This window comes from Diabrotica virgifera, chromosome 4 (assembly GCF_917563875.1).
Source record: "Diabrotica virgifera virgifera chromosome 4, PGI_DIABVI_V3a".
Taxonomy (NCBI): domain Eukaryota; kingdom Metazoa; phylum Arthropoda; class Insecta; order Coleoptera; family Chrysomelidae; genus Diabrotica; species Diabrotica virgifera.
The window spans coordinates 38,258,560-38,463,355 of NC_065446.1; the positions used below are offsets into that span (position 1 = coordinate 38,258,560).

The 204,796-nt window shown below is 32.8% G+C and overlaps 5 protein-coding genes across 5 annotated transcripts; 2 read left to right on the top strand and 3 right to left on the bottom strand.

Annotated features, from left to right (window-relative positions):
- Positions 1–15,905: 15,905 nt before the first annotated feature.
- On the bottom strand, positions 15,906–37,403 carry LOC114324938 (transmembrane emp24 domain-containing protein 6). The gene is made up of 2 exons (XM_028272859.2): positions 36,943–37,403; positions 15,906–24,381 (listed from the first exon to the last, which is right to left on the bottom strand). The coding sequence occupies exons 1-2, from the start codon at positions 37,181–37,183 to the stop codon at positions 23,924–23,926; spliced, it is 699 nt and encodes a 232-aa protein (XP_028128660.1). The 5' UTR covers positions 37,184–37,403; the 3' UTR covers positions 15,906–23,923.
- A 152-nt stretch (positions 37,404–37,555) lies between these two features.
- On the top strand, positions 37,556–65,720 carry LOC114324936 (uncharacterized). Its single transcript, XM_028272857.2, has 2 exons — positions 37,556–37,886; positions 59,299–65,720. The coding sequence occupies exons 1-2, from the start codon at positions 37,728–37,730 to the stop codon at positions 60,412–60,414; spliced, it is 1,275 nt and encodes a 424-aa protein (XP_028128658.1). The 5' UTR covers positions 37,556–37,727; the 3' UTR covers positions 60,415–65,720.
- Positions 44,700–46,202, bottom strand: LOC126883007 (uncharacterized). Its single transcript, XM_050648162.1, has 2 exons — positions 45,200–46,202; positions 44,700–45,135 (listed from the first exon to the last, which is right to left on the bottom strand). Exons 1-2 carry the CDS (start codon positions 45,458–45,460, stop codon positions 44,959–44,961), a joined length of 438 nt encoding a protein of 145 aa, XP_050504119.1. The 5' UTR covers positions 45,461–46,202; the 3' UTR covers positions 44,700–44,958.
- A 2,914-nt stretch (positions 65,721–68,634) lies between the features above and the next one.
- LOC114324937 (beta-1,3-galactosyltransferase 6) lies at positions 68,635–84,037 on the bottom strand. The gene is made up of 3 exons (XM_028272858.2): positions 83,128–84,037; positions 71,426–74,810; positions 68,635–69,318 (listed from the first exon to the last, which is right to left on the bottom strand). The coding sequence occupies exons 1-2, from the start codon at positions 83,928–83,930 to the stop codon at positions 74,516–74,518; spliced, it is 1,098 nt and encodes a 365-aa protein (XP_028128659.2). The 5' UTR covers positions 83,931–84,037; the 3' UTR covers positions 68,635–69,318; positions 71,426–74,515.
- A 6,389-nt stretch (positions 84,038–90,426) lies between these two features.
- On the top strand, positions 90,427–204,263 carry LOC114324941 (very-long-chain (3R)-3-hydroxyacyl-CoA dehydratase hpo-8). The gene is made up of 4 exons (XM_028272862.2): positions 90,427–90,724; positions 133,199–133,543; positions 196,598–196,776; positions 204,012–204,263. Exons 1-4 carry the CDS (start codon positions 90,642–90,644, stop codon positions 204,080–204,082), a joined length of 678 nt encoding a protein of 225 aa, XP_028128663.1. The 5' UTR covers positions 90,427–90,641; the 3' UTR covers positions 204,083–204,263.
- Positions 204,264–204,796: the final 533 nt, after the last annotated feature.

The following is a 204,796-nucleotide window of genomic DNA, read 5'->3' on the forward strand; positions in this document are numbered from 1 at the left end:
GCCTGCTGCTCCATACTCGAAGTGACCAACCATGAAAGCTTATCCCCACATTGCAACTGACGTGTATGGATTCGGTGACTAGCGTCATCTGGCAATTGAAAGGTAAAGTTTTCAATCCTAATAGCAAAATTAATAATATTAAAAAATATTACTAAAAGATTTTTAAATTGATAACTTATTGGTCCATTTCCCTGGTGACACCTCCAAGGCTTCTACAATATTCAAGCCAGATGGATGCTGCAGTGAAGACAAAAAGGAATAAGGAATTCTACACTATGCAATTCACAACCCCCGTCTGCAGCTTGGTAAAGTTCCAACGGAAAATGGACCTAGTTACTCTGTAGGAGTAATACTAATATGAAATAAATAAAAATATATACCATTTTTATTCAGTTGCAATGTGAAATGAAAACAATCTTATTTTTCACTTAGAATACGGAGCGCAGTCCAGCACTCTGAATCGGCGATTTTCGACTCTTATTGGAATCATCCTCGGAGAGGCGTTGGCTTGCTGCGAAGTAAAAGTTCTTTGGAATCAGACATTGTGCGTCTTCACTGAACCACGTGAAATACGAAATGATAACCAAATTAGAGTGGCTCCATTTGACTTGGCTCCAAATTGATTGACCGTTGCGAATGCCCAGCTTAAGGATTATAACAAATTTTATTAAAAAATTTGTAGTTTTACAAAACTCGTAATTGTAGCTGTAAGCGTAGCTTGTAGCGTAACTGTCTAGAATTTTCTGTTTTTGAACTTTTTATATATAGTTTTATTTTCTAAAATTAGTTTCTTCAAATCATCATTAAGCCGGTAAGAAGGGAATTTAGGTTTAATATCAGTGATGTTATTGAAATCATTCGAATCCACACCTACAAAATAATAATTCACTACAGTAATCAGCTCTATGGAAATTAAAACTAAACTGCGCGTTAGAGGAAACGATCACGCATAAAATTTAAGATTTTTTTTTCTTTATATCAAATTAAATCTATTGTGTATTGATTCAGTGACCATGGCCGTAACTACCATTGGGGCAACTGAAGCGCCCGGCAAAGGGGCCCCCTTTTGGATGGTCGTGCATAGATTTTAACGAGAAAAATAAAAATAATTAATAAAAATAAAATAATTAAAAGCCGATCCCAACGAAATATTTTCAAATTACACTTAAATATTCACAAATGCCTTAGGCAGGAATTCGGTCCCTACATTACTTAGCACACTGCAATGGCATATAGTATGTGCTTGGCAATCTCTTCTTCCATTTTGCACTTTCTGCACCTTGGTTCATTCACCTTACCTAGTTTGTAGAGGTGGTTTCTTAAACGGCAATGTTCAGTTACCATTTCAGTGACCGTTTTAATCTCTCGTTTGTTGAGGTTCATCAAAATGTTCGAGAGTTTTTTTTATCAATGTTCTTGATTATTTTTTCGGTCTCAATTTGCCCTTGATACCGTATCAGCCATTTCTGAACCTCGTTTTTCGTAGCATCTATAGCGATGCTGCAGAATGGTTCTTAGCCTTCACAAGTTTCTCTTGAGCCTTGTTTTGCCAACATATCTGCTCGTTCGTTCCTATGCACCCCTTCATGACCCGGCACCCATATTAAAGACACTTTATTGTCTTTTGCCAGGTTGTTGATGAGATCTTTGCAGTATCTCACCAGTTTTGATTATGTGAGTGGGTTCTTTACTGCCAGAATAGCCTTTTGGCTTTCTGTGCAAATGTTGATTCTCTTATCTGTAGGGTCTTTGGTTCTTCATTTTAGGGAATTTAGCCGATTGAAGAGTAAAATAGGTTTTCACCTCTGAAATTTTTTACTATGAACCGATTTACATGAGATTTTGGAATTAGGCTTATCTTACCCGTAACTTCAAAATTTTATTTATTGTTCATATATATGACCTGGCCTCTAGTGACTAATCCAGGTCGTTTTTTTCCTGATGGGAATACAGATATTTTTTTTTATATTTTTACATTTTTTACTAAACTACTAAATCTATTTTTACAATTAATAATTTGCCATAATCTATTAATTACATTTAACAAATTTAAAGAAACTTCAAAAGTGATATTGACCCGAACTCCGTTTTTTATTTTTCAGGGGTGAAAACAACCCCTTAATGGAAAAATTGACATTGAGCCCTTTTATCGCCAGAAAACGTGTTTAATAATAAAGAGTGACATTGTGAAGTGTTTTCTAACACAATAACCTCATGTTAAATTCATTTTCATCCCCTTGAAAACCGTACAACCCTTGCAAACAACCCCTAAATCGAAAATATTTACAAAAAATTAATTTAGTATGACATAAAAAGATTTAAATATAGAGTAAATGATATTTTACGTTCTCTACCTTAATTATCATATTGTTAACCCCCTTTCAACCCTTGAAAACAACCCCTAATAAATGGAAAAAATTTACAAAAAATTAATTTGGTTTGACAAGAAAACTTAAATATAGAGTAAATAATATTTTACGTTCTCTATCTTAATTATTTAATTGTTAACCCCTTTCAACCCTTAAAATCAACCCCTCGATTAAAAATTATATAAAAAATTTCTTTTGATAAACTAAAAAGGATTTAAATATCGTTCCACGTTCTCGAAAAAGCTATGCTGGAAAATCATATGCTCAAGTTCTTTAACCCTTAAAACTACCCCTAAATTAAAACATTGAATATGTATGATTTAGTTTTTGGGCCATAATTAACTACTTCAATTTGGAAGCTATCACAACTTATAAAAAACCATTTTGAAGGTAACTAAAAGAGCTACAACTTTTTTCAGTATAATATGTAGTGAAAAACCTTTTATTTTGAAACGGTGAAGGGTCAAAGGGCTCGAGAGAGACTGGTTGCGCTACCGCGCGCTCTTTAACCGCTTAACGCACACATTTATTTGCAAAAATACGTCAAAAAACTACCTATTTATTTTATTACAGTAAAATAAACTACGAACAAGACTATTCCCACATAACAATTTCATGTTCTTAGTAGATTCATAGAACATACTTTTCAGAAAAAGTATATACTTAGAATATGCGTAATTACCATTGCGAATGTGCAGAGCATATACTGAGTATATACTACATTACAGTACTTAAACGTTCTATGTATATACTTAGAATGTACTACCGCACTTCTTTTCAGTATATACCAAGAACATACTTTTTAGAAGATTCTAAGGAGGTGCTATAAACCTTCTATTTATATACTTAGAATGTACTATCGCACATATTTTTAGTATATGGGAAGAATATTCCAAGGAAGTGCTATATACCTTCTAGTTATATACTTAGAATGTACTATCGCACATATTTTTAGTATATGGGAAGAATATTCCAAGGAAGTGCTATATACCTTCTATGTATATACTTAGAATGTACTATCGCACATATTTTTAGTATATAGGAAGAATATTCCAAGGATGTGCTGTATTTCTCAGAAGTATGTTTTCAACATCACCCAATCTCATCATATAGGTTCTACCAAAGAATACTACCCACTGGGTGTGTTAGTATTCTTTGGTTCTACTAATATATTATATTTACATATTCCAATTGCATATGAGAATGTAGTTATTACATTCTACAATATTACGTAAAAAGTAAGTATAAAATATATAAACTTTAGTTAGTTATATAGGTACCTATGTATAATAAATATTATATGGGTAAGTAGCCTATATATAAAATATAAGTAATATATTTAGTTATTATGTGCACATCAAAATAAAAATGCTGCTTATATAATTACATAATAGCCAAATATGTATAATATGTATGTAAATTACTAAAATTTATAGGTATCTATATACATTATACATACTTTTACTTACTAGGTATTTAGGAAATATTGAAGTACCAATATGAATTTATTATTTTCAAACTGCTTTTTATGTTCTTAAAAATGTGTTAGTCCTTGTAGCTAGAAATACTTGGTCCTACCTAACAGCGTAGACATAAATGCATAACTGTACTGGAAACTATTTTCATATTTTGCTCTTTTGTTACCTACCCCCTTCCCTTGTGCAGGTATAAAATGCAATGCAAGGGTCAGAATGACAATGAATGGCCGTTTCCGGATTCCCGAAAATTATAGGTAAAAATACTTATGGTATAAACTCAAATCAAAATGGTATATTCATTTCAACTGAAAACGAAACGAGAATTTCTCATTTTTCTTCAATAGAATTAAGTTTTAAACTTTTTACCATACAATTAAAACGGTTTAAAAAAAAATGAATTAGATAGTTCACTAGTACCTACCAAAATACATAAATTTGATTAATTATTCTTAACGCGAAGTTGATAATCTATAGGCTAACATTATTCTTCTTCCTATAGGTACATACAGTATATTCTTTTTAAGATATTTTAAAAGTATATACAAGTATGTGTTAAGCATATACTTTTGCATATACTTACGCATATACTAAGAATATTCGATTAAGGTATATTCTAAGAATAAACTTTTACGAACATTCCGAGATACTACGTACCCGAATGTGCTCAGTATATTCGGTACAAGAATATTCTTTGAGGCACATGCAAAGAACATGAAATTTAGAATGTTTTTTATGGTACATGCTATGCTTGTACCACGCATATACTAAAAAGGATATACTTCGACGAATGTTGGTAGGATATGCTTAGAACATGATGCGAACATCATTGTTATGTGGGTTGTCACTAGATATAATCTAAGGTAAAAAAACGCATGTTTTATTAGAAAAATATAAAATAACAAATACCCTCATGCGCTCACCCGAGTTAACTCGGTCGTAACTTTTTACATACAAAATACTACAAGTAAGAGAAGAAAATCGCAATTATTTCAAGTATAATAATGTTAAATATTGCTAACAGTGTGATAAACTCTAAAACAAGGGGTTAAGTCGGATTTATAGTTTGACGTAGCGTAGACGTAGACGTAACGTAGACGCACTGGAAAAGATCAACACCGAATTTTGTGTACTCCTGTTTATAAATGAACGCAAGCGCCTGACGGAACATAAGAGAAACGTAACATAACGGAAGAGATGACCAACTTTCATCTTTTACAGTGCGTTTCTTACGTCTGGCCAATCAAAATTAAGAATTTTGTTCTGTCACCCAAAGTGGACACGCCCTCATCAATTTTGTAAAGATAAAGTTGTTTATCAACATATTCGAATTTTGTTAATTATTTGAATACAATGGATGTTGTTATTAATTTAATAAAAATATATCATAGAGTCATTTCAATATTTCAGATAAATATGAGTTGTTTATTAGCCTAATTCGGGGTTATATACACATATTATACGATAGGTAAATCCAATAAACATTTTAAAGATAAGAAATGAAACAAAATAGTTGGAAATCCCACGGCATGCGGCACCAAGGAGCATATCTTCGTTTATTTCCTAATCCATGTAACACACAAAACAGATAAATATTATAATAATAATAAATAGTAGTATAAGTATAAATAAATAAACACAAAGTTTGTTTATTACTGTTCGCATAATTTATAGGCTATGTTGTTGAATTAGAATTGTCATTGTTTACTCTTTCTACTCATGCGCAAAAATTCCGCTACGTCGAACTATAAATTGACATAATATTTTCTTACGTTTCCAGTCCGTTTCTTACGTCTCCGTTGCGTCTACGTCTACGCTACGTCAAACTATAAATCCAACTTTACACACAGAGGTACGTCACAGTCAGGGCAGAACGTGACGTCAGCAAAATAGAATTCTACTCATCGTGATCGCACCCCAGTCGGCAGTCGATCGTAGAAAGTTTAAAATTAGAAACGAAAAAACAAGTGGACCCGGGCGCCCATATAAAAATTTTTAGGGGGGCCAGACGTGAAGATGTTGCAGATTACATTTCGTATACTTTGGATAACCATATACCCATATAGCACACAACGTCCAATGTACGTCCATATAACGTACATTTAAAGTCCAAACGTCCATGGACCAAAACTGGACGTACTATGTACGTACATTACGGGACGTCCATTGGACGTTTGATTTCAACGTACATTGGACATCCATTTGTGGTCCATGGATATTTTACACAAAACGCGACTATTAATATTAAGTCCCAATACAAACTAAATGAGAATCTTCTTGACAACGTTGTCGCTCTTCGCGCTATCGGTCGTGAAAGGTAGTATTAGTCAGGTACTTTTAGGGAATTATCGCTGTTAATTGTTGTGGAATACTGAAGGAGGGTTTATTTATGATAATTCACAGAATGGCAAACCTGCTTGTAATATACAACAACGGTACTGACTCTAAAAATAGTTTGGAACAGAAACAGAACAGAGATTATTTTAATGTGCATGCTTCCTAAGGCGTCATTATCTGAATCTCGTCTTTATGAAAATACATCCTGTGATATATTTGTCTTTTCTGTTTATCGTGCAAGTGCAGTCGTGCATTAATGAAGTTCGTAGTTCCTATAATAAAGTATATATTATAATGAAGTTATAGTAAAGAGAAATAAAAAAGGTCTTTTGTGTAATATTTTTAATTATAAGTTTAGTATTATAAGGAACTATTTCCTATAAAGGCTTTTTGCTATGTATTCACAAAATTATGGATACTAGATTGCTTTCTGAAAAGTGCCCTGCAAATGTCCATAAGACGTACATTGAAATAAGGTGTACACTGAAAGCTCCAATACAACGTACAATGTACGTTTGTAGCGGACGTTCTATGGACGTCCAATTTTGTGAACTCTGGACATTCGCTGGACGTCCATTGTACCTTAGCGGGACGTCCATTGGACGTTCCAATGTACACAGATGTAGGTACGTCCATTGGATGTCCATAAAACGTACTTGTGCTATCTGGGTATAGTTTAGAGCACCCGAAAAGCTAGGGGGGGCACGGCCCCCCTGCCCATAGGTATGGGCCCATAGGTATGGGCCCCCATGCAAGTGGGAATACCGTTATTTAGCGCTAGAGGAGTTAAAACGCGTAGGCGCCTTTTATATCGTACAAATATTTTAAACACGAGTTAACTCGGTTAAGCGAAAGTAGAAACGTAGTTTAAAACCGAGTTAACTCGGATAAGCACGTTAAGCGGTTAATCAATCATATCTTCGTCAATTTTTGTGTGATAGGAAAAACAAACAGACCAAAATTTTTGTCAAAAAAAAACCTATTTTTTTTATTATTACACTTTTTTTCGTATCTTTCATTATTTTTGAGATATTATGAAAAAAAGGTGGTTTTTTAAAAATTCGAAATTTTTTTTTCTTAAAATCGTGATTTTTTAAAAAAATATGTGTTCCAAAGCAGCGAAACTGCTAGAATCCATCAAACTCATTATATTAAAGTTGATTTTAGACGGAATATCATTAATTTTAATTTTGGTGGAAATGGCACTTATGAAATCCATTGATTTAAAAAAAACCATTAGATGTTCCTCTTTTTTTCATTACAGTTCACTCATTTTACGCACAAAAAACTTTTATTAACAGTGCTCATTTTAAGCACTATAAAATCCTTTCTCATTAGCATGCATAAAATTTATTCGCTCTCCGCTAGATGGCATTGAATACATCGATTAAATTTCACACAAAATAAAAAACGGCTTTGATCTTCAATATCTCGCTTAATATTGCACTTAGAACCAGTGCCGGTTTATGCACTGGGCGCTTGGGGCGGGCGCCCAGGGGCCCGTTCCTTTTACTAATAAAAAAGTAAAGTACGAAATAGAAAAAAAAAACGACGAAATACCTGCGATTTCGAAATGGTCTGATTTTAAGACTGATGACTTTATAAAAACTGCGAACTTTTAAACCAAAAAGTGATTTCTTAGAACGTTATAAAAACATGTTTAAAGATGGAGAAAAAGCTTATTATAGAAGATTAAATAAAAGCAACTTTTATAGAGGAAAACCCAATGGAGACAAAGAAAAGATAGATTGGCTAATATACGGCGCAAGTGTTAAAGCTGTTTATTGTTACCTGTGCAAATTATTTTCAATTGACAAAATAGTTTAACTGAGCTTGGAATCATTTGACATCTGACCCACTGGAAACATTTGAATATTTTGCTCAAATCTCACGAAGAAAGTAAATTTCATCTGAACTCTATGGTTACATTAATAACAAGATCATCATTGATTGGAGTTATACACGCTGTCTTAAAAAAGCAAGTAAAATGCGAAGCTAACTATTGGATAAACGTCCTAAGAAGAGTTGTTGTCACTACTAAATGATTTGCTTCTCAAGGACTAGCTTTCCGTTGATGCAATGAGGATTTAACGATTCATCATAAAGGAAATTACAGTTGTCTTGTATACTTTGCTAAATTTGATTACTTCTTAGCTGAGCATTTACAACGGAATGCGAATAAATGAAAAGGTTCAGTTAGCTATCTGTCTCACCAAATTTGCAATGAATTTTTGGAAGTAATGAAATCAAAGCTTGTAGAAACTTTTGACGCTGTACCTAAATGCTTTAGTTAAAAACTAGGGATCCATCAAACCTATTTTTTCTAGTTAAGCAATAACAGAGACGAAAAATTAGCAATTAAAATGAAGCCAAGACACTGCAGAATAAAATCTTTGAGACAGCTCTATTGACACTGATTTGGACCAAAACTGTGGAACGAGTTAATGCAAAAGCAATATGTGAATGTGAAGAAACTGTGAACTTAAACGTGTCAATTGGAGTAGAAATAATGGCTAATGACAATATATTTTGAGATTTGTTGGAGACGTAAGAAATATGTCAAGCGAAATTGAACTAGAAGCCAAAAATATTTTTTTGCGAAGACGAGGATATAATATATGCTACAAAGATGTTACATCAGGTTAGATGATTTTCTACGCTAGATAAAGAAGCAGTCAAGACGTCAATTAATACTTTATATGTGAAATATAAAAAATATGTCGATGAAACCAAAGAGAACTTGCATAATGAAATAACCCATTCTATAACATTATGCCAAAAGTTAAATAAACATTTATAAAATTTGGTATCATCCAGGATGTAAAGGTTATACCTAAAGGTAACATTTCCTAATATTTTACCTTTACGGCAAGTTTATTTCACGATACCAACTTCTAATTCATCAGGCGAGCGGTCTTTTTCGGCTTTAAAAAGAATAAAAATATATTTAACGCCAAATTTGGGTCAAGAAAATCTAGACGGATATCACTATTTTATTATAGAAAATGAAGACCTGGCGCAACTGAATTGTGATAGTGTCATCTGACAGATTGCTAATTTATTTATTTATTTATTTATTTATTGAAATATACATACACCAGGTATAAACCCATAAAGGTGTACATAAGAAAACTACATACATTGACTGAACACTTGATGACAAAATATAAAATAAAATAAAGAATAACCAAAAATGTTTCTGTTGTTAATACACATACACAATAATAAACAAAGACCTTAATAAAGAAAAATAACATGGCATCAATTCGATAAGCTATTGCGTATTTCGCGTTTAAAGATGTTAAAACTAAGAAAAAAAATGTCCACAGATCTTAAGTTATTGACACTTCTGCACATACTTTTTATCGGACAATAGAAATTATGGTGCGAATTAGGCACCGAAATATGAAAAGTTACACCTGAACGTGACACAGCTCGTGGTACATTAAAGTCTACAAGACTAAGCAAAACATCGCTATTAATATATAAGGCAATTGACAATTTTGAAGATGAATATTAGGCCGTTTATTTCACGCTGCTTACGCAGTGAATGGAATCCAAACTCAGAAAGGAGTAAATTATAGCTATAGCCTCTAACCGGATATCTGTTATATTTTTTGAGGTAACAATATCTTAAGAATCTTTTTTGAACAGATTCAAGATTAGAGACAAGTTCTGCATGATTAGGATTCCATACCACGCTGCAGTAATTAAGTTTACTACTAACTAGTCCAAAATATAAACTACGCAAAGCTTCCACAGACGTTACATCTCTGCAGCTTCTAATAATATATCCTAAAGATTTGGTTGCTTTAGAGACCACGGTATTAATATGAGTTGAGAATGTTAATTTACTGTCAAATATAACACCAAGATCTTTAAACTCTGAGGTAAAAGACAGTAAAATGTTGTTGACCTTATAATCGAAATGTATGTTATTGATCTTTCGGGTATAGGACATTACTTTACATTTCTTTATATTTAAGGATAGTTGATTATCGAAACACCATTCATTAATGGCAGAGATATCCTGTTGAAGTTTAACGCAGTCGGAAATATGGTTAATTTTGCGAAATATTTTCATATCGTCCGCGTACAACAGTGTTTCAGAGTCGGATTTAGAGCAGAGCACTCCAGCGAACTACAAGTCCTCAGGCTAACCGAGTACATAGCAGCCGGTTTCAATGATAAGCAGTACACTGGAGCAGCGTTCCTGGATGTAAGCAAGGCATTCGACAGAGTCTGGCACAAGGGGCTCCTATTCAAAATGCGGGATTACGGGTACAGCGGAGCGACGACGAGGCTAATCTCGTCGTACTTGGGCGGCCGGAGGTTCAGGATTCGGATAGGACAAGTCCTGTCCGAACTCGGAATCCCGGAGGCTGGAGTACCACAGGGAGCGGTCCTGTCACCCCTGCTGTACACGATATACACCGCAGATGTACCTAGAACACCAGGTACCCTCATGAGCCTCTACGCCGACGATACAGCAATAGCGGCCAAGCATAGAAACGCAGATATAGCAGTGACCAACCTACAAACTGCACTAGAAGAAATTGAAGCATGGTGTATCAAATGGAAGATAGCCATAAATTCAGAGAAAACACAAGCGGTTCTATACAAGAAAGGGAGACAGCAGCCAGAGGAACAATTGAGGGTGCAGAACAGGCCCATCGAGTGGAAAAACGAAGCCAAATACCTAGGAGTCATTATGGATAAAGGATTAACCTTCCAAAAACACGTAGAAGCCACAGTCCAAAAGGCCAACATAGCAAGAGCGAATCTAAGAGGACTCACAGGCAGAAAAAGTAAACTAACACTCAAAACAAGGTTAAGATTGATAAATAGTATAATCCTACCGGTATTAACTTATGCGTCTCTCGCATTGGGACACGTATGTAATACACACAAGAAGAAGATCCAAGCAGTCCATAACAACAGCTTGAGGGAGGCCGTCAGAGTCCCAAGATATGTAGCTGAAAGATTCCTGTTCAGAGAACTCCAACAGGTGAGAGTCACAGAAACCATGACAGACAAGGCAAGGGTCAAATTCGCAGAGTTAGAACATCACCCAAATTACATACTGCGAGAGACGCTAAGATACGACGAGTTCCACCGATGGAAGCACAGACGCCCGAAACAACAAATTATAGGATAAACTAAAAGTGATAAGTGATAGTAGTGTGTTCGTAGCTCGAAACAAGTGCCGAAGATAGCGTTACCCACGAAGTCCAAGTACCACGACCACCTCCAAGGTAAGCAAATATTAGAAAATTAGAAGGGCCTTAAGCCCCCAAAAAAATTTATATAAAATAAAAAATGGCGAAAGCCCCCAAAAAAATTTAAAAAAAACCAAAAACACATAAAAATTAGAGCATCGAGTCATCGGGCGGGGCCCAGCAGGGCCCAACAGGGCTCAGTGGGGCTCGGCACGATGACTCGGGGCCCAAGCAAGCAATTTTTAGTACCGCGGATAAGTTATTAAGAAGATAAAGGCATAGAGCGCATCACGCTGGGCCTAGTTTTTTGCATTCGATTAGGGTACCACAGTGGAATCTTATTACCCAGGGTTCCATTGTGAAGAGCATTTGGCTACGATAGTTGTGCCTCCATCGCGCATCAGCGTGCTATGGGGGGGAAAGGGATGGCCTGGGGCATTGGAGCGAGGTGGGGTGATCCCTGTATAACTCGGGTCAAAACACCTCGCCCCAATGACTTGTTACACCCGAATGTACTCCTTCGAGAGGGTGAACAAATCCCACAGGTCGGGTTAAATCAAATTGCTTGCTTGCTTGCTTGTGTTTCAGAGTCTACGATGGAGCAGATATCATTAACAAAAAGGAGAAATAATAAGGGACCCAGATTTGACCCCTGAGGTACTCCAGACGTGGCAACAAAACGAAAAGATCGAAAGCCTTGATATTCTACGAACAAACTCCTATCAGTTAAATATGATTTCAGTAATATTTGAAAGTTATTGGAAATTCCAAACTGATCTAATTTTGTTAGCAATTTATTGTGTGAGACTCGGTCAAATGCTTTACTGAAATCAGTGTATATGACGTCCACCTGTTGTCTTGAATCTAAAGCTGACGAAACATATTCTGTAAATATACAAAGATTTGTTGCCGTACTCCGAGCTTTCACAAAACCATGTTGACTGCTGGTAATCAAACAACGCACATGAGCATACAAGTAATCTGTCAAGATAATTTCGAACAATTTAGAGAATGCTGATATAAGAGCGATAGGTCGATAGTTAGATATATCAGAGTTTGAACCTGATTTAAAAATAGGACAAACTCTTGTATTTTTCCACGCAGCTGGAAATGCTGTTGTCTTAAGAATGAGGTTAAAAATTACAACAAGTGGTTCTATGAATGACTCGACGTGACATTTAAGTATCGAAACAGGAAAATTATCAGGACCGCAGGAAAATTTATTTTTTAATTTCTTTGCACCTTCTATAATATCGTTACTGGTAATTTTACCGATATTAAAGTAAGAACTTGGATTATAATTAAAATAAGATGTAACAGAAGGAGAGCTATTACTATCAGAAATATAAACACTCTTAAAGAAGTTTGCAAATGCGTTTACTATATCTTGACTCGTGGTAAACTTATCACTACCGTATTTCATCAGACCAGGTATCCGTGATTTATTATTTTTGGCATTAACAAAGTTCCAAAATTGTCTCGCATCTGACTTAAAAGAATTTTGGGATCTTTCAATAAATTTTTTATATTCTAGTTGTATTTCTAATTTAATAGTTCTCCTGAGATCTTTAGCTCGTTGGAGGTAAAAACAATATTTACTTCGTCTATACATTCTCAGATAATGATGTTTACGTTTAACTTTGGCGATTATTTCAGATGTAAACCATGCTGGATATTTTTGAGATCTAGTTGAACTAAGTGGAACACATTTATCTATAATTTCTTGGAGAGACAAACTAAACGAATCTACAGCAGAATCTACATCTGAAAAATGTTTTAAATGACTCCAGTCCATTTCGGTTAAAAGTTTGTTAAATTTATTTACGTTATATTTTCTAAAATTAAGACGTTTCTGATTCGGAACAAAATATTCATCTTCTTTGACTTCATACGGAAAATAACAAGTTAAAGCAGGATGATGATAATCAATAGGAACTAAGGCATTGACTTCAGGTGTAACTTCGCAACTAAAAACTGACGGTGTTACAATCAAATCTAATATCTTTCCATGTATATTTTTTATTTTGTTACATTGTACAGAATCTGTATAGTTTAATAGTTGAACAAATCTATTAATTGAAGGAGTTATTTGACTATTATTAACATAATATGCCGCAAGATCTGTTAAATTAAAATCTCCAATCAAAACGACCTCATGAGTTTCATGGAAAGTTTCAATATAGTCAAAAAAATCAGAATACTCACTAAATGTCACGTTAGGTGGAATATAAACTGTTATAAAGAAGATTGGTTTGATATTGGTTTTGAAAACTTTAACACATAAAACATCAATTTTTTCTATAGGAAACACTACACTATGTTGTTCTGAATGACACACGTTATTATTTACAGCAAAAATCACTCCTCCTCCAAACTTGCCAAAACTTCGATCTTTACGATAAACTGTGTAGGTGTCTTCAGGAAATAGTTCACTACTGCGTACTCCATCCCGAAGCCAAGATTCTGTGATTGCAATAATGTGATATTGTGATATTAGGACATTTTGAAAAAATATAGTTGTTTTCGAATTTAGACCGCGACAGTTTTGATAGTATACAAAAAGGTTGTCATTATTTTTCGGTGATCCAGTGGATGATACTACAGGTTTTTTGAGACAATAAATGGTAGATTATTTTTGTATTTTATAATCAAATTTTTTTCACCTGCTGCCAAACGATCGCTAAGTTCCTTTTTGATTTTTGAAGTATACTCACGTTGCATAACAGTTTGATCTGACCTCATATATATATTCTTATAACAGTCTAATGATTTGAGTTTGGGATTTAGCTTTAAAAAATTAGTCACTTGATTACTATTCGGAAACGTAACTTTAATTGGACGACATTTATTTGAGTTGGCTGACGGTTGTAGACCTAAACGGGAAACATGTAAACCATTTAATTGCGGATTTCGATTCATTGATATAGTTGTAAACATATTTTCAATATAAGCTTGCAAATGAATTTCAGTTTCAGGAACACCAAATATTAAAATATTACTCTTTTCTTTTAATTTGGTTCAACTCTGTCGTTATTTTTATCATATCGAAGGAATCCCCTTTTTTGTTTAAGTCAATTAGGCTTGCCTTAATTGTCTGTATTTCGACTTCGTGGTCAGTTTTTATTTTTGTTATTTCAGTTTTTAGGTCGTCGATCTTTTTCTCATAAACATCAAGTTTGCTATTTAAAATTTGCACTATACCAGCAGAAACACTATCGACGATGGATTTAATAAAAGTTTGATCTTGACAAAGTTGTTTAATAGATACGTCGGCCGCACTTCTTATTTCAAGTTGCTGTTCCCTGGTTAATGGCATATTTTACAAGGAAACGATGCTGATTGTCGAAAAAGAAAAAATTAAGTGAAAATTTAGTAGATACTTTTAACTTTTTTAGAAGAAGATTGAAAAAGTTCGAATAATAATATATTAACAACACTTGGTTAATTAACAGTAACACAGCAGGTCAACATACGTGTTCACTCAACGGCGGTCGAACTACTACTGATGCCTAATGCCTAATCAAGCAAAAAAGTGATTTAATTTTTGTCATATGTATTTTTTAGAATATATTTTTTTGCTTGTCATGTGTTTTGTGTACCTTTCTGTTTTTTTTTATACATTTTTTGGAATATTTTTACGTTTGCTATTCTTCTTGTTTGCTAAAAATTGTGTATGGATTTTACGGGTATAAATACATGAATGTGTTTTCTTGTAAAAAAATCTGACAACGAATAGCAATTAAGGGGGCCCCTAAATATTCTGCGCCCAGGGCCCGAAGTTAGGTTAAACCGGCACTGCTTAGAACACTCTTTAAAAAACCAATTTGTTGATTTTTTTACCTGCTACAATATTTGTTCATTATAGTATTATCGTTAAAATGCATATTTTTGGAGATATTTGCAAAAAACTGTTGAAAATCGTCAAATCGTCAGAAAATTCCGAATTTTCAATTGCCAATAACTTGAAAGGTATTGGGATTTTAAAAAAAAACTTTATAGAACATTTTTTGCTTAAAATTAGGTCTTCCATCGATATCTGAGGTTATTTTAAAAAAAAAAATTCCACCACCGAAAAGGGGTGGCAACCACCCCCAGGGTGAAAACGGAGTTCGGGTCAATATCACTTTTGAAGTTAAGGGTAGGATAACCCTAATTCCAAAATTCCATGTAAATCGGTTCATAGTAAAAAATTTCTGAGCTAAAAAGCTTCAATGACTGCACTATCAATGATTTCATCAATGCACGCCACCAAAGCAAAAACTTCAGCCTGGGCTGGAACACAGTTGTATATGTTGACCTAGGCTGTAAGAGTAATTATACTTACATGCCTGCCCAAAGACTCCTGATCCATTAACATGAGCAGTCTCAGAACCACCATATTAAGTCCCCATTAATATCATAAATGGGTATCATAAAGGAGTGGAAGATGTACAATAAGCCTGTAGTACGACCAGTTTACAATAGATGGCTTCCATAAAAAAGGGAAATAACGTTACAGCAAAGGATATAACAAAAATTTATATTTCTAAAACAGCATGAATACAAATATAAATTATTTAGTAAAATATTAAATAGAATTTAAGATAAAAAAATATTACAACAAAATTCCCTTTTAAACAAAAATATTTAATTAGTTTTCAATTACCTTATATATACGTTATAAAAATATATATTTCATCAAAATTGCTGCACTGTATTTGATAAATAATATGACATCATAATTACAGTAGGTACAATACTAATAAACAACTCAATATTTACTGATTAAATGCTCAAATTTTTTGGTTAGTTTATGTTAGAAGAACTGATTGGGAAAACTAGGTGTAATAGAGGAAGAACTACGTCAGTGGGGCATTCGTATGAAAACCTTGTAGTATTTGTCATAATCAGTATTTGACAATCATTTTATAGTTGACTGCATTTTTTGAATATCATGCAAATGCAGAACGGATAGAAACTTCAGTTCCCAAGAATAAGAGCTAAGAAAGGAAAATCAGAAGAATATTTTCGATGCAATTAACGATTTTCTCAAAATGTATGAGAATAGCATATACAGGGTGATTCTGTTTCTTTATTCGGTTATCAAACAATTAATTAAATAGTAATCAACATAAAATCTATAAATAAACTGTTAACCTAAAAATTTTTGCCAATTTCATAATTACAATTAAAAAAATGAATAAATAAAAGAATTTCGGTAAATTGGCATTTTATTCGCAGAACTACTGCTTGTTCCAACATTATGTTCGTGTACCTATATATATATATATATATATATATATATATATATATATATATATATATATATATATACGTTTCAGTAAGAATTGTCCATATATTAACTGAAGAAACCTTAGCACAAAATACGAAGATTTATTACGAAAATTCTTAATGAAATACGCTGTATATATGATATTATTTTATATTTATAACTTATCAAATACAGTACAAAATATACACTCAGATCCATTTTGACTCACAACATTTGAAAACATGTTCCACGTGGTAAATTATGTATTTCATAAATTCAATTTACAGTACATAACATATAAATACAATACCGTTGTATAGGACGTTATAAAAATATATATTTTCAAAATAAAGTATTTCTAATATTATTAAACTTATTAATAAATTAAAATGGACGATGGACAAACACAAACATCAAATAACAATATAGTTACATATTCGTTACTAAACGATACTAAACGTTACTAAACGGTCCGGTTTCACCAACAACAAATAAATCAATGAATTTATATTATGTTTCAATATAATTTTGATAATTTAAAGTAAAACTGGCGAATTCACTTTCTTAAAAATATTTATAGCCAGATTATCTTCCCAATTTATTCGAAGAGTAAGTATTTATTTCATAAATAACTAAAATAAGTCTTATGTGACGTTAGTAAAATGGAGAAATGTCAGTTTATTGGTCAAATAACTTTATTCATAGAATAAAATGCTATTTGTCGTTGGTGAAACCGGCCATAGAGATTTATTAACACATATATTTTCTGATTGACATGCCAAGAATTAAACCTAGAGGTGGCAACGTGTGGTTAAATTATTGTTTCTTAAGTTTATAAAAAATTTCACGTAAGGGGAGTATGGTTGTTTGAAATCAAGATTTCAAGCACATCATGAGAAACAAAAAATTCAAAAATATTTAATTAGCGTATGAGTTTCTCGAGGTAACGCTGTCCAGTTTTTAGTTTTAACGATTTTTGAGTTTTTGGCATCACTCAGAAATCAAAATATCGAAATTTTTTGTAAAAGGGGTGAAAATCAACACATTTTTATCAAAAAACTAGCATATATACAAACATAACCGATGTTCCTCTTACATACATACATAATCGATGTTCCTCTTATACCGGAAGGTGTCGAGGACAAAAAAATAAGCACAAAACAAAAAATATCTCGGCAGCGTTACCTCACGAAATGTCTAAAGAGAATCTATGCAAAATTTCAGGTAGATCGGTTAAGTTGTTTTTGAGTTACAATATCCACCGCCTTTGAAAAAAAAAGGCAGTTTTAAGAAAAACGCGTTTAAAGTTTTTACAACTTTATTTTCAATTTTTTTCCTGTCAAATCGTAAAGTGATTCACACCGGAATGTTTTTGAATCGCGGAGTAATTTACAAAAGTAAAGAGGAACAGCTGTTGAACGTTTTTCGCTACGCTCAAGCACACTGGCGCGCAGCTGCTGTATATTCAACATGCTTTATTTCCGGTAATTTTGATCTGATCAGTCTGAAATTTTCAAATATTCTATATGTTATGTACCTACTTTCATTTAGAATAATAAAAAATCAAAATTTTCAAACCATACCCCCCTCCTTCCCTTAAAGATTTGCGCACAAAAAGATTGACTGAGCCGACCGGCAACGGAACGCACCACGGCGATCAGAAATTATTAATTTTTCAATGATTAAGTTTTCAAATGAATCAGCGCGCACTTTACGGAAACGTAAGACATCGACTCACACCGAAAACTCAGAATCGAATATTTTCCGTGCAATAGAGTTTTTAAATGTATCCTGTTTCTTGAGATCAGTTTTTACACTATAAGAGTTCTTGATGGGTCCTGGTCATATATCGATTCTTGCTTCACAATAAACTTTGATTTTTCGGATAATTGTCTTCTTTTTCTGCCTTCTTGTATGTAGCCTTTAAAGCCTGTTTCTTCTTCAATATTAGCCGCCTAAATTGTTTAAGTTATCGCACCATCTTTTTCTTGGCCTGCCAATACTTCTTCGTCCATTTAGTGACTTATCTCGTGCTATTCGTACTATCCTATCCTCTGCCATTTTATTAATGTGTTCGTTCCACTCCTGTTTCCGTTTTGTCACCCATCCATTTATGTCTTCTACATTGCATGATCTTCTTATGTTTTCGCTTCTCTCCCTACCCAATAGACTTTTCCCTGATATTCGTCGGAGTATTTGCATCTCTCTTGTTTCTAGTAGTCGTCTCGTTTTAGATGTGTCAGGTCTTGTCTTCGCCGTGTATGTCAATATAGGTCTAATTGCTGTTTTATAGATTCTTGCTTTTGTGTTTGTGTCTTGTCTTAGGTGTTTGTTCTTCCAGATTGTGTTATAAAGAGATCCAGCCGCTTTACTTGCTTTTAAGCTTTGTTGTCGTACTTCCTCTTCAACATCTCCGTAACTGGTTATATATATTCCCAGATATCTAAACCTTGCTTCCTGCTTTATTATTTTCCCATGAATTTTGATTTTACATCGTAGTGGGTATTTAGATGTTGTCATACATTTGGTTTTTTCTGCTGATATTATCATATTGTATTTCATGGCTGTTGTATTGAAGATGTGTGTTAATCTTTGGAGATCGTCTTCTGTCTCGGCGATTATTGCGGCGTCGTCTGCATAACATAATATTTGGATTTCTTTATTCCCCATTCTGTAACCATGACCTTTACGTACTGCTTCTATTATTTCGTCCATTATTATATTAAAGAGCAGTGGGCTTAATGAGTCACCTTGTCTGACTCCGCTTTGTACTGGTATAAACTGCGTTAATTTTCCATTTATCTTTGCCTGTATTAGATTATGAAAATATATGTTTTCGATGGTTTGTATAATATTGATTGGTATGTTTCTTCTATACAGTAAATGTAAGACGTCTTCGACTTGGATGCGATCGAAAGCCTTTGTCAGGTCTATAAAACATAGATACGCTGGTTTATTGTACTCAATGGCCTTTTCTGTGATTTGTCTCAGTACAAATATGGCGTCTACGCAGGATCTTCCGGATCTGAATCCTTGTTATTCATCTGATAAAGTTGTTAGTTTATTGATTTTGTTGGTTAGGACTTTTGTAGTTAGCTTAAGTGCGGTGTTCAGTAAATTTATACCTCTATAATTGTTGGGGTCTTCTTTGTCTCCTTTCTTGAACATTGGTATCATTATGCTGTTTCTCCATGTGTCTGGTATCTTGCAGGGCAATATTAGTTTTCGGAGAATTGTGAGTTATAAAATCGAACAAACGATACCAGGATACCAACGTGCCTCCTAACTAGTGCAACAGCAGGAAAGAAGAGAATAGAAAGACCAAGGTCAAGATAGAAAGCGAAATGCAGGAAAATATCAGAAGATTAAAAGTGACCAACTGGGAAAGACAAGCAAGGAAGAGAAACTATTATTATAAAAGTTCTTGATATTTTTTATAATTCACGCTGAAGTATTGATAAACTTGTCTTGGTTATCGATTAAATCAAGAAAATAAAGTAGCAAACTTACTTTCAGTATTTCGCTTTTTACAATTTCATGCAACCTTTTATTGCGCTTCCTTGTAGTGTATTTTGTTGTACCTCTTCCTCTCACTACAAACTAATAATAAATTCTGGATCCATATTCTGGACCGCACAGCTAGAGCCCGGAATTACATACCGGGCTCTAGCTGCGAGTTTCGTTGCCGACCGGTTCAATCAAGTGCGCGCGTACCTTAAATAGTAAAAAATTGTATTCATTATTTATTCAGCACCAAAACATGTTTTTGTTTCTGTAATAATTAGGAGAACTAAATAACAGTCTCGTATTACTTCTGTTTCACATACACATTTGTGTGTATAAATAGAATCGCGCATCTCCTATGGTAATAGTGATGCTGAGTTAAATCGAACAACAAATTCTTAAGAGATTGGCACAACTTAACAAGATTTTTTTAAATAAGATTTGAACATGACATGATTTAAGTATAAAAACTGGGTTCAAATTTAATAACACAATTACTATACCAATCCTTGCTCTAATCTGTTCCTCTTGATCTTATTTATTATGTGACCAACAAGAAAGGTACTGAATTTAAAAGACCCTTTTTAATTTTTTTTTGTCAGAGATCAGTTATGTATGCTTAATTATTATAAAGTAGCAAAAGTGTAGTTTTCTTCTATATTAATTTGTTCCTAAGTACCTATGATAATTATATTCAATAAGATTTTGACATATTCTATAATATTGTTGAACATTATTATACCGCTGGTATAAAAGCGAAGATTTCTTATAGATACACATACCACAGAAGAAGTTTAAACGGCAGGAATGATAACACAACCATAAAAAATTAAAAATAGAAACCTAGAAAAAGCATGCGGATGGTCAACAAGAATATAAACACACACTCATCAAAATAATATCAAATGTTACAAGCATGAAGTTAGCTATCTATTTAAGTGGCAGAAGAAATTCCCAGTACCTAATAATTTCTAAAATGAATAGATAAATTCAGGTACAGAAATCTGATGAATACCTTACTGAAACTAGTTCTAAAATTATATACCTCAAAAGATATATAAAAAAAATGTGGCACTAAAATAACAAAATATGCAAAATGGATTTAGAAAAATGCAATAAGTAAAATAAAATGGAATGCGTAAAATTTTTTCTAGTAGAATCAGTGTACTACTGTACCAGTCCATAAGGCTTTTAAAGGGCAAGACACCAGAAATTTATAAGTATGGGAGTAGAAATTTATCTCTTAATACAACTAGATAACACCATTGATATAATTAAATAAAGGAGTTGTACTATAAAAAAATGAAATATATGGCCATAATAACTACTAAAGTAAAAGATTAAAACGTTGAAATAACCAAACCCAAGTGCATATATGTTATATAGAGCGTTAATTTTAGGATTAGGCATAAAGTACATACACAAGTTAGCATGCATATTACTATTTTAAAAATTATTTTCTAATCTTCTTCTTTAAGTACCGTGCCCAAATTTTAGACGTGGGCAGCTTCTATGACAATTTGCCGATATCGTTCTCGATCTTGTGCGGCATGTAATAGTTGATCTGCTGATAGGCCAGTCCATTGACGAAGGTTTCGGAGCCTTCGGAAGTATTTATTTTCTAATAATGATGTTAAATATGTTCAGAGTTTAGGGAAATAATTAAAATAGTAATATTGACAATTATCGAAAGTACTCAATATTAAAGAACAATACATTTTTAATAATACGTTCACTAATAAATAAAATAACTTAGAAGAAGGAGACGGAACCTAAGTAGATTACATCTGGATGCCCGCTCTGTATGGAGAAACTGTCACAGAATGAGGTCAAATATTTACGAATAACACACAAAATTTAAGCGGGTGACATGGAATGGAACAATTTGTAAGTATGCTGCTCAAGATACAGATCAATGGAAAGAGTTAGGAGAGGTATATGTCCAAAAATGGATGATAGAAAGCAAAGAAGAATGCAATTGAATTATTTCATCGAATGAAACCCAGCTACAATATTTACTAATTGTCAAAGTATCAGCTGTCGAATCACAAATGTGAATCCTGAAAGTGGGGATTCAGAGTTGTCAGTACCTATGCCTAATAGGGAACTTGCACATTTTTTTTGATTACATAATAATGTTCAGTTTTGTATAAAAATGAGATTTACAAAATTTCACGCTTCAAAAACTCATAATAACTTAGAAGTACAAATTTAAAGTCTTCTTTAGCTTAAAATAGTTCAAACGACCCGTGACGTCACAGAGCTTAGCTATGTGGTTCTGTTTATGGTTATATTTACGTATATTCTTCTTCTATTTCTTTAGTTTATTGGCCTCCACCTACTTGGGTATTTTTTCAGCACGTCGTCGGGGAATAAAGGAAAAATATTTATATTCTAATGACATTTATCGTATGTCGTTGTAATAATATATACCAGTTTGTTGAGATTGGAGTTTGATACAGTTTTTGAAGAAAAGGAAAGAAGGTTTACTATTGAAAATAAAACCATTTTGTAAAAGTACAAATTTTCTATGAATAGTTCAAACGATCAAAAACACTTTTAACGTCACATAACCGTATTTTTTACTGACGTTTATAATGTCTAATTTAAAATTAAATATACAATTGGTGTAGAATGTAAACATACAACCCTGTGACGTCACGACGCGTTTTGGGGTGGCTGGTATAAGGCTGGTTTGAATTTTTAGTCGTCTTTAGGGGCCAAACGAAAGACAAACAAAACTTTTTTATCTTTGATACAGGTTCTAAATTATGTTCTGTTGTGATTGATACCGTTTTTTTCGAATTTAAAATTTTATGCAAGTTCCCTATTTAAAAATTAACACACTTGTATATTATATATTATGTATATATAGTGATAAGCGCGCTAATAACCGGCAAAATAAAGCAAAAGATGGAAAACATAATACATCGTGGAATAAAAAGAGATGAAACTAGTACAGGTGAAATTTATCGATATAAACGTATAAATTAACATTACATTACGTAGTTTCCCACCTTTAGGCGTCTGTGAGGAGTATTTATAAAATTTTCCTGTCACAGTGACAGTTGTCATACTCCTCCGACACGTCTAAAGGTGGGAAACTATGTAATGTAATGTTAATTTATACGTTTATATATCGATAATTTCCACCTCTAATAGTTTCATCTCTTTTTACTTCGCAATGTATTATGTTTTCCATCTTTACATGATGATATCCCAGTATGAAAGTGAAACTTCACCTAATTGAGTGCATGGGAGTTAGGAGAAAAATTTATACAAAAAAATATAAATTCACCAAACTGATCTAAATGGTAAATCAGAAAATTAGTTATTCAAGAAAATAAAAAATGCTGGGAAGAATTCATAGGAATGAAAGAATTTTGTGGCCAAAAATTGAAATCTGTCAAGTATAGTATTTAATAGCTATTATGTAATTTAATATTTTATAAAAAAAATGGACACTTAGAGCATAAGTTGGTCTAAATTTAATGTAAATAATATAAATTGTTTTTTAATTATTATCAAAAATGTTGAAAGAAAATTCAAAAATTAATTGTACTAGACTTTCATTTCTTAGATTAATATTGAAGAATTGCCGAACTGTAAGGAAATAGTATATGTGAAGCCACTGAAGGGAATGTAATCAAATATGATGAAGATAGTAAATGCACAGCTAAAATGACTGCTTTAGAAATTGATTCTTTGAATCAAAGTTCAAATGATTTTCAGCCTTCAATAACATGAAAAATAAAGTTTTATTTAAAATTAAATTCTTGATCTACTTGAGCCTCCTGTTTTAATGTCAAATAGTTTTCGAACAAAGTAAATTTGAATACATGTTGTTGCGAAAATGACAATAATTTGAATAATTGACCACCTTATTACATATGAATTGTTATCCTTTAGTAAATTAAAGTCCCAAGCTTCCCGTGCTCTTGAATGATGTTGATATTGGAGCATGTTGTTGATATTCATTTCAACTTGGACAATAGTTGAGGTGAAATTCTCCATATTCATGTTAAGAGATTCTATTTCTTTTGTGTATGATTCCCATAAATCATACCGCACCACTGTCATGTAAATGTTAACCAATTTTCCTGCAAATCTTGAAAATTGATTATCAATACATACTGAGTAATAGCCTCCTACTGACTGCTGATCTTGATATTCACTACTTGCTTGCCATTGGTATGGATGAACTATTTGTCCATTAGGATGTCTAACTAAAAATAAAACAAATGTTTCAACTATTTCATTATAATACAGAAAATAGCTAGGTTATCACAAAAAATATAAATCAATACCATTGATTTGGTAGGAAAAAAGTGATACAGTAGGCTATACTGTTAGGTCTTGAGCCCACACTTAAAAAAAATGTACTACCTCCCTCATGAGACTTTTATTCAGTAATCCATGTCGAGTTGGACAACCTTTCTGATACGGAAAATTTTTTGGGAGGGAGCGTTTCGTAAATATAGAGGCTCCTAAACTTTGTGCGTATGACAACTGGAGCACCCTTAACAATTTGTTTTGCAATATTACCAGTTAATAATTGTACATATTTTTATCAAACAATCCTGCAAAATTCTGCTGAGGGTAGTGATGTAAGAAACGAGAATATTCTCGGCGAGAATTTTCTATATTTACAAAAACCGAAATAAAAATAAAAACTAGATATGGGTCAAATTATTATAATTTAAAAAAAATGTATATTGTTTTTGAAAATTCACCTAGTATATTTTTTGCATTTCAAACATTATTATTCTTAAATCCCAAACACCTACTTGCCGCTACACTCATGAAATGCTTTTTCACTTTGGTCGGCCGGGGAATCACGAGATTTTTGATAAAATCCCCGAAAATCGAAGAAGCCGGGGCTGGGGAATCCCATGAACCACTAGCTAGGGTGTTTACAGCAATGGCGTTTATTTAAGCAGAGAAGAACAAATTGAGGGAACTGAGTTTATAGATAATTTAGCAACTTTAAAATATGGTGATGACTTGGCGAAATAATGGCAGATTTGGCAGTTTATTGGTCCAAGGAGGGATTTTTTTGGAAAACTATACGATGTAAAATCAATTGAAAAACTAGACCCAATCATATGATGAACAGGTACATGTTTCGGAACAAAATTAACTAAAATAGCAGTTGATATATTAAGCATGCCTTCATCCAGTGCAGCGACTGAAGTTTCAGTACTTATGTTTTTATCCACTCCTCTAAAAGAAACCAGTTTACTGCTGAACGGGCTGGTAAGGTAACTTTTATTGCTCACAATTTAAAATTGTTAGACGTAGACCAATCCATGACTGAGCTGGCCACTCGTGAAAAACAAAATCCCACAACTAATCAGTACATTGCAATGCAGATTATAGATGACCAGGATGAGCTAATGATAGAAACAGATTCTGAATCTGAGGCCTCATCTTTTTCAGATTAGATCACCACATCCATTATTTGCTGTTAAGAAGAATAAAATTTTTTTATCAAATAAATTTTGCGTTTTCTGTGTTTTTGTATTTTTATATAATATAAAGAACACTGTTGTTTTGTCTCATATAATTTCATGATTTTAATATCCTATTTCATCTTTAACAAAATCTCTAAGCGCGTCATAGGGTTCATTCTCAGAAAATTCTCCATATCGAGAATATTCTCGGGAATATTCTCGAGAATATTCTCCGATTTTTCATTCTCGAGAATTTTCCAACACTAACTGAGAGGGTATAAATTTCATGACTCTCTCCGCACAGAACAACTGCTTCTGTAAGTACCATCTCCGTGCCGACGGTTGGCCATCATCATTGCTATTCTAACTTTTCACACTACAGCCTTAAAGAGTTCAGTTGAGCTACATCCAAACCATTCTCTGAGATTTCTCAGTCAGGACATTTTTCTTCTACCTATGCTCAGGGCCGGTTCTAGGGTTTTGAGCGCCCCGGGCAAAATAAAATTTGGCGCCCTTTCATACAAGAATATACCTACAAATTTACGGCGAATATAAAAAATAGAAGAAAAGGCAAGAAAATCAAAATTTCTCTATAAACAGCTCTGTGAAAATATTTATTTATTTAAAAAATAGTACAATAGTTATTATTTATAACTGATCCAGATCCAACATATGACATAGCATAAGGAAGTTCAAACGACGAAGGAGCTAGATAAAAGATTCCCTAGAAGATCCCTAGAAGGATAAATGCACATTGTCAACAAGCAGAAAAAAATGTTAATAATGTTGTACAATACCAAAAAGATGTTGATTGTGCGCAAGATATAGCTGCATCCCCAATGACTAAATTGAGGGAGTGGCATCCATATGGCATAAAAAAAAGCAGGACGATAGTATTTGCAAACACGAGCTTGTACACCTATATTTTATCCATTCATAGAGCCACTATCATATCCTTGGCCTTACAATCATCTAAATCTAAATTCAATTAAAATCATTCATTAATTTTTTATTTATCTTATATAATGAGTAGGACTATGATTCGATACTCAGAACCAAACTATGGAAAGCAATGGATGACATCGAAGTTCCACGAATATTAATAAGAGTAATAAAAGTAGCTATCAAAATGGATAATAGAATATGCAGTCCCTTTAATTCAATACAGTGAAAACTGCTAAATCTTTAGTAATATCATAGCCACCTTTACTTAACAAGCCATGAAGTTGAAATTTGGCAACATCTATTGGTAGACCGATTAATTCTGACAGTTCTAATTTGTTTTTAAATAATTTTCACTGTATTTACAAAGAAACTGAAATATTTTACAATATTTCGTGCTCTAAATTATAAAGAACATTTAAAGGTATGTTATTAAGATGATTTTAGTTCAATATAATATATTTTTATATAAACATGCGTGCATATAGAAATCCGTCCACTTAAAAATTTTGTCATTTTTAATGTCTTATATTTCCTAAATCTGTTGGCAGATTTAAGTGATTTTTTAATATGTTATAGCCTAATTCTTTTACAATACCGCTGTAATAATATTGTTGCTAACCAGTTAAATTTTTATGGTGTACCGGGCATTTATAAAATACTGAAATTAAAACCCAACTATAGACTCCGGTTTTCTTAACATTCTGTTTTTTTGATTAATTCGCTTATGTTTAACAACTAGATTTGTTCTTTATCAATTGAGGGTGTTTCTAAATAAGTGCGACAAACTTTAAGTGGAAAGGAACAAAATGTAAAATTTTGACGCCTTTATTTTAAATGTAATAATTTTTTTCGAATCCTGAGAAAACTAATAAGTATTTTTGAAAAATTTAAACGCAGAATGAAAGATTACTTTATTGCCGAGGGCAGAAAGTCCCTTAGAATGAATAAAATGTTTTTTTTAATGACATATTTGAAACTAAAAATTACATTAAATTTTCTTAATTTTTCACCCCTGTAACTTATTAACATAAACACAGAAGTTTTCAGGGACTTTCGGCCGTCGGTCCTAACGTAATCTTTCATTCTGCGTTTAAATTTTTCAAAAATACTTATTAGTTTTCTTAGGATTCGAAAAAAATGAATCCCGTTTATATTCTTGTTATTGCTTTTTTTTGTATAATAAACGTTACTTACAAGGAATTACTTTTAATATTATTTTGTACAAACTTCTAATTAATAATATTTTCTTATTAGACTCAAAAAATACTATAAATTTTACCAGAATTTGTACTTTAAAATCGTAGTTTCGAAAGCGGTAGTCCGAAAGTCGGACTACGGACGTCATCAATTGCGACGTTGCCTTTTTCTCTTCATGGCTTGTAAAGTAAAGGTGGCTATGGTAATATGCAGGGTATTTCTAAATAAGTGCGACAAAGTTTAAGGGCTACATGAAAAAATAATGACAGTTTCCATAAACGTATGTCCGCAAATGCTTCGTTTCCGAGATAGGAGGTGTTGAAATTTTTCTTACAAACTGACTATTTATTTAGTGCTCTAAAACCGGTTGAGATATGCAAATGAAATTTAATGGGTTTTAAGAGATAATTATTGAGCATTTTTTGACATAAAATTAAGAATTTTATATCTACCGTTTGGCGCGAATACGGGTAATGGTCTGAAATTAAAAAAAGTACGCCACTGAGATATTTCAAATAAAATATCATTTTGGAATTCTTTGTTTAATTTGTGATACAAAAATTGATCTTTCCTTTTTTTCATGCAACGCGCCGTATTTATGCAAAAAATAAAACATCTTAACTTACAAAGTATTCGAAATAAGTTTCTATAATATATTCATATGAAAAAGAACTTGTCATTTCTAATTCGTTTATACCCAGTTTATTGGCAGAAACAGTTGTCAAAAGAAGAAATAAATCACTTTTAAATGAAAGAATAGGTAAATTTATTTACTAACACGGATGAGAATAATAATTTTAAAAAATCACTTATGTTCAAAATTCTGTTTACCTCCTGACAATGTACAATTTAATATTATCTTTCCTACCATAAATTTTATATATTTTTTTACGTCGATACCTACTTACCGAAATTTATATAACGTAAAAATAAAAAAAAACTAATTAATACCACAATACCACAAATTCTCAATATCTAACAAATCTTTGTTTTATTTCACTTTAATTATTACACACCCACGGGCACACACCAGTCTTGTTAACGGAAGTTTACAGAACAGAAAGACAAAATTATTTAACTTTAACCATTGAGCATCTCTGACATATACAAGCGCCAGTATTATAATATCCCTGACTATTCATAAATTTGATCTTTGTAAATTTTTTTTGTATGTATTTACATTGTTACCATAAATGATAGGTACGTGACAAAAATGTCCTTTTAAAAACTGAACAAACTTTTTAGATCGTAAAAAACATTTTTAGTCTGCATTAATATTGTATGGGCGATAAAAATTCTAAGGTTGCATTACATTGATTAGAAAATTTTTGTTTTTGTCTATTATTCTTTTTTTGAGTTATTGATTCTGATTATAGCTAGCAATAGTTTTCTTATTATTAAAATTATTATTCAATCATGTCTTAGGAATAATGCTCAAAGTTATAAAAAAGAATGTGTGTGTACTTTTGTACGCACGTAAGAAGTTATACTCCTACTACATATTATGTGATTTTTAAGACAATACCAAAAATTTAAAAAAATTAAAGAATAAAACGCACACAAACACATTGAAAAATGCCACAAAGAAAAAATTATTTCTGAACGATAATAATTCTTGGCAAAAATTTTAAATACGCATTCTCTGAAAAAAAAAATTATATAACAAATATACTTACAATCATAAAATGGAAAAAAAAATAAAAAAAATAAAAACTTGCATCGGGAATCGAACCCGTGAACTTCATGCCGCTTTGATTCGTAATCGAAGCCTAGACTCACTCGTCCAATCCCACATTATTTCTCATGTGGAAAAATAGGGTAACTGAACGTTTTACTGTTTGACAGTTGTTTTAAATATATATGTAATTAAATTATGTAGTTTAAATTTTGTGGAAGAAAATATTAAATAACAAAACAGTAAGAAAACAATATATTAGATGAAAATTGGTAGAACTTTTGTTGGTAATCAAATTAAATATGTAAATCAAAGCATTACATACCTACTAGATAAATAAATCTACGCCAAAATATCATAATTTAAAAATAAAAATCGGACCTAATTTGGGATTTCTCTCTAAAATCCCCATTCTTGAGAAAATAAATGTATGTATTCCAACCTAATCCAAATGTTTAATTACAATATGATTATAATAAAAACTACTTTCCAAATTAGAATGAGATTTCCTTGTCCAAAATAGTCCAAAAGTCCAAAAATATAGGTATATGAAAACTATTTAAAAAGGCAGTATAACTATTAACTAACTTTGTTTCTTTTCACACAAATTTCAAAACGCAACAACCATAAATAATCAAACTACACTAGGTTCGCTTTCAAGATGCAGTAGAAAATAAACAAACCAAGACACGTTAAATGCTACTAGGAGCACTTCCGAATCATAATTTACAATGTATAAACTTTGGAAATCATGATTTGGAATGTACAATGTATATACATTGTAAATTATGATCCGGTTGTGCTCCTAGTGGCATTTAACGTGTCTTGGTTTGTTTATTTCTATTTCTACTGCATCTTGAAAGCGAACCTAGTGTACAGCTGTGCCACAGCCGCCATTTGGAATAATTTTTGACATGTCATTTGAACATCCAATCAGAACAAAGTTATAATGTGCATGCGCCGGGCTGATAGGTTTTAACATATAAAAATTCACCCTCTATCGCCGATAAAGAAGTATAACTTCAAAAAAATAATGTAAAAAATATTTTATTTTTATATCAGCATCCCTCAAAATTTTTCGCCCCTCAAAATTCGGCGCCCCGGGCGGTTGCCCGGCTCGCCCGCCCCTTTATCCGGAGCTGCCTATGCTGCACCTTCCTTGAAGCTTTCCCTGCATTATTAATTTTCTTCTTCTTCTTCTACGTCACTACAGCCCAAATTGAGCCTTGGCCTCCTTTATTTTTCGCCTCCACCCTTGCTTGTCTGATTATTAATTTTAGGAGTTCATATCTGTCACCACATGTTATATAACCCAAGTATTGCAGTTTTCTTATTTTGATGGAATCCAGTATCTCCCTGCTGTCCTTTATTCCTCTTAGTACTTCTTCATTGGTTATTCTCTCTGTCCAGGATATTCTCAACATTCTTTGATATGTCTACATTTCAAATGCTTCCAATCTATTGAGACATTGTTTATTAAGAATTCATGTCTCCACATCATACAAAAGATCAGAAAATCATAACATTTTAGTACTCGTTTTCTAAGATTTAGACAAATCCGGACAAATAATCCCCACAAAAAATCCCGGACAAATAATCCCCACAGATTTTTTGGACAAAATATCCCCACAAAAAAATCCCGGGCAAAAAATCGCCAAGAAATTTTTGCCGCCGAATAGTCCTTCTAAAAGTTTTTCCGTGAATGCAATCGATGCAAATGTTTTTCAGCCTTAGTGCATGAGAGCAGATATATCAGTATAAGATTTTGTATGTATCAAAACTCATGATAATGTAACCTCAATCCTAGAAACACGAGGAATCAGCAAAGAACAAGCAAGAAACCAAGCAAAGAATAAGAAGCAATGGAGAAAAGTTGTGCATGCAACTAACTAAAGACATTACACCCGACACCTTAGGGTAAATGGGTTTAGGATTATATATATATATATATATATATATATATATATATATATATATATATATATATATATATATATATGAAAAAACAAAAGATGTAGATCTTTGAAACACACTCAGTGATCAAAAGATCCACAGGTACTGGTTTGGACGACCACTCGTACGAAAACAAACAAATGCAATAGAGAATGCGGAAAAATCCCCTTACGAACAATTCACACATCCACTACGTCGGGCTGGGAAAAATTTTTTGAATAGAATCGAAGATCCAAACACCAGCTCTTAGAAATGTGTTTCGCCCTCTTCAACCTCTATGGGCTCATCGGTGAAGATGAGAGGTTGAATATCTTCAGACACATTCCAATCAAAAAACAACATTCGAGACCTAGACATAGCAGGAACGTAAATCTACGCCCAACCTGACAATGCCATTCTCATGTTTTAATTCCCTAATTACTTTAGAGAAAGTAAGATAATGTTTATGAAAAAACAAAAGATGTAGATCTTTGAAACACACTCAGTGATCAAAAGATCCACAGGTACTGGTTTGGACGACCACTCGTACGAAAACAAACAAATGCAATAGAGAATGCGGAAAAATCCCCTTACGAACAATTCACACATCCACTAAGTCGGGCTGGGAAAAATTTTTTGAATAGAATCGAAGATCCAAACACCAGCTCTTAGAAATGTGTTTCGCCCTCTTCAACCTCTATGGGCTCATCGGTGAAGATGAGAGGTTGAATATCTTCAGACACATTCCAATCAATGTTGTTTTTTGATTGGAATGTGTCTGAAGATATTCAACCTCTCATCTTCACCGATGAGCCCATAGAGGTTGAAGAGGGCGAAACACATTTCTAAGAGCTGGTGTTTGGATCTTCGATTCTATTCAAAAAATTTTTCCCAGCCTGACGTAGTGGATGTGTGAATTGTTCGTAAGGGGATTTTTCCGCATTCTCTATTGCATTTGTTTGTTTTCGTACGAGTGGTCGTCCAAACCAGTACCTGTGGATCTTTTGATCACTGAGTGTGTTTCAAAGATCTACATCTTTTGTTTTTTCATAAACATTATCTTACTTTCTCTAAAGTAATTAGGGAATTAAAACTTGAGAATGGCATTGTCAGGTTGGGCGTAGATTTACGTTCCTGCTATGTCTAGGTCTCGAACGTTGTTTTTTGATTGGAATGTGTCTGAAGATATTCAACCTCTCATCTTCACCGATGAGCCCATAGAGGTTGAAGAGGGCGAAACACATTTCTAAGAGCTGGTGTTTGGATCTTCGATTCTATTCAAAAAATTTTTCCCAGCCCGACGTAGTGGATGTGTGAATTGTTCGTAAGGGGATTTTTCCGCATTCTCTATTGCATTTGTTTATATATATATATATATATATATATATATATATATATATATATATATATATATATATATATATATATATATATATATATATATATATATATACATATATATATATATATATACAAAACAAGGCTGAAATATTGGGGTAGCAGCAATCTCAAAGAAAACTCTTTATAATAGTTCCAAGCTTTCGAAAATGTTTATTTTCATCATCAGGGAAACTACAATCATAAATAGACAGTATTTAACAAATAGGCTAACTGAAATCAATAATAATTGCTATCTTTGTGTTACCAAAAATCCAGAACACCATAGTTTCCTCTCACTAAACCAGGTGTCGAGGATCCCCAAAAACACAAAAACAACAAAAAATTGTTCTGAGAAATGCAGAGTCAATACTTTCACTAAAAACAATTTTTTGTTGTTTTTGTGTTTTTGGGGATCCTCGACACCTGGTTTAGTGAGAGGAAACTATGGTGTTCTGGATTTTTGGTAACACAAAGATAGCAATTATTATTGATTTCAGTTAGCCTATTTGTTAAATACTGTCTATTTATGATTGTAGTTTCCCTGATGATGAAAATAAACATTTTCGAAAGCTTGGAACTATTATAAAGAGTTTTCTTTGAGATTGCTGCTACCCCAATATTTCAGCCTTGTTTCCTAACTGTTCAGCAAATATTATATACCTGTTATTATATATATATATATATATATATATATATATATATATATATATATATATATATATATATATATATATATCAAAACAATTGAAATTTCCACTAATTTCAATGCCAATGCCAGAACCACGCATCGCGAGGAAAGTTATACAAAGCTTTTTGATTATTTTAACTTTTTGATGCTTTTAGGAACAAATTTATGGGCAATACTATTCTTTATCCGGTTTTTAAAAAACGTAGGTAATTGAGGATATGTGTGCATCCATAAAAATTTATCCAAAAATCAAACCAAAAAGGTACAGGTTATCATCACGAATAGGTAATGTTTTAAACAGAGTTGTTCAAAGCAAGGTGAGCAAAAGATTCAAGCGAATAATTACAATATGATTTCCACAGCCAAAAAACTCAACCATTGCAATTCGAAATTTGGTAATCGAAATTAAAATGCATGCTTAATTTTAATTGCTAATCATTATTTTCGTGCCCAAAACAGGTTTCATGGTGATTGCTATAACTATCATGCACTGAGGTTGAAAAACGTTTGCGTCAATTGCATTCACGGAAAATCTTTATGCCCGGTTGCACCAACAGATCTTAAGCTTAAGTCGAGAATATCATAAGAATTAATATAATGTAATTATAATATATTACAATAAGAATACCATAATATAATAATAAATATAATTGATAAGGTAAGAATCTAAAATTATGGTGCAACGTAAGTGATACTCAAGGAGGCCCTACCTATAAGTAGAGCTTAGCTAAGCTGGAGCTTAAGATCTGTTGGTGCAACCAGGCATTAAAGAACTATTCGGCAACAAATATTTCTTGGGGATTTTTTGTCCGGGATTTTTTGTAGGGATATTTTGTCCAAAAAAATTTGTGAGGATTATTTGTCCGGGATATTTGGTGGGGATTTTTTGTCCGGAGATTATTTGTCCGGTGATTATTTGTAGGGATTATTTGTGGGGATTTTTTGTCTGGGGATTTTTTGTCCGGGGATAATTTGTGGGGATTTTTTGTCCGGGATTATTTGTCCTAGCTTCGATTTAGGTCGGGGTCTCTGCTACATAATATTTGTTTCATACTATTGAATGCCTTTTCTATTCTAATTCTGATTTCTTTAGTATAATCGTTTGTTTCATTAATGTTTGTCCCTAAATAGTTATAATTCTAAATTTGTTCTATCATCTTATTATTTAACAGTAGATTGATGTTTCCGCACAACAGTGGAGTCATAAATGATGATTTCTTTTACAGGATTGGCTGATAAAAATACTAACAATTTACTGGTAATATTGTCCTGCAAATTTTTAATGGTACTCCAGTTGTTGGACGTACCAAACTTTAAAAACCTCTATATTTATGAAACGCCTACCTCCCAAAAATTGTCTGTATTAGATAGTCCGACTCGACATGAATAACTGAATAAAAAAAAAGTCTCAAGAGGGAGGAAATATTTTTTTAAGTGTGGACCCAAGGTCTATGTAGACTCGCACAAAGCTTCATACAGTAAAACCTCGATATAACGGACGGATGTCCATTAAAGCCGAAAGTCTGTTGTATAAAAATAGATTTAAAATCAATAAACTTTAATTAAATTTTTTTTTTTATGTAGGTACTGTATTTAGACAGTGTACAAATCTCTAAGTTAAAAAAAGTAATAAAGTTTTGTTTGCTATTTTTTTTCTGTATCTAAAAACTTTCTGCAATATATTCATTTAGTTGACAAAATTATTCACTGATTCATAGGTTGAATAAGCAATGTATTTTTTGGCAAAACATATTAAAGTTGCCATTTTCTGGATTTAGAATACTTTCAGAATATTAGGGGAATCAGCAGGAACTTTGTCTAAAATCAATAAACATTTCACCTCTTTAGGCGGTATTACCAGTTTCTTCTCTTGAAATTTTCTCACTGCAGGTACAAATCCTTTAAGAACCAATTTTTGAAAATATCTCTGGTGAGCCATGCCCTATTAGAGCTATAATATGTAACAGGCAGATTATGCCTTTTGATGATTATATCTTTGACAACACTAGGTTTACGACATTTACCAACAATTATAGCAGTCAATCCATGCGATGCATCAGCGTTAGCACAAAGCAGTGCCGAGATCCTGTCCTTGTTGTTTTTCCTTCTAGAATTCGATTTTTCATATTTTTTTGCATTCAATTTTTTTTACATTTGATCTGATTTTTTTTCTGTTAAGTATATCCAAAGTCTGTTCTATCGAGGTTTTACTGTACTATGTTTTTTGTATTTTAAAATTTTAAATATTTTTAAAATTGAATACTTAAAGTAATTTTATTATTTATTTATTATTTTCCCATTTTTTTTAAATCACCAACTTACAAAGTTTATTTATTTATTTTAACAACTTTTTTTAAACAAAAATTAACAAATATACAAAATTACTCTGATTCATTCATGTTATCATATATTATGTTGGTTATGATTGGATTTTGATAACTAAAATATAAAACGTACAACTGAGATTAGATATTTTTAATATGTCTGGCAGATGTTACAGCATCTCGAGATTTTTTTCTAAATTATCTCAGCTACATTTCTTAATTGAAATATTTTTTCTAAGCCATATAGATTATTGGTAAATTGATGACGATGCAGTCTACCTGTGCATATAGCTCTGTTATAGTGTACGATATAATCTGAAAATTCCTGAAGGATTTGTGTAAAATAATGAAATACAAGAAAACTCTTGAACAAAAAAATATTTATTTGCAAGTAATAAGTAAAAATTTGGAGGAAAATAAATATAAAATGAAAGGGAACTAATAATTTACAAAAAAATGCACCCTAACTATTTACAAAAAAAACTTATATGTAGGTAACTTAATTATTTACAAAACGATACAGCCTAATTATTATTAAAGAAAAAGCCCTTCTGAAAAAAGATTATGGTATTGTTTAGAAGCACAGGTAGACCACAAGCTATAGCAGAAATACTGTGGTAGACTGCATACTATGGTAATACCAGATAGAAGATAAACACAAAGGTATCTTATTTTGATCTTATTTGAATGGTGAATAAACTAGTAATAGCATGGATCAGTAGCCATTGTTTTCATTTCATTCAAAGTTTTTTAATGCAATTGCCACACTAAGGGCAGGTACTTTCTCTCCCGATTAAACCCCGGTTAGAGGAATTTTGTCATGCCATTTACAAAAAATGCACCCCAACTATTTACAAAAAAAACTTATATGTAAGTAACTTAATTATTTTGTTTATTTTAATATTAATTTGTATGCAAAATTCCTCTAACCGGGGTTTAATCGGGACAGAAAGTACCGGCCCTATATAAATTGGTTTGAACATAGCATGTAGCAGTTAAATACAAAATACTTCTTTTCAGAAATACTTCTTTTCAGAATGATAACAACCTTTCTTGTATTATTATTCACGAACCATTACAATTTCTAGACTTGAATCTAATTTAGTATGTTAAGATATACAAAACATGTGATATTAAACATAATATGGTCATGTTTTTAAATTAAGGCCAATTTGATCATTCTTGGTACTCACCTGCAAACCCTGCCATACCATCTCCTCCTCTAACAACCTGAAAACTCACATAGAAGGTAGCTCCTGGGTTAACATATTGAAAGTAACAATCTTCCTTTCCAGGATTTATATAAACTTTATAATCCATAGCAACTGCTGGTAGGTTTTCATACCACGGTGGTGTAACTTGTTGGACTGAATATTGGAGGAAACACAAGACCACAAAAGATATTTCTAAAAGTAACGTGGCACTAAGACCCATTTTTAAATTTTGACTGAATTAGATTGTGGATTGTGGGTTAGGATAAGCTGGATAAGTTTACTTTCACTTTCATAATATAAATAAAATATTTTGATTTTATAAAAAGTCTTGGTGTGTTCTGACTGTTGTTATTATTAATTTAATATTCTGTAGCTGTAAATTATTTATTATTTGCTGTTGTATATTTATTACACTTTTTAAAATTTAAAAGACGTGTCAGTAAACAATAAACCATTTAACCGTAAATGTGAAGGCCACTTCTTTTTTTTAGGTCGCAGAATATATAAAAATAAAAAAAGATCACAGTCACCGACGAAATATGACGGTGATATGACACATTAGAAATGTTCTGTGATCCATGATTGTAGACATGGGCTGGGATGGACGTTTATTTTGATTTGACATATTCGTTCGTTAAATGTCGTTTAACGGTTTTTATTTGTTTAAAAAAACATTTTATCTGTTATCAAATATCAAACTTGTAAATGAAAAAAATACACTGCACATACACTGTTAATTACATTTCCATTGAATACTCTTAAAAATGGGGATGCCAAATAGTAAATTTGGTAAAGAAATTCCAAAAGAAGATTTACATGAGGGAAGTGTACCCTCTACTCCAATATTAACTCCTAAAACAATAGTGGAAACAGAGTTGGATCCTCGATCACCAAGTTTACACATAGCCAGAACTCCATTAGAGGTAAATTTTGAATTTTTCTCTATAATTATTAGGTATAACTTGCTCACAAAATTATCTGATAGAATTAGGAAGTTAGAAATAACCATTTTTGGTTATTTATTGTTGGGTAAAATGAAGGAGTCGTTTTGTATCTTCTATGGAGATATCGCCTAGTGAGAACAATAGTGGCGAAACACGAAAATCAACGTTTTTGAGTTTAAGTCCATCAACCAACATCTAAATATGCCCTCTTTTATGTGCAATATCGGCTAACAATTATTTAATTTCCTTATTACTAGAGGGCCTACAAGTCTTTATTGTATTGTGAATTTGTCAAATATTTTGATGCATTAACTACGAAAGCACACCAAACTTTATATCAACACTGGCGAATCTGTAATTAGGCTGTGCCTGCATGTATTTGAAATATTAGATATTTTATTAAAGATAGCAGTACAATGTGCAATAGTGACGAATGAGCACTTTTGTCTGTGTGGTCGTTTTAGCTTTTGTGTGTTTTTTTTTATAAAACTTCATACAGAGAAACTCAGTTTCAATCGTTCTTAGGTACTTAGAAATAGCAAATCAAGAAAGCGTCTATCCACTTTGGATCAGTATTGTTTAATTCCACACTATCGAGAAGCAATATTCATTCCTAAAAAGAAGTCTTACAAAATAAATCAAATCCTTCTACCCACAATCATTTCTTTAGCAGTTTGAAATACGAAACATACGTGAGTGAAATGATGAATTTAATTTTACTATTCATAGTTCTTTTGCTTACTTTTTATCTTTATCGTTTTCTTGTTAAGGCTATGGGTACATAATTCGCAAATATTTTACGTGTATCATCCCTACTTTTTCTGTCTTTACACGGCAAATTACGTGTAGTAAAATTCACACTGGTGTGGATATGTAAACATTACTAGAATGTCATTCTACTTGAAAATGTCATAATTAATTTAAAGAGATGGCTTTTGAATGTTCTTGGATAACTGTTATTTTTATAATTGCAAATTATTAATTCAGTTAATAAATGTGATAATTTTTTCACTAACTATGTTTTCAGTGATTGTAATAATTTATTTGTACAACAAAAACTAATAATCAATCGAGAAAAGAGGAAAAGTGTTAAAGTGATTTTTTAATAATATGTTGTTATTCTGGAACGCTTACAATTTTGAACATCTCTAACAACAAAATACTTGGATCACAGGATATATCTGATGTATTCTCTGCTTGGATCTTCTACAAATAATACACAATAAATAACTTTTTATTAAGTTCACGTCTTAAATCAATTATTTATCAAATACACTATATATCAATAATAATTGTTTTTATATATTTATATTATATTATATTATATTTAATCAATAATAATCAATTTCTCAAAATATTCAAAATGTCAAATATTTAAAATTGTCACTGATTGTCAGTGTCTGACTGACAATATATGCTGACAATATTATATTCGGTTGAGTGCGTTGTAAGACAAAGACAGATTTGGAAAATATGATCACGGCATTGTGTTCATTTTTTTCAAATCCTGAAAAAACCAATAAATATTTTTGAAAAATTTAAACGCAGAATGAAAGACTAAATTATTACCGAGGGCCGAAAGTCCCTTAGAATAAATAAAAAGTTTATTTTGAATGAGATATTTGAAATTAAAAATCACACTAAATTTTCTCTTAGTTTTTTCACCCCTGTAACTTATTTTTTTTTTTTATTATTTAATGTTGTAATATTTACAATCTGTCCTCAACTGAGAACAATAGGTAAATTATTTGACAAAAATTGAAAATTTTGACCTGTAGAGGGAGATCCAGTGATCACCCTCTTTACATAAATTAAATTAAAACAAATTAAAATAAGTTTAGTTATCACAGATTATTCGAATCTTCTTGCTAGATCCACTACTTTGAATCTCTTCAGGCGTCGTACATCATTGTGGTCATCAGTAAGGTTGCTGGCTAACTCATTTGGATGAGATTCTAGTCTCTTGGAATATTTTTTGTAATATTCCGTTATTACTGTTTTTATGGATGGCACATTGAGGTCTTGCTCTATCACATAGTTTGGCACGTACCAAGGGGCATTCAGCATTGTTCTAAGGACTTTGTTCTGGAATCTCTGCAATATTTCTAGGTTAGTTTGACTGGCTGTCCCCCAAAGTTGGATACCATAGGTCCACACTGGTTTTAATATAGTTTTATATATCAGCAGTTTGTTTTCAAGTGATAGTTGAGATTTACGACCGATGATCCAGTACATTTCTCGAAATTTTATTCCTAGTTGTTTTCTTTTTGTAAAAATGTGTTTTTGCCAAGTTAATCTCCTATCAAGATGGATTCCTAGGTACTTGACAGTATCGGTTTGTGGGAGTTGAGTTTCATTTAGTGTTACAGATGGACATGTTTGTCTTCTCATGGTGAAGGTTACATGGATGGATTTACTCTCATTCGCCTTTATCTTCCATTTTTTAAGCCATATTTGTATATTATTAAGGTCTTTCTGAAGGGTTCTGGATGCTGTATTTGGATCATGGTGAGAGGCTAGTACAGCAGTGTCATCAGCAAAAGTTGCACACGTTGTTTTGTTACTTGTGGGTAGGTCAGCAGTGTAGAGCAAGTACAATATCGGTCCCAAGACACTTCCTTGTGGTACTCCGGCTTTTATTGGTCTTAGGCTTGTGTATTCATTATCCTGCTTGACTAGGAAATGTCGGTTGGAAATATAGCTTTTTAGGATTTGATAAAAAGGATGAGGAAGGTTTTTCTTTAGTTTAAAGAGCATACCAGCATGCCATACCTTGTCGAAGGCCTGACCAATGTCCAGGAATGCAGCAGAACAATACCTTTTATTTTCTAGATCACTTCTGATGTGTTTTACCAGTCTATGTACCTGTTCTATCGTTCCGTGTTGTATTCTGAACCCAAATTGGTGTTGGGGAATTAGTTTCCTTTCTTCTATAACTGGGGATAATTGTTTAAGGAGAAGTTTTTCCAAAATTTTTGATAGAACAGGTAGCAGGCTTATTGGTCTGTATGAAGTCACCTGAGTTTTATTTTTCCCTGGCTTAGGTATGAGAATAATTTGAGCAACTTTCCATTGTTCTGGGTAGTAACCTAGCCTAAATATTGCATTAAATACTTGCGTTATCATTTTCAGACCTTTGCATGTCAATTGCTGCAGTACTTTCCCGTTGATCAGGTCATACCCTGGAGCTTTTTTTGGACTGATTTCATGCTGGATCATATTTCTAACTTCTTTAGTGGTGATTTTTTGTATAGGTAAATCCATCTGGTAGGGCGATTCCAGGAAGTCATTTATTTCTTCCTCTGTGTCACCATCTTCCATGGGATGTGGCTGGAATACATTAGTGAGGTGATTTGCAAATGCTTCGGCTTTTTCCTTATTATTTCTACACCAGTTTCCCTCTTGGTTTCGTATTGGTGGTATTTGTTGTTTCGGGTGTTTGATTTTTCTCGTGGCCTTCCAAAGGGTATATTCACTATCTGCGTTTGCTGATAAACCTGTAAGATATTCTTGTATTTTGTTATTTTTGATATTATGCAATTGTAGTTTAATTTCCTTGGTGATTTTATTTAATTTCGCCTTGTTCTCATGTGTTCTTTTTCTTCGCCACTCTTCCTTTATTTTTCTCTTTCTAGCAATCATTTCCTTTATTACAGTTGGGCAATTCTCTTTCAATTCTGTTTGGTAGCAGTCAGGGGTAGCATACCAAGTAGCTTCTTGTATAGATTTCTGAAGATTTTCTACTGCTGCGTAGATGTCACTTTCTGTTTTCAATGGGATGTTTATGTCAATTAGTTCATCTAGTTTAGTCTTGAAAATGCTCCAGTCTGTTTTGTTACTGTATAGTGATGGTTGTTTAGTACTGTTTGTTATTTGTGCATACCATGTCGCGATTACGCTAGAGTGGTCAGAGGGTAGATCGTAACAAGATTCTACTTTTGCCAATTTAACATTAATTCCTTTAACAATATAAAAGTCGAGTAGATCAGGTATTTTTGCATTGTCGGTAGGCCAGTAAGTTGGTTCCCTTGTGGTGAGGTAATTTGCATTGGTCGCATTTATAGCTTTAAGAAGTTCTCTGCCTTTTGTGGTAATAATTCTGGATCCCCAGGTAGTATGCTTAGAATTAAAATCTCCTCCTGCTATAAATCTATTTCCTAATGTTTTAAAGAAATTTTCAAACTGTTCCGTTTTGTTATTGTGCTTTGGCGGACAGTATTCGCGATGTGCAAGTACTTGGAAGGGATATGCGAAACAATCGTGCGCGAATAGCGGAGAAATATTGCAACTTTCTTAAATAATTCATATTGTCAACTGAAATTGTCAAATTGACGTACATTTCATACCTATTGTCATTTAAGAAGAAAAATTATATATTGCTTCACAATATTGATATGATATGCAATTATTATATAAAGGTAAATTTAATTAATTGTATTTTGCTTGCAATACTGCATTTTAATAACTAATTTTATTTACTACATACAATTGTTTACGTTTGACAAACACAACCTAAATCTTATTTTTTCTTCTTATTATTTTTTTTTGGACTATGGCCTTGACAATTATCCAGTAACCAGGACCATATGATTGGCCAATATAATTAAAAGTGCGAATAAAAGTTCAGAGCGTAGAAATAGGTGTCGCTTTTCCGAACTTGCACGGTCCCAATATAGCTGATACTGTTAGTGGGCCTAGTTGATCTTCCACAACAATGCTGGTGGCCTGTAGATAGTCGCATTCATGTTTTTGTATTTCGTAGTGCTTTAGTTTATTACTAACTATTATTGCAGTGCCTCCATGTGCTTTTTCGTTGGGATGTTGCGTATGATAAGTTGTAAATCGTGGAATATTGATGTGGTTTTTGGAGGTAAAATGAGTTTCTGTAATCAGCATTATGTCAATTTTTTGTGTGTTAATAAATAGTTTTAATTCTTCTACATGTTGACTTAAGCCATTGGCGTTCCATAATACTAGCTTTAGTAACTGAGTCATTTCTGGTTGAGAATCATGGTCAGGAGGTTGAGCATAGTGCTCATTTGTTCCGTCAGTTTTTTTAACATGTCTTTTAGTTCTGACATGTCTGTGTGGTTATTAGTTTGATTTGGTATATGTTGTGTAGTAGTTTGGTTGGAGGCTTGCTGGTTAACTGCTTGCGTTGCTTGTGCGTATGTTATTCCAGGTTGCACATAGTTGACTGTTGTAGTTCTATCTTGGTTTGTCCTCGCGTTGTGTCGTCTCAAGTTAGGGAATTTAAGTTTTTGTAATTGTTTGTGAACTTCACACCCTCTATAATTTGCGGGGTGATTTTCACCACAGTTAGCACATTTAACATTACTATCTCTGGTTTTCCTTGGACATTCTTTAGTGTAATGAGGTTCTGCGCATTTGACACAGCACGGTTGTTTATTGCAGAAGTTTTTTGTGTGGTTGTATTTTTGACATCTACTACATTGCGGAATTATTCTCTTGACATGCGGTGCTTCGAATTCTACTATGGAATGCATTACTTGTTTAATGTTATAGATGTCCTTGTTATTATCTTTTGTTTCTAGATCAATGTAGAACATAGGCAGCGATTTTTTAGTTTGGTTGTGTAGTATATTCCATATATTTATAACATTATGGTTTTTGGTTTTAAGATCTTCTTTTATCTCTTCTAAATTTGTCGTGGGGTGCATGCCTTTAAGAACCACTCGGTAGTGTCTTTCACTTTTAGGTTTATAAGTGTGGAAGTCCGTGTTTTTTGTTTTTAGAGCATTTATTATGGCGGTGTATGCTTTGTCTGATTTTGGTTGAATTTTTATTTGTTCGCTGTTGATAGCTTTAGTGATAAAATCATTTTCTGCTACTTGTTGCAATAGATCGATAAGAGGCTTGCAGATCTGCACGCCTGATACAAATATTGGAGGTGGTTTTGGTTTTGCATCTGTATTTTTAACTGTGTCTTCCAAATTGTCACTTTCATCTATTGAACTTAGTGCTTCAAATTGATTTTGTGTTGTTATAGGTTTACTTAACCAGTACTCACCAAGTTTTGTTTGTCTTTTGTTACTTCTAGGCATTTCTGGACTGCTTCTTAATCTTTTTCCGGTAACCTCATTCCATTGCTGTTCTTCAATACTGGCTGTTTGTTCATTTGTTTGGTTTATTTGTAGTGAATCATTAGGTTGTTGGGAACAACTTATGTAACTTATTAAAATAAACATTATAGAAGTTCTCAGGGACTTTCGGCCCTCGCTAATGTAATCTTTCATTCTGCGTTTAAATTTTTCAAAAATACTTATTAGTTTTCTCAGGATTCGAAAAAAATGAATCCCCATTTGAATAGCATTGCAGCCGAAAATAAGTACCGATCCTCTTAACAGACACAATGTTAATAATAATTACTTAAGATCTTATTTTGTTATTTTTCTATTGTACTTTAGTTTCATTTTGCGAATAACTGGTGTGTACAATAAAATATTTTATTTGATGCGTTTAATATATTTTTAAAAGTAAATTTTTTAATTATTTAAAACAGAAACTAAACTGTTGTAGTTAGTGATGTAACCAATAAAAAACGGTACCGTTTTTTTTTTAAAAAACCGTTTTTTATTGCAAAAAAAACGAAGCCTTCGTTTTTTTTGTTTTTTTTCGTTTTTTTTATTTTGATTTTTTAAGTGGGTACAGTTTATTTAATGACAAAAACATATAATAAATATAATATTCTGTATAATTTTATAACAAAATAAGTATTATTTCGTTTCATAATTAATTTCGTATAAATCCTTTAAATAAAAAGACCATGGGTATAAACAAAATAAGAAGAGTTTATTCGTTAACTTGCAAAATCAAAGCAAAAATAAGTAATAAAAATTTATCAAATAAAAAAAACAACGTCTTAATGATTGAAAAGGTTCAATTAATTAACCGAATCCCTTAAATGAACACTGATCCGTCCCGTCGCTATCTGCATTTTCTTCAGACTCTGAAGCTTCCTCTTCATCACTTTCAAAGACAGACTCCGACTGATCTGAATTGGATATTATCATTGGTTCCGGTTCAGATTCTAATGCAGGATTGACTGTGAAGCTAGGATAGCTGCAATTGTGTCCTCATTCCATAGAAAAGCCTTTTTGAATAGTCCTTCTTTTGCAATAAAATTGACAACGTCAGCTAAGACGGCTGCTTCATCGACATCTGGCATCTTCTGTGCTACCTTGTATATGACTTCTGTCGCATCAGTCTACATTAAATAAAAAAATTAATAGAAATATAACTAAAACCCACTATAACCTAAAAAAAATTACCATCTCATCTGAGCTAAGTTCGCAGCCACGATATTTTGGATCCAAAAGGTTAGCTACAAAATGAACACTATAAATAGCAAACTTCTTCCGATTTTCAAAAATTGCCCTTGTATCTGCTTCCTCTTTGGATAACAATGGACTTTTAGTGACATTTTCTAATGAGGTGTTAACCATTTTTTTAAATAAATGCAGACATTTTGAAATCGTTGGTGTGTCACCTTCTACAGAGGTAATTGTGTTAGCAATTGGTTCCAGAAGCATAATGTATCCTTGTACCCGGTCCCAAAATATATCGCTTAGAGCATTTTTTTTAAAGATGGGTGTTTGCTTACTGTCTTTTCAACTTCTTCATTGATAGCCATCCTTTTTATTATTTGTTTGTTAGCAAGCAATGATTGTAGACAAAGAACTAATGATCCCCATCTGGTAGGCACTGGGAGTTTAAGACTGCAACTTATTTTTAATTCGTTTTTTTTTTCCTTTACCCACGCAGATAATATGTGGCTTTGTCGGATGGCCTTTGTAAGGGCAACAGCCTCGGCAGTAAACGATTTCAGACTTGTTAAATTTAGCACTAAATATTATTATATATATAGTTATTTAAATAAGCACTAAACACAAATATTTCCGGCACAAGGCAAGTAAATCACAAAATAACAACAGAACACCTGCAAAAGCTAATCGGTAATTCCCCGGTTTTCTCAGCGCCAACGAATACGAGCGTCCTGCTAAATTTCGGTGATTCCCCAAAAGCAACGACGTAAAAAAATAATAGATAAAGGCAGTAAGGGTTTAATGTTTCAATATTTTTTAAAAAGGAACGTCAAACACCGAGTTTCTAGATGTTTTGGATATAATATTGAAATATTGGGTGATTTTTAGGCTTACAAACAACTCCTAATATTGATATTGTTAATATTACGTTGAGAAACTAATAAAAAACAATTAAAAACAAAAAAAACACGTTTTTTATTGTTTTTTTTTTCGTTTTTTTTTAGAATTAAAAAAAAACACGTTTTTTTACATCACTAGTTGTAGTATAGTGGCGAAACATCAAATTAAACATCCTCGATAATGCAATAATGGCGTAAGGCAGCAAAAAAATCAAAAATAAATACAATGTCCATTTTTTCTTCAAATAAAATTACCTCTACTAATTGGTTTAAATGACTAGAAGCATATTATTTTATTTATCAACGGGCAAGCCCAATTACAATAATGTTAAACTCTAAAATCCTAACACTGACTGTATCTACGGTTACAATACAAAAAGTTAATCTGTATTATTATACAAAGCAATACAAAAAGTTATCTATACAAAAAGTTAATCTGTATTATTATACAATGCAATACAAAAAGTTATCTATATCCATTACTCAAGTCAAGAGTACACAAAACCTGACGCAAGAATGAACCAAAGGTTGCAAAGAAATATATGTTATCATATTGATTGGCTAGTCTGGCAGTTCTTGAAATGAAGTTGTTAAATCTATAGTTAGTGCGATGTATAGGGTAATGGAAACTAGCTACAGATCTGGTAGGTCTAGATGGAACATGTATATTAATTTTATTGACCAAAGAGGAAGCAGCAGCTCTACCATGCAGAATATTGTAAAAAGTAATAAGATCTCTCTTCTTATGGCGCATAGAGATGGGTGGCATATTTAATGTAGCAAGTAAATCTGCGTCATTGTAGTTGTCCAAGATGTTTAATTTGAAAGCAATCTGTTTAAGGAATTTATGCTCAACACGACACAAGGTCTCAATATGCACACCATAAAAAGGTGACCATACACAGGACACATACTCAAGATGGGGACGGACAAGAGAGCAATATTATTTTTAATTATTATTCAATTATTAGAAAAATTCTGCAAAATGATTACCTATTAGTCAGTTATAACGGTTCTATTAATGCTGTTATATAATAAACACATCAAAAATTCATCTTAATTTCTCTAATGATGAAGTAATAAATCATTATGATGCTGCCATATTGCAATCAGAACTGAATAACCTCTCTGCATGGTGTTCACTTAACGGTATGAACCTTAATTGAATCAAATGTCATGTAATTAACTTTAACCGTACTCGGCACCCAATATTATCAAACTATTACATTGATGGCCAATTGCTCAACACTGTTAATAAAATCAAGGACTTGGGGATTACACTGGAAAACTCCCTTTGTTTCAATACTCACATCATCAATGTCATTCAAACATCTATGAAAATGCTGGGTTTTGTAAAAAGAACAACTCGTGATTTTACAAACATATCCAGTATTAGAGTTATTTACTTCTCTTTGGTCAGGTCTCACCTCGAGTATTGTTCTTCAGTGTGGTCCCCACACTACTTGGTCTACATTAGGAAATTTGGACAAGTCCAAAATAGTTTCTTCCGTTACATTGCTTTTAAGCTTCATACCTATCAAGATTACGCTGTATGGCAGCATCAACTGCAGGTCCCTTCTCTTGCAAGCAGGAGAAAACAAAGGGACCTTTTGCTATTATTCAAGATCTTAAATGGTATATGCAGTTGTTCTCAACTACTTAATAAGATCGCACTGTTTGTACCACCTCGCACCACTAGACAAGTGCGAACATTTTATGTACCATTCCACAGGTTTATTTATTCACTTTTTTCGTTCATACCCAGAGTCTTGAATTTAGCAAACTCCCTTTACAATTTTCAACTGTTCGACAACTCCATCAGTCGTTTTAAAAGAAATTTACATGGGATCAATATTTGAGTGAAGCATCTGTAATTTGTTAACTTGGTTTTATGATATTATTTCATAGTACATATTTACTTCTAATATTATATTTATATTTCTGTATGTCTGTTTTTTTATATTATATTATGTTATTGTTTTTTTTTCTGTACACTATGTATTTTTGTAGAATTGGGCTTGCCCGTAAAATAAATAAATAAATAATAAAAAAAAAGAATGTGTGTGTACTTTGTACACACGTAAGAAGTTATACTTCTATATTATGATTTTAACAAAATCAATATATCTACTTTAGGGAGCGTTCAAGTATTACGTACCACAATTTTTGAAGATTTTTAACCCTCCCCCTCCCCTACATAACCCACTCTTATGGGAGTTTAACTATTGCGTAATTTGAAGATTTTTGACCCCCTAACCTGCGTTACGTAATACTTGAACGGTCCGTTAAACAGTTTTTTGTATTGTATTTAAATATTAAATTAATTTTAGAAAGAACTAAAAGAATACCAAAAAAAATATGCATAGTCCAGGATTCGAACGTGGGACCTTCCGATCTCTAGGTGAATGCTCTATCGACGAGCTACCAAGGTTACCCTTACATACGATTATTTCTCGGTCATAATAATGGCAATCGCGGTGACACATAGATAATTGAATAAACATTTTCAATAATATTTATTACCGTACTCCCAAAGACACATAAATTATAATAAATATATTGACTAAAAAAACTAATATATTCTTTTCACGCACACCTTAGTTGCGCTACATAATTTAAAAGATTTAGCGACTAACACCATACTGTCGTTGTGCGCATACGCCGGGAATGTTAAAATTTCACTCTCAATCGCGCCTAAAGAAGTATAACTTCAAAAAAGTTAAGAATTGTATAAATTTTATGGAAGTTTTTAACATAAAATCTAACAACAAATGTGTTTAATAATCTGTATTTCCTCCAGCAGTAATAATTACAGCTTGACACTGCCTTGGCATGCCTAAAATTAAATTATTAACTTCATACTGAGGCAATAGGATCCATTCTTGTGTAAGAAGATCTTATTTAAATAAAAATAGATAGTTTCGTTCTATTTGTATTGAGATTTTAAGATCTCATCTAGTATGAACGTTATGCAGATGAGAAACAAACCGTCCCAGAAGTATATCCCATACCTATATCCCATAGTGCGAAGCGGGGAGCGGGGAAGTCAATGATAAGAATAAAACAGTATTGATAATCGATAGAGATCCAATCGAACTTACACAGTGGCGGAACACTATTAGTCCAACAAAATGGAAGAAATGATGAAAGAAATGTTATCGGAATTTAAACAAATGCTATCAGAATTGAAAGAGATGAGGTGTGACATGAAAATATATCGAGAAGAAATCATTAATCTTAAAACTGAAAATGCTGAGATGAAAAAGGAGACAGAGAAACTACATGAGAAAATAGAAATTGCAGAAAAAAGAGAAAGAAAAAACAATATCATTATTAATTGGAGATGACCATAACCAGATGAAATAACAAATATGCAATAATATAGTATCGCACTTAGGAGTTCAGGCAGAAATTAAAAAGGTTACGAAACTCTCAAATAACGTTTGCAAAGTAGAAATGAATACCACCGAAGACAAAATAAAAATACTGCAAAATAAGAAAAAATATAAGCAAGTAAAAGAACTCAACATATTCATTGATGATAATTAAACTTACAACGAGAGGAAAATACAAAAAATTATAAGAGAAAAAGAAAAAGAAGAACGAGCCAAAGGTAATAAAGTCATTATTAGATATAATAAACTCATAATAAATGATGAACTGTGGTGGACCTGGAATATATCTCAAGAAAAACTTGAGCTCAATAATAATCCAATAAGCAATAAGGCCACAAAAAACTAACTAACTGCCGGACCGAAAATAAAGGAACGGAACTGGCTATGAACAAGGACAAGAAAATGGTAAATGCATGCAGTAATACAAAAATAACCAAAACATCAAAGCAAAGAAGAAATGAAGGTAAATATTGGAAAATTGGAACATGGAATATTAAAAGTATAACTGGAAAAGAAATAGAACTAATAGAAGAATTTGAAACAACGGAATTAGACATACTAGCAATAACTGAGACTAAGAAAAAAGGTAAAGGTGAAATAAAATTAGAGAATGAACACATAATGATATATAGTGGAGTCCGAGAAGATCAAAGAGCAGCTGCAGGAGTAGGATGTATAATACATAAAAGTATGGAGAAACAAATAGGTGATTGGAAAGCATGGTCCTAAAGAATATTGAGTATTGAAATTAATAATACAGAGAATAATCGCATAAAAACTGTAATAGTAGTTTATGGCCCAAACGAAGACGACACAGCATACAACAAAGATGAATTTTGGCATGAGTTGACACTGATAACAGAAAGCGCTAAAGGAGAGATATACATAATAGGCGACTTCAATAGTAGAGTTGGAACAAGAGATGAGTTATACACAAGATGCATAGGACAGTATGGAGAGCAGACTAGAAATAATAATGGGAGAAGCATGCTTGAATTTTGCACTATCCACAACTTGATCATAACTAACACATTCTTTAAGCACAAAGATATCCATATGTACACAAGAGAAGTAAAGAGCCGTAACGAAAAATCCATAATTGACTATGTACTAGTTGAAAGCAACGACAGAAAAAAAGTTATGAATACTAAAGTACATAGAGGCCCAGAAATAGATAGTGATCACTACATGGTTGTTGCGAAGATAAGAGAGAAAACAATAGACATAAAATATAATCGACCAGATAATCAAAAAATGGTAACAGTGGAGACAATTTCAGAAATAAAAAAACAGCAAGAGAATATGAGAAGAAAGTAAATGAAAAACTCAATAATACAATTAGTCCTGTCGCCAGGGGGGTACAACGGCCTCCTGTATTCAGATGGACTTACCCAAGTTTTTTTTATGTATTTTGACCCGTAGAACACGAATTTTTTGGGTAACAGTTGATCCGGATGTCGATAAGTTTGTTATAAACAAAGAAGTTGAGGAATTACATAACAGCGATTTCTCGCAAAACAAAACATGTTTTTGTATTTTTTGGGCCATTCTAACCAAAAAGTGTTCCTACAAATTTTTTCGTAGGATGCATAGTTTTCGAGATAAACGCGGTGGAACTTTCAAAAAATCGAAAAATTGCAATTTTTGTACCCGAATAACTTTTGATTAAAAAATAAAATAGCAATTCTGCTTACCGCATTTGAAAGTTCAAGTCAAAGTATATCGGTTTTAGTTATTTGCATTGCTAAAAAGTTATTATTTTATTGTTAAAAAAAGCTATAAACACCTAGTGCTGGAGTGATGTTTTCAATGATTTCTCATTTAAAATCGAACGAGTAGGTAGAGTAGGTACAAGTGCAAGCGAGGCTATTTCTACGTAGCATGCTTGTAAACGCATGTATTAGGCACGGGAAACACTATGTGTTTATAGCTTTTTTTAGCAATAAACACATAAATTTTTAGCAATCTATATATTCGAAACCGATAGAATTTGACTTGAACTTTCAAATGCGGTAAGCAGAATTGCTATTTTATTTTTTAATCAAAAGTTATTCGGGTTCAAAAATTGCAATTTTTCGATTTTTTGAAAGTTCAACCGCGTTTATCTCGAAAACTATGCATCCTACGAAAAAACTTGTAGGAACATTTTTTGGTTAGAATGGCCCAAAAAATACAAAAACATGTTTTGTTTTGCGAGAAATCGCTGTTATGTAATTCCTCAACTTCTTTGTTTATAACAATCTTATCGACATCCGGATCAACTGTTACCCAAAAAATTCGTGTTCTACGGGCCAAAATACATAATAAAAACTTGGGTAAGTCCATCTGAATACAGGAGGCCGTTGTACCCCCCCTGGCGACAGGACTAAATAGAAACGAACGAAGAGAATATAAACCAAGCGTGGAATTGGTTTAAACACCTATTGCTAGACTCAGCTAAAGAAGTATGCGGATAAGTAAAACAAATCCCACGAAAAAACAGACAGCTTGGTGGACAGAACAAATAAAAACACAAGTAAAAGCTAAGAAAAAAGCATGATAACAATATCTGCAAAACAAGACAAACGAATACTACAACATTTATAAAAATGAAAGAAGAAAAGTAAAGCTACTAGTAACTGCAGCTACAAAGGAAACATGGACAAAATATGGTGATAAAATGGAACAAGACAGTAAAAGTAATCAAAAGCTCTTCTATAGAACACTAAAAACATTAAGAACAGAAAACAAACAAAAAGTACACAATATTAAGAGTAAAAATGGAAACTTATTAGCAGAACCAACTCAAATAATGAATAGATGGCAAGAATACTTTGAAGAACTATTGAACCATGACAACCATACAGAAACCAATACTGAACCAGAAGAAACACCTGAAGAAAATGTAGAAGAACCAATAACATTAGAAGAACTACAAGAAGCCATAAAACAGCTAAAATATGGAAAAGCTCCGGGAATTGACAAAGTAACTGTGGAAATAATAAAAAACATGGGACAACAAGGTACTGAAATACTACTAGAAATAATGAATAAAGTATGGAAAGATGAAATATTACCAGAGGACTGGAAAACCGCATAGATAGTTCCCATACATAAGAAAGGTGACAAAAGAGAATGTAATAACTACAGAGGATTGGTATTGCTATGTGTATTCATGAAAATATTAGAGAAAATCATAGATAAACGAATAAGAGTAATCGCGGAAGATACACTAGATGAGTCACAAAATGGTTTCAGAAGCCGAAGGAGCATACAAGATTATATATTCACGCTAAAACAAATAGGCGAAAAAGCGCTTCAAAAGAAAAAGAACATATACTTAGCCTTCTTAGACCTAGAAAAGGCCTTCGACAAAGTACCCAGACAGAGAGTGTGGAAAGTGCTAAGAGAGAAAGGTGTAGGACATAAAATGATACGAATCATCCAGAAAATATATAGTCAGAATGTGAACTCGGTGATTAGTAACAACAATAGATCAAACACTTTCACAGTAACAGGAGGACTAAGACAAGGCGGAGCTCTTAGCCCAACGCTGTTTATATTGTTTATGGACCAAATAATTAAAAGACGCACAATAGAAAGCAGAAAATTAAATGTTGGACACAGATATCTTCGTAGAGTAGAAATATCAGAAGGAGTGTTTGCAGACGACTTGGTGTTAATTGCAAGAAGTGAAAAAGATTTACAACACAACATTGAAATATGGAACAGAGTATTCATCGAAAATGAAATGGTAATAAACAAAAGCAAGACCAAAGTACTACATATCGGTGAAGAGAGACAGGAGCTAAGAAAGAAATTGAAGGAACACAAATTGAACAAGTGAAAACTTTCTCTTATCTAGGTGTAATAATTGACCAGGTAGGCACTCAAGATGCCTATCGACGAGCTACCGAGGTTACCCTTACGTACGATTATTTCTCGGTCATAATAATGACAATCGCGGTGACACATAGATAACTGAATAAACATTTTCAATAATATTTATTACCGTACTCCCAAAGACACAAAAATTATAATAAATATATTTACTAAAAACACTAATATATTCTTTTCACGCACACCTTAGTTGCGCTACATAATTTAAAAGATTTAGCGACTAACAGCATACTGTCGTTGTGCGCATGCGCCGGGAATGTTAAAATTTCACCCTCAATCGAGCCCAAAGAAGTATAACTTCAAAAAAGTTAAGAATTGTATAAATTTAATGGAAGTTTTTAACATAAAATCTAACAACAAATGTGTTTAATAATCTGTATTTCCTCTAGCAGTAATAATTACAGCTTGACACTGCCTTGGCATGCCTAAAATTAAATTATTAACTTCATACTGAGGCAATAGGATCCATTCTTGTGTAAGAAGATCTTATTTAAATAAAAATAGATGGTTTCGTTCTATTTGTATTAAGATTTTAAGATCTCATCTAGTATGAACGTTGTGCAGATGAGAAGCAAACCTTCCCAGAAGTATATCCCATACATGCTTTGTGGGATTACACAGAACCACATAGATCAGAATCTAGCAATTATGCTGGCCTTGGTAAAAGTGGAATATCCTCATTGTGAAACCAATCTCTTACTATTGTGGCAGTATCCTGCATGTAAAGCAAATCAGGACCTGTGGCAGTGGTAAATGGAAGGACAACCGGTTCTAATATGATCAATATAGCGGGTGGTGAATCGTCAAACGGGCTATATGAAACTCAATGAGAAATTCTAAATAGTTAAATTCCTGCCTCCCTAATTATTTCATGTAAAAAATCATGAGAGACTATTTGTAGAGAACTGAAATCTCTACTAAAAACAAATGTTAGATTTGTTCTACAAAGTGAGAGATTTGACCTCAAAAAAAATTGTATGAACAAAGTGAATTTTGCTGAAAATATCAATTTTGGGACCTCAAAAAATGCAGAAAAAGTTTGCTACTCCTACCCCAGGGTTTCCCTAAAATTCCTCATAACAATCATAAAAAATGGCAAAAACAGCTGTATAGAAACTGACTTCATTTGCTACAAAATGCAAAAGTTGGACACACTCATCAAGTTGATAGACATTTTATTTAAAAAATCGATTTCTTGTTTAAAAGTAAACAGTAGCGCGTCATCAATATTTTTGTTTTTCGAAAGTTCTGCGAACTTTCAACAGTGAGGCAACAGTGCGTCGGTAATTCGACACTGACAGTGACATTTATACTACCAAAAACAATAATTTTTATACTCATAGGCGCGAAATGTTGCTGTGTCAGTCACGTTCAGTTTCTTGTTATAGAAAATCGATTTTTAGTAGATCCAATGTGTCACAAAATCTAGGCATGGGATAAAAAAGTTTATTTGAAGAAAGTGTATTTTTTCGTCTTTCTTAATGGCGGTACAGGCTCCTTTTTGCAATATTTTATTTAGTTATAGAGTAATTTCCACATACTAACATATCGTGGGCGTACTGGCAAAATCCACTTAACTCACAAAAGTAAAGTTTTGAGAAAAACGCATTTAAACATTATTATACCTTATGGATTACCACTAAATCGGGTATACTGGTTGTTCAACTTTTGGTACCTGGATATGATTTTGAAGGATGTTAAACACAGGTGTTGATTGAGTTAGTTGATTTTCTTTGTCATTGAAGGTGCCAATTTAAGCACGGTGGATGACAAATTTGGAGATATAGGGTTTTTCCTGTTAACATATTGATGTTTGTGGATTTAATGGTAGTAAAATGTCAAATTGAAAAAAAAAATGGAGTTAGTGGATTTTCCCAGTACGCCCACGATATTTCTGAAATTGGGCTCTGTACCGCCATTCTTTATTAGAGGAAAGGCACCAAATTTGAGACACTTTTTGAAAAACAAATATAAAACAGAATATTCAAAAGTTTTGAATACATTTATTTCGAAAACTTAAATTTAATGTTTCTACAACACAACAAAAAATAAATAAAGCGAATAAGACATATATTTTTGCAAAAAAATACATTTAATTTTTTTGCGACATTTAATATTAAAAATAAAAGGTCGCCTAATTTGAGATAGCCAGGTATCCAAATTTGAGACAGGTACCCCAAGTTGAGATACTATTCAAAAAAGCCCTTTCCTTCGCAGAAAAGGCAAATAAATGTACTGGACTTTATTTCTTAACAGTCTTCATGTGCCCACCTGCCACATTGGTAACACTTTGTCCATCGTTCTCCATATTTATCGTCGGAAAATTTTCCGGTGCAAAATAGACATTCCGCGTCGTTTTCTCCACTTTCGTCGGACGATGAATTAGCTAATGGACAGTCTTCGTTGCTATCTGACCTTGAACTCGAAGAAACTTTCCGTTTCCTTCTTGATGTTTTGCCTTTTGATGTAGAAGGTTGACCTACGTCTTCGTGTACTGCTATTTCTTCTTCGGACGTTGCTGTTTTTTCTGATCTAACACTTTTTGTTGAATTGTTTTTTTCTGGAGCTAATACACAATCCAAGTTTAGCTAGGGTACTAGTTTTTTTGCTTTTTTCTTCTGCAAACTTTGCTCTAATTCTTCTTTGCAGGGTGTTAGAGTAATTACTGAAGCCTTTCCTGATCTGGCATGTGGCTTTTTAGTGGTGTCTCTCTTGTATGCAGGGATCGGACAGATGTCTTTCGGAGACACAAATTGTTGATGAGGTAGTGGTGGATTAGGAGTTCTATGTTCTCGCATTGGATGATTTGGTTGTTCATGGTTTGGTTCTATTATTTGTTCGTCCCTTTCGTTTTGTTTCCAAGTGCTCTTGAATTCCAAATTCAAAGTCCCTAAAAATATGGTGACAAATAGGGACCAGTCCCGTTTTTCGGAAACCATTGCAAGATATTTCCACCGTCGCAGCTTTGTTATACGCTTTACAAAAAATACTGGCAATGGCATAAGGCGACACAACACTCAACTGATTTTCTCTAAGCCAGTTTTCTATTTCTTGTGCGTAGTAAGTTTTCAGCGGTGCCATAAAAGCAACATCCAACGGTGCATTTTATGTGTAGAATGTGGTGGGAGCCTTTCCTCTATATTACGAATATGTGTGCCAAATATCTCCACAAAATATTCAAAATTACAGCCGCAATCTTGGACCGCGTTTGTTGCTACCTGTTGATCGCTACTTATGCTCTTAAACATTGTCGTCTACAGCATGCAGATTATTGCTAACTCGATGGTTTTTTTGCTCCCCCTCCCTGCTTTTTAGCATTTTTATATCCTTGCAAATGTATATTTTTGCAAAATTTTGGAATTTTTTTAATGTGTAGAGCATAATATCTCACATTTGTTTCTAATACAGATTTCATTCCTATTCAAGTAGTTTCACCTGGTATTGATATTGATTCAAAGTGCCTTCCACAAAAACGGGAAGAGTTCGATGATGAAAAATGATTCCAGCCTAGGTATATCATAATAGTCCATGTGGTGAGACCGCTCCCGTCTGGAAAAATTTCTGATTCGGTTTCTTTATGGATTCCTATTAAAAAATGTCCCCTTTAAACAAATCTGAAGGGTGCCGGGCGGAATTTTTGGGCAGAAATTGTTTAAAGAATTTTTTTAAACAAATACAAAAGATTACGTTTTCTTGCTCCGGAACATATATTTTTAAGTTTTGTGGGTCATTTTAAACAAGAAAGGTATCTTGTAAATTTTCTCAAAAATTGATAGTTTTCGAGTTATAGGCGATTTAAAATCTGAAAAATGCGAAAATACGCATTTTCGAGGCCTAAAAACTCATATTTAAATTAGTATTTTTGAGGTTGCCAGATACATAAGTTGAAGTTTAAACATTCAGCTTCAAGATTCTGAAGAGTGATTGTGTCTAACCTTAATATAAAGCGTTGTTTTTTAATTGTTAAATATGCATGTCCATGCGATTTTTTTGCCGGTGCGGCGCGCTCTATTTAAAAAATCTCCAATTTTCCTCCGAAAGATATTTTTTCTAGATTCTTTGGGATATTCTAAATAAAATAAGTTTCTTGACATTTTTCTCAAAAGTTAACAGTTTTAAAGTTATAAGCGATTTAAAATCCGAAAATGCGTTTTTTTGGCATTTTTCGGATTTTAAATCGCTGATAACTTTAAAACTATTAACTTTTGAGAAAAATGTCAAGAAACTTATTTTATTGAGAATATCCCAAAGAATCTAGAAAAAATATTTTTCGGAAGAAAATAGAAGATTTTTGAAATAGAGCGCGCCGCATCGGCAAAAAAATCGGATAGACACGCATATTTAACAATTAAAAAACAACGGTATAAATTAAGGTTAGACGCGATCACTCTTCAGAATCTTGAAGCGAAATGTTTAATCTTCAATTTAAGTATCTGGCAACCTCAAAAATACTAATTTAAATATGAGTTTTTAAGCCTCGAAAATGCGTATTTTCGCATTTTTCAAATTTTAAATCGCCTATAACTCGAAAACTATCAATTTTTATGAAAAATTACAAGATACCTTTCTTGTTTAAAATGACCCAAAAATGTTCCAAGGCAAAAAAAGTAATCTTTTGTATTTGTTTAAAAAAATTGTTTAAACAATTTCTGCCCAAAAATTCCGCCCGGCACCCTTCAGATTTGTTTAAAGGGGACATTTTTGAATAGGAATCCACAAAGAAACCGAATCAGAAATTTTTTCAGACGGGAGGGGTCTCACAACATGGACTATAACTTGTAGACCACTATGTCTACACCTGAGTCTTTCTTGTTGACCAGGTCTTCTCCAAACTCCCACTCTTCTTCTATCAGGGTAGAGACAAAGCCCAGCTTTAACTGTAAGTAACACAAAACTCCATTCTTGAAAGCCCCAATGCATGAGCCAAGCTTAATCTGAGTCCACAATAATTGCCATGACAACATAGGAACCCTTAATGGACTTCTGGTGTATAAACCAGCTTCATGTAATCTAATCCTCAAAGTTTTATATAATATTAGGCTATGCTTGCAACAATGAAAAACTCAACTTTGGTGATTTTTTTTCTTTTTACCATTTTTTTATGTTTGTTCCTTCATATGACAGAGTGGTTCATTAATTCATTATTATAATTGAATCGGTCATTATGAAAAGGGGTCATCTAAACTTTTTTGACATTTTCACTTCCTGTCGAATTTGTATTATACACATAGACACGTCTATTCCATATGAAAACGGGTCAACTTTCAATATTATTACTGTAAGCACAGCATACCTCACAAACCAGTTCAGTTTGAAAAGAGGCCATCTCCTAGAGATACCCATTCTACAACGTGAACTGTTCATTTTGAAAACGGTTCATCTCTTTTTAAAAAAGAATGTGGTTTCTAGGTCATTTAAAATTTAAAAACAATTTTAAAATATTCATCAGCTTGTATTTAGCATTTTAATGTGTGTAATAAACAATATTTACTTACAATGCCCATTTTTTTTCTTTTAATATCTGTTTATTTTGAAAACGGGTCATCTCTTTTCCCAAAAAAACGGTTTCTAGGTCATCTAAAATCTAAAAAAAAACCTTTTTTAAAACATTCATTGCTTGTATAGTAAATATTAAAACCAAAAAATACACAAAAATAGTTATTTTCCTATTAGTCTTAAAAATAAAAGTTTTTTACCTCTCCTGTGAAATTTAAAAAAAGTGGAGATGACTCCTTTTCAAAATGACTGATTCAATAATTATTTTCTTCAATTATTGAACTAAATCAAATTTGCCGAGTTCATCCTTACTCAACAACTTTAAAATTGTGTTTTTCTCGAAACAGGGATTTTCTAGTTCGCCCTTGTTGTATGCATAGCCTCATAATTGTTTATTTATAATGCTTCTGCCAACTAAAACCTATTTAATTTTTAGGTATTGTGTGCTGTTGCAGAGAAACTAAATTGTGAAAATGAAACACCCATAAGAAATAAAAACATTATTCAAGAAATTGACCCTAGATCTCCAACAACTGATTTTAGGCGAACACCAATAGTATTGGAAAGTTGTTATGATTCGACAAAAAAGCTTTATAACAAACATTTGAACAAAGTACGATTATCAGAAATGACTCAAACTACTCCTAATCCTGCAATTAATAAAAAATCTGCAATACCACCTAAGTTACTAGAAAGCAGCCCAATACAAAGAAAAGTAGAAGCTTATAAGAGGCGTTCATTGGTAGGTTTGTTAGAAACTAATGTAGATTTCACGGAGACTGATTTAGACAAAATATTACAAGACAAATGTAAGGTTGAAGAAAATCCTCAAAATAATGGAATGGATGAGAATATAAATGAAGTGTGCAATGGAAAGTCAGAAGATAAATTGCCAGTAGATAATGAAGATGATGGTTTACAACAGTTATCTTTAAATGAAATTGGCAACAATAATGAAGGCACTATAGTAATATCCGATGAAAATGAAACTAAAAAAGATGTTGAAAATGATGGGAAACATAATAATGCAGTTGATACAGATAACAAATGTGAAGAAGAAATCGTATATGAAGAACACGTATTTGAGAGAACAAAAATGCATATTTTACGTAGTCCTAAATCTGCACCCTGTTCTCCGGTAAAAGTTTCTAAACTCAAAGAGATAAAGTCACAACCTTTAACACCTCATATAGATTTAACAGCAGATATCAAAGAATTAGATAAGAAATTAACAAATCTTATATATGAAGATAACGACCTTGTGGTATGTCCAAGAATTGTACAGTTACGTGAAAATAAAGACAGGCCAGCCTTAAAAAGTTGTAATGGGAATGAGACAAGAGCCAAATCTGTACAAAACCTTAAAGTTAGTGACAAACCTAGAAGATCTGATTATGCTGTTAGTAAGATACCTGTGTTTAGAGAGAAGAAGGGAATTAGAGCAAGGAATGATGTTCAGTGTGAAAATACACCTCCAAGAAACATGGAGAAGAAATCAATTAAAAACAAAAAAAGTGACTGGGATAACAAAGATACTACATTGTATTTATAAAATTGTAAATAGATTAGATTAGTTAGGTATATTTCTTGCCAAACATTTCTTTGAGATTGTTTGTGATTTTCAGACTTTGATAAAAAAAATACTCTGGTAATTCTTAGGATCCGAGTTGTATGCTTTTATGCATAACGATAATCGTATTCTATTATGTTGCATATTTTTTGTTTAATAAAAGTATTTCAGTGTTTCTCACTAACTTGCGTGTGTTTGAGGCCAAAATCAATACTTGGTACAATGCGTTGCTATACTACAATCACAATAAAGATGCACTAGAAATAGACAAACCAAGACACGAATGTTACGAGGAGTACTCTGAAATTACCATTTACAATGTAGATACATTGTAAATCCCAATTCATGATTTACAAAGTTTATACGTTGTAAATCATCATTCGGGAGTGTTCGTCGTAACGTTCAACGTGTCTTGGTTTGTTTATTTCTAGTGCATCTTTATTGTGACTTTAGTGGGTCGCGGACGTTTCCCCAACTGTCATCAATACGACTAACTTCACGCGTAACTTTGATACGAGAATTATAAAAAAATATGCATTGAAATCCAGATCCCGTAATTTTTTAAGCGTTATAAAGTGAGTACAAAGACATACATATTTCTTTCTTTGTAATTATAGCTTCAATTTACCGTACACTTCTCGTAGACTCTGCCGATAAGGTAGAGTCGTGTTGGGGAAGAGTCGCGCACCTGACTTTAGTATATTTGTGTATTCTTTTTCTCATTATCATCTTTCAGTGCGTCACAGTTTTTCGATTTCTCTCTAACGCATTAAATTGTATGTGACAGAAAAAAAGGCACGTCTGGGAATACTTCGGTAATTATTCTAGTTCGGTGATTATTCTAGTTGTCGATAGATGGCGCCATAATCAAAAAAGAATTATTTATTAAATAAAATAATAATATTATCAATATAATCTGTACAATTTATAAGACTATACAAATGAAAGAAAATACCATTTTATAAATGCAATAGACACAATTGATTTGGTTTTATTCCAAATTGAAAATAAAATTTGACAACTGTCAGATTTAACTAAAATGTCACGTTAGAATAAATGTCATAAATGTGTATTATCACGGACTTACCTTTTTTTCTATAATTTGTGACGCACTGAAAAATGTTCATGAAAAGGAGAATAAGTTTTATGTACAGTCCCTGCTCAATATATTAGACTCACCGTAGAAAAGGCAGTTTTTTTTAATTTCAAGCACCTTAAAAGTATCTTCAAAGTGATAGGAACTGCTAATCGGGTTAAATAATAATTACTTAATAATTGTGATACATAATTTAAGTTAAAAATGGTAAAAAATTTTTGAATTGTGAAAACTTGAAGATGGTAATAGAATGTGCTAAAAATGCACAAGGACTCGACTTTTTTCAACTTTAGTTTTTTAGTTAAATTAGTAATTGGTGTTCAGTTTTCGTAAAATTTGCAGTGGTGAGTGTTAATATTGTTCTATATTAATGTTTATTTTAATTTCTTTAATTTATTTTAAGATATTAATACCAATATGTTAATTTTTAAAAGACGAATATCTCGGATTGAAATTTTTTCATATGAGTAATTGTAAAAATTTGTCTGTTAAGCAGATCTCTTTTACTGTTTTATTAGAAAATACCACATGTATCAAAGATAAATAGCAAAAAAATGGCATATCTTATCGTCAGTTGAAAGGTTGGGCTAAAAAATTAAAGAGACACATCCTGTTACATCGATTTGAAGGGGTCAGTATGGCCGAAATATTTCAGTCACCCCCAGAAAGCAACGATTTTTAAAGAATTTGGCTGTAAAACACAGAAGAGTCACCCATAGCGATATAACCAATAAATTGGAAGAATCAGAGTGTTCAGTATCGGAGTCCACTGTACGCCGAAATTTGTACAGTATGGGATTCAAATGTTATAGGCCAGTTAAGGAACCAAAACCATCACCACAAATGTCAAAGAAACGCTTAGTTTCGGCTAATTTGCACAAAAATTATATGGCAATAGAGTCTTTATGCAAATTGGCCCAAACTAAGCGTTTTTTGAGCATTTGTGGTGATAGTTGGCTATTTTCTTGGTTCCTCAACTGGCCTATGAGATTTGAATCCCATACTGCACAAATTACGTGTACAAATTATGCGTACAGTGGACTCCGATACTGAACACTCCGATTCTTCCAATTTATTCCGTATATCGCAATGGGTGACTCTTCTGTGTTTTACAGCCAAATACTTTAAAATTCCTCGCCCTCTGGAGGTGACTAAAATCTTTCTATCGTACCGACCGCTCCAAACCGATGTAACAGGATGTTTCTCTTTAAGTTTTTGACCCAACCTTCGAACTGACGATAAAGATATGCCATATTTTTTTGCTATTTCTCTTTCATACATGTGGTAATTTCTAATAGAGCAGTAACAGAAGAGAGCAGAAAAGATTTGCTCAACAAAAAGATCTTTACAATCATCCATATGAAAAAATTGCAAACGACGACATTCGTCTTTTAGAAATTAACATATATTTATTAATATGTTAAAATAAATTATACAAATTAAAAACTAACATTAATAAAGACTAATATTAACACTTACTACTGCAAATTTTACGAAAATTTGAATATCAACCACTAATTTAATTAAAAAAGTAAAGTTAAAAAAGTCGAGTCATTACACCCTTTTAGCCCATTGCCATCTGCCAAGTTTTCACAATTTAATCAAAAGGTCTCACCATCTTTATCTTAATTATGTAGCACGATTATCAGGTAATTGTTATTTAACCCATTCAGCAGTACCGTATGACTTTGAACATACTTTTAAGGGGTTTCAAAGAAAAAAAACTGATATTTCTAGGGCGAGTCTAATAAATTGAGCAGAGACTGTATAATATGTGTATTTTAACATGTCATTGTAATGTAACACCATAGGCCATAGAATTTTAAGCTATGATTAAATATCGACGGTTGAAAGGAAAGGTTGTAATTTTTTCACAAATCAACTTTTTTCAGGAAATTGAAAAACGTTCCATTTAAGTAATTTCATGATGAATTAACCTAATAAATTTTTTCATTAATTTATATATCAAAGTTGATTTGTGGGTTACAACTACAACCATAGATAAAGAATATACTTACAACCTTTTACCTTCCAACCGCCGATATGTATCATAAATTAATTAAGTATACTTCAAATATACCTATACGAATAGAATTCCAAGAGTTAAAATAACATCAAAGTAGAGACATTATTTTAACAAATTCTTAAATATGCTACAGAGAAATAAAGAGGTTGTGCTTTCTAGAAAAAGCTTCCAAGTTGTACCAATCTTCTTTATGTATCATCTGCTTTTAGGAGATTGGCAATAATAACAAATACTTTTACTTTTGATACTGCAGCTATGAATAGCATAGACTTATATTATCATAGACAGAGTGTCATTCAGAGCGAAGTGACGACACCATCTTTTTATTTGGCTTCTGTTTCACTCTTACGCATAGTAAAGCTGTGACAGTTGTTCTCCCCTTCCGTGCCTATACTCACACTTAATGTCATCTTAGTTTCTGGATACAATGTGCTAGAAAGAGATACCGCAAACCAGTCCATGAGATCTTGTCATCAGGAAGCGAGGGGGTAGGTTCACTCTATATTAATATATACCTCTATGATGAATAGGTGACCAGCTCTACATATATATAGGGCTTTTCATTCACGGTCATTTGTTTAGAACTCCTGTCATCTGTCGTATAATCCGTGTATATTAATATTATACACAGATTATACAACATAATATGACATCAGCTAGAAACAAATGACAATCGATGAAAAGCCCGTATACCAATCAAATAATCAGTTAACATATTCACGGACACAACTGCATATGCAGACATTTATAAAGGGACATGACTGTATGAAGATGCCGTGCTCCACTCTCCTTGTATTATCATGTATAGCAACAAATACTTATCTTATCACATGATACTACAAACTTTGCAACTTTTTTCATTATTCGTAATACCTCAATTTGTTACTCTGTCAACATATTTTTAATTTATTGTTCTCTAGTCAACATATCAAATGCTTCTATTCAGCATTTTAGTTAGTTCACTTTCCTCTTCCTCACATCTACTCCTGCTCCAGGAGTATTTGTAAGTCTTGTATAGTCTCATCACAAGTATATTCTTAATTTCTGCAATTGATATTAAAATGGTTTTAATATGCTGAACAAGAATGAGCAAAGTTGCCTTGCTTCTCTGTGTATCCCTATTTTTTCAGAAAATTGTTTTCTACAAGCTTTATCAAACGTCTTATTGGAGTTGATGAAATAAACAGAGTATTTGATTAACATCCATATATCTTTGAATGATTATATTAAATCTCACTAATGTCTCTCGTGTGGTATTACTAAAACCCAAACTGAGATTTAATACACATATTATTAGGGTTTTCTAAAAATTTTGAATGTGCAATTGAGGCGCTCAGTGCAACAGTGGCCTAAGCCACAAATTGAGTATTTTTAGATTAATATATCAATAAAAGCAACAACATTCAATCTTCGGATCAACAAGGGTCTACACAACCTACCTCTATATTTGCAAAGCAAATATAGAGGTAGGTTGTGTAGACAACATAAGCATAATTGCAAAGATTGTATTTATCTCATAACTTCGTTTTTGGGGTTAGGCCACTGTTGCCCTGAGCGCCTCAATTTTTAGGTACATTTTATATATTTGTATTAGACAGATCTTGAATTTGATTTTTTTTTTTGGCAATGTAATAAATGTTGATTTCTCTCATTTTTCTCTTTTAAATTTTTTTTTCTTTGAATTCTGTCAGGTCCCATCACTTTATTTGATTTTGCTAAATTTATTGCATTTGACAAGATTTACTGTAACTAATAAATCTTGTTATACTTTATTAATGGTATATCCCTCATGAAGTTTAGATAATAGTACCCTTGTGTTTAACCAATATGTTATCTATGACTTGAAATTTTGGTTGTAGTACAAAACAAAAACCTACGAACGTAGGTTCCATTTTTTTCATTATTCAATAATCGCATAATATAGTCTGAGTATGATCTTAAAATAAATAGAGATGAATATCTTATACTAATACTTTGCCTTACTGCTAATTAAGACTAAGATTTACCAGTAAGTATTATCACTGAGAAAATCATTGTTTGATTTGAGTTCTAGTAGTATTAATATTACTGCAGTTGGCACTTTGTATTTGACAAATTGTTGTCACTGCAGTTAACAATAAGTTTGTAAAATATATGCAAATGTTTAATAAATTGGATTGAAAACTATATTTTTGCTGTTTACTATCGTTAAATTTCCTACATCATGGAAACTACTGATCCACATCTTTTTCAATTTCTTCCAGAGTTAAGCTGTTACTACTGTGTGGGCTTGTGATCGCTTCCACTCAACATAGGGCAGACTGGGTGGGGAAATTCTGATTCCTGACATAGCATTTTCCACAGGCTAATAGGGAACATTTTATGGGTATTTAGGAACTGGGACAAGTGTGAAATAAACACCCCCAGATCAACTGAGAACATGACACAGGAGCTGTAGCTATGGTATTACTGCAGATTTATTGATGACACACAAACATAAATCATCAACGCATCATGATTCTCTTTGCCTTTATCCCTACGCAGGGTCGGCTTACCTAATTAAATTTCTTCAAAGTTTCTATCTTGTTCTACATATAAGTTTTTATTTCTGTTTGGCATGAATTGGTGCCACTGCCTAGACTTCCCTTAATATTCTGGCTGATTTCAAATTACCATATTAGGGGAGTGCATATAGATTTTTACTTCGGAAAAAATCAAACAAGATAGAACTTTATGTAATTTCATTAAGAAATGTTTTATAAACAACATCAAAAAGTTCTACTCGAGAAGTAGGTGCTTGATTTTTTATTAAACAAATGAACTACGAAGTTTGATGTTTTTTTAAATAACTCCGAAAATATAAATTTTAGAACAAAACTGACAACCATTAAAAAATTCAGAAAATTTTACAAAAAAAACCTTAGATAAAGAATTTTCTAAAATTAAATCTGTATCTTCTATAATTTTTTATTTATAACGCTAAAGCCACCCTTCTCACAAACATTGGTGCACTGTAAACTAGCGAACGGCGAAGTACACGGTTGAATTATTTTAATGTAATTCTTTAACTAATGGATCAAATGAAATTTTACAAATTGAACCTAAAAGGAGAATAATTAAGCTATCTTATGGTTATAATAGAAAGAAATAAAATGTATGGGCATAAGTACAGTGGGGGGCGGAAAGTGAGCCTTACATGAATTTTGTTTAAAAATGTGTAACTAATACAATTTTTCTTATAAAACCTTCAATTTTGCACAACTTACCTTTAAAGCATCGTACTAAATGATGTTTCATTCAAAAAAAATCTCAAAAATTTCATTCAAATGATATGACGTCTTAAAAAATGTAATTTTTGAAATCTTCGTAGTTTTATAGAATTACCACCACTTTAAGACAGTATTACTTAAGTTTGAACAGATCTATTACAGTTTTATAAGTACTTTTTTAAAGCTTAAGATGTAATCTTTAAAATGCACTAAATTATTTTACTTTAGAAATGAAATAGACTATTTCTTTTTGAGAAAATTAAGAAAGATAACAAAAATGTAATACAAAAACCGAAAATTACCAGCTAAAAAAATGTTTATATAAAGTGATCAAAACTTTTTTCTGTAAAACGTACCTAAAATACGTAATAAACTTCTAACAATAATACATGTTCAGCAAATTCATTTTTTTAGCTCTTACACAGTATGTCTGCGTAACTTGGAACCTATTGATAACTTTTTTATTATCAGTTTTACGAAAAAAAGTTATACAAACAACTTTTCATAATAGCATTTGTTGATATTCTGAAATATAAAGGTACTTTACTCTGTAACGAAATTCATGTTTTTGACATAACTCGTATAAAATTGATAAAATTTGATATCTGATGGTTGAGTTTTAGAATTTTGACTATCCAGAGCATTTTATAAAGAATAACTTTTTTTCGTAAAATTGATAATAAAAAAGTTTTCCATGTGGTTCCTAGCTACGCAGACATATACTGTATAAGAGCTTCTGTATAAGAATTTTCAAATTGCAATGCCATATTCGGATTCAGTATAATCAAAAACAAAATAGAAACATATTTGATCAAAGTAAAATGATGAATTTAACGATATTTTTAAAATTATTAATACAAAACAATTGTTATTGTTTAAACAATTGATAAACAATTAGCGGCAAAATCCGCGAGTAGAACTTTTTATTTTAACTAACAAAAAAAGTTTTAGAAAAATATAAGTTTGTTTGAATTTTTCCGAAACAATGCATGTTTTCGTTCTAATTGCACTCCCCTATATGCTAACATACAGACCCTGAAAAGAACATTTTACAGTTACTTAGCTATAGCATGGTAAGTGTGCAGACGTAAACAAAGCTTATATGCAGGGTTGGTACACCCAAGACATCCTGGACTGAACTATGTAAATAATGCTTTTCTCAACCATCTTTAAATTCTAGAAACTGGATTGGTTGATTCCCGGAACTTTAGAAACATTACTGCGACCACCCGTATCAAATTAAGGGGAAAATTTTGGCTGATTGTTTGGTGTTAATTCGCTGTGAGCCGATGAGTAGAGGGGATTTGACAGTTTTCGCCAGCGCTGTTAGTGGCAGTTTTGTGTACTGAATTTGAACAATTTTATCAAAAAAGTACAAGTTTCAAACCTCGAGAGAGCGCTACCGACGAAACCCATAGCCAATAAAAACAGAGGTAACCTCTAAATTTCACATAAACTTCTTCTTTTTCTCAATGGCCTCTTGCGCAAGCAGTCATCTAGTCGCACGAATTTATATATTAAATATTAAAATTATAATGAATAAAATAAAAAAAACATAATTACTTTTACTATTAATTCTATGTATTCGTTCAGTAATCAGGTTACAATAATATTTCAGTTCATAATTTGGGTTTTTCTAGATAAATATCTTTTTTTCTCGTTTTGTATATTTCACATACACCAATTTTATCAGAAAAGTATAAGTTTCAAACCGCGAGAGAGCGCTACCGTCGAAACTCACAGCCAATTGACTCATTTTTAGTCCGAATATTCTAAAAGGGATAAGCACAATATAAATAGTAAAAGGCAAATGGTGAAAATAAAACATCATCTCTTATTCATTTTCTTTATATATTTTTTTCCTACAAAAAAAAACAATTTTTTGGAATGTTCTAGGCCTTACACATTTTAAAGAGATCCTACATATAATTTAGTTCTCCAGGCTTAGAAGGCCCATGGCAAAGAGATCATAGATGTATATTATAATTTTCTTGACAACGTTGCCGTTCTTCATGGCTGTGAAAGATAGTATTAGGCAGGTACTTTAAGAGGATTATCGCCAGAGGTGTAACCAGGATGATCCTAAGGGGGGTTACATAACTACTTGATGGTCTCTGGGGGGTATGAAATAGTAATAGTGTTAAACGTATAGAGCTCAAAGTGCATCCAAATGGGAAGGGGTTATAACCCCCAAAACCGCCCCCTAGTTACGCCTATGATTATCGCTGTTAACTGCTGTGGAATACTGATTCTAACGTTTGAAACGCAGAGTATAAGTATTTATATCTAAAGTTTGTTTAGGAGTAAATGGTTGACTTCTTAGTACCGACTATAAACATCCTGGGCTAACCGAAAATAGTATAAAAGACCCGGTTTCGGGTAAAATTTAAATATGTTTCCTGGTAAAATTTGTCAATCTTCATTTCTTAATGTTGATTTAATTGCGTACAATCCAAACTCATTATAATTTCATTAATATAGATAAGGCTTATATAAGGCAAAGCAATATATTTTTTCTTCAAACGTCAAATAATGATGAGATTACTTATCTAACTTGATCCTGTCAAAGTTTGATGTCTCCGCCGGCAGCAGTTTTTTTCCCATTTCTTTACGGCGGAGGGAAAAATGTTGTCATGGCAACAATATGAAACATGTCACAAAGCAACAATACAAATGTCATTAACAACAATTAAACATCATTTTTATTTATAGTAATATTAAAAGTACAATTAGTTAATGAGGCATTTTCAAAATTGAAACCGTGCAAAAATGTTCCCGACTCTTGATACGCATTGGTAATTGTGGATGATACTGATGGCACAACTTTCAGCAATCATTCCCGATGTTGGCGAATCATGAGGGTTTAAAATTTTTTGAGCATTATCGTTCTTATTTCTTATTGAATCCTCTATATATCCTTCGGCAACCGTGCTTGATTTCCAGCCCCCATGTCGTTTGAGGCATTCTAGATATCCGCCTCCATCAATTAAAATTGTTGCTGAAGTTCGTCGTAAAGAGTGACCCGTGTATGCGCTTGCATCGTTTAAATTTAAATAACTAGCTACTTTTTGGGCTACTGCGCTGATCGAATGTATTCCCATGACGCTTCGGTAACACTTTCCATTTTGGTACTTGATAAAAAATCGGTTTTCTGTGAAATTTTCAGGCCGCAGTGATGCATACTTTTTATACAGTTTAATGTAGTTTTGACCAATTATCGTAAAAGATCTAATTTGTCGTGTTTTACTGTCTGGGATTTTGATAATTATTACATTTTCTTTATCCTCAATGTCCACAGTCTTCATTTTTACCATTTCGTCGCATCGACAGGCGCCGGTAACCCCAATTAACAAAACAATCTGAAATATTTTTATAATTTAGTAGAGTATACTACATGCTTTGCAATATAATTTTTTTTACCTTTAATCCTAAATACAACTTATCTGGCGCTTCAAACAAAAATTTATCAAACTCGTCTTTAGTGAAAACTTTAGACTTCTTTGCAGTATATCCTTCGCTTGTCTTTTTCAGAAAGGCACGTAACTTTAAAAATTTACTTATATCCACATTTTTTCTAATAACTAACTCGGATTTTATCATATAGTCGGTTCGCTAAACTCAGACGCAACTGGCTAGATATTTTAGTCGATATTTTTATTGTTTTTTGCCAATTTTGCAAAAATTGGCAAAATTACTAAATATTTAGTGATTATTAACTATTTAAAAATTATTTTTTGCCAATTTTGCAAAAAAAAAATTGGCAAAATTACCGACTAAAATATCTAGAAAGTTGCGTCTGAGTTTAGCGAACAGACTATAGAGTATCGTGACCACATTGTAGAAGATTTCCATTTATTTTCATTTTCCATTATATTAAAATATGCCAGTAAAACGTCTTCGGTAACTTGCCGTACTCCTCTTGTATCGCACTACCCTTGGAAGTGCTTGTACGCTAACCGATACTTTATTCCGGACTTGGAGGGCCCCAAACGTGCTACTGCATCATTAGCCGCGGACTCAATTTCGTTTAGGTTTTCCATTTTCGCACTAAATTTGCGCTTGCGGTTGCAACAACAATAAGCTGTCTTTAATAATTGCAAACAACTGTCAAAACAACTGTAACCAGGGAGACGCAAATCCCACCGACGACTTAATTATTTTAATTTCTAACATCTAGGCGACTTTGATAGTTGTCACAGTTAATTTCGAGTAAAAATAGCGTATGAATTGTACTATTTATGGTTGAAAATTGCTACGTTTGAAGAAAAAATAGTATACTTTATTCGGCAAAGAAGTGACTTTTCTTCACTTACCCTCTATTACGCGCCTCAAACTGTAACCAGGGAGACGCAAATCCCACCGACGACTTAATTATTTTAATTTCTAACATCTAGACGACTTTGATAGTTGTCACAGTTAATTTCGAGTAAAAATAGCGTATGAATTGTACTATTTATGGTTGAAAATTGCTACGTTTGAAGAAAAAATAGTATACTTTATTCGGCAAAGAAGCGACTTTTCTTCACTTGCCCTCTATTACGCGCCTCACTTCGTTCGGCGCGTAATATCGGGCGCGTCAAGAAAAGTCATGCTTCTCCGCCTCATAAAGTAATATACTATTACATCCGTTTTTGAAGTTATACTTCTTTACGATCGAGGGTGAAATTTTATAATTCCCTGGCGCATGCGCAGACAGACAGTATGTAGTTCGTTGCTAATCTTTCAAATTATGTATGTATCAGCGCAAATAAGTCATTAAAAAAATATATTAGTGTTCTTAGTAAATGTATTATTTATTATAATTTTTGTGTCTTTGGATTTGTCTTCCTCGGGCGTAAGATAATAAAATATCTATTTTTATACTTCACTTTGATCTATTGTCACCGTGATGTGTAATTATATTCGACACGTCAATAGCACGGGGCTTGATAGCTTGGTTGGTATATCATTGGACCAGAGATCGCGGGTTCAAATCCCGGACGATTCATATTCATTTTTTTTTGGTATTGTTAAGTTTTGGTTAATTTTTGGTAATTATTGTTAATTTTTGGTATTGTAGGTAACCGTTAAGTATATTTATTTCGTTGAAATTATATAATAGAAGTATAACTTCTTACGTGCGTACAAAGTACCTACACACATTCTTTTTTTTATTTGTTTTTGTCGTCGTAATTATTGTAAATTTTGTGGATCCTTTGCTTTATTAAAGGAGTACTGTCTAGTCAGTGTTAATTGTCAAAAGACCAAATCTGTCTACCTCGTTTGCTTATTGCTCCGGACCGGTCTTAACAATGGGACAAGTTAGATGAATTTAATAATATTTACGACCGCACTAATTGAAGTCAACCATTTACTACTAAACAAACTTCCTATATACAACAAACCAAATCTAAACAACAATATCTAATGAATATAAGATGGGGAAAATGAGGTTAACATTTTTTATGACATGTATAAATATACATGTACAGCCGGTTCCTAAAAAAACTGATACGACTCTTAGTAAGATTTCATCATGTTGAGCAGTGTATTTGATTGATCTGACATTATATTTATTATGACAGACGAATAATAAAATAAACAAAAACAAACAACTGATTCATGAAAAAACTAATAAGTATTTTAGAAAAATTTAAACGCAGGATGAAAGATTACATTATTACAGAGGGCGGAAAGCCCCTTAGAATAAACAAGCAGTTTCTATTGAATGAAATATTTGAAATTAAATATCACACTTTTTTTTATTTTCAGCCCTGTAACTTATCAAAATAAATATTATAGAAGTTTTCAGGGACTTTCAGCCCTCGGTAATAATGTAGTCTTCCATTCTGAGTTTAAATTTTTCAAAAATATTTATTAGCTTTCTCAGGATTCGAAAAAAAATGAATACAAGTAAAATACATTGAGAATTTTGACATGCGTCACAATTTTGCATTAACTCAATGTAAAATTCTAAACTGTTGAATTCCAGCTTCCCTAATTATTTGACATCAAAAGACATTAGAATCTATTTGTAGATGATTCAAATCTGTATTGAAAACAACTGTTAAAATTGGTCTACGTAATTAAACATATTCCAAAATTTTGTAAAAATGTAATACATTTCAGTTTTCAGCCCAAACTTAGGCCACACACAATGCAATAATGTTCACATTTTTGAACTGTCAATATTTTTATTTTATCATCTATTGTTTAAAAACAATACAGTTGATAAGATACCCTCAGTTGCGGAGAAAGTATTAATAATAAAGATTAATAATAAAGTCTAATAACCGTGGAAGAGAATAAGCTATCTGACAAATATTAAGATTTGGCAGTGACATTGACAGTATGTAAATATTAAGTATTTATCCTTCAAAATACACTGCTCAATTTTCTAGAAAATACGCGTCAAGAGTCGTATCAGTTTTTTTTGGAACCAGGTGTACATTTATTATACATGTAATAATACATATACATTTATCTATATACAATCACTGTCTCATTAATTTAATAGAACAGCCAAATATTTCAACATCGAATACACCTCTGAGATGTAAGTTTTAAAATGAAATTAAAATTTTTAGGTATAGAACAGACCATCATCATTGGCCAGTGGCGGATCTACGGGCTGGGGAAATCCCCCCCTTTAACAAGGTCCAAAATTAAAGAAAAACATTGTTGAAACATAAAAATATATTAGCTGATATGAAACTTAAACCACAGACACACAAATTCCACCCAATAAACACGCTAGTTAGGAAAATTAAGGGAACTTACTGCATACAAGTTATTATTTATGTCTTTTGTGTAGTTTGGGTTTCTTTTTACGTCTTTTGATTGGTGTTTCATTGGAAGTTCTCTCTAAGTCAAATTTCCCCTCCCAAGGCAAATATCTAGATCCGCCACTGTCATTGGCTCTACAACCCATGTGGGTCTTGGCCTGTTCTAGAATCAGCTTCCATTCCTTCCTATCCATCGCCTTAGTTTTCCAACTTATACTTCGTATAGTGCTGATATTTAGACTTTATATATCATGTCTTTATAAGCCTCTATAGATGACTAAACAATTAAATATAGTGAAACAAAACCATTAACATTCAGACTAAATCCAGAACCTCCAAGAGATATCCAGAAATATCAAAAACCAAGAGTACTAAGTAAAAATAATCAAAATGAATATACTTTGTGGAATACTGAAGAGAGACTTCTAGGTAGAGCAAAAAGCAAATTATAAGAATGTAAAGTTGAGGAGATAAATAACTGGACATAAAAAAGTAGTGGAAAATATTAACAGACTGGAAAAAGGAAATTTCATAAAGATATATTAACCCGTTCGTTACTAAGGGGGTTTTAATTTCGGTCCTCATGGACCATAGCTATTTAAATTGCCATTAAGTGCAGTGTGAACCCCGGCTCACGGGTGGGGCACTCTTGCAAGGGCAAGCAAGTTGTCTGAATATAAAACAGACAATGTGTTTTATATTATGTTTTGACTTGACATGTTCTGGTAGACGAAAAACTACAATATTCTTCAATTATCAAATTTACAATTTTTTAAATCTAGTATGTACTTATATCAATTCCTACCTTCACAAATGGGTTTACTAATACAATATTTTAGTATTTTAAAATTTGTTTAATCCAACAACTATTTATCTAATCCATTTAACTCGAACAGATTTTCAGTAAACCTTGATTCTTGCACATACTACCATATATCTTTCTCATCGTTCACAATAATATTTTCAATTCATTAATAGGTTTACAACACTGGCTTGGAGGCACATTCCAATCATACATGTAATGAACTCTTTTTGTTGTTTCCTGTCTACACATTTTGCTAGTTTTTACCAAATTTTCAAAAAAGCTTTTCATTTCTGCAGGTGTTACATTATGAGTAATAAGGTGATAATTTTTACATCCTCTAGAAGTCCATTCTGTGTCAAATCTGATATCATGAATTCTGACAATGTTATTTACTGGAGATAACCATAGGCCCACACTTACATCTTCTGAATTAAAGGACCTTAAAAAATGCTTTAATAAATAGAGTGAGTTTTATGTATGGAATCCCTCAGTTATTTAGGAAACGGCTTGGACGATTTTTATGGATTTTGGTGAGTAAGGGTCTTCTATAATGCGGCCGATATTATAGTCGTAATTACATTGTTGTCAGATCTTCCGTTTTCTGGAAATCTAATGAACTTTCTTATTTCAAATGGAACACCCTGTATATTTTTTGCGTTTTGAAGTCCTTACGAAATACTGATTATTTTTTATGTAATATTCTCTATACCAGGGGTCACCAATCACCTGTCACTGAGGGTCCGTTTCGAAAACCTATGATACTTCCGGGGTCCGGATTTAATGCTACCTGTCTGGTTGTTCTGATTCGGTTTCTTTGCGGATTCTTGTTAAAAAATATCCCCTATAAACAAATCAGAAGATGCCAGGAAGAAACTCCCGCTTCGCGTCGTTCGGCAAACTGCAGTCGCGTGCGGAAAATATGACTTTCTGCACTTGTTAGGAAAATAACTATTAATTAAAAGCACAGCTAAAAAGTACTCCCACTTAACATATAGAGAGGAAATGAATATAAAAAACGTACATGACAATTTTATTTTACAGTTTAAGTGTAACAATAAGGGGAATACTCTTTGCAAAATTAAATTATAAGTAAGAAAAATTACATTTTTGAAGTTATACTTCTTTATGCGCGATGAGGGTGACTTTTTATATGTTAAAACCTACGATCCGGGCGCATGCGCATTATAACTTTGTTCTGATTGGATGTTCAAATGACATGTCAAAAATTATCCAATATGGCAGCTGTAGCGCAGCTGTGGTTTGGACGGTTGACGGTTTGGTTATGTATGGTTGTTGCGTTTTAAAATTTGTGGGAAGAGAAACAACAAACAAAGGTTAGTTAATAGTTATACTGCCTTTTTAAATAGTTTTCATATTATATTTTTGAAGTTATATTTCAAAATGTTTTAATTTATGTATGTATCAGTCCAGAAAAGGTGTGGAAAGAATATATTAGTGTTTTTAAATATATTTTTCTACAAACGTGTTAAAAATGCAATTTTTAGGACTCCATAGGACCGTTAAAAATGCTACTTTAAGGCACTAGTGCTTTAAAAAATTTTAAGGCACTGCAGTTAAAAGTGAATTGTCAAATTGTGAAACGTCAAAATATTTACATTTCATTTATTAACATTAATATTAATAATACAACTTGCGCAATTTGAAAAAGGTGGTTTAAAAGGTTTTTTTATTATAATTTTGTGTTTTTGGATTTGTCTTCCTTGGGCGTAAAATAATAAAACATCTATTTTTATATTTCACTTGTCGTGGAGTGGACTTTTTTATATTATTAAAATAAATTTTAATAAAAATATCGCTTCCGGTTGAACCGGGAATGAATAAAAAATCTTAATTTTTTTTAGATACGCCCTATATATTTTTACACATTTTAAAAGAATGCAAAATTACCTTTCCAATGACATAAAATTCATTGCTGTAGCTCAAAAACTCAAAAAGTTGCAGTAAATAGAAATTTTGTTATAATCTTATGTGTGTCCTCTCTCACGCGATCATAGCAGAGCATTATTGTAGGGCAGTCAATGAGGGTATTTGGCTCCGAATTCCATCCTACTACATTGATATACTTGATATTTTCACAGTAAGTAGGGAATAGCTCAAGAAACAAAATCTACCCTATATACTATGGAGCTTTTATCTTGGGGCGGTTCCCACTTCTTCAAGGGGGTGGAAAATTTGTTGGTCAAAATAAGCACGGAAGTGGCTAAAGAACCTATTTCTAAGAAAAAACTGGTTTATACTTTTTTTTGAGAACTCAATACTTTTTGAGTTATGCGTAGTTGAAAATTGGCCATTTTCATTGAAAAATGACACCTTTTTGGACGGATTTTTTGTGAATACCTTAAAAACTATGTATCGAACTAAAAACACTATATAAAACATTTTTTAGATTATAAATAATAAAAAGATTCGTTCCTTCGTAAATGTTCTATTTATAATACAAAAAGAGATATGGTAGGTGAAAATAGTTTGTTTTTTGGTGCATGCTCAAATTGGTGTATTCAACTTGAAATAACAGAGGAACGGTAGGTTTTAGGTGTATAATACTACCAGCACCTTTTGTAGTGTTTGAAAAGGCCTTTAAAACGAGCACCGTTAAATGTCGGTTACATACAAATTAAGCGAGATATGGTGCAAAAAATATATGACTAATGTACTTTAAGGAAAAATGAAAAGTATATACATTTAACTGTCCATCCACCATAATTTAAATGCATTGTTTTTCTTTTGCAATACCTTTTAATATAGTGTTATTTCTACTTTCAAAAAGTTGAACGAGTTTAAAATGAATAGTTTTTGTAAAAAAATGTGATCAAATTATAGAATGAATTTTTAAATTTTTTTTTAAAATCTTTCTTTTTTTCCATGTAATTCGAAAATAAAAATATTTCACCCCTGAGAAGTGGTGGGAACCGCCCCCATGATAAAAGCGCCATAGTATATAGGATAGACTTTGAATTATGAGATTGGGCTACTCCCAAAATTTCATTAAAATCCATGGAGTAGGATAGAATTCGGAGATAATATCTTGTTCTTAATCTTTAAGGAAGATTGCATTGACTGGAGTAATCGAAATAAAATGCAAATATTGTAAACTATTAATTTCTCAGAAAAATGAACTGATTTGAAATGAAAGTATGACTATAATATTCTAGTAATTTATGCAATAATCTATACATCTATAGTGTGTCTCCGAAATATGGCATCGAACATTTTCTTAAATGCAGGAATTAATGATGCGTGTAGAACCATAAAATACTTTCAAGTACAGAAGGTGTTTCTAAAATATCAAAATAAGGAGTAACTTTGTTATTTTTATAGAATGCCAGTATCTAGTACCATAACGATAATAGATTGGTACGATAAAGTTCTCGGGCGACCCTTCCGTCCAGCGTTTTTTAAAAATAAATGTAGCAATAACTCCTAAATTACGGCATTTAGGTATAGGAAATATTACATAAAAAATAATCAGTATTTCTTAAGGACTTCAAAATGCAAAAAATATACATATAAAAATTCCATTTGAAATAAGAAAGTTCATTAGATTTTCAGAAAAACGGAAGATTTGACAACAATGTAATTACGACTATAATATCGGTCGCATTAGAAGATTCTTGCCCACCAAAATGTATAAAAATCGGCCAAGCTGTTTTCGAGATAATTAAGGGTTCCCATACCTAAAACTCACTGTGCATATAAAATGTACCAATATAGTGTGTGGTAAGCAAAAAATATTTATTGTAGTGTAACCTACTGTCTACGGAGCTCTTAGGAACGTTTTTAAGAGTGACATTCCAGCTAATATATGAAGAAAAAAGTTTTCGATCAACATAAAAACTAACAGTAGCGCAGAGAAGAATGGAGCGATCAATGATAGGGGCCACTTTGCGAGACAGGATTAGAAACGAAGATCTACAAGCTAAGACCAAAGTCATAGACGTCATTGAAACAAGCTGTAACTTAAAATGGAAATGGGCTGGACACGTTGTCAAGATGAAGGACGGAAGATGGACTCGCAAACTAGTTGAATGGAGACCATGAGCCGATAAATGTAGCAGAGGAAGACCACCAACACGATGGCAAGATGACTTACGAAAGACAACAAAAAACTGGATACAGAAAGCATAATGGATTGAATTATATGCACTGGATGCATTGTATAATGCATAAATCTAATTAATTACCTATTCTGTGATGTAGGCCATACGCTAAATAAATAAATTTAAAATATTGATCACTAGGAGACTTATCGAAATACAATGGTTTTTGTGATAAATAACCATAAGGTCATGTCGAATGTCAGAGCATAACTAAAAAGTGTCATTGTTCCCAAATAAAAATATTCATATTACCACCAAATGAATAATGACACCACTGCCAATCTTACTAAGTTGGAGTAAACGTCTATGTGACACTTTTCCTGTTAAAAGTATAGATTTTTGAAGTAAATTTAACAAGACAACTCCTGGAATTAGGCCCTTTTTGAGTTGTCATTTTTCTTCCGAATTAGTACTGTGTCAAGAGAAAATGAAAGTTACCTCCTCAGATGAACCCTATTAGCAGTACTAGTAGGAAATATGAGCAGAGGTAGGCCAAGACTGAGATGAAGGGATAGTGTGGAGAAGGATACAAGGAAGATCGGAATAGCAAATTGCTAACAGTTGGTGATGGACAGAAACAACTGGTGAAATAGACTGGGGAAGGTTGAGGCTCAACTAGGGCTGTAGCAACATTGATGATGAAGAAAGGAGAATATCTGACACTAAATCTAAATAACTAGTTTAACAATTTTCATGTGTGAATTTTTTTGTGCTGCAATCCTAGTAATATGATTTCATTTTAGAATGCAATGATTTAAATTGTCATAAAATGCTCAATCGAATTTAAATCTGATATGGGCTATATGGATTGCCAATGTAATTTTTAAATTGAAGCTCATCAAGGTAACTATTCACTGTTCTAGCAAACATAAGCATGTATGTTATCGTGCATCATTACGAATATCCATATTATATCCAATCAGTATTAATGTCGTATCCAATGTGGCTGGAAAATGGCAAAACCTGATCATTTAAAATATTTTTGATATAAGTAAATGTCAGCTGGCATTCGCCCAATCACCTCCTCACATTCTGTATTAACTTTCAAAGCAATACCACTCCATAGCAATGTGCCACCACCACCAAAACTAATACCCCTCTATATGAGGTTACAACTGACATACTGTTCGCTAACTCTTCTGTAGACAATGTTTGGTCAATCTCTCTTCTATATATTTCTTGGAAAGGACATACCGAACTTGTGGAGATGATTGGGTGAATGAGAGCTGATATGTACATTAAAAACATTTTAGAAGATAATGTTTTGCCAGCCATATTGGATATGTCAGGTTCATGATAATACATGATACCTAACACATTTATTTATTATTTTTATTTATTTATTTATTTACAGGTAAGCCCATTTCAGAAAATATTATTACAAAAAAATATTACAAAGACAAAAGCAAAAACATAAAGTGTCAAGTGTCAACACAAAGAAGAAATATTACAATAGGAAAGGAAAAAAAAGAACATTACGATATAAAAAACAAACAAAGTTTAAGCTTAAAAATTGTTGATATAAATTATATCATTAACATAGTATGTTCAACAAATGGTTTTTAAATCTATCAAAGGAATTGCAGAATATATTTAAGTCATTTAGAGAATTCGCAAGTCTAAGTGTTCGTGGTAAAAAATTGTTGTAAGTATAGTTATATCTATGGAAGCTTATGCGAAAAGTTTGGGTTTGTCTTGTTGATCGAGTAGGTACAAAAAGACTAATTTTTGACAGAAGATCGGGACAGCTACTATTACCATTAATAATGTTGAATAAGATTGTCAGATCCTTTCTTTTTCTACGGGTTTCTAATGAAGTAATATTCAATAATAATTCAATATCCATGTAGCTACGATATATATGTTCTTTAAAAGCTACGTACCTGAGAAAGGTATGCTGAACTCTATCAAGTTAATTTTTATGAACTAGATAATATGGACACATCTTCATGTCACTAGAATAGTGAATACTTACCTTGATGAGATTCAATTTAAAAATTATATTGGCCACCATATAGCCCATATACAGTACCTGGCCAAATTATTAGGCCAAGCAAAGAAAAATTTACTATATGAAGTTATATCTCTCATGATTATGAGTAGGTATTTGAAAAAATACTGTTTTGTTCCTTTCTTGTGAATATGTATTAACTTTAAGGTGCATATCCATTAGGTTTGCTGCTCCGCACTTCCTGCAACTGCTCTAATCGATAGGGCATGTGCTCCTCTACATATAAACTGCCACCGATTGGAACAGATGCAGGAGCGTGGAGTGGCCAACCTCATGGATGCGCACCTTTATATGTAAAGGAGCGCAAGCCATATTTATGGAACAGTTGCAGCGAGCTTGGAGCAGCGCACATAATGGATACGCACCTTAAGAGTTAATATTCACAAAAAAGAAACGAAACAATATTTTTTCAAATATATTCATAATCATGAGAGAAATAACTTCATATAGTAAATTTTTCCTTGCTTGGCCTAATAATTTGGCCAGGTACTGTAAGATTTAAATCTGATCGAGCATTTATATTACACTTTAAAACGTCACATTTGAAACAGAAATCCTATTCCTATGACACTGGGGGCTAAGAATAGCCCTAACAAAAAATTTCATTTCACATGATAATTTCAAAATAGCTCATTTTTTCCATGAGTACAGTAATACCTCGACTTACGCTACCCCAACTTACGTGAACCCAGAGTTACCTGATTTTCAAATATTGTCAATTAGTCATTTGAGAGCCATACAATCGCTCGATTATCGATGAAATAGAATTACTGCTAACAGATTATTGCTCATCCAATGTAGATATTTGGACTTTTCGCACTAAAGAATTTATTTTGTACATATTAGGTATTTCTTATCTACAGTTTTGTCTGCGAGTGGGTGTTTGTTATTCTTATGAAATTAGTAATGCGATTTAAGAAGTTGTTGATAGTGATGACGTTGAAGAACTGTTGAATTCCCACAATCGGGTGCGAACTATTGATGACCTCATAGAAATGCATGAAGAAGAGCAAGACATTGAAGAGCTTGATTGTTTGAATCCAGTTTAAACTGAAGAACAAATAACGGTTCGAAACTTGACTGAAAGTCTCAGTTTAATTGAAAAGGGCTTACAAATTTTAGAAAATATAAACTATAACAAAGATCGCATTTCTTCTACCAAACAAGGGATAAAAAAATTATTATCCTGCTATGAAGAAATTTTGCAGGAGGGAGCAAATCTTTGAGTTATACTACATTCGCTCTCGCGAGATTTTTTTTGACACTGACGTTAGTAATTTCTTTTTTGAAAAATTCAGTTGTCAGAAGTGACTGGAAATTACTGCAAAACCAACGCACCTGCTCATATCCAATATTATTAATAGTAAACAGACATAAAAATAACATAAACCTTACGCCAATCAATATTTATTTATTTAAACCATTATAATGTATTGATAGCAAATGAGAAAATTATTGATTGTACAAAATAAAAATATTTTGTAGAAATAAACTTCACAAAATTTTATGAGATTAGTAGACACTCCCACTATTTCTAATAATTCTTCTTTTTTTAATGAAAGATTAAGTTGATTTGAGTTGATTTTAGCAGTTAATAGTGTGAGGTAGGAATTTTTGTGTTGTACGTTTCCTATTCCGAATGTCTCAAAAAAAATCTCGCGAGAGCGAATGTAGTATATCTCTTTGTTAGATTTTATGTAGCCTTCTACATCAAAATAAATTAAATTGACAATTTTATATTTGTATATGCTATTTTTCTTAGCTTCCGGTCCCAATTAAAAATAATTTATATACATACATATGTGAAATTACACCCTGACTTACGTGAATTTGATTTACGCAGTTATTGTTCGGTCCCACCTATCGCATAAGTGCGGGGTATTACTGTATATATGTTGATAAAAAGGTTGTTAAGTTGGTGAAATCATTTAGAGCGACTAAAAAATGAAATTCAATTCAAAAAAATATGGGAAATTAAAGCTCTAAAGAAAAGAAGAGAGGAGGGCCTAGAAAGACTTGCAATAATGGAATAGAAAAACAAACTTGAGAAAAAAAAAATTATTACTTGGAGACAAGCAAAGGTTACAGTGGCAGATCCAGGGTAGGGCGATGGGGGCGATCGACCTCTCAAACCAAGTTTGAGAAAAAACATTCATTTATTTTTCATAGAAATTTAGCCAATCGGCCCCCCTCTTGATGATGTTGGATCCACCACTGAAAAGTTAAGGCACAAGATATATACAGTAAAACCTGCCATATCTGGATCAATGTGGCGACAGACCGATCCGGATATGAAAAAATCCGGATATCAAGACCACTTCTTTTATAGCCTCTGAAACGTTTTCTCCTTCATACATTCCAGTAATCAACGCTGTTAATAACTTTTGTCGATAGACACGTTTTTCAGATTTTATAATAATAAATTATTTCTCCATCTTTCAGTTCTTTTGGGTCGGGATGAAAAGATACGTTGTCCAACAGCAGAACTGCTTTTATTAGTAGATTTCGGTAGATCCGGACGGCGCAGAACCGTCCGGAGATGGGGAGGTCTGGATATGACAGGTCCGGATATGGCAGGTTGTACTGTAATTTATAAATTAAATTTAGTTAAATATTGCTATATTTACTTTAATTCTTTCATATTCCTGGAGATATATGATATTAATCCTTTTGAAAGAATATATCCACCTCCTAAGGCATATGGCACATATCTGTCAGATACAATCCAGTTAGTTTCCTTCCATTTTCCTTTATTTTTTATTCGAGCGTTTCCATTGAAGTAACCCCAATACAAATTAAGATCTTCACTCCTACCACCTTGCTGATAATTTATTGAAATTATATATTCTTCAGTATTTTTATCGTATATTCTTTTTAAATATTTGCTCTCAATCTTCATTAGTTCCACTACCAACTTATCTAAATTAACAAAACTATCGTCATCACATTTTAAAACATATTTAAATCCTAATCCATAATCATATTGAGTATCAAGCCACTGAAAACTATACTTAATTTTATCTGTTAGATTCTTATAAGAATCTACAACAGGCAACGTTAAAATATCACTGTGTTGAAGCTGTTCCGAAGAAATTTTTGAACTTTCTTCTTTTGGTAAGAACAAATTTCCTATAACGAAAAAATGCTTTACTTTGAATGTATTCTCCTCATTCAACTTAGATTTCAATTTTAACCAAGTGTCCCTCACAATACTTCTTTTTTCATAATTCTTCGGTGCGGAGAGAATTAAAATAATAATATCTGGATTTTTAAATTTAGAATTTTTCATTATGTTGAATTCTTTATCAGAATTGTCAATGTTACATGTTCGATCTATTGGCATCATTCCTATTGTAAAAGTACATCCTAAAATAAAAGCTAGTAACACAACGGCTAAAGTCTGAATCCTTTTTCTTAGAAATCTATTCATGACTTTTAAAAATTTAAAAAGCAGAGAAACATTTTTTTACTAAAAAATTTTTACGTTTACTTGTTTTTGTTTTGAAATTTGACAACTCTAGCGGCTAGCGCGGTTTCGCGGTTATAACAATCTTCTTTTTCGTATGACGTTTATGTCGTACCAAAGAAAACTCCAACCAACTTTGGTCATACTTTAAGGACTTCATAGGCGGAGACAATAAAGCTTGATACGACGGAGAGCTACACACAAACAAACTTATATGAAATCATCTGATAGATTTTATTATTTCATGCGAATTAAAAAACATACACACGAAGTCAAAAAATATTTATTTTAAAGCAATTTAATCACCAATACATAACGATTAAATAACACAATAAAGTATTTAAAAAACAAGTTGAAAATAGTTGTTTTAAAGTCAATATCATAAAAAATTTCAATGTAAAACGAATAATATTTAAATTGTTTTTTTTTGTAGCCAATTTTACCACCCTAGTCTGTATGCAAGCTTCAATTTGCGTGGGCACGCTCCTAATCAAATTATCAACATTTTGTTGTGGTAGGTTGCCCATAATTCTTCAAGAACAGCTGCTTGTACTAGCCGTGTGGTGTTTAGTGGATTATCCCGGCGAGCTCTAATTTTTTAAGCGTATCTCACAAATACTCTATACTCTATAGGGTTAAGTTCGGGTGAGCAAGCAATCCACTCCAAACAACGAATATTTTCTGCTTCAAACGAAGTCTCTAGTCACTCTAATGGTATGTGGAGGTCCATTATCATGCATGAAAATTAAATTTTCTCCTGTTGCACCTTTCCACAGCCTAACTACTGGTTATCAACATACCTATGAGCAGTTAAAGTTGATTGGATGAAAATTAATAGTAGATTATACCACGAGTCAATAATGATGGCTATTATTCAAATATTTACATAAGGTATTAAGGTAGATGCTGTTGCTGTAGCTAGTTCTACAATTTCTGGTGGTGTACAATTAAAAGATTCTTCATTTTCGTCCATCTCAACACAAACTGTCAAATATACTATTCGTTTGACAGTGACACTTTTTGAGGTTGATTATTTTGTTTCCGTGGTGAATTTTGTGATTGTTGTGCCAGACATGCCCCGCTAACTCTAATAAAAAACATGTAATCGTATTTATTTTCCTTCCGTTTAGTCAGAGGCGCTGATGTCGGCATTGTGATTGGTGGAACATGACTTTTGACAAATCCTGCGCTATCTGTGAATCTGTAATCTGTGTTCGTGTTCGTTCGTTCGTTGTCGTTCACTTATTTTTAATGGTCGGTTATGTGATGTGTTTGGTGTTTGTGTTTAGTTTGTGTCACCATAAAAAGCTGATATTCAGTCGTGTTTTTTGATATTTTTGTTATTTCATAATCGAGTACCTTTTTAAAGGTAAGTTTTTCTGATTGTAGGTACTGTTTATCCAACAGTTTTAAAATACACATTTTATTTCGCGTTTTATTGTTGGGTCTAATGGCCGATCAGCTGTTGTGTGCAGCCGATAAATTCAACAAGTAAACATATATTTAATCGAAATTAAATACTCATATTTCTATGTAAAATGTCACATTATTGTATAAATAAATAATTAAGAAACAAAAGTTGTTTGTGTTTTACCTTTATTGTCCACTTGAATAAAATAATATTAAATATTGGAAGTACCGCATGGAGGCTATGGTGTACCTAGCGTGGAGGCTAGATAACGCTACCCTTCCTATCCAATCAACAGCAAGAACGTTTAAAATTTCACACCTATCATGTCGAAGCTACAGACCACTTATGTGGAGGCCAGATTTGTAGTATCCTTCCAATTTTCCAGGTGCTGAAATACGTGACATATTTTTTGAAGGGTAAGATCGCATTCTACCAAATCACACAACACTTTTTTCTATGGTGCCAGAGGGATTAATAGCTATTAATCCCGCATTATTAATCCCTAAGGGATTATTATATGGCATTATATTGCAAACACCACAAGTATAATACATATATTATGTATCAGTCGTAGATAAAGGAGTTTTTTACGGATCACAATGCCTCTCCAGAACATTACACTTTCCCTTTTATATATGTGAACAGATCTGACAGTTTTCATTCTTGCTTGTCTTCCTCGACCTCTAGGGCCAGTATTTTATGTCCCGATTAAACCCCGGTTAGCTAAACGAGGTTTAATCGGCGCAGAAAATACCGGCCCTAAGAATAACAGACTTCATAAATGCAATTATAATTATTACCTATGATTATAACAAAATAATAATTATAATTGCATTATTAAGTCTGTTATTCTTAGAGCCGGTATTTTAGACATAAAGTACCGGCCCCAAGTACATGATTTTGTGGGGCATCTGATTTTACACAAATCCTGGCTTTTTCTGGAAATATCACATTTTGTCAATTCCCAATGTTCCAGTTTTGGTGGTGAAGACACCAATTTAGGCGATCAATTTTGTGCTACCTGGATAAATCGGGATCCCATAACTGTCTACTGCTGTATACTTCTTGACATGAACTCTTCTTCTTATCATTTCAACTGAAACATTTACACCTGTAGCTTCCAAAAGCTGCATTTGGAGCTGCAGGTGAGAAATGGTTAGGTGGCTTTCCAGCTGATTGGACAATTAAACGATCGTGGCGAGCCGTTATTACTTTTTGGCGACTTTCCCTTGCTTTATTTTTGAGTTTTCCTAATTCCTGTTACCTAGCATAGGTTCTGAACAGAACGCCCTGTCTTACGCCTAGCTCTGCAGATACCTCTGAGAACGATACTTTTTCTTTCCCCGTTGTAAGTCCTATAACCAGACGTAAGGCATATTTTCGTTTTTGGACGCAAAAGTTAGTTAGTTTCAATTTGCACCTCAAGCTAATAATCCATACCGTACCGAGTTGTACTATCTGATTATCTCATCGATTTGTTTATTTTCAATAAAAACCATTTATTCTTCGCAACAATAACAACTTTTTTCAAAAGAAATGAAAATATTGCTTTGAAATACATGGTTATTCCATATAGGGCTGCACCTACATCGGATCCGTATTTCTCCAATCCGATCCGATATCGGCCGATGTCGAACTGCTTCTCTGCTGTAGCTTCTCCTATCAATCGCCCGATATCGGATCGGATCGGATAAATACGGATCCAATGTAAGTTCAGCCTAAGTTTGGTTATGTACATACATAGTATATACAATAATATAGGTATAATCATGATACTATAAATAATTTACTCTGTTGATGCCTATGTTGAAACTATGCCGGTTATTTACGTCTTAACACGATAAAAAGGCTAAACACATGGGTAAAACTATGGGTATAAAATCACTGGTATAACTAAATAGTGAAATATATAACTAAATAAATATAACTAAATAGTTTAATAAGTACACCCTCAGACGATACTGTAACACAGTAGTGTTAAATTCTTGAAATTTATAAAATTATATATTATAGTTCCGTGTATGCAGGCCCATTCATTACTATAGTGAGCGATATTCAATATTTCTGTAATATATGAGATATGCGATATACATAGTATGTTGCAAATATATGGAATTGATTCGTTATTTCGTAAAGCGAAAGATTTAACCGGCGAGTTAAGGCCATCGGTACCTAATTCGCAAATATTTTACGGCTATCCCTACTTTTTCTGTCTTTATACGGCAAATTACGTGTAGTAAAATTCTCACTGGTATGGATATGTAAACATTACTACATACTTGACAATGTCATCATTAACTTTAAAGAGATGGCTTTTGAATGTCCTTGGATAACTGTTACTTGTATAATTGCAAATAATTAATTCAGTTAAATAAAAATATGATGATTTTTTCACTAATTTTAAGTTCACGTCTTAAATCAATTATTTATCAAATACACTATCAATATTATTTAATCAACAACTCAAAATATTCCCGATGCCATGTCAAATATTTAAAATTGCCAATGTCTTCGATTTGGAAAATATCACCACGGACATGATGTCCATTTTTTTCAAATCCTGAAAAAACTAATAAATATTTTTTATATTTTTTAAACTAATAAAATTTAAACGAAGAAAGAAAGAATAAATTATTATCGAGGGCCGAAAGTCCCTTAGAATAAATAAAAAATTTCTTTTGAACGAGATATTTGAAATTAAAAATCACACTACATTTTCTCTTAGTTTTTCACCCCTGTAACTTATTAAAATAAGCATTACTGAAGTTTTCAGGGACTTCGGCCCTCAGTAAGAACGTATTCTTTCATTCTGCGTTTAAATTTTTCAAAAATACTTATTAGTTTTCTCAGGATTTGAAAAAATTAATCCTATTTAAATAGTATTAGAGCCGAAAGTATTAGACAGGGAGACACGTTATCTCCCAAACTCTTTACGGCAGTACTTGAACATGCTTTCAAACAATTGGAGTGGGACGCCAAAGGAATAAATGTCGACGGTGAAAGGCTCTCCCACCTACGATTGGCAGACGACATAGTTCTTATAACAGACAACTTAAAAGAGATTAGAACTATGCTTACTGAGTTAGATGCCGCCTGTAAAAAGTTGGTTTAAACATAAATTTTGGAAAGACACAATACATGACAAACCTGGTACCAAGCGAAAATCCAAAAGTCGACGTCAACGAAATAGCATTTGTCCATAAATATAAGTACTTATGGCATGAAATCCAAATTGCCTGGGACAATCAAACTGCCGAATTACAGAGAAGGACCACCTTAGCATGGACCGCATACCGCATATGGAGCTCTATCAGACATCTTCAAGAGCAACTTGTTAAATTATTTGAAAAAGAAGACGTTCAACCAATGTGTGCTTCCCGTCATGACACGGCGCCAAAACATTATCGCTAACCCAAGCCACAGCAGCGAAACTTAGAGTGGCCCAAAGAAGAATGGAACGGTCACTATATACTTGTACTGACTCTCAGAGACAGGGTCAGAAACAAAGAAATCAGAAGAAGGACAGGAGTCACAGATGTCACAGAGCGAGTGGCATGGATGAAGTGGAATTGGGCGGGCCATGTATAGCTAGAATGAAGGACGGGAGGTGGACCCAAAAAATTACAGCGTGGAGACCAAGAGAAGACAGAAGAAGTAGAGGTAGACCACCTACACGATGGACAGACGACGTCAAAAAGATTGCTCGGAATTGGATGCAGAAAGCCCAAGATCGACAAAACTGGAAGAAATTAGGGGAGGCCTATGTTCAACTTTGGATGCAGAAGGCTGGATGATGATGATGAGAGCCGAAACTACGTACCCATCCCCTTAAAGAAAAAATCCCGAAAAATGTCGAATTTCATTTTAAAACTAGTGATTTTGCTCGTCGCCATGCGACAGGGGATACAATAAATTGCCCTTTACGATCACTGTACTAAATTTTTTCTGAAACCCTCCATTTTTTCTGACACCCTCAATTTTTTCTCGCCCCTTCCAATTTTATCTGAAACCCTTCAATTTTTTCTAACTCTTATTTCTATTTTATAACTCGAGAAGGACTGGATTGATGGCTAAATTTGATTGTGAAATATTTGTAGAAGTCTAAGGAAGGAAGAAGATCTATACAATAAATCCCATCAGATATCAAATTTTATTAGTTGTATACAAAGTGTGTAAAAAATGTGCTCCTTGCTCAAGAATATCTCTATCTGGGTGTGATTACGTAATCGACGATTTTTTTAATGAGAATATAGGTCGTGTGCTAGCTCGTTTTGAAAGATTATTCAATTCTCTATTCAGTAATATAAACATTTACGTAATTATTTATACAGGGTGTCCAAAATATATATTTTTTAAATAAATTCAAAACAGATTTTACTGATGTCAGAAAACAGAAAAAATGTTTAATTCAAAAATAAACATTGCCTTTCGCTTAAATTCAATGTTCAATCTGTCTCTTGTCAGTTTGAACATTTAGTTTGAACGAAAAGCAATGTTTATTTATAAATAAACATTTTTCTTGCCAGCAGTAACATGTACATATATTCTTCTATATAGAGAATTATGAAATAACCTTTCAAATGAGCTAGCACATGACTCCTAATCTCATTAAAAAAATCGATTACGTCATCATGCCCAGACAGATGACGTCACTATTATTATATATATGCCAAAAAATCATAATTTAAAAATAAAAATCGACCTGTTTCACGATTTTTCCTGAAAGTTGCCGGCTTACGGAATAACGAGTTTATTCCATACATTTGCACCATAATGTATATTATAGCTCCCCGTGCATAACAAGCTTTATTGGATTTGTTGATCCAATGATATTTTTCCCAAAGTACAAGATATTTTCTAGAAAGATTTGACTTTTTTTTATCTGTGGCATTCTCCGGAGTGCAATAGTTTTTTTATAATATAAATTACATAATTAATCCTGTACATAGTTTGAGCTCGTCCGACTATGATTTTACGAATATGTTACTAACTTCATACAGAATTACTCAAAAGTCAAAATAAAAATCTTGTGTCATTTTCAGTGGTGTACAACTCGAACGCAGATTACGTCATAATAGTTCGTTGATTTGATTGGTTGATGATATGCTAGGTGCACGTGTGAATATTAAATAATTAATTGGTAATTTATTGGTACTGCTGGTGCTGGTAGTAGTACCTGTTCTGTTGTAATGTTGTTGCCAGTTGGTTCTCGGAGTTAAGTTTTTAAGTTTGTAAACGCACCGTTGGAACATCGCTCCTTAAAAATGGCAAAAGAATCTGCAAGCAAAAAAGGGAATGGTGCTGTCACTACATATCTCCTACTTTATAATGGAATACAAACTTTAGGGTATGTACGACTATTCTTTTATTAAAAATTAGGTACAATATCAAATTGTAAAAAAGTATAGATTCAATTTTTACAGAATCCCATATTGTAATAAGTATATTTATTTATTTCAATAAAATTGAAAGTCTGGTATTTATTTTTTTCTGGAGTTCTAATGATTTTTTTAAATAAAATAATATCCACAATTTTCAATATTATTGATGGTGCTGTTAGGTCAGATAACGGTATCAGGTTCTACATTCTACATAACAGAATACAAATTTCTCTTAAATAATTAAGGTTCCTTAAGAGGTCATTGTAATTAATTATCATCTATTTAACATTTTAAATTTCTTTTTCTCATTAACATTTTAAATCAAGATGCAATATAGTTTTATTCCTACACATTTTTGTGTTCTAGTAAGTTGGAATTCAAATCGGGAAATCAGTCTTTCCTACAATGTTTTTATTTTTAAAATTAATCATCATCCCTACTTGCTTCATTTTGTGTTCTATTTGGTTTTGCTATTCTTCTACTGTATACAAAATTTGTAGGTATGTTATTTAATGCTGAACTTTTGACCTATCTTATAAATATTTATAATTTGTAAACCATCTAATCTGATTGATTTTATTTCATTATTTGTATATTCTTGTGTTTGGATCTTTCCAATAATTTACAAGTTTTTCATAATTTTTTGAAAGTATTATACAGTATACAATTTTTGAGAGTTTCTGCAGTATATTCCAATAATTACTTTATTGTTGTCTAAATATTTATTAATAATAAATATAGTGTTGCATTAGGGAGTGTTCAAGTATTAGGTCTGGATCCCGCGTATGAAAAAAAAATCAGCAAGCTGAAAATTTGTTAATAGCTTAAGGGTATCTAGTCGGATAAACTTTAGTATATGGGAACACTGGAACAGGGGCAGTTTTAATTGTGGAACAGGTTAAAAATTTGGAACGGTCAGACCAAGAAAACGGCACATTTATTTTGTCCGACAGAACAGACTTAAACTCTCCGAACAGTGATTAAACTCTCGTGCAAAAATCAGGCTGCCATTTATCATCTGTCATAATTCCTGTCATTTGACATATTCTACATGTTCCACTCATTAAAACGCCCATTTGGTGATAAATAGCAGTCTGATTTTTGCATGAGAGTTTAATCTCTGTTCGGAGAGTTTAAGTCTGTTCTGTCAGACAAAATAAATGTGCCGTTTTCGTGGTCTGACCGTTCCAAATTTTTAACCTGTTCGACAATTAAAACTTCCCCTGTTCCAGTGTTTCCATATATCAAAGTTTATCCGACTAGACACCCTTAAGCTATTAACAAATTTTCAGCTTGCTATTAATAAACTTTTTTTTCATACGCGGGATCCAGACCTATATTACGTAACGCAATTTTTGAAGATTTTTGACCCCCCTCCCCCATGTAACGCACCATAACATTTTTCTGTACCCCCTCCCCCTGCCTAAACGTTACATAGGCAAGATACAAACGTTACAAGAATTCTTATGAGGAACCTCCAGGGAATGCTGCCACAGTCCCTAAAGGTTCGGTATAAAGAAATATAGTATTCAGGGTCTCAAAAAAATTGACCACTGGGAACTGCAAATTCAGTTGGAATGATGGAACTTTAAGTTTTAAGCTACTGTTTGCAGTTCCAAGCTGTTGAAGACTAGTAATCAAAAACAGTCAGAAATTGATGGAATATGTTGCAATTTAGTTACTCTTGGATTTACCTTATGTTTACTGTTCTTGTATCTTATGATAACAATAAACATATTAACATATCTATGCATAAATTTGTTCTTGTCTAATTTGAGGAGTTTTCAACATAATTTACACAAGTTATTGCATTTTATTACATATTGTACATAAGATAGTGCTTACATTTTTAAACTAGTAAGTATTACCAGTTAAATAATTTTTCAATTATAAAAATTGCCTTGTTTCTGTTTTTTTGGTCACTTATCATTTAACAAGGACAGTAATGTTGGTTAACAGAGGGGAAACTATCTTAAATAAAGAAGAACTACTGAGACATCTAGAAAAGTAGTAATTACATTAGATTATGGAATTTATATAATACACTCACCGGCAGAAAAAACCGCCACCCCAAAAAATGGGTCATTCTTAATGTCTTGTATTTCCTAAACCTGATGTCCGATTTAAGTAATATTTTTAATATGTTATAGCCTTATTCTTTAACAATATCGCTGTAATAATATCGTTGCTAGACAGGTACATTGTCATTGTATACAGGGTGTACGAATCAAACTGTGTTTTTTTCTCAAACTTTGGAACACCCTGTGGAATGTTCTAGCTTTTATAAAATACTGAAATTAAAACCCAACTATAGCTTCAGGTTTTCTTAACATTCTATTTTTTGATTCATTCGCTTATGTTGGATAATAAAAAAGTTAGGCACTTTAACAACTACCCCTGTTTTTCGTCAATATAGGGTGTTTTTAAATAAGTACGGCAAACTTTAAGGGGTAATTCTGCATAATAAAATAATGACAGTTTGCTTTATAAACGTATGCCCGCAAATGCTTTGTTTCCTAGATAGGGGATGTTGAAATTGTTCTTACAAACTGACGATTTATTTATTGCTCTAAAACGGTTTGTGATATGCAAATGAAATTTGGTAGATTTTAAGAGGTAATTATTGCGCATTTTTTGGCATACAATTAAGAATTTTATATTCACCATTGACATGCATACGGGATATATCTAAAATGTTTATACCCGTATGCACGCCAATGGTGAATATAAGATTCTTAATTGTATGCCAAAAAATGCGCAATAACTACCTCTTAAAATCTACCAAATTTTATTTGCATATCACAAACCGTTTTAGAGCAATAAATAAATCGTCAGTTTGTAAGAACAATTTCAACACCCCCTATCTCGGAAACGAAGCATTAACGGGCATACGTTTATAAAGCAAACTGTCATTATTTTATCATGCAGAATTACCTCTTAAAGTTTGCCGTACTTATTTAAAAACACCCTATATTGACGAAAAACAGGGGTAGTTGTTAAAGTGCCTAACTTTTTTATTATCCAACATAAACGAATAAAACAAATAACATAATGTTAAGAAAACCTGAGGCTATAGTTGGGTTTTAATTTCAGTATTTTATAAAAGCTAGATCATTCCACAAGGTGTACCAAAGTTTGAGAAAAAAACATAGTTTGATTCGTACACCCTGTATACAATGATAATGTGCCTGTCTAGCAACAATATTATTACAGCGATATTGTTAAAGAATAAGGTTATAACGCATTAAAAGAATTACTTAAATCGGACATCAGATTTAGGAAATACAAGACATTAAAAATGACCCATTTTTTGGGGTGGCGGTTTTTTGTGCCGGTGAGTGTATATGTTACAGTTCAAGTTGATTATCCAGTTGGAGTTGACTATTGCTAGTTCCAGTCAACTTAAATGGCTGGTTTTAGTAAAAGTTGATTATAAATATAAAATGAAGATTTTTATTCAACATGTACTAGTAAAAGTAGACTCAGACTAGAGAAAGTACATATTCTCTTCCCAATTTCATTTAGTTGATTCCCAAGAGTTGATTCACACAAACAACCGATTCTAGAAATTAAATGTTACTCGATATGTTCAAATTGTGAAAAGTAGATGAAACAGTCAAATCAAAGAGACGCACACTCATCAAAAAAGCAGCTGAGATTATATTTTCAAAAAAAACCTTGTTACCATATAGTAGTGTAAGGCATCCTGAGATTATACTCGTATAATCTACATTTACTGAATAGATCCAGGAATAGTCAACTTAAACTAGTAAGAGTTGATTCTGTTATTCCCGAGATCTACTTTTACTAACAAGGTTTAGGAAGTAACTGAAGTTTTTAACTTCAACTAGTAAAAGTTGAATTAAATTTTTCAAATCAACTCTTACTGCTTGTTTTAGTCGGAGTTGACTTGAACTAGGAACAGTCAACTCTAACTGAGAATCAACTTGAACTGTAACATATATATTTGTTTTAGTTAGCTTAAATGTGTCGACAGCTAATGCCATTGACATGGTACTGTTGATTTCGGAATCAGATTATAGTGTAATGCATAGTGTGTGTTGAGTAAATGTTTTGTTACTTTGAAAAGTAGACTTCATTGTCTTTACAAAGTGACGCTAATTATATCCGACCGCAGATATTTAAATGACACCAATTATTGCCAAATCGGCTATTTCACAAATCATAAATGTCAGTATACATAATATTTATGATTTGTCTTACTATCTCTTTGACTTGCATTGCCTAAGTGACTCCCACTAGGTCTTCTTTGGTTTTCCTCCCTTCAGTGCATTTCATCTATGCATATTTATCAGTGCATGGATTTCGTAGATGATGTACAAGGTGTATCAGATTTTAGTATTTTAATTTACCATCTGCCAACCTTGTTCAAAATTCCATGGAAACCCGTGCAGATTTCAGTTACCATGGTACAATGGATGAAGACGCAGCGTATTTACATGGTTGAGGCTATTTAAAGCCAATGATTCTTATAAATTTGCTCTTCGATGTTGTTGTGCATGGTACAAATTAGACGCCTGTGTGATGCATTATCCATGATGTTAGTGCAGGCATGGGTCCCCACCGTTAAGGTTAAGATAGACAAAGTGCCCTCATTTTCAGAATTCCCAGAAGTATTTTAATTCCTTATGTTCTATGTGATTAAAAAATAAGAATCAGCAATTTTAACCCTCCACCTTTTTTCCTTCTCCTCCACCATAAAAAACGTCATTTTTTGTGGTGGGTTAGGGGGAAGTGGGGTAAATCGTTAGATTTACTTTGAAAACATCGAAGTAATAAATCTTATTAACTCTATGAGAATCGTAAAAAAACTCAAAATTCGCGCAACGTTTTTATACAACAGCTTTACAGAAACTGACTTCATTTGCGGCAAAATGCAAAAATTGGATACGAAAGTTGCACTCTTCGCCTTTAGTCGGTGGTCTCCAATAATAGACGCCGCAGGATGCGTACACCGTCACGCACTAGGTCGCGTCTGTATGCTTAATACAATAATAAATAGGTAATCGTTGCGGGCTGTTATCGTATGACGAACGCATCATGAAACTGCTGTACATAACTTCACAGGGGTGGTCACCAATAGATGCCGTACGCTGCGTACACCGTCACGCACTAGGTCGCGTCTGTATGCTTTATACTATAGAATAAATAATGGATGTGGTCTCTGTTGAACGTCGACCGCTGCGTCAAATTATTGCTGTACGTGGCTCCAAATGTTGGACGCAGCGTCTTTTGTTATTTTGAGCATTGCAGCGTACAGCTGGTATGAGTTTTAACATGGCGAAATGTGTGATTGAATTCATAAAAGAGAAATTGACAGTTGTTAATTGAGTTGATCAAAAGTAGCAGGTCAATATATTATGCCAGCGATAAAAATTATAAAAACAATATTGAAAAACACAAATGCTGGGAAAAAACAAGTGAAATAAATAAATGTAAAAACAAAAGTATTTTAAAAATGTGTAATAGCTATTTGTATAACAAGGGAGGAAAGTGCTACTTTTCCTCCCGAGAATGAAGTTTACTGCCCGACGCGTAGCGGAGGTAATCATTCAAGGGAGGAAAAGGCACTTTACTCCCATGTTATACATATGGTTTTTCCACCTTCCTCAAATTAATAACAAGTCATTTTTTCATTTTTACTTAATTTATTTATGTAACTAATCAACAAAATTTATTAGAACTAAAACAAACAAGTAGGTCCAATATAACTGTCAACTGTCAAATATAAGTCAAATTATTAATGTAAACATTGTTAAATTAGAATAACAATTTACTGTTTTTTACCATTCTGCAAAATACAGAGTGTTTTTAAATAAACGTTAAAATGTATAGATACTTACGTAACAGAAAATATATATTGTACAGGGCGTCAATAAGTTATATTTCATGAATGAAATACCATGACGTCACTTTTACATTTCCTCCCTAGGGAGGAAAAGTACAACTTTGCTTCCTACAATCAGGTCCGGAAAAGTATACTTTCGGTAGAGGTAGGTGGAAATAGCTATTTGTATAACAAGGGAGGAAAGTGCTACTTTTCCTCCCGAGAATGAAGTTTACTGCCCGACGCGTAGCGGAGGGCAGTAATCATTCAAGGGAGGAAAAGGCACTTTACTCCCATGTTATACATATGGTTTTTCCACCTTCCTCAAATTAATAACAAGTCATTTTTCATTTTTACTTAATTTATTTATGTAACTAACCAACAAAATTTATTAAAATTAAAACTAACAAGTAGGTACAATATAACTGTCAACTGTCAAATATAAGTCAAATTATTAATGTAAACATTGTTAAATCAAAATAACAATTTACTGTTTTTTACCATTCTGCAAAATACTGGGTGTTTTATAAATAAACGTTAAAATGTATAGATACTTACGTAATAGAAAATAGATATTGTACAGGGCGTCAATAAGTTATATTTCATGAATGACGTCACTTTTACTTTTCCTCCCTATGGAGGAAAAATATTTTCCTCCCTAGGGAGGAAAAGTACAACTTTGCTCCCTACAATCAGGTCCGGAAAAGAATACTTTCGGTAGAGGTAGGTGGAAATAGTTATTTTCCTAACTCTTGCAGAAAGTCATTCTTTTCCGCACGCGACTGCAGTTTGCCGAACGACGCGAAGCGGGAGTTTTCTATCTTTCTATTCTTTTAACTATTTTCTATCTTGAAATGGTATTCCCATGCAACTACAATGAGTAGAAATTACGAATTTGAAAGCCTAAATAATTGCTGACAAAGCTATGGCGCGCTATTAATCTGTTCATGCAGCTTTGGATTTTCAAATGCAAATTTGGTGTGGAATTTTCTTACCGAATACCACGCGAAGTCAAATTAATATCCGGAAATTTTTTTTTGATCATGAATATTTTTAGAAAATTTCCCTCGTCTGCGACTCGGGAAATTTTCAAAATATTCATGATCTCAAAAAAATTTCCGGAAATAATTTGACCTCTAGTGGTATTACTAGTGAAAACACATACACAAATTAATTCTTTGACAAGGTTGTCAAAACCAAACTTTCATTATAATTAGTTAGCATGACGACGATCTTGGTTTCCATGACGATGATTCAAAACGACTGTTATTGCCTACCGATTTGACTTTCGAATATTATATCAAAATAATTGTATTTCATCGAATTGTCGCATTAATTTCATTAAAACAGGAACACAATAAGATATATTTGAAATAAATTAGTAAATAATATCTAAATATTAGTTTATTGCATGTATTATAATTACTTTAAGGCATTAACATATCTAAATTAACCCGCGTGCGGAGAAGTAAAAACCGCGTGCGGAAAAGTAACCTAAAATGCGTGCGCGAAAGTAGACATTTTTGCACGCTCGTAGAAAAAATATTTTTTCTACAAGCGTGCAAAAATGTCTACTTTCGCGCACGCGTTTTAGTTTAGAAAGTTTTACTTTTCCGCACGCATTTTACTTTTCCGCACTGCATTTAGATATTTTAATATGGCCTTAAAATAATTATAATACATGCAATAAACTAATATTTAGTTATTATTTACTATTGTATTTCAAATGTATCTTATTGTGTTCCTGTTTTAATGAAATTAACGCGACAATTCGATGAAATAAAATTATTTTGACATAATATTCGAAAGTCAAATCAGTAGACAATAACAGTGGTTTTGTATCGTCGTCATGGAAACCAAGATCGTCGTCATGCTAACCAATTATGCTGAAAGTTTGGTTTTGACAACCTTGTCAAAGAATTAATTTGTGTATGTATTTTCATATTAATTAAATTAATTGATTAAGATTTGGTCATTTTTTAAAGACTCGTAGAAAAAATATTGTTCCTAACTCTTGCAGAAAGTCTCTTTTCCGCACTCGACTATCGCGTGCGGAAAACTGCAGTCGCGTGCGGAAAAGTATGACTTTCTGCACTTGTTAGGAAAATAACTATTACACATTTTTAAAATACTTTTCTTTTTTCATTCATTCATTTTTCATAAGTGTGTACAAAACATATCAGTCTTTTCAAAAATAAGTGAAATAATTAATATGACAGGAGATTTTTAAAAATACTATATTTTTATCAACTAACTAAACAATAATACTGAATGAAGTGAAAAAGATAGTTTATGTTTCCTTTTTATTCAGAGGCGATGCACTATCTCCAGACAGCTGTTTCTGTTTCACGACGTCATCGGTGGAGCTGCATGCATGCCTCTGAAGCAAAACGAAACCAAACTGCCTTATTTATGAGGAATTTTAAAAATAGTTTATAATCCACTTTGGAACGCAATCAGCGACATCTCTTAAATAAAAGCGAAAAGTCCCGGATACAGAATTCACCATTATAATAAAAATTAAAATGGTAAATAATTATTTAAATCTGAAAACTTTTCTTGTTTGAACTTCTTTCTGGTACATCCTTAATCTGTGAGTTTTACAATTTATTGCGGCATTTTAAGTCGGGAAAACAAATTTAAAGATAACACTCGACTGATAACTACACAAATCGGATGTTGTCGGCGACCGACAAACGCTGTATGAAACGTCTGGCATGACGCTGTACGCAACCTACACTGCTCTTATTGGAGACCACAGCCTTACACTGGACGCGAGCTACGGCGTCTATTGATAATCATAGCCTATGTTTTTGAATACAACACTGTCAACAGTGCAAATATGTACAAAGGACAAGTTAGTGTTTAGTTATGTGTGTGTGCCTCAACTCAAAAGACATATGGTTCGGGAAAACTTTCTCCTCGAGACCTCAATGCATCCCCCGCATCCCTCTTGGTCCCATGGATGGACCAGGGCAAATCGCCTTTTAAGTCAGTGTGATCTGATGTGATCTCAACCAAGATTCGAGCAACAACCCCGTTGCCAGACTCTCTCAAAGACCTTGGAGCAACACCCCGTTGCTCGTAGTGCTCAAAGTGTGAGCAAGCAGTTACGCTGAAAAGTATTGTTCCTTAGTTTGAGCAGCAATCGAGCAGCTTTATTGTGCAGCAATCGAGTGTCAATAGTGCCCCTTTTTTGTGCGAACAAGTGTTCCAGTTTGCATCACCTGTGATAGCAATTATTTTGCTATTATCACCAACTGCAACGTTGCCGTTGCCGTACTTCCACAGCCAGGAATTTGCTACCAGCGGATGTGTTGATAGCCAGTATAGTGCGCACACACAGGCATTTCAAAAGACTCATACTAAGTAGTAAGTAATATAGTAGTATATTAGTAGTTTTGTTTTCTTTGAATGCTCATTTGTTTTGATTCTTTTTTATGTGTATTGTTTGTTTTGTTTGTTATTTCCCAGTTTTTGTGTTTCTGTACAATAAATTATTTAGTATCCTTCGTACAACCTCTTTTGCACCATAGTTATAGAAACCCTCTCACCTTTGATTACAGGTACAGGTAGATAACCTCACACTTAATTTAGAACCAGCATCTATAGTAACTATGAAAAAGGCGTTTGATATGGTCAATAGAAAAGGAATATGGCAAAGCCTGATAAACAAGGAAGTAGATGAAGAACTTGTAAGTGTAATAAAGAGTTTGTATGTCAACACAAAAATCCAGGTCAGGACAAGTAACTTAATCTCAGGCGAATTTTCGAACAACGACGGGGTTATGATAAGGTGGAGTGCTGAGCCCACTGTTATTTATTTCTGTTATGGATGAAGTTATTAAAAAGTGTTGGAAAAAAAACAAAAAAATGCGCTGTAGGGTATAGAAATTTGCAGCAAATAAAAATTGAAGCCTGTGCATTTGCTGATGACATTGTATTAGTTGCAAGAACTGAAAAGGCTCTCGTAGATAACATAAGAATCTGGGCCGAAGAACTAAAAAACTACAACTTAATAATAAATATGGAGAAAACTAAAGTAATGATAATAGCCAACAAAGAAGCAACTGTAAATATTGAAATCGAAGGGCAAAAAATCGAACAAGTAGACCTCTTTAAATATTTGGGAATAATGTTAAACAACAAAGGTACACAAGAAGATGAAATTGGAAACAGAATAAAATTGGCAACGAGAACTTATTATTCACTGTATAAAAATTTCCTAGACAAAAAAGAAATATCGAGAAAAACCAAAATAACAGTATATAAAACCGTAAATATGCCAATTACAATATATGGGGCAGAAAACTGGGTACTCAATGACAGACAAATAAAAGATTACAAGCTACAGAAATGAGATACTTAAGAAAAGTGGTGGGAGCAAGAAGATTAGACAAAAGAAGAAACGAAGATATAAGACATGAATTACAGGTAAAATCGCTCAACGAAAAAGTTGAAGAAAAGAAGTTAAAATGGACTGGACACATGATAAGAATGAGTGGCGACAGACAAGTGAAAATGACATGGGAGGCCAAAGCAGTGGGTAAAAGCACGAGGGGCAGACCAAGGAAAAGCTGGAACACTAGTGTAAACGAAATACTTAAGAAAAGAGGAACATCGTGGCAAGAAGCAAAAGTTTTAGCAGCAGATAGGAAGAAGTGACGTAAATTTGCAGAGTATTATATAGAGGAATCCTCGACACCTAATGGTAAAAGAGGCAATCGATTATGTATGTATGTATCTATAGTAACTACAGTCTCTCTCTTTGTCTAGGACGTCCTATATGAACGTCCCATTGTCATGTTGTGATAGTATTATCTCAACAGTATTGACTACGTGAAGGTTGCCGGTGACCGACAAACGTTGTATGCAACGTCTGCCTTGACGTTTTACGCAACCTACAGTTTTATTGGAGACCACAGCCTTAGAATCCATTTTTATTTTTGTTGTTGTTATAGGACACTCTCATCGAAAGATACCGAATTTTTACCGTCGTGGTCGAAATGATACAAATTTTATTTAAAACATTTATTTTTGCGCACGTGACTGACATTTAAAATCGGGGGAAACTTTTTGCATCTTTTTTGGGGACCCAAAATTGAAATTCTCAGCAAAATTCAGCTTGTTCATATGCTTTTTAGAGGTCAAATCTCGGACCAGTGGAGTAATAGTCCGTTATCACTTTTGTAGATCAGTTATTTACGATACTAAATGAACTGTTATCAAGATTTTAATTAAATTTCAATATTTTATTGATTAAGCTAGTTTTATATTAATTTTTCAAAAATTTTTTCATAATTTGTTACCCAAATATTGATTATAACTGTTAGAAAACTCAATTGCTCGCCAAACAAATTCCCTCAAATGTCAAATCAAATACGTTTGATTTTCTTTCACTATTTTTTGCTAACATTGCCCCGCGCAATAATTTGTATTTTTTAAATATCACTGAGCATAGTACATGCACTGAGTATTACATTTTTATAGGTACCTACCAGCAGGGACGGTTTCTCCATTGGTTCACTTGTGTAGTGAACACCCAATCAAATTTCAGTAAAATAATTTTTTTAAAATCTTATTAATACTATAGTATCATTAAAATATATTTTTGAAATCTCATAGAATCATTAAAATATAACTTATTTATGAATCATATTTATTTGCTCTACGCCGCTGGATGCACGTGCAAGTGCAGATACTTATGCTCTGGTGCAGAATTAAAATTGAACCAGCCGGTGCTAACCTACGCCTGTAGTTAGAAAGAGAAATCTTAAAATCGGTGAAATAGCATTTCGCCTATCTAAAACAGTGAGGATTTGTGCAGTGCACCCAGAGACCAGTGCGTTTCGGTTCACAGTTTGGTACAATATTTTCTGTTGGTGTTATCTTCATACTTTAATGCTCGTGTTATCGATGTTTTTGCAAAACACAAAAATCGAAGAATGGATTTTTTGTATAAATAAAATAGTCCGTTCTTTAACGGTAAAATATTGCAAAACCTCTAAATTTTAAAGAACCGCTTGGATTTACATGAAATTTGGCATACACATAGCTAACAAGTCACAGAAAAAAGTGATATTGTGCCGATATGTGCTTTTGCCCTGGGGGTGGTATTCACCCCCTTTTGGGGCTGAAAAAATATTCGTCCAAAGTAAGTCAGGAAATGGATAAACTGACTAATTTTAAGTAACTTTTGTTCTATAGAGTATTTTCACTAAGTCAATACTTTTCGAATTATTTGTCAGTGAATATGTTCATTTTTTCAACAAAATAGCCACGCTTTTAGACGGTTTTTCGCAAATAACTCAAATAGTAAGTATTTTGTCGAAAAAACATTCTTAGCAAACATATAGCCTGTAAAAATTTTTAAAAAATGGTGTATATATCACGTCTCTATACCTAGTAGAAGCAGAGTTATAGCTAATGAAAAATAGGTTCATATTCGTCAAATTCCAAATGGAATACTTTAACGTGAAATAACCAAAAATGAAGCACATTTCGGGGAAAACTCATTACAACTTATTTAAAGTGTTTAAAAAAAGCTTCATTTTTGTTTTATAAAAAAAATTTCTAGCATCAAAAGTAAACAAGTTACGCTCAAAATAAAATTAGTCCCTTTTTGTTTTGGTAAAAAAATCGAGAAAATCACCCCCTAATTAGTATCTTAAATGAACTTAATCGTTACGACTTCACAAGTTTCTTGACTGGTGTATGTATTGTTTATATGATCTGTAAGTTTCATCGGTTCAAAGTCCTTATTATTGAAAGGGCGTAGTTAAAAGGGGTTGAACGAGTCACTGATCACGAATGTATGCAAATTTAGAAACACCAAATCTTAATCAATTTTTGTCTAACAGAAAAACAAAAAAATACATGATATTCAGAAAAGCAATGCTGACTTTTTTTGTTTTTCGAGATTTTTGGTATCTCTAACAATTTTTAAGTTATTTTGAAAAAAAGCATATTTTTCAAAATTAAAATTTTTAAAAATTTTACTTTGAAACCAAATTTTTTCAAAAATAAGCACTTTGAATCGATGAAACTTACAGATCATATAAACAAAAGATAAGTAAAATATTTTGTGGAGCGGTAACGATTAATTTCATTTAAGTTGCTAATTAGAGGGTGGTCTTCCCGATTTTTTTTTGCCAAAACAAAATGGACCAACTTTATTTTGAGCGTAACTTGCTTAAATTTAATTCTAGAACCTTTTTGTAAAAACAAAAATAAAGTTTTTTTAAACACTTTAAAAAAGTTATAATGAGTTTTCCCCAAAAAGTGCTTAATTTTTTGGATATTTCACGTCGAAATATTCTATTTGAAATTTGGTGAATATGAATCTACTTTTCATTCGCTATAACTCTGGTTCTACGAGATCCAGAGACCTAATGCATTCACCATTTTTTTTTTACTTTTTTATAGGCTATATTTTTGCTAAGAACGTTTTTTTCGACAAAATACTTACTTTTTGAGTTATTTGCGAAAAACCGTCTAAAAATGTGGTTATTTTGTTGAAAAATGAACATATTCACTCGCAAATAACTCGAAAAGTGTTGACTTGGCGAAAAAGCACTATAGAACAAAAGTTACTTAAAATTAGTCAGTTTACCCATTTCCGGACTTATTTTGGACATATATTTTTTCACCCCCAGGATGGGGTGAAAGTCACCCCCAGGGCAAAACCACACATCGGCACAATATCACGTTTTTTCTTTGACATGTAAGCTATACGTATGCCAAATTTCATGTCAATCCAAGCGGTTCTTTAAAATTTAAAGCAAAAACCGTGAAAGAATGTACTAAAATGAATAAATTCAATAAATTGAATACAAAAATTACAGACATTTTTATATTATTTTTAAAAGTTTAAATTTTGTTTCTAATTCGCTTTAATTTATTAATGTATTGCATACGATAATAAAACGTATGTCATATTTCTTTTATGTTTTATTTATATAGGAACAACAGTAATAAATAATATTTTTAGACAAAAACGGGCGAGGCCCTCAAAAATTTTTTGCCATTGCCACAATTGCCCACGGATCTTATCCACCATTTCTATAATTACATTCCTTAATTGAACACCCTTTTTAAATTACCACAAGCCGCCACTGCCTACCAGTTTGTTTAAATATAGTTGACCCCACTAAAAACATTCAATTTTAAAACTACTTATTACGTATTTTATTATGTTTGGTTATTAGTTTACAGTTTGGAGATAATTACTCAGTACAAAGTTGCACTAACGTTAAAGTTATTTTTTACAATTTATATTATGATAGTAATTTTTGCAATATTATTATCGTATTGAAAACCGATTCATTAAACCAGTGGCGGCCCGTGAGGTAGTGCCATAGAGCCATGGCACTACCTTGCTAACTATGCAGAAACATATTTTTTATCTTAAAAACATTTTAATGCCTGTTTATTTTTTTTGTGAATATTTCTCTTTATTTTTATAAATTATATCAAATCTGGCAACTGTGTAGCGCAATGCAAATCTACCGACTCTGGCCACCCACAGCTGACCGGATAAAGGATGAAAATCATAAAAATCCCAGTGCCGAACGGCATAGTGGCTCGTGAGAAAAGAGAAAGATTGTATGAGCATCCTGTGTAAGTGACAGAGAGAGAGCGGTATTGCACTTTTAACATACGTTTAAATTGGAGTCTCCGTGCCAGGCTCGAAATCTCGAAAAGGAAGTTAGTGGATCTTAAGATACAATGTTTTAGATCTACATATTTCTAGTTTCTTTACGCGTTCGCTTGACGCTGTTGTGTTTATTGTCTACTACTGTATTGTATATTTGTGTTTATTCTCTACTATATTTTTTAATTTGTAATTATTAGTTAGTGCGTTGTGATCGTGGGTGTCGTAGGTATAAAAATAATATTTTGATTATTTTCTACGTTTAATTTATTTATTGACAATGAATCAAATTAGTATATTAAAAAACTCTTTTGGTGGTTTTTGGTAAAAAACTACAAATTAAAGAACTCGGTCGGCCTTTACCCGATTTAAAAATTGAAAAACAAAGTGGAAATGGACAAAAACTTCGCTGTCGTAAGTTTAATAAAATTATTTATGATAAAAATAGCTGGTTGTGTGGTTGCGAACAAACTAATAAACTCTTCTGTTTTGTATGCGTTTTGTTTGGAGGTGACGAGACTTGGTCAAACAAAGGCACCGATGATCTTGTACATATATGGGAGAAATTGAAATCCCATGAAAAATCTAAAGTGCACATGAATAACGTTTTTAGCTTTTCAATGCTTGGTAAGTTAAATATAAAAACCCAATTAAATTCAGCTTATCGTGATACTCTAATTAAACATAATGAACAGGTAGATAAGAATCGATATTTTTTTTTTATTTATATTTTATATCCTTTTTGACCATATCGTAAAACCGCCACAAAAAATTTAGGCAGCTGCCCGGATTCTGGCACTACCTTCCTAAAGTTATACGAGCCGCCACTGTATTAAACTATATATATTTGAAAGTAATTGTCACCAATCTTTGGTGTTGAAAGTATCACGATATGTACATTATTACTCCAGGGTAATAAGCTAGAAATAGACCATGTTCGGGACACTCAAAGATCCAGGTAGCTGACTACTTTTTTAGTTATTGTAGACCTATGTAGGAAGAAAATCTACCTGTTTCCTGCCTAGAGTTCGAGTCCGTTTTTAATTATTAACAATTTAGTGCAAAAATCGCAATTTTTTCGATTTTTTGCATCCCATTCAAAAGCTAAATAGTTGACATAAAATTACAAAATTTAATTTTTTAGAACATTAAAAAACCTTCAAAATGCCGATTTTTGAAAGTTAAAAAGTTAATAAGTTAAAAATAAGTGAAAATCGTTATTTGTTAATAACTTTTAATAAAACTACCTTAGAACTTTAGTGTTTCACCCAAAGTTGGGTATTGAGGTACTTAACAAACCCTCAAAATTTGAGACCGATCCATTAATTAGTTCAAGAGTTATTCTAATTGTTTTACCCAGAGACCTTTATTTTACAATAACATAAGACAGAAAATAATGAAGATAGGGCAATTCTGCGTATGCCAAATGAAAGTAGAAAAAGGATACCATCAAAATGTACTAAAAAACGATAAAAAAATTATCTAAATAGTCAAAAATCCTGATGCCAAATTTGTGAAATTTTGTAGTTTAAAAACATTCAGAATAACTTTAAAAATATTGTCCGTAGAAAAAGTCATTTTACATATTAGAAAAGCTGGTATTTTACACGAATTTTTAAAAATGTAGTTCAATTGGTGACTAGTCGTGGTAAGTGAAGGGGGAGCTGGGAGCCGACAAATGCATGAGTTCAAAAACTAAAAAAAGCAACTTAAAACTACTATCATTTTCTATATCTCGGGATCTACTGAATATATTTTGATCGTTCTTTTTTTAATTTGTATGTAATTTTTCTGTACATTACAAATATGCAATTTGTCTAGACATTTATTAATTAATAAACAGTCTAATTTGTTTAAACAATTTTTGAAAAAATAATTTTTTCCCAAAAATCCATGATTTTAATCATACTATCCCTATTAATCATAGAAAAAAGTTAAGGTATACTTTAATAAATAAATTATCTTCAATAGATAATTATCTAATAAAAATCATTTATTTATTAAAGTGTACTTTAACTTTTTCTGTGATCATTAATGATACTATGATTAAAAAATAGATTTTTGTAAAAAAAATATTTTTTCAAGAATTGTTTAAACAAATTAGACTGTTTATTAATTAATAAATTTATAAACAAATTGCATATTTGTAATGTACGTAAAAATTACATACCAATTAAAAAAAGAAAGATCAAAATCCATTGAGTTGATCCGGAGATACAGCAAATTATATTCGTTTGAAATTGCTTTTTCGGTATTTTAACTCGATGGATTTGTAGGTTCCTCCTAGTAATCGTTTGCACTACATTTTTGAAAAATCGTAGAGGGTGCTGTGAAGGTATAATGTTTGTGCAAATTTTTTAAGAAAAAATACAAATCCCATTCTTTAAATGGCATTAATGAGATTCCTTAATTATTATAAACAAATTAGCTGTGAATTAAAAAAAACATATGGCTAACTTTGTCCCAAATGAGCCCAGGCTAAATTTTTTTATTTGAAAATTCATGTTAAAATACTATCTTTTTCTACAACCACTATTCAAAGTGCACTTTTCTGCACGGTTTTATGTTAGCAAACTTGATATTTTCTCACAGTATAAGATATTTGACATTAGTGTGCAGAAAAGTGACGTTTCTGTGCCGCAAAGTGACGTTTCTGTGCCGCAAAGTTCTTTTCTGCACAGTTGACTACCTCATTCTGAGTAACGTTATATTCTGTTTACATCCGTGGACTACCGCATTCTGAGTAACGTTATATTCTGTTTACATCCGTGGTTAAACTTTAGACAAATATATAACCTATAAGACAATTATTATATTTAACTATAGCATAGAAACTAAATTATGGATGTTACAACTGTTTTATTTTACAATTTTATTCTTATTCAACATTTTATAATTATCAAATAACCAATAAGGATTTAGCAACCTGTGCAAGAGACGTCGAATGAAGTAGGTTTTGTGTAAATCCGTGACTGCATAAATATAATGTCAATAATAGGGCTTTTCATCGATTGTCATTTGTTTCGAGCTTCTGTCATATGTTGTATAATCTGTGTATAATATTAATATACACGGACTATACGACACGTGACAGAAGCTCGAAACAAATGACTGAATGAAAAGCCCTATGTGTAATAATTGTTTAAATTTAAACAAATTAAGGCAGTGCATTAATTTTTTAACTGATTTCTGTGTAATTTATTTAGGTATAAGGAATTTAAATTGATTAGTAGGTATTAATTAAATACAGTTTAAAATTTATCACATAGGTACCTATTATAATTAATCGTCGTTTGGAAATTGTGATTTTTATTTTTAGGAAAAACTGTGCTTGTAGAAAAAGTATAGTGTAAAACACGTGCAGAAAGATAATTTCTCACTCGTTTGAATTGCGGCACTCGCTTGCGCTCGTACCGCAACTTTTCAAACTCGTGAGAAATTAGTATCTTTCTGCACTTGCTGCACAATATACTATTTCGAATATATAAAAAGATTGTTTCTACGGACAACATTTTATTCTAAATGTTTATAAACTACAAAATTTTAAAAATTTGGCATTAGGATTTTTGACTATGTAATTGTTTTTTATCTTTTTTTAATACATTAATACATTTTGATACTATCACTCTTCTACTTTCATTTGGCATACTCAGAATTGCTCTATCTTCATTATTTTCTGTCTTATCTTATTGCAAAATAAAGGTCTCTGGGATAAACAAATAGAATAACTCTTAAACTAATTAATGGATCGGTCTCAAATTTTGAGGGTTTGTTAAGTACCCCAATATCCAACTTTGGGTGAAACACTAAAGTTCTAAGGTAGTTTTAGTAAAAGTTATTAACAAATAACGATTTTCACTTATTTTGCAGTTTGCGTAGCAACAAATTAACTTTTTAACTTTCAAAAATCGGCATTTTGAACGTTTTTCAATGTCCTAAAAAACTGAATTTTGTAATTTTATGTCAACTATTTAGTTTTTGAATAGAGTGCAAAAAATCGAAAAAATCGCGATTTTTGCACTAAATTGTTAATAATTAAAAACGGACGCGAACTCTAGGCAGGAAACAGGTAGGTTTTCTTCCTATAGGTCTACAATAACTAAACAAGTAGTCAGCTACCTGGATCTTTGAGTGTCCCGAGAAAATCCTTATTACCCTGGACTATCTATATATCTATTTCTGTGTAATACTATCACTCCTTGTCTTGTTAGACCAGGGCGCATCTGTAAAAATATTAGTACATTTGGACGTTGAGAGGTGACTCAAATTTTTTTGCAGAAATTGCTTGAAAATAAATCAAATAATAATATTTGAGTTATCCTCCCTCTCAAAAAGGTCCGGAACATTGTTTAAATAATGAAAATGTCAAAAAATGAAGGAAAAATTCGATTTCTTTCTTCGTTTTCTGATTATAACTTTAAAAGTATTCATTTTCGAGAAAAGTTGTACTGACATAAAAGTTGCGTAATTAAATTTCCAACGATATAGAATTGGTTAAAAATTTAAAAAATAGTCACCCTTGTTGCAAAATAGCAATAGTTGCGAAAAAACCATACAAAAACAAGTATTCGCATTTTACGTTTTTCAACAATTTATGCTACACTTAGGACCTTCATATTTTACCCAGAAAAACTTTATGATACAGTAAAACAATATTGTAAAGTCCATTAAGATCGGTTCAATAGATTTTGCAAAATAAATTTTGCAATCCAGCTTTCGCAAAAAAAAATCAATTTTTCAAAATGTTACAGGACTGAAAATAAAGCAGATAGCAAGTTGAAATTTTTTTTACGTATAGAAGTGTACTGTACCTTTTATATGCAATTTTGCAACATTAAAATCGATTAACACGACGGCGTCAGGAATTTTTTTAAGTAAACATTAATTATTGGTGCTACGCGCAGCACAGCGGATAGTTTGCTCTGATTGGGCATTCCAATGACCTTTGATAATGATTTATACATTTTAATTTTTATTACATTTCGATATAAATAAATAAATTTGTTTATTGCAAAATAAAAACACGTACTCTATCCTTTAAAATAACACTTTTATTAGCAAAAACTTTCTTACTTCATATATTTTAACTTAGAAAATAAAAGTTTATTATTTTTAAACATATGCAATTGTTTAAACAATATTTCACAAACAATAATAAAATTAGTTTGATTTTTGTGGAATTAAAATATTAAAATAGAACAAAATATAGAGTAAGAAAATAATATATTGGATAAATATTGGAAGACATTTTGGTGGAAATCAATTTGTGTGAATCGAACACCGCTGTCCTGCGCGTAGCATCAAAAATTATTGTTTATTTAAAAAATTTCCTGACGCCGTGGTAATTAATCGATTTTAATTTTGCAAATTGCAAATGAAAGGTACAGTACACTTCTATACGCAAAAAAAAATTCAACTTGCTATCTGCTTTATTTTCAGTCCTGTAACATTTTGAAAAAATGAATTTTTTTTGCGAAAGCTGGATTGCAAAATGTATCTTGCAAAATCTATTGAACCGATCTTAATGAAATTTATCTTTATATCATTTTTTGACATTTTCATTATTTAAACAATGTTCCGGACCTTTTTGAGAGGGAGCATAACTCAAATATTATTATTTGATTTATTTTCAAGCAATTTCTGCAAAAAAATTTGAGTCACCTCTCAACGTCCATCTCAAAACAGATGCGCCCTGGACTATGTGGAGTATAGACGCTTCTACGGTTCTAGTTTTCTAGGCCTCAGGTAGGGTCTAGGAAAAAAATGTGAACTGCTGACTGGATAGATCAGCGCATCAAATATCACTATTAAGGTCGCTGCATAATTTGCATTTTTCGGAAACTAAAGGCTACGTGCATGATAATATTATTATCATGCACGTAGCGTTTAGTTTCCGAAAAATATGATTAAACTGGTTTTAAATATGAACAATTCACACCGTCTGGAACGTATCGTATCAGATAAATTATAGTAAAGTCAGGTTGAACAATGCTTGGCTGCAATTGAACACCGGTGGCGGATACCGGTGTCAGACACCAGTGTCTTAGGGTTGCGGTATATTATCATGCACGTAGTGTTTCCAGCACGTAGCGTAGTCTCCGAAAAACCTGATTTTACTAAGAGGATTCTGATACAATACGTTCCAGACAGTGTGAATTGTTCATAATATACAGGGTGTCCCGAAAAGATTGGTCATAAATTATACCACAGATTCTGGGGCCAAAAATAGGTTGATTGAACCTCACTTACCTATAAACAATAGTGCACACAAAAAAAGTTACAGCCCTTTGAAGTTACAAAATGAAAATCGATTTTTTTCATATATCGAAAACTATTAGAGATTTTTTATTGAAAATTGACATGTGGCCTTCTTATGACAGCATCATCTTAAAAAAAATTAAAGTGAAATTTGTTCACCCCATAAAAATTTTATGGGGGTTTTGTTCCTTTAAACCCCCCAAACTTTTGTGTACGTTCCAATTAAATTATTATTGTGGCACCATTAGTTAAACACAATGTTTTAAAACTTTTTTGCCTCTTAGTACTTTTTCGATAAGCCAGTGTTTATCGACATATTTTGAATATTTGTCGAATCCACCACATATTTTTAATATGGTTAAGTACGATTGTAGAGACCTGTTAATAATCTGAAAATTTATTTATAATTTACATTTTTAGGTATATTTTGAAAAAGAAGCCTCATCTCGATAAAAGGTGACTTGTTAAAAAAAGACTAAGAGGCAAAAAAGTTTTAAAAACACTGTGTTTAACTAATGGTACCACAATAATAGTTTAATTGGAACGTACACAAACATTTGGGGGGTTTAAAGGAACAAAACCCCCATAAAATTTTTATGTAAATATATTAAAAAAGAAGCCGCATCTCGATAAAAACTGGCTTATCGAAAAAATACTAAGAGGCAAAAAAGTTTTAAAAACGTTGTGTTTAACCAATGGTACCACAATAATGAATTAATTGGAACGTACACAAAAGTTTGAGGGGTTTAAAGGAACAAAACCCCCATAAAATTTTAAGAGGTGGACAAACTTCACTATAATTTTTTTTTAAGATGTTGCTGCCATAATAATGATACTTGTCCATTTTCAATAAAAAATCTGTAATAGTTTTCGATATATGTATTGAAAAAAATATATTTTCATTTTGTAACTTCAAAGGGCTGTAACTTTTTTATGAGCACATTTGTACTAAGGTAAGTTAGGTTCAATCGATCTATTTTTGACCTCAGAATGTGTGGTATAATTTATGACCAATCTTTTCGGGACACCCTGTATAAAACCGTTTAAGGTCGCTGCATATTATCATGAAAAATATGATTAACCAATCTTTTCGGGACACCCTGTATAAAACCGTTTAAGGTCGCTGCATATTATCATGAAAAATATGATTAAAGGTCGCAGCATATTATCCTGCACGTAGCGTTTCCAGCACGTAGCGTTTCCAGCACGTAGCGTTTAGTTTCCGAAAAAATTGATTAAATATTTTTGAATATGAACAATTCACACTGTCTGGAACGTATCGTATCAGACACATTTCAGAAATGAGGTTTTTCGGAGACTACGCTACGTGCTGGAGACACTAGGTGCATGATAAGATGCAGCGACCTTTTAAGGTCGCGGCAGATTATTATGCACAAATCGTTTCCAGCACGTAGTGTTTAGTTTCCGAAAAATATTGATTTTAATGGCTTTAAATATGAACAATTCACACTGTCCGGATCGTATCGTATCAGACATCTCTTTATAAAATCAGGTTTTTCTAAGACTACGCTACGTGCTGGAAACGATTCGTGCATGATAATATACGTCTGATACGATACGATATGTTCCAGACAGTGTAAATTGTTCATTTTTAAAACCAGTAAATCATGTTTTTCGGAAACTAAACGCTACGTGCTGGAAACGCTACGTGCATGATAATATGCAGCGACTTTTAGTCTGATCAAATTACAATATCACGATATGTTATGATTAAAATATTAACATTGTTACATGATATTGTGAATGTATTACGTAGATGATTTCAGTTGGCAAGTTCAGGTAAATTTAGCAATTTTCGGAACAAGATCCAAATGAACACATCTCTCGCGAACAAGACTGCTTGCACTCCTTAGACAATTGGCGCCTAATTAAAAAAAAAAAGACTGAATATTAATTTGTCGGTAGCAGATATCCGCATTCGCGAATGTTCAAAAAATGACATTGGTAACATCACTACTGTATGTATTTTGTACAAATATTTTGACAAAGTACAAATAAAATATATCTGATTTGTTTACAAGAATGTTTCCCAAATATATTCCCAAACCGGTTTCTTAGACAATATCGAGTTTAATGATTTTTTTTATCTTTAACATTAATTGCATCTGTTCCTCTTTGTTTATATTAACCGGTTTATATAACTTGTTTTATATACGTTAGTATACAATGTAACAATTTTTTACATAATGATACGAAAATACGGATATCTCCAATTATATGTGAACGTGTGAAAGTAATACTTCTACTATTTATGGTCAAATATGTTATAGGAAGGAATGATTATTTATTGTCTATTTAAGGCTAATAACAAACCTCTATTACAATCAGCGAGCAATAGTAAGAATTGAAAAAGAAACGTCTAAAGAAATGGAAATAAAGAGAGGAGTCGGGCAAGACTGCATACTATCACCTCTATTATTTAACGCTTATTCTGAAGAGGTAATTCGAGAAACTCTGGAAGATGAAACAGTCGGCATAAGAGTAAAAGAAGTCTTAGTTAACAACATCAGATATGCAGATGATACAGTAATAATAGCCGATAGTTTAAAAGACCTGGAAAGACTCATGAGTAAAATAGTAAGGTGTAATAGGGAATACGGACTCTCTGTCAATATCAAAAAGACGAAGTTTATGAAAATGAGTAAAAACAACCACAATACTAACGAAATCTTGATAGTAGACTGCCAGCAGATCGAAAGAGTAAAAAAGTACACTTACCTAGGAACACTTAACAGAAAATAACGACTACACCGCAGAAATCAAAGTCAGAATCGAAGAAGCATATTATAATTTTATGAAAATGAAAAAGGTACTATGTAGCAAAGATTTAACATTAGCTCTTAAAGTACACCTAACAAAATGTTACGTGTACAGTGTACTATACTATGGAGTGGAATCATGGACGTTAAATCTAGAGACAATAGGACGACTTAACGCCTTTGAAATGTGGACCTGTAGAAGAATTATGAGGGTTTCTTGGGTAGATAGAGTTACGAACAATGAAGTAGTGAAAAGAATAGGTAAAAAGAAGGAATTTGAACCTACAATTAAAGAAAGAAAGCTACAGTATCTCGGACATGTGATGCGGGGCGAGAAGTATGGCGTCCTGCGACTCATAATGCAAGGAAAAATAGGTGGCAGAAGAAGCATCGGAAGAAGACGAATTTCATGGCTGAACAACCTGAGATAATGGTTTGGATGCAGCTCAAAACAACTATTTAGAGTTACTCCCTCAAAAATTATAATAGCTATGATGATTGCCAACCTCCGTAGCTGAGATGGCACCTGAAGAAGAAAATTATTTGACCCCAGTTGGTCATTTGAAATTATACAGAGTGTAACAAAAAGGTAGATCTTAAATTAAACCACATATTTTGGAGCCAGGGATAGGCTCGATTAAGCCTAAAATAGAAAAAATGGTCATACAAAGTCCTTACAGTTACCACATGAAAATGGATTTTTTTGTGATATATCGGGTTGTTGATAGATACATTTAAAGAGGTGGCCTTTTGGCCTATTCCACTGCGACCTTTTCAGATCTATTGTGGTCCTTTAGTCCTAGATTACATTCTCTAGCCTCACCCTTTTTAAAAGGTCTAATAGCTTCGAGACTGAACCGTCTATGTCCTATGTAGCTATTTGCCGGTGGATTTTCTTCTCCTAATGCAAAAAACCCAACAGTTGACAAACTGTCGCACTGACATAGAATGTGCTCTGCTGTTTCTTCTTCCAGGTGACAGAATCTGCACAGATCATCTAGAGATGCATCAAGTCAAACTAGTTTGATTTTACTCAACAAACTGAACCTGAACCTTTTTCAACTCCGAATACGTACCACATCAAATTGAGCCTGGTTTTGAAGATATTATGTAAAAGTGTCAGTTCTTTAAAACGTCATCTGATGCAAAGTCACAAAAAAATCATCCAAGGAACTTTTTGTTGTAATCTAGTAACACTCAAATATAAATATAAAAAAGTGAATAGAATGCATAAAATTATCACCAATTGCCGATAAAACGATGATTGCCAGCAAGCATTCTTATGCGTAAATAAATAATTTTTTTGAATTTATTATTTTGACTTTAATAGCCTCTCGTATCAAGTTATGTATGGGATTATGTATCTTATGTATCAATATGGGACTCATTGTATTTTTAAATTTTGTTATCTTAATTGACAACTAACATTTATATCTCGACAAAAAGTATATCTACTAAATAAATTATTTTTCAAACTCTTCAAACTAGTTTGACAAACAGTTTGAATTTTCAAACTTGTAACCATTGACCAGTTTGACTTGACTTGAATTATTTGTCAGAAGGATTGACTTGGGTTTGACTTGAAATTAAGTTAAACTCAAGTCAATTTCAAACATTCAAGTCAAACTTGTGCAATTCTAATCATCTGACAATCCTATCAGCTTCAAGTGCCTATTTAGCTTACAGTGCCCTGTTAGCAGACCTGCTATTTTTACTGTTTTCTGACTACTATTATTTGACTGTTTTCCTGTCTTTGCTTATTAGGCCTGCCGTAAATTTTGGCGAATGTTCCGTAATGAATTGTTTCGCATGTCTTTGTTCTGGTGAATTCCTCCACCATTCAAAAGATTTGTGAGCTATCTAATTTTTTGTAGCCTTTCTTGTTTCTGCCTTTGCAACGCCGCAGAAGGGTTCCGGTCCAACGAATGGTATTGATGAGCCTTGTTTGACCATTTCCTCTGCGTTTTCATTGCCGTTATGACCCTCGTGCGCTGGTAACCAGGCTACCGTAACCTTACTACGGTCTCCTATTTCATTTAAGGCACACACACACAATGCCATACTAGCTTAGAATTGACCTCTACAGAATTGAGCGCCTTAGCCTGACTGTCTGTGAAGATGGGAATTGAACGGAACGCTCTTTCCTGCCTTTCTATTTATTCCACGCCAGTGGCGTGCTGGCCATATAAATAAATAGGTGCAATCACCGAGAGGCCGCGGCCTCTTGACGCCGGTCAAAGAGGTTCACAAAACATTTTAGATGTAACTAAAAAAATATTTTTTTTAATTTCTAATCGAATGTTAATTTTGTTAGTAGTATCTATTAAAAAATATTTCAAAAAAATTTAAAATTTTTTTAATTGTAAAATACAAGTTAAGTAGGTAATTGAATAAGACTATATACATAAATAGATTGCTACAGATAATATTTTTTCATGCCTACAAGTATATTTATGGTTTTCCAATTTTCTTCAAACATGTATGATGTATGTACCTACTCTGCAGAATAAAAAATATAGAAACGTCTTGCACAATTTTGACCGAATTATTGGAAGTATCAAAAAACGATTTGATCAAGACAAATCGTTTTATGATTATATAATCACTCTACATCCTAGAAATTTTGATACAATAAAAAATGGTATACAGTGCATGTACAAAAAGTGGTAATAACCGATCGTTAGTGGCTAGTAAAAACGTTTTGGGGCCTCAAAATTTATATTCCTTAAACCGGGATAATTATATAAGCGGTATTCTAATAAGCGGGTTCGACTGTACCTTTAACGGCATTTAAATCATTTACTGGAAAATTCAGAAATTGTTATCCTACCATATCTGTGACTTGGGACTGCAATTGTAGAAGAACTCGTGCATTTTGCTGATAAATCGATTGTATTAAAAAAATAGGATTTTGCAAAATACGGAAATTATAGAAGATCGAGTTAATGATGAATATGTTCAGTCTACAGAAAATATAAAGGATGATATTATTAATCTAAGTGATAATGAACATGAAGTAACAAATGACAATGTTGTTGATATCGTGAAAACTTCACCTCCATGTGGTACTAAAAAGTGTAAAGATTGTATAGCTTACTGTTACGCTGTTTCGCTTCAGTGTGCTTATCCCAATTTAAATAGTGTACAGGGTGTCCCGAAAAGATTGGTCATAAATTATACCACAGATTCTGGGGTCAAAAATAGGTTGATTGAACCTCACTTACCTATATACAATAGTGCACACAAACAAAGTTACAACCCTTTCAAGTTACAAAATTAAAATCGATTTTTTTCATATATCGAAAACTCTTAGAAATTTTTTATTGAAAATGGACATGTGGCATTCTTATGGCAGCAACATCTTAAAAAAAATTAAAGACAAATTTGTGCGCCCCATAAAAATTCTATGGGGGTTTTGTTCCCTTAAACCCCCCCAAACTTTTGTGTACGTTCCAATTAAATTATTATTGTGGCATCATTAGTTAAACACAGTGTTTTTAAAACTTTTTTGCCTCTTATTACTTTTTCGATAAACCAGTATTTATCGAGATATTTTGAACATTTGTCGAATCCACCACATATTTTTATATGGTTAAGTACCATGTGGTTTATATGGTATAGAGACCTGTTATAATCAGAAATTATAATATTTTGAAAAAGAAGCCACATCTCGATAAAAGGTGACTTATCAAAAAAAGATTAAGAGGCAAAAAAGTTTTAAAAAAACACTGTGTTTAACTAATGGTTCCACAATAATAGTTTAATTGGAACGTACACAACCATTTGGGGGGTTTAAAGGAACAAAACCCCCATAAAATTTGTATTTATGTAAATATATTAAAAAAGAAGCCGCATCTCGATAAAAAATCGCTTATAGAAAAAATACTAAGAGTCAAAAAAGTTTTAAAAACATTGTGTTGAACTAATGGTAACACAATATTAATTTAATTAGAACGTACACAAAAGTTTGGGGGGGTTTAAGGGAACAAAACCCCCATAAAATTTTTATGGGGTGCACAAATTTCTCTTTAATTTTTTTTAAGATGCTCCTCCCATGACAATGATACATGTCCATTTTTAATAAAAAATCTCTGATAGTTTTCGATATATTGAAAAAAATCGATTTTCATTTTGTAACTTCAAAGGGCTGTAACTTTTTCTATGAGCACATTTGTACTAAGGTAAGTTAGGTTCAATCGAACTATTTTTGACTCCAGAATGTCTGGTATAATTGATGACCAATCTTTCGGGACACCCTGTATTATAAGCATTTATTAACTTTTTCAGTGACACAAGTATCTTGCGAAAGAAGATTTTCAATGTTGAAACATTTATGCTAATGGATATAGAAAAAAGAAGCTTTGAATGAGCTTAAAAATGATGAAATAATCTACGAAATTGCTCAAAAATTTACTTTAATGCGGAAATTATTAAAGAATGTTTAGATTATTGTGTTGTATTAACATTTTAAATATTGTTAAATCAAAATATTTGCACTGTACTTGTATTTGTACTCTCTTGTATAATTGATTTACTAAACTCCAACTTAACACAGAACTGAAAAATTCTCAAAATTTTATTTTACTTTTATCTTAATTACATCAAATTCATATTATATTTATTCAGGAAATAATGTTTTCTGCCTTACTACATACAATATTGTCATACATGTCATTTACTATTTGTAAGATTGCTTATTCTTAAATAAAAAAATATAGCAAATTAAAAAAAAATCATTTAATTCAAAGTTTTAAGTTTGATTTAAAAATAATTTATATTTTTGTTTATTTGATTTTATAAATAACGGGTAAAACATCCTGATAATACAAGGTAAAATGAGGATGGGAGGCCGCTTTTCTATAAAATCACCGGGATGCTTGAAAAGTTCCAGCACGCCACTGTTCCACGCAGTGATGGATTGCCATTATTTCCGTCTGGAAGACTGTGATATCCTTAGATATACTTACTGGGAAATGTATCCCTTGATTTATCCCTACTATTCCGGTGTACAGGATTTATATTAGCTTTCAAAAATAAGAGCAATTCATATCGATTTAATTTTTAAAGATTTTAAACAAACATTGTTTATAGTAAAATAACTGGGTGACATTTATTTCACAATGTAGGCCAATCGGTTCGAGAACACCTCAGTCAGCGATTTTGATATTATGAGTATTTCACGGTCAAAATCGTGTCGTCAAAATCATAACAAAACAATTACGAGTTTATTTATAGATACGGAGAAAGTATTGCAGAGGTCATTCTTTATTCATCATTCATTATTTAGACATCAAGTAGTTAGAATATAGACTTTGCACACCAACTCGTTACTGGTATATTTAGTGTTGCCAAATAAATACATGTTTGATAAAGAGTGTTTTACAAATCAACCCCCTCGTCGGGAGTAAACAACTCCAACCACAATACCGGCTCTCACACCTTCCGATGTTTTTGAGCCATCAGTGTACCAGGTCGCAGCAGCTTGTATGGGTACACCTTCCTTCCGGTCTTCCCTGCGTGGTATATTAATTGTGAATTTATTGTCAAAGCTATATCTCGTAGCTGTTGCATCGATAGGTTGCCCCATCATAATACGTGATTTTAGCTCCTCGATTAGCTTTCTGTTGTCAGCACCATGCTTACGCATGTAGACCTGGATCCCGCGTACCAAAAAAAAGTTGATTAATAGCAAGCTGAAAATTTGTTAATAGCTTAACGGTGTCTAGTCGGACAAACTTTGATGTATGGGAACACTGGAACAGGGGAAGTTTTAATTGTGGAACGTGATTTTAATTGTGGAACGTGTCATCCTGACAAGTTTATGATTGTGAAAACTAGCAGGTTGTTTTTAAGTTTATTCAATAGCAAACTTCATATAATACATGAAAAAATGTTGTACGACACGTAGAACATGTAAAATGACAGGAATTATGTTAGTGGTAAATAGCAGTCTGATTTTTGCATGAGAATTTAATGAAAGGGTAATCAATTTGAAGTTTTGTCCGACAAAATACATGGGACGTTCGAAACCTATAACCTGTTCCACAATTAAAATTTCCCCTGTTCCAGTGTTCCCTTACATCAAAGTTTGTCCGACTAGACACCGTTAAGCTATTAACAAATTTTTAGCTTGCTATTAATCAACTTTTTTTGGTAGGCGGGATCCAGGCCTAATATCGTGTTGTAATGAAAATAGATACATGGATTTCTTATCGTAAGAGCAAACAAAAAAATAAAGATATTTCTTTTCGAATAAAAAAAGTTAGTATTAAATTAAAAAAAATTTTTTTTTTGAAATTTTGAAGAAAATGTCTATTTTCTATCTACCTTTGCAAAAAGTCTACCTTTGCAAATAAGAGGTGGGGGTGAGTGGGAACCTTATTATGAAAAAATGGCTGTAAGTCCGGTTCTGCTAAATCGAATTTTGCATACTTGGTCTTGTTGAAATCAGCTGTTTTTCGTCAATGTAAGTGTCTTATTTTCGAAATAGCCTAATAAGTAATATGCAATCTAGGAGGCGTTATTTAATTATTTTCAGAAATCTAGTTGTCTTTTTTTTATCTCGAGATATCTTAAGAAACGTGTAAATTTTAAACAACTATTAATGTCACCGGTAAACGAACCTAAGGAAAAGTAGTGTGCTATGGAAAAAACAAAGAAACATTTTCCAGATGTAAACGTGTAGAATTAATTAAAACAACAATAAGACAAACAACACTATAAAATATAACAAAGAAATAAAAGCAACTACTTAACTTAGTGACGACCTAAATGTTCAAAGTGTTACCCATCATTTTAGATGCAAGCATTTACTCTTGCAAGAGTAGATTGACCAGCAGTTTCAATTTCTGCTTTCTCAATGCTTGAATGGCGTTTCGTATTCTCTTGATTCTAGATAATGTTTTCTCGACTAGTGAGCCTAGCGGCAAAAACAAGGTCTTTAATCCGTCCCCATAAATAAAAGTCTAAAACAGTTAAATTTGTTGCTATTCAATCTACTCTTGAAAGAGTAAATGCTTGCATCAAAAATGATTGGCAACAATTTGAACATTTAGGCAGTCACTAAAACTAAGTAAGTAGTTGCTTTTATTTCTTTGTTACATTTTATAGTGTTGTTTGTCTTATTGTTGTTTTAGTTAATTATATACGTTTACATCTGGAAAGTTTTTGTTTTTTCCATAGCACACTACTTTTCCTTAACCTCGTTTACCGGTGACAGTAACAGTTATGTTTAGAATTTACACATTTCTTAAGATATCTCGAGATAGAAAAAAGGTATCGACATGCGGTTTTCGGTATTATGTTGCTAATTTGGTCTAATTTTGTAATACAGGATTAAAAATGCATACTTGTATTTAATATTTTCCAAAGAAAACTAGATTTCTAAAAATAATTAACTAACGCCTTGCATATTACTTATTAGGCTTTTTTGAAAAAAAGGCACTTACATTAACGAAAAAGAGCTGATTTCAACAAGACCAAGTATGCAAAATTCGATTTAGCAGAACCTGACGTACAGCCATTTTTTCATAAGAAGGTTCCCACTCACCCCCACCTGTTATTTGCTAAGGTAGACTTAAACTTGTGAAATCAAATATCGCAGAATTTTATGAAGAATACGATGATTGGATTTACAGTGCCCTTTCATTAGGTAAATTTTGTAACATTTTGATTTTTTAATTTTTTATATTCAATTACGTCCTCTAGCGGTGGACCTACAAGTATGAAAATAATTTCCAGGCTTTTCTCGAGGCAACTTTTGTTATAAATATTTTTTTCTCAAAGCTGTACTATAAACGGTTCCTGAGATATTGCCGAGAGCCATTCTTATTGGGACACCAGGTACATGTCTAATGTCTTCTAGGCTTGGTGAGGGTATTTTCAATTCGACCGTTTGATACTCATGTTTTCCGTTGTTTCCATCATTTTCATTGTTTTCTTCAGGGAAATTTTGGATATTCAGGAGCTCTTGAAAATATCAAGCTTATATTTATATTATTTTGTTTTCGGCGTTGAGCATTTCTGCATTTTTATCTCTCACGAAGTTGGGTGTCCTCATATACGAGCCTCTCTTATGTTGTCTTACCTCTCTGTAGAATGTCTTAGTTTGATTGCGTCTATATTCTTCTCCTACTTTTTCAATTTGTTGTTGTAGATATTGTCTCTTTTTTGCCTAAGTGTTCTTTTAGATGCGGCTCTCTGTTGAATCATATAATATGTACGTTTTTCATCTGTGGGGCTCGACAGATAATAAATTATTTTTTAGTTTTGTTTCTTTTAGTGCTCTTTCGTATTCCTCATCGAACCATTTTGTCCTTTTTGTTTTCTTCTTTTTTCCGATAGATTTCTCTACTACTTCTACAATACTCGTTTCATAATCATACATTAGAAACTTCATAAATTAAATTAAAATTAAATTGAATTTAAAATCCTTTTTCTACAACCGTGTTAAAAATGCAATTTTTAGCACTCCATACGAGCGTTAAAAATGCTACTTTAAGGCACTAGTGCTTTAAAAAAATTTTAAGGCACTGCCGTTCGTATTGACCGTATATGCAATTTTGATGTAATGTCAAAAAAATATAAAATTGGAATGTCAGTCAAGTTCAAGTAAAAGTTTTTGTAGATATTGTCCTGTAATTACGTTTGTAGAAAAAATATTGTATGATATGCGTGTTAAAAAGTACATTTTTAAGGCACTCATGTGAATTGCAGAACTCGCTTTCGCTCATTCTGCAAACTTTCACATGCGTGCCTTAAACGTGTACTTTTAACACTTATCTCATAAATAACTATTAAATGCTTTTATACCTCTTGTCTATTACTATATTTGTTGCTATAATTCAACTGTTATGACAAGTTTAAAAAAATTTCCCATGAATTTTTATCTTAACATTTTTTTATTTATAGGATCTCGGTAGTTTCATATTTGATAAGATGATAAGCCAGGTTCAAATACATTCGACAAGTACATTTAATACATACTTATCTTTCTAACATACAGTCAATATTGTATAATGTATAAACGATTATAAAAATATTTAAGCTTTTCAAACAGACCTTGGGGCCACACTTAAAAAAATCATGATTACCTCCCACATACTTACTTACTTTCCGTGTCCGGAACACCAACAACTTTAAATTCTGTATTTCCAATGGTTGGCCACATAGATGGCCCTGTCATTTGCTATAATTAAGTCTTGTTCTGTGCAGGTCTCTCTCATCTCTGTGCATGATAGTAGATGCCGGCTGGTCTGAACCGCGCCACAGTCGCAGGTATCGTCCTCCTGGTATCCCCATTTTTTCAGGCTACTAGCACAACGTGAAATGCCGGTTCTTAGTCTGTTTAGCGCTTTCCAAGTCGGATACGGTAAATTGTGTCCAGCAGCCATTTCCTCCGAGGGAGGAAAATGTGTCGCGGTAGTTGACGCTTGCCATAGGTGTATTCGGCGCGTCTCTGGCGCTTCGGGGATGGATCTTGATGTTTTCAGGAAGCTTTTCCGAGATCTTAGTCTGCTTGGCTGAGTTTGGTTGTCATATAAGGGGTGTCTTCGGTCCGTCTCCTGCTTTTTCCGTTCTACCTCTGACGTGACCTTCCTCCTGATTGGTGGTGGAGCAATTCCAGCAATGGGGTATACCTCTTCGATAGGTGTCGGTTTCAGGCAACCCGATATTATACGGACCGTTTCATTTAGAGCCACGTCGACGTTCTTTGCGTGAGCAGAGTTTGCCCATACTGGTGCTCCAAACTCCGCGGCCGAAAAACATAATGCCAAGGCAGAAGTGCGGAGAGTGTGTGGTTGTGCTCCCCATTTTGTATTAGTTAGCTTGCGGATGATATTATTTCTGGCACTTACTTTCTTCTTGACATCTTGACAGTGGTATCGGTAAGACAGAGTTCTATCCAGACGGACGCCAAGGTATTTTGGCGTCTTGTTGTGTTCCAGCATCTGACCACGCCATTCCACCTCCAGCGACCTTCGGGCATGCTTGTTTCTCAGGTGGAAAGCACATACCTGGGTTTTTGTGGAATTGGGTTTCAGATGGTTTTTATCATAGTATAGAGCTAAGTCTCCCAGGGCATCTGTCAGTTTCACTTCGACTTCATTGAAGGTTCTTCCCTGAGCTGCCACCGCTGTATCATCAGCGTAAATAAATTGCCTTGTTTGTTGGTGTATGGGTTGGTCGTTGGTGTATATGTTGTATAGAATCGGCGCGAGGACACTTCCCTGTGGTAGCCCATTTTTTTGGTCCCTCCACCGACTGTTCTTGGACTGGAGCGTTACGTAGAAGCGTCTATTCTGGAGGAGACATTTCACTAACCTTGTTAGTCGGAAATCCTTTGTAGTTTCGTAGAGTTTTGCGAGTAGCCGTTGATGGTTAACTGTATCATAGGCGGCAGTTAGGTCTATGAACGCTACTCCTGTTATTTCCTTCCGTTCAAAACCATCTTCAATATGTTGGGTGAGATTAAGAATTTGACTGCAGCAGCACTTTCCGGGCCTGAATCCTGCTTGTTCTGGAATAATTTTAGTCTCCACATATTCTGCGATCCGGTTCAGTATCATTGAAAGATAATAAAGCGACTGGCCCGGACGACATACGAACAGAGCAAATAAAGAACTTTGGACTAAAAACCGTAGAGTGGCTCGTAAAAATGATGAATTGCTGCATCCGTACATTACAAATCCCCAAAATCTGGAGGAAAGCTAGAGTGGTAGCCCTCTTAAAACCAGGGAAGGATCCGGCGGATACAAAGAGTTTTAGACCTGTATCTCTCTTGTGCCACCTTTTCAAGGCCTTTGAAAGAATGATAATGATACCTCCCACATGAGACTTCGTTAATTCGGTTATTTATGTCGAGTCCGACAACTTTTCTAATACAGAAAATTATTGGGAGGGTTTCGATAGTGGTTTATAAACTTTGGTGCGTCTGTAACGGGATTTAATTTAGTATTTAGAAACTCCTAAAATCCTTTTAATAAAAGTAGATTAATTATTGTTTAATACGATTGTTTAGCTTACATGATATTAAATATATCGATGTAAGTAGAGCGTACGCATTCAGCGACTGCGACCTAGAGGATACTGCTAATGTAAGCATAGGGCATACATTGATAATGTATTTACAAACTGCCATTGAAAATATATAAACAAAAGAACGCATGTATAAAATGCATATGCAACTAACACATAATCATCATCATCATTTGGCTTTACAACTCTATGTGAGTCTTGGCCGCATTTACTATTTCCCTCCATTGTTGTTGGTCCTGAGCAAGTATTTCCCATTGCTGTACTCCCATTTTGCGTAGATCAATTGCTACTGCGTCCTTCCATCTCTTTCTTGGGCGACCAACTGACCTTTTGCCATCGGGCCTTTCCCAGAATGTGGCGTTCAGAAATCTTTCGTCACTCGATCTTAGCACGTATTCAACTAACACGAGATGATTAATTATTATTAAATCTTATCAAGTTGGGCAGACGTCGTCATCAGCTGAAAACGCTTTCTATTGTATTTAGTCACCGAATAAAGTATATATGGGTAACTAAGTTATTCCTGACAACCAACCACACGTAAGGGTAAACTACCCCAACAACTACCATACGTCCGATAACTGGAGTACCCTTAAAAAATTTTCGAACAATATTACCAGTAAATTGTAAGTATTATGTATTATCAAAAAATCATACAAAAATCAGCTGGGAGGGTATAAATTCTATGACACATAAATTTGTTGCTGTGTTTGGGCGGGGGGGGGGGGGGGGGGTGACGCACGCATCATAAAGAATCATAATTTTTATTATTTATAGGATCGGAGCACACTAGTTCGCTCCCAAGGTCAAAAAACCCTCTTAATTACATACTAGTTCGCTCCGAAAACCATAACCTAGTTCGCTCCCATTGTTAAGCGGGTTAAGTATTTATCTATTAAGTTCTAGGAAAATTACTATCGGCGAAATTGGTACTGTGACTTTTGTATTTTATATAGAAATTGTATAAAATATTGGTTGTTACATATTTATATAAATATATGGGACAGTGGAATTAAAAAAATTTTCGAGTTATTATTAGCGAGTAATAGTACATTATTTAACGAGCATGTAATGATGGCACACGACCCGTAGGCGAGTGTCGTAATTCATCAGAGTGAGTAATAGCCATTACATGCAAGTAGAATACTATACTTTTCTACGACTTTTTTTTTATTTTTTTTAGTAAAAAATATAATTATCAACTACTCGAGATTTAAATTATAATAATTTACAAAAATACCTAAATGCTGTGTAAACCTAGACTGAATAATTGGTTGCCTACTATTACCAAATTCTTATTTATTGCTTTATTGTAAAAATACAACAAGAAATTGTCAATCCAAGTTCTATTACTTTCTGAAAAATTATAAGCATAAAGTACCTACTGTCAGTGAATCTAATAGAAAATGGCTATTGTCGGTGGACATATTTCATATAGTTATAATGTGTATTTACATTTAACTATATTTAATATAATAATATAACTATATATAATATGTTATAACATATTTAACACAATATAACTTGAAAAGTAAACACAATATTAGTTATAAATTCCAATTAACACAAACAAAATGCTCTAATGTAACTGTCACTAAAATAAATGATAAACGTCAAAATTTTTAGTAAACAAGTATAAACGTAAAAAATATACTGACATTGTTACAGTTAAAATTCATTTAAAAATATTTAGAAGTTAATTATTGATATAAATTACAATAATTGTTGTATTAAATAAACAAGTTAATTAATATTAAAGATGAAGATTGCTATTAAAAGTGGCATGCGCCACTTGAATCTGACTACAGCCCGTGAGTAATGGCCCGTGAGTAGTGAACTATTACTCACGGGTACAGTAATGTGTGATGTGTGCTATTATCTATGAAAAAATAGCGAATAATGAGCATATTATTCAATGGTCATAGAAAAAAATGTTTATTTTTCGACAAAAAAAACACGTTTTCGTGCGGTTTTTCTCAAATAACTGGAAAAATAAGTATTTTGTTGAAACAATAATATGCTTAGCAAAAATACAGCTTGTTTTTTATCTGTGCTGTGTATCAATTTCAATGATTTTTTACACAAATCATCCATTGTCTTCCGCATAACACCATTACGTAATTTTTGCAGGTTTAACGCCGCAGGTAACGTCATGGCTGTGGTTGTCACTATATTTAACTATACTGTTACAAATATTTAAAGTTTTAACAAATGTTTTGCAACTTCTTTCTACACACTGCCAACGTTTGATATTATTAGCAAGCATTTTTATGGAAGTTATACTTGTAATGTCAATAAATATCATAGACTTTCCCATTTCACTTATTTCAGATTTCTCCATCATGAACTAAAGACATTCAAACCGTAACTAAAGTAACAATGATGAGATTTGCACCATCCCTCTATATTATCAAAAAATTTCAGGTGACTACTAATTATCAATCTTTTCAAAGAAATATATCACTTGCAATTTCTTATGTAAACCCAATCAAATATTGAACAAGGAAATATGAGCTCTAACATAATATCATAATAGGTACTTTAGTGATAATATGGTTATAATTTTAATATAATTTTAAGTAAAAAGTAGTTTTATATTTAGGTAAATACAAAGTTTGAGAAAAGTTTATTAAAAATTGTGTTAATAAAATGTATCAAAGTCCGGCTTTATGAAGGAAACATTTTTAGGCATTTTTAAACTATCTTTTCTAAGAAATATATGGCGGGAGCGAATTTACCTATGCCCCTTTTCTGTAGGGTATTAAAATCTGACCGCCGGAGCGAACTAGTATATACCCTATAGGATTGTTTGATAAAAATATATAATTAACTGGGTAATATTTTCCGACAATTTTTTAAGGGTACTCCATTTGTCGGACGCATCAAAGTTTAGAAACCTCTATATTTACGAAACGCCCCCCTCTCGAAACATTTTCCGTATTAGAAAAGTTGTCCGACTTGACATGAATAACTGAAAGAAAACCTGATCAGCATCTGATCCACAAATAGCAGTTATTGGGAAATTGATTTAAAAGTTATCATTGTACCCTAGTAAAACCAAATATTGTTGAGGAGTGCGTCAATCAATATAGATTGATGCAATAAATGATCGTTTTTCAAAAGTATATTTTTTTCAAAAATCTATTTTCAAAATTATGGGTGGGACTTATTGTTTTCAAACAAGAAGCGGAGAAAAGTTTTGGAATGGTTGGAATGTTTCAGATAAATAAAAATGTCAATTTTATATATTACTAGCTGACCCGGCTAACATCGTACCGCTTTAGAATTAAATAAAAAGAATGTGTGTGTACTTTGTACGCACGTAAGAAGTTATACTTCTATTATATAATTCCAACAAAATTAATATGTACATTAAACAGTTAATTTATATGTATTTTATTTAAATATTAAACTAATTTTAATACTTACTACTTTCCAAAAATTTTTATTAAAACAATAGCCAAAATTAAAAAAAATAAAACACACACAAATAAATTATTTCTGAACAATAACTGTTGGCAAAAGTTTTAACTAAATACGCATTTTCTGAAAAAAAAATTATATAACAAATACACTTATATATATATATATATATATATATATATATATATATATATTGATGTGATCTTAATTATTGATATGAGATAATATTCTTATATGTCATTTAATTTAATCAATGCATTAATCATAATCTAATTAATTTACCAGATCACATATCAATATGTTTTCAATCTCAGGGCGAATTATAAAATTAATTACTTACTCTCGTGGCTTCTAAGTATTTCTCAATGGTTCCTAATCGGGATAGGAAAGAAAAGAGTAAAATAATACACACATATGGGTTACAATTATAATCAAAATATTGTTTATTTTATTTAAATGGCAATCACTGCTTAATCTTTGCTAGATCTTATTATTCTTAAAACATAACATTTACAAATGGGAATCTTATTTCCTTTTGGTTTCCAATTGAAAGTTTTTATTAACATTTAACTATTAGGATTTATTAGCAACAATTCTATTTAAGTTTGATGAAGCTTTTCTGATATTATTTATTATGTTCTTCAATTTTTAATGTGGTATTTAATACGAAAAACCCATACATTCATGTCCAAACAAATGAGACTGACCTTTTTCTGGTGAACTGAGAATGTCTTCACACAAGACCCGTTTCCTGCTATCCTTGGCTGCGATCAAAACTTGGTCCTGGCTTTCAGTAATGTTCTCCTTTGAAAACTAGCTCGTATAGCTCTCGTACCTGCTTCTGTCGTGATGCTGTATTCTACCTTTTTCGAAACTGCAATCAGCTACCGGGACACTCTTGGCTCAAGGAGGTTCTTTTACTCTCAACCTGGCCTACCTCTCGTTCCACGATAGATACTCCACACTCACGGACCTACACCGGCTTTCTCACTCTCCGTACACTACCGTCTACCACTGGACTTCCTTCTCGACAGCTCAAAATATTCTGATCTCTATTTGTCATTCATTCCCCTACTTTCTAAATATCCCTTCCAGATTCACAAATCAACCTTCCACCACCAACTCTCTTTCGCAGTATTCCTCAAAACCAATTTTTAATCTTTCTAAATATGCTTAATGGTTTTCAAAAAAGAAATAGTTAATTCCCATTCTAAAATTACTTTCTACTATTTACAAAATTTAATGACCTATTCTCTATTTCCACTAAGTCTTATTTAGCATCGGCTAATGATCGAACCTTCCGCGAACAACGATAATGACCTATTATCGATTTCACTTGAGTTTTATTTAGCATAGGCTAATGATCGAACCTTCCGCGAACAACGATAATGGTACGCGCCATTCACTTTGTTTATTCTAAGCGCATTGTCCCGAGTTTCGTTTAATCACTTCTTAAAATTAAATATAACAATTTGTTGTATACAGGTTGTTCTAAATTTATATGCCCGTGGTTGAGAAAATTGAAAATATTTTATATTAAATTGAATTCTGTTTATAATTATCAAAATTTAATTTTCATATCAAATAGAAATATAACAATATATATATATATATATATATATATATATATATATTTGGATCTTCGATTCTATTCAAAAAATTTTTCCCAGCCCGAAGTAGTGGATGTGTGAATTGTTCGTAAGGGGATTTTTCCGCATTCTCTATTTCATTTGTATATATATATATATATATATATATATATATATATATATATATATATATATATATATATATATATATATAGTGACTGTACACCCCGATATGGGGCTAAGTCGCGAAAGCTTTCTAGATCCTATTTCTTAGGAGGATCAGTCCCTTTTGCTTATGTTATCTTCTTAACGATTTCTCTCCATTTTTTTCTATCTCTAGTTTTTCCCCTCCATTCTCTGATCCTGCGTTTTTTAAGTCTTGTTCAACTTCTTGCAACCACTTTGATCTTGGTCTTCCTCTTTTCTTTCTTCCTCCTAGATTCCATTCTATCATAGCATATGTCACTGCTTCATCTCCTGCCCGCCAGATGTGACCTAACCATCTAACTCTGCATTGCTTTATTCTTATTCGACAAAAAATTGAATTTTTAGAGAGCCTGATTTTTCACGTGTTGTTCTGCCCACACTAGAGATGGGAATCCCCACTAGAGATGGGAATCCCCTAATCCCCAAATACACTTACAATCATAAAATGTAAAAAAAAATAAAAAAATAAAAACTTGCATTGGGATTCGAACCCGCGTGCTCAGATTTGAAATCCACTTACACACACCCGTCACCCGATTTAGCCAATTCCACGTACATTTCATGGGGGAAGATGAGCGAACTGAACGTTTTACTGTTTGACAGTTCTGAATTTAATCAAATTTTATTTTTTTGGGGAATTACAATATTAAAATACAACAAAACATAGAGTAAGAAAACAATATATTAGATGAAGATTGATAGAATTTTTATAGATAGGTAGGTACATACCCCCATACCTACATTTTCCAAATAGGTAAGTACCCAGGTACCTATGTAATTTTTTATTACAATACTAAAACATTTAAAATTACGTACCTGTGGCTTTTAAAAACTATTTAAAAAGTCACTACAATTATAAACTTGCTTTTGTTTTTGTCCTCAATAAAAACTAATATACACAACATTTGTTTATCCATAATCTCCGTATTGAACAATTATTGACAGATGATTTTAACACCCAATCAGATCTCGTATAACGTTTGAGCTGCGCCGAGGACAAAGAATTTCGATGAATTCGCGCACATATAAATTTACCCCCATCGCCGTTAAAGAAGTATAACTTCAATAATGTGCCAAAATTCAATAACTAAAAATTAACAGGAAACAAAAAAAATACTCAATAATATAGTATGAAAAAGTTGAATCAATATAATTCCATCTGATAAACAGTATTTTTGGCGGTGCGTAAATATACAACGATGTCGGTTTTCCGATACTGGAATAATTTTCCATGACCGAAACAGAAACTCTAAGATTACTCTGCAAACTTCTAACTGTTTTAGACGCTTAAACTCAAATGGTAACTCCATTGGAATCATCGACGGACAAAAATTGGTTCAGCCGTTTCGGAGCAGTATGGCAACAATCGGATTTTTTGGCATATACATTATACTAGTAATGTCGTCCATCTGGGCGTGATGGCGTAATCGATGCTTTTTTAAATGAGAATAGGGGACGTGTGCTAACTCATTTTAAAGGTTATTCAATTTTCTATTTAGTAACATAAACCATAACATAGTTATTTGTACAGGGTGTCAAAATAAAAAAATTAAATTAAAATAATTGACTCAAAAAGAAGAATGTATTCTTTTTCTCATGATCATCTTTCAGTGCGTCACAGTTTTTCGATTTCTTTTTAACGCATTAAATTGTATGTGACAGAAAAAAGGCACGTCGGTGATTACATTTCGTCGGTGACATTTATAACATTTATTCTAGTTATTCTAGTTGTCGATAGATGGCGCCATAATAAAAAAATATTTTTTTTAATTAGATAATAATATTACAAATATAATCTGTATAATTTATAAGACTATACAAATCAAAGAAAATACCATTTTATAAATGCAAGAAACACATTTGATTTGTTTTTATTCCAAACTGAAAATAAAATGTGACAACTGTCAGATTTAACTAAAATGTCATGTTAGAATAAATGTTATAAACGTGTATTATCACGGACTTATCCTTTTTCCTATCATTTGTTACGCACTGAAAAATGATCAAGAAAAGGACAATATGTACATAATTCATTTAATTCAAAATACATTTTAATACTGTCAGAAAATAGAAAAAAATGTTAACAATTTTATACAATATTTTACAAATAAACATGGATTTTCGCTTAAATTAAATATTCAAATTGCCAAGAGGCACGTGGGTGGCAGCTTGAACATTGATTTTAAGCGAAAAGCAATTGTTATTTGTCAATTAAACATTTTTTCTGTTTTCTGACAGCATTAAAATGTATTTCGAATTAAATAAATTACATAAATTCTTCTTTTTGTGTTACTTAATTTAATTCAAATAAAATGTTTTTGGACACCCTGTATAAATAATTATGTTATTGTTTATATAACTGAATACAGAATTGGATAACCTTTCAAATGAGCTAGTACACGACCCGATTCTTATTAAAAAGTCATCGATTACGTCATTACGCCCAGATGGATGACGTCACTAGTATGATATATAAGCCAAAAAATCATATTTTGTCATTAAAGTCTCTTGCTTACGAAATAACGAATTTATTCCTTTCATTTGGACCATACTGCCAATTCTTTGATTTATTGTTGTTTTCTTAAAATGATAACAATTATTATTTATGCGAAAGTTTTAAATTAACAATCAAACTTTTGTTTCAGCTGGTCATATCTTCTATTTCAAGTAATTATATATTATTTATTCGGATCGACGAAATCTCTCTACGATACAGTCCAATGGACAGTTAATATATTCCAAAATTTGGCAGTGTTGGAGGTGTTGCATGCAGCAATAGGAATAGTGAAATCAAATCCCATCATTACGGCTGTTCAAGTATCTTCCAGAGTAGTTGTGGTGGTCGGTGTTCTGATAGCTACGCAGGCGCCTCGGGAATCTATAGGTTTAACTTTGTGCCTTCTGGCTTGGTCCATCACAGAAATTATTAGATACTCTATGTATGCTCTCTCATTAGTGAATGCAGTGCCATATTTTTTGACTTGGTTAAGGTAAGTAGATTTCCAAAATTTCTTTTAGAAATATTATTCTTTCTTCAGATAAAACAAATAATGAACTGATGAGAGGGTTGCCAATGCGAGTCCATTATACTATTGCGATATAGAAATTGAGTCAATACTCATAATCTTAAAGTTTGTATTTTTAGTTGTTACAAATTATGGGGCCACCGGTTTCGAGGCTTACAATTTCTGCCTCATCATCAAGCCCAGTACATAAAGTCTTCACAATTACAAACTACAAGCTAACAATCACAAAAAGACAAAATGTACATATACAGGGTGTCCCGAAAAGATTGGTCATAAATTATACCACACATTCTAGGGTCAAAAATAGTTCGATTGAACCTAACTTACCTTAGTACAAATGTGCTCATAAAAAAAGTTACAGCCCTTTGAAGTTACAAAATGAAAATTGATTTATTAGATATTTTTTATTGAAAATGGACATGTGCCATTCTTATGGCAGGAACATCTTAAAACATAATTATAGTGAAATTTGTCCACCACATAAAGATTTTATGGGGGTTTTGTTCCCTTAAACCCCCCAAACTTTTGTGTACGTTCCAATTAATTCATTATTGTGGTACCGTTAGTTAAACACAACGTTTTTAAACCTTTCTTGCCTCTTAGTATTTTTTCGATAAGCCATTTTTTATCGAGATGCGGCTTCTTTTTAAATATATTTACATAAAATTTTATGGGGATTTTGTTCCTTTAAACCCCCCAAATATTTGTGTACGTTCCAATTAAACTATTATTGTGGTACCATTAGTTAAACACAGTGTTTTTAAAACTTTTTTCCCTCTTAGCCTTTTTTTGTTAAGTCACCTTTTATCGAGATGCGGCTTCTTTTTCAAAATATACCTAAAAAGGTAAATTATAAATAAATTTTCAGATTATTAACAGGTCTATAATCGTACTTAACCATATACAAAATATGTGGTGGATTCGACAAATATTCAAAATATCTCGATAAACACTGGCTTATCGAAAAAGTACTAAGAGACAAAAAAGTTTTAAAAACACTGTGTTTAACTAATGGTGCCACAATAATAATTTAATTGGAACGTACACAGAAGTTTGGGGGGTTGAAGGGAACAGAACCCCCATAAAATTTTTATGGGGTGCACAAATTTCACTTTAATTTTTTTTAAGATGTTGCTGCTATAATAATGCCACATGTCCATTTTCGATAAAAAATATCTACGAGTTTTCGATATATGAAAAAAAATCGATTTTCATTTTGTAACTTCAAAATACTGTAACTTTTTTTGTGTGCACTATTGTATGTAAGTGAGGTTCAATCAATCTATTTTTGACCTCATAATCTGTGGTATAATTTATGACCAATCTTTTCGGGACACCCTGTATACTATATAAAAACAACTATGTCTTGATTTAAATTAAAATACATAAAATAAAGCAAACAACTGTAGAGTATTGGATTTAGTAGTCTATAAAATGTATATTGAGACATTTTGCCATTGGGAGTGACCAAAGTTTTTAATAATAGGTATGTACTTACATATTAGTGCCATGACTGTTCTACAGCCAAAGATATTCATGAACGTCACCAGCCCCATCAAACAGCAGACTAGTTTAGTAGCTCTTAATATGTGGATTATTATATTATATTACTACATACTATTTTATTATACTACTAAACTAGTCTGCTGTTTGATGGGGCTTGTGACATTCATGAGTATCTTTGGCTGTAGAACAGTCATGGCACTGGTATGTAAGTGCATACCTATTATTAAAAACTTTATGTGTATTTTGATCATATACCATCTTGTGATTATTGCCGAAAGTGTGCCGGAGTGTCAGTTATTGACATGGAATGGCACGGATAGTTTGCAGATTAGTCTTTGTCTCCAGACGGTGTCGTATGCAGCTGATAGGTCAATGAAAGCAACGGATGTTTTTAGCTTTCTTTGAAAACCTGTTTCAATATGTTTTAGGGATAGTACCTGTTCTGTGCAACTACTTAAACCCTGTATGCTTAATGGGTATCTATTTAAATATGTTTCTACTAATTCTGTTGTAGATTAAGGGTTCCAACTTCCAACAGGTTATAGACATAGCTCAGCAGTGCCATCGGTCGGTAGATTTGATGCTGATCATTTACCTTTCCTGATATTAATATGACTATAATGGAGGCCTTTTTAAGTGAGTTGGTGATTCTCTTGATTTTAAAATATCTGCATAATCAGGCAGCCATTTCCTAGAATACTTGCCACAGTAAGTGACAAGTCTGGATGAATTTGGTCGGAACCAGGTGCTTTTCCAGACTTAATAACTGATATTACTTCTGATATTACTGAGGTGATTTCTGGAGTAAACTCGTCTGAGTGTTCAGATGTATATGGGCATGCAGACTTCAGTATGTTTAGTTCTTGTTTTACTTGTGTGGTCACGGTCTCTTTGTGCTCTTAACCCTTGTAATACCAAGCCTGTTTACATACGTGCGATGCCAAGCGGGGTGCATCTGCACCCCCCTTTTTTGTGTTTTTCTCTGTAATTTTTACACTTTTTTATGTAAACCGGTACTCAGTTTGGACCGAATAAACAATCACGTGGTGCTTTACAAAATGACGCATACCTTACAAGGTGCTTGCATAAATGATAGTGAGTCACCACGTATCACGTCTGTACTACTAGGCGGTCGGTTCAACACAAGCTCCGAATAAGGGTAGTGAGGATACGAAAAGTACAATATCGATGGCTTAGTGTGAAAACCTCGTATCTCATTTTACAGAAAATTTTATATGAGTTACTGACTAACTGAATTTCTGCATATTTTAGCCTAAAATATAACAAGAAAAATTTATGTGTAATTATCTAAATGAAATTAGAATCAAAAATGTACAAAGAACGTTTTTTGTTTTAAGTTAGAGTATGCAGAAGTTTAAAGTCTCTCCTGTAAAATTTTCTGTAAAATGAGATAGGATGTTTTCACACAAAGCCATCGATATGTAACGATTTTACGCGTCCGTTAGCTTATAACAAGTTAAAAAAAGATTGGTATACGTAGGATACCAAGCGATAAGATACGTAGGATACCGCACCCCCACACTCTTAGTCCAAGGTTCATAAATAGACAGGTTGCATGGTAACTTTCCACCAATCAGCGTCGAGAATCTAATGGCGGGAGTGACGTCACCCAGAATGCTGCATACAAATTCATTCACTTCACTCATTGAAATGAACTCGGAAAGTAGGAATGTATTGAAAATGTGTATATTTAAAAAAAATACGTTTGGATTTTTAATGACTATTTATTTCATATATTCTTTAAAAAATGTGGTAGATACCTGCAGAGTTACAAAAATCATAGAATATAATTGCAATTAAATATATGCAGTAGAATAGCATTACTACTTAATTAAAGCAGAAGGAGATTCTTTCTTGTGTATATATGGGACTAAATCATTCAAATATCCTAGGTATATTAATAATGGGTTCAATACAGTTTACTTTTTTAAATGATTTTGAGTAGTTATATAATAATTTTGAATTGGGGATAATGCATGTAGTACATTATTATAAATTCCTCCTAACATGTAAACCATGGTGAAAAAGAGATTAAACTAAAGATTTATGTATCAAAATTAGTAGTTTTTCCCTTAAGTTTAACATAAGAGCATCTGATTACGTTAGGTACTGGATTATAATATGTATCTAAAACTATTAAAACATTATGATTCCATTCAATATGTACCTGTGAAGTTTTACATTAACAGTAAATTATAAAAAATACAATTTCAGTGCAATAAAGGGAATTTTCCCCATTTTATATATTCATTTAGTTTATAATTGTTTATTCAAACGATCTTCAGATGGCTGCAATATTGGTTATAATTTTATATGAAACAATTACATATAATAGTTCAATAAGTCTAAGCAGATTGCAACCTACACAGATGATGTAAACTTGATGTGAAGAACCGCAAGAGACATTACAGAACTGTAATGTCTCTATACAAGAATGTTCTTTACTATACAATACAGCAGAAAGAAATAAGTACTTAATACAACCACATTAAAATGTATCTTAACACTTGTAAAAGAGTTTTGGGTTTAAGTTATTATACTAAAAACACTTAATGATATCTATAGATACATTATATCTCAAGATATAAACACAAATTAAAACACTAACGATATTTAATAACAAAATATAGCCTCCAAACCACGTATCCTATTATGTTTACAAACAATTCGTAAAATTGATCGTCTGGGTGACGTCACGATGACAATATTTCATTTGTCAATGTCAAAGTTACCATACAACCTATGGTATAGGGACCTTGCTCTTAGTCCAAGTAATGAAGCTTAAAATAAGACAAAACCTCGCAATTTTTACAGAATGGATCGATTTGCTTGAAAATTTGAGAATAAGTAGTGGATAGTCCAAGGATCAAAATCTATATGATGCTGAAAGGCGCTTTTACCATGGGGGTGGTTGTCACCCCATCTCGGGGGGTGGAAATTTTTTATTATAGTTTGACCGCAGAAGTTAGTAAAAACATTCATTCTAAGCAAAAAACGTTCTATACATTTTTTTGATAAAATTAATATTTTTCGATTTAATCGCTATCGAAAGTGTTAGTTTTATATCGAAAAAATCAATGTTGTTAATAAGTTTTCGGCTAATAACTCCAAAAGTTTTCGTTTTATCAAAACAACCTTACTTAACAAAAATGTACCCTTTGAAACAATAAACAAAACCGTTTCTTTTAGTTTTTTTTAAGACCAATAGTAATTGAGCTATACATTATTAAAGTTAGCTCTTCTTTGTCAAATGCTAAATACTGTAGTTTCAACGTCAAAAGACGGGAAAACTATGCATTTTTCGAGGATAACTTGTTCAAATTAATTTAAAGCATTTTGAAATATCTATCTCCAGAAATAAAAACAAAGTCTTTAGCTCAAAAATTAAGTGACGTATATTGAAAAGAATGTTGGTCCCTACTTTTTTCAGCGAAAAAGTGATCCGAAGCAACCTCCTAATCACCACCCTAATTAAAATTAATTATTAACCTTATTTGGTCTTCTTTATTTTTATATTATTAATAGGTTCTAGAAGTTCGACCGGCTTAGAATGATTAGTTTTAAAAAAAATGGAGTTGGAAGCGAATAACGAACTTTTTTAGTTTGGAAAAAATGGCTTTTCTTCAGAATAGAAAGATTAGCATCAGAGATACGAAAAAATATTTAAATATGAAATTGTAGCTTATTTAATTCTCAAGAAACTGGTTTGCAAAAATTTTTACTACAGCAAAAATTGAGTGAGCTATTGATAATTAAAACTTGTAATAAAATGCAAAAACCACCTTTACCAACCCTTTCAAAGTCACCTCTTTTTGCGACTGAGGATTTTAAAAAGAATTAATATTAATAGGCTTAGAGACCTTATAAAATCCTACAATATTCTTTTTTGCCAAACTTTCTAAGATAAAAAATAGAAAAGTTACGGTTAAAAAATCAATATATTTTTTTGAAAAAAAAAAGGAGAAATCTAATTGGAAGCATAATGATGTAAGTTGGCGATGTTTTTAGTCATTGGCCTTATTTATTCTTCTTTATTTATGTATTATTAATAGATTCTAGAAGTTTGACTGGCTTAGAAAGATTAGTTTTTAAAAAAAACTGGAGTTAAAAGCGAATAACGAATTTTTGTAGTTTGGTAAAAATTTCGATTTCTTCAGAATAGAAAGATTAGCATCAGAGATACGAAAAAATGTTTAATTATGAAATTGTAGGTTATTTAATTAACAAGAAATTGGTTTGAGAAAATTTTTTCTACGTCAAAAATTGAGTGAACCGTACATTAGTATATTATTGAAGACCACTTATTTTTTCGATATAAAACTAACACTTTCGATAGCGAATAAATCGAAAACTATTCATTTCGTCAAAAAAATGTATAGAACATTTTTTGCTTAGAATGAATGTTTTTATCAACTTTTGTGGTCAAAATATAATAAAAAATTTCCACCCCCGGGATGGGGTGGCAACCACCCCCATGGTAAAAGCGCCTTTCGGCATCATATAGATTTTAATCCTTGGACTATCCACTACTTGTTCTCAAATTTTCAAGCAAATCGATCCATTCTGTAAAAATTGCGAGGTGAAATGCTTCAGTTCCTGGACTATCTAAAAACCTAAATAATTCGCGCGATAGAAAAAATTCATGTAAAATTTTACGTAAATTATCAGTAGTAATTGCACAAGAGCTCTGAAATTATTGAATTTTTCCCGAGTGACACTTTGACAGTTTTAATTTCACGAGCCGAAGGCGAGTGAAATTATGTCGAAAGTGTCACGAGAGCAAAAATTCTATATTAATTTCAGAGGTCGAGTGCAATTTGTTGCGATTATTTCATGAATAAAACTGTTCAAAACCAAAATTTTATTGTAATTTGTTTATGTAAGTACCATTAAACACGCAGTTTTTATAAATATTTGACGATTGAAAGTCATCACTTTTATAATTTTTAAAACATTAATTGTCATTAATGTCACTGAATGTATTTTTTCGTAGCAACGAAGGGCATCTTTCTATTGGTCAGAATCTCCTATGAATGAAATAATCAGTAGTAATTGCACGAGAGCTCTAAAATTTTCGATTTGTTTACCGAGTGGCTTTGACAGTTTTAATTTCACGACCCGAAGGGGAGCGAAATTATGTCAAAGTGGCACGAGGGCAATAATTCGATAATAATTTTAGGGATCGAGGGTAATTCGCTGAGATTATTTCATGAATAAAACTGTCTTTTTAAATCATTTTAACTAATTTTTTTTTCATATTTTCACCTGAATATTTGCTAAACCTGTTTCTTGGTGTTATCTGTGACAAGTTGTAAAACATTAATTGTTATTAATGTCACTGAATGTTCATTTTTGCATAGTAACGAAGGGCATCTGACGTAATGCTTGACGACGGGATATTATCAAAAATTATCACTTTATCACTTTAATTTTTATTTCTGTAGCTTTCTATTGGTCAGAATCTAATATAAGTGAAATAATCACGGTAATAAAGAAATATGCAGCTACGAAAAAGAAGAACAAAAACAAGAAACAAATGGATTAGATATATACGAAAAAGCACGTATGGGGTACATTTGCACCCCGCTTGGTATTATAAGGGTTAAGGTTGCTACAATGTGGGAGGCCACTCTGTTGGGATTTGTACTTTGTTTATAGTTGGATGTCTCCTACTACCAACTTTTCTAAGTATGAACCATGCGGTTCTGCTTGATTTACTAAAGTCTATTTTTCCAGTCTCCATCCATTTTTGTCATCTGGCTGCATACTAACTGTGCAGTATTTCGTCCGTAATTTCTCAGTCTTGGCTTTCGTTGTATTTTTGATACATTTTTTCACATTTTTCATCCCATCTCGGGACATACTCTTTTCGATATCCTCCGTGTGTAGTTTTCTTCGCTGTAGTGATAACCGCGCCGGCAAATCTCGTGTTGGGGTTATCCATCCCAGACATTTATCCAATCTCTCTGTAAAAGTAGCCCAGTCTGCTTTGTTAAAGTTGCACCTAGGTGTGCCAGTACAAACAGGAGTGGCAGACAACCCAGAGTGGGTTATGAGACGTAATACGTCAGAAAGTTGGAACTTTATGGAAAACTTTTTATTCAAGCTCAGTGTCTAATTATTTTAATACTTTTCTGTGTAATAATTTTTAATATTTTAAAAAAGTTTCACATCATCAACTTTAATTTCTATGGCAATTAAATTGCAAAACTGTCGCATTTGTTGTAATTATCGACGTATGACGTAGTTACATCATTTTACGACTTGATCAACATCAACATGACAAGTAAACATGTGGCAACTGTAAATTAATTTGTTGTAATTATTGACTATGACATGATCCATTATAATGCATTTAATATAATATGATACAATTGATCCAAAAGATGGCATAACCCAGACATCCAAAGTGAAAGTTATCGTCCAACACCAAATTGTTCTTTATGGTCCCCACAATTTTCAGAAAAAAGTCATACCATTTTGAGCGTCGGGTTTTTGGGGGGGGGAGAGGGTGGAGAAATCGATAAATTCGTAGTTTTTTGGTAAATTCGTAGTTTTTTACGTGTTTCGTCAATATTTCTAAAACTATGCGGTTTAGCATGAACAACCTTCTATACAAAAATGTTCTACATTAAATTTGCAATAAAAAAGGGCGTATGCATAATCCTTCTAAAATGAACGGTTTCAAAGTTACGGTGCAGTATAGTATAATTCTTTATTCCTGTCCACTCCCGGATATTCTTCAACCAAGAGGCCTGCTTTCTACCAATTATCCTGCGCCCTTCGATGTTACCCATCATAATAAGTTGAAAAATATTATACCGGTCTCCCCTTACTACGTGTCCAAAATAGGCCATCTTTCTATATTTGATGTTATCAAGCAGCTCGCGGGCAGGACTGCCACACTTGTCAGAGTAGCCGTCCATGGTATTTTCAGTGTACGCAGGGCCGTCTTAAGCATACACCGCGCCGGGGTGCAAGACTCATCTTTGCGCCCCCTTTTGTCAGAAGATTATACAGGGTAGCGAGAAAGTATGGAAACCGCTAGAACGATTTTTATAGATTTTAGTGAGTCAAGGTCTTCTAATGCGGCCGATGTTATAGTGGTAATTACATTGTTGTCAAATCTTCCGTTTCTCTGGAAATCTAATGAACTTTCTTATTTTAAATAGAAGACTCTATATATTTTTTGCGTTTTTAAGTCTCTAAGAAATACTGATTATTTTTCATGTTATGTTCCCTATACCTAAATGTCATAATTTCGGAGTTATTATGACATTTATTAAAAACAATTTTAAAGTAAATATAAAAATCAATTTTTTCGGCCCGGTTAGCCATTTTTTTAGGTTTTTTGGATCATTGGGAATAAAAAAGATCTCTTATAATTTTTCTCTAAAGCTAATCGTTTCCGAATTATAAACAATTTAAAACTGAAAAAAATCGATAATAGGTGATTTTCTAGGTACAAAACACAAGTAAAAAATATTATTTTTGAAACTACAAAGTGCCTAAATTCAAACTCAAACCTTATTATATCAGCTACCGATAAGTGATTTGGTCTTATTTCATTCTAAAATATTGTTTTTTAGTTGTTAATGCAGCCCGATCGTCCGTCCTCTCATATGAGCTTCATTAACAATAAAAAAAAACAATGTTTTATAATAAAACGTGCCAAAAATTCTTAGAGAGCTGATAGAAGAAGGTTTGAGCTTCAATTTTGGTACTTCGTAATTTTAAAAATTTTTCTTACTTGTGTTTTTGAACCTTTAAAATCGTCATTTTTCAATTTTTTTCAGTTTTAAATTGTTTATAACTCGGAAACGATTAACTTTAGATAAAAATTACAAAAATGCCAATCCCAATGATCCAAAGAACCTAAAAAAATGTCTAACCGGACCGAAAAAATTGATTTCTATAATTTATTTAAAAATTTTTTAATAAATGTCGCAATAACTCCGAAATTATGGCATTTATGTATAAGGAATATAACATAAAAAATAATCAGTATTTCTTAAGGACTTCAAAACGCAAAAAATATACAGGGTGCTCCATTTAAAATAAGAAAGTTCATTAGATTTCCAGAAAGAAGGAAGATTATTTGACAACAATTCGTGTAATGTGTTCTGATAGCATATTATCAAAATTGGAAATACATTATATTAATTTTAAAAAGTTACCGTTACGCTATTCGTGTAACCTTTGACTGGTTCCTCTTAATGGTAAATTTTGTCGTGCTAAAAATGTTATTATTTCGATAATTCTTTCTAAAACCGCCGTCCACCTTTTCTTTCGAGTTGAACTGCTGCTTGATTGACAGAGTCTACTGTATGACTTTTTAGTAAGTCATTTTTAGATCTACATTTTTTTACAGAAATTAAGTGGCTTCCCTTCTCTCGTGTCTTTCTAAAAACGCAACAAACGTCTTTCTTGTCGCAAACGTAATGAAGAAAATTAGGTTTTTGAAAATCAGCATTTATATTTTCCTACTATAAAAGGCGTCGCTAAAAGTGGGATACACACATATAGCTCCCCAACGGCAATTATACTTTTAATAGCAGAATCGGATACACTGATAATTTTTACAAGATGGTGATTCATTGTTACTCGACATTCAATATTGGTCAAAATAGTGTACGCGTCACCTTTTTAAAATTATTGTCGGAATTAAACTAAATGGGTTTCACATTACATTTGCGTATCGTAGGTGTAGTAAGCATTAATAGCCTTTGTAAAAAATACCGAAAGTGCACTTGCATGTTTTTGTTATTTGTAGGTTTTTTAAGGACAAAAAGCGCAATTTTGAGCTTAGCAAATGTTCGGCATGCGCCCCTTGGACTTGGCGCCCGGGTGCCTCGCACCCCTTGCACCCCCGGGTTGAGACGGCCCTGAGTGTACGTCTGTGCAGCCACATTTCAAAGGCCTCCAAACGATTAATGGTCGATATTTTTAATGTCCATGCTTCGACAACATACAAGCGGACTGACCAAATGTAACATTTAATCATGCGCTTTCGAAGTTTAAGTTACAAGTTATCATTACAGAAGAATGACCTCATTTTTAAAAATGTCGTGCGGGCTATCTCTATTCTACATTTTATCTCTTTATCTGGATCTAGTTGTTCAGTAATATGGCAACCAAGATATTTAAAACTGGGTACTCTTTGAATTATATGACCATCAACATATAGCTGTGAATCTTGATGGGCCAAACGGCTAAATACCATGTATTTTGTTTTTGAACAGTTTATGTTTAGGTCAAACTCTCTTCCCACTGTGTCAATGGCATTTAAAAGATGTTGTAATCTATTCATATCACTTAAAATAACTATCGTCTGCATATCTGATTGTATTTATCAGAATTCCATTAACTTTCACACCCCATTCCAAAATATGGAGCGCTTCCTTAAATATTCTATCTGAATATAAATTGAATAACAGTGGGGACAGTATAAAACCCTGTCTGACACTTCTTTGTATTTTGCATATTTCAGTTGATTTTCTTTTTATGCAAGCTGTCGCTGTTTGACACCAGTACAATTTTTCTATGATTCGTACATCTTGACAATCAACTCCTTAATTCTTTAATATTTTAATTAATTTGTGATGTTGTACTCTATCAAAGGCCTTCTCATAGTCAATAAATACAGCAAATACGTATTTCCTTTGATCTCGGAATTTCATCCTGGTCTTTTTCACATTTATCTCTGATTCTACTGTGGATGATACGTAGAAAGATTTTCAAAGTGTGGCTCATGTGGTTCTAAGACCACAGTTGACAAATTTGAAAATTTATCTTGTTTTATTGCAATAAAAATTTTTTGATGATCTTTCCGGGCCCCATTAAAATGCGCGCCCGAGGCAGGTGCCTCACTGGCCTAGTGGTAAAATAGGCCCTGTCCGTATGTGACCACTGGTCTAATTACTGTTTTGTAGATTCTAAGCTTAGATTCATGATTCAATAACTTACTTTTCATTAAGTCTTTGTAAGCATAAAAGCGCTTATTACCGCTAAGAATCTGTACTTGTATTTCTTGACTGGTGTTGTTGTTGTCATTTATTATTATTGAGCCTTGGTAGGGAAAAGTGGAGGCATATTCGTAGGTATAGTTGTCTACCTTCAGATTCTCATTTTGATTGAACTTTGTGCACTCCGTATGTTTTGTTTTAATTTCATTTATATGTAGACCAAACGTAGCAGCTTCCCGTTTCAGCTCTTTTCGCTTAATACCCTTTTGTTGCGGCGTATTTGGCAGCATCATCCGCGTATACGCATATTTCTAATAATAGCTTGTGTGTGACCTTATTGATATAAATTACCTATATTCATCAATTAGCTTATATTTGGTAACTGCTGAACGTAGGCCTCCCGTAAAACTATCTTGAGCTTCTTGCTCAATTGAGCTTCTTGCTCCAATTTGTGGTGATGGGCTTTATATCATCCCTCCATCTAGTTGGTGGTCGTCCTCTGTTTCAATAGGCCTCTTTCTTTCTGTCTTGGAGTTTTTCTTGTCATTCTTTATCAAACCATTTCCTGGTTCTTGTCCTGCTTTTTCTTATTATTTTATTAGTTTTGCTGTCTCTGTAATTGATTTTCCATTTGTTCCTCCTTTCAACATCATTGCTTTCTTCTTCAGCCTGTTTACATCCATTCCTGGACAAAAGCCTCCACACGAGTTCTCCATTCTTCTTTGTTTTGTGCTATTTGGTGCCAGTTTCTCCCCATTTTTGGTTTGATGTCGTCTAGCCTTCGTTTTTGTGGTCTTCCTCTACTACGACTGTGCTCGCGTGGTCTACAATGTACAATGTTTCTCGTCCACCTTTCGATGTTTTGTCGTGCCACATGTCCTACCCAGTTCCATTTCATTTGCTCAATTCTTCCAATTACATCTTCCACCATCGTACTGCTTCGCACTTCCTCATTTCGTATAAATGTTCCCTCAGAGATACTTCTAACATAGCTCGTTCGATCGCCCTCTGCGTAGTTCTGTCTATTGGCTGATATCTCTGTAAGTGTCGTCGTCTCCATTCCATACCCAGAATACCCTTTTCTTTAGATTTATTGGTATCGTTTTGTTTTTGTCCAATAATGATTCTTGGTCAACATAAAACTACTAAAACAATCGGACATTGATAACTTCTGATCATTTTCTTTGATTATGTAAAGTATTGTTAAAATCAGTTAAGCCACTCTGGCTCTCATGGCCTCAATTCTTATATTTACTTTTTGGTTCCAGTAGAGGTTTGAAATTACTCTGATATCGTGGCTGTCGATGTTTTTTAGTTTTAAGATAATAATTAGATTATCGTGCTGTCGAATGCTTTTTTAAAATAAATAAAGCATGTGTACATGTCTTGGTTCATGTCTAGATTAATTTGCATTAGCACATTTTTACCTAATAATGCTTCCCTGGTTCCCATGCGGTTTCTAAAGCTTCATTGGTTATCAGTTATTACTAATTTCATCATCCAGCTTTCTGTAAATTCTGTTGTGGATTACTCGTAGAAATACTTTCAAAGCATGGCTCATTAATGCAATTGTACGTTGTTCTGAGCATTCTTTTGCATTTTGCGTCTCAGGAATAATTACGAATTTGGATAATAACCATTCTTTTGGTAGAATACCTGTTTGATAAATAATTTGATCATATCATTCTACTAAAATGTCCTCACGAAAAGGATGTCAAAAAGGGATGGAGAAAGTATTTTTACAGTTTATTAAATGAAGAATTTGACAGACAGCCTGTGGAGTTAACGGAGACAGTAGTGGCTTTATGCAGGGCAGATCAACAACAGATACAATTTTCATTATAAGGCAGTTGATGGAAAAATACAGGAATAAAGAAACAAACGCTCATATGGTATTCATTGATCTTGAGAAAGCATATGATAGAGTTCCTCGAGAGATTCTGTGGTGGGCACTCAATAAGAAAGGAGTCCCTGGCGAATATGTAATGATTGTAGGAGATATGTATGAGGGAGTAACGACTAGTGTTAGGACAGGTGTGGGAGAGACTGATAAATTTCAGGTGAAAGTAGGATTGCATCAAGGCTCGGTGCTTAGTCCTTATTTATTCTCATTAGTTTTGGATCAGATAACAACGAAACTACAGGGTAGCATTCCATGGTGCTTAATGTATGCTGATGATGTAGTGTTAGTAGGAAATAGTGAAAGAGACTTAGAAGAAAAGCTGGAACAGTGGAGACAAGCTCTGGAGGAAAAAGGTTTAAAACTTAGTAGGACAAAAACAGATTATTTGGAATGTTCATTTAAAGATGGAGTTACTACAATAAATAAAATGGTATCTTTAGATGGTGAAATGATTGTGAAAAGCAATACTTTTAAGTACCTAGGATCGTTATTACAGAGTAATGGAGAAATAGATGGAGATACATGCAGTAGAATTAGGGCTGGATGGATGAAGTGAAAAGAAGCGAGTGGTGTGTTGTGTGGCAGAAAAATTCCAATGAAGCTGAAGGGAAAATTCTATAAAACAGCCGTAAGACCGCCTATGATGTACGGAACTCAAAATGTTGGGCAGTGAAAAAGAAAGAGGAACAACGAATTTATGTGGCGGAAATGAGAATGCTTAGATGGATGAGTGGAGTGACAAAGAAGGATAAAATTAGCAATGAGTATATTAGAGGAAGTCTAGGTGTGGCACCAATTGATGCCAAAATGAGAGAGCGTATTTTAAGATGGTTTGGTCATGTTCAACGTCGAGACGTTAATCACCCAATACGAAGAATAGCTGAAGTGCAGATTCCTGAAAGGAGTAGGAGAGGAAGACCAAAGAAGACCTGGGGGGAGACGATAAGGCAGGACATGTTGGTAAAAGGGATTAACATTCATATGATCCAAGATAGAATTGTGTGGAGCCGGGAGCCCAATTAGGGAAGCCGACACCGCATAGGGATAAGGCAAATGATGATCGTTCTACTAAAATGTCGTATCATTTCTTCACCGATCAGTTTAAGAAACTCAATCGGGATTTCATTCAAGTTTTTTTTGTCCCTCCCCATGTACATATATCGGTTATCAAGTTGTAATATCCAAGTCATACACGAACAATTTACAATAATTATATAGTTTGTCATCAAAAAACAAGCGTATTGTTAGAAGTGAGCTTCAACTTAATTATGAGGTTATAATGTAATTTTTCGTGATTCAAAACAATACTTAAAACATATTTACATACAATAAGGTACTATGGTAGTTAACATACAATAGCAAACAAAAAGGACAAAATAAACTTACGTCGATACATTTCCTTATGTTAGTATTTTTGGATAGTGCAATAAAGGTTGATTTTTTCCATTCATGGGACAATATATAGCGATACGCTTCATGTATTATTTTTTTAATTGCTAATTTTCAATATTAACTTTCTTTTCTAAACGAAAATAATATGGATCATTTAAAATTCACGTGTGTTTCGCTCCTAAAATACAAAACCAGATTGTATAAAATTAATGTTTTTTTCTGGGAAACACATTCTCCATTAAATAGTTACCTTATCAGACCTTAATAAATCACTTTTGAAATGCATTCGAAGACGCTTCTAAAGGGCCAGCGTCTTTATGTCAATAAATTAGTCTTTAACTTAAAACCACAGACATGTGTTTTCAGTTCAGTCGATTCACAACCTCCCGTCGGTAGTCACACCCCAGCGGGCGTAGGGATAGGTCAACAACACACCCTTACGATATATAAACGAAGCACGCTTGTTTACCCAAAATAAATAAACATATTACTGTTCGTTGTTTTACACTTATTTTAATTTAAGTTAATTGTTTCTGTTAACCACCAACGGAACAAATGTATCCAGTGGCGTGCGCACTATGGATACCGCAGCACCCACAATTGTGAACGAAGGGAGCTAAAATTCAATACTAAGTTAGAAAAAAAAAAGATTTAATGGGTGTGCTTCGCCAATGTGGATAAGTGAAAAGTCAGATGTTTCCATAAAATTTTTATAAAAATACTTTTTTTATAAAAATTTAAATTCTAATAATACGTTTTCAGTAAATAGTAAAAAAGAAGAAGCTAAATTGTTTATTTTTTATCCTGTTTTGGATAGGATGATTGAATGTTTGAATGATAGATTTAGCCAAGAAACCAAAAAAGTCATTTGTGCGCCGGTAAAGCTATGTCTCTAGGCTTAGGAGATAATAAGCTAGATTCTTCTGATTATACTTTTCTTTGTACTCAATTTGGTTTAGATTCTTCAGAATTAGAGGCTGAAGTAAGAATTTTAAAAACTAAATCTTGTGAATATTTTCCACTTTCGAATGGTGCTGATTGGTTACAATGGCTATCAAAGCACGATAGAGGATTAACTTTTGCAACTTTTAATCGGCTAATAATAAAATTTGCTACGATTCCAGTGACAAGTTGCACTTGCGAGCGTAGTTTTTCTAAGATCAGTATTGCAAAAACGAAATTACGAACAACAATGAAGCAAGATCGTTTAGAAAATCTTGTCCTTCCATTCATTGAGCAAGAACTAGCTGTAGATGCAGATTTCGATAGCATAATTGATGAATTTAAAAAAATTCTTCCCTTTGAACTACATTTGTGTCACTTTAGTAACCTGATTAAGGAAGGTTGTTAGAAAAAAGGTGCGTTTTCACCAAAAAACGTTTACAGACATCTACACACAAACATTAGCAAACATTTGCTAACGTTTGCCAACACATGTTTAAATTCGCGAATTTGAGTAAGTATGCAAACATTTGCCATCGTTCTGTCTTGTTTTACAAAATTCTTCTTCCTCTTTATAAGCAATATTGCTTGATCATTGGCTTGATACTCCAGGGGTTGTCACTCCATCTTTTTCGCGCTCGCCCGATACTTCTACCGATTGGTGATTTATCCTGCCGCAGGTTCCCTGAATGAAACAGTATGGAGAAATAAACATATCAGAAAAGAAATGAAAGGCAGAATTGACAAAACAGTCATCAGCCCAATAATGACATACACGTCTAAAAAACGACCTGATACAGAGAGGACAAAAAGAATGCTAGAAACAGCAGAAATAAAAATCCTTCGAAAAATCGATGGGACAAAGCTATAAGTGCAGATATACGACGGAGATGCAAAGTGGACAAAGTTAATAACTGGGTAAAGAAGAATATAATGGAAAGATAATTTAAATGGTAAACATACTAACGGTGTACACAAATAATCAACATTCAATAATTTAACCAACTTGGTTATCTAGAAGCACGTTTTTACTTTTCATTATTTACCTAATGTTGTACTGCTTTGTTGTTTTTCAGATGTCACTTTTTGTGTCCTTTATTTATTTCCTGCAGACACAAACTTTTACTAGTTAAAAATGGTAAACAAAACAAATAAACATGAGTTATATATATACAATTATTCAATGAGTAAATACATATTTATCGTACCGATAGGCAAACAAATATTTGTAAAAATGTAGGAAATTTTATTCCTTGGAATTATGAATTACTTGAATACTACTGAATGTAAATTATTACAATAATTAGCTATGTACAATAATTTTAAATATTTAGATCATGCATTTATAACATTAGTATCAAGTAGGTTATAAAATAAAATGGTATTCGCAATAATTGCTCAGATAAGGTGATGTTGAAGAAATACGGTATGCGACAAAACAAAGGTCAATGGAATCAGGAAGCTTGTGAAATAATTATAATCGTGTTAATTGATAAGAACAATTGACAGTGTAAAAGTGTAATACAGTATCCGCCAAAATAAACAGTACCGAATATAAAAAAATATATTTATGAATTAATTTTTATAATACATATTTACTATTAGCATTGTTTATATAGGGATAGTTGGTCAACCCAATAGGAAAATTTGTTTGATTCAAATTGAGACAGTCACCAGATGTCCTCACAATTTCTGACAGGGTCGCAACGTCAAAATGCGTAGACACTAAGTTGGATACGATCCTATTCATAACACCCCAACTCGCATACATATTAAGAAAAATAAATATACTACATTCGCTCTCGCGAGATTTTTTTTGAGACATTCGGAATAGGAAACGTACAACACAAAAATTCCTACCTCACACTATTAACTGCTAAAATCAACTCAAATCAACTTAATCTTTCATTAAAAAAAGAAGAATTATTAGAAATAGTGGGAGTGTCTACTAATCTCATAAAATTTTGTGAAGTTTATTTCTACAAAATATTTTTATTTTGTACAATAAATAATTTTCTCATTTGCTATCAATACATTATAATGGTTTAAATAAATAAATATTGATTGGCGTAAGGTTTATGTTATTTTTATGTCTGTTTACTATTAATAATATTGGATATGAGTAGGTGCGTTGGTTTTGTAGTAATTTCCAGTCACTTCTGACAACTGAATTTTTCAAAAAAGAAATTACTAACGTCAGTGTCAAAAAAAATCTCGCGAGAGCGAATGTAGTATATATATGGAAGTCATTAATGATGTCATGCTATTAATATATTATATAATGTATAGTATCATGACATCATTAATAGGTCTGGATCCCGCGTATGAAAAAAATTGATTAATAGCAAGCTGAAAATTTGTTAATAGCTTAAGGGTGTCTAGTCGGATAAACTTTGATATATGAGAACACTGGAACAGGGGCAGTTTTAATTGTGGAACAGGTTAAAAATTTAGAACGGTCAGACCACGAAAACGGCACATTTATTTTGTCTGACAGAACAGACTTAAACTCTCCGAACAGAGATTAAACTCTCATGCAAAAATCAGACTGCTATTTATCACCTGTCATAATTCCTGTCAGTTGGCATATTCTACATGTTCCACTCATTAAAACGCCCATTTGGTGATAAATAGCAGTCTGATTTTTGCATGAGAGTTTAATCTCTGTTCGAAGAGTTTAAGTCTGTTCTGTCGGACAAAATACATGTGCCGTTTTCGTGGTCTGGCCGTTCCAAATTTTTAACCTGTTCCACAATTAAAACTTCCCCTGTTCCAGTGTTCCCATATATTCAAAGTTTGTCCGACTAGACACCCTTAAGCTATTAACAAATTTTCAGCTTGCTATTAATCAACTTTTTTTTCATACGCGGGATCCAGACCTATAATTCATTTTCTAAATATACTCTTCTATATATTTATTTTTCTTAATATGTATGCGAGTTGGGGTGTTATGAATAGGATCGTATCCAACTTGGTGTCTATGCATTTTGACGTTGCGACCCTGACAGAAATTGTGAGGACATCTGGTGACTGTCTCAATTTGAATCAAACATATTTACCTATTGGGCTGACCAACTATCTCCCTATATAAACAATGCTATTAGAGTTCGGATTTAAAAGCATAAAGAAACACAAAAAAGCGCTTAAAAAGCATAACGATTTTATGAAAAATTACATGAAAATAAACATATAAATTTTGGCAATCCATTTTTTTTAAGAAAATATATATAATGTTTTCTAGGCTTAACTTAAGAACTAGTAAATACCTATTATAAATTTAAAAATAAAATAGAATAAACAAAAAAAATAGATAACTGAAACAAAAATGCTTTAACCCATTTTTTATCGACACACTTTAATAAATGAAGGAAAATATATAATTTTTATTTAAAGCATGAAATAACTAAATACTCATTTAAATGTTCCATCGTAAAGTTTCGGCGTCTGTCACTCAAAACATTTTTGTATATCGAAAAGCTTCTTTTAACGTCCACACTGGTTATCGGTGCATACTTATTCTTGCAACTACCGCCGGATCCATATTTATATTTTCAACGTGTTCTCCATTTAAAACTGAAAGTATTTTCTTCATCTTTTGAAATCCCTCGTTTTTTGTTAATACATCTTTGACTGTTGTTATTTTGTTTGACTTATCTGACCAATTTTTCCAGGGATACCTTCCATCTTTTTTTTTTCAAAGCTGTTTATTTTTTGGATCGACTCAACTAATGACATTAGCTGTTTCTCCAAATTTTATAATGTTTCACTCACAAAACAAAAGTTGCTCTTGACAAAAGCAAGATTGTTTTGTAAGTCTGTTTCACCTAAAACATCTTGACAATCTTTTATAGATTTGCTAGCAGTATCTTTAAGTTCCAATACGAAGCTTTTAAAATTTTCGAAATATTCGGCGTAGTATTATAAAGCTGCATCTAACCATGCACCCCACCGAGTCAACACTGGTTCCGGTGGTAATGGAGTGTTAGGTAATTTTCTCTAAAAAGTTGCACCCAAAGGAGCTTTAATGAAATTTTTTTCCATTTTTTATCTATCAACTCGTTAACAAGTGGAAATTGCAGCCAATCTATTATGCAGCTGTATAGTCTCAGCAACGCGATTCAGGCCGTGTGCCAGATACGTACAGTGAATTAGATTAGGATAAAACACTTTAAGATTTGATGCTGTTTTGATCACATATGGTGCAACGTCGGAAAGCATTAATACTATTTTGTTGGTGGGCACAGAATCGGGAAGATAAAAATTTGTTAAAGTTTCATTTACGAAACTTGAAACTCTATTGTTATTTGTTGCTTCTAGTTCTTTTGAGCACACTAAATAACCCTTCGTCAAGAATTATTCGTGAAGTACGCCTATGATTAAATTAGTGACGTACCTTTCACAAATATCTGTAGTCTCGTCCACAACAAACCAGATGTAATTGTTCCCCACCAGTGTTTTTACTTTTTTTTGGTTTCCTTGTAAACGCAGTTAACATATTTTTTCGCAGAGTACTTTCATTCGGCACATGTCTTTGACAGTACTTTTCCAAAAATTATTTAAAACTTTCATTTTGCAATTTATTTAGTGGGAGATCAGAGTCCACCATTGCACTGCATAGATCAAAATTAAATTTCTGGTGTTCGCAAAAGAATAAATGATAATTGTATATTAAACAAGCTGAAAATGCGAGCATTATCATAACGAAAACTTTATTTATTTACGTATTTTAATTCATAATATGGAAAATTGCTATTATGAAAAGTAGTTTAGAATTAATAATTATGTTTTAATGTGCAATTATATCATTCTAATTTAAATGTTATGAACTATAAAGGCAACTCTTGATCGAAATTCATATTTTTTATATACCTCGTATAAAATTAATAAAATTTTACATATGATGGTTGCGTCATAAATCTTAGAACATGAAGAGCTTTTTATGAAGAATAACTTTTCTTCGTCAAATTAAAAATAAAAGAGTTTTAAAATAAATGAAAATGTTGCTGGTATCCATAATTTGAGAAAAATCTTCAAATATTTTTTTCCATTAGAAAGATGTAATTGCACATATCAGACCATAATAGTTTATACCAAACAATATTCTTTCATATACTGTCGGTTCGCTAAACTCAGACACAACTGGTTAGTGATTTTAGTCAATAATTTGGCAAAAAAATAATTACTAATTAGTTAATAATTACCTACTAACTAATTAGTAATTTTGTCAATTTTGGCAAAATTCGCAAAAACAAAAAAATTACCTACTAAAACCACTAGCCAGTTGTGTCGAGTTTAGCAAACCGACTATATTTTAATTTCATAGCAAATGGAACAGTCCATTTATCATAAAGGGGAGGCCGCATACTCGTATAAACCTTTTTGAAGCTGTTAATAAATTATTGCTTTTAAAATATACTCAAATTGTATTTTTGAACATCTTATTTATTTTATATAATAATTAAATTCACTATCAAATGTCATTAATGTTTTATTATTACTTAATTTAAAATTTAGTTTGACATTCACGAAGTGTCAAACTCAAATGTAAATAACCTATTATGCTTTGCTTAACAAATCGAGATTAAAAAACTAGCCTACTTAATAGCAACGATTTCAGCTGGACGTGTAGTGTGTCGGAAGAAAATAACCCGATTGTGACGTCACATTTTACACTTTGGGGTCGATTATCTCGAAGACGGTTAAAAATATCGAAATGCCGTTTTCAAATTTGGATTCAGAAGATAAAACTACATACGAATCCATCGATAAATCTGATCTGAGTATTGCAGGAGCGGCAACGCAATAACACACAGACTTTTGCGAATTTATAAACGAAATGTTTTCGTTGAAAACACCAAATTGGCACAAAAATTAAAAAAAGGCATAAAAATTAAAAAAGCAAAAAAAGCATAAAAAATGGTGTCAAAATGACTTATTTGTACATATTTCGTTCACATTTAAATAGAAAATAATCCTGCTTGAATTATTTACAATAAGCATTATGCTTAGAAATCCGGACTCTACACTAATACATTATTATGTTCAAAATGTGCACCATTAGTCCACTCTTTCACGGTTTTTGCTCTAAATTTTAAAGAAACGCTTGGATTGACATGAAATTTGGCACACGTATAGCTTACATGTCAAAGAAAAAAAGTGATATTGTGCCGATGTGTGCTTTTGCCCTGGGGGTGACTTTCACCCCCTCTTGGGGGTAAAAAAATATATGTCCAAAATAAGTTTGGAAATGGGTAAACTGACTAATTTTAAGTAACTTTTGTTCTATAGAGCTTTTTCGCCAAGTCAACACTTTTCGAGTTATTTGCGAGTGAATATGTTCATTTTTCAAGAAAATAACCACATTTTTAGACGGTTTTTCGCAAATAACTCAAAAAGTAAGTATTTTGTCGAAAAAAAAAACGTTTTTAGAAAAAATGTAGCTTATAAAAATGTAAAAAAATGGTGTACGCGTTCGGTTTCTGGATCTCGTAGAACCAGGGTTATAGCCAATTAAAAATAGATTCATATTCACCAAATTTCAAATAGAATATTTCGACGTGAAATATCCAAAAAATTAAGCACTTTTTGGGGAAAACCCGTTATGACTTTTTTAAAGTGTTTAGAAAAAGCTTTATTTCTGTTTTTACAAAAAGTTTCTAGCATTAAATTTAAGCAAGTTACACTCAAAATAAAGTTGATCCCTTTTGTTTTTGCAAAAAAAATTGGGAAGACCACCCCCTAATTAGCAACTTAAATGAAATTAATCGTTACCGCTCCACAAATTATTTTACTTATGTTGTGTTTATATGATCTGTAAGTTTCATCGATTCAAAGTGCTTATTTTTGAAAAAATTTGGTTTCAAAGTAAAATTTTTAAAAATTAAAATTTTGAAAAATATGCTTTTTTTTCAAAATAACTTAAAAATTGTTAGAGATATCAAAAATCTCTAAAAACAAAAAAAAGTCAGATTTGCTTTTCTGAATATCATGTATTTTTTTGTTTTTCTGTTAGAAAAAAATTGATTAAGATTTGGTGTTTCTAAATTTGCATACGTTCGTGATCAGTGACTCGTTCAACCCCTTTTAACTGCAGCCCTTTCAATAATAAGGACTTTGAACCGATGAAACTTACAGATCATATAAATAGTCGAGGAAATGAAGCATTTTGGCTCGCAATTTTTTCGTCCAGCATGGATTTACTTGAAATTTTCACAGAAGGTAGGAAATAGTCCAAGGATCATTTTCAATATCATGCCGCTGTACGCTAAAACCTTGGGGGTGGTTGCCACCCCATCTCGGGGGCGGGAATTTTTTATTACATTTTAACTATGTAAATCGATGCAAAAAGTAATTCTAAGAAAAAAAATGTCTTTTACATTTTCTTCGTAAAACTAATATTTTTCGAGTTATTCGCGCTTGAAAGTAACAGTTTTCGATGAAAAAATCGACTTTTTTAGAGGATTTCTTGAGAATACCTCGAAAAATATGCATTTAATAAAAAAAACTGTAGATATCAAAATTGTATCTTTTAGTAACACAAACCAAATTATTTTTCTGTAATATCGCTAAGACCAACACAAACTGAGATACGGCATGTTGAAAGTTAGCTTTTTTCGTCAAATGCATAATTTGAAATATTCAAAGTAAAATAACGGAAAAACTTTGCATTTTTCGAGGAAAACTTAAATAATCTTTTTTCAAGTATACAGTTAGGTTTTCAAAAAAAAAATAACAAAAAGTTTCTAGTCTGAAAAGAAAGCAACTTATGATTAAGAAAAGGTCGGTACCTGCTATTCTCTATGAAAAAATCAGTGAAAACAACCCCTTAACTACCCCCCTCATTAAAAATTGGTCTTCACCTTTCTGTAATTCCTTTTATACACCCAAGAAGTTTGACCTATTTAAAAGGGCTAATTTAAAAAAATTGGAGTTTAAAGAAAAATTAATTTTTTGGAATTTCCCATTTTTCACCTTTTACTTCAAAATATCTCCGAAAATACTGGAGATACGAAAAAAATGATGGACTACTAAATTGTAGCTTCTTTAATAGCTAGAATCCCCTTGTATATAGATTTTCATTATAGTGAACAGTTAGCGACATATAGCTGTTTAAATCCTCTATTTACGAGCAAACACCCCCTTATTCGAGCCATTTAAACCCACCCTAATTAAAAACTGAGGGATCTTACGGAATTTAGCTTACACAGTCTTATAACTCTTCAAAAATCCTACAAAGTCATTTTTGAAAAAACTTTTCACCGCCAAAAATGAAGGAGCTATGTTTATAAAACGAATTTTTTTTTCGAAAAATTCGGATAGTCCGCTTATGGATAATTTTCAATGTATGTATAATACCACAGAACCGGTTCGTATACTGGAAGATGACTAAAAAACTATTTTTATTTGTATTTGTACATATTTGTAAATTCGTATTTTTGTGTAAATAAATGTTTTTGTAATTCTTTAATTCTACTTTTTTTTCTGTATAGACCTATTAAAATATCTACTTATAAAAACTGTAATGTTATTAAGGGTGGTTTTTAAGGGTTGAAATATTATGATATTATATCCTAAAGTATAATACAATCATTATTTAACCAATCAAAACCAAATTTTACCCATATTAAAGTTTACAATGTTTTTATATAATTTTTGAAAATAAGGGGTAGTTTACACCCCTAAAAATAATCAACGCCCTTAAGCATGATATAGAATATGAAGTAAAGGGTGAGATGATCCTAATCCCAAATTGTTATGTAAATCGATGCAAGCCGAAATTATGCTTTTAGGATAAGTAAATTTTTTATATATAGCTCCAACAAGGGTGGTTTTAAGGGTTGAAATATTATGATAGTATATCTTAAAGTATAAAACATTCATTATGTAACTAATAAGAACCAAATGTTAATAATATTAAAGTTTAAAATGTTATTTTATAATTTTTTAAAACTAGGGGTAGTTTTCACCCTTCCAAAACCAAAAGCGTACAGCGGCTCAATATAGAAAATGAACTAGAGGGTGTAATGAGCCTAATCCCAAATTTTTGTACAAATCGATGCTGGACGAAAAAATTGCGAGGTTTTGCCATTTTTTCAGCTTCATTTCCTCGACTAAAACAATATATACACGAGTCAAGAAACTTGTGAAGTCGTAACGATTAAGTTCATTTAAGATACTAATTAGGGGGTGATTTTCTCGATTTTTTTACCAAAACCAAAAGGGACTAACTTTATTTTGAGCGTAACTTGTTTAATTTTGATGCTAGAAATTTTTTTTATAAAACAAAAATGAATCTTTATTTAAACACTTTAAATAAGATGTAATGAGTTTTCCCAAAATGTGCTTCATTTTTGGTTATTTCACGTTACAGTATTCCATTTGGAATTTGACGAATATGAACCTATTTTTCATTAGCTATAACTCTGCTTCTACTAGGTGTAGAGACGTGATATATACACCATTTTTTTAAATTTTTTACAGGCTATATTTTTGCTCGGAATGTTTTTTCGGCAAAATACTTACTATTTGAGTTATTTGCGAAAAACCGTCTAAAAGCGTGGTTATTTTGTTGAAAAATGAACATATTCACTGCCAAATAACTCGAAAAGTATTGACTTAGTGCAAAAACTCTATAGAACAAAAGTTACTTAAAATTAGCCAGTTTATCCATTTCTTGACTTTCTTTGGACGAATATTTTTTCACCCCCAAGAGGGGGTGAAAACCACCCCCAGGGCAAAAGCACATATCGGCACAATATCACTTTTTTTCTTTGACTTGTTAGCTATGTGTATGCCAAATTTCATGTCAATCCAAGCGGTTCTTTAAAATTTAGAGATTTTGCAATATTTTACCGTTAAAGAACGGACTACATGGCGTTGCAAACAAGCTTCATAACGTTTCTGAAGATCATTAAAAATTTAAGAAAAGAAGACCGATGGAACAAAATTCTTATAAATTGGAGACCGTGGGAATATAAACGAGGCATAGGAAGGCCCCAAATGAGATGGACAGATTATATCAAGAAGCACGTTGGCTCTAGTCTAGGTAGATGACTGTAGCCACAGACAGAGAAGAATGGAAAAGGATTGGAAAGGCCTATATCCAAAGATGGACCTTCTTCTTTACGTGCCATCTCCGCTTCGGAGGTCGGCAATCATCATAGCTATTCGGATTTTAGAGACGGCTGCTCTGAAAAGTGCATTTGAGATATTCCAATTTTCTTGTTTTGATGGTATTTAAGATTTCCATTTCTTTATTCATCTGAGGTTGAATTGTGAGTTATTTCGAATTCCAATTTCATGCCGAATACTTCAAATTTTACATGACAAAAGAGTGTGCGTTTTTTCAAAAATCGTGGAAGATATGGGGAATGAGCTAAGGCTGTGGGAATCATGTTGCAATATTATTCGCTTAAATCTTTTGCTCACTCTGATTTGAATAACTATGTTCAAAAAAATTTTACAAAAAAAACACAACCGCCGCATACAACATTCTCATTCTACCAGTGCTACGAAATTTCTCAACAACCGCTAGCATTACAGCTTTACTAGGGGACGCCTTGTTAAAATATTGTTGATATATTTCTGACACTTGTTTTAAACATGGGCCATTATTTCGTCCAACTCTACATTATTAATTCCAAACGATGGATGAAACTGTCAGAAGTATGGCACTTAGGAATCGCATGACTCCCCACACACCACGGGGGTTGCTGATCAAATGGATGTGTCCTTACATTACGGACGATGGATGGCAACTCGTAATGTAAGGACGTCCGTAATGTAAAGACAGATCCATCTGATCAGCAACCCCCGTGGTGTGTGGGGAGTCATGCGATGCCTAAGGGCCATACTTCTGAAAATTTCATCCATCGTTTGGAATTATAATTAATAATGTAAATTTAATATATTTTCATAACTAAATCCCGGATTATAAGCATGACAGAAAGGTTAAAAAACACTATATAAGCAAAAAATGACGCAAAAATAAGCAAAGTTTTTATGAAATAAGCAAGGTTCAAGAAAAAAAACTGTAAGTAAACATGGATATGATATAAATATGAAGAAATTTCATTAACATTAAATTACATTTATTTTTAATTATCGTATTATTAACAATAAATAAAAAATTACAAAAGTATTAAACTATAATATAAAAAAATCGAAAAATGATTAACATATTAATTTATTTTTTATTCATGGCCATTAGCTTAAAAACAATTAACAATGTTTTTCAAAATTGTCTTGTAAATAGCGGTCTTCTATCTGTAGACATATTATTTATACATAGAAAAAGTTCTTTCAACATCTGCAGATGTGATTGGTGCGTAGGTATTTAAATTTAGACAAATGTACCGATACTACCGAAAAATATATTACAACAATATAATAAATTTGGGCTTTCTGCAGACAAATTATATCTAACAATAAAACACTGAAAATGTTTATTTTCTATACTTCCACAAAATTTATTATAACTAAGTGACTACAGCTGTTTCGGCAGAGTGCCTTTCTCAAGTGATATAGTTTACAATGTGTTTGCCTTTTTAAGTCTTCAACTGAAGAGGTTGAGGAGTGGGGATCTTCAGTTGAAGACTTAAAAAGGCAAACACATTGTAAACTATATCACTTGAGAAAGGCACTCTGCCGAAACAGCTGTAGTCACTTAGTTATAATAAATTTTGTGGAAGTATAGAAAACAAAACGTTTTCAGTGTTTTATTGTTAGATAAAATGAACTTCCATCAAGTAACGGTCGAATCCATCAATTATAGACAAATATTAGTTTATTACATGGACAGGTATAACGATGGGTTCTCCCGTTTATCTCCTAAGGCCGATGCCACATTATGCGTTTTGACCGGATGCGTTTCCGCCGCATCCGGTGAAAACGCATAGTGTGACAGATCTATCCGGTTGCGTTGGAAACGGATGCTTTTTGAGTCATCGGTACGCGCTTACAAACTGCACCAGACTAAACGCATAGTGTGACAGGTCGGTCCGGTTGCGTTGGCAACGGATGCGTTTTCACCGCATCCGGTCAAAACGCATAATGTGGCATCGGCCTAAGCCTAAGGGATTAAAATTCTTATGGTTTATTGAATTATTAGAGTTTTATAGCTCTGTATACTTATAGAATTTTGCTTAAGACAGGAAGTAAAACATGAAATTTAACTATAGTTTATCATAAGAAGCAAAATAAACAAAGATAAGCAACATATCTTTAAAATAAGCATTTTTACTAAAAATCCTAATAATAAGCAAAAAAAGCAAAATGCTTATAATCCGGACTTTATTCATAACTTTTAAAGGGTTTATACCAAAGTATTTTTGTGGCTCAGCATGTGATTAACCTGTACTAGCACTGATGATGATATTTTTTACATCGAAAACGTTGTGTGATTTGATGTAGCCCTTGAAGGAATTTTAATAAAATTATATACGTTTATAAAGGATTTTCAATAAACTTTTTAGTTTCGAAATGATAGACTGCTTTGTATATTACGACTGGTTATATTATATAGTCATGGATCATTAGCATATCAGGACAAGACAATTAAAAATAACATTGATAAATACTGTAAATGTATGGAAGTTTATGGCATACTCATTATGACATAAATACAATTAAATCTGGTATAAACACGATTCATTACAATGAATACTTAAAAAAATTAAGATTTAATGAAAATTAAGAGTATCTATTAAAAATGTCTAATTTTTGTAATAATTATTAAATATTTCCTAATTTTATTTTTAATTAAGAACTATGTGTAAATCGTTTTATTCAGAATGCCATTCGTGAGCTGAGCTTCACAAGCAATCCATTCAATTTTTATTGGTAAAAACAGTACAAGGCGAAAAACCTTCATTCTTTCAGTCTCTTCAAACCTTCATTCTTACAAGAAATAATAATAAAAATCTCAAATCTACTAAAAAAAAATCAAGTTTATCAGCTCCTCCCATGTTTTGGTTAACTCAACATTTCCTCAGATTGGAGCACATCACTGGTTTATTACTTGTTATTATTATTATTATTCGATCAGAATCGAATAAACGCAGTAGAGAACAATTTTTGGCGAAGATGCTGTAGATTGACATTACACGATCATGTAAGAACAGATAGAATAAAAAAATGATGAAGGTAGAGACAACATTAACGGATACGATAGAGAGAAAACAACTTTCCTGGTACGGACACATGAGAAGAATGAATGATGAGAGATTACCGATTAAAACCTGTGAATGGATCCCAAAAAGAAGAAGGGAAAAAGGAAGACCAAGTTTTGGGAAAAAGGGATCAATATAGCCATGAACAGAAGAAATAGCTAGTAGATTCATGGCAAAACAGAAAACAATGGCGTTCGAATTGCGACAAACGGCCTAGGATGCTGTAAAACAGTCGCTATATACAGAGAGGGGCTAAATTATGGAATAAATTCATTTTCTCTAAAATGGACGATTTTGGAGAAAAATCCCGAAACAGGTGGATTTGGCATATATTTCATACTAGTGACGTCATTCGTCTGAGCGTTATGACGTAATCGATGATTTTTTTAAACCCGAATAGGGTTGAAAGTGTGTTGTGTTCAATTCTCTATTCAGTAATGTAAACATTAATATTATTTATACAGGGTGGCCAAAAATATAATTTTTGAATTAAATTAATAGACGCAAAAAGGAGAATGTATGTAATTTATTTAACTCAAAATACATTGTACTGCTGTCAAAAAATATAAAAAAGGTTTATTTCACAAATAAACATTTCTTTTCGCTTAAATTAAATCACAAGCAGCCTCCCACCTACCTCTTGGCAGTTTGAACATTTAATTTAAGCGAAAATCAATGTTTATTTACCAAATAAACATTTTTCTTTATTTTCTGACAGCAATAGAATGTATTTTGAGTTAAATAAATTACATACATTTTTCTTTTTGCGTCAATTAATTTAATTCAAAAATTATTGTTTTGGCAATAATGAATAGGGAATTGTTTTGGAATAGAGAATTGAACACCCTTTCAAATGAGCTACCACACAACCATTATTCGCATTTAAACAATCATCGATTACGTCATTACGCTCAGATGGATGACGTTACTAATATGAAATATATACCAAAAAATTGTAATTTAAAAATAAAAATCGACCTGTTTCGGGATTTTTCTCCAAAATCGTCCATTTTAGAGAAAATGAATTTTTATTCCATAATTTTGCCCTTCTCTGTATATATTATTATTATTTATTCTTATCCGTATTTATTCTGTTCCTGATATCTTCATTCTTGATGTGATCAAGACGGGATATACCTAACGTCCATCGCAGCTTCCTCATTTCTTTGAGTCCAATACAAATTGGACAATTGGATTCTATAAACGTTATGTAACAATTAGGGAGTGCATATAGATTTTCACTTCGGAAAAAATCAAACAAGATAAAACTTTTTGTAATTTCATTAAGAAATGTTTAATAAACAATATATCAAGAAGTTCTACTCGAGAAGTGGGTGCTTCATTTTTTATTAAACAAATGAACTGCGAAATTAGATGTTTTTTTAAATAATAAAATTCAGAAAATTTTACAAAAAAAACCCTATATGAAGATTTTTCTAAAATTAAATCTGTAGCTTCTATAATTTTTTATTTATAACTCTAAAGTCACCCTTCTCACAAACATTGGCGCACTGTAAACTAGCGTATGGCGAAGTGCACGGTTGAGTTAATTTACTGTAATTATTTAACTGATGGATCAAATCAAATTTATAAATTGATCATAAAAGAAGAATAATTTAGCTATCTTATGGTTGTAATAAAAAGAAATAAAATGTATGGGTATAAGTATGGTGTGGGCAAAAAGTGAGACTTACATGAATTTAGTTTAAAAAAGAATGTGTGTGTACTTTGTACGCACGTAAGAAGTTATACTTCTACTACATATTATGTGATTTTTAAGGCAATACCAAAAATTTTAAAAAATAAAAGAATAAAACGCACACAAACACATTGAAAAATGCCACAAAGAAAAAATGATTTCTGAACGATAATAATTGTTGGCAAAAATTTTAAATACGCATTTTCTGAAAAAAAAATTATATAACAAATATACTTACAGTCATAAAATGCATAAAAAAATAAAAACTTGCATCGGGAATCGAACCCGTGACTTTCGGGGCGCTTTGATTCGTAATCGAAGCCTAGACTCACTCGTCCAATTCCACATTATTTGTCATGTAGAAAAATAGGGTAACTGAACGTTTTACTGTTTGACAGTTGTTTTGAATATAATTAAATTATGTAGTTTAAAATTTGTGGAAGAAAATATTAAAATATAACAAAACAGTAAGAAAACAATATATTAGATGAAGATTGGTAGAACTTTTGTTGGTAATCAAATTAAGTATGTAAATCAAAGCATTACATACCTACTAGATAAATAAATCTACGCCAAAAAATCATAATTTAAAAATAAAAATCGGACCTAATTTGGGATTTCTCTCTAAAATCCCCACTCTTGAGAAAATAAATGTACAGTAGAGCGTCGATTATCCGAACGTCGATCAACCGAACGACCGCTTATTCGAACTATCGACTCCCGCGTCCCGCACTCGAATACCGAGCAAGCGTTAGTAATTGACGCTTAAAATATCTTCAATTTTCTTCAATATTGTATCCAAAATAATTATGTTGTTGCAAAGACTGCACTTTTTTGTTTAGTTGCTAGTTGTCATTATCAAGATATAAATAAATATGTAGGTATATAAATATGGCTTTTATTCACTTGTGGATAAATATGTATGACTATAAATATGTATCAATATATTGTAGTTCGATTATCCGAACAAATCGGTTTTCCGAACACCTATGTCCCCCAATTAGTTCGGATAATCGACGCTATACTGTATTTCAACCTAATCCAAATGTATAATTACAATATGATTATAATAAAAACTACTTACCAAATTAGAATGAGTTTTCTTGTCCAAAATAGTCCAAAAGTCCAAAAATATAGGTATATGAAAACTATTTAAAAATGCAGTATAACTATTAACTAACTTTTGTTTGTTGTTTCTTTTCACACAAATTTTAAAACGTAACAACCATAAATAATCAAACTACAGCTGTACCAAGCCGCCATATTGAATAATTTTTGACATGTCATTTGAACATCCAATCAGAACAAAGTTATAATGCGCATGCGCCGGGATCATAGGTTTTAACATATAAAAATTCACCCTCATATCGCCGGTAAAGAAGTATAACTTCAAAAATGATTTAAAAATGTGTAACTAATACAATTTTTCTTATAAAACTCTCAATATTGCACAGCTTACCTTTCAGACACCTTACTAAACGTTGTTTCTCTCAAAAAAAATCTCAAAAATTTAATTCACATGATACGACACGTCTCAAAAAATGTAATATTTGAAAACTTCGTAGTTTTACAGAATTACCACCACTTTAAGACGGTATTACTCAAGTTTGAACAGATTTATTACAGTTTTATAGGTGCTTTTTTAAAGCTTAGGATGTAATCTTTAAAATGCACTAAATTATTTTACTTTAAAATGAAACAAACTATTTCTTTTTGAGAAAATTAAGAAAGATAACAAAAATGTAATACAAAAACCGAAAATTACCAGTTAAAAAATGTTTATACAAAGTGATCAAAACTTTTTTCTATAAAACTTACCTAAAATACATTTAATAATAAGCTTCAACAATAATAAATGTTCAACAAAAAAAATTTTTAGCTCTTATACAGTATGTCTGAGTAACTTGAAACCTGTTAATAACTTTTTTATTATCAGTTTTTCGAAAAAAAGTTATTCTTTATAAAATACTCTGCATCGTATATCATCTAAGATGCAACCATCACATGTCAAATTTTATTAATTTTATACGAGGTATGTCAAAAAATATGAATTTCACTCAAGAGTAAAGTACCTTTATATTTCACAATATCGAAACTTGTTATTAAGAAAAGTTGTTTGGAATTAAAAAATATGTTTCAGTTTTCAATTACATCCTTCTAATTAAAATATTGTGAATAATAAAGGCACTTAACTCTTAAGTAAAATTCATATTTTTTACATACCTCGTATAAAATTGCAAAAATTTGATATCTGCTAGTTGTATCTTAGATTTTAGACCAGGTAAAGCATTTTATGAATAACTTTTTTCGTAAAATTGATAATAAACTAGTTATCATAATTGTAATAAAATGATGATGGGTATCCGTAATTTGAGAAAAAATAGAATTTTTTTTCGATTAGAATGATGTAGTTGTATATTAAAACATGGTTTTTAATTTCAAACAACTTTTCATAATAGCATTTTTTGATATTCTGGAATATGAAGGTAGTTTACTTTTTAACGAAATTTATATTTTTGACATAATTCGTATAAAATTGATAAATTTGCTATATGACGAATGAGTTTTAAATTTTTGACTATCCAGAGCATTTTATGAAGAATAACTTTTTTGCGTAAAATTGATAATAAAAAAGTTTTGCATGTGGTTCCTAGCTACGCAGACATACTGTATAAGAGCTTCTGTATAAGAATTTTTAAATTGTAATGTCATATTCGGATTCAAAAACAAAATAGAAACATATTTGATCAAAGTAAAATGATGAATTCAACGATATTTTTTAAATTATTTATACAAAACAATTGTTATTGTTTAAACAATTAATAAACAATTAGCGGCCAAAACTGCGAGTAGAACTTTTTACTTTAACATGTATATATAATAATATAATAATAATAATAGAGTTGGCGGAGTATATATAATAATATAATAATAATAATAATAATAACTGACACCTGGCAGTAGGTATAAAATGCACACCCATTAATATGGAGAATTATGGTTTATGTTTAGGATCGCTGCCTGGGGATCGCCAGGGCACGTCTGGAGCCGGCGCTGGACGTGACAGCATGCGGGACGTCGGTGGCAGGGTGTTGAGGAGGCGGGCCCCTGTCACACAAACAGCTACAGCCCAACAACAACAACAACCACAAGCGAGCCAAACAACAGCAAGAGCTCCACTCGCTGAAGGTGCTGCGCTGGAACATCAGCCGGCGCTCACTCAAGCGGGACGACCGAGGCAGCGCATGAAATGGACTGTGTCCATTAACGAAAGCATTTTGCGCTCCTATTATAAGGTGACAAACCTCGGTCAAGAAACGATCGGCTACAGACAACAGCTGTATACCGAATTTTGCAGGGAGTACCCAGATATTCAAGTATCGGAGCAAAGAGTATCAGATCAATACCGGGTAATCATAAGAAACAACCTTATCCCAGAGACTAGACGCAATACGATCAAAAGCGAAGTCGAACGGGAGATTAATAACCAAGAGCTAGTTATAGATCAAGTCCCTGATGCAGGTCTTGATGAGCAGATTCCTGAGATTCCTATAGCAGAAACTCAACCTGACAATACAGAGCAGGAAAACAACGAGTTGCGCGATAGTCTAGCAAACGAAATGGCTCGTGCTGTACAAGAGTTTAATGGAACAAATCCACTTAGCAGACCACCGCTACCACGAATAAACTCTTGTAAGAAACTAGGTGCGCTGTTACAAATTGTAAACACTGAAGTCCTACCCAACTATGTCGTAGAAGCCCACTCATTGGAATATCTGCATATGCTAATCTACTGTGCAGCAACAGCAATTGCTAATGTAATGGGCGTTAAGATCAGAACAAGACGGGGTACTAATAACGGAAGGACTTGTAACAGGACTGCGCCTTGGGAAAAAAGACTTCTCGGAAAAATTGAATTACTGCGTAGGGATATTGGTCAAGTAACAGAATATATAAGAGGTGTAACAAGTAGAAAAGTCATTAAGAGAGCTGAAGAAATAATGCGGAGCACTGCAAGACACTCGAGATACGATCCGGAAAATAACACAGCCCAACAGTGTCTGGATACATTAAAACAAAAACTCTCCGTCTATTCAGGTCGATTAAGAAGGTATAAAGTTAGTAACAACCGAAAATGTGACAATGCACTTTTTGAGAACTCTGAGAAGGCGTTCTACCGAAAACTCAATTCCACCGTAGAAAGTGTCGACAAGTCTTACCCAAGCCAAGAAGAGATTCATGAGTTTTGGGGAAATCAACTTTCCACACCAGCTGCTCTTAACAACAATGCTGGCTGGATAGAAGATACGACGCAGAACTGTCGCCACTATGTCACAGCTAACTACGAACCATTCACTACCGATGAGGTCTCAAATATCATCAAAGAGCTTCATAACTGGAAATCTCCTGGACCAGACGGAGTTCAGAACTTCTGGCTTAAGAAGTTTTGGAGTATTCATGAGTGCTTGTCAACATTAATTAATCATGTTATTTCTAACCCGCAGGAAATACCATCATTTCTAACTCAGGGAACCACTTATTTAATACCGAAGGACCAAAAGAACACCCAAGATCCAGCCAAGTACCGCCCAATTACTTGTCTTCCAACTTTGTATAAACTGGTCACATCCTGTATAACCCGGCGTATCTACCAACACTGTGCTCTAAACAATATCATAGAGCCTCAACAGAAAGGATGCGCTAAGGGTTCTATGGGTTGCAAAGAACAACTGATCATCGACTCAGTCATTTCTAACCAGGCATTCACCAAAAAAAGGAACCTCTTTACTGCCTTTATTGACTATAAAAAGGCCTTTGATTCAGTGCCGCATGAATGGCTTATAGATACATTGAGAATATACAAAGTCGATGATAACATAGTGACTTTTTTAAGGCATATAATGACAAGTTGGAAGACTAAAATTCACCTCCAAATACCTGGTGAAAACAATATCGAAACGGAAAATATCGCAATCAACCGGGGCCTGTTTCAAGGAGACTCGCTGAGTCCATTGTGGTTCTGTTTGGCTATGAACCCTCTATCACAGCTATTAAATTCCACTGACTCAGGTTTTAGCATTAAAAACAACAATACTGTAGTAGCGAAGCTTAATCATCTGTTGTATATGGATGATTTGAAATTACTGGCTTCTACTCGAGATAATCTAGAAGAAATGCTAAAAACAGTAGAAACATTCTCTAATGATATTAATATGCACTTTGGACTAGACAAGTGCCGCGTTTTAAATATAGTCAGAGGAAAGATACAGCCCGGTGGATTCGATATGCAAAATGGCCAGAACATCGAGGCCATGGGTGAAAATGATATATACAAATATCTTGGAGTAAAGCAGGCGCGGAAAATTGACCATAAGCAAATGAAAACTGAGATAACTACTGAGTTTATACGAAGGATAAAACAGCTGCTTCGTTCACAGCTTAACAGTAAAAATTTGTTTAAGGCACTAAACACCTACGCTTGTTCCGCGCTTAGCTATTCATTTGGTATTGTTAAGTGGACAAAAACAGATATAGAAAATCTTCAGCGAAAAGTACGAACACACCTCACAAAGGCACAAAAACACCATCCTAAAAGTGCAGTAGAAAGAACGACATTACCACGGAATCTAGGAGGAAGAGGACTTATGGATATAGGTGAGCAATTAGATAAACAAATTGCTAATTTAAGATCTTATTTTCAGATGCAAGCTGAGACATCTACTCTACATCGCGCTATTTGCGCAGTAGATGACACAACACCGATCAAACTGAGGGAACCAGAAATGCGCATAAACCACCTCACTAAAGACGAAAAAATGCGCGCCTGGATGGGTAAACCTCTGCACGGGCGACATCCCAATGAGGTCAGCCAAGACTATGTCGACAATACAGCGTCGAACTATTGGTTGACAGCAGGAAAGATGTTCCCTGAAACGGAGGGTTCATTACTGGCCATTCAGGATCAGGTTATACCAACCAGAAATTACCTGAAATATATCATCAAAGACCCTCAGGTTCAAAACGACAGATGCCGATATGGATGTCAAGCCCAAGAAACCATCCAACATCTTACAGGGGGCTGCCAGGCATTTGCTGCAACTGAATACAAGGAACGGCATGACGCAGTTGGAAAAATACTTCATCAAGAGATAGCTATCAAGCTGGGACTTCTCCAAACGGACCATCTCCCGTATTATCAATACGTCCCCGAGAGTATGCTTGAGGATGGCAACTACAAGCTATACTGGGACCGCACTGTGCTCACAGACCAAACAGTGGCACACAATAGACCAGATCTCGTACTAGTTAATAAATTAACAAGACAAACAACACTAATTGATGTGGCGATACCTAACAACAATAACCTACGTAGTAAATTTACTGAAAAGATCGCCAAGTACAGAGATCTGGAAATTCAAATACGAAGACAATGGAGAATGCAAAGTACCCAGACGATACCTATTATTATGTCTACTACTGGAGTCATTCCGAAGAACCTCCTCGAAAGCATAAAAAGGCTGGGTCTAAATGAACATATTTACAAGACCATGCAGAAAGCTGTACTACTCGCAACGGCCAGATGTGTACGAAAATTTCTGGGAGATACACCTGCATACCAAGTCACCTAGGGCTCGATAACACGGAAAGAGTCCCACCAGAGCTCAATCCTTTTGATACCGTAGGTATCTGGGATGAGTCAATTTTCCCCTTAGAGGGAGTGTGAGCCGTATGGCTAAATCTGGATAATAATAATAGCTCCTGTGGGAGTTTTATAGCCTGTGGGAGTTTTATGTCAGTTCTTCTATCAGGCGCGGCCCCCTGCGAATGGGGGATGCTTTCTGGGTATTCGTAGCGCCAATACCCAGAGAGTAGCAGGAATACTTGCCGTGGAACAAAAACTGACACCTGGCAGTAGGTATAAAATGCACACCCATGAGAATGGAGAATAATAATAGTTTATGTTTAGGGCCGCTGCCTGGGGATCGCCAGGGCACGTCTGGAGCCGACGCTGGACGTGACAGCATGCGGGACGTCGGTGGCAGGGTGTTGAGGAGGCGGGCCCCTGTCACACAAACAGCTACAGCCCAACAACAAGAACAACAGCCACAAGCGAGCCAAACAACAGCAAGAGCTCCACTCGCTGAAGGTGCTGCGCCGGAACATCAGCCGGCGCTCACGCAAGCGGGACGACCGAGGCAGCGAAATGGACTGTGTCCATTAACGAAAGCATTTTGCGCTTCTATTATAAGGTGACCAACCTCGGTCAAGAAACGATCGGCTACAGACAACAGCTGTATGCCGAATTTTGCAGGGAGTACCCAGATATTCAAGTATCGGAGCAAAGAGTATCAGATCAATACCGGGTAATCGTAAGAAACAACCTTATCCCAGAGACTAGACGCAATACGATCAAAAGCGAAGTCGAACGGGAGATTAATAACCAAGAGCTAGTTTTAGATCAAGTCCCTAATGAAATCTTTCATGAGCAGATTCCTGAGATTCCCATACCAGAAACTCAACCTGACAATGCACAGCAGGAAAACAACGAGTTGCGCGATAGTCTAGAAAACGAAATGGCTCGTGCCGTACAAGAGTTTAATGGAACAAATCCACTTAGCAGACCACCGCTACCACGAATAAACTCTTGTAAGAAACTAGGTGCCCTGTTACAAATTGTGAATACTGAAGTCCTACCCAATTATGTCGTAGAAGCCCACACATTGGAGTATCTGCATATGCTAATCTACTGTGCAGCTACAGCAATTGCCAATGTAATGGGCGTTAAGATCAGAACACGACGGGGTACTAATAACGGAAGGACTGGTAACAGAATTGCACCCTGGGAAAAAAGACAAGTCACAGAATATATAAGAGGTGTAACAAGTAGAAAAGTCATTAGAAGAGCTGAAGAAATAATGCGGAGCACTTCAAGACACTCGAGATACGATCCAGAAAATAACACAGCCCAACAGTGTCTGGATACATTAAAACAAAAACTCTCCGTCTATTCAGGACGATTAAGAAGGTATAAAGTTAGTAACAACCGAAAATGTGACAATGCACTTTTTGAGAACTCTGAGAAGGCGTTCTACCGAAAACTCAATTCCACCGTAGAAAGTGTCGACAAGTCTTACCCAAGCCAAGAAGAAATTCATGAGTTTTGGGGAAATCAACTTTCCACACCAGCTGCTTTTAACAACAATGCTGGCTGGATAGAAGATACGACGCACAACTGTCACCACTACGTCACTGCTAACTACGAACCATTCACGACTGAAGAAGTCTCAAATGTCATCAAAGAGCTTCATAACTGGAAATCTCCTGGACCAGACGGAGTTCAGAACTTCTGGCTTAAAAAGTTTTGGAGTATTCATGAGTGCTTATCAACATTAATTAATCATTTTATTTCTAATCCGCAGGAATTACCATCATTTCTAACTCAGGGAACTACTTATTTAATACCCAAGGATCAAAATAACACCCAAGATCCATCCAAGTACCGCCCAATTACTTGTCTTCCAACTTTGTATAAATTGGTCACATCCTGTGTAACCCGGCGTATCTACCAACACTGTGCTCTAAACAATATCATAGAGCCTCAACAGAAAGGATGCGCTAAGGGTTCCATGGGTTGCAAAGAACAGCTTATCATCGACTCAGTCATTTCTAACCAGGCATTCACTAAAAAAAGGAACCTTTTTACTGCTTTTATTGACTATAAAAAGGCCTTTGATTCAGTACCGCATGAATGGCTAATAGATATATTGAAAATATACAAAGTAGATGATAACATAGTGACCTTTTTAAGGCATATAATGAGAGATTGGAAGACTAAAATTCACCTCCAAATATCTGGTGAAAACAATATCGAAACCGAAAATATCGCAATCAACCGGGGCCTGTTTCAAGGAGACTCGTTAAGTCCATTGTGGTTCTGTTTAGCTTTGAACCCACTTTCCCAGCTATTAAACTCCACTGACTCAGGTTTTAGCATTAAAAGCAATAATACTGTGGTAGCGAAGCTCAATCATCTGTTGTATATGGATGATTTGAAATTAATGGCTTCCACTCGAGAACACCTAGAAGAGATGCTAAAAACTGTAGAAACATTTTCTAATGATATCAGTATGCAGTTCGGTCTAGACAAGTGCCGTGTTTTGAATATAGTCAGAGGAAAGGTACAGCCCGGTGGATTCGATATGCAAAATGGCCAGAACATCGAGGCCATGGGCGACAACGATATGTACAAATATCTTGGAGTAAAGCAGGCGCGGAAAATTGACCATAAGCAAATGAAAACTGAGATAACTACTGAGTTTATAAGAAGGGTAAAACAGCTGATTCGTTCACAGCTTAACAGTAAAAATTTGTTTAAGGCACTAAACACCTACGCTTGTTCCGCGCTTAGCTATTCATTTGGTATTGTTAAGTGGACAAAAACGGATATAGAAAATCTTCAGCGAAAAGTACGAACACACCTCACAAAGGCACAAAAACACCATCCTAAAAGTGCAGTAGAACGAACGACATTACCCCGGTATTTAGGAGGAAGAGGACTTATGGATATAGGTGAGCAATTGGATAAACAAATTGCTAATTTAAGAACTTATTTTCAGATGCAGGCTGAGACATCTACTCTACATCGCGCTATCTGCGCAGTAGATGACACAACACCGATCAAACTGAGGGAAGCCGAACTTCGCATAAACCACCTTACTAAGGACGAAAAAGTGCGCGCCTGGATGGGTAAACCTTTGCACGGGCGACATCCCAATGAGGTCAGCCAAGATTATGTCGACAATATAGCGTCGAACTACTGGTTGACATCAGGAAAGATGTTCCCTGAAACGGAGGGTTCATTACTGGCCATTCAGGATCAGGTTATACCAACCAGAAACTACCTGAAATATATCATCAAAGACCCTCAGGTTCAAAACGACAGATGCCGATATGGATGTCAAGCCCAAGAAACCATCCAACATCTTACAGGGGGCTGCCAGGCATTTGTTGCAACTGAATACAAGGAACGGCATGACGCAGTGGGAAAAATCCTTCATCAAGAGATAGCTATCAAGCTGGGACTTCTCCAAACGGACCATCTCCCGTATTATCAATACGTCCCTGAGAGTATGCTTGAGGATGGCAACTACAAGCTATACTGGGACCGCACTGTGCTCACAGACCAAACAGTGGCACATAATAGACCAGATCTCGTACTAGTTAATAAATTAACAAGACAAACAACACTAATTGATGTGGCGATACCTAACAACAATAATCTACGTAGTAAATTCACTGAAAAGATCGCCAAGTACAGAGATCTAGAAATTCAAATACGAAGGCAATGGAGAATGCAGAGTACCCAGACGATACCTATTGTTATGTCTACTACTGGAGTCATTCCGAAGAACCTCCTCGAAAGCATAAAAAGGCTGGGTCTAAATGAACATCTTTACAAGACCATGCAGAAAGCTGTACTACTCGCAACGGCCAGATGTGTACGAAAATTTTTGGGAGATACACCTGCATACCAAGTCACCTAGGGCTCGATAACACGGAAAGAGTCCCACCAGAGCTCAATCCTTTTGATACCGTAGGTATCTGGGATGAGTCAATTTTCCCCTTAGAGGGAGTGTGAGCCGTATGGCTAAATCTGGATAATAATAGAGTTGGCGGAGTATATATAATAATATAATAATAATAATAGAGACGGTCAAAGACATCAAAGACCCTCAGGTTCAAAACGACAGATGCCGATATGGATGTCAAGCCCAAGAAACCATCCAACATCTTACAGGGGACTGCCAGGCATTTGCTGCAACTGAATACAAGGAACGGCATGACGCAGTGGGAAAAATCCTTCATCAAGAGATAGCTATCAAGCTGGGACTTCTCCAAACAGACCATCTCCCGTATTATCAATATGTCCCTGAGAGTATGCTTGAGGATGGCAACTACAAGCTATACTGGGACCGCACTGTGCTCACAGACCAAACAGTGGCACATACTAGACCAGATCTCGTAATAGTTAATAAATTAACAAGACAAACAACACTAATTGATGTGGCGATACCTAACAACAATAACCTACGTAGTAAATTTACTGAAAAGATCGCCAAGTACAGAGATCTAGAAATTCAAATACGAAGGCAATGGAGAATGCAAAGTACCCAGACAATACCGATTATTATGTCTGCTACTGGAGTCATTCCGAAGACCCTCCTCGAAAGCATAAAAAAGCTGGGTCTGAATGAACATCTTTATAAGACCATGCAGAAAGCTGTACTACTCGCGACGGCCAGATGCGTACGAAAATTTGTGGGAGATACACCTGCATTCCAAGTCACCTAGGACTCGATAACACGGAAAGAGTCCCACCAGAGCTCAATCCTTTTGATACCGTAGGTATCTGGGATGAGTCAATTTTCCCCTTAGAGGGAGTGTGAGCCGTATGGCTAAATAGAGACGGCCAGATGCGTACGAAAATTTCTGGGAGAAACTCCAGCATACCAAGTCAACTAGGGCTCGATAACACTGAAAGAGTCCCACCAGAGCTCAATCCTTTTGATACCGTAGGTATCTGGGATGAGTCAATTTTCCCCTTAGATTAGAGGGAGTGTGAGCCGTATGGCTAAATCTGGATTGAGTTTATTTGTATTGATAGAAGAACTGACAAAAAACTCCCACAGGATAGAGTTTATTTGTAGCAATTAGTACATAATAATAAACCCAAGTTCTCACTGAAGTTGTTAGTCACATGAACTACAACTTGTGAGTGAGGGTTAAATTTTGATTATAAAACAACATTAATTTATCTTAAAGTTTACAAAAAGGTATTAAATAGTCTGTTTCGCTCATCTGTCTTCAAATTTGGGCTCCTCTTCTCACTAATTCAGTTAACGTTAAATTTTGTTTATCGGACCTACGAAAATCTTTAATAAAATTCAACAAGGGATTGCGAAAAACTTCAGATGGGATTCTTCTGGCGGGACTTATGAGAATGATCATGACTTTTAAGGTGTTTTATTCATTTTTACAGTAATTTTCTCAATTTAAACATTTATAAGTGACATTTGATATAAACTAACAAAAAAGGTTTTAGAAAAATACAAGCTTGTTTGAATTTTTCCGAAACATTGCATGTTTTCGTTCTAATTGCACTCCCCTAAATGTTTGAAAAAAAACAGGGAAAATTTAGCCAAAGCTGGTGTAAGGAGCGAAATTTGAAAAATCGTATCTCGGATACTATGAATTCTAAAGACTTATATCAAACATGTTTTAAAGAGGAAGGGTAGAAGTTTTTTCTATGAAGAAATGCCCGTACCTTTTCCCCCCGGTGGAAAAAAGTGATGAAGCAAATTTTTTTTTATTTAGCTTAATGCGTCAACAACTTATGGCCACTGGCATGGTACAGTTGATTTTGCAATCAGATACCTAATAGTGTAGTGTGTGATGAATAGTGTAGTGTGTGTTGAGTAAATGTCTTTTTACTTTGAAAAGTCGACTTTACAAAGAGAAGCTAATTGTATCCGAACGTCTGGGGTCCCTCCGGTGAGTACCGACCCCACAAAAGGATAGCAAAATTAAAAATCGCATTTTTTCGTGTTTTTTGTTGCTTGGTTTTTTGTTGTTTATGTAATGCTACAATCTAGTCAAAGACCAATCACTGACATTTTTATAGGTCCTAACTTACCATCTAATTTAATCTAAGAATCACCCAGTGGTGTATTCTAGCTTGTTCTAATTTTTAAAGCACTTTTATTTTGTGCGCCAATCACGTAACAACGCACCTCAATACATTTAGGCGAGCGGGAGATGACCCCTAAAATGACCAGGTACTGACCACGGAGAGGTGAATGGCTAATTTTATTCATACTTTATATTTTTGGATGTGCTGAAAACGAAAATGAGGTTTATTTTCAATTTTATGTGGGGGAACATTGTCAAAATCGCAATTTTAACCTAAAAATAAAAAAAAATCAGGTTTTTTTGCGTTTACCTCGCTACAACTCAGTTCCCTTTTAATATTTTTTTCTGGAATGGTACTTACTTCAAGCTTTCAGTCTTATTATAATAAAAGTTATGAATTTTTTAAAGTGAAAGGTGCAGATTTCTGAATTGCAAAGTTCAATCGCAAAAGTTGAGCGACGAAGTTTGAAATTTATCTTTTTAATCACGTGTATGTTAAAGTATAGAGTACAAAGAAGTTTTTTGGAAAGTTTTAGATCAAAATGTTTTATAAAAAAAAATAGTGCAACTTTTATTATCGACATTAGAAATCCCCAATATAACGGTTATTTTCCGAGATACTGACCATGGGTGGTGAATGGCTAATTTTGGTCTTAGATTATGTTTCTGACGGTGCTGAAAACGAAAATGAAATAACTCTGGTCGATTTTATTATTTTTTTCTAAGGTTTGTACACTATATGTTACTTACTTTTTTGAAGACAACGGTATTTGTTTTAAGATTTTAGTCTCATACTGGTAAAAGTTATGAATTTTTTAAAGTACAAGGTGCAGATTCGTGAATTGCAAAGTTTATCGCAAAAGTTGGGAGGCAAAATTTAAAATGTATCTTATTAATCACGTTTATGTTAAAACATAGAGTACAAAGAAGTTTTCTGGAAAGTTTTAGTTACAAATGTTTAATAGAAAAAAATGACGCAACTTTTAATGTAGACGTTATACGTCCCCAAAATAACACTTATTTTTCGAGATGTTGACCATGGGAGGTGAATGGCTAATTTTGGTCTTATCTTATGTTTTCGATGTTGCTGACAAAGAAAAAGTGGTTTATTTTAAATTTTATGCGAGGAACATTGTCAAGATCGCAATTTTAACCTAAAAATGAAAAAAAAAGTGAAGTCACGAATTTTTACGTTAAACTCACTACAACTCTGTTCCATTTTAATATTTTTTTCTAAAATTACAGCTTCTTACCTTTGTGAAGACTATAAAAATAACTGTAGTCTTTCAGTTTTTTTTTTTATAAAAGTTATGAATTTTTAAAAATAAAAGGGGAATTTTCGTGAATTGCAGAGTTAAATCGCAAAAATTAAGTGACAAAATTTAAAATTTATCTATTTGATTTCGTTTATGTTAAACTATAGAGTTCAAAGAAGTTTTATGGGGAATTTTAGGTCTAGATGTGTTATAGAAAAAATATGGTGCAACTTTTAATTTTAAGAAAAACGTGGTTGAACTTGTTTTTATTTTTAGGGCAAAATTGCGATTTTGACAATGTTCTCCCACCTAAAATTCAAAATAAACTTGATTTTCGTTTTCAGCACCATTAAAAACATAAAGTAAGACCAAAATTAGCCATTTACCACCAATGATCAGTATCTCGAATAATTAGCGTTATTTTGGGGATCTATAACGTAGATGTTAAACGTTGCACCATTTGTTTTCTATAAAACATTTTGATCCAAAACTTTCCAGAGAACTTCTTTGTACTCATGTTTTATTTTTGAATTTAATTTAAAATCTATATTTCAAATTTTGTCAGTCAAATTTTGCGATTAAACTTTGCAATTCACGAATCTGCACCTTGTACTTTAAAAGATTCATAACTTTTACTAGAATAAGACCAAAAGCTTAAAGCAGAAACCATTGTCTTCAAAAATGTGAGCGATATATAGTGTACAAACTTTAGAAAAAAATATTAAAACGGACCAGAGTTGTAGCGAGCTAAACGCAAAAAAACGTGATTTCATTTTTTTATTTTTAGGGTACAATTGCAATTTTGACAATATTCCCCCACCTAAAATTTAAAATAAATTTCATTTTCGTTTTTGTCATGGTCAAAAACATAATCTAAGACCAAAATTGGCCATTCACCACCCATGGTCAGTATCTCGAAACATAAGCGATATATTGGGGATTTCTAATGTCGACATTAAAAGTTGCACTATTTTTTTTCTATAAAACATTTTGATCTAAAACTTACCAGAAAACTTCTTTGTACTTTCTACTTTAACAGAAACGTGATTAGAAAGCTAAATTTTAAACTTCGTCACACAACTTTTGCGATTAAACTTTGCAATGCACAAATCCGCACCTTTTCCTTTGAAAAATTCATAACCTTTATCAGGATAAGAATAAAAGCTTGAAGCAGGTACCTTTGTCTTCAGAAATGTTAGGACTATATACTGTAAAAATTTCAGAAAAGAATATTAAAATGGAACAGAGTTGTAGCGAGGTAAACGCAAAAAACGTGATTTCATTTTTTTTATTTTTAGGTTAAAATTGCGATTTTGACAATGTTCCCCCACATAAAATTCAAAATAAACTTCATTTTCGTTTTCAGCACCCTCGAAAATATAAAGTCTGAATAAAATTAGCCATTCACCCCTCCGTGGTCAGTATCTCGAAAACTAAGCGCTTTTTTGAGGGTGTCCCGCTCGCATAATTAATTTGGAAAGTCTGAATTATTTTAATATTAGTTTTTTTTACAACCCTACAGTTGGATGCCATACGTCCACTTTTAGAATCTGCTTGTAGAGTAAAAACTTGTTATGAATTGACAAGGCTGAGTGACTTCCCAGAAGCCAATACATCTTTTTGAATCTGTTACCCAATTTTTCCTGTTTTTTCTTTACGTGTGCTTTCCAGTTCAGCTTTGCGTCTAGGGGTTACACCTAGATATTTGGCTGTATTAGCATATGGAATTTCATGTCCATTTATATCTACAATCTACAGGTTGTGTTCCTCACGTTTATTAGTAAATTCTATATAAACCGATTTACCTTCATTTGGGGAGATTTTTCACTTTTTTGACTTTAGAAAGTGACATTTCGATAGGAAATTGTATCTGTGTGTCCCACCTTGACTTTACAGTACAGGTTCTTATGACCAACAGTGATGCCAAATTTTATCAGAATCAGGTTTTAAGCAAATATACTTTTTTCTATAGGATAACTTAGGAATTAATATTATTGACATTTTGTGGCTGTCAGGGGTTCTAAAACATTTTTTTTTTTTTCGAAAAATAACTGAACTAACTAACAATTAATAAACTTCAACGAATCAAATGAACTAACTAAAAAATGAACGAACTAAAATTAATTTTAAGTTTAAAATTTATACTAAATTTTAATGAGGGTGTAAACACATTAAAATTACATTAATTTCAGGTTGGAAATCAGTCATTAAGAATAACAATAAACTGCAATTAGGATCCAAATTTTCCAAATAAGCAATCAGTCACTTAATACAATGTTATCAGTATCTAATAGTTATTATAAGTTTATTTGATATTTTTTGTTATAATTTAATTTAGGTGAACTGACCATCAACAATTATAATTTATTTATTCTCAAATGTAGGACTTACTTAAACTTGACTGACAGTCTATTTTATATTTTTCTTGACATTATTTCAGATTTGTCTATACTGTCAATACATAAAACCATAGAACAACATTAACTTTTAATGTTGGATATTCTAACATTATTAACCAAAAAAAAAAATTATTACGCATATCGATTATAAAATTGCTGATTACTTTTCGAAAATGACTATCACTGACAAAAAACAATGAAAAATATTGTTTTACTATAATGCTATTGACTGTAACGGGTTAGTTTTAATTTAACATTTTTAGGGCCCTACATTTTTAGGACCCCGGTAATGTTCGATTGAGAATTCTTTTAAAGAAAATCGGCATCGCCGCGCTAAAAACTCCCATAAGGATTGTATTGCCATATGTTCGTGTACTGTAAAGTCAAGGTGAGACAGACTATAGATGTATGTATCTGTATAGTATATGTATGTATTTTTACGAAAAGTGCATAGATTTCGTTCTAATGTACTCTATTGCATATGGACAAATTCACCCTATTGTCAAAAACGCACCCCTTTAAATGGCAGCACTCCACGGTTTTTTCATATTTGGGGATCCGTTGATTATATGAAACAATAAAACACCTTTAACGTTGTCGTTCCTTTCTACAGTATAGAATCAATACCATAAATGGTGTCAAAATCCTGATAAAACCTTTGCTTTTCTCCTCTGGTCGTATTTTCTGTTTGAACATCAACTCTGTTCATACTTGTTAGCTCACTAACATTTTCTATCTTTACTTCTATATATCAATATTTTACCATTGTTTCCATTTCATAATCATTGTTTTTTTTCTTGTATGTCTAGATAATAGTATCTAGGGGAGGAAAGTATGCTAAATTTGCAGTTACTCGAGCGTTATGGGCACCTATTGGCATTGGGTTGTGAAGAGTAGGTCCTAAAACCAAAAAAGTTAAGTTTTTTCCATCAAGTGGGGGCTTTCCATTTTTTAATTTAATTTTCCATTTCCAACAATCGTTTTTTCCGATTATAGCGCCATCTATCCATAATTAGAAAAAATGTCTCGAATAAAAGTTGCTTATTTTTACGTAAAGAATCCAAATCTGCAATAAAAATTGGGGGCTCGTATTTAAGATTTTAAAGTAACCCCCACCCCACCTCCGTGGGGGTCGTGTTTGGTGCCATTCGATAGATTTTTTGAAAAATATTGAATACGTGTATTTTGCAGTTTTTCGATCTGATTTTTATTTCGCGAAACATTAGCTTTTTTTGTGAAACTTTGTGACTCGCCATTTCCTTACGCTCCGCTCAAATCGTCAGATTTTTGAAATATACTTTGAAATATACTTAACTTACCTTATCTTAATCTGACAATTTCGAGTTTTTCTAAAGATAGATTTTTTTTCGGACCCCCCTTAACGAACTTCCCTGTATTAAGGTTCAATATAATGCTAGGGGTACATTTACAGGGTACAAGGTTTCTCCCCATGTCATAGTCTGACGCGCTCGAGTAACTGCAAAAATCCCCGTTTGGGCTCCCCTACCATAATTCGCTGCAAACTTCACAAACTGAACGTGTAAATTAATATTTTGCAAACTTCAAACTGTAGTGAAATATTACACAAAAACGTTACCTATATAATCGACATGTTTACACTAGGTCAATTAACACAGACCTTGCAAAAGTAGACTAGAAATTCTAGTTAATTTGTTTGTAAGTGATTATAAATATAAATATTTTTTAAATGGTGTTTTGACATGGTTTTTTTTAATCGCCGCGTCCCCATAGAAAACCTTAAGCAAAGAAGAATAACTACATCATTTCTGTTTTGTTCATTAATTTTATGGCAGTGTAAGATAGATTTTTCAATAAATAAGTACTTATAAATAAACAAATTTTCAACGAAAACTTTTCGTTTATAAATTCGCAAAGTCTGTGTGTTATTGCGTCGCCGCTCCTGTAATACCTAGAGCCGATTTACCGATGGACTCTTATGTAGTTTTGTCTTCTGAATTCAAATCTGAAAACGGCATTTCGATATCCCTAACCATCTTTGAGATAACCGACCTCAAAGTCTAAAATGTGACGTCACAATCCTTTTATTTTCTTCCGACACACTAAACGTCATCTGAAATCGTTGCTAAGTAAGTAGGCTAGTTTTAATCTGAATTTGTTAATTAAAGCATAGGATATTTGGTATTTACATTTAAGTTTGACACTTCGTGAATGTCAAACTAAATTTTAAATTAGCTATTAATAAAATATAAATGACATTTTATAGTGAATTTAATTATTATATAAAATAAATAAGATGTTTAAAAATACAATTTGAGTATATTTTGAAAGCAATAATGTATTAACAACAAAGTTTTGTACGAGTATACGGCCTCCCCTTTAATGATAAATAGACTGTTTTTAAATAGACTAAATAGACTAAAAATGACCATTTTTAGGCGAGCGGTAGCAACTCCTAAAATTACATTATACCGACCACGAAAATCAACTTTAAGATGAATGACCAATTTTGGTGGTTCTTTAAATTTTTGATACCGCTGAATCTGAATATGAAGTTTATTTTTATCTAGACTTGGTGGTACATGTTAAAAAATAAAATTTTATGCAAAAATGCGAAAAATCGCTGTATCTTTGGTCGCTGTAAATATTTCCTTTTGAAAATTTTACTGTCATCTTTGAATTACCTATTTAAATAACAATGTGCTTTATTCAAACTGTTTAAACAAATTAAAAGAGGAGTTGTTAATTTTTAAACATTTTGTCGTCAGATTTCGTTAGTTTCGTGTTTACTTAAAAAAGTTGAGTGACAAACTTTTTAGTTTATAATTTTCACCAACACAGGAATAAAATATAATTCATGAAGAAGTTTTTTGGAAAATTTCAAGTTAAAGTATACAATAAGAAAAAAGTTATGTGACTTTATAGACGAGTGGCACTCTTAAAATAACGCTTATTTCTCAAGATATTGACCACGGTGTGGTGAATGGCTAATTTTCGTCTAACCTAAGGTTTTGATGGTGCTGAAAACGAAAATTAGGTTTATTTTAAATCATCATTTTCATTTATAACTCTTGCATTTTTAATTTGACGGAGAAAAGTTATTCTTCATGGTCTAAGATTTATGATGCGACCATCACATATAAAATTTTATTAATTTTATACGAGGTATATAAAAAATATGAATTTTGAGTAAAGTTTCTTTATAGTTCACAACATTTAAATTAGAAGGTTTACTGTAAAGAGACCGAAAGCAGTAGACCGAACTCATTAGACCGAAAAGCACTTTACCGAAACCTCACTAGACCGAACAGCAGAAGACCGAAAAGCAGTTATTTTTACTTGTAGCAGTAAAAGAGATAAGACTAATGTAATTACAACTAAATGTTATTTGGATGGTTATTACAGTAGGAAAAATGAAAGAATACCCATGAACGAACATATAAAACACGCAGGGGCGTAACAGAGGCCCCCGCAGCGTGAAGCTTGCGGGGGGCCCCAATCGCTTAGGGGCCCCATCTTGTCATCTGATATCATGTAAAAATCTGTTATTGTTATATTATTTTACGTTGTGTGTTTAAAATTAAAAAAGTAAATTTGTAAATAGACGTATTTGTCAAGTGAATCATCTCATAATATCTAGAAACTTAATCCCTTCCGGCCTACCGAAATTTTATGGTAACGACAATAAACTATAATGCTTTGTACTTTGTACTTGACTATTGAAAGATTTGAGAATTGCGATTTGCCGAAATGGGGTTTCTCTTTAATCTTTACCTACGTTTAGTATTTCGATACAATTATCCAGAGGCGTAACAGAGGCCCCCGCAGCATGAAGCCCCAATATGTCAAGCCCCAATATGCCCCATCTTGTTGTCTAATATATGTAAAAATGTGTTTTTTAAGCAGTGCAGCATTGAAAATGAAGTTGTCCATCCGAATTAATAAAATTGTAGATATATTCGCTGATAGTAGATAGTGCACGAAGAAAGTTGTTCATCTCACAGAATAATACTAATGTAATCATTTAGTAATTTTTGTTCTATTTTATTCTATACCAATAATGATGAAAAATGTAAGTCGTCATAGAGAATGCATGAATACACCAATAGCTCAGTAAATGACAGTTTTGGAGTGAAATTATCAGCGTCACGACGGACGTATTTGCTTGACAATTTGGATTTAGGTTCTAATTACACTCCACTTCAAAGTTGAATTTATGCCGTTGGTTGCTTTTACTTCGGAGGTGACACCCCTCCTTGGGGTGAAAAACATACGTTTAAAATAAAAAATAAGTACGGAAATGTATAAATTGACTAATTATAAGCCCCTTTTGTTCTTCTATAGAGTTTCTTTATCTTTTCAAGTCATTTGCGAGTGAAAATGTTTATTAAAAAAAAAACAACGTTTTCAGACGGGTTTTTCGCAATAAAGCAATAAACAAATACCTGAAATAACCAAAAAATGAAGCAATTTTCAGGAAAAACTCTTAAGACTTTTTTTAAATGTTTCAAAAAAAAACCTTTATTTTTATTTTTTATAAAAGATTCTAGCACCAACACTATACGAGTTGCGCTCAAAATAAAGTTGGCCCCTTTTTTGTTAAAAAAAATCGTGAAAATCTGTCCCTATTTCGCACCCCAAATAAAATTTATCCTTAGCGCTTTACCATTTACTTTAAATATTTATTGTTTATATGATCTGTAAGTTTGACGGGTTCAAAGTTCTTATTTTTGAAAAAAAGTTTTAAAGGTATTTTATTTTGGAAAAATGCCTTTTTTTCAAAATAACTTAAAAATATTAGTGATATGAAAAATCTCAAAGAGTAGAGAAATATAGGTAGGTCTTGCTTTTATAAATATTTTGGTGGTTTTAAAAACGTGGTTTTTTCGTTGAACGATAAACATTTTTACTCATAAATAACTCGAGAATCTTGAGTTGACCACTTCTGTGGTGACACTGAAAATTACACGGTATCGACATATCTTACGTCGATTTACTGGGCTGTAACACATATAGGTAGTATTTGTTACACATGTCGCATTGGGTAATTTTTTAAAGGGGGCCCCATTTCCAATTCTGCGGGGGGGGGGGCGACAGAGTTTATTACGCCACTGAAAACACGCTGTATTTTCCTGTCACCGTGTCATACAAAAGATTGGCCAGCGCAAGTACATGTAATAATTATTATTACATGTACTTGCGCTGGGCAATTTTCTTTGTGACACGGTGACAGGAAAATACAGCGTGTTTTATACAGAATAAGCCAAATAAAAACGGAACATATGCAGTTAATACAGCGTATCGGAACTACGTTTGAAATAGCCAATATAAAAGTTTGACACACATAAATCATAGCAACTCAACTACCTGTCTTCTTTTAGGCTAAGGCTACGGCCAGACCAGCGACAATTTACGGCGCCATAAGAGCAGTAAAATTAAGCACGAACATTGGTCCCGCGGTGAGTGTAGTGGATGGCCAGACTGAGTTGTAAAATATCGCGAAGCAATATCGAACGGGTCCATCTTCAGCGTCGTGTCGCAAACAAATGGACCTAGGTCCAAATTTGTAGCTTATGTAGCCACAACCACGACCAAAACACTGTATTTATATCTCGCGACACGCCGTAATTTACATCCCCGTCTTGCCATGTTTTTTACTGCAGTTACTGCCACTTCATTTTACTGCTGTTACAGCGCCGTAAGAGCAGTAAAATGAAGCGGCCGTAAAAATCATGACCAGATGGAGATGTAAATTACGGCGTGCCGCGAGATGTAAATACAGTGTTTCGTTCGTTGTTGTGGTTAGATGAGCTACAAATTTGGACCCAGATCCTTCTTACCAGGACCCATTTTCGCGATTCATTTTACTGCTCTTATGGCGCCGTAAATTGTCGCTTGTCTGGTCGTAGCCTTAGCCTAAAAGAAGACAGGTAGTTGAGTTGCTATGATTTATGTTTGTCAAACTTTTATATTGGTAGACTATTTCAAACGTAGTTCCGATACACTGTATTAACTGCGTATGTTCCGTTTTTATTTGGCTTATTCTGTATGTTCGTTCATGGGTATTCTTTAATTTCTCCGACTGTATAAACAGTTAAAATGGTGTTAACGTCACTCTACCCTTAATTTATTTTTACCTTCACTAATTTGTTTAACGGATGAAAATTATTTCATATCAGACTCTACAGAGTAACAATTTACACAGTCTATATATAAAATAATACAAAAAAAATACAATAAACAAAAAGACAGATATACAAAATCTTAGCATAATTTACTGCAAACTTTTTAAATTTATTTACCATTTCGGTCTAATGCTGTTCGGTCTAGTGAGGTTTCGGTAAAGTGCTTTTCGGTCTAATGTATTCGGTCTAATGATTTTGGCCTAATTGTCATGTACCAAATTAGAATGATATACAGGGTGGGGCATTAGTGTGACAAAGTCCAATTACTCGTTTGTCGTAAGAGATACGAAAAAAAGTTATTTAGGTAAAAGTTGGGGCACACATAGTACCATATTTTAAAAATATTTTCAAATATACAGGGACGTCCGTATTGACAGGGTGACACAAACTTATGTTTTTTTAAATGGAACACCCTGTATATTTTTACATTTTTGAATTCTCCTCGATGTTTCCTTTCTTAAAATATATGATTTTGTAATATTATACGAGGTAGTTTAAAAGTTAATTACGTTTTTTTGTTAATTTCGTAGCAAAATCTACACCCTGTAGAAGTGTAGTGATTTGACATCAAATTTTCTATTTACATTCAAACGATTTTTAGTATAGTCTACTACTGTTAATCATTAATAATATAGCGAAATGTTTAATTTTAGTATACAGGGTGGGTCCAAACTCTGAATGAGTATTTTCTGAGTTTTCTTAAATGGAACACCCTGTATTTTAGTATTGTAATGAAATTATATTTTATGGTACTTTTTTATTTCTTAAGCATTCCCTATACCTAAGTGCTTTAATTTGTAAATTATTCGTCATCCTTTAAGAAAACATTAATTGCAACAAAAATTACGTAAAATTTCATTAAGTAGCCGTGAAAATATCCAATCAAAAGTAATTTTTCGAAAAAAAAATACATAATAATCTAGCCTGATCCTTAATTTATTAATATTGGTTGAGATATCCAAATACATTCGTAGTTAAGGTTGTTGGTGCTTAAAATATGAATCAAACATACAAAATTCTGCCTAGTTGGCTATGTCACAAAATTTGCTTAAACATTTGACATTATACTTTTTGTATAGTTCCAATTGATTTGATACCATTACTAATATTAATTTTTCTAATGAGGAACGGATTAAAATGTCTTTGTGCTAGGAGAGTATAACAAAAATGAGCTACTTGCAATAAAAATTTATCATCAGCAATTTCCTGATAGACGACAACCAAAAAGAGAAACTTTTGAAAGTATACTAAAACGGTTTCAACAGACTAGATACTTAGATTGTAAGAACGATTGTACTAATATGCAGATTCTCAGTGACACTAAGGATTACATTTAATTGCTGTTTTCTTCACTTACAATAGTTTTTATTCGAGCAGATTTATCATAATCTAAGTGATCAGTCCGTTGAAACCGTTCTAGTATATTTTTAAACGTTTCTCTTCTTAGTTGTCGTCTATCAGGGAATTTCTGATGAAAAATTCTTATTGCTAGTAGCATATTTTTGTTATATTCCACTAGCACCAAAATCTTATTACTCAGTTTCTCATAAGAAAAATACATATTAGTAATGGTAACAAAGCAACTGGATCTATAAAAATAGTATAATGTCAAATTTTTAAGGAAATTTAGTGTCATAGCCGACTAGGTAGAATATTGTATGTTTTTATTAATATTTTGCGCACCAACAACCTTAACTACGAATTTATTTGGATATTTCATCCAATAGTAATAAACTAAGGATCAGACTAGATTATGATGTATTTTCTTTTCCAAAAATTATTTTTGATTAAATATTTTCACAGCCACCTAATAAAATTTCACGTAATTTTTCTTACAATTAATATTTGGCTTAAAGAATCACGAATAACTTACAAATTAAAGCACTTAGGTATAGGGAATGCTTAAGAAATAAAAAAGTACCATAAAATATCATTTTATTACAATACTTAAATACAGGGTGTTCCATTTAAGAAAACTCAGAAAATACTCATTCCGAGTTTCGACTCACCCTGTATACTAAAATTACACATTTCGCTATACTGTTAATGTTTAACAATAGTAGACTATATTAAAAATCGTTTGAACATAAAATAAAAATTTGATGTCAAATCACTAAAATTCTACAGGGTGTAGATTTTGCTACGAAATTAACAAAAAAACGTAATTAACTTTTAAACTACCTCGTATAATATTACAAAACCATATATTTTAAGAAATGAAACATCGAGGAGAATCCAAAAATGTAAAAATATACAGGGTGTTCTATTAAAAAAAAACATAAGTTTGTGTCACCCTGTCAATACGGACGACCCTGTATATTTGAAAATATTTTTAAATTATGGTACTATGTGTGCCCCAACTTTTACCTAAATAACTTTTTTTCTTATCTCTTATGACAAACGAGTAATTGGACTTTGTCACACTAATGCCCCACCATGTATGTAATTGCAAATTGAAACATAATTTTTAATTCTAAACAACTTTTCGTAATAGTAATTTTCCATATTATGAATTTAAATACGTAAATAAACAAAGTTTTCGTTATGATAATGCTCGCATTTTCAGCTTGTTTTAAAATTACATTAACAACGTTAGAGGGGCCAATATGGCACCAAAAGAAAAAAAAGGATGAACAATTGAGGAAGGGGTGCCTCAAAAGAGTAATAATCTATTATTTAGAAATTTAGATGATAATAGTGGTAGGTTAATCATAAAAATTCGCGCAATATCATTTTGATGATGTCATACACGAAATTACAAGCAATTGGAATTCATAAGACCTAGGTTTTCACCCAAGCAACGTGACTGAAAGAAGAACCGGAAGTCGGTATTTGAATTCTTTGACTAATTTTGAGTCATTTTTGATAACCTCTGGGTTATAATTTTTTAACTGGAAGTGATATAAAAACTGTAAGTATATATTTCTTTTCGTCTTGAGGCGCGTTGAATAATATATCGCTTGTACTATTTGGGCGACTTAAAAAGAGAACTTTCGGTTGGAACTATGGAACTGGAAGTCTGAGATCAAATTTCTCACCTTTATTCTTCTCATCTTTGGGTTATAAGCTCTCATTCTACAGCTCATTTGTCATTGTAATATCTCTAATAATGGAGGAGTTGTGTTCACGGATAGACAGACGGACGGGCAGACAAACATGGATAATTCAAGGTTTTCACATTTTATTTAATGTTGTAAAATGGGTGAAAGCAATAGTGTTTTACCTACGCTCTGTTTCAAACGTTAGAATCAGTATGGTTGTATATTGCAAGCGGGTTTGCCATTCTGTGAATTATCATACATAAATCCTCATTTAGTAGGCATGGGGCTATCCTTGTACACTGCATCGCATGTTTGAAATACGCTTTATACTAGTAGGACAGTCAATGAGGGTATTTGGCTCCGAATTCCATCCTACTACATCGATTTATTTGATATTTTCACAGTAGGTAGGGAATAGCTCATGAAACAAAGCCTACCCTATGCCGATGTGCGCTTTTATCTTGGGGGTGTTTCCCAACCCTTCTCGGGAGTGAAAAATGTTTTGGTTAAAATAGCCACGGAAGAGGCTAGAGAACCTAATTTTAAGCAAAAACTGTTTTATAATTATTTTTTGAAAACTCAATACTTTTTGAGTTATTCGTGGTTGAACGTTGATTTTTGTGAATATGTACCTTAAAAATTATAAATCTAACAAAAAAACTATATAAAATATTTCTGTAGGTTATAAAAAAAGAGATTCGTTCCTTCATAAATCTTCTAGTTAAAATAGAGAGAGGGATATGGTAGGTAAGAAGAGTTTTTTTGCTGCATGCTCAAATCGGTGTATTCAACTTGAAATAGCAGAGAAACGGTCGATTTTAGGTGTATAATGATACTTACAACTTTTATAGTGCTTGAAAAGACCTTTAAAATCAGCAATACTAAATGTCGGTTAGATTCAAACTAAGCGAGATATTCTGCAAAAAAGTTAACGACTAATACATTTTAAGAATAAATGAGAAGTATATTTAACCCCTCATCCCTCAAAATTTAAATACATCGTTTTCCTTCCACAATACTTTTTATTATAGTGTTATTTATATGTTCAAAAAATTGAACTAGTATAAAATGAATTGTTTTTGAAAAAAATAAGATCAAATTATAGAGCGCATTTTTAAATTTTCTTAAAAATCTTCTTTTTCTCCATGTAACTCGAAAATGATAAGAGATACGAAAAGAACATACCACACAAAAATGTAGGATTTTTTCAGTTAAAAATTTCCTTTTTATTTTTCATTACTGTATCTCTTATCATTTTCAAGTTACATGGAGAAAAAGGAAGACTTTTAAGAAAATTTAAAAATGCTCTCTATAATTTGAACTTTTTTTTCAAAAACCTTTCATTTTAAACCCGTCTAACTTTCTGACCATAGAAATAACACTATAGTAAAAGGTATTGTAGAAGGAAAACGATGCATTTACATTTTGGTGGATGGGGGTTAAAATTACTTCTCATTTTTTCTTAAAACACATTAATTATCAATTTTGTTTGCAGCATATCTCGCTTAGTTTTAATGTAATGGACCTTTAATATAGCTCATTTTAAAGGTCTTTTCAAGCACTACAAAAGATATTAGTAGCATTATACACCTAAAATCGACCGTTTCTCTGTTATTTCAAGTTGAATACACCAATTTGAGAATGTACCAAAAAACAAACTATTTTCACCTACCATATCTCTTTTTGTATTATAACTAGAAGAGTTATGGGGCAAGTGTCTCTTTGTTTTTTATAACTTACAAAAATGTTGAATACAGTTTTTTTAGTTAGATGCATAGTTTTTAAGTTATTCGCAAAAAACTGTTCGAAAAGGTATTATGTTTCAATGAAAATGGCCAATTTTCAACCACGAATAACTCAAAAAGTATTGAGTTTTCAAAAAAAAAATATGGAACAATTTTTGCTTAGAATTAGGTTCTATAGCGAATTCCGTGATTTTAACCAAAAAATTTTTCCACCCCTGAGAAGGGGCGGGAACTACCCCCAAGATAAAAGCACACATCGGCATAGGGTAAACTTTGAATTAGGAGATAAGTAAAGGCTAGGCCCAAAACTAGGCTATTTCCAAAATTTCATTAAAATTCATGCAGTAGGATAGAATTCGGAGGTAATATCCTATCTTTGCTCCCATTGACTGGCGTATAGATGGACTGATGATATATAATCTATAATAAAAGATAATTCTGTTTTTTGAAGCGAAGCTTTAATAGTGACGTTGTACTTATTTTTCTCTATAGTAAAACGAAAAATCGTCAAGAACGTGAAATAGATGGAAATATCATTTCATTTAATTATAAAACAAAACTAAGTGTATATTTCTACTAACCTTTTATTTATATCATATTGCGGAATATTTCATAATTTTTGTTAGAATATTTTTTTGTGAATTTGATAGCCTTGGCTGAACCAATTAGTCAGACATTTAATTGTAATTCTTGATTATTGGGATCGTGCAAGTTCGGAAAAGCGACACCTGGTTACATAGCAGCTGAGCAACATTTTCCGCACTTTTAATTATATTGGCCAATTATATTAGTCCTGGTTGCTGGATAATTGTCAAGGCCATAGCCCAAAAAAATTATAAGAAGAAAAAGTAAGATTTAGGTTATGTTATTAAAAGGTAAACAATTGAAGCGTTTATTTAAAAAACAAAACTTGTCCAAAAATTAAAATTTTCGCAAATCAAGAAAAACTTCCCAGACATCTGTTGTTTTTCTTATACCTACTATTCAAAAGTTCTCTGTAGTTTACTCCGGACAACAGATTTTTACACAACTGAATGTGTCAGATGGATAAAGAAACTACTATTCTATGAGAAGAATACATAAAGTCGAATTTGACAAAAATGGACATGTATTGTTTTTCAAATAAACGCTTCAATTGTATGTAGTAAATAAAATTAATTATTAAAATGCAGTACTGCAAGCAAAATACAATTCTTTTAATTTACTTTTATATAATAATCGCTTATCATATCAATATTATGGAGCAACATATCATTTTTCTTCTTCAATGACAGTAGGTATGAAATACAGGGTGTTTCATTAATAATTGTCCATATAGTAACTGGAGAAACCTTAGCATAAAGTATGAAGATTTAACCTAAAACACTTAAATAAAATGTGGTTCCTTACTGAGTTACAGGGTGTTTTATCTAAAAATTTAAAAACTATTTTTGCTCAGAATTTTAAAACTATTCGACGTATCCTTTTCATACTTGGCAGGAAGTATAGGTACTGTACAAACTATTAAATTATGTTAAACAAACGTTTCTGGTTATTACTAGAGGCGTACGACGGGGGAAAGTGAATGGTTGACCCTTTCCAAATTCTACGCCACTGGCGAAATTGCTATTTTAGTTCAATTTTTGGATTCTCCAGTGCTTTCTATGAAAATAATATGCTCTTCATTTGTAACGATAAAGTCATTAGTTTTCGAGATCTTTGAAGTTAAAAATGAAATGACACGGTTATTTTGATCAGTGTTTTGTGTCGCTTCATTTTTAATTTCAAATATCTCGAAAACTAATCATTTTATCGTTACGAATGAACAGTATACTATTTACATAAAAAGTATTGCAAAATCAAAAAATTACACTAAAATAGCAATTTCGTCAGTGGCGTAGAATTTGGGAAGGGTCGACCAGCCACTATCCCCTGTCGTACGCATCTGGTAGTAGCTAGAAACGTTTATTTATCTTAATTTAGTAGGATCTACAGTACCTACACTTTCTGCCAAGTATGATAAGGATACGCCAAGTAGTTTTAAAGTACTGGGTACAAATAATTTTTAAATTTTAATCATATGAATCATATCATAAATTAATCAAAATAACTGTGCCGTTTTATATTTAACTTCTAATATCTCAAAAACTAATGACTTAATCGTTACCAATGAAGAATATATTATTTACGTAGGAAGTATTGGAGAATTTAAAAATGGCACTAAAATAGTAATTCATCCAGTGGCGTAGAATTTGAGAAGGGTCAACCATTCACCATCCCCTGTCGTGCGCCTCTGGTGGTAGCTAGAAACGTTTGTTTATCATAATTTAGTAGGGTGTCTAGTAGTCATACTTTCTGCCAAGTATGAAAAGGATACTTTGAATAGTTTTAAAATGCTGAGCAAAAATAATTTTTAAATTTTTAGATAAAACACCCTGTAACTCAGTAAGGAACCACATTTTATTTAAATGTTTTAGGTTAAATCTTCGTATTTTGTGCTAAGGCTTCTCCAGTTACTATATGGACAATTATTAATGAAACACCCTGTATACGTCAATTTGCAAAGTTGCAAGATTTCTCCGCTATTCGCGCACGATCGTTTCTCGTATCCCCTCCAAGTACTTGCACACCGCGAATAATGAAATAATCGTATATTCACTAAAATAATCAAATTTGCTAATTGTTATTTTGCTGTCTTTAATATGGCATTTGCATTGAATAATGACAGCGTTTGTGCGAGGTTGCAAATTTTTTTCGTAAGTTTCAAACATTTTAAATAATGTAATGTTTCACATTGTGAAACAAAAATTTAAAACAAGTTTAGTTTATGTTTTGTTTTTATTCTGACAAAATGGCAGTGTTTTCCATTATTGATATAAGAATTATTACACAAACGATGCGGAATTAATCTAATATTTGCAAAATGTTAGATTTGAAGGACTGTGAGTCATAGATATAATAACACATAGATTAGGCAAGGTCCGAAAAATAGCGTAAAGCGGAGCAGTTCGGGTCGGTGGTCTATCTATCTCTCTCTACCGGCGCCTAGCTTTCTCTCTCTAGCATATGATGGCCGCTGCCTCTGTGTCTGTGTCGTTCCATTAGTCCCATCTCTTGGTAGATACGCTCACACTCGTACGACAGACAAAGATAGCTAGACCACCGTACTTGATATTGCCGTTACACCCCGATGCATTGAGTGGCATATCCCTAGCCTGGTCTATCGTTAATATGTCTATGCTGCGAGTACCCGTCAGAACTGTATTTTATATTATGTGGTTTTTGGACAGATCAAATGTCAGTTAAAAGTGCCGCAGAGTTAATTATTAAAAATATAATAAATAAATAATAAAATTATTTTATTCAATTTTAAAAAATATTTCAATTTTAAAAATATTATTTCAATTTAAAAAATACTATTTCAATTTTAAAAATATTATAATTTTAAAAATACAGAAAACAATATGAAGCTGCGCGCTAGTCTACAGTACCGCCTATAGTCAGAGAACGAAATAGTTGTCAGTGATTCATTTCGGAGTTCGTGGATTATTATGCTGAGGCCACAGTAACGTCTAATGACGTTAATTAACGCATTATTTGCATTACAGAGATGGCAAATAATGCGTTAATTAACGGCATTAGAGGTTTACTGTGGCCCCAGCATTACGGAATTTGAGGAGAAATAGGAGTAATTTCAGTGGCGTGTAAAATTATACTATAACTTTACGTGTATAATTCTATAATTTTATAATTATACTATTATTTTAGTAAGCAATAAGTAATAGCCAGGGAGGTAGTGTCAAATTTGACTGGAGCATTTTAACATGGCTGCTTTCTTTTTATTTAGTTAAGGTATTCCAAAGCTTATTAACAAATGATGTGTCAGCTGGCCCAAAACCGGGGATTTTAGACAAGAAAAGGTAAAATATGAAACTTGATGGAAAACGCTACAACTTATGTCAAATATTTATCTACGTTACTTGCAATTCTTAATAGCCTTGCTGACTTCTCTCCTAGCTTTCACTCAGGCAATCCGGGTTCAAATCCTGGCGTTGAAATTTTATTTTGTTTTTAAAATTGACATTTTATTTTGAAAAATAATTATTTTTATAATAAGGGCGTTATTCAGTGGATTTATTGTGTTTTGATTGATTTGCACACTTTCGATAGCTATTTTCTATTGGATATATTCCGTTTGGAAGGAATTGGCTGTAACCACTGGATATATTTCATGACAAAGCTATTTAGTATTAATTTAACTCGCTCCTCATACAGACAAACATCCATTTTTATATACCTATTATAGAGAACAGGGAAATATTTAGATTGCTATTAAAAAATGGGGGTTGGTGATAGAAAAGTGAAAAATTAGGGTTGTATGTATCTTTTGGTTCTACATCATATTACATTAAGAAAAAACAGTTTGTCCAAAAAATAAAAAAAAATGTCGGAAGGGAGTGGGGAGGGCAACCCCCTTTTTCACTTAGATTGGTCGTACTAACTCAGGAAGCTTCAGGGGTTCATTTACAACAACTTTGCTTATTAAGGTCAATCATAATATTTATGATCAAATGCATAGTTCTATTTCATAAGTTATATGCATAATTCTATAAAAGACATACAGATTTTTTTATATTGTCTCGTATACATAATACAAACGTGGTATTATAAAAATAATTATTTTTCAAAATAAAATGTCAATTTTAAAAACAAAAAAAAATTCAACGCCAGGATTTGAACCCGAATTGCCTGAGTGAAAGCTAGGAGAGAAGTCAGCAAGGCTATTAAGAGTTGTAAGTCACGTAGATAAATATTTGACATAAGTTGTAGCGCTTTTCCATCAAGTTTCATATTTTACCATTTCTTGTCTAAAATCCCCATTTTTGGGCCAGCTGACACATCATTTGTTAATAAGCTTTGGAATACCTAATTAAATAAAAAGAAAGCAGCCATGCTAAAATGCTCCGGTCAAATTTGACACTACCTCCCTGGCTATAATATTTCATGCAACAATTCACTGCCAACTATTTCGTTCTTTGAGTGTAGTGTACCACTTTTTTTGAGACCCTGACATTCAATGTATTTTACTTAATCAATGTTTGCAACTTGTGTACAATACAAAATGTATACATTATTTTCTTTTTTAGGTACTCCTTGTTCGTCGTGTTGTACCCCATAGGAATCACAGGAGAATTACTATGTTTATTTTGGGCTCAAAAGGAAGTTGGGGAAAATAGTTTGTATTCCGTTACCATGCCACATAAATATAATTTTATATTCAATTATCAACACGTACTCGTTTTTATAATGTTGATGTACATTCCATGTAAGTATACCCGATAATTTACATTTTTTTCTTGCTTGAAAATAAATCGGTATTTGTCAAAAGTTTTTATCTCGCATTTCATGAAATAAACTAAATTTTTCTACGAAATGACATATTAGATATCACAAGAAATCTAGTGAAAAAAAAATGTGAACTAAGACTATTATAATATAAACTTACGTGCATAGAAATCGGCCCACTTAAAAATTTGGTGATTTTTGATGTCTCATATTTCCTAAACCTGTTGGCCAATTTAAGTGATTTTTTAAACATGTTATAGCTTAATTCTTTAACAATACCACTGTAATAATATTGTTGCTAAACAGGTAAATTTTAATTGTATACCGGGTGTACCAATCAAACTGTGTTTTTTTCTCAAAGTTCGCATCACCCTGTGGAATATTGTAGCATTTAAAAAATACTGAAATTAAAACCCAACTATAGACTCAGGTTTTCTTAACATTCTGTTTTTTCATTAATTCATTTATGTTGGATAATAAAAAAGTTAGGTACTTTAACAACTAGACATGTTCTTCATCAATACACGGTGTTTCTAAATAAGTGCGACAAACTTTCACAGGGGCAATTCTGCATGAAAAAATAATGACAGTTGGCTTTATAAATATATGTCCGCAAATGTTTTGTTTCCGAGATACGGGATGTTGAATTTTTTCTTACAAACTGACGATTTATTTATTGCTTTAAAACCAGTTGAGATATGCAAATTAAATTTGGTGGGTTTTAAGAGATAGTTATAGCGGAGTTTTTGATATAAAATTAAGAATAATATGATTGGTCATAAGGGTAATATGATCGGTCATATTACACGTATGCGCGCTAATGGTGAATATTAAATTCTTAATTGTATGTCAAAAAATTTGCAATAACTACGTCTTAAAACCCACCAAATTTCATTGGCATATCTTAACCGGTTTTAAAGCAATAAAATAAATCGTCAGTTTGTAAGCAAAAATTCAACATCCCGTATCTCGGAAACGAAACATTTGCGGACATATATTTATAAAGCCAACTGTCATTATTTTTTCATGCAGAATTGCCCCTGTGAAAGTTTGTCGCACTTATTTAGAAACACCGTGTATTGATGAAGAACATGTCTAGTTGTTAAAGTACCTAACTTTTTTATTATCCAACATAGACGAATAAATCAAAAAACAGAATGTTAAGAAAACCTGAGTCTATAGTTGGGTTTTAATTTCAGTATTTTATAAATGCTAGAATATTCCACAGGGTGATGCGAACTTTGAGAAAAAAACACAGTTTGGAAAAAAATACATTCTGGTAGTTGCATTTTTTTGAATAATTATTTTTGAATTACCTAGAAGGCTTCAAATATAATAAAAACTTCAAGGTACCAAATGAGGCTTCCAAAATATATACGAGGGCAGCCCTATAAGTACTTAGTCTACAAAAGAAAAACGAAAATTTTCAAACAGTGACGATTTATTTCTCAACATAGTCTCCTTTTAGCTCGACTCAAATTTCTACCCGGCGGGTGACTTTTTCAAGTTTGGAAACACGAAGAATTTGCACGGGGCTAAATCTGGAGAATATGGGGGATAAGGCAACATTTCGCAGCCCGATTCGACCAATTTGGCCGTGTCGACGGCGGAGGTGTGAGCCGGTGTGTTGTCATGCGGAAGCGGAAGAGCACATTTTTCGCCAAATGGAGCCATTTTTCTGCAGTTCGGTTCAATAATTCAGCTTAGTAGAGATCTGTGACCGTTTTGCCCTTTTCCAGGAAGTAGATGTGGATAACACTTTGTGAATCCAAGAAAACGGTGATGGCCATCACATTTCCGACCGATAGGACGTCCGCTGGGTGAAACCCACTGTTTCGACCATTCCTTGGTCTTAGGTGTATACAAATAGACCATGTTTCCTCGACGGCACGAAACGACCCAGAAACTCATTCGGATTGCGCTTAAACCGCATCAAACACTGCTCTCAAATGGTCTCATGGTTGTGCTTGTTGCCCAGAGAGAGCAAATGCGACACTCATCGCGCCGGTAGCTTTCTCATTCCCAAAATTTCATTCAGGATGTGGACGCGGTCTTTTGAGATGCCTACTGTGTCAGCTATCTCGAACACTTTCAATTGGCCATCTGCCAATACTATACAGCGTTTCACGTTAAGAACGGAACGTAGCTTAGATAGGCCAATGTATTTCTTATGGGCTATAGAAGCGCGCCGATGCCACGCCGTACTAATTAGAATGAATCGTATATCGCCAGTCAGGGCCGGCGTAGCTAAGTGGTAGTGTGCTTGGCTCGCGTGCCGGTGGTCCGGAGTTCAAATCCTACCGCCGGAAAGAACAACTAGACATTTTTAAAATGTTTATAGGCCCCAGGTCGACTCAGCCTGAATAAAATGAGTACCTTGGGTAAAACCAGGGGTAATAATAGGCGGTTGAAGCGTAGCACTGGCCCTGTTACCTTCCTTGTATACCGTAGGCCTTAGATATAGCAGACTACCATGCTATACTCCGAAAGCCACGTGAGCGGTATAAAACGGGAGACTATTATTATACACTGGGGTGCAAAATTAACCGGACACCTTAAAAATGGGTCATTTTTGATGTCTCGAATTTCCTAAACCTGTTGTCTGATTAAAGTGATTTTTTAATATGTTATAGCCTTATTCTTTAGCAATGTCGCTGTAATAATTTTGTTGCTAAACAGGTAAATTTTCATTGTATACCGGGTGTACCAATGAAACTATGTTTTTTTTCTCAAACTTCGCATCACCCTGTGGAATATTCTAGCATTTACAAAATACTCAAATTAAAACCCAACTATAGCCTCATGTTTTCTCTACATTCTGCTTTTTGATTCATTCGCTTATGTTGGGCCATAAATAAATTAGGTACTTTAACAATTAGCCATATTTCTCATTAATACAGGGTGCTTTTAAATAAGTATGGCAAACTTCAAGGGGTAATTCTACATGAAAAAATAATGACAGTTTGCTTTATAAACATATGTCCGCAAATGCTTAGTTTCTGAGATAGAGGGTGTTGGAAATTTTTCTTACAAACTGACGATTTATTTATTGCTTTAAAACCGGTTGAGATATGCAAATGAAATTTGGTGGGTTTTAAGTACATTTTTTAACATACAAGTAAGAATTAAATATTCACCATTGGCGCGCATACGGGTAATATGAGACGTCATATTACCCGTATGCGCGCCAATGGCGAATATTAAATTCTTTATTGTATGTCAAAAAATGAGCAATAACTACGTCTTAAAACCCACCAAACTTCATTTGCATATCTCAACCGGTTTTAAAGCAATAAATAAATCGTCAGTTTGTAAGAAAAATTTGAACGCCCCCTATCTCGGAAACGAAGCATTTGCCGACATACCGTTTATTAAGCAAACTGTCATTATTTTTTTATGCAGAATTGCCCCCCTTAAGTTTGCCATACTTTTAATGACCCCTTAAAGTTTTGATGAAAAACATGGCTAGTTGTTAAAGTACCTAACTTTTTTATGGTTTAGTGTAAGCTAATGAATCAAAAAACAAAATGTTGAGAAAACATGAGGCTATAGTTTGATTTTAATTTTAGTATTTTATAAATGCTAGAATATTCCACAGGGTGATGCGAACTTTGAGAAAATAACACAGTTTGGTTGGCACACCCGGTATACAATGAAAATTTAACTGTGTAGCAACAATACTATTACAGCTATATTGCTAAAGAATAAGGCTATAATATATTGAAAAAATCACTTAATTCGGACAACAGGTTTAGGAAATCCGAGACTTCAAAAATGACCTATTTTTAAAGTGTCCGGTTAATTTTGCACCCCAGTGTAGTATATCGGTAGTCGAGTAGTCACCCGTGCCCTAGAGGTTTGGCAACCCTGATCTCCATAAGTGTAACGTTCTATTCTTAACGTGAAACAAAGTATAGATCATGGTTTTTGCCACGTTATCCTCCGTGGTAGCTATTTTCGGGCCATATGGGCGTGGCTCATTACAAACCGACGTGCGACGACGTTGAAACTAGTTAAAGCACTCTTTGATGTCTGTACACGATTTCCTTTCCAAAGACAAGAATCGAATCACCTATACTGCAATCACGATAAAGATGCGCTAGAAATAAACAAACCAAAACGCATTGAATGTTACGAGGAGCATTCCCAAATCATAATTTACAAAGTTTATACATCGTAAATCATGATTCGGAAGTGCTCCTCGTAACATTCAACGTGTCTTGGTTTGTTTATTTCTAGTGCATCTTTATTGTGATTTTAGTATAATATTGCTCATTTACCATTTTTCTTAAAATTTTGTCAAATCAAAACTACCAGTCCGATTCCACTGAAATTTTGACAATAGCCGTGTACGAAAATTTACTACACGATAGTAAATTTCTCTTGCGATAGTGGTGCCATCGGACGGTGAGGCTAAGTACTTATGGGACCGCCTTCGTAGATCTACGGATAATATGCTTTACAATAAGAATGATAAGAGGAGTTAACCTTATTATTATGTATTATCTAGAACAAGTAGCAAGATCTTTTAGACCTGTACCTACTAGCATATCCTCATTGGACGTTAAAGATCGTTCTGTGCCGTTTAAGTTTATTTATAACGGCTCTAAGCAATGCTTAGATGAATTTTTTGCTTTTGTTTGAACCAGGTGAGACATAAAAGGCAGCAAACTGCCCACAAAGAGTTTAAAAGATTTTTTCTGGCTTAATACTTGTTTTATTCGTGAATGTCCGTCATATTTTACATTAACGAAGGTTATATATAACTATTTATTTCCCAATTTCACATTTTCGGCACCATGGTTCATTCCCCATATCTATATTGTAGAAGTGTTTACTCTGATGATAATTTACCAGTCTTTTAGTCATTCAGTCACGAAATTTGTTGTCTACACTGCCCTCTGTTTCCTTTTGATTGACATAGTCTTTCCACCAGAATAATGTGGTACTTAGTACTTATCGTTCCTCGTTATATGAGCAACATAATGCAATTGTTCAACATTTAACCCTGTCGAGCGGTTTTAGGTATTGATTTACATTTTAAAAACATTTGCCTTGTGAATTCGATTTGCATGCGATAGTATCACATTTCGAAGAATGTTAGTTTATTAATGCTTGCTTGCTTCTGTTGGAGTTCACAAGTTAAAGGTTAATTGTTTTTATAGTTCGGGGCAATTACGTTATTTTAGAATAAATTTGCATTCTCGTGCAGCAACCGTCAGAGCATACTAGTCTTTTAAAAACGCTGTTTCTAGGTACACGCTAACCTGTACGCAAATAAAAAAGTTAGGTACACGCGAAACGTCATCAAGTCAGTGACGTCACTATTTAGCGTGCACTGTTACTGATTTTTTGCATACACGCTAACTTGAGCCGCGTGTGCCGCTGTGGTAAATATATACCGCGAGTGTCAGAGTGTTAGAATTTGTCTAATCGCGTTGTGTTTACACTTTAATATTAATTATTATTATTAGTAAAGAGATTTCTTATTTTTTATTTGTTTAGTGTTTGTTTTTAAATTAACTATGGAGTGTGGACAATTATTTAGTTCTTTTAATGAGTTGTAACATTTTAAAACACTATGAAAAAGATAAGAGACTATAAATTATTATATATTTTCTTTTAGTTATAAGTGAAATAGTATTACCGTCCAAAATTAAAATAAAAGGAAGACCTAAAGCATCCTAAAGCTTTCACAATAATTATTAACTTACGTAGAAAAAATATTTTAACAATATTTTGTACATGTCATGTCAACTAAATACATATTTATTTTGCTAACCTGAATATATACTTTTATATTATATACATACATTGATTTTATTACAATTAAGTTTGAAACATCTGAATAGTTCTGCTTCCCTTCCCTTAATAACAAATATTTTTCTATCAAACAAACACTTCATATCAAAATAACGTGTACCAAATATACAGTCACTGCGCACGCTAAATAATGACGTCACTGCCTTGATGAAGTTTAATTCGCGTGAACCTAACTTTTTTATTTGCGTACACGCTAACTTGTACGCAAATCAAAAAGTTGGATACACGCGGGCCAAACGTCATCAATATTTTTGGTACACGCTAACTTGTGCCTTGTGTACCTATGCTATGCTAAGTACAGTGAGTGTCAGAGTGAGGTTAGATATACCCCTGTTGAGCTGGCCCCCACCTTGCAGAAATTAAAAAAAAATAGCGCTAAATTACGAGCTTTCATATCCTGCAGAATAAAAATTTTGAGCTCGTTACACTTTGCAGGAATTTAATATTTTTTGTTGACTCGGCCCCCTCACCACTTAAAAATAAAGATATTGAAACGATCTTTGCGGCAGAATTACGAGCCATTTATGAGCTTTCGAAGTCATATAGTTTCGATTTTTGAGCTCATCCCCTTAACCTCCAACCAACCCTTTAATTGATTCAACTTAAGAGAAAAATTAAAATATATCGTATAGCGGATATAATTCGTATAGCGTATAAATTCCAAGAATAGACTCTTAAAATACGCGCATTTACATTATTGAGCTACAACCCCTTCGCAAGAACATCTTCCCGGCTTAAGAGAGAATTGTACTTAAAATGAAAAAAATTAATTATTTTGCCAGTACATATCGTTTACTAATCGAGTATTTTGCGACCTCATAAAATAGTTTTCTTATTTTTTTGTTTAGTGTTTTTTTTAAATTTATTATGGAGTGTGGCAATTATTTAATTCTTTGATAGTTTTAGTGAAAAGTGAAATAGTATTACCGCCCAAAATTAAAATAAACGGAAAACCTAAAGGTCGCGATCAAACCGTTATTGGATTAAAACGAAAACGAATTAAAAAATAATTTTATGAGCTTTGACAATAATAATTAGATATTTTAATGTATAATAATAATTATACACATTGATTTGTTACAATTAAGTTTGAGACATCTCAATAGTTCTGCTTCCCTTCCCTTAACCACAAATATTTGTCTATCAAACAAACACTAAACATACCAAACAATCGGAAAATTAGCGTGTACCAAAAATACAGTCACAGCGCACACTAAATAATGACGTCACTGGCTTGATGACTTTTCGTTCGCGTGTATCTAACTTTTTGATTTGCGTACAAGTTAGCGTGTACCTAGACACCGCGTTTAAAAAAACGATTCAGACTTCAAAACACTACTATGTATAAACTAAAATGACACTATAACGTTTCATTTATTTGTTTTATTTCAGTCTTTCCACAACTTTACGGACACATGTTCGCTCAAAGAAAGAAAGTACTAGGAGGAAAGAAAAAAGAGTAAGGCTGTTCTAAATGTTCTCACTATCGATGATCTATTTTTGTTAACTTTTATGATTTTTACTTAATTTATTTAAACTGTCTCTATTCTTAAGAGGTTGAATACAGTAACATTTTTGTATCCTCAATGAACCGTGATGTTATATGACTAGGTGAATTAATTATTGAATAAACATGAACAAATCTACGAGACTTTTTTTTAAGTTTTAAAATTTGCCCCTTTCTCCTATGGCGTTAAAGCCTAATGGTCTTGCCTCCCCCAGCATCCGCCTCCAAGTGATCTCTGTCCCTGGCTGTTCTCCTCCAGTTGTCCACCCTCAATATTTCTTTAGTATCTCTTAGAGGACGTCCCACCATAGTTCCTCTAAGCGTTATACTAGATGTTTTATCATTATTCATTCTTATAAGGGTACCTGCCCAGTGCAATCTTTGTATTTTTGCATAATTTGCTATAGTAATATTGATATAACTATCCACAAGGAAGAATTTCTTCCTGGAATGGATGGATAAAATTCCTATGGATGTGGCTTTAGGGCAACATATGACTCCCACACGTGGTAAGTGGGTTAATTAATTAGGTCATTGTGTTATAAGAGGTGACAGGCAACTATTAGTTTAGTTATAATGTACATATATGGTTAGTATAACAACCTCTTATAACACAATGACCTAATTAATTAACCCACTTACCACGTGTGGGAGTCATATGTTGCCCTAA

Excerpts from the sequence above, each read along its gene's own strand:
- LOC114324938 (XM_028272859.2), bottom strand. The coding sequence starts at position 37,183 with ATGGGTCTTAGTGCCACGTTACTTTTAGAAATATCTTTTGTGGTCTTG. Across the intron at positions 24,382-36,942 it reads TGGTATGGCAGGGTTTGCAG|TTAGACATCCTAATGGACAA; the intron begins GTGAGTACCAAG and ends TTTTATTTTTAG.
- LOC114324936 (XM_028272857.2), top strand. The coding sequence starts at position 37,728 with ATGGGGATGCCAAATAGTAAATTTGGTAAAGAAATTCCAAAAGAAGAT. Across the intron at positions 37,887-59,298 it reads TAGCCAGAACTCCATTAGAG|GTATTGTGTGCTGTTGCAGA; the intron begins GTAAATTTTGAA and ends TTTAATTTTTAG.
- LOC126883007 (XM_050648162.1), bottom strand. The coding sequence starts at position 45,460 with ATGCTTCTGGAACCAATTGCTAACACAATTACCTCTGTAGAAGGTGAC. Across the intron at positions 45,136-45,199 it reads AACTTAGCTCAGATGAGATG|ACTGATGCGACAGAAGTCAT; the intron begins GTAATTTTTTTT and ends TATTTAATGTAG.
- LOC114324937 (XM_028272858.2), bottom strand. The coding sequence starts at position 83,930 with ATGAATAGATTTCTAAGAAAAAGGATTCAGACTTTAGCCGTTGTGTTA. Across the intron at positions 74,811-83,127 it reads AGGAATATGAAAGAATTAAA|GTCCTTTAATTCAGAAGATG; the intron begins GTAAATATAGCA and ends GCATTTTTTAAG.
- LOC114324941 (XM_028272862.2), top strand. The coding sequence starts at position 90,642 with ATGGCAAAAGAATCTGCAAGCAAAAAAGGGAATGGTGCTGTCACTACA. Across the intron at positions 133,544-196,597 it reads TATTTTTTGACTTGGTTAAG|GTACTCCTTGTTCGTCGTGT; the intron begins GTAAGTAGATTT and ends TTTCTTTTTTAG. Across the intron at positions 196,777-204,011 it reads AATGTTGATGTACATTCCAT|TCTTTCCACAACTTTACGGA; the intron begins GTAAGTATACCC and ends GTTTTATTTCAG.